The 253,483-nt window shown below is 47.1% G+C and overlaps 3 protein-coding genes across 3 annotated transcripts; 1 reads left to right on the top strand and 2 right to left on the bottom strand.

Annotated features, from left to right (window-relative positions):
• The first annotated feature begins 33,411 nt into the window (after positions 1–33,411).
• Positions 33,412–84,082, top strand: LOC122377469. Its single transcript, XM_043357524.1, has 4 exons — positions 33,412–33,637; positions 52,584–52,654; positions 64,546–64,827; positions 83,725–84,082. The coding sequence occupies exons 1-4, from the start codon at positions 33,444–33,446 to the stop codon at positions 83,934–83,936; spliced, it is 759 nt and encodes a 252-aa protein (XP_043213459.1). The 5' UTR covers positions 33,412–33,443; the 3' UTR covers positions 83,937–84,082.
• Positions 84,083–90,424: 6,342 nt separating this feature from the next.
• On the bottom strand, positions 90,425–141,337 carry LOC122377471 (chloride channel protein 2-like). Its single transcript, XM_043357525.1, has 6 exons — positions 141,222–141,337; positions 140,821–140,969; positions 140,343–140,454; positions 99,739–99,835; positions 92,999–93,129; positions 90,425–92,325 (listed from the first exon to the last, which is right to left on the bottom strand). Exons 3-6 carry the CDS (start codon positions 140,430–140,432, stop codon positions 92,197–92,199), a joined length of 447 nt encoding a protein of 148 aa, XP_043213460.1. The 5' UTR covers positions 140,433–140,454; positions 140,821–140,969; positions 141,222–141,337; the 3' UTR covers positions 90,425–92,196.
• Positions 140,438–244,408, bottom strand: LOC122377464 (chloride channel protein 2-like). Its single transcript, XM_043357518.1, has 18 exons — positions 244,145–244,408; positions 192,094–192,376; positions 185,903–186,031; positions 178,296–178,429; positions 176,559–176,715; positions 173,463–173,588; positions 171,672–171,756; positions 163,031–163,132; positions 151,393–151,495; positions 150,808–150,939; positions 144,469–144,631; positions 144,094–144,209; positions 143,736–143,847; positions 143,088–143,225; positions 142,350–142,467; positions 141,437–141,777; positions 140,772–140,969; positions 140,438–140,454 (listed from the first exon to the last, which is right to left on the bottom strand). The coding sequence occupies exons 1-18, from the start codon at positions 244,238–244,240 to the stop codon at positions 140,438–140,440; spliced, it is 2,550 nt and encodes an 849-aa protein (XP_043213453.1). The 5' UTR covers positions 244,241–244,408.
• Between the last annotated feature and the right edge of the window lie 9,075 nt (positions 244,409–253,483).

The raw sequence follows: 253,483 nt of genomic DNA, 5'->3' as shown, positions 1-253,483 counted from the left end.
TGTAACGCTTTTGAGAGGCTTATATCTCAGCAACCGCTGGACCGATTGGCCTGCGGTCTTTTTTGCTGGGTAGCCCCATCCCTTCTACCCCGTAATTGACTACTTTTGATACATCTCAGTGACCGTCGTGGCACGTGCCACGTGAAAAGTCAAGGGTGTTCAAGCTGTTTTGCAAAAGTAGTGATTTTGAGAGGCTCATATCTCAGCAGCCGCTTGGGCGATTGACTTGCGGTAATTTTTATAGGGTAGCTGCATCCTTTCTACCAAAAATAGGATACTCTCGATGCATGTGGGTCACCCCCAGTGCACGTGCAAAATACAACAATAAGAGGTGTCAAATTTGTTCCCATTTTAATAACTCGGTAATTACTGGGGCGATTTCGCTGAAACTTGGCATACAGGTAGGCACCCACCAGGCAATGCATTCCCATGTGTTGCGGTTAAGGTGCTACTGCACGTGCGCACGTGCAGGGGGCGCTTCCAGATCTCGAGAACGGCTGGGCCGATTGCGCTCAAATTTGGTACACGGTTGGAGACCGGTTAGTAGGGTGCCGTGCAATAGTCAGTTTGGACCCCGTTTGTTCGTGCGCACGTGCAGAATGCCGCTTCCAGATCTCAGGAACGGCTGGGCCGATTGCGTTCAAATTTGGTACACCGCTAGCGACCGGTTAGAAGGGTGCTTTGCGCAAGCCCGTTGGAAGTACCCTCTCGCCCTTCCGCACGTGCAGGGCTCACTACCTCGCTCGCTCGTTCTTCGCCCAAAAGGCGTTTTACTGGTGTAGGGTTTTACCACGGTGTATATAAATAGGTTTTACCAATCTCAACGGTTGGCTTTGACTGGCGATTGTTTAATGCGGAGTGATCGAAAAGAAGATGTCAATAGCTAAAGTTGCAGCTGCAAGGGTGACGATACATATAAGCTACATTCAAAGTTTCATTGTAGTCTGGCTAATCGTTCCTAAGCTTCATAAGCAGAACATACCCATGACTGAAACCCCACATTACTTCTGCTGTGGACTGTACACCCACCAAAGGCTGAAGTTCGGTCCTCTGGGTGGGGTGACAGCTGCATAAGCCACACATTCGAGTATTCACAATACTCAAGCAAGACCCCCACTTCTAAACGGCCATCCTCCCGTGCTAGGCAAAACGACAGCCAAAGGGGCTCACCAGTTCACCATGACCTTAGAGTACCTGATGCTGGTGTGAGAGGTCAGCGGACCTCGCCACGGTCTGGGATTTTTTTATTGGGTTAGGACTTTTCGGTCTGACGAGACCATTTCAGAGCCGGAAGGAGATGGGAATTAGGGGGAGGGGGAGGGGGGACATTTGGTCTGGGCGAGCACCCTGGTGAGTCGACGAGGCTGAGCCCGTCCAGAGGGCAGGCCGACCAGCACCCCAAGCACTCACCAGTCACCGCACCCGGTTACGGGCGTGCTCTTATCGGGGGTTCCCGCATGGGATAAAGTTGCCCGTCCAGCCCGGAACAAGGAGTTGAGGCGTGGAGGAGAGGGATTTGACTGTCCTGAGGATAGAAATGACGGAACGGTGTGTGGTATGAGAGGGTCCAGGAGGTTTGAATACTCAGTGTGGGTCTATATTGGTCTGACCTCTTTACTGATACAACCACCGTCCACCAGTCACAACGGTCAACAGAACCTACAGCTCTTATCCCACCTGCCCACGATCGGCTAAAACGGCTTCATAAATTTCGACTAACCAGTTAAGAGCAATGAGCATGACTTCAAGCCAGATAATGTCGACTCTGACTTCGGAGTCGAAGTACAAACGACTTCGGTGACTCCAAGGCCCTAAATACAAGGTTGCACGGACTTATTTCTACTAAACCTACCAGAATATAGTTTCACGGTTGATTATTTAAATAATTATTCAATCAAAATTTCTATATTATTATCTCGTTATCATTTATAAGCAATTTAATAAATCAACTTTCAATTTGCTTGCCTTTTACTAGCAAAATAACTTTTCTAGTATTGGGTCAACATAGTGGTGTAGCAGTAGGAACCACATCTGGCAAAACCCCAATACCTACATACAGCAGAAAAGCAGCCACCAGGTGTCGCTACAGTCGCAGCACAGATGTCGCGCGCGTCGCCAATCGCCAAACTACCGATTTCCATAAGGCTGCATATGTACAGATATGTAACGGAAAGTCGCCCTTAAGGATTACGCTTATATCCTTTGCTTATCAGGTCGATGGTTGGAAATTGGGAGGGTCTCGGCTATTTTCGACCACGGATATGCCTTTATCACATGATGAGGAACATGCTGATAAGCGTTTTATGTGTCATAACAGCACACAAGTATTTTTAATCATTTTTCAAAAATAGCCGTTCTGCCGTATCTTTCAGTGCAAGGTGCCGTCGGTCATCCCCGACGTGACGTCACGCCGGGGATTTCCAGATTTTCCTACTAGACTTCGACACCCCCTGGGTGACTCCAGCTCCGACTCTGGCCAGAGCTGTCAAGTCAAGCTGACGAGCTGTCAAGCTCCGGCTCCGATCCCGCAGTCCTGCACTTGCACTACACAAAATTTCAAACTTCTAGGAAATAAGTTATACGGTTAAAGGACCACATTTCTTTTTTAGAGGGCTTCTTGACTTTGTGACCAGACCTTAGTTAAGTGTTAAGGAGCGGACCTTAGTTAAGGAGCGGGTTGGATGCCACATTTCGAGTCGGGAGACGTCACTGCAGACTTCGAAACTCCAAAGTGACTTTATTAAGGATTAATAAACTATGGATATCTATGGAGAAAATCCGGGAACGGCTCAAGCCAGTAGCGGCGGAACACCTTCAATTAAGGGGGGGGGGGGTGGGCACTGCCGACTTTTGGTCCCATTCTTTCCATGCATCGCCCATAGGGCTAATGTTAAAATGCCAAAATCAAAAGGGGGCACGGTGCCCCGGTGCCCTCCCCGTTCCGCCGCCTATATGGCTCAAGCGGCCACAATAAGCGGCTGGATTTATTATTCGAGGATTTATTAAGCAGATTCCACTGTACAGCATTAAAAAATAAGTCCACTGCAGGCCTACGTTGCTAATGGGTAGGTACATCGAATAGTGACTATTTGCTTAGTTTTGATATGGCCCGAGTTTTGATATGGCCGTGAGGAAAACAGTGGGTTGTAATACCGCCCGGTCGGTATTAGAACTGCCCTACCGGCCGATTACCTACTGACCGGCCCGAATTTATACGGGCCGGCCTTACGGTCATTATTGATACGGGCCGGGCAGCATTAATACGGGCCGAGTTTTCAAACGGACCGTAACGTTAAACATACCTAAGTGTTTAGTGTTCTATAAAAAGCAAGACTGTACAGCTTTTGCGTGTAGATCTTTTGCGCTGATGTTGATATTTTATTATACAGAATAATTATATTTTTTAAAAACACTTTGGATTATGGGGCTGCGGATTCTGGCGAAGGGGGGGGGGGGGAGGCAGGGCATGTGCAATTGCAGACGGTGAAAATCCCAAGGTGTGCAAACTGCAAACACTAATTTTTGCACATCCACATTTCATTGCGGGCTCATGCGGGCTAATAAGGGCTCTCACAGGCGCTTGCTTGTCTCAGCCCGATGCTCGAGGGCCCCAGCCCGAGCCTGATGGCCCCGCACCGGAACTTTAAGTCCTAAACAGGTACAGTCCACAGCAGAAGTAATGTGTGGTTTCAGTCATGGGTATGTTCTGCTTCTGAAGCCTAGGAACGATTAGCCAGACTGCAACGAGACTTTAAATGTAGCTTACATGTATTTTCACCCTTGCAGCTACAACTTTGTCTATTGACGTCTTCTTTTCAATCAGTCCGCATTTAAAAATCGTCGGTCAAAGCCATCCGTTGAGATTGGTAAAACCACACATTACTTTAGCGGTGGGCTGTACGTGCGGGTGTTATCTTGCAGGTTATCTCAGGGCCCCATGGGCCAGTATCGAAAGGCTCTCGCCGGCTCTTAAGGGCCCCAGCCCCCTTAGGTCTCTTGGGGCCGAAGTCTGAGGGCCCCGCACCGGTACCTAAAAGCCCAGTTATCCCAGCTGGCCCCACGCCAGTTTCTAAGGGCCCTCACCGGCTCTGGAGTGGTGAGGATGACCCGGATACCATTTACTGAAATGGATAGGTCATCTGAGGTCAAATATGGTAAAAAGTAGTTTTTCCACGATATAATGGTGCTTAAAACTAGTAAATAGTGTGGTACCAAACTGTCATGACATGTCGATCGCATAGGTGCAAAAAGACCTGCTTGGGTCAAGACAAGACCTGACCTTGACGTGGGTCGAATAGTGAAAGTGACCTACCGACTACCGAGGTCTATCAAATACATATTTCGAACCATCTCGACGGAAAAAGGATGGTACAAATTTTATGTCTAACGAGTTCAAAACGATTAAGCTAAAACGGTCGGAGCTTGGGCGGGGAAGCTACCCCGCCTGCCCCCCCCCCCCCCGTGGTGACGATAATGATTGAAGCCCAGAGGCTTTGCCTGTAACCGTACTAAGTTGAATTATCGGGCTGCAAATGTAGGTACAGGTAATCGGTCGGCTGCCATTAACCCGCGCTGGGGGTGGGGAGGGGGGGACTCTACAGAGAACTCCCCTCGCTTTTCTGCAACATCTTCTAAACCACTGGGCGTATCCATGCACACGAAATTTGCAGTACCTACTACCTTGAACCTTCGGCTCCATCACTTTGACACCTCGTGTTCCAATGAAAATTTCTTCGCTTCTCATAGGTCAACCGGAAATAACGTCAGAGTGACGTCATGTTCGGCCAATTTCGATGCAAAACATTCAGCTACGGTAATCGCTCCCAAGAGCTTAGTTTCTTAACTAAATCATTTTTCTTAGATGAGAGAACTCAGAATACATACGGATCTGCAGGGTAAGGTGCCTAATTAGCGACCCCCTTAATTTGAACCGTCATTGCTCACGCTCTATGGGTGCCACTGTATTACTGGCTTGATCTTCGAAGAGATCGTACATTTTGCTATTAAAATCCATTCATTTTCTGCACCAATATCCACTAATTTATTTGCACTGAGCATTTTGGCAAACCATTGCAAAAACGCTAATAGGGAATTCGTCCCGATTAGCGACCACGATGAGGGTCGCTAATAAGTCTATGGGTTTTCCCATAATAAAAATGGCAAAAAAAATGCGACGCCTGCAAATTTGCAATATGGTTCCAAACAGGCAACTTATACGCAAAGCACTCAATCATTGGAACAGGAGCGTTTGTCCAACACCTTTATGAAGGTGAAAACTGATCACGTGATGCACCAAAGGCAAAAATAAGGCGAAAACCCATATATTGCGGGCTATCTCGCATGATATTCGAGGCCCGCCCTGGATTCGGCATCGGCACCCCTGCAGTCGGTGACGACAGTTGGTATCACCCGCCACACATCGCAAACTTCAGCAACTAATTTCTGTCTGTTTCCTTTCTTTCCCTTCTTGAGCTATTTGCGACCGTGTTGGGCGCAAATAGGAAATATGGGTTGCGACACATTTTTTACTACCATGCAGTGCTCAGTAACGTGATTCACTACGGGCAAACGGCAATCAATTGGAAAAGGATTGTCGATTTAGAATAAAAAAGGTGCAATATCTTAATGTGCATCGCTTTTCATCAGATAGGGTCCAAATGCACACGTTTTGGATAAGAAACTGGCCATTTTTATCGCAACTCCCCTAAAACGTTCCACCAGAAGCACCGACAACCGGAAAATAATTTAGTTTGATAACCAAAGTATGGCAGACCTTTTGACATTGTTTTTACCCCGATTTATCTTCCCAGCTTTTCTGTAGGGAGGTAGGTCGCAAATAGAAAAGGGTCGCTAATTAGGCACCTTACCCTACAGTGGGGGAAGCCGGGGGAAGCCCGGCATAATAAGCTCTTTTTGATTTTAATGACATACCTTGCGTGATGTATAAAATGTTGCTACCCTGTTAGCTTGATAAGTTAACTGGCCGTGTTGTCCCAAACACGGTCGCCTGGCCGTGTTGTTTATGTTTTTTTTAAATTTCACCTCTGTCGATCGTCCCCCCCCCCAGTCAAAAATCCGTGGCGACGCCCCTGCCTGCAGCCTCAACGAATAACTTCCAGTAAAGTTATCAATCAAACCAAATACCATCGACCTCCTAACCTTTCGGTAATGCCACCAGGCGCCAACAGCTAACAGCTCTGTCCGCAATTCATTGCTTTGTTAAGTGCATCTGTACCGGCCGAGCAACGAGTTGCCACGCGGCGCGCAGCCGGCGCCAAATGCAGCTGCACCTAGCGAGCGAAGAGCTAGCACGCGGCGCGCCGATTTGGCGCGCTTTTGGTTCCCGCGCTTTCCTGCTATTTGGCGGGAGACAGAGTGGCGGCTGCGGCGGCGGCGGCGGGAGCACAGAGCAGCCACCGGCAGTCGGCTCTGGTTGTTAATAAATATAATGGGGATCCACTGTATAATACCTAGTGGCGTCATATTACCTAGTGACGTCACATCGTGAAGATGTGCCGCTAAACACGACGCATTCGCCACCTGTCAAGCAAGCCTAAAACTAATAGTTTATAACACATATGCCAGGTGGCGCTACTGAGTCTCTTGAATGGCTCCATCTTTTCTGTATTGTTTTGGATGATACGATTCTGGATGTTGCATGCTTGGATGTTTCGCTCTTGGATGAACCGTCCTTGGATGATACGATTCTCAGATATTCTCGTGCTGCCATTTTGGATGATACGGTTTTGGATTCTGCATCCTTGGATGTTTCGCTCTTGGATGCTCTGAATGCTCCCAAAAGGGGCGATTTTGGATGTTATTTGGAGGTTTTGATCGCTGGATGCTGCGGTTTTGGTTGTTGCGTTTTTTGGATGCTGCGCTCTTGGATGCTTTAATAGTCCCCCGTTGCATATGGACGTTCGGCGGACCCCTCCGATTTCGTTCAAAATCTCAGGAATGATGCTCCTTGACCTCCTTAACATGAAAATGGCACTCCCTTTAAACGCCGTCAAGAACTTTTCCAGATATACGCATTCATGCACATTCAAATTGCATAAGTGTTGCATATGCACGTTCGGCGGACCCCTCCGATATCGCTCAAAATCTCAGGAATGATGCTCCTTGACCTCCTGAACATGAAAATGGTACTCCCTTTGAACGCCGTCAAGAACTTTTCCAGATATACGCATCCATGCACATTGAAATTGAATAGGTGTTGCATATGGACGTTCGGCGGACCCCTTCGATTTCGTTCAAAATCTCAGGAATGATGTTTCTTGACCTCCTGAACATGAAAACGGCACTCCCTTTGAATGCCGTCAAGAACTTTTCCAGATATACGCATCCATGCACATTCAAATTGCATAGGTGTTGCATATGCACGTTCGGCGGACCCCTCCGATTTCGTTCAAAATCTCAGGAATGATGCTCCTTGACCTCCTGAACATGAAAATGGCACTCCCTTTAAACGCCGTCAAGAACTTTTCCAGATATACGCATCCATGCACATTCAAATTGCATATAGGTGTTGCATATGGACGTTCGGCGGACCCCTCCGATTGCGTTCAAAATCTCAGGAATGATGCTCCTTGACCTCCTGAACATGAAAATAGTACTCCCTTTGAACGCCGTCAAGAACTTTTCCAGATATACGTATCCATGCACATTCAAATTGTATAGGTGCTGCATATGCACGTTCGGCGGACCCCTCCGATTTCGTTTAAAATCTCAGGAATGAGGCTCCTTGACCTCCTGAGTCCTGAACATGAAAATAGTACTCCCTTTGAGCGCCGTCAAGAACTTTTCCAGACATACGCATCCATGCACATTCAAATTGCATAGGTGTTGCATATGCACGTTCGGCGGACCCCTCCGATTTCATTCAAAATCACAGGAATGATGCTCCTTGATCTCCTGAACATGAAAATAGTACTCCCTTTAAACGCCGTCAAAAACTTTTCCAGATATACGCACATTCAAATTGCATAGGTGCTGCACATGCACGTTCGGCGGACCCCTCCGATTTCGTTTAAAATCTCAGGAATGAGGCTCCTTGACCTCCTGAACATGAAAATAGTACTCCCTTTGAACGCCGTCAAGAACTTTTCCAGATATACGCATCCATGCACATTCAAATTGCATAGGTGTTGCATATGCACGTTCGGCGGACCCCTCCGATTTCGTTCAAAATCACAGGAATGATGCTCCTTGATCTCCTGAACATGAAAATAGTACTCCCTTTGAACGCCGTCAAGAACTTTTTCAGATATGCGCATCAATGCACATTCAAATTGCATAGGTGTTGCATATGCAACGTTCGGCGGACCCCTTCGATTTCGTTCAAAATCACAGGAATGATGCTCCTTGACCTCCTGAACATGAAAATAGTACTCCCTTTGAACGCCTTCAAAAACTTTTCTAGGTATACGCATACAAGCACATTCAAATTGCAATTTGAATGTGCATGAATGCGTATTTCTTAAAAAGTTCTTGACGGCGCTCAAAGGGAGTACCATTTTCATGTTCAGGAGGTCAAGGAGCATCATTCCTAAAATTTTGAACGAAATCGGAGGGGTCCGCCGAACCTGCATATATAACACCTATGCAATTTGAATGTGCATAGATGCGTATATCTGGAAAAGTTCTTGACGGCGTTCAAAGGGAGTACCATTTTCATGTTCAGGAGGTCAAGGAGCATCATTCCTGAGATTTTGAACGAAATCGGAGGGGTCCGCTGAGCGTGCATATGCAACACCTATGCAATTTGAATGTGCATGGATGCGTATATCTGGAAAAGTTCTTGACGGCGTTCAAAGGGAGTACTATTTTCATGTTCAGGAGGTCAAGGAGCACCATTCCTGTGATTTTGAACGAAATCGGAGGGGTCTGCCGAACGTGCATATGCAACACCTATGCAATTTGGATGTGCATGGATGCGTATATCTGGAAAAGTTCTTGACGGCGTTCAAAGGGAGTACCATTTTCATGTTCAGGAGGTCAAGGAGCATCATTCCTGAGATTTTGAACGAAATCAGAGGGGTCCGCCGAACAAGCATATGCAACACCTAGGCTATTTGAATGTGCATGGATGCGTATATCTGGAAAAGTTCTTGACGGCGTTCAAAGGGAGTACCATTTTCATGTTCAGGAGGTCAAGGAGCATCATTCCTGAGATTTTGAACGAAATCAGAGGGGTCCGCCGAACGTGCATATGCAACACCTAGGCAATTTGAATGTGCATGGATGCGTATATCTGGAAAAGTTCTTGATGGCGTTCAAAGGGAGTACCATTTTCACGTTCAGGAGGTCAAGGAGCATCATTCCTGAGATTTTGAACGAAATCGGAGGGGTCCGCCGAACGTGCATATGCAACACCTAGGCAATTTGAATGTGCATGGATGCGTATATCTGGAAAAGTTCTTGACGGCGTTCAAAGGGAGTACCATTTTCATGTTTAGGAGGTCAAGGAGCATCATTCCTGAGATTTTGAACGAAATCGGAGGGGTCCGCCGAACGTGCATATGCAACACCTAGGCTATTTGAATGTGCATGGATGCGTACATCTGGAAAAGTTCTTGACGGCGTTCAAAGGGAGTACCATTTTCATGTTCAGGAGGTCAAGGAGCATCATTCCTGAGATTTTGAACGAAATCGGAGGGGTCCGCCGAACGTGCATATGCAACACCTAGGCTATTTGAATGTGCATGGATGCGTACATCTGGAAAAGTTCTTGACGGCGTTCAAAAGGAGTACCATTTTCATGTTCAGGAGGTCAAGGAGCATCATTCCTGAGATTTTGAACGAAATCAGAGGGGTCCGCCGAACAAGCATATGCAACACCTAGGCTATTTGAATGTGCATGGATGCGTATATCTGGAAAAGTTCTTGACGGCGTTCAAAGGGAGTACCATTTTCATGTTCAGGAGGTCAAGGAGCATCATTCCTGAGATTTTGAACGAAATCAGAGGGGTCCGCCGAACAAGCATATGCAACACCCAGGCAATTTGAATGTGCATGGATGCGTATATCTGGAAAAGTTCTTTACGGCGTTCAAAGGGAGTACCATTTTCATGTTCAGGAGGTCAAGGAGCATCATTCCTGAGATTTTGAACGAAATCGGAGGGGTCCGCCGAACGTGCATATGCAACACCTAGGCAATTTGAATGTGCATGGATGCGTATATCTGGAAAAGTTCTTGATGGCGTTCAAAGGGAGTACCATTTTCATGTTCAGGAGGTCAAGGAGCATCATTCCTGAGATTTTGAACGAAATCGGAGGGGTCCGCCGAACGTGCATATGCAACACCTAGGCAATTTGAATGTGCATGGATGCGTATATCTGGAAAAGTTATTGACGGCGTTCAAAGGGAGTACCATTTTCATGTTCAGGAGGTCAAGGAGCATCATTCCTGAGATTTTGAACGAAATCGGAGGGGTCCGCCGAACGTTCATATGCAACACCTAGGCAATTTGAATGTGCATGGATTCGTATATCTGGAAAAGTTCTTGACGGCGTTCAAAGAGAGTACCAATTTCATGTTCAGGAGGTCAAGGAGCATCATTCCTGAGATTTTGAACGAAATCGGAGGGGTCCGCCGAACGTGCATATGCAACACCTAGGCTATTTGAATGTGCATGGATGCGTACATCTGGAAAAGTTCTTGACGGCGTTCAAAGGGAGTACCATTTTCATGTTCAGGAGGTCAAGGAGCATCATTCCTGAGATTTTGAACGAAATCAGAGGGGTCCGCCGAACAAGCATATGCAACACCTAGGCTATTTGAATGTGCATGGATGCGTATATCTGGAAAAGTTCTTGACGGCGTTCAAAGGGAGTACCATTTTCATGTTCAGGAGGTCAAGGAGCATCATTCCTGAGATTTTGAACGAAATCAGAGGGGTCCGCCGAACAAGCATATGCAACACCTAGGCAATTTGAATGTGCATGGATGCGTATATCTGGAAAAGTTCTTTACGGCGTTCAAAGGGAGTACCATTTTCATGTTCAGGAGGTCAAGGAGCATCATTCCTGAGATTTTGAACGAAATCGGAGGGGTCCGCCGAACGTGCATATGCAACACCTAGGCAATTTGAATGTGCATGGATGCGTATATCTGGAAAAGTTCTTGACGGCGTTCAAAGGGAGTACCATTTTCATGTTCAGGAGGTCAAGGAGCATCATTCCTGAGATTTTGAACGAAATCGGAGGGGTCCGCCGAACGTGCATATGCAACACCTAGGCAATTTGAATGTGCATGGATGCGTATATCTGGAAAAGTTCTTGATGGCGTTCAAAGGGAGTACCATTTTCATGTTCAGGAGGTCAAGGAGCATCATTCCTGAGATTTTGAACGAAATCGGAGGGGTCCGCCGAACGTGCATATGCAACACCTAGGCAATTTGAATGTGCATGGATGCGTATATCTGGAAAAGTTCTTGACGGCGTTCAAAGGGAGTACCATTTTCATGTTCAGGAGGTCAAGGAGCATCATTCCTGAGATTTTGAACGATATCGGAGGGGTCCGACCAGGTCCGACAAATTTGCTTTATGTGTGGCAAATTCGAATATCCCTTGTATTTAACTGTTAGCTGTATGAAAGAGGTTTTGACGCTTTTTTTACATTTTGGTACAGCAACGCCCCTTGGATTTCAGTATATTGTTTTTGTAGGAGGTAGTGCGAATGTCCATCATAAATATAAAGCTGTCACGTGTCAAATAGCGCCAAAAGGTGAGAAAAGGTACATGACCTTGAACGACCTTGAACTTTAGATGCTCATCCTGAGAAAACTATGGGACGGCGTTAAGTACAAATTAGTTTTTGGGATCAGTGCTTATGTTTACATCATCTCAGGAGTTTTTGAGAAGTTTGGTGGGGTCCGATTTTTCCAATAAGGGTTACGGTCCTGAATATGTTAGCAGTAAAACAAATGTGAATATTTCGAGAACCGCTTGACGGCGTGAAATAAAAACATGATTTTCGCAATCAAGAGCTCAAAATCTATAAGCTGTGTAATTTTTAGCCAAATCTGAGGGGTCCGCGAATGTGCACGCGAATCTGAATGTGAATATAATGCAACTTTATGCACGTTAAAACTGTAGCGTTGTCAGCGCGGCCACCGGCTGGGCGCCTTCCGTAATAACGGAACACCCGGGCCGCACGCACAGCCGTTCCGTAATTGGGGGATGTAGTGATGGCCATGAAAATAAAAGACGTCATGGCGAATAAAGTGGTACCCGTACCGATCGAGTTGAAATACCATCAACAGAGTCCTAAAAACATTTTTTTACAATATTGTCTTTCAATATTTCCAATATTCATCGCAAATGTCTTATTTTCTGAGGATTTTCTTCCACTGTTGTGACACCATCAGCACTATGGGCGCCATTGCTTCCGAGTGTGGAGCCTGGAGGTATTGCGGCGGCGTATGGTTCTTCGAATGGATCGAATGTCACCTCGCGGGACTTGGTAGGGATCATTGGCTCTTAACCCTCGCACGACCAGGCCATTTCTCATAACACGAACGACCAGGGGGGGGGTTGTTACGACCCCCCCCCCTGGCGTTTCGAAACGGAAGGTCGTAGAGCTTAGCGGAAAAAACCAACGGATTGCTCTCAACGAGATCTCGCGATTGGTGGTATATTTTTTGGTCCTAGGTCAACATTTGACCTACTTATGACCGGTCAAAGGTCAAATTTTCCGAAAAAATCAAACTTTTTCAATTTCCGCGGCGATTGCGGCAAAACGGTGGGAGATATCGACTTGAAACCTTCACTATCGTGTTCCTTGATCAATTCTCTATCGTTTGGTATGTATTTCGTTTCCCTAGCTCTAACAATGGCGCGTTGGGAGCGCCGGAAGTCGGCAAGGTCACAGTCGGCGGCAGAAATTCGAAAAATCAAAATTTAAATTTTTGAAATCTGATTGTATTTTTGGATTTGGGAGGTCCATTTGCTCCCTATAGAAGCTAATATTGCTGCATATTCCCATTGAGGTGACAAGAATTAGCAAAATAGTGGTTCGGGCGCTTTTCAAAAATAGTACCGGACGCTGTTCCTCTTGTGACGTCATAGCTCCGTGACCTGACCTGACGCGGTCAATTTTCTTGCACCACACGATAGCCAATGCTTGCCCCAACATGCATGGGAAGTTTCATCATGATCCATCAAACAATGTGGGTATCACCGGCAGAAAACCTAGGGATTCGGCGCACACGTTTGGTAACTGTCGGCCGGAGGCTGTACCTCTTATGACGTCATAACTCCGTGACCTGACATGACCCGATCAATTTTTTTTCGGCAAAAGATGCGCAAAGGTTGCCCCAGAGGGTATTGAAAATTTCAGCCCGCTACGACAAGCCGTTTAGCGTGCACTTCGAAAAAACCTCAGGGGGGGGGGTTGATACAACCCCCCCCCCTAGGCGTTCTAGGGTTAAGATATCGGTGGTAAGCGCGTTCGGTCATATTAATACCCGAACACGCAAAAACTCCGTCGGCGATGAGATTTGAACCCATGACCTTCCTCTATATTTTCCAATCGGAAGTTTTTTACCCCCAAGGTACCAGTTGGGTATTTGTCGAATGATGCCGAAACAAGCACCAGTAGTTTTAGAATTGATAGCTCTATCAGTATAGCTTGAAGGTGGCGTACCCACTGATATAATGTAAGACGAGGAAGCCAGCAAAGTCCCAAATCATAGAATTTCACCACCAACCCAATGTTAAAGAGACCCGACTTTGGGTGCTTCTACCCCCCAGGTACCACCTCAGTTCTTAAGAAATGCACGATTAGCCGACTGATATTGATAGAGATTGAAACAAGGAACGTTTTGAGGCTGAAGGTGGCGGTACACATTGCGCCAGTTTTATTTGGGTTCAAGTAAACTTCAATGTTGTACGTTTTTTCAATGGAAAAAGGGTAACGCCAGAACATACCAAAAAGGTCCGTGGCCACGCTGACAACGCTACATGGGCTGGAAATCTCCCTCCGGGGGCGACATCAAATGCGAAGGGAAGGGCGGCACTCATATTCTGGGAGCCAGAGGCGAGAGTTTGAGGGCCGTTGTGCATCAAGTACTTTCGCTTTGGGAAATAAGAACAATACTCAGCAGTCAACAGACTACACGTTATAAGGGCAGACGCAGAGAACCCGCCACGGCACTGGTGTTCGAATTATTGATACTTTATGCGGTAGATATGTATGCGTAAGATGGGCGGTCAGCCCATTGCTAGCAGTTTGACTTTGCTACTACGCACCGGATTGATAAATGATAGGCACAATCTTCAAATAAGCACACACACACGTGAAATAATGCATGCAATGAGCCCAATATTATTTGCATATATCTCTTTTACTTTTTTTAATCTGCAAAGGCTTTCCGAATGTTACGGGAAGATCAGACTCGCGACAATCCCGACACAAACTGACTGCTCCGATATACCCTGTCTGTTTTTATTAAGTTAAAAGTTTGCATGAAAGCGGTCAGCTTCCATTGAAAAATAAATCCTGGTCTTCGCCAGATGTATTACCGATAACCGAATTGATGCAAATGATCTCTGTACAATGTACAGTGGATCTAGTAAGGATCTCCAGACGAAACTAGATGGCGTTGAGCCTCAGTCGATTCCATGTGAAATTCAAGGAGAGGTCACTACCGAGCTGGGCCCTATGGGGAAGTGGGCGGGGGGGGGGGGGGTGGCGGGTGGCGAGGTCACGGTGCGGGTGATTTGTCAAACAGCCCCGGCGCGGTGGGGCACTGCCGCAGGCAAATGGCGCACTCCAGCGTTGTTCCATATCGCGGTGGCGGTGGTGGGCCGGGCGGCCGGTTAGCTTGGCTGCTTGGAAGGAAAGGATAATGAGGCATGGGTTTGCTGTGGCCGCTTCATCTACTGTCAACTATGATGAACCCAAAGTAATGCAAATGAGATGTTGGTATAAATGCAGCTGGCAATGGAATGCTAGCGAATGCTCCGAGCGCCCAGTAGCTATAAGGATTAATATTATTTATGTCTCCTGAAATTTTCATTGAATGTAATTCAAGCACTAGAAAGATCGTATAGTTCGCCAGTTTTTTTGACCGGCTGGCGTTTCTTGCGTAGAGCGCCCTTGGGCAAATAATTATCACGCAGGTGATTTTTTTTTTGCTGGTAAGATGGGCCTTTAATGTCAAATTAAGTCGCTAAGAGAAGATGAGGAAAAGTGGACGAATGCCACATTTTTGTGCATGAAGTCTCGAGTTAAAAAAGCTCAAAGTTATTATACATGTAAGCTAAAAAAACAATACCTAATATCAGTTAACAAAAATATTTGACCCGATATTAGCCACTGTTTTGTCTGACCATGATTACGTGTAAGACACCGGTCCAACCGGGTTCAACCCGGTCCAATCTGGTTCGGCTCCTTTTTTACTATAAATTTGGTCCGGACCTTTTGAATGAAAGGAATCACAAGGACAGAGTCCCCGCTAAGCTGAGCTTGTTGCATTGAACCTGCCCTCTACCCTCCGGGTAAGCAATTCCTGGTCTATGGCAGAATTTAGAGTCCAAATTTGTAACGTGCGCACATAGCCGCGCACGGCCGGTCCCCTCACTGACTTCGCCTGGCAGCGGTCTGCCACCAATCACAACCATACCCGTCAGGAGGCCTAAAAACGTCAAGCACACGTCGCGTTTCGAACCCGGACTTTTGCAACCGGGACGTGCGCTCTCACCACATGGCACATGGAGTCCAACGCTCTACCAACCGAGCTACCGGGACGGACATCTACCTCGGGGTTTCGCCTCGTGACATTGACGGACGTCAGACACTTTGGCCGAACTTTAGCCGAAACACTGAGCAAGCTGCGCAGGTCGGCGATAGGTGCTCGTAGCGTTGAGGTTGGGTAACCTGTGAGCTGAATGCGATGACCTGAGTTCGAGCCCCACTCCCGGGTCTGGTTTTATCTAGACACGAACCAAACCATTCCTTCTACTGCAACACAGAAAAGCACGATGACATCTTTCCCCAATATCTTTCCCCAATATTCTCTCCAAAAGTCAAAACTATGGGTTATAAATATTTAGCTAAGTTGCATTTTTTAAGAAAATATTTTTGGTAATTTGTCTGGAGCCATTTCAACTCTTTTTCTTTTCTGATTCTTTTCGACCCGATAAACCCCACCAAAACTGAACGTGCCAAATGAAAAATATGTAACTCAAATAACAGTTTAGAAAAGCCTCATCATGCATCATGAAAAACATCATGCAACTATCGACTGAATAGTTGCATGCTATGAATACGTCCAAGATTTCAATTATCATTGTTCAACATTTTGGCTGGAACTGACGCTGCCTCTGGCTTGCCCGTTTGTTTGAGATAATGATCCCCTTCAGTCGCATTCTTGCCGGCTCCACATGAACGGGATACCACCATACCGGAGTGAACGCACCCGCAACCATCATCCCCTCCCCTCAGCCTCGGCGCAGTGGCGGGCGGCCCTGGGCGGCCCACTCCCGGCGCTACGCACGCCACATGCGCCGTGATACCGCGTCACTCCCCCTCCCTCCTTCCCCCACAATGACCGGTAACCTCACTTCCCTCGGGATTTGGACTCGCCCTACCCCGACCGTAGCGCCACGTGGTGGCTCTGGAGATCTTAAATAGACCCACTGTACATGCTTTTTTGCGACAGTAAACTACACCGGTTCGAATTTCCGGCTACGCCTGATTCCTCTTTTCACACATCCCCAAAGACTCGCCGGCGGTGGTCATCCGTCACGAAAGCCTTCACGACTTTTGCGATTTCAACCCTATCTAGGAGCTCCTGATGGACGTGGCAGATCAGGAGGTCGGATAGACGTTTCTCCGTCATTGTGCTCCGTAGCCAGCTCTTCACTCTCCGAAGCTTGCTAAAGCACCTCTCCGCCTCGGCTGAAGACACGGCCACGCAGAGCAGAACGTCCAGGAACTTGACTGTCTCCACATAGATGTCCCTTAGGTTAGAGTCCAGGAGGATGGCAGCAGCTTCTTCGGTCGTCTTGAAGTGGTGCTGCCGATGGAACGCCTTGAGCTCGTTTTCTAGCCGACTGTAGTTTATGGTGGGCTCCCTCGGTACCTCCGTCTCCGGTGGAATTGCTCCTGTTAGAAGCACGTTCTCCATGGCCTGGTACTGGAGGAGGTCTTTATTGTTGACAAAGAATTGTCTGAGTTTCTGCAGGGCGGTGTCGAGCATCGCACGATACTCCTTTCGAAGGTACTCGCTGACATTATTGTGCTGATGCTCCGTGGCTCCACTGACCACTACTGTAGCGTCTTGGGGCTCTCGTCTGTCTTGGAAGCTTGATGGGCTCCAGACCGTTCTCTTCTACCTTCTTCTCGGCTTCTTTTTCCACTGTCTTCCAGCCTTCCTCTCTTTCCACCTCCAATTCGTCGACTACTACCTGTATGGCAGTGAGCGTGGCAGTCACCGTGGCACCCCTCTTCTGACAGGTCCGGCTACACAGCTCCATGATGTGGAGAATGCGATCGGCGGCGACCAAACCGTATATCACCAGGCCGGATCGTAGACTGTTCGCCATTGCCAAGCATGTTCCCTTCGTGTTCTGCATGTCTTCTAGCGCTGGTATGACGGTGTCCAGTTGGCCGAGGAGAGCCCTCACTGACTGTCCTCGGACAGTCCATCTCGTCGGACACAGCGGCCTGAGCTTGATATATGGCGTATCTGTTGAGGAAGCCGCCAGCAGTCGTCTCAGATTGTGACTGCTGCTTACGAGGGTGCCTATTTCGTTGCATACACCCAGTGCGTTTCGGATGATGCTTGATGCTTGGCACAAGGCCTCTGTCACCAGGTTCACGCAGTGAGCGCTACAGTGCAGGTAGAGTGCAAGTGGTTGTGTGCGCTTGATTATAGCCTGCGTCCCGTTGTAGGCACCGGCCATATTTGCAGCGCCGTCGTAGGCCTGACCGCGGAGGTACTTCAGATCCAGGGAATAGCCTTTCAATACTCCCTCTAGCATGCTCCTGGTCTGCGGCACATGGCAGAGCACCGGAAACAGATAACACCATGCAGTTCTTCGCTGTAGTGCAACCAGGGATATTGCTGAAACCACTCTCTCTTAAAGTATGAGTTCCGGAATTTCCCCTTTACTTCACGGCTGTGCTTCGGAATCAAAGCTGGCTCGGGGTGATATGGCGTTGCAGGGAGTTCTGGCCAACGGTTCGTCTCCAGATTCGCGGCGATAGATGTTGAAGGCAAGGATGTCTCAATGCCATCGTGATCCGTGCTCCTGCCAAAATAATGAAAGCCTTGTTAATTCGATCGAAACATAAAATGCGCTTTTGTTCATTTTACACACACCTACATACAATCATGAACTTTCTATTCGCTGTATGCTCTACGCGTCCGTTTCTACTCGTTTAACGGCTCTTGATACTACAGTAACTCTCGGATTTCAATTTACGTCAGTGAAAGTAAACCGTGAGTTACATTTAGAAGCTTTTAACGACAGTTTTCCCGGAACTCCTAATGGCCTAAATGTAATCCCGGAACTCGTACCGGGCCCCAATGGAGCCCGGTTACGGTACAACTTGTGTTGCCGCCGCCAGGGCCCCCAAAATGAACATGGCCCAAATGTGAATAATTTTAACTATGACCTGACCTCGACAGATCCTCCAGGGCTTTCAAGCGCCGTTAAATTTTTGAAAATCGATCCAGCAGTTTCGGACCGCAGTCAGGCGCGGGTTAAAGAAAAGGTGTTGACAGATACAATATGATCACCCAGTGATCACCAATATGATTTATATGCTTTTGCTACCTTTTCATATCTTGCAAAAGATCCAAAGCCGCAAACGAAGCACAAAAGCGTGCATTTCTTTCCAAAAGGTTAATTTCTCCAGATAGAGTGGCACAAAAAGATTCAAGCAAATAAGATAGAACGCTTTTTTACACAAACTAAATCTCACCTGTTGAAACTTTCGGAGCTTGCTTCCTGGCCAGAAGCGCCAAAAGAGCTTTCCGGATCAATGTCCGGGTCGTCGAGATCCTCACCAGCCGATGCTGGACTGTAGACAAAACATAATATTTGTTAATATGTTAACCCCGTTATAAGCTGACTGAACGAAGAAAATAATGTACGGTTGACAAAGCCATCGCATCTTACATAGAGGCTGATTAACTTTATGCAATTAACCTTCTACAGTTGCGCAATTGAAAATTCAGCAGAAAAACAGCAAATGTCCACTAACCTGGCGGTATGAGATGCGCTGATAAGCAAACTGGAACGATCGAGACAGTCGCCGTCCGGTCGCTCGTCTGAGGTCTCTGGAGTCGCTCCTTTCTGGTGCTGGGAGGAGAGACCGCCGGAGGCGCCCTCCGGTCGCTCGTCTGAGGTCTCTGGAGTCGCTCCCTTCTGGTGCTGGGAGGAGAGACCGCCGGAGGCGCCGTCAGGTCGCTCGTCTGAGGTCTCTGGAGTCGCTTTTTTCTGGTGCTGGGAGGAGAGACCGCCGGAGGCGCCGTCCGGTCGCTCGTCTGAGGTCTCTGGAGGCGCTCCTTTCTGGTGCTGGGAGGAGAGACCGCCGGAGGCGCCGTCTGGTCGCTCGTCTGAGGTCTCTGGAGTCGCTCCTTTCTGGTGCTGGGAGGAGAGACCGCCGGAGGCGCCGTCCGGTCGCTCGTCTGAGGTCTCTGGAGTCGCTCCTTTCTGGTGCTGGGAGGAGAGACCGCCGGAGGCGCCGTCCGGTCGCTCGTCTGAGGTCTCTGGAGTCGCTCCCTTCTGGTGCTGGGAGGAGAGACCGCCGGAGGCAGGATGAGGACGTGACCTGTTAGGAAAAGATGCTTGCTGCCTCATTGCTGATTAAGCTTTTTTGTATTAGGCTTCGCCAAAGGGGGTCCGACCGTGATAGAAAATTGTGATAGAAAATATGGAGGGCGGCAGAGACAGTGGTAAAGCGTTGTGGGGAGGGGCGGCACATAGTGGGCGCCGAGGTACTCTGGGGGGGGGGGGCGGCACTTTGAGGGCGGCGGGGTTTTGTGGTGAGGGGCGCCGAGAGTGGTGCATTGTCCTAGAGGGCGCCGAGGCACTTTGGGGGAGGGGGATGGCAACACATAGGCCGCGCTACATATGAGCTATCCTCGCAGCCATGTGATTCAATAAACCGCCTCTCTCTCTCTCTCTCTCTCTCTCTCTCTCTCTCTCTCTCTCTCTCTGTCTCTCTCTCTCTCTCTCTTTCATATGACGATGGAGCATTGTGGGGAGGGGCGGCTTATTGACGGCGGCGGGAAGTTGTGGCGAGGGCAGCACATAGAGAGCGCCGAGGTAGGTACTCTAGGGAGGGGCGGCAAGTCATCTAGGGAGGGCGGCACAGACGGCGATGTAGCATTGTGCAGAGGGGCGGCACATTGAGGGTGGCGGGGTTCTGTGAGGGGCGGCACATAGAGAGCTCCGAGGAACTCTGGGAGGGGCGGCATGTAGAGGGCACCTAGGTATTTTAGTGAGGAATGGCACGTTGAGGTCAGGCGTATAGTGGACCGAGCAGACCACATACCTACTTGACAGGGGCAACACAGGCCTGCCAGGGGCTGGGGCACCACTGGCACTGACAAAAAAAGAGAAAATAAATAAAACAAAAAAAAAGAACTGAAAATAGGGCACCACCAAAATAGTGGCCGAAATCCGTTGTTTTTAATTTTGGGTATAAGTATAAAGTAGGGGCACCACTGCGATTCATGAACCTCCCTTTGGAGTTTGCTGGGTCCGCCCCTGCCGTTCAACAAGAAAACCGCAAGGTGCGCACTGCGCATGACAATCGAGCCAGATTGCGCATGGAAAATATATCAAATAGCACGCGGTCCGTCGAGCCGTCTGCCATGCTCTGCAATCTGGGTTACCCTGGGGCCCCTCATGGACACGACCAACACGACCTCTGCCCTCCGCTTGATCGCATCTTAGATACGTACTTGACACTGTAGCCGTCGGAGGAGCTTCTCTCATAAAGTATCACATCTTCTTGTATTCTCAAACTCGCTTAGTTACCTGGACCCTCAAACAAGCACTCCGTCCCAGCCGCGTCCGCCCAACACCGCCACACCAGCCGCACTCCCCGCCGAGCCGCGGCCCCCGCCTCGGGCCAGGATCTCCGCAGAGGCGGCACCAGCCCGGCGGCCGCGGCCCATACAACTCGTCCACATCTCCCCCCTTTAGCTTTTCGCCACATGCGACACAGTAGCTCCTAATACCAACGCATACAGCATAACACAGACTCAAACAAAAATAGAATCGCTCACAACCCCCAGCCGCTGTCTAAGCATCTCGCCAGGCAACTTAAACGAGCAACACACACGGCTATCTCGCCGACGTGCTGTAGGGGCCATAGACACAAACAAATCGAACATATACAGCATCACAAACATAACCATCTTAACTATAACCCCACCTTTCCGGCGGCCGTCGAACGCGGCCAGAACGGCGCGGCAGCTCGCGCCCCACCTCGTTGAAGCGCACCACTTTCGCGCCCGGCCGGCTCGGCTGTCGGGATCCGTCAGTCGGACGAGAAACGGCCGCCCTCGTCGCTTCACCATCCGCACGCAGAGTGCGGGTCGCGGTGCGCGCCGCTCCGTCGTCCGCACGGACGGGTGCAGTCCGCGCCTGGCCGTGGTCGTTTCTCAGTATGCCAGGACGACTTTGCACGGTCTCCGAGCTAGCGGGCAGAAGAACACCTCCGGCGGGAAGGAGAGACTGGTGTGGGACCGATTCCCTTCTTCCATATCATGATAAAGAGAGTACACGTTCAAGCTTTGTTACAATGAAATACCCGTCACTTTCCCCTTCGTGACGGCACCGCCCGCCGACCTAGATATACCAGAAGGTCGGCGGACCGGTCCTTCATTGTGCAACCACCCTGCATATAACGCACAGGCACTGGCGAATCAGAATCAGTATCAGTACATGGTGTGTCAAAAGTGGAAATAGCCGGTGCGCCGTCTGGCAACCCGGCAGCCCGCCGCCATAGGGAAATTCATGCTTTTTGTCGCTTTTTCGCTCCTTATGAGTCACTTGATCTAATTAGAGCTTAACTAGGAACGAGGCGGGTCACTTGGACGTATTCGGGAGCCGAATACGGTGTTTTGGAGCCAATACCTGGGAAACCCTACTCGCCCAATGCCAGTTTTTAAGAGTCTGCATGCCCAAATTAACGTTGAGCGCGGCCGTTTTCGGTCGGTTTTCCGCGACCTTGTGGCGAAATCGCCTTATTTATTCAACCAGGGTGGGCTAATTCGCTTAACTAGGAATGAGGCGTTGTGCAGGATTATTCAAGGAATAGAGCTGTGCAAAAATATTTTTTGTATTGTTAAAACTGTATCCGCCCTCGAACGATAAATATTGTTGACCCATCAGAAACACATCCCCTGGAATGCGTTTGGACTTGACTGGATCTAATATTAGCGAGTATCTGCTAATGCAGTTTCTTGGCTTACACAGTACGCACACAAGGATACATACTTCCTGCCCTTGGTTATTCCTCACTTGAATGAAAATTTTGCTATAATAACTATTCCAAGCAGTTAACAGGTTTTAGTGCAGTGCCAAGTCGGAACCGTTCAGCGCCGCCAGTCTCCCAGGCGGCGCGTAACGGTCACCGCCGGCCACCGCGCCGCCGCTCTGGCAGGGTGTTTGACTTCATATCTCTGTTGCTAGAAAAGTTGTGGACCGATTTACTTGATTCTTGCATGAAAAGATCCGCCATTCAATTCTTAGCAGATAACGAAAATTTGACGTCAATTGCACGATCCGCTGCCCATATTGTGGTACTGCCATCTATTGACGAGGCTGGCGAACTAAAGCCGGGCGGCTATTTCCACTTTTGACACACCATGACTACAGTTGCAATACAAGTCTCGGCCCGCTCAGTCGTCTCTCTCCTATCCGCGCTCCGCGACAATGGTGGCAGCGGCGGTCGAGGGGACTTGTGCCCCTCACCACGGACCCCAGCCTCTACATCTGCACTGACATCGCAGACTGGTTAGTCCGTGCTCCGTGACGGTGTGTCGCCCCTACGTCACGTCATCGACTTGGGAGCTGACCAGTGACCATCCTGGACTCGTCATCGTCCAGCAGCACCGTCTCCAGTGAGTGGCTCTGCCCGGCAATACCATCTGCCCTGCGGCAACGTCATCTGCTGCCCTGGACTGTTACTACGGAGCCCGCCGACAGCGCACGGCTCATCAGCCCGCGCCGTCCTCCTCAGCATCATCGAGTGATGGACACCACCTCGCTGAAGGACTCAAGCTCGGAGGAGAGAAGATAAAACAAAAACTTCAACGCTAAATTCAAGACAAATTGGCACCGAAATCAAGAAAATTCACCCATTATGAACTTTTGCTGTATTTTCGTCAAAAAGCGACAGTGAAATTGTGCTGTGAAATTTGTCTCAACTTCGATGTGTTTCAAAACTGTTTCGTTATCCGTTTTCGTCAGTGCTCTGTCGTTTGTTGCACTTCATTGTGGTTGCTCACCCCAAAATTCACGGAGAAATTGCAAGTGCATTTAAAGTTTGCCTGCACTTTGCCGTGTCATTTTGACACTAGTAAACGTAAAAAGAGCCTGTTCTCAACGGTATGAACATTCAAATACGTTAATCGTGGTCAATTCACTGAATTTATATTGTGTTGATATTCGGCCAGAGATGCCGAGGGCCAAAGATGCCCAGGGACGGTCCCCGCTAAGAGTGCGGAGGGATCGCCCGGTAGTAGGTGTAATTGTCACGAAACTTACTAATCTGTTCATACCATTTTGTGATACGCTCATATGGAAATTTCTTTCTCCGTCAGCTAAACGTTTCCTCTCTTTGTTATGATCGCTTCGGTTCCCTACGCTTCCCTGGGGGAGGGAAGATAATGTGGGACCGATTCCCTTCTTCCATATCATGATAAAGAGAGTACACGTTCAAGCTTTGTTACAATGAAATACCCGTCACTTTCCCCTTCGTGACGGCACCGCCCGCCGACCTAGATATACCAGAAGGTCGGCGGACCGGTCCTTCATTGTGCAACCACCCTGCATATAACGCACAGGCACTGGCGAATCAGAATCAGTATCAGTACTACAGTTGCAATACAAGTCTCGGCCCGCTCAGTCGTCTCTCTCCTATCCGCGCTCCGCGACACTGGACGTCGGTTCGCCTGGGAGACCGCGCGGCTGCCCGCGTCGCGTCGTCTTCCACGGTCGGAGCTGGGCATGATGAGCCCTGAGCTCTTCACCGGCGTCCGTCTCCAGGATGTAGGTGACGCCGTTACTGTGTCGGGACTTCACCGTGAAGGGCCCGTCGAACCGCGGCTCGAACTTGCCCGTCAGCAGATTGCCAGGTCGCTGAGTTTCTCGCTTCACGAGATCACCCACCTCGAAGGGCGCGAAGTTCGGGTGTCCAGGACGCCAGCAGCTCTGACGATCGACTGGGACCAGCGGCACGCTCCCAGAGCCATGCTTCTGCTTCAGCAGGAAGTCCGCTGGAGACTCGCCTAGCTGAGAGTGCATGGTCCCGTTGTAGGTTGCCATGGCCTTCGGCAGGTACAGGTCCCACTTTCCAGGCTTGTCGGTCAGCAGCCGCAGTTCCTGGCTCAGGGTGCGGTTCAGGCGCTCCACTGCACCGTTGCTTTGTGGTCGGTAGGGGGTCGAGAACGTCTGCCTGATCCCCCACCTCTTCAGCATCTCCTGGAACTCGGGGCCCACGAACTCGCCACCGTTGTCCGTCAGGAGTCGTGCTGGCCTGCGCAGGAGAGCCGGCAGGGCTCGCTGCTCGAACGCGATGGCGACTGCAGCTGACGTCTTCCTTCTCACCGGTACCGCTACTCCCCACTTGGAACAGTGATCTACAACGACAAGACAGCCGATGAAGCCACGTGGGGTGTGAGGAAACATCACCAGGTCAGCAGCAGCCAGTTCAAAAGGTACTTGGCTCTCAATGCGGTGAATGGGGACAGCGATTTTCTGAGCAGATGACTTATACAGCTGACAGTGACGACATGTTTTGACCACATCAGCAACTAGTTTGCTCAGACCTGGACTAAATACCTGGCTGGCCATCAGACTGAAGAGCTTGTCTCGCCCGATGTGCGCCATCGCCTGGTGAGCTGCTGTGGCCAGCTCCGCGAGCAAGAGCTTTGAGACAACCGGCACATTCCCATGCTTGCTGTGACGGTACATCAGAACATCATGACTGACGAACATGTGACTCAGATGCTTACCGAAGTGCTCCAACTCCTTCGGCAGCCTCAACTCAGACAGGTTCTGGCGGACATGGCTGCGGAGTTCTCGGAGAAGGCGATCTTGGCGCTGGTGCTCACAGACAGAGGCGAGATCCGGAACTCGCTCTCGGTCATCGGGAACGACATCGCCACCAGCTTCTTCGCCGTCCTGTGGAGTTGTCACGAGAGTCAGGCCAGTTGCAGCGCTGGCGGTGGCATACCATTATCAGTCGCTGGTGGCTGGAGAGGCAGGGCAGGCGCCCTACCTGAAGTGGCGCCCAGGATCGCGCTGGGCGCGCCCCCTCCGACAGCCAACGATTGCTCCAAACGGCGGCTCAGGTCAGCAATAGCGCGCTGCTGCTCCGAGATGTGCTGCAGGGCAATGGCCAGCTGCTCGCGCAGGTCGCTCAGCTCCTCGGTTTGCGCCCCGTCTTCAGACATGGTGCCGAGTAGACAGCTACTGGCTCACGGACAGCCGTCGAGCGGTCGGGCGACTTGCCAGACACCGCGGTAACTCGTGGACAGGGGATGGTAACTCCCGGACACGTCCTGCTCAGTTACTCCGAACTGAAACGGCAACACGAACTGAAGCCCGAGATGCAGCTGGCTCGGCGCCAACAGGCGAGCCGGCGGCAGGCAGCGGTCAAGGCTGTCCGTGCCGCGCCCCGAGGGGTAGCTGGTCGTAACCGGTTGCAACTGGTATGAACTCAGAGCCACCTCAGAACAGCGGCTGCGACGAGCCACGACGAAACGAAACGCAACACCCAGACAGGGGCCATAGCCGGTTGTGCACAGTTGGCGGCAACGGCAAGAATGCAATGCCGGTAGCAGAGCTTACCCGAGAAAACGGTGGGCAGAGAAGCCTCCTCGTATCCCGGGGCCTCACGCACGGACGAGCCCCCAAAATATGTAGCCGTCGGAGGAGCTTCTCTCATAAAGTATCACATCTTCTTGTATTCTCAAACTCGCTTAGTTACCTGGACCCTCAAACAAGCACTCCGTCCCAGCCGCGTCCGCCCAACACCGCCACACCAGCCGCACTCCCCGCCGAGCCGCGGCCCCCGCCTCGGGCCAGGATCTCCGCAGAGGCGGCACCAGCCCGGCGGCCGCGGCCCATACAACTCGTCCACAACACTGAATGAGTATCTGTAGAAACATCAGATACCTACTTACCCCCAAAAGTCAGTAATCGACCTGTTTTTTGCGAGCAGTCGATTCAGTTTCTCTTTTTGGTCTTCCGCTCGCCGTTGCGCGCCTGATTTCTTTCTGCGTTTCCCTTTCGGTTCTTCCATTTCCTTTGTCTGGATACTGGCTCAATTACCTTCTTATATCTATGATAAACCTAAGTATTATTTCACTTTTACTAAACAGGTTGTCGATTGCTATTCTCTCAGACCCTAGTCCCTAACCTCGCGCGAACCCCCGCCACCCCTCCGACTCCACACAAATAGCGATCAGGGCAAGGCCCGAGATCAGGGCACAGCGATATGGCATCAATATGGCATATGGCCACAGGCCAGCATTCGCCAAGATACCGCATACGCACTCCGAACGTTGTTGCATAGCAACAATAAAGGGAGTCGCGATCCTCTGATTCCGGAGATGCGGGAGATGTGGGAATGGCGCTAGTAAAAATGACTGCGGAGATTTATATACTAAAGGGCATTTTTACCGATTTTTGTTTTTGTATTATTTGTATTAAAATTAAGATAAAGATACTGCATGTTGTTTTTTTTCTGATAAACCTTGGTGTAATAAATGTCTCCTTTTTTAGTAACGGCCTAACGGGTTAGGTATTTTAGCCCGATGCTCAGGAGCAGAGGTGCATGCAGGAATCCCCAAAAGTAAGTACAGTGCATGACTCTGAGGGCGCTTTCTGGATGACGGGAGGGGCGCTGCTGCTGGCCAGAAGGGCGCCGTTTTTGGCTGGAGGGGCGCCTTTGCTGACCAGAGACAGTCTTTTGTGGCAAAATAAAGTTGCTTAGCGGGGACTGAGGAGGAGTGAACTCAGCGGTTTTCAAAATTCAAGTAATGTCTTTCCATGCAACGACATAATAATGAGGGCGCCTTCAGGGCCCAAAGGGGCGTCCCAAATTTAAAGTAGAGGGCAATGGACTTGCCCGCGTATGCTTGATACGCCTCTGGTCTGGAGGCTGAGGGGCGCCATGTTTTTTTTCAATGGGGCGCCCAGTCGCCTGTGATCTTCAATGGGGCGGGGCGCCTTTTATGCTTTGCAGATCAGGGGCGTAACCACGCTAAAAATGGTGCGGACAAACTTAAAGGGGGCGTCATCCCTCAAGGGGGCGCCATCGCCCAAGGGGGGCGCCATTGCCTAAGGGAATGGGGTGAGTAAGAGGGGCGCCTTTATGTGAAAGAGGGGCGCCTATGAAGTTTATAGGGGCGCCTCCATGCGATAAATCATAAAAGGGGCGCCTTGCCTTGGTAGCGACTGCGTATGCAATCCACTACCATCTACTGTTGCGTCGGAGGTTTGTGTGGGGCGCCGTTGCATGGGACGTGGGTATTGATAGTGCTAAAGCGCGCCTTATATATAGCGTTGGACAGCTGAAAGGGCGCCACTTTGCCGGGGGGGGGGGGCGGCCGCCCCCGCCGCCCCCCCCCCCTGGATCCGCGCCTGCGAGCAGTGCCGTTTCGTTTGCTTCGTTTTGAAGTCCGCAAGCCCCCCAATTGCAGACTTCCTCTACCGGGGGCGGCATTTCAGCTCCCAAAAAATGGGCGGGAATTTCCAGCGTTCCAGCGCGGTGGTTACGCCCATGTGCCATAGAACTGGAATTGCGCGATCAGAGCGTAGAGGGCAGGGTCACCGCAACAAGCTTCGCTTAGCGGTGGCTCTGTCCTTGTGAATCCTTCCTATCAAAAGTTTCGGACTAAATAAGAAAATCCCCTAGTAAATACTAGTTAAGTCAGAGGTATTATATAAAAAATTATTATGTGCTTAGCATTTAAGATCCCATCCCTATTCGGATCACGTAGCATGAATGAATGTGCATTTGCTCTGCTCACACATCTCCTGAACGTAAGGTGCTCATGTGTCTTACAACCGTCAATTTTGACGTTTTTTTCCCACCCCCGCTTCCTTAGAACCGGCTTACTCCGGACCAATGGCAACGCTGGCTTTGGGGAAGGAGCCCGACGCGGGTGGGGTGGGGGGGGGGGCGGGTGGGGTGGGGGGGGGGGCGGGTGGGAGGGGGCAATCGCCACGTCTTGCACACCCTACGAAATTGAAATCCGCAGTCCCTGGAAACAAAAATTAAAGGGGCTATCCCACCTTTAACATGGGGTTTGAGTTGAGATAGCCAAGTTTGCGGCGAGGTTCAGAAACCACTATCTATCTAGGTTGCAACCCCCGCGGCCTCTTGGTGTTGAAGAAATTCGTTCCCTTCATTTGAAAATGGGCCTTGCGCAAGGCCCTATCTTCAACATGGAGCGGCCGTTAGTGTGACGTCACCTCGTTTAGTCATTCTGATTTAAATGGGTTTGTTCGTTGAAAAATCGCTTTAAACTTGGTCTGAACTTTGTTGTGGTGCCTACAGAGTAAAAAGAATCAGCTTTATGACAGTAATGTGGCCTGGGGAAGGAGGTAATTTTGGGCTGTGACGTCACATATTTGAAAGTTTGTGTTTGGAATATGGGAAGCCTAAGATGTTTAATGAAAAATAAATGCCAGAACCGTGTTCCTGGTCATCCAATCTATAAAGTCGGGCACAATTTAACTGGTTTTAACAACATTTTAGAAGGTGGGATAGTCCCTTTAAACAAATCGGCCCGAAAGCTTAAAAATAAAAAATGAAAAAACTCGAGATGTAGGGGAGAGTGGGGTAAGATGCCCAGGGTTTTACAATCTCATATATCATTCGAAAATGACGATCGGAAAGCAAAAACTTGGAGTTTCGACGGAAGCCGACATCATTTTTCTCCAAAATATAACAAAGTTTCGTGCCTGAAATATGATAGCTTTTATGCTATTAAGCATTTTCCTGAAGAAGTGAAAGGGGGCATCTTACCCCACAGGGTCGGAAAGACGCCCCCTGGCGTTGGGGAAGATGCCCCCCTGCACTACAAGTGACATAAATGGGTACGTGAATCGCCTGAACGAATCAGTAGTCCCTTCGAGCCTGCAATAGACACTAAACGTCATCGTAAGGGCCCTCAAAAGTAGTCGTAAGGGGCTTCAGAGGTCATCGTTAGGGCCATCATAGTCCAGCGCGGCCAAACAAGCCTCCGTGGTGGCGTTCGGAGACTGTTATGGGGCCCTTAAATAGGTCTTCATGATGTTTGAGGGCCCTCGAGCCCATCGTGGGGACCTCAGATGCCAGCGCGGCCCGTGGAGCCAAAGTGGGAGCCCTCAAAGGATGTCGTGAGGAGCCTTGGAGCCAATAATGGGGCCCACAGAGGCCGTCGTGAGGGCTCTCAGAGTCAGATGCCGCCCAAAAAGTCGCTGTGTGGGCCGAGAGACCGGCATGGGGAGCACCCGACCGTACTGGACTCTCAATAGTCCCAGATCGGCTTTTGTCTCTCATCACAAGTATGTAATAAATGATTTAACGGGTTCCTTGAAGGCCAGCCTACATATTTATATTCGTTCAGTCTTTCCCCATCAGGGCAGGGGGCATCTTACCCCAAGGTACCGAATTAACATTAAATCTGTACAATTTGTTTGCCATAAAACTATATCCTGAAACAAACTGTTTGGGACACAGTACACGCATGTTAACCCGCGCCCTGATGGGGGGGGGGCATTTTGGCCCCCCCTGTGGTTTGTCTTAAATAGCGAGAAAACGGCGGCGCGCAGCGCCGCCAAATTTTGGGTACCTTACCGGACATCAATTTGACACCTTCACACAAAATTTCAAGTCACAGGTCACCTCAGGTCAGGAGTTATTGAGGTCAAACTGAGGTCATGTTCGAGTAAAAATGAGCAAAAAACATGACATCTTGAAACGCTCACCAATTCTACAGTTAACAAGCAATTTTAAAGTTCTTTATGTGGTTGTGTAGAGAAAAGACGGCGCTACAAAACTGCTATCTCGGATTTTCAAAATTTTGGGATTTTGACCCCCAAAAATCAAAAAAATTGATTTTTTTAGAAAAACTCAAAAAATTTCCAAAATTGTTTTCGAATTTCGAAAAAAACCGGAATATACGTGATAGTCCCTGCGCTCTTCGATATACATACCAAATTTTAGATCGATACCTCTTTTTTTGGCCAAGTTATAGCGAAAAAACTGTTAAAAATTGATGACGTCAAATTTTTGAACTCCATTTTTAGCAATTCTAGACCTCGTAGCGCAAAACGGAGACCACCATTGAACTCTCCGTGACGAGCTGCATCGAATCGATACCCATTTTATGCAAAAATATCAACTTTGAAATTTGACCTAATTTGACCTGACCTTGACCTGACCTTGACCTGACCTTGACCAAAACGTGACCTAAGCTGGCCCTAAAGTCTGTCTGACCCACATAATCGCATTTGTCATGTAAAATGGACCATAAAACATGTATCACACGACACTTTCATATTGTGACCCCCCAGTGACCTGACCTCTGTGACCTGACCTGGTATCAGTGACCTCAAATAGCAAAATATGTGTTTTAAGAACATTTCCCCATCGATGATTTTCAATGAAATGCATTTTACACGATTTTACAACGCATTTCTTGAAATGCCTGTAAACGGTGAAAATTCGACCTTTGACCTCACCTGTGACGTCATCGGTTTGACCGAGGTCAATGAAATTGGGTCACAAGGTAGTTCCCCGTTGGGGCTATCCAACACCGTTTACCGCTTGTCGCTATGTTGCGTGGTTCTCGAGATCTGAGGGGGGGGGGGGCAAAATGGCCCCCCCCCCATCAGACCGCGTTGCTCGGCAGACCCCATCTGGGCGCGGGTTAATGTATCACGACCATAGCAAGGGACATAAAATTTATTTACCTTCTTTGATAATTACAATGTTTTGACATCAAAATATTTTTTGAAAGAAGCAAATAAAAAACATGCAATCACCAGCCAGCCGTTGCCCAACTGAGCTTCGCAAATTTGTGTGCAGTTACCAAGGCAGTCTTCCACTTTACGCTAAGAACATTAATTTCCAGGTTCGATTCATTGTTTCGCCGCTAGAAGGGGTGGGGCGTCTTTCCCACCCTGGGCATCTTACCCCACTCTCCCCTATACAAAAAACTTTATTCTTCACTTCTTCAGAGTCTCAAAAACGCATGTTAATCACTGTTTCATTGTTTTTCAATGTTGTATAACGTTTGGCATTTGAATAAGCCGTCTTAGAGTTACAGCCCACCAAACATAGCGCAGCAGCGCAAGGTAAAAGATGTTACACTACACTATAACTAAAAAAGAAATACTTATCTGATAACCCGCGCCCCGCTGGGGGGGGGGGGCAGAATCTGCCCCCTCCCGTCTTTCGCCAATAACTTCTAAACGCGTTATGCCAGCGACGTCAAACTTTCAATGCTCTATCATACATCAATTCGACACGTTTCCTGAAAATGTGAGCGAAATCCGTCGGAAATTTTTTGAGAAAATGACGTTTTAGTGACGTCATGTTCGCAATTTTCGCCTCAAAAACGGCAAAATTTCAAACGCCGCTAACATCTTCATTTTTAAAGGAATCAAGACGTAACAAAAAAGGTTATACGTGATTCTACTTTGTCTATCAAATGGCAATCTCGGTGTTTTGAAAATTTAGGATTTTGGCCCAATTTTTTTCTAAACAAACTGACTTTTTGGGGAAAATAATGATAAAATCCAAAATTTTGAGTGTATCGTAAAACCGGAATAAATGTCAGAGAACTGGTCTATGTGCACTTATATACCAATTTTTAGAAGAATCGGTTAAAAAATGTGGGAGTTATTCAAAATTTTATGACGTCACGACACACAAAATTTTCGAAAAATGATTCTTTTGGAAGTTCTAGACCTGGTACGGAAACAAAAATAGCACCATTCGATTCGCCGTGAAAATCTGCATCAGATAGACACCTTTTTAGGCCTTAACAACCAACTTCAAAATTTGACCTCACTTGACCTGACCTTGACCTGACCTCGACCTGAAGTTCATCCAGATGTGGTCCATATCACTTATTGAGTGTGCCTATTGAATTCTATGAATAAAATGACCCATAAAACATGTGTCGCACATGCCCTTTTCTATATTTCGTTTTTGGTGACCTGACCTGACCTTGACCTTGACCTTTGCATGATATTGTATGCAACGAATATTGTCTTGGTAGCCTAAGAACACGTTTTGGGCAATCAGTCTCAGTCCATTCTTCGGCAACTACGGTGCAAGGCCGATACTGTAGAAACTTGCATTTTGTACCCTTGACCTGACCTTGACCTGACCTCTGACCTACTTAAGCAAAAAAATGGGCACTTAAGATCCGCCTTGTTGAGAGCTTTCGATTGCCGTTTTCCCCGTCTTTCTACGACCATCGGTTCGGAAGTTAGACAGGGGGGGGGGGCAGAATCTGCCCCCCCCCCCAGCAGGGCGCGTATGGCTGAATAGCCCAGCGGGGCGCGGGATAAGCTTGAAATTGTTATAAGCTCCTGATTACCCCTAAAACCAATTCTCGTCAAAATCCGAGAGATGAGGGTGACTAATTGAAAAAAGACCGGTACGATCTATCGTGGAATGCCCCTGCTGTAAAAAGGCCAGTACAGGCGAGCGTAAACACGCACTAAAACTTGCGTTTGAGTAACTGAAAATGGTATGCCACATCTGGCATGTATGTAAGTACCTTGAGCAAACAACTGCTGCGTGTTATAGCCGTGGCGCTGAGTCGTTTTGCTCGTGCCGCTGTCATTCAGTGACGCTCGGTCGATGACAGGGCTGTGTGAGGTTTGCGCGCGGCGTACACAGAGCTGCTGACGGCTGACGGCTGACGGTGACGGTGACGGTGACGGCTGACGGCCGGTGACGGCTGACGGCTGACGGGCCGGGCCGGGTGCTGCGACGTACGACCGCTGCTGCAGGCAGACTCGGCCCAGAGCGAGTGTGGCGGCGGTCTGCGACGGCCAGTGCTGCCCGACCAGTCAGCAGCGGTCACCAGCAGTCACCAGCAGTCACCATCAGTCACCGTCAGTCACTAGCAGTCACCGTCAGTCACCAGCAGTCACCGTCAGTCACTAGCAGTCGGCAGTCGGCCGACGGCGACAATCCGCCTCTGGCCGGCCGTTTCAGCCCACTCGGAGGTATGGTCGGTGCTGGCAGCTGGTGGCCGGCCGCGCTGCTGGCCGCGCTGCTGGCGCTGGGCCCGGCCCAGCCGGTGCCACAGGCGCCGCCGCCGGCCGCCGGCCCTCCAGCAGCCAACGGCAGCCTCTTCGGCGGAGGCCGGCCCGTCTCGGCGGCCGACCGACTGGACCGGCTCGAGCGAAGGCTCGGCACACTGTGAGTCGGCTGGGCACACTGTGAGTCGTGAGGGCAGTGGCACAATGTGAGACGGCTGGGCACACTGTGAGTCGGCTGGGCACATTGTGAGAGGGCACATTGTGAGAGGGCACATTGTGAGAGGGCACATTGTGAGAGGGCACATTGTGAGAGGGCACATTGTGAGAGGGCACATTGTGAGAGGGCACACTGTGAGTCGGCTGGGCACACTGTGAGTCGGCTGGGCACACCATGAATCGCGAGGGCACATTGTGAGAGGGTACACTGTAAGAGGGCACACTGTGAGAGGGCACACTGTGGGAGGACACAATGTGAGTCGGCTGGTCACAGTGTGAGTCGGGAGGGCACACTGTGAGAGGGCAATTGCTGGTTCAAGGTCACGAATAGAGGTTAGGTCAAGATCGCTGACCTTTGATGACCTTGGTTCACTTTTTTAGTTTTATGTGTGCCTATTGTAGTTTTTGGAGCTGATTTCGAATAAAGCACCCATTTGAACATTTACGAAGCAGTTTTGGTGCCTTCGTAACATGTTACGAAGCTGTTACGCACACACACTCATACTGGGTCGAGGTTGCATGCCTTGGGCGGCGCGGGTCCGGTCCCCCGGAATTGCACAGCTCACTTTCAATCAAGTAATCCCGCAACAATGTTTTCTTTCTCGTCCTGTGAATTATATAAGTGGTGTTTTGCACATACCGTCCTCAATCACTTTCACTGATGGCCGAGCCCAGACTGAAGGTGATTACAGTTCGGAGCCGGAAGCAATGACCATGAACAAAATAATAAACAAGGCTAATAAACAACCAAAAGCCAGTAAGGGCATCTCCAGGTCTCTTAATCGAACTGATTAAGATTACATCCCGGACGAGCCACCAGTGTGAATTTTATATTTTCCTTTGCCAGCTTGGCTTCACGCGTGAAGTGTCTGCTGAGCAGGTCGTTTGTCTAGGAGTATGAAAGTTTATTTTTAGCACCACTTCTAAAGCATTCGTCTCTTTCAGACGTGAACGTTACCAACTACAAAGAATTTGCTTTGCCTTGGAACAGGTATATTACATTACAGGCCACAATAGACATGAGATTAGATTCGAGTAAAGCAAAAGCACAGTTACTAGGCAATAGGCAGACAGGCGCAATGTTACCCGCTACACGCGCAGTGACGAAAACACTTTCGCGTCACTCGGGCACAACAGGTCCTGACTGGACCGGTGTCCCACCGGTACTCACATCGCAGCGTGGCGAGGCAGAGGAGCAGCACTGCTCCTGCCGAGTCGAGTCGGGCGAATGCGAGCGAGAGTCCCCCAGAACGAACCAGCCCCGACCCTGAGCCGCGCGCGAGTTTTTATACCGTCACACGCAGTGTGACGTCAGGACCCGCGCACTTTCACACAATCCGAAGGACCGCGGTAAAACATATACAAATAATGCACCAAAGAGTGTGCTACATATGCTACATGGGTGGTTGTAAGAACCCTTCGTTATCCGCGAACTGAATCATATGCGAAACAAGTGCTAACTCACGAAGCCATAAAACGACAGCGCTACATACAGAATACCAGATATGATAAAGGTCACACTTGATATACCTAAGATCACAATTTTGTTAGCAGTTACAATCATCACAATAAACAATGCGACCCGGTACACCATCAGTGTTTATTGTACCAGAAGGCCCGTATCGTTTATCGTAATGGTACATTGCCATTTTTAAACCTACATAATACAACCGCCAAATGATACAACTTGTATTAGGTATGTTTTCTGTTTAGGATAAACCCGTGAAACCACGTAAGATCCTGAACATTCCGTGACACACACCAGAGACCTAATGCATATCTCACTCTGAAGTACTGTACAACCTGCAGTCTGTAGATGTCGGTCCTGCAATAGGTTATTACGCACGTATCTATCGTTGAATACGTCGTAATCCATTATCAATAGACAATAAATAATATGATCCGTATTCCAGGCAAAAGAATAATAACTGTTGCAATCCAATGCAGTGCTTACGACATAAATACAATAAACTACATATTTTAAACGTCGAAGAAACGCGCACGACACGTGGCGCCAATCATATGTTATACAGTGCTACAAAGATATAAACCTGTTCCGATCCAAGGCCGTGCAATTAATACAATCAACTGCATAATGTTAACGTGGAAGAGAGCGCGCGCGCCGCGCGGCACAGCTGTAGGTGCGACGTGGGCTGTGTCGTCCCACGCTGACCCGGTTTCGCCACCGCTCTTGTCCCGAGGGTCGGGCACTGCTTGTGCGTAGATTGCGACACCTTGCCGGCGCCTCGCCGGTGCGTGCGGGTGGGGAGGTTTCATCACGGCGCCGGCCTCGGCCAAGGCCAGATAGCCTTGGTCCTCGCTGCCGCTGCGTGGTGTTACGAGCCTTGCGCCACCATGGCGGCGACACGGGCCGCGTTCAGCTCGATCGTGCCCTCGGCAGCGCGGGTCGCGCCTCACAGCGACCGTGATTTTCTCACAGTCCCAAATGTTCAAAGTGACTGGTTGCACTGTTCGTAAAAGCTCAAGATAGAGAAAATCACATTTATGTCAATGAACTGTCGTGGACTTGCCGATGCGAAGAAACGTAGGGATGTAATTCATTATATCCGAAATAAGCGGTTCAATGTCGTATTTTTACAAGATACCCACCTCACAGAGAAAACAACAGTATACTTTGATAGCTTGTGGACGGGAAAAGCGTATCATTCGTGCTTATCCTCACGTAGCCGAGGCACAAGCATACTGATGAATAATAACTGTCCTTATACAATTATTGAAGAAAGGAAATCCGAGTGTGGAAACTTCGTTCTCGTAGTATGTAAAATATACAACGAATCATATCTATTCGTTAATATATATGGACCAAATGAAGACAACCCAACTTTCTACTATAAATTGAAAGGCATAATTGAACAATTTGACGTTGAACATACAATTATTGCCGGTGATTTTAATTTTGTAATGTTTCCAAATATTGATTCATTTAATTACGTCAGCGAAAATAATCATCGTGCCAAACAACAATTTCAAGAAATAATATATCAACACAAGTTAATAGATATCTGGCGATACAAATATCCAAATGAACGTAAGTACACATGGCTAAGGAGAAATCCGCTAAAAGCAGGACGTCTCGACATGTTTTTTATTAGTGATGAGATGATAAATTCATCTCTAGACGCCGATATTTTACCAGGATATCGTACTGACCACAACGCGATCTCGCTTTCATTACAAAGCAAACAGAAAAGAGGAAGTGGTTTATGGAAATTCAATATTTCACATTTAGCACGTGACGATTACAAAGAAATAATTAAGGAGTGTATAATACACAATATAAAACAGTACGCAGTGCCCGTGTACGCAAATGACATTTACACTGACTATAAATACTACGATTCGCTACAGTTAATTATAAGCGACAGCTTATTTTACGAAACATTAATAATGATGATAAGAGGCGAAACAGTCAAATATTCAAAAAAGAAAGCTAGAGAGAGACGAATTAAGGAGATCAAGCTAGAGGCTGAAATTGCCAAAGTTGAGTCAAAATGTGTGCATTCAGGCCAAGAAAGTAACATCGATGAATTACAGACATTGAAAAACGAACTAGAGGAGCTTAGGCGACCAATGATCGATGGATTGATTATTCGTTCTAGGGTATCCTGGCACGAAGAAGGAGAACGTAGCACAAAATACTTTTTATCTTTAGAGAAGAGAAATCATGATAAGAAAAATATTCAATATATTCAAGATGGCGATGTCATAATTACCGGCAGCGAAACAATATTAAATAGCTTTTCTGAAATATATCAATGTAAATATAGTGAGAATAGAACAATCACCACACACAAACAATTTGTGGCAAAACATGTTTCAAATAAGCTTAATAATATAGAACAGCTAGAACTAGACGAGGATCTAAGTCTTTCGGAATTAACAAATGCTTTATATTCCATGAAGAAAGGAAAGACGACAGGGTCTAACGGTTTCCCAATCGAATTTTTTCGTTGTTTTTGGCCTGAAATAGGACCATTTTTATGGCGAGCAGTAGGAGAAATGTTCATTAAAAACGAAGGACTTCAAACACATCGTGAGGGTATCATTACACTCATTCCTAAAAAAGGGAAATCATTGCGCCATCATAAAGATTGGCGACCGATTACGCTGCTAAATACCGACTACAAGATTGTATCCACGGCAATGGCGAATAGACTTAAAAAGATAATGATGAAAGTTATTGGTCCGGCTCAAACTGCATACACAGCAGGAAGGTTTATTGGTGAAAACACTCGATTACTTTATGACATAATTCATTGGACGAATACTAATAAACAGCCAGGCATGATACTAGCAGCTGATTTTGAATCCGCTTTTGAGTCAGTCGACTGGAATTATCTTAAAATGGTACTTCACCAAATAAATTGCGGTCCCAACCTAAAAAGAATGATTGATCGCCTGTATTTCAACAACCAAAATAACTCACGTATTATCTTGAATGGGCACTTAGGCAAGAAAATTTATTTGCAAAGAGGTATCCGACAAGGCGATCCAGCATCTGGGTATCTTTTCAACATTGCAGTTTCTCTACTAACCCAACAAATAAATCAATCTATGAACTTTACTGGTGTGAAGATTAGTGAAAATAATGAAATTAGAGTGAGCCAGTATGCCGACGATACCATACTGTTTCTTGATGGTACAGAAAGATCGATATCAGGATCCATTGATGAACTTCATGAATTCGGTAAGCAGTCTGGCTTAAAAATAAACGTAGAAAAAACATCATGTATGCCTATTGGAACAACGGAAGTGAATCAAATAAACACAGATAAAACCATTAAATTTGTCAATAAACTTGTCATTTTAGGTATTCAGATAGAACGCAACCTTTCTCAAATCACAGATAACAACATTCATCTTAAAATGTCGAAAATCAAAAGTGAGTTAGGACAATGGAAACGGAGATATCTGACCCCAATTGGACGGATATGCATTGTTAAGTCATTACTTCTGTCAAAATTAGTTCATTTATTTCTTTCTTTACCCAGTCCGACAGCGCAAAGTAGGGTAGAACTAGAAAGATTATTATTCGATTTTATTTGGGACAGTAGAAAGGACAAGGTAAAAAGATCTAAGCTTGTACAACAGTTTTCGAAGGATGGTTTAAATATGATTGATGTTGATTCTTTTATTAAAAGCATTAAGCTATCATGGCTACATAGGTCATTTACCTCAAACGCTGACTGGACGGTCTTTGCAGCGAAAGAAATACCAGACGCAAGGCTATTATTAATGTATGGTAGTAAGAAACTAAGAATACTACAAGATAAGATTTCAAATGTGTTTTATAAGGACATACTAGATGCGCTGATACAGTTTAATGATACTTACCAGCCTTCAGTCGAAGAAATTCTTTCAGAAAGTATATGGTTTTCTAATTGGACGAAATATAAAACAGAAAGTGTGAAGAGCTGGAATAAGCGTGGCCTTAGGTTTATTAGCGATTTATATAATGCGAACACAGGAAAAATATACTCAAAAGAAGAAATAAAAGATGTCTACGGAATACGAATGACATTCTTATGTTATACATCACTGGTACGCAGTATTCCGTCGGAAATCCAATCGCGAGTCGACAAAACATTCATACAGAAACCAAACATACCATATAAGATTAAGTTAGCTCAAAATCGGAAAATGTTTTCAAAGTGTGCTTATAATGTTCTTGTTAAACAAAAGGCCAAGAAGAACAATGCTGCCAATGAACGTCTTAAAGCAAAATGGATAGGTGAAATTGGTGCTTTTACGGAGGGTAGTTTGCAGGCACTAAACAAGTCGACTATATCGACAACCCTCATCTATCTTCATTTTCGAATAGTCAATAGAATATACGCGACTAACAAATATCTGTATAACATTGGCATCCGCGATAACTTTAAGTGCAGTTTCTGTGAGGTTGATACCGAAACAATCATTCATCTCTTCTGGCATTGCTCTGTTACACAAATATTCATAAAAGAAATACTTTCACATATAAAACAGGAATACAATACCTCAATCAATATCGACCGTCAGAAATGGTTTATGCTGAATGATCTTACAGATTTAGAAGTAACCATAGTGACGCTCAGCAAATTATGTATAAGTAAGGCAAAAACTAACTCCCGGAAACCGTCGTTGGAAGTTATGCTTAACTGTCTAAAATTTGAAGTTTTGAAAGAATACTGCATCGCCAAGTCTCATAATAAGTTAAGTATGTTTGAACAGAAATGGGGCGAGATCGGAAAATTGCTGAATTAACAAAAAAAAAAAGCGATCGTGAACGTCTGGTCCTGGGGTGGCGGGACCCGTGCCGCCCTCGGCAGGTGACCATTTGGCCTGTACCTACACACTTCACACACTCACATTACACACATTAACATAGACACATGTATATACTCATGTGTTTATGTTTCATTGAGGCACATTCTCCGTTAAAAGCGAATCTCTTTGTATTATGTGCTATAGCAGATGTACTCATGATAGCGAGAGCACACACACACAAGCACACAACTCCCCCTATACAGTTACACGCATACCAACATAAACACATCTACATAAATACATGTACAGTCGGGTACTGTCCATCCCCACTCGGGGAACAGTTCCCGCTGAAGATTAGGCCCCCGCCCCTAAGACCCATCCGGGCCAACCCGGGACCGGCCCTCCCTGAAGGGGCCGGTCGGCCGGCCGGGCGGGCGGATCGCCGGCCGTCGGGTGGACGGTTCGCCCGCCCGGTCAGTGGTTAGGGGGCGCCGCCCGACAAGTTGCCGGGCGGTGCGGGCGGGGGCTGGCGGCCCGTCTGGAGCGCCAAACACACACACACACCTACATACACAAACACATACCCACACACACGCACATACACACAAACACACACACGCAAAACTATATCGACTTATTTAGTCCTATTGACGTATTTTATTTACACTTATTACCTAAGTTATTTGTATTTCTGTTTCGTTTGTTTCATTTGTGAAGAGTTGTGTTGTTAAAGCAGCGATTGATGCAACTGTACTGTTGTGTTTGTAAAGGAAAATATACTAACCCTTCAGTGGGACAAAAAAAAAAAAAATGTTACGAAGCTGTCAGTGGTGGCTGACACTTACTATGGATAGCCGGGTTGACGCCTACGGCCCTACTGGTTGACCTGGTCTGGCCTAACAAATAACATGAAACTCGTGATCAGCATTCCGAACAAAAAACTCGGTACCTAATAGCCTCGCTTTACGAAGTTCTAGTAGGTCCTGATTTTTCCGACTTTTGGGCCGCTCTGACCTGACCTGCGAGGTCAACCAATGACCCAGGACCTTAACCCTCGCCTGCACATGGGGGGGGGGGGTGCCACCCCCAGGTAGTTTTTCTGCTCTGTACTGTACTCAACATTTTTGAGGCTAGAAGCCTGATTTTTCGTATAGCTATTTCTCTATCTTTTCTTGATGTCCACTGAAATTTTCAAGTTTCTGTCGTTTTTGGTTTCGGAGATATGACCTTGTTTTTCAGGTCATGTCATGACCCAAATGACAAATTCTCAACATCTTGCGTCGGCTATGGGTCTTGTGAGCTTTTGACACCTTGATTTCGGCCTTTTTTGCCAGTCTTACCTCCCACCTATCATGGAACATGTTGTTCGACGATGTACCTACAGATGTCAAGGTCAGGGTCAAGGTCAACCTAGGTCATCTAAGATGATTGCGTTTTAGGCAAGCTGAATACTTTTCGTGAAATTTCTTTGACTGTATTTTTGGTAAAACCTTCTCATTTCATGATTTCATGTAGGTAATATGGACAATTGGACACATAAACAATCGGTGCACACATCAGTATACACACAGACACACACAGACATACAAACACATATCATTGACTTTGACCTAACTTGACCTGAAATGACCTCAGCAGCAAAACCTGGTCGGATAGTGTGACAAAGAGGTTCTAGCTGGCTTGGCACCAGAAAACGGCATCGTCATCGGTATATGCTAAGCAGCGCACTTTATATCCAACGGTGACCCAAAACAGCAACATTTTTTAGTTTGAACTGACCTGGAAGGTCAGAAACTGGGTATCATTGGATTCGTATCTTCCCAAAGAATCTTTGTGGTCTTTACCGCGAAGCTCTATCTCCAACAGGAACGAAATGGCGCGGGGGGGGGTTGGCAACCCCACCCCTCATGTGCGTTCTAGGATGGGAAAATGGCATGTGCGGGCGAGGGCTAACCCGCGCCCTGGTGGGGGGGGGGCTATTTTTTGCCCCGCCCCCTCCAGACTTCTCGATATATCTCCAGAACCGCAGCGCCGATCGTCACCAAACTTTTAGCGCCCTCCCGGGCATCAATTTTAGACATTGTGACTAAAAATGTTTCAAAAGGCTATGATATGTTAACCGCAAATGACGTCAGAGTGACGTCATGTTCTCCCGTTTTCGACCAAACAAAAAAGGTTTCGCGGGAAGAGCTGTCAGGCCTATAGTTTTACAGATACAGAAAAACGTTTAAAACAAAAGGTGTAGAATTATCAGGGCTACAAAACTGCTATCTCGGAATTCTCATTTTTCAATTTTGACCCACAAAAATAAAAAAAATGAATATAATTGGCAAAAATAAAAAACCGATTTTTGAAGAAAAAAAAAACGGAATATACATATCGTATGTGATAGCCTTTATCGACTTCTATTCACATACTCGTACCAAATTTCAGATCGATACCTTTTTTGGCCAAGTTATAACGAAACAACTGTTCAAAATTGATGAGCTCAAATTTTCAAACTCAATTTTTAGCAATTCTAGACCACGTAGCGCAAAACAAAGACCACCATTAGACTTCAGCCGTGACGAGCTGCATCGAATCAATACCCATTTTATGCAAAATATCAACATCAAAATTTGACCTTGAAGATATGGTGTTGAGTGCTCTCGCGAGGAACATATTGTTATAATATCGGAAAAGGTCATTCATTTGATATATCAAAATTTGACCTTTTTTGACCTCACATTGACCTGATCTCCACCAGGAAGTGACCTTAACCCTCGCCGGCACAGGCCATTTTGCGTCCTTCGACGGCACAAGGGGGGGGGGGGGTGGTACGACCCCCCTCGCGTTTGGCCCCTGATCGAGCTAGAGCGTCGTGGAAAAAATGAGCGTGCTGCCCGTCACGAGAGAAAGCCGATGATACCCAATTTTAAGGTCCTAGGTCATCGGGTGACCTTCCAGGTCAGGTCAATGACCCGAAAACCGGGAAAATCGGGACCTGTTAGAAAGTCGTAAAGTGTGGCTGCTATGTGGTTTTCCGGGGTGCTGATCACGAATATCGTGTTAGTTTTGATCAGAGATGATGTCTTTAAGCATTTAGACCAGGTCGGGTCAGGTCAGGTCAGGTCAACCGGTAGGGGTTGTGACGGATATTCGTAATACGTGTCAACCACCTCTGACAGCTTCGTAACATGTTACGAAGGCACCAAAACTACTTCGTAAATATTCAAATGGTTGCTAAATTCGAATTCAGCTCCAAAAAATAGCCTAGAAACATATAAAACTCGAAAAAGTGAACCGAGGTCACCCGAGGTCACCAAAGGTCAATGACCTGACCTGACATTCAGGTGACCTTGACACCCACTCTAATGTATGGGAGCATTATCAAATCACATGTTTGAACGTTTGAAACCACGAAAAGCTTGCAAACGCGCGGCTAATGCGAGCCGACATACGCCGAATCGCGATTCCGGCCAAACATGGTCTCGGAAAAGAGGTCACAGATCAAAGGTCATTTGGGTCAGGGTCATGAAATTTTCAGGGTAGGTGTAAAATTGATTAATGCGAGGGTACTGAAAGTTTCGTTGCGATCGGCCGCTTTTTACGCGAGTTATTCGCTAAACATCTTAGGAGGGGTTGCATCAACCCCCCTGTGCCGGCAAGGGTTAAGCGTTCCTGATGGTCTTATAAACAACACCATTGAGTTTAAAATAAAAAAAATGGCCATAAAACATGTATCAGACAGCCCTAGTAAAATTGGGTTCATGTGCTGAGCTGACCTTTGGTGACCTGACTTGTGACCTGACCTGGTACTATCAGTGACCTCTAATAGCAACATATGTACTAGCCAACTGACGCCCTATCGCTGATTTTCGATAAAATGCGTTTTTCTCGATGTTATAGCGCATTCCCTAAAAGACCTGTGATCGTCAAACATTTTATCTTTGACCTGACCTGTGACGTCATCGGTGTCCCCGGGGTCAATGAAATTTGATTTTCTTCGACAAATTTGACAGGGCTCTCGAGCGCCGTTTAATTGTTGCGGATCCGTCCAGTAGGTTCGGGGATACGAGGGAGGGGGGGGGCAAACCCCCCCCCCCCCCGCCACCAGGTCGCATTATGAACAGACCCCGGGTTAACATTGGGTATCATTGGCTTACTTTCGTCACGGGCAGCACGCTCGTTTTTTTTCGCGAAGCTCTAGCTTGACCAGTAGCCGAACGTCAAGGGGCTTCCAACGGACCCCTTCCCCTACACGCTGGGTGCTGGCAAAGCACCAATACGGAGGCGAGGGTTACAGTAGATAAGGGTTAAGCGGACCAAATTTAACTCATTTTGCATTGCAACGAAAGTCATGGAACTCTGGCTTCTTCGGACAATGCGTGAAATTGTAATATATCTCAACCCAGACCGTCCTTCTGCCGTATCGGAGCGATATCCCTTTGGCCTCCGTACCTAACGCCACTGACCTCACCTTTGGCCATGTGACCAGAAACCGGCAGCCAGTCTGCGGGGCAGCTCCGGTGGCGTAGCCCACTCCCTTGGAGGTAGACTGTGCTGCAATACCACCATCCGAGTCTATGAACTCAGCCAGATCGACACCATTATTTGAGAAACTCGGCATTTCCAATAGAGTGGCCCTGAAGGCACCAGCCAAGTTACCCCACTGCACTGTAAAAAATATTTAGAACCCAAGGTAGTTGTAGGGTGGCTGGATCTACACCTAGTATCAATATAGTTCTAATATAAGTCGATATTTTAAATAGATGGATAACGTACACCTTGGTTAGAACAGGTTAGAACAAGACTACTAGCCGCACCATTTCAGTACACATTGCATACTTCTCGAAGCATACGAAACAAAATAGCACCTTTCACTGATAAACATAATTAGAACCCAAGGTGGTTGCAGGGTGGCTGGATCTGCACCTAGTATCAATATCGTTCTAATAGGCTGATGCCGTACACCTCGGTTAGAACAGGACTACTAGCCGCACCATTTGAGTATGCAATGCATACTACTCGAAGTATATAAACGCAAAATAACACCTTTCGCGAAAATCGCAATTCGCCGGCGGGTGTTTAGATAGCTTCTGGGGTGTAATCGCGTGTTTCAGTCACACGGCGGTTTTCGCGCCCTTTTCAAACACAGTGATGACGTAACATCGCTTACAGCCAATCAGCGGCCCGGGTCCCGACGCCAGAGGCGTCGGCGAGGTCCCGGCCGGCTGTCAGTTGGCTCTGCAGGTGCGTGCGATGTGGCAGCACTGACGAGCGGTGCCGCCGAATTTGTGTGCTGAGTGCTGACAATGCAAAAATCGAGTGCTACGGTGTTGACAATGCGAGTGTATCAGTGTAGAGTAGCCGCCCCCGCCCGCGGCTCGCAGGACACACGGTAGCATGCCCACCTGCGGCCGGCTGCTCTTCTTTTCCGGTGTCGCATGTACGGCGCGGTTCAAGACCTGGCAGGCTGGCACCCCCGCGACTTCTCGCCAATTACCGTAGACACTCCGTCGCTTAGTAGCGACGCCAGGCGTGAAGGCCAGCCAGCCACCTATGGACTGACGGTGACACAAGACCCGCACGTCTACACAGCTGAGACTGAAGCAGGGGCTGTCACGGCAAACGTGCTGACACACACATGTGTGTTCACTGTTCAATATTGATTTTCCGCGAAAGTGAAGGATCTGCTGTACTTCCTCCAGAAGTGTGTCATTGGCATCGACGAAGGGACGAATAACTTCTGGAAAGGTACTGACCTTCCTATCAACCAGGGTTGTATACGACTCAAATTTTTGGTGAGTCGATTCAGATGAGAGTTTCCTAAAACTGAATCGACTCGACTCATGATTCCAAACACTTAAATTGAAATGATTCGATTCAACTCTTGACTCAAACATGACAAGAAATATATGAATCAATTCGACTCATGATTCAAGCATATTTTCAGTTTAGCGATTCGATTCAACTCATGACTCAAGGGTTCTGTTAAATAATTTGAATCGACTCATGACTCAATTCTGACTCAACTCATTGGACAGACTCATCAAATTATTCAACATAAAATGTTTGTGCAAACCCAAGAAATACAGGTAGTCGTAAAGCAGGCGTCACACTTATTTCCGCAACCATGGAGAGGCGTTGTACCCAGAGATGCTTTCTAATCAACCCAAACCAAACCAAACCTAATCAAACCTGACCTAACCTAACACAACCTTGACCTACAACCTAAAACCTACCACCTAAAACCTAAAACCTAAAACCTAACCTACAGCGCCTCTCCTTTGTTGCAAAAAGAAGTGTGACGCTTGCTTTACTAGGTAGTGAAATACATTCATGGGTGCATACTGCATATGTAATTCCTGACAACTAGTGAACTATATACATGTAGATATTTTAAAAAAGTTAGCATTAATCATTTTATTTATGTATGAAATAAAAATAAAGAAAAACATGTTGCTATTATTATTGAAACCACATAACACACTTTGCATACCTATAATGTAAATAAAAATGTCAGCAGCAAATCGATAGGTACCTAACTTGAACTACGTGCCAGCTGCAAGCCAGCACAGTATTGATTTCTAAATAAGAATGCAAATATGAAGCCTTTAATATATGACAAATATGAAGCCAAATATAAGGCTAATTAGAATCACAAAATGCAAAGAAAAAACATTTTGTTCATGCCCTGTTGCCTTGTGGCCTTGAGAATTTACCAGGACAAGGTTTAGGGCATAGGTAATCCAATAATGTAGTGTGATCCACTTCTTAAAGGTATAAACACATGACGTCAATTATCTTAACCTTAGCTTGTCCTAACTAATTTAACTCAAAATAAACAAACCAATTTTTATTAAATTTAGCAGAAAAATACAACACCAAGCCTAAAAATGGACGTTTACGTTTATTATAAATAACAAAGTTAAATAAAACGTCACTTTCCAGTTGATTTTCGTTATGGTAGCGTTTTTTTAGCTATGGTAGCGCCGCTACGATTTTTTGCTTTTCCTTTACGTTTGAGATATGGCAGCAAATATGATTGTCGACAGAAATTGCTAATAACTTACAAATATTACTCTTATCTATTCAAGCTCGAGAAATATTTCTACACGTTAATGACGTCATACAATTTTAATTTGAAACCAAATCATGTTATATTTTTTCTTAACCTTTATCATTTTATAATTTTCTTGCTAAAAAGATCAAGTTCTCATATCGTTTTAAATCTGTTCTTATTCATTTATCAGCTTGAATGAAATAAAAACTTCATTTTTCATCTTGTTTACGAATAGTTATTTGCGACGTCATGCGCGACCACGAATTAGCAATTGTGAACCATCGGAAAAGAAAAAATGTGAGGGTTATTGATGCCTGATTGTCTTTCTAGACAACTTTGATAGACAATTATTTAAGGTTTTATTTCAATTGTAAACTGGTATCTATCTCATACTTGTTAGTGTCCCTTACTAGCACTCACGAAGCCAACCCAATGTGAGTATTTCAGTAACAGTCCACAGATGTAGTGATTGCATATAGGTATAAATACAGGCTGAGGCAATTGCAATGCTGACTTGCCAAAGTTGAATATTATAGGTAGCTGATGCCAGCCAAAACATAAAAGGTGCTCACTACTTCACTAGCAGTTTCATGACCTAGAAATAAGTTTATCTTACCTGGTGGCTGGAGCAGACTGACAAGTTACCTTGAATCGATTCAAAATGTGACTCGCGTTACCTTGAATCGACTCAAACTCTGACTCAAATGGCCTATACATATGTGAATCAACTCGACTCATGATTCATTAAGCTTTCAAATTATTTGATTCGACTCAACTCATGACTCGCAGAAAAACGACTGATTCTTGAGTCGATTCATGATTCAACTCTGAGTCGTATACAACCCTGCTATCAACAAAACAGCAGCTGACCTGTCCAGGCGTGCTGCCCAGCAGAGCGGAGGGTGGAGGCCTGTAACCGCAGGCTTTTCACCACTTAGAATGCTGACATGTGACGTTAGGTGCAACTTTCTGAAGCGTTGTTCTGCAGACGCCAGACGTTGAGGTTGCGTGATCTTTGTGGCCAATCACAGTATAACTGGCAGTTCTGCGGTCGTTTTTGTCTTACTCGGCGAAGATATTTGCATTTAATTGCAAGTGTTTCAGAGTGCATGACTGCTGGGGCATTCCACGATAGATCGACCAAAGCCGTACACCCTCATATTTTATTTTTTGCTTAAAATTGGTCTAATGGGTTGTGATGGGCGGGGAAGCCAGCTGTGCCAAGGATTTTTTTCTTCGAACAACGGTTTCCGAGATATAGCCTCAGGCAATTCCTGGAGGTCACGCTGCAACCCTATGTTTGGCGGCTTATAACTCAGAAACTATTGGTATTCTATGGTAAAAACTTTATATGGTTCAACTCGCAATCAACCAACAAACGTTTTGGCTATCTCCGATTTTCGATTTTTGAAAATTTTGATCACGTGACATCTTGACCTTTTTTTCGAAGAGTGACCTTGATATTTTCCCAACTGAAAGTCGCAATTATGTCTGATGACGATTAAAGCCTTATCAATTGTCATTCATATGCGCAAATAAAAAAAGTGGCTATCGCCCTGCGTTGACCTCAGGTCAGGTCATTTTTATGACCTGTCCATTATTACGAGCGGGAGCGACGCGAGATCTCGAGAATAAAACAAGATAGCGACAAGCGGTAAACGGTACAGGATTCACACGGATAAGGTCTACAATTTTTACGGAGGTCATTTTCAGGTTAGGTCAAAGATGACATCACAGGGGTAAAAAGGAAGTCAAAATAGTTTTGGCTGTACCTTTTGATCTAATAAAGAAAGAGACGTGGAACAGGCACCATTGTGTTTGCTTTCGCCTAGCGCCAGTTCGTTTTGAATTTCAATACCGATGACCTAAGATCAGGTCAATTTCTTGACCACCCCATTATAAGTCAATTGGGGAGAAATCAGCTCCCTTGTTTTTACACTAAAACGCGTCGGAATTGCCTAATATACCATGAGTGACTTCATATACGACTAATTTTGACTACCTTGAGACCTTTTTTGCTCTTGGTCAACTGTGACGTTGCTCTTGGGTCATGTGACGTCATTAAAGGTCACCAAATGTTTTTTTTTTGCTAATAACTCCTTACAGGTTTGAGATACAGCCGTGCGGATAGGCTCATTGTGTTCAGCTCGTCAAGGCCCATCGAATGATATATGATGACCTTAAGGTCACGTGACCTAAGGTCAACTTTTGACCTTGACCTCTCGAGGTCAACATACACATGTTTCGATGCGGATCGACGAGAGGATCACGATGGTGCTATTAGTTTGTTCCTAGCTGGGATACTTTGAAAGTTATTCGAGAAAAACTTCATATATGTGTAGTGCCGCCATTTAGACATTCTTTTTACCCCTGTGACGTCATCTTTGACCTGACCTGAAAATGACCTGAGTAAAAATTGTAGACCTTATCCATGTGTACTTTGTGCCGTTTACCACTTGTCGCTATCTTGCTTTGTTCTCGAGATCTCGCTGTCGCTCCCGCTCGTAATAATGGGAAGGTCATAAAAATGACCTGACCTGAGGTCAACGCAGGCCGAAAGCCACTTTTTTTATTATCGCATATGAATGACAATTGATAAGGCTTTAATCGTCATCAGACAAAATTGCGACTTTCAGTTGGGATAATATCAAGGTCACTCTTCGAAAAAAGGTCAAGATGTCACGTGATCAAAATTTTCAAAAATCGAAAATCCGAGATAGCCAAAACGTTTGCTGGTTGATCGCGAGTTGAACCATATAAAGTTTTTACCATAGAAAACCAATAGTTTCTGAGTTATAAGCCGCCAAACATAGGGTTGCAGTGTGACCTCCAGGAACTGCCCGAGGCTATATCTCGGAAACCGTTGTTCGAAGAAAAAAATCCTTGCCACAGCTGGGTTCCCCGCCAATCACAACCCATGAGACCAATTTTAAGCAAAAAATAAAATATGAGGGTGTAAATTTTATTCATTTTTGGTCGATCTATCGTGGAATGCCCCTGCTGTTGTTTTTATATAATACATACACGTGCTGTAATAAAGGTTTTGTTTTACCACACATGAGCGTATTTCTGAGGTGTTCGCTGACCTGATGGTGTGTTAAAGGGGTACTTCCGGTGGCTCTGCAGAAAGTATCTGTTTTGTTTAGTACCATATAGGGGAAAGTGACCTAATAACGCACTGCTCCTATTTACGCACGAGCGCAAGGAAATCATCGCTAGATGTCACTACAGCTTGCTTATAATCAGCTGACTGCGCTGCGCCAAAGCGTCTGCCTTTTCTGCACCACGTGCAAGTCGATACGGTAAGTTTGGCTTATATCTGTTGTAATGAAGCATCTTTCTGTGAAAAGTCGATGCGACTAAATGGTCAAAAAAATGCCCCAACTAATAAGCAGTGTTCGATATATCCCGAGTTTAGGAAGATTGAATACGAGGGCAGACTTCCCATCTGTGAGTCATTAGGATCAAAAATGTTTGCTGTTCATGTTTCTCAAGGTCATTTTTACCCAGGATGCGTCAGCTTTGTGATATGGAGAATAAAGGAAGAGTGTGCGTGATTAGGAACCGTGTTCTCAAAAACGCACAGTGGCGCGTTCTTAAAGGCGCACAGTCTCCATAAGTCTCCAATCTGAGGTGCGTACAATGGATATCAGATTCGAATTCAGTCCCTACCTACATAAAAACACAGGCAAACCAACCAACCAACCAACAAACAAATAGATAAATGACGGAAAGGCGCCGAGGTTATCGGAGGTCACTGAACTGATCTCGAAATTGGTTCAATTTCTTTTTTATCAGAAAAATGTAGGGACCACGCCTCCTTTGCCTGACTTGATGGTACCTTGGGTACTTTTTTCTTTTTACCCTTCTGAAAACTCCCACACCCTGTTTCGGAAAGCCATGTCCGTCGTTCGTGACCCTGCCAGTGCCCCCCACCCTCCCCCGTATACGCAACACGAGGTTCACATTTCTTTGCTAAAGCGCTCTTTTTCCACATTGGACCGGGCCGGGAATGGAATAGGTGATAATTTTCGAGAAGAGTCGTGAAGAGTTTCGCACCGGCATAAGCAAGCTTGTCAGTTCAGACGGATCAGTAACAAATCGACTGTGAAATTATAAGCATGGATGCATGGATTCTAACAAAGTACGACACCAAAGACTGAACAAGACAAACATGCCTCGTTGAGTGAGTTTAGACGTTAATGACTGAACTTGCAATGAAAAGTTGATATTTTAGTGCACGCTGTATCGCTGCATACACATTGAAAAATGTGCGTAATTAAGGGCTCTTGCTCTTGCTGTGCGTTTTTAGGAAGCCTGTTCCCAATAAGGCACAAATGCAGACCTTTTTTAAAACAGTCGTCATAGCCATACTAAAATCCCATCATAGTTCCGTCTCTGGGATTATAGAGACAATTGATTGCCCAACATACTGGCGTGATTACACCCCTATCGGCGCAGCCATTTGGCCGCAATTGCGATTGGAACCTTACGTGTGCGTTATTGGGTCACTCTCCCCGACGAAGGGACGAATAACTTCTGGAAAGGTACTGACCTTCCTATCAACAAAACAGCAGCTGACCTGTCCAGGCGTGCTGCCCAGCAGAGCGGAGGGTGGAGGCCTGTAACCGCAGGCTTTTCACCACTTAGAATGCTGACATGTGACGTTAGGTGCAACTTTCTGAAGCGTTGTTCTGCAGACGCCAGACGTTGAGGTTGCGTGATCTTTGTGGCCAATCATGCAGTATAACTGGCAGTTCTGCGGTCGTTTTTGTCTTACTCGGCGAAGATATTTGCATTTAATTGCAAGTGTTTCAGAGTGCATGACTGCTGTTGTTTTTATATAATACATACACGTGCTGTAATAAAGGTTTTGTTTTTCCACACATGAGCGTATTTCTGAGGTGTTCGCTGACCTGATGGTGTGTTAAAGGGGTACTTCCGGTGGCTCTGCAGAAAGTATCTTTTTTGTTTAGTACCATATAGGGAGTGGTTTTTGACAGCAACCCTATACGATACTAATTTAAGTACGAATTGGGGTGTGAATCAACACTGAATTTACACCCCAGGGTGTAAAATTACCGCCAGAGCCTGACATCATAGGGTGTACCGAGGGTGTTTAAAAAGTATTCATATGGAGGCAGGCTGGTAAAGCAGCCTATGTGGTGTTTTTTTAGCATGATATAGGTAGTGGTTTTTGACATCTAGAAAACCTTGCATAGGGTACTGAATATTTTTTACAGTGTGGTCCCAGCTATACTCGTATAGCCCCGCATTAAAGGTAGGAACAGTTTTATCTATAAAACTGCCACGATTATAAACAAAAGCATACGAATGTTCATATGGATGTCAAACTCTTCAACATATGATACTACAATATCGAATTTTGTTTACAAACATGTAATCCATGTGATACAACTAGTACAATGAAACCACAGTTTGGTGGCCAAGTCATTGCATTTCCTATATTCCGTCCCCTTTGCGTGTTAGTGCGTCAATATTTGTGTATTTTATTGCGTTTGGTGTGCCTATTTGCATGAATATGAACTTTTTATGGAAACTTTTTTTTTGTTTTCAGGGAAGAAAGTGTGGTTAAGCTCGCGAATAGAATGCGAGTCGTAACGGGCAATCTTCAAAACATCCTACAAAGTAAGTTGTGCCTTCTGGCATTGAGTTCGGTACAAATCGACGAGTGCTGCTGCTCGGTGGCACCATCAGGTTTGAACCCGCACCCCGTTGGGCTATTTTCGGAAACTGCCACCTGTTAACCCGCGCCCTGGTGGGGTCTGTTTATAACGCGACCTGGTGGGGGGGGGGGGCTATTTCCCCCCCCCCTCGTATCTCCAAAACTACTGGACGGATCCGCAAAATTCAAACGGCGTTCGAAAGGCCTGTCAAATTTGTCAAAGGAAACCAAATTTCATTGACCTCGGGGTCACCGATGACGTCATAGGTCAGGTCAAAGATGAAATGTTTCACCGTTCACGGGTCTTCTAGGGAATGCGCTATAACACCGAGGAAAACGCATTTTGTCGAGAATCAGCGATAGGGCGTCAGTTGCCTAGTAGATATGTTGCTATTAGAGGTCACTGACAATACCAGGTCAGGTCACAGGTCAGGTCACCAAGGGTCACAGGTCAGGTCACATGAGCCCAACTTTACTAAGGTTGTGTGATGCATGTTTTATGGCCAATTTTTCATTTCCAACTCAATGGTGTTGGTTATAAGACTATCAGGTACGGCTTAGGTTACTTTCTGGTGAAGGTCAGGTCAACGTCAGGTCAAGGTCAGGCCAAAAAAGGTCGAATTTTAAAGTTGATAGTTTTGCATAAAATGGGTATTGATTCGATGCAGCTCGTCACGGAGAGTCTGATGGTGGTCTTTGTTTTGCGCTACGGCGTCTAGAATTGCTAGAAATTGAGTTTGAAAATTTGACGTCATCAATTTTGAACAGTTTTTTCGCTATAACTTCGCCAAAAAAAGAGATATCAATCTAAAATTTAGTATGTGGATGGAAGGCGGTAAGGACTATCACATGTATTCCGGTTATTGCGAAATTCAAAAAACTCTTTGGATTTTTCGACTATTATATGCAAAAAATCTATTTTTTGATTTTTGGGGGTCTAAATCAATAAATTTCAAAAATCCGAGACAGCAGTTTTGTAGCCCTGTCAATTCTACAGTTTTTATGTCTTCATCATTTTTCTGTATTTGCAAAGCTATAGGCCTGACAGCTCTTCCCGCGAAACCCTTTTTTGGGTCGAAAACGGCAGAACATGACGTCACTCTGACGTCATTTCCGGCCAACCTATCATAGCTTTTGGGAAAAAGTTTTGGTCACAATGTGTAAAATTGATGTCCGGGAGGGTACTGAAAGTTTGGTGACGATCGGCGCAGCGGTTCTGGAGATATATTGAAAAGTCTGGAGGGGGGGCAAAAAATAGCCCCCCCACCAGGTCGCGGGTTAACCCGCGCATGACTGGGGGGGGCTCTACAGAGCTCCCTCCCGTTTTTCGGCAATATCTTCTAAACCGTTTGACGGATCAACACGACACTTGCAGTACCTTCAGCGGCATCAATTTGACACCTTATGTTAAAATATCAACTTTCTGGCTACCGTTGTTTGGCCGGAACTGACGTCAGATTGACGTCATGTCGCCGATTTTGATGCAAAATATTTAATTACCGCAAACGCTCTCAAAAGCTCAGTTTTAAAGCTAGATCCAACTACTTTGCATAAATGGACTACAAATTCACGTAGCAATCAAACGGCTATCTCGAGTTCTCGAAATTCTGAAAATTTTAAAATATGTATTTACAATTACATTTTTTATTTTTTTTTCAACACGTTTTTGATTTTTCGCAAAAACCGGAATATATGTGATAGAACACACACTGATGAACTACACTAGCTAGTTTTCGCCAAATATCTTTAAAAAACAGCTAAGTTATTTGCATTATTGTCAAAATTTTACAATAATACATTTTTCCAAAACCATTTTTCAATGCGTTTTTGACATTGCACGGCAATATGAATGGCACCATCGTGTTCCTGAGCTCAAACTGCATCTGATAAGAACTTTTTTTGTTGAAAAAATTTATTTTCAAAATTTGACCTTTTCTGACCTGAGAGTGACCTGACCTCGGGTAAATTCAGCTGAAAATGACCTGAAATAACACAGATGATATTGTTTTCGAAATCTACGAGTAAAATGGACCATAAAACATGCGTCACTTGACCGATACATGATAGACAAATTTCGTGACCTAGGATGACCTGGCCTTGACCTGAAAAATTCCAAGCAAAAGTTCGGTACCCTCAGGGTATCTAAGGCATATATCAAGGAGCGCTTAAACCAAAAATGAGCCTGATCGGACTTGTCTGCCGGCGGTCAGAGCCTAAATTGTGAACAAGCAAAAATGTTGATAATTTTTACTTTGACCTGACCTGGGACATCATCGGTGACCTCGAGGTTAATGGAAATTAGATTCGCTCGACATTTTTTTCCCAGGGCTATCAGACGCCGTTTGAATTTTGACGATCGGACCAGTAGTTTCGGAGATAGGAGGGGGGGGGGGTTCTGGAGAGCCCCCAGTCACTCACGTTATAGGGAATACCCCAGTCATGCGCGGGTTAAGGGAGGGGGGGGGGGAAGGGGGGGGGGTGAACACCTTCCCCCTCTAACTCGGCTCCTGGGCCACGTAGCGACACGCGATAAGTGGGATTCGGAAGAGCGTCAAAATAATGACTGAAATACATCGTTATGTTTTAGGTCAGATCAACAAAGGTCACAGGTAAAATGTTGTCTATTTCAACATTTTTTTTCGAAGAAGAAAATGCGACGAGACATTTCTCTGGATCCAACAGAGCTACAGCGCCGTAGAAAAGTGCATTCGATAGCCCTCTTAACGCTCTTTCTGGATTTAGCTCTCATATTTGAGTTAAGATCAACTGTTTAGCCTCCAGATGGCAAAAACTTGAAAAATAGCTGTTTTAGCGACAAAAAAAAATCGGCAATAACTTTTGACTAAAAAAAAACAAACTTATATTGTCAGCATTGTGTTCCTCTCTTTAATTTCATCATTGAATTTGAATCTCGTAAAATTTTGAATTCTGGCCTGAAAAAGTCCAATTTAACATTTAACCCGCGCCCCAGTGGCGGTCTCAGCCAACTTCGCCCTAGTGGGGGGGGGGGGGGGCATATGTTACCACCCACCTCTAGCTCAAAAACTAAGAGGGCTAGAAAGACGCGGTAAAAAGCAGTCGATAGCTCTCAATGCGTACGTTTGAAAGTATTTCAGTCATTTTTCATCTTAGAGCAATATTGGGGTCACCAGAGGTCATCAAAGGTCAAAATTTGCCAATTGTCATTATATTTTTCAGAAAACATGCCGTTATCTCAGGAACTATGGTAGCTAGAAAAACGCATGGAACAGCAATCGATAGTTTTTGAAATCTTCTTTTGATAAGGTTTTAACAAAATTGACCTCAGGTCAACGGTTTAGCCTCCAGAGGGCAAAAACTCCAAAAATAGCTGTTTTCACGAAAAATGTTTTTCGACAATAACTTTCGACTACAAAAAGCCACGACATTTCTATTGCCAGAATCGTGTTCCTCTCCCCGAGACGCGTCGAATGAACTATAATTTGACCTTAAAAGGTCAACTTGAAAATTTGATCTCAGGTCAAGTTCATGACCTGACTGGAAAAGGTCATGTTGCATATCAGTCGATGCGTCTCAACAAGACAAACACAATGAGACCATCCCCAGCGTCCTATCTCTTTCCAATCGCGAGTTATTGGCAAAAGCTGTTTGTAGCCTCAAATGACCTCGGAAGACCTTTCTAGAGGCTATCAGCAAAAATGACACCTAGGTCATCACGGGTGGTCCAAATCATTGTGATTCTGAAATATTTGGACTGTTCCTATGCGTACACACCACACACGGATCTAGAGGCATTTTCATTTTTCTCCATTGACTTGTAATGGAAAGGTCACGCCACTGACCTGACCTTAGGTCACGGATATAAAAAATCCGAGATATACAAATTGTAGGCGCCCATAACAGCACGCAATCCACCAAGTTTAAAAGCTTTCTGACAAACACTGCAGGCTGGACATGATTGCAAACTTTTTTAGGCCTGGTCAGTTAACTTGACCTGGTGACCTGACCTGACATGACCTGGGGTCAAAATTTTCACACATTGTCCAAAATTGATGTACCAAAAGCTACCCCAAGCGGCGCGGCGCTACGCGCCGCGGTTTTTTATTTACACGCAAAAACGCGACAGTGTGGTAACATATGCCCCCCCCCCCACTGGGGCGAAGGTTAACCTCAGGTCAAGGTCATGGAAAAGATCAAGATGTATATCCGCGGCTTTGCATTGCTGAGCTAAACGCATCCAAGATGTTATCATCACTAACTAGCTTGTTTTTATAGAAAGTTACTCGCATTGTCCAAAAACTGTTGGAGACGTTTCATGACCCGAGATGACCTCAGAGCTATAACGAGGGGTCACAATTACAATTTTCGGATTCAGTGTGTCAAAACGGCGGCTGTATTTGTATTTGTATTTCATTTAAAGAGCACTCCACAGCAGCAGGGGCTTTTCTGGCTCCGCGTCACAATGTCACATGCATGGTTGGTACGAAAGGTAAGATAATTCACTCATACTTAAAATTACAGGTGCAACGTTCTTGGTAAAGATTGTTCAGGACACCAGCTTTGTTTATTTTTATTGGTAGCTTTCGGAAGACATTCGTCTTCCTTCATCAGCCTGTCTAAAGCACTAAAATTACCTATAAAAGACCAACGCAGAAATCAAAATGCTTCTGTTAACCTAAAAACCTCAAAAGTCAAAACATCATTCGTTGAATTTAACCCGCGCCCCACTGGGGGGGCTATTTATAGCCCCCCTCCCGTTTTTCTGCAATAACTTCCAAACCGCTTGACGTATCGACGCCAAACCTTTAGTACCTTCAGCTGCATCAATTTGACACCTTGTGTCAAAATTTGAACTTCGTACCTACAATAGTTCGGCCGGAAATGACGTCAGAGTGACGTCATGTTCGGCCGATTTCGACGCAAAACATTGAACCACGGCAATCGCTTCCAAGAGCTCAGTTTTTAAACTAGATCCAATTTCTTTGCATGGGAGGACTCAGAATAGACTGCGCTTTCAAACTGCTATCTCGGATTTTCGAAATTTTGAAAATTTCGAAAATTTTATATAATGAAATTCAAAACTTATATTTTTACATTTTTATTCAATTTTTTTTGGACTTTTCGAAAAAAACCGGAATATATGTGATATAACGTATTATTATGACTAACCCTAGCAAGTTTTAGCTAAATATCTTCAAAAATGGCCAAGTTATACGCATTATTGCAAAAAATTAACAATTATTAATTTTTCAAATCAATTTTCAGCACGAATTTGACATCGTACGCCAATATAAATAGCACCATCGTGTTCCTGAGCTCAAACTGCATCCAATAGACACCTTTTTTGTTGAAAAATTTTAACTTCAAAATTTGACCTTTTTTGACCTGAAAGTGACCTGACCTAAGCTAAATTTGACTCAAAATGACCTCGAATGACACAGACGACATCAAATTTGAAATTTTTGGCCTAAATGGACCATAAAACATGTGTCACGTGACCGACGCATGATATAATATTTTCGTGACCTGTGATGACCTGACCTTGACCTGAAAATCAAAGTACAAGTTTGGTACCCTCAGAGTATCTAGAGCATCTGTTCACGAGTGTGTGAACCAAAAATGAGCCTGATCTGACTTGTAAGACGGCGGCCAGAGCCCAAAACGTGAAGAAGACAAAATGCTAATAATTTTTACTTTGACCTGACCTGTGACGTCATCGGTGACCTCGAGGTCAATGAAATTAGGTTTCGCTCGACAGTTTTTCCGGGGCTATCAGACGCCGTTTGAATTTTGACGATCGGCTTAGTAGTTTCGGAGTTAGGAGGGGGGGCTATGAATAGCCCCCCCCCCCCCCAGTAGGGCGTATTATACGCAGACCCCAGTGGGGCGCGGGTTAACACCATAAAACACGCGATTAAAATACGCAGACACTTCATTCGTTAAGACGTCAGCGATTCGTCTTCGGGTTCTTGGTTCGTTGTTTCGATGAATAATCGTAGGTCGTAGGTTGGACGTTCAGTTAAAATGCGCAGACACTTCATTCGTTAAGACGTCAGCGATTCGTCTTCGGGTTCTTGGTTCGTTGTTTCGATGAATAATCGTAGGTCGTAGGTTGGACGTTCAGCTTGATTCGTTAACATTTTTTTTTGTTTTTATTATATATTATTTTAGAATAATAATCTTCTTTCTTCCATATTTGCCAAAAATTGACCTTGAATGACTACTTTAGAGAATATTTATACCTTTATCATCATGTATTCTTCTGAGTATTTTAGTGCTTCATGACCATTCATTGTTCGATGTTATAGTTGATGTTGAGCTGGGACATGGTATTGTTCTTGGTAAAGATTTTTCAGGACACCAGCTTTGTTTATTTTTATTGGTAGCTTTCGGAAGACATCCGTCTTTCTTCATCAGCCTGTCTAAAGCACTAAAATTATAGAATTTTAGTGGTTTTTGCTGGAGAGCTTCAGCAGCTCATCTGCAAGCAGTTAGGATTGAACAAAGCGCAATTATATAAGCTAACGAAGCCAGAGAGAGCAAGAGATAAACCTGATTGACAAGCTTGGGCTCGGCCAAAAAGGGCCATGCACCAGTTGTCAAACGGGTGGTTCCTTGTCATGGACAACAAACGTCACCGATCTAGCTAAAAACCAGCTAAACGATAGATCAGGATTATCTAAAGAACATCAGTCTACTTTGCACCATTAGCTTCGACAAAATTTTGGAATTTGGGGCCCTTCGCCTGAAAAATATGCGAAAACTACGGGAAAAGCAGCGAAAATCACTACAATTCATCCCAAAAACATAACATATACAACAAAAAAGCATAATGAAGCATACGTTGCGGTCTAACGAAGGTATTCTGTCATTTGAACCGCCCGAAAAAGGCGTGTGTGAACGTCAGATGGCTACAACGCCCCAACAGTTGAGACGGCCAGGCACCCGTCGAAAATCAAATTGTGAAACATTTTGAGCCACCGTGCACTCATTCGGCTTGATATGATGACCCAAAGACAACCGTTAGCACAGAGTACTACTGGGGTAATATTCTACCAGTACAAAAACTGGATGCCGTGACCCAATGGCCATGAACGGGTTTGTTTTGGAAACCAAATCTGTTGGAAGCCAAAGGTCGCGCCATGTTGAGACATGGAGCTTCCCCACTTCAGATGTAAAAAAACGCGTCAAAAGTGGTGCCGGCAAAAATTTTTGTTTTGGGGGATAATGCCTTATGGCCTGGGAACACTTTGATGTTAAGTTTATCTCATACGATCGTATTATCCTCCGGCAAGAGGTCAAAGAAAACAGGCCTACACCCAGTTTCGGGAGACCCGTAAAACAACTGCAAGACCAGCAATGGCTGGCATTTTCCATCATTGTCGGCCGATCTTGTAACAAGCGTATCTAATGCATGTGTTATTTCACAGCCACCCTTTAGTTGACTATATAGAACGATAAAAAGAAAAAAGCGCAATCATCTTTGCCTTATTTATACGCTAATTAACAATGTTCGGGTAATTATGGGACACCCTGTATAGTTGCGGAGCGAGCGAAACAAGCAAAGTCTTTCGTAGCCAATAACCCGCGCCGGGCCGGTGCTCTGAGATTCCGCGCCGGGCCGGGGGGGGGGGGGTGTGTCTGAACACACACCCCCCCCCCCCCTTCTAACTCGGCTCCTGGGCCACGTAGCGACACGCGGTAAGCGGCAATCGAAAGAACGTCCAAAATAATGATGAAAACACTTCGGTCATTTTTTGGGTCAGGTCAAAAGTCAGGTCACCAGAGGTCACCAAAGGTCAAATGTCCACTATTTCAACATTTTGGAAACTGCCAACGGCTATCTCGGGAACCAATAGAGCTACAGCACCGCAGAAAAACGCATTCGATAGCCCTTTTACAGACCTTTCTGAATAATGTTCTCAGATTGGATCTCAGGTCAACGGTTTAGCCTCCAGAGGGCAAAAACTCCAAAAATAGCCGTTTTTACGAAAAACGTTTTTTTTCGGCAATAACTTTTGACTCAAAAGAGCCACGACATTACTTTTGCCACCATCGTGTTCCTCTCGTCGAGACGCGTCGAATGAACTATAATTTGACCTTGAAAGGTCAACTTGAAAATTTGACCTCAGGTCAAGGTCAAGACCTGACCGGAAAAGGTCATGTTGCATATCAGTCGATCCGCAACGTCGAGCCGAACACATCTAAGGCGTTTTCAGCGCTTTAGCACGTCTCTATCAGAAGTTATTAGCGAAAAACTGTTAGATTCTGTTCGTGACCTGAGATGACCTCGGGGACACAACGAGGGGTCACAGTTGCCATTTTCCGGTTCAGTGTGTCCATTTTACCTACATCTCGATGTTTGAGAGTGTCTAGAATAGCGTTCGTGCAAAACAGACGCTTTTCAATTTTCTCCCGTTGACTTATAATGGAGAGGTCGCAAAATTGATCTGACCTTAGGTCACCGATATCAAAATTCCGAGATACACATTTTATAGATAATGTTGTTCTCATCAATCGCTGAAAGTTTCAAGGCAATCGATCCATCGGTGTAGCTATGACGAGCATTCATATTTTTTCTGAGGTGAGACTGAGGTCACTTGGCGTGACCTGGTGACCTGACCTAAGGTGACCTGGGTCTGAAATTTTCACAACATGTGCGGAAAAGGTGCACGAACAGGTGTGCCACAAACGGCAGCGCTCCGCGCCGCCGTTTTTGAGATATCTGCGAAAAACCGCAGGGGGGGTGTTCAAACACCCCCGGCCCGGCGCGGGTTAATGGAAACTTCTGAGTATGAGCGGCCAACGCCTTTGCGCACGTTTTACGAGGCTTATATCTCAGCAACCACTTGACTGATTAACATGCGGTAATTTTTGTAGGGTAGCTTCATTCCTTCTACTAAGTATTGGACTATTCCCGATGCATGTAGGTGACCCCTTATGCACGTGCCACGTGCAAGACGAAGAGGTGCCAGTTTTGTAAGAATTGGAATATTTCGGTAACTACTGAGCCGATTGCGCTGAAAGTTGGCATGTAGGCAGGCACCCACTAGGCAATGCATATCCATGTGCCACAGTTGAGGTGTTGCTGCACGTGCGCACGTGCAGGGGTCGATTCCAGATCTGGAGAACAGCTGAACCTAATGCGCTGAAATTATGTATAGGTATGGTTAGGGACCGGTTAGTAGGGTGTCGTGCAAGTCAGTTGGGACCCATTTTGCACGTGCGCACGTGCAGGGTGCCGCTTCCGGATCTCGAGAACGGCAAGGCCGATTGCGCTCAAATTTGGCACATCGCTAGGGATAGGACAGTATGTTGCAGTGCACAAGTTAGTTGGAGGTACTCCCTCGCAATTTCGCACGTGCAAGGCCCACCCTCTCGCTCGCTCCATTGGTCGCCACAAAAGGCGTTTTACTGGTAAAACCTTGGGTAAAACTACCTATGGCAGTAACTTCTCTTGCATCATCCTACCCTATGTAGGATGTAGGGTAGGGTACTCTATGTACCCTACCCTACATACCTACCTAGGTAAATTGGACAGCTCGCGTTTTTAAGAATTGTTTGGATTGGCTCTTTGGCGACGTATTATTTGTTTGCACAAACAAATAGTAAGTAAAGAAAACTAGTCAGTGGATATTGTTTTTATAAATATACTTTTGGTATTATGAAATCATTTTTCATTTATGTAAATAGCGGTGAAAGTCGCCTTAACTATTTGAACCAATAAGTTGCCTATCCGGGGCAACGAGTGAGTCTTCAATGTGGCTGTTTCGGTACGAAGATTTTTCGCCTTGGTACGGTGAAGCACCTCTGTGTATACCCATGGAGCTTGGCCAATTATATTATCATTCACCCATAAAGCATTGATTTATCATTGTCTAAATATATTGTCATGCCTAATTTGCCTAAAAATGCCTGTGGCTTATTATCTATTTTGCCTGTTTTAACAATTGAACTATTTTACCTAATGATTTCCTAGCTATTTTGGAGGCTCGAGTTTACCGTCAAACCGTCAAAAAATTCCTCCGCGAGTACTACTTTCCGGCTTTCGGTGCAAGAGGAAAATGGACGTTCGCAGTTAAACATTGGTAGTTTCCTATGCCGCTCGGAAGCATTCTTGGGAAAATTTTCACGGGAACGTCTTTTTTTTGGTAGGTAGTTTGGTGCAAGGGAATCTAGGTAAAATCGGAATTTAGGTACCTACCTAGTTTGGTGCAAGGGTAGGTGCAAGAGGCCTCAGGTTGACTTTTTGCCCTTTTTGCTTGCTAAATCGCGTGGTAAGTCAAAAAATGTACTTAGAACCATACCATTGGAAATAAAAAGAACTTTAGAGTAGGTAGCAAATTTTCCTGTGACTTTGGCACTCTTTCCAACGTCACTTACTCGTACCGCCTGTCGCAATGTGGCTCAGGCAGCAGGGTTAGATGGGGATGGCCGATGGGTGTTCAATGTTCATCCCCCAGGAAGGGCGTGAAAATCCAGGTGCCTCAGCGGGACGTAGGTTAAGGGTGGTGGGACACATTGATACTGGGAAACAAAGATGGTGGGACACCAGGGGTAGTGGGACTCGAGGGTGGTGGACTCTAGGGCGGTGGGAGCCGAGAGTGGTGAAACACAGCGGTGGCGGGACGCAGGGGAGGCGGGACGCAGGGGAGGCGGGACGCAGGGGTGGTGGGAAGCAGGGGTGGTGGGACGCAGAGAAGTTCACGGTTCACCAGATGGTGACAGCTCTCGCTAAGCCGGCGCCAAATAGCATGGTGGATCATGACCTTTCAAATGGCAGACTTTGTGGAATCGGGCCGTAGGTAACCTACTTACCGTTGCTATGCTTTATTGAGCTGTCAGCGCTGGCATGCCTTCTGAAACCCGTGAGTCAACTGTCAAACCCTACATCGAAACTGACTGGGTGCTGCTAGTGTTTAAGGATGTCTTTTTCCAGGTTCTACAAAACACTGAGCTGGTGCAAGGCCGCATGCTGAATTTTAACCCTCTCACTTAAAGCGGACGGGGAGTCGGATGGATCCCCTACGAATTTTCGTAACTTGTTCCCGAAAAAACGGCCGCTCGAAACAAAACTTAAAACTCCCTTTTTATTAGAGCTGCTTTCTGTAATAAATTTTGACTCAAAAGGGCACAACATTGCTTTTGACGGCTTCGCGTTTCTCTCGTCACAAGCGTCGAATAAACTATAATTTGACCTGAAAAGGTCATTTTGAAAATCTGACCTAAGGTCAAGTTCATGACCCAACCGGTAAAAGGTCATGTTGCATACAAGTCGATCCGTATTGCAAAGCGGAGCACGTCTAAGGTGTTTTCATCACTCTAATATGTCTAATACCAAAGTTGTTGTAAAAAAAAACTGCTAGAGACCTTCAATGACGTATACCCAAGCATGGCGCGGGAAAATGAACTCTTGTCTCCCACGAGTCTTGTGTGCTCCGTGATGGGTGGTCGGGTGTTGCACTGTCCACCCCTGCCACCTCTGGCGCCGCTCACAGCCCCCTCCCCTGCCACCTCTGGCGCCGCTTACAGCCCCCTCCCCTCCCCTGCCACCTCTGGCGCCGCTCACAGCCCCCCCCCTCCCCTGCCACCTCTAGCGCCGCTCACAGCCCCCCCCCCCCTGCCACCTCTAGCGCCGCTCACAGCCCCCCCCTCCCCTGCCACCTCTGGCGCCGCTCACAGCCCCCCTCCCTCCCCTTCCACCCCTGCCACCTCTGGCGCCGCTCACAGCCCCCCTCCCCTCCCCTGCCACCTCTGGCGCCGCTCACAGCCCCCCCCCCTCCCCTGCCACCTCTGGCGCCGCTCACAGCCCCCCTCCCCTGCCACCTCTGGCGCCGCTCACAGCCCCCCCCCCCTCCCCTGCCACCTCTGGCAGTGGTCGCGCCGATGTTGTCGCCCGTGGTCAACGCGCCGGTGAGGCCGACGGTGCCGGCGGCGGCGGTCAGCACGGCGACGCCGCCGGCGACGTCCGCCTGTCCGTCCGGCTACAGCCGGGTGGGAGCGGCGCGCCCGGGCCGCCGGCTGTGCCTGTCGGGCCTGTCGGCGCAGCCGCTCACCCAGCCGGCGGCCGCGCAGCGGTGCCGCGCCACCGGCGGCCGCCTCCTGCAGCTGGAGACCAACGTCAAGTTCCACCTGGTGAAGGGACTGCTGGCCGACGGTGAGTTAGTTCCACTTGCAGTGAACCCATTTCACAGTGATAACAACTTTGCAATAGCATTGGAGTTATTATCGGTTTTGTCGAAAAAAAGACTAGGTATTTTACAAGCAGGAGATGATGGCTGTAGGTGCATGGTTTCTGGGTGTCTCAGAGCTCACCGGACACCTACTTTCTGTTAACCCGCACCCCGTAGGGCTATCCGGGCGGACCCTACCACCCGTAGGGGGGGGGGGCGTTTCGGCCCCCCCTAAGATCTCGGAAATTTACCGGCCGATTTTCAAAATTCAAACGGCGTTCGATAGCCCCACCGGGGAACTAACTACCTTGTGAACAAGGCCGTATATAGCTTGTGACCAAATTTCATTGACCTAAGTCAAACCGATGACGTCACAGGTCAGGTCAAAGGTCGGATTTTCACCGTTCACAGGCATTTCAAGAAATGTGTTGTGAAATCGAGTAAATTGGTAAGTTATTGAAAGCCATCGATGGTTATTGTTCGTCAAACACATACTTTGCTATCTGACGTCACTGATACCAGGTCAGATCACAGAGGTCAGGTCACTGGGGGTCACAATATGAAAGTGTCGTGTGATACATGTTTTATGGTCCATTTTACTTGACAAATGCGATTATTTGGGTCAGGCAGCCTTTGGGGCCAATTAAGGTTACGTTCTGGTGAAGGTCAGGTCAAGGTCAGGTCAAATTAGGTCAAATTTCAAAGTTAATGTTTTTGCATAAAATGGGTATCGATTCGATGCAGCTCATCACGGGGAGTCTAATGGTGGTCTTTATTTTTTTTGCGCTACGGGGTCTAGAATTGCTAAAAATTGAGTTTGAAAATTTGACGTCATCAATTTTGAACAGTTTTTTTTCGCTATAACTTTGCCAAAACAGAGGTATCGATCTCAAATTTGGTATGTGGATAGAAGGCGGTAAGGACTGTCACACACATTCCGTTTTTTCGAAATTCAATTTTTTATACGGCTATAATGTTCAAAAAATCTATTTTTTTATTTTTTGGGGTCAAAATCCTAAAAATTCAAAATCCGAGATAGCAGTTTGGCAGCCTTGGTAATTCTGCATCTTTTATTTACGCAACATTTTTCTGTATCTCTAAAGATGTAGGCCTGACAGCTCTTCCCGCGAAACCTTTTTTTAGTCGAAAATGGCGGAAATGACGTCACTCCGACGTCATTAGCGGCCAACCTATCATAGCCTTTGGAAAAAATTCAGTCACAATGTGCAATAGCTATTCAAGGGAAGGTACTGAAAGTTTGGTGACGATCGGCGCAGCGGCTCTAGAGATTTATAGAAAAAAACTAAAAGGGGAAAAAAATGCACCCCCCGACCGCCTGGAACTGCAAGGCTAGGGTAGCCCGTTCCACGGCATGAGAGGGCCCATCTCTGGCCTGACAGGACCCATTTCGAGCTAAAGAGGGTCCATTTCAGGCCTTAGAGGTCCTGTTTGAGGCCTGAGGGCCCATTTCAAGCCTAAGAGGGGCCCATTCAGGCTTAACCCTCGCCGGCCGAGGGGGGGGGGGCGGGTGCCGCCCCCCCCATAGGGTTTTTTTCGCGATAGCTCCGAACACGCTGGCGATAGAGAGCTGAAACTTGGCATACCTGACCTTTGATTCAAGCCGGATCTTTTGACACCAACCGCATTTTCAGGTCAGGTCAGGTCACTGACCTATGACGTCATAAGTGAACCTCTGCACGGTCTTCAGATGTCGCAACTTCGCAACGCCCTCACTGCCAGAGGAGATGTCACAGGGAAATGAAACTTGCAGGATCTAGTATCCATTATGAGTCTCACAACTTGTATGTCTCGGATTTTTCCTCAAGGTCATATGAGGTCAGGTCATTTTCGTGACCTCACCATTATAAGTCAATGGGGAAAAATGAAAACTGCTATTCTGGCGCCGGGAACGATCTCCAACTATCTCAAGCACACAGAATAGTGATTTGATGCACTCCTTGCAAGGTTAGATGCGTCACTTTTGCAATGTTGACCTTGCGTGACGTCATTTATGACGTCATCAAGGTCATATTAGTTTTTCGTCCATAACTCTTGATCAAATTGAGCTAGCGAGTCGGGAAAGCCACCAATGGACTCAGGAAGACCTGCCGAATCGAATGATATGCGACATGACCTCTTTCGACCAACTTCGTGACCTCGGGGTGCTGACCTGACCTTGACCTGAGGTCAACACCCAAAGTTGACCTGACCCGGACAAAAAGTATATCATTCGACGCGCCTGAGCGAGGCGAACACGATACTGCCAAAATCGCGGCTCTGCGGCCGTTTTTTTGCGAAGTTATTCACCAAAAACTGAACCGTATCTTGGGACACTTGACCTGACCTCAGAGGTCACCGGTTGACCTAGGACCTTAAAATCGGGTACCAATCTCTGCGTCTCGTAACGGCGCACACGCTCGTTTTTTCCGTGACGCGCTAGCTCCACCAGGGGCGAAACGGCGAGGGGGGTCGTACCCCCCCCCCCTCGGCAGGCGCGTATGTAGAAAACCAATAGGTCCGGCGAGGGTTAATAGGGACCATTTCAGACCTGAGAGGACCCAGCTGCGGTATGAGAGGGCCCATTTTCGACATGAGGCCATTTTCGGGCTGAGAGGGCCCATTTCAGGTCTGAGAAGGCCCATTTTAGGTTCGTGAGGGCCCATTTCAGGCCTGAGAGGGCATATTTCAGGCCTGAGAGGGCACATTTCAGGCCTGAGAGGGCCCATTTCAGGCCTGAGAGGGCACATTTCAGGCCTGAGAGGGCTCAGTTCAGGCCTGAGAAGGCTCATCTTAGGCATGAGAGGAGTGAGGACCATCCTATGTGTGGGAGGGTCCGTGCCTGGTCTGGGTCTGAGAGGGCCTATCCCAGTCCTGATTGAGCTGATATCATGCCTGATATGCGTCACCACATGTCTATTGAGGGCCCAGTTCATGTCTAATGGGCCCATCTCAAGACTCAGAGCACCCATTTCATGCCTGAGGAAGCCCATCGCAGGCGCGTTGGAAATTCCGACCTCGACGAGCATCTGTGGTAGAAAACCACCACTTTCGTAGGGGAAACTACTGCAGTCTGCTACCATTTGCACTGCATGTGTCGCTATGGTTGCGACATCTATGCATACAAACCGCATATAAACTGCGATATTAGTGTGCGCCGATTCTAGTTAGCGATTAGCTAGGGCACCACGGCACCAGGGTGGATCCATCCAGACTTTCGGTTTGGGGGTGGGGGATTCATGTCATGGCCGGCCCGATCCCCGGATGTCAAAGTTGCTGAGCGGTGGGGGGGGGGGAGGAGGAAGGTCCAATATGATGCCACAAAAGACACGCCTCTTGCCTATAACTAGGTACCTATATACGTATGCATTGGTATTAGCATTTAGCAGTGTGCCTCCTGAGATGTTAGTGATTTTTATCAATTCATCGAGTTGACGATTTGAGGATCCCTTTCTCAAAGTGTCTATCATGCAAGAAAACAATCAATGAAATGCTTTCTTCAAAAAATAGACAGGTGGGACTCCTCAGAGACCATTGTAGCTGCAGTTTAATAACTCAGAAGTTGAGTCGCGCGTGGAGCCCTATATCCCTCGCCCTGGCAGGGCATTTTTCATAACACGGCCTGGCAGGGGGGGGGGGGTCGATGCGAACCCCCCCCCTCGTGATTGGCTCCTATGGCACCTAGAAACACCAAATTTGGTAGGTAGGTGGGCCCCCTGGAGTTCTCGCCCCTGTGCAAATTTGGTTGCTCTAGGTCAATATTTAGGGGGGGGGGGGTATAAATGTAAATACTTCGCTAAAAACAGGTCAAAAGTTTTTCCTTATAACTTTTGATCTGATTAAGATAGAGCAAAACGAAAAGCACCAGTGAGCTCAGCACGTCAAGGCGCGTCGAATGATATACTTTTTAGCTTACTTAAGTGTACTGAAAGTTTTTCTTAAATTTTAAGTAAACTTTAATTAATTAATTAAGCTCAAGTTAACCAAATTGCATCATATTGCATATCATTCGATTCAGCTGATCACCAGAAACACAATGATACCATTTTTGAAGCTCTAGCGTCATTATGTGCCAAGTTATTGGCAAAAACGTCATTTGACCTCACTTGACCTCATTTGACCTGACCCATGGATAAGTACACCAAAAAAAGAAGCACCAAGTGACCTGCTGCTAAGTACTGTGGTTTCAAAGCACAAAAGTGATAGAACGAAGCGGATATCTCCAGTATTTTCCGAATTTAGTATTTTCCCATAGGCTTAACATTACGACGTAATGACCTCTAACTGACCTCAGGTCAGTGACCTAAAAAAACCCGAACTATATGTTATGCAACTCGGTGAACTTAGAACATCCTGAAAGTTTTAAGGAAATCAGTCCAAAACTGTGAGTTGGACAGGTGCAAAAAGAAAATTGAAATTTGACCATGACTTTGTACCGGTTTTTCTGACCTGGTGACCTGACCCAAGGTCACTCGGACCTGAAATTTTCAGGTCATTTGTAAAAAGGTTTCCCCATAGGCTGTGCTAAATTTGGTGGCGCTGCGCGCCGCCGTTTTTACGCTATCTTCGAAAAACCTTAGGGGGGGGGGGTCGCATCGACCCCCTCCCCCCCTGCCAGGGCGAGGGATATGCTAGTCAACTGGAAAGACCCAAAGGAGCCCGCCTATAGAGCTCCCAGAGAATGGTTTAGGCCCTCAGGAGCCCGCCAGTGACCCCATGAGTGATAAGTGAAGAATACCAAGTGCCTGAAATTGCTTAACTTAAGAAATAATATATGTATTATGCATACCAATTCCTAACATTACTCACATCAATCGCTGTGCAGTGAGGGGACCGGCCGTGCGCGGCTAGGTGCGTACGACTTCGGACTCTAAATTCTGTCATATATCAAGAATTGCGCGATCGGAAGATGCAGGGCAGGGGCCAGCCAACGCAACAAGCTCTGCTTAGCTGGGGCGCTGTCCTTAAGAATCCTACCTTTCAAAAGGCCCACAGCAGTGGACTAAATTTATAAGAAAACTTAGGTATAACATATTTTCAGCACATGCTGTTAAAATTTCAGACCCAAGTTCTTAAAGTTAACCCGCGCCCCGTAGGGCTACCGGCGGACCCTACCACCCGTAGGGGGGGGGGGGGCCGTTTCGGCCCCCCCTAAGATCTCGGAAAGTTACCGGCCGATTTTCAAAATTCAAACGGCATTCGATAGCCCCACCCGGGAACTACCTTGTGACCAAATTTCATTGACCTAGGTCAAACCGATGACGTCACAGGTCAGGTCAAAGGTCAGATTTTCACCGTTCACAGGCATTTCAAGAAATGTGTTGTGAAATCGAGTAAATTGGTAATGTATTGAAAACCATCGATATTACATTGTTCGTCAAACACATACTTTGCTATCTGAGGTCACTGATACCAGATCAGGTCACAGCGAGGTCAGGTCACCGGGGGTCACAATATGAAAGTGTCGTGTGATACATGTTTTATGGTCCATTTTACATGACTAATGCGATTATGTGGGTTAGGCAGCCTTTGGGGCCAGCCTAGGTCACGTTTTGGTGAAGGTCAGGTCAAGGTCAGGTCAAATTAGGTCAAATTTCAAAGTTGATATTTTTGCATAAAATGGGTATTGATTCGATGCAGCTCGTCACGGGGAGTCTAATGGTGGTCTTTGTTTTGCTCTAAGAGGTCTAGAATTTCCAAAAATTGAGTTTGAAAATTTGACGTCATCATTTTTGAACAGTTCTTTCGCTATAACTTGGCCATAAAACGAGGTATCGATCTGAAATTTGGTATGTAGATAGAAGACGGTAGGTACTATCACATATATTCCGGTTTTTCGAAACTCAAAAAACTTTTTGGATTTTTTGGCTAATATATCCCAAAAAAAATGCTTTTTTGATTTTGGGGAGTCAAAACTCAAAAATTTAAAAATCTGAGACGGCAGTTTTGTAGCCCTGTTAATTTTACACCTTTTATGTCTTGATCATTTTTCTGTATCTTCAAAGCTGTTGGCCTGACAGGTCTTCTCGCGAAGGTCTTTTTTCGGTCGAAAATGACAGAACATGACGTCATTCTGACGTCATTTGTGGCCAACCTATCATAGCCTCTGGAAAATTTTGGGTCACAATGTGTAAAATTGATGCCCGGAGGGGTCCTGAAAATTTGGTGGCGATATCTCCAGCCGTTTAGGAGATATCGACCGAAAAGGACAGGGGGGGCCGTTTCGGCCCCCCCTACGGGGCGCGGGTTAAAAAATAGCGACGCGGAACGCTGCCGTTACTACTTACATCACGTTACGACCTTCCATACCAGTTGCATAGTTAGGTATACGTACCCAAGATTCTTACAGATAAGGTTGGGACGCTAGTCACGTGATCCTTTTTCTGCTTTTCCCAACCCTACTCACGATTTTCATAAGCCTTGATTTATTCCTTGCACAGAGGCGTTTGTAGTTATTTTATATACAAAAACTAATTCAATGATATTTGAAATTAAGAAACACATTTTTACTCGCCATCTCAAACAAAAGCGAATTTATTCGCATTTCATTTATTTAATCAGCTGGCAACCATCACCCATCGTCCTCGATGTAGTCGAACTTGGCGCACTCAGATAGTGTTCGAAATTTGTGACGCTTACTTGTTGCTATGGCGACCGGGCAGTATCTACGATTTTCATTTGTCAACAAGTGCTTGCGGAGCTGCCGCTCACACTTTTGAACACAGTCTTTATGCGTCAGTTTGTTTGATGCGTCATATATGAAACATGTTTCGTGAGGCTCCAAAACCATTCAATTCATCTCCTTCAAAAGAAGTGTTTTGTAACATTTTCGATATGTATTTTGGACTTAATTGCTAGCTCCATTCATCCTATCTCGCGTGAGGATAGTCATCACTCGGGGACCATTCGTTGAAAGCAAGGAACAACGACGAGGAGAAGGTCTTGTACAGTGGCGCGGGAACCGGGGGGGCTAGGGGGGGCTGAGCCCCTCCAACTTTTCGGCTGGGGGGCTCGTAATGTATTTGAGCCCCCCCCCCCCCAGCTGGAGGAATCGAAATCGGAAATCTACCAGCACAATTTCATAGATTCATACATAGGCGCGGGAACCGGGGGAGAGGGCAGTGGGGGAAGCTTGCCCTCACAGCTCTGGGGCCGTGGGGGCGGTGCCTCATAACTTTTCATGAGGCCAGGAACCGTTGGGGCAGCTTGTCCTCCCCAAATTAGGGGTTGTGAGTCACAAAGAAAGAAAGCATGTAAGTGAAAAATCTACCTATTTTACTGACTCGGCAACTCATTTGGCAGCTTGAAACCTTTATTCCAGGTTGCCAAAACGGTAGTTTCTTCACTCAGCTGAGACGGAATACCTCACTTTTTTGCAAATATTTTCTTCTTTTTTTTTGTTGAAAAGGCCAAGGTCTGAAAAATAAGTGGCCTAAAACCGATGAGAAAACTAAATTTGGGGGTACCCTAGGTTGATCTCTATGATGGTTCAGCCCCCCCAGTCTGGAAGAAGTTCCCGCGCCACTGGTCTTGTAAAAAGTCGCAGCGATTGCATTGAGTATTAAATGACGAAAATATTTTCACCCAGTGGCGCAGCCAGGGGGGGGGGGGGTGAAAGGGGTGAGATCTCACCCCCGTCTTTTATCCTAGGGGCCCACCGTCGATTCGAACTGTAACGTTATGCAGCCTGACAATTTTTTATCATAATGTCAAGGTCCGTCATAGGACTGAAAAACAGTTTTCAGGCCTGATAGCCCCCCCCCCCTTTAGGATTTATAGTCCCATTCACAGACGAGGGCATGTTTGAGGCCTGACAGGGCCCATTTCAGGCCTGAGAGGGGCCCATTTCAGGCCTGAGGGGGCCCATTTCAAGCTTGAGAGGGCCCATTTCATGCCCCAGAGGGCCTGTTTGGGGCTAGAGAGGGCCCGTTTGAGGCCAGAGAGGGCCCGTTTGAGGCCAGAGAGGGCCCGTTTGAGGCCAGAGAGGGCCCGTTTGAGGGCTGAGAGGGGCCCATTCCAGGCACCATTTCAGACCTGAGAGGGCCCAGTTACGGTATGAGGGAGCCCCTTTTCGACATTTCCTGGCTGAGGGGGCCCATTTCAGGTCTGAGAGGGTCCATTTTGTCAGGTCTGAGAGGGCTAATGTCAGGCCTGAGAGGGCCCATTTCAGGCCCTAGAGGACCTATTTGAGGCCTGAGAGGGGCCCATTTCAGGTCTGAGAGGGCTAATGTCAGGCCTGATAGGGCCCATTTCAGGCCCTAGAGGGCCCATTTCAGGCCCTAGAGGACCTATTTGAGGCCTGAGAGGGGCCCATTTTAGGCCTGAGAGGGCCCATTTGATGCTGTGAAGGCCCATTTCAGGCCTGAAGGGTCCATTTCAGGCCCTAGAGGGCATGTTTGAGGCCTGATAGGGCCCATTTCAGGCCTGAGAGGGCCCATTTCAGGCCTGAGGGGGCCCATTTCAAGCTTGAGAGGGCCCATTTCATGCCTAGAGGGCCTGTTTGAGGCTAGAAAGGGCCCGTTTGAGGCCAGAGACGGCCCTCTTTGACGGTTTGAGGGCTGAGAGGGACCCATTTCAGGCATAAGAGGCACCATTTCAGACCTGAGAGGGCCCAGTTACGGTATGAGGGGGCCCTTTTTCGACATGATAGGGACCATTTCCGGGCTGAGGGGGCCCATTTCAGGTCTGAGAGGGCTAATGTCAGGCCTGAGAGGGCCCATTTCAGGCCCTAGAGGACCTAGTTGAGGCCTGAGAGGGGCCCATTTCAGGTCTGAGAGGGCTAATGTCAGGCCTGAGAGGGCCCATTTCAGGCCCTAGAGGACCTATTTGAGGCCTGAGAGGGTCTACTTCAGGCCTGAGAAGGCCCATTTCAGGTCTGAGAGGGCCCAGTTCAGGCCTGAGAAGACATCCCAGGAATGAAAGGATCATCCTATGTGTGGGAGGGTCCGTACTCCGTGCCTGGTCTGGGTCTGAGAGGGCCTAAACCAATCCTGATTGAGCCGATATCATGTTTGATATAGGTCAACTCACCACATGTATATATTGATGGCCCAGTTCATGTCTAATGGGCCCATCTCAAGACTCAGAGATTGTATGCTTCAGGAAGCCTATCCCAAGCGTGAGGGGGCCCATAGAGGTTTTTGAGGCTCATGGAGATTGGAGGTTCCGCAGTACGATATGTCAGCCTCTGAGAAAGCCATGCAGGGCCCTGCCAAGCCGACATATGAAAATCTTCTCCTCAGGCCTGTGCCTGCCTCACCGCCCGGCCCCACCCCGACGTCTAGGGGTTTGACGCCTAGGTATTTATCAGGACCCCACACCGGTCCATGATGGCTCCAAACTGACACCTGAGGCTCCTGCACCGGCTTTTGAGGGGCCCACCGACCTCTGATAGCCACCACGCAGGCCTCAAAAGACCATGTCGATTGTCGATATCTAAACCCTGAAGTCTTTGAAAGCCTGTGCTCTATGCAGATTCTTGAGGGCTTTACGTGGGCTTGTAAATATCCCAAACTGGCTCTAGCCTAGCTCGACCGCGCCCCGCAGAGCAGGGCCCCAGGCTTTCCAGTTTTACGCCCCTGAGGGGTGTTTGAATATTCCCACAATATTCCCTTCTAACCTGACTCCAGGGTTACGTAGCGACAAGTGCGGCGGTAGGCGGCTTTCTAAAGAGCGTCGAAAATCATGGAGAAATTACTTCAGTCATATTGCAGTTCAGACCAAAGCACACGTCATCATGCTCATCGAAGGAAAAGTTTCGCCTATTTCGACACTCGAGGACATAAAAAGCTACAGCGCGCTGAAAGTGGGTTCGATAGCTCTCTAACTCGTGCAATCAGCCATGGGGGGGGGGGGGGGGGCGTATCGGCCAAACCCGATCATAATTTAAGACGGCTAGAAAGACGAGAAAAGCAACGGATAGCTATAGGATGCTTCAGAATCGTAGAGGTCATTTTTCGATTAAGTCATCGCTGAGGTCATTGAAGATGAAAATATGATAAAATTATGAGAAACAGAAAGACAAGATTGCGACGAAAAATCTTCTTGTTTTTATATTTTTCACAAATAACCGTATAACTCTTGAACCAAAGAGCTAGAGCTTTGCGGAACAACTCATTCGATAGGCCTTTCAAAACGCTTTCGCTTTTAAGATTTGACCTCAATGCCTCATGTCAATGTTTTGGCAACAGAGCAGAGGATAAAACCGGCAAAACCATCTAAATAGTTGCATTTTACCAAAACAGTTTTGCTAAGAATTTTTGCAAGGACTTTGGTGAGAAAAACTATGAGACATTTACTTTGTCATCATTCTCTTGTTAACATGCATCGAATGAGCTACCTATAATTTCACATAAAAAGTTCAACTTCAAAATGTGACCGCAGATCAAGGTCATGCCCTTACTTGAGAAGTTCATGATGGTCATCAACCGATCCGTATGGATGATTAACACCTTCAAGACAATGTCATGATAACTCTACCTCGTCTCCTATATCAAAAGTAATAGTCGAAAAACTGATGTTGAGCTTTTTTAAAAGCCTTTTGACCTAGCCCGACCCTTTGAGTGGCCGCTGGCCATCAATTGCACGCTGTCCTTCAAATATGGGCAGAATGGTCATGTTTCTGTAAATATGCTGTTGTTTTTTACGTGCCTCTTCAGATCAAGAGATATTTGTCCTTTTCCCCGATTTGGCTGGTAATGATGACAATGATCTGACCTTTCGTTGTTGGTAAGGGGCCCCCATTTGGTTGAGGGGGGCCCACTTTGCTGGGGGGCCCATCGCGAACGTCTCTCACCCCCGTCGCCAGAGTTCTGGCTGCGCCACTGTTTTTACCCCCCACCGCCTCAGGCGATCACATGCCGTCACCCACCTGTATGTACCTACTACCTATAGGTATTACGTTTATCCTTTGTATGTGCTGTGCAATGTGCATAGATGTCGCAACTGTAGCGACACATGCAGTGCAAATGGTAGCAGACAGCAGTAGTTTCCCTACCAAAGTAGTGGTTTTCTACTACAGACGCTCGTCGAGGTCGAAATTTCCAAATACGCATCGCAGGCGTGAGGGGCCCAAACATTTGGCTAGTAATGATGAGGACGAAAATCTGACCTAACCACAGATCAGAGTGTTAACAAATTTTAACACGCGCACCGACGGGGGGGGGGGGCGGATATCCGCCCCCCCTGAGGGCGCCGCGAAATTTGGTACGACTATTCTCTCATCAATTTTACACATGGTGTCCGAGTTTGAACCTCCTAACTTTAAAGGTCAGGTCACCAGGTCACTTTGAATGACCCAGCCTCAAGTTACTTTTTTGCAACTTTGACAACGTGCCAGAGCTACAGTAGATGTCGGAGGTCTTTGAAAGTCGCAGGATGTTATAAGGTCAATAGTAGCTACAATTTGCTTATCTCGGAATTTTGATATCGATGACCTAAGGTCAGGTCCATTTTTCGACCTCCCCATTATAAGTCAATGGGGGAAAAATCAACTCCCTGTTTTTACCACTAAAACGGGTTGGAATGGCCCCATAGGCCATACATGACCTCATATACGATCAACCTTCACTACCTTGAGGTCTGTTTTGCTGTTGGGCAGCTGTAAGGTCATGTGACGTCATCAAAGGTCACCAGCGGTTTTTGACAATAACTCCGTACAGGAACAAGATACAGCCGCGCGGATGGTCTCATTGTGTTCAGCTCATCAAGGCGCATCGAATGATGTACATGATGACCTCGAGGTCACGTGACCTGAGGTCAACCTTTGACCTTGACCTTTCGAGGTCAACATATATATCATTCGATGCGGATTGACGAGAGGATCACGATGCTGCCCTTAGTTTGTTCCTATATTGACTAGTTCGAAAGTTATTCGAGAAAAACTCTCTCCATACCTAGCGCCGCCATTTTGACTTTTTTGACCCCTGTGACGTCATCTTTGACCTGACCTGAAAATGACCTTTGTAAAAATTGTAGACCTTGTCCGTGCGTATCCCATGCCGTTTACCGCTTGTCGCTATCTTGCTTCGTTCTCGAGATCTCAGGGGGGGGCGGTCATCCGCCCCCCCCCCGTCGGTACGAAGTTGGCGCAGACCCCCGTCGGTGCGCGGGTTAAAGTGAGAAATTCATATTCAATGATTAGTTATTCACTAAAGCTTTGTGAGTTTTCGATAATGGCTACGTTTCCATGGCACAAGCTAAGCCGATTTTGAAAAATGGATTTGCTCCATCATAGCATTCAGGCATAATTTGAAAATGTAAATATAGGATTAGGTGCTAGCTAAAACCATATACATATACGCTCATTTTTTGCATAAGGTAAATGGTTTCCGAGAAAAACGCACGTAAAATTTCGCTAAATTGATTTAGACGTGTCATGGAAACGTAGTGAATATTCGGCAAAACAGCAGCTGTTTTGTTGTTGGTAAGCGCCCCAATTTGGTTGAGGGGGCCAACTTTGCTAGGGGGCCCATTGCGAACGTCTCTCACCCCCTCGACAGATTTCTGGCTGCGCCACTGCCCTATTCAATTTAGACAACCGATTTTGAGAATGTGGAGAGTGGATCTCCGATAACCTTTTCTGAGTGCGTGCACATTCTCAGTCGAGGATGGTTTTTCTTCTCGCTTGACTCCTTTGTTTCGTCTCGCGCGATACCGTATTTTCGCCTCACCAGATACTACTGGTACAGCTCCTCAGATACCGATATCCCTTCTCACCCGATGTCTGCAGCCAGTCTCAGCTGATTCAGAAAAATCATTTTAACCCTCGCCGGCGGCATTTTAACCTGACCTTTGATTCAAGCCGGATCTTTTGACACCAACCACATTTTCAGGTCAGGTCAGGTCACTGACCTATGACGTCATAAGTGAACCTCTGCACGGTCTTCAGATGTCGCAACTTCGCAACGCCCTCACTGCCAGAGGAGCTTTCACAGGGAAATGAAACTTGCAGGATCTAGTATCCATTACAAGTCTCACAACTTGTATATCTCGGATTTTTCCTAAAGTTCATATGAGGTCAGGTTATTTTCGCGACCTCACCATTATAAGTCAATGGGGAAAAATGAAAACTGCTATTTGAGCTATTCTGGCGCCGGGAACGATCTCCAACTATCTCAAGCACACAGAATCGTGATATAATGCACTCCTTGCAAGTTAAGATGCGTCACTTTTGCAATTTTGACCTTGCGTAACGTCATTTATGACGTCATCAAGGTCATATTAGGTTTTTCGTCAATAACTCTTGATCAAATTGAGCTAGCGAGTCGGGAAAGCCGCCACTGGACTCAGGAAGACCTGCCGAATCGAACGATTTGCGACATGACCTCTTTCGACCAACTTCGTGACCTGGGGGTTATTATTTGCTTATCGGATTATTTGCGTTTCGGATTGCTTGCTTATCGGATTATTACATTATTTGCTTATCGGAATTTCCGGTGCCGTCATGACCTGACCTGACAGGTGTTGCCATCTTATCACGTGACCAAACCGAGTCGAGGTCAGCGCAGGTCAACTTATTAACCTTCGCCCCAGTGGGGGGGGGGGCATGTTACCACCCTGTCGCGTTTTTTGCGTGTGAATAAAAAACCGCGGCGCGTACCGCCGCGCCGCTTGGACTAGCTTTCTGCGCATCAATTTTGGACAATGTGTGAAATTTGTTACCCCAGGTCATGTCAGGTCAGGTCACCAGGTCAAGTTAACTGACCAAGCCTAAAAAAGTTTGCAATCATGTCCAGCCTGCAGTGTTTGTCAGAAAGGTTTTTAACTTGGTGGAGTGCATGATGTTATGGGCGCCTATAATTTGTATATCTCGGATTTTTTTATATCCGTGACCTAAGGTCAGGCCAGTGGCGTGACCTTACCATTATAAGTCATAGGAGAAAAATGAAAATGCCTCTAAATCCGTGTGTACGCATAGGAACAGTCCAAATATTTCAGAATCACAATGATTTGGACCACCCGTGACGACCAAGGTGTCTTTTTGCTGATAGCCTCTAGAAAGGTCATCCGAGGTCATTTGGGGCTACAAACATATTTTTGCCAATAACTCTCGATTGGAAAGAGATAGAGCACTGGGGATGGTCTCATTGTGTTTGTCTTGCCGAGACGCATCGACTGATATGCAACATGACCTTTTTCCGGTCAGGTCATGACCTTGACCTGAGGTCAAATTTTCAACTTGACCTTTCAAGGTCAAATTATAGTTCATTCGGCGCGTCTCGGAGAGAGGAACACGATTCTGGAAATAGAAATGTCGTGTTTTTTTTTAGTGAAAAGTTATTGTCGAAAAACTCTTTTCGTAAAAACAGCCATTTTTGGAGTTTTTGCCCTCTGGAGGCTAAACCGTTGACCTGAGGTCAATTTTGATGATAACCTTATCGAAAGAAGAGTTCAAAAGCCTTAGATTGCTTTCCATGCGTTTTTCTACGTATCATAGTTCCTGAGATAAGTGCATGTTTTCTGAAAAATATAATGACATTTGGCAAATTTTGACCTTTGATGACCTCCAGTGACCCCAATATTGCTCTAAGATAAAAAATGACCGAAATACAGGGATGTTCACAAAAAAACTGACACATTTTATTTCCGAATAACGAGAGAACACTTGCCCTCAGCACGGTGATCATGGTATGGGCAAATAGAGTGGACTTCTAAGTTTTATTGAAGTTATATTTTTGGAACTTATCATTGTCGTTTCTAAGAAGTTACAGCGCATTTTGCAGATGACGAGTGTTTGGAACAGTGCACGACTCAGCCCGAAACAGGAAATTATTCCCCGTTTACAGGCACGCGCCGGGAGAATTGCGACACCTCCCACCGTACTCGTCAGGAGTTTTGAAGTCCTTTGGGCCGCTGATACAGACCATGTCACTCACGTGACCTCACAGGAAAAGACCACGGTGTTGAGGTAGAGAGAAATGGCCGGCTATGGGTAAGAGGTGATGCGCTAGATAATGCCCGCTCCCCCTGTTCTCGTATGAGACCGATGATCGCGGTTACTGAACGTGGGGTGGCCAGGACGTGTGCCAGAACCACCGAATGGTGTAGGTGTCGGCGCATTTCCGCTTCAGCAGCTAACGGGAGCCGTTAAAAGATGGCGCGGTAACACTCTGCAGCCCTGTCAGCCTGTGACTATGATTTATGACAACAGCACTTCCATACCCACCAATCTTGGCGTTCCTTAGAAATTTGCCCACAGTATGCCTTAATAGTATAAAAATAATCCATCGAAAAATTAATCTGCCAAATTTTAGACGAATTCGTGAACTGGCTCAGTCTTGGTGGCAGACCGTCGCCGCGAAAGCTTCATTGTTTTTCCGCTAAATTTCGTCGTCGTCAAATTTCCCTATTTTAACGTTTTCTTATTTGTTTGAAAACTCCTGGTATGCTACCTAAAGGAGTTATGCACATACAAAACTTTTTCATTAGGCTTTCGAATGGCATACAAATCAAGTCTCTATGAGCTCTCACTTGTTCACAAAGTCGTTTAAAAATGTGTCAGTTTTTCGTGAACATCCCTGTACTTTCAAAGTTCAAACGTACGCATCAGTGTTCGCCACGGGCCGGGCCAGCCCAACGGGCCATGGGCCGGGCTGGGCTACGGGCTGGGCCGGGCCCCCAAATATCATTAATTAACGGGCTATGGACGGGCCGGGCCAAGAGCTTTGTGGACTATGGGTTTTGCGACTAATGTCAATTTAAGAAAATTTGGAAACTGATGCAAACAAAACCCACTGGGAAAATACTAAAACTAAACCAAATTTAAGCAATGTGAAAGAAAACCTACTTCATATTGAATTTTGGGAATCTTGAGAATTATCCAATATCACATCATGTCACACATAGGAGGGTTTTCATAAAAATTCCGAAACCAAAAAGATCAGAGAATCTCTAGCATCATTAGTTTGTTAATAAAAGTTAAAATGTAGTTATCAGAATAACTTACTTAGCACTACAACTCCAAAAACTAAGAAGCCACTCAACAATGATGGGCTACAGGGCTACATTAAGTTTAACACTTATATATGGCGATAGTGAGACAATTCCAACACAGGCTTTTTTCCTTCACCGACGGCTTTTTAACGAACAGAACCTTAAAAGGATACTCACGAAACACACTGTAAGTAACGTTAAATTCTACAGAGTATTTCGCGATGAAAGCTTCCTTAAATGTCCATAAATTTGTCAAAATAAATCACAACAACAACAACCCGGCCCCTTCTCAACAAAATTTGCGATCATTATGTGGCGGCATCTATAGGTGGTAATATACACCAAGATTACTTTACTACTCGTATACACAACAGTATATCAAATAAATACGTTTTTTAAGTTAGTATCAAGCTGAAAAACAAAATGAAACAAATAGAAAATAAAACCAAGATCACGAAGTCTGAAAACTCGAACGAAAAACAAAATAAGAACTTGATTATATATGTTTTATTATACAATTGGTCAAAATTGCTACCTGCCGCAGCTGCGACAATCAAGAAGTGTTCGCTCATTTTCAATTGATGATGATGATGCGTAAAAGTCGCAAAAGTACCAAATGACATTTCAAACTTACCATGTTTTCTGCTTACGCTGCTGGCGATATCCATATCTTGAAAAGAGCCTAACATAAAATAGCAAGGAAAGCAGCAGATAGTTGTCCACAGAGATTCGGTTGACACGTGGGCATGAATTGAAAATAGATTAAATCAGTTTTGCTGATAAATGGATGGATTTTCTCTTTTGTGGAAGACAGTGCTAAAGCTAGTGTCACCTATTCTGTATGCTTTCTCAGGCTTTTGATATTGCAGCATCAATGGAGTGAATTTAACAGCAAGGTCAATCCCAGACATGAGACAGATTCATCAATTCCAATAAGTCAAACTTTTTTTCTGCTGGTAAGTGCTGGGAAGTATAGAGTAAGTTGCAAATACTTCCTTCAAGTATGCATTAGAGTCACCAATTATGCATGATAATGTTCACACACATCAGCTTGCAAGATAACTTTACTCATAGAATGTGGTTAACCCGCGCCGGGCCGGTGCTCTGAGATTCCGCGCCGGGCCGGGGGGGGGGGTGTCTGAACACCCCCCCGTCTAACTCGGCTCCTGGGCCACGTAGCGACACGCGGTAAGCGGCAATCGAAAGAACGTCTAAAATAAGGACGAAAACACTTCGGTCATTTTTTTGGTCAGGTCAAAGGTCAGGTCACCAGAGGTCACCAAAGGTAAAATGTTGACTATTTCAACATTTTGGAAACTGCCAACGGCTATCTCGGGAACCGATAGAGCTACAGCGCCGCGGAAAAGCGCATTCGATAGCCCTTTTACAGACCTTTCTGAGTAATGTTCTCAGATTTGACCTCAGGTCAACGGTTTAGCCTCCAGAGGGCAAAAACTCCAAAAATAGCCGTTTTTACGAAAAGTGGTTTTTTGGCAATAACTTTTGACTCAAAAGAGCCATGACATTACTTTTGCCAGCATCGTGTTCCTCTCGTCGAGACGCGTCGAATGAACCATAATTTGACCTTGAAAGGTCAGCTTGAAAATTTGACCTCAGGTCAAGGTCATGACCTGACCGGAAAAGGTCGTGTTGCATATCAGTCGATCCGCAACGTCGAGCCGAACACATCTAAGGCGTTTTCAGCGCTCTAGCACGCCTCTATCAGAAGTTATTAGCGAAAAACTGATAGATTCTGTTCGTGACCTGAGATGACCTCGGGGACATAACGAGGGGTCACAGTTGCCATTTTCCGGTTCAGTGTGTCAATTGTACCTATATCTCGATGTTTGAGAGAGTCTAGAATAGCGTTCGTGCAAAACAGACGCTTTTCAATTTTCTCCCATTGACTTATAATGGAGAGGCCGCAAAATTGACCTGACCTTAGGTCACCGATATCAAAATTCCGAGATATACATTTTGTAGATATAGTTGCTCTTATCAATTGCTGAAAGTTGCAAGGCAATCGATCAATCGGTGTAGCTATGACGAGCATTCCTATTTTTCTGAGGTGAGGTCACTTGGCGTGACCTGGTGACCTGACCTAAGGCGACCTGGGTCTGAAATTTTCACAACATGTGCGGAAAAGATGCACAAACAGGTGTGCCAAAAACGGCGGCGCTCCGCGCCGCCGTTTTTGAGATATCTGCGAAAAACCGCAGGGGGGGGTGTTCAAACACCCCCCCGGCCCGGCGCGGGTTAATATAATCATGTTAACTTTTTATAGGTGTGTAATCATGACCTAATTGACTGAGGTGCTTGCTGTTACTGTTAAAATTTGTGCCATAGGTACTTGAAATGATTATATTCATTGAAAAGAAGGGAGTCATGATTGTCATGTTAATATTCATGCAATTTGAATTGTTCTCAAAATAGTGTAATCAATCATGCTTATTATAGCAATAGACTAAGACAATAACTAGATTGCTATTTTTGACGGGCCGGGCCGGGCTGGGCTTGGACATTTTGCCAAGAGCGGGCTACGGGCTGGGCCGGGCTCTGAACCCATGGGCCCGGGCCGGGCTGGGCTGGGGATTTTGGGGCCCGTGGCGAACACTGGTACGCATTAAGAGCTATCGACAGCTTTTTACTGCGTCTTTCTAGCCCTCTTAGTTTTTGAGTTAGAGGTGGGTGGTAACATATACCCCCCCCCCCCCCACTAGGGCGAATTGGCTGGGACCGCCACTGGGGCGCGGGTTAACGACGAATTGATCCCAGCAGTGCCTGAACCTGAGTCTTGCGTAACCACTAATGGATCCCAGCAGTGCCTGAACCTCAGTGTTGTGTCACTGCTAATGGATCCCAGCCGTGGCTGGATCTCAGTGAGCGGCGCGCCTGAGCAGTCCGTTTTGCGCCGCTGCCATTGACCTCTATAACACCGCCGCTGCCCTCAGACCGTCCGCTCTGGGTGGGCGCCGGCTACCGAAAAACCGCCAACGACTTCTACTGGAGCTCTGGCGGTCAGCGTGTGCAGGTGAAGGTTCAAGGATCAGCCGCCAGAGGCGCTACCTGCGTGGTGCTCATCATGTTCCGCACCGCCGGCCACCTGGCGGCTCAGAACTGCCGGCTGCCCAGGTACTTTGTCTGCGAAAAGCTGCTGACCTAATGCGAACAGGCATATATGGCGGAGCCCGTAACGGGGGAGTGACTGAGGGAGCTTGCTTTGTTCTATAGCCAATGATGCGTTAACTATTTGGGTCTGTGGTGCTGGCAGTGCTGCCGCGGTAAGCGGCACAAAGGTAGGTAGTACACTCGGGGGGGGGGGGGGGGGGCAGATTGATGTTCTACAACTCTTTATCCACCGGGTTCCTATGGCTCAGCATTGGCAGCAGCCGCCTGGTACCGGTAGACTGTGCCGCTTCACTTACTTGTCAAGCGGCACAGCCTACCCACACCGTATGACACCGGTCTGGGTCGGTGGCTGGAAGGCGATGTGGGCCGCCTGTGACGTCAGCGCAGCGGTGAGGGCCGAGCCCGGAGGCATGGCTCGGATCGGCGCGGCGCGGCGGCTGGCGAGGGCTGGGGAGTGAGGTGGGGTGGAAGCACGGACCATCGCGCGGCTGGGCGAGTGTAGTTAACTTTCGCGTCTCCAGGCGCCAATTATTCTACCTAACAATTGCGCTAAAGCATTTGTTAAAATGCCCTATGCCAAAGACAGCGCCTATCATCATGCTTGCCATGCGCATTACGACACACTTTAACGTGGCATTGGGAGCTGGCCGGGACAACCTATCATATATCACATAATTTATATCACACGTGCAAGGAGTTGCAGAGCTACATTGTTAGTAACATATAAGTATTAAGGCCTTGATTGAGCTCATTGGTGTCTGTTATTTCGCACAGCAATCGTCCAGAGACGTGGGAACTGGGGTTTTTGGATAGCGAGGCAGCCAACGCCCCAACTTTAAGCAAATCTTACTGTTCCTCTAATGTGTGATCGCAGCCACCAATACCGAACCGTTCCAACTAGGAACAAATAAGCCGCGCACCTGGGACGGTTCGAACCGGGCTTCTCCAACCGGTCACCCTACGACGCAAGCGTGTATCCACTGAGCTACCGAGAAGCGACCACCCGCCGCGGTCAAACGCGATCAAATCTCACAAAACTGTCATTGGCGGTCAGCGGGTCAATGTCAAGTTTTGTTTTGTGCAGATGAGGACCATGTATGTATGTATGTATGTATTGACGATCAAGAGCAATCCACAATCGGCTTGGCGATTACACTCTGAGCTACCATCCTCGGTAGCTCAGTTGATGAACGCTCGTGTCGTGGACTGACCGGTGGGGGAAGCCCGGTTCGAACCCTCCTGAGTGCCCGACTTTTCGGCTCCTAGTTGCAACGGTGTGCCATTGTGGCTGCGACCACGTATTAGAGCAAGAGCAACAGTAATAATCGCTTTAAATTGAAGCGTTGGCTGCCGCACTAACCATAGGCCATAATCCCCGGTTCCCACGCCTCCGGACGATTGCCATGCGAAACAATAGACACCAATCCTCTCATGCACGTGTGACATAAGTTCTATCGGCTGTCCCATTGCCACGCTTAAGTGCGTCGTAATACGCATTGCAAGCAAATGATAGCCGCTGTCTTGGGCGTATGACATTTGAATAAATGCTTAAGCGCAATTGATAGGTAGAATAATCTGCGAATGGAGACGCGAAAGTTAAAGGTAGTGTGCCAGCTTTCCTGGACCGTATGGAGTTAATGGCCCAGATAAGGAGAACCGGATTTTTAGAACTTATCCATACCTTCAAAACTCATGGAAACGTCTTAAATTCTTCAAATTTTGAGTACCCCAGTGCGAAATTCGCCCCGACGGGTTGTCGGTCGTACCCCAACCACATTTCACACCACTATGAACAATAAATGCACACACTGAAATCGCTTTTACCGATAAGCTCATCCAATCAAGTTTCGATAAACCCGTTCATCATCATCTCCTGCGGTTTCGAACACGCCTGTTAGGTGGTGCGGTAGACCGCGCCCAAAGCCAGGGCCCCGGTAACGTGAAATAGCCGAGTCGGGGCAGCGTGCGCTGACCCAAGCCGGGGCCGCGCGTCCTCCCGGTGTCATGTGATAGCCCGGGGCTGCCCGGGGATGCGGTAGACCGCGCCCAAAGCCGCGGCCCCGGCTTGGGTCAGCGCACGCTGCCCCGACTCGGCTACTTCACGTTACCGGGGCCCTGGCTTTGGGCGCGGTCTACCGCAGGTGGCTTCTGCTCATACTTTGTGGTGCGGTGGTGGTGCGTCGGGCCGCGCGCTCTGACTTCGGCCAAGAAAAATGCGTCAGCTGATCATTGTCATTTCTGCCACTTTCATGTGGTGAGATGGGGTCATAACTTTGGAGACGGCTGTTTCATATAAATTATTTTACATAAAATAATATTTCAAACCATAAATTAATGTTCGACAGCCAAATTAAAGAAACAATACCAATACAGGCTTACAGTTTAAATTCGACATTGTGTTGTCTACGATTAGACAGCTGATAACTCATTCCCGTACGTCGTAACTCTATAATGACCTTTGCTTATTGTCACATGTGCGCCGCATTCGCGATTGTTGCCGACGCCTGTTTGCAGGTCAGCCCACTACAGTTGTTATACATATCGAAAAACCGATAAACTTTTAGGCGAAAAAAGCACTATTTTAGGCCCTTTTTTGATTTTTTTTTGCGATATTAGGTAAAAACAGAAGCTTCTTATCCTAGAAAAAATAATATGGGAAATCATTGGAAGGTGGCACACTACCTTTAACTACGCTCGCCCAGCCGCGCGATGGTCCATGCTTCCAACCCGCCTCACTCCCTAGCCCTCGTCAGCCGCCGCGCCGCGCCGACCCGAGCCATGCCTCCGGGCTCGGCCCTCACCGCTGCGCTGACGTCACAGGCGGCCCACATCGCCTTCCAGCCACCGACCCAGACCGGTGTCATACGGTGTGGGTAGGCTGTGCCGCTTGACAAGTGAGTGAAGCGGCACAGTCTACCGGTACCAGGCGGCTGCTGCCAATGCTGAGCCATAGGAACCCGGTGGATAAAGAGTTGTAGAACATCAATCTGCCACCGAATGTACCAACTACATCTTTTTGCGTTGTGCGATGGCCAATCGCCATAACTATTTCGGCATCAGTTTGAACAAGCGTCATTCAGCATAACCCATCGGCGATGTGCATCACTGTTTGACGGTCGGCAAAACCGGCTGGACTCCATTTAACCATTCATGACTCTTTGTCATTGGGCACAATGTTCGTCATAGGCAAAACACTTTGTCAGATTGTGATAGGGGAAGATGGGGAACACCGCCCCTTGGGGAACACCGCCCACCCCGATATCGGAAGTATAAAAAGGTCTAGGGCGACAGCTGACTGGCTTTTGGCAGCGTGACGACAACAGAAGTGCAGGTATGGGCAGTGCACCGCATTGGTTTAGGTGATTTGCGAGAAATTCCTAATTTTACGTAGGTATCGTGAATACCTTTTATACCTTTCTAGCATAATGGGCAGAAGAACACTTATCTTATTTGACAGTTATTAGTCCTGAAGAAGTATTTTTTTTTACCATAATAAGGACTCATCCAAGCATTACGTGCTCCTGCTCGAGCGATTTTTTTTCCTGCTGACATATTAAAGGGACCCTCCCACCTTCAAAAAAGTTAATGAATTGACATGAAAGTGATGTCGCTCGGTTCAGAAAGAGCGAAAACGAATATCTACCAAATTTCATCGAAAAATATTCACCGGTTTTCAAGATATTAGACTTTTACTTTTGTTTACTTTTTGGGATCTCCGCTGTTCCTAGCGACTTTATTTGAAAGTGCGGCATTTGCTGCGCGCAAAGCAGCATATACCACCGCGTGCTGCCGAACGTTTTAGTAAAAGATTTAAAAATCTTGAGATCTCCGCTGACGTCACAAATTCTAAGGGGGCATACCAATGCATTAGCCCCTTAGAATCCGAAAACTGCAAGTTTGAAATTCCATATCTCCGAATTGAAGCATTTTTCGATGTTGTGAGTGCCCAAACCGGTATTTTCAGGCCATGGCCACCACTTTGGCTATCTCAACTCAAAACTAATGTTAACCCGCGAGTTGCTGGGGGGGGGGGGGCGTTAAACGCCCCCACTTTTTTCGCCGGGCCATAGCATAAAAACGGCGCTTAGGTAACTGTAGGGAATTGATTGAAGTTTATTGTGACAAAGTTTCAAAAAAATCGGTCAGAAAATTTTTGAGATATCGAGGTTTTAGTGACGTCATGATTTCTGAGTTTTCGACCAAAAACGGCATATGTTCAAAAAATCATATAAAATCACAGAATAGACATACAGACATGCCGTAAACGCCATTAGACTGCCAATACCATGAACAATCAAATGGCTATCTTCGATTGTTGATTATCGTTCCGCATTTTCCAAAATCTTGAACTGAATCTTGGCAATTTCTCGTGACTACTTCACGACCATGATACATGCATTTCTTAAATTGAACTTTTTTAGCCAAACACGTACACATATGGTAAAATGAATGTCACCATCGTGTTCTACGCCCCAAATTACCCATAAAACATGTGTCACAGGCTGCGAATATCAGTTTTGATTTTCGGGGATATGTGCCTGCCCGGTTGACCTGACCTTGACCCTGACCTATGCTTGACTGACCCCTATATGGAGCTGACACTCTTGTAGGCCTTATATGATGGATTGCGCACCGTTTTGACAGAGTTTATGACGAGAGGCGCCCATTACGAAGTCCTGAAGTCCATGCTACTGAAAGCCCGATTTCAGGTGTTTGACCTGACCTTGACCTGACCTGTGACCTCAAAATTCAACTTTAAAGTACTCATCTGAAGCGTCTCGTCGCGTTCTTTCGTTTGCCGCCTCGTGCGTTTCGCTGCGCCTATTGGTTCTCGAGTTATCGGCTGGGGGCGTTTAACGCCCCCCCCCCAGCAAACGGTGGGTGGCGAAATACCCCAGCAACTGCCGGGTTAAGGTGGGATGGTCACTTTAAGGGATTTTTTAGAAAAATGCAGACACTTGGGTAATGCCTGAAACAGACTATTTCCGCAGTCAGGAAATCGCATGCGAGAGCCTATCAAAATACCTGACGAACTGTGGAGTGGGATTAGCATTCCGTTTTGCCCATATGCTGAAGGTTTCGCCAGAATGCCTCTCACTGGCGCCACCTATGTGCTGATCGGACGGGTTGGGTTTTGCTTGATTGGCCATCGAACAACGCAAAAAGGTGTAGTAGAAGGTACCTACCTACGTGTGTGTCTCATAAAGCGTGTATTGTATGTATCGTACCTATCTGGCAATTGGGGATTGCAGTGAGAAATAACGGCAGTCACAGCTCTGTTTGCGAAATATATCTGTGTCGCCCATACACCACGAATGCGGTGTGTTTCGTATTTTTAGCTCACCATTTACTGGGGAGGGGGGCGGGCGTTTAACGGCCCACGGACGACTTCTCGCGATAACTCAAGAAGTTACCAGGCGAGCAGCCTGACATTGGCTATACCTTCTCCTGTATCAATCTTACATCGTCTGTAGAAGTGTTGTTTGACTAAATCGAATACGTTTTGAGTTATGACCGATTTTGTGTTGTCACTACACACCAGTTTCGTCCGAAAAGTGGCATATCTATCTTATAAAGTATAAACTCATACAAGACGTTTTAGCATAGAATGGCAATTAAAAACAAGTAACAACCGAAGGCGTCAATAATAACCTACTACAAAACAGCTATCTCGAATTTTCGAAATGCTTAGTTTTGGACCCAAAAGCTATCAAAAAGTTTCCCAAGATTCTGCCACAGGATTTTTTGAAAATTTTCACAAAAGCTTGTTTTTCAAATTTGGGAAAAATGTATACGACAGTACTACGTGAGACCGACCGCAGAGCCAAACTTCAGCACAAAATCTCAAAATTTCACCCCTTAAACGAATATTTTACTCAACAGTCAACATTGTGTCCAATAATGTTATCATTTTGAAATCAGTTTCCGACTTTTTGTAAGCATCTTACAAAGAAGCGAGTGATACCGTTGGATTGGTGAGATTAATCTGAATCTGTCACATTTTTTTTTGGTTGAAATTGTGCAACTTCAAAATTTATTCTTTTTAACACGGCCCTGACCTGAACTTAACACCTTAAATTGCTAACATTAGTTTAAAATGGCACGGGCGATACTCTTATTGAGTTTATGGTAAAAACTGCCCAGAAAACATCTGTCAAATGCCGTTTACATTACTTTTAAAATTGGTGACCTTTTTAACCTGACCTTGACCTTGGCAACTCATTTGTATGATATCAAGGCCTAACTGTGAATACGGTCAATTTTGACCTTTGACCTGACCTTGACAGGTCACTTGAGCTCAAATTCCAATTTTCAGGATACCTACCTGATGGGGTCGTTAGCCCCCCCCCCCCTACCCAATGGCGTTCGGCTGGAGGCTCAGTCAAATACGGGATATAAATACATTGACGCAAGCATCCAAAATACGCTCAATGCACACAAGCTTGAAATTGTGTGTCGTTGCATTTTCCTAACATATGTAGATGTGCAATGGTTGGACATGATCAGAAAAAGAAGCAGAGACACGCATGATATGATGTATTACGACAGAGCCAACAAGCCACTCGGCTCACCGCGACAGGACCACCACGGTCTCTGCATTGAAATCTCATCTCCATGAACGGAATTGGATCATACCTACCTTGATGCCACATTCAATGATTGACGTGATTAAAAAAGTCCCATCAAAAACTCGATCAAAAATATGATGGATAAAAATAGGACGAAACATACGAACAATAAACCACGAAGACGCATCGCAAGTTACTGTCACTGACAATGGACGATGACACGGTCGCTGGACGGCAGGGACACACAATCGGTACGGCAAGCGCCACCGTCTTCAGTACCCACACGGGGTCACCATTTCCACAGAGACGCTACATCGGCACGTCCGTCTCCACGGCATCGTTAAAATAATTTGGTTACTATACTGCCAGTGATGGCGCTGACATTGTCTACGATGCCAGGTGACAGGGCACCTACCTACATCACATTCAATACAGTAGAACGGCACATTTTGTAATGATCCGACTCGTCACTCTTATTGCCGAAAAATCGATAATCATATCAAATATTATAGCGACATTATACCTTTATAAAAGTCATCATAATATAGCCATTTGATATGAACTGATCACACAGTTTGCTCTCGCTGAGAGAAGAATCGATGTGATGACACTGCCGCCGGTGGTGGCTCTAAATAAACGGTCAACGGGCCGGTGTCGTGGCCGTTCAGAGTCCACGCGCTGCCTACCGGCGGCCGCGGCGCCTCCCCCGGCCCCCTCCCCCTCCCCCCGGGCCACCGGTCTGTCCGTCAGCCGCCGCCACACTGCGCGGCAGTGACACTGTCTCAATCAGTGGCACCCACAACGTGAACGGCCGGTGCGGACTGGCGGCACTGGGTCACGGACTGGCGGCACTGAGTCACGGTCACGGACTGGCGGCACTGGGTCACGGACTGGCGGCACTGGGTCACGGACTGGAGGCACTGGGTCACGGACTGGAGGCACTGGGTCACGGTCACGGACTGGCGGCACTGGGTCACGAATTGGCGGCACTGGGTCACGGACTGGAGGCACTGGGTCACGGACTGGCGGCACTGGGTCACGGACTGGAGGCACTGGGTCTGGGTCACGGACTAGAGGTACTGAGTCACGGACTGGCGGCACTGGGTCACGGACTGGCGGCACTGGGTCACGGACTGGAGGCACTGGGTCACGGTCACGGACTGGAGGTACTGAGTCTGGGTCACGGACTGGCGGCACTGGGTCACGGGACAGGCCCCTGCGGCCTGGCACCCCGCAGCACTGGGAATAATCGGCGTCACCGACCAAGGCGAGAGGCGATTGGAGCTGCCGCCCTCCACCAGCACAGCCGGACGGGGGAGGTTGAAGGGTGAGCGCCATCACCCCCCCCCCCCCCCACCTCTGAAGTCTGAACTGCAGCCGGGAGGGAGCTGGCACGGCCGGCGCCGGGCGCGTCTGTCCAATCCGCGCTCGTCCTTGGGCGGGTCGTGTGACAGCCGTGCCGCCGTGCACACCGTCACCTGTGTCCTCCAGCCCGGCCCGCCTCCTCACTGCCACAGCCCTCTGTAGTCTGTTCACACACCACATGTCCAAGTACCTATAGTAAACTTTCTCACTTACACACCACCCATTACGGCGCACAGTTGTACAGAGCGCTGATGGGCCCCGGCCGCGCGGCCCCGGCTAGATACAGAGCGCTGATGGGCCCCGGCCGCGCGGCCCCGGCTAGATACAGAGCGCTGATGGGCGCCGGCCGTGCGGCCCCGGCTAGACCCGCGAGTCGGCAGCGCCGCCCGCTCCGCCCGGCCCGCCCGGGACCGCAGAGCGTGCCGCCTTGGACGGCTCGCTCGGCTCGGGCGGTGTGTAGTGATTGGCCTTCTGGATGGCCTCCCGCAGCTGTCGGCGCAGCAGAACACTCAGCGTCAGCAGAAACCACAGCGTCAGCAGAAACCACAGCGTCAGCACAACACACAGCGTCAGCAGAACACACAGCGTCAGCAGAACACTCGGCGCAGCAGAACACTCAGCGTCAGCAGAACACACAGCGTCAGCACAACACACAGCGTCAGCAGAACACACAGCGTCAGCAGAACACACAGCGTCAGCAGAACACTCGGCGCAGCAGAACACACAGCGCCACCAGTGCACACAGCGTCAGCAGAACACACAGCGTCAGCTGCTGCGACACGGTTCCCTTGGTCCATTCACCCGTTCCAGTCTCCCTGCTCCTTCCCAGTTTCCCTGTCCCTCACCAGTCTCTGTGCTTCCCTTCCAGTCCCTGTTTCCCCTCCCCTCCCCGTTTCCGTGTTTCCTTCCCAGTCTCCCTGCTCCTCACCAGTCTCCTACTCTTAACCAGTCTCTGTGCTTCTCTTGCAGTCTCCTGTTTCTTTCCAGTTTCCTGTTCCCCTCTTAGTCTCTCTGTTCCCAAAGGCCTAATCTAACATGTAAACTGGTGGTGGTGGTGCGGGGGGGGGGGAGGGGGGAGGACGCCACAGTGATGCCGCTGCCCCCCCCCCCAGTGGAGCTGAAATCGCGTCACTCTCTCCGCTCCCCCTGAAGCCCCACTTGCCTCTTTGAGTGCCACCACACCGATCAGGCGACCGATGGCCGTCACATAGGCGTGGTTCAGGCCCAGCATGGAGAACAGAGAGTGCACCTTGAGCAGGGTGGTCCTCTCGACCAGCTGGAACGGCGCCGGGTCTGCAGCACACACACACACACACATACAGACAGACGTGTCACAGCCGCGCGCTCGGTGGGCTGGTCAGCAGGGCGGTCAATGTCAGCCGGTCAATGTCAGCCGGTCAATGTCAGCCAGCCAATACCAGCCAGCCAATACCAGCCAGCCAATACCAGCCAGTCAACATTTGTGAGTCAACATCAGCCAGACAATATCACTTATCAGTCAATTAATAAGAGCATGTCACCATCAGCCAGACAATATAAGCCAGACAATATCAGTCAATTAACCCGCGCCCCGCTGGGCCATTCAGCCATACGCGCCCTGCTGGGGGGGGGGGGGGGGGCAGATTCTGCCGTAGTCGTAGAAAGACGGGGAAAACGGCAATCGAAAGCTCTCAACAAGGCGGATCTTAAGAGCCCATTTTTTTTTTTTGCTTAAGTAGGTCAGAGGTCATGTCAAGGTCAGGTCAAGGGTACAAAATGCAAGTTTCTACAGTATCGGCCCTGCACCGTAGATGCCGAAGAATGGACTGAGACTGATTGCCCAAAACGTGTTCTTAGGCTACCAAGACAATATTCGTTGCATACAATGTCATGTAAAGGTCAAGGTCAAGGTCAGGTCAGGTCACCAAAAACAAAATATAGAAAAGGGCATGTGCGACACATGTTTTATGGGTCATTTTAGTCATAGAAATCAATAGGCACACTCAATAAGTGATATGTACCACATCTGCATGAATTTCAGGTCAAGGTCAGGTCAAGGTCAGGTCAAGTGAGGTCAAATTTTGAAGTTGGTTGTTAAGGCCTAAAAAGGTGTCTATCTGATGCAGTTTTTCACGGTGAATCGAATGGTGCTATTTGTTTTTCCGTGCGAGGTCTAGAACTTCCAAAAAAAAATAGTTTTCAAAAATTTTGTGTGTCGTGACGTCATAAAATTTTGAATAACTCCCACATGTTGAGCCGATTCATCTAAAATTGGTATGTAGGTGCACGTAGACCACTTCTCTGACATATATTCCGGTTTTTTCGATACACTCAAAATTTTTTATTTTATAATTGTTTTCCCAAAAAGGTCACGTTTTTTATTTTAAAAAAAAATTGGGCCAAAATCCAAAATTTTCAAAAAACCGAAATAGCCACTTGACAAAGTAGAATCACGTATAACCTTTTTTGTTACGCCTTGATTCCTAAATGAAGATGTTAGCGGCGTTTGAAATTTTGCCGTTTTTTAGGCGAAAATGGCGGACATGACGTCACTAAATCGTCATTTTCTCAAACACTTTCCGACGGATTTCGCTCAAAATTTCAGGAAACGTCTTAAATTGATGTATGATAAGGTACTGAAAGTTTGACGTCGTTGGCGTCAAACCCCCAGCAGGGCGCAGGTTAATAACAGCAGGTCACCATCAGCCAGCCAATATCAGCCGGACAATATCAGTCACTCAGTCAACAAACATAGGATGCAGACATGACACTGTCAAGTGTGTCAACTCACAGACTGACTAAACAGCTGGCACGGAGAAAGCTGAGGTCATTAGGGTGGAGGGTGGCAAGACGCCCATGCTGAGAGCAACTGAACATAACTCGCTAATCAGCTGGCACATAGTTATTTTTGCCAGCACCTGATTCGTTTGCCCTTTTTGTTTCAACGGCGAGAGGATAAGACCTAGGTTTATAGCATACCTACCGTATTCTTTCTTCACTTTTGGAAATGCCTGCAAAGTGACGTCTCACCCATGGTACTGGGTAAAAGACCCACACACAAAGGGTAGTTAACAGACATGTGCTTGGATCCGGAAAAATGGATCTGAGATCCGATCCCATGGATCCCGATCCAAGATCCATTCAGATCATAGATCCAACCCCTCAATTTTGTCGAGAGATCTACTGGGATCATAGATCTGACCCTTCAATTTTGTCGCTAGATCCACTCGGATCATAGATCTGGCTTCCCAATTTTGTCGTGAGATCCATTGGGATCATAGCTCATAGGTGCTCAAAATGCTAACAACTTTCTTTCATAAGAAGTTATGATTACCAAAGTATGGTTAGAAACAAACAATCTTATACAAAGGCCATATTAGTAAAGGCATCCAGTTACATTATACAGAATACAAAATAAAGGAGGCTCATGACGGTCACAACTTGAGAGAATTGAGTGACATGAAGATTGTTCACAGTTCACATACCAACAGAAAAGTTTGCATTACCAATTAACATAGAGGTAAGTCAAAGTAATGACTAATGAACAATGCATAACTAGGTACCTACCACATCACAATTCATGTTAGAATCTACATAATGATATTGATAAGACAATCTTGCATTAGACAACCATGAGGCTTTCCAGTTTCCAGCTACCATAATTGATTGATAAACAATAAAAGATGATACTGACACATGTGGCTTGGTTAGGTAAGGGTATTTCAATCTATTGAAAGAAATATTTGATAAAATAAACTGATATAAACAAAAGTATAAAAATATTCAACAGCCTGCGGAAGCGATGGGAAGCGAAATATCAATTGTAATGGCCTTGGATATTTACCGTAAAATGATTATTCAGTATCTAAATCGAACTCGTGACGTCATTTCAAATAACAAATGAGCTAGGCGTTCTACAGAGTATTTATAATGAAAATAAATAAAAAATCAAACTGGAAATTCAAAATTCTGGAGTTTTGTTTTAAAACAATGTTCATTTTTTCTGCCTCACATAATTTTACGATACGAAACGATTGTTTGTGAATATCATCTTTGTAGCGTTGAATTTAATGACGTAAACGTAAGCTGAAACGGTATTATATGGCCTTGAGCGGTGTGCGCCTTGCATCTTTATTTTATTCACTTTTCAAAAGAATAACAATATCTTACGTCATTAGTTTAAAGGGCCTATTACGGGGAATCTTTTGGAATCATTACGGTTTTGGTCAAATTAAGATTTTTCATTGGTCAAACGATAATGACGTAGTAAAACCATATTACCAAAACGTGAGCTGTGAATTTCGTTTGTCTTTTTTTGGGAGGCTCTCTCATAACAAAAGCACAGCATGGCACCACACGTGTGGCACGATTTGGGCACGATGCCAAAAGTAGGTAATCTGAAGAAGTTGATGCCATTTTTGAACTTGTAATTTTATTAGGAAAGTATTAGAGGTTAATTGCTATTCTTACTAAATCGAAATTGTGTTGCACATACTAATAGCTCATACGAACATTCTGGATTCGGATTTCATACTTGGCAGAAGTGGATTGCTGGATTATTTTTAACAAAACTGACCTATTGGCTTCCAGGTTTGATTTCCTAACATCTGTCCATAGGCGGCAGAACAGGGGGGGGTGGCACCAGGGTACAGTGCCCCCCTTAGATTTTGGCATTTTAACATTAGCCCTACTGGCGTTGCATGGAAAGAATGGGACCAAAATGAAAATCTGCAGTGCCCTGCTGCCACTGCATCTGTCTGTACTGTTTGTTCATTGAATTAAAGTGGCTGTAGCTTGTTGATAAGATTGTCATCAGTGCTGTCATGAAAAAGTTACAATTGGTCACAAAAAGTAGCAATATGCATGTTCTTGGTTTATTTTAAATGTAGTACAAATGTTGTTTATTTAAATTCAAAATTAATGATGATACCTAATGATTACAAGTGGTCTTAACTAATAACCATGTCCACAAGTGATAATTCTCAATTGTATTGCACTGTAAGGTGTACAATTATGTAGGATAAGGGTTTCATTGGCTACATGTTGTCGTGAGATCCATACAGATCATAGGTCCTTCACAAATTTTTGCCCGCTGGATCCTCAGAGATCATAGATCCGACCCCTAAATTTTGTCGAGAGATCCATTCAGATCATAGATCCAACCCCTGAATTTTGTCGAGAGATCCACTTGGATCATAGATCCAACCCCTCTATTTTGTCGAGAGATCCACTGAGATCATAGATCCAGCTCTCGGATCCAAGCACATGTCTGGTAGTTAAAAGACCTGATTGGTGTTCAAGTGACTGACTGCCGTTCGTTTGAACTCAGCCATCGAAAGTTGAAGCCATGAATCCATCATAAGCACAAAAATGAAACGTTAAACTCAACAGAGTCAAAAATATTTTCGATGATAACTTTTGACTCAAGAAAGCCACGATATTACTTTTGCAAGCATCGTGTATCTCTCGTCGAGACGCGTCCAATGAACTATTAGTTGACCTTAAAAGGTCATTTTGAAAATTTGAATTCAGGTCAAGGTCATGACCTGACCGAAAATGATCATACTGCATATCACTCGATCCGTATCATCGAGCTGAACACATCTGACGTGTTTTCGCCGCTATAACACGTCTCTATCAATAGTTGTAATAAAAAATGCTGGTGGCCTTTCACGACCTGAGATGACCTCAGGGGCACACAAAGGGGTCACGGGTGCAATTATCCGATTCAGTGAGTCATAATTACCTATAAACCCATGTTTGAGAGCGTTTACAAAGACATTCGTTCAAATGAGGCGCATTTCAATTTTCTCCCATCGACTTATAGTGGAGAGTTCGCAAAATTGACCGTACCTTAGGTCACAGATATCAAAATTAATAGATATTAATTCTATACATACTCATACTATCATTCGCCGAAAGTTTCAAAGCGATCGTTCATTCGGTGTAGCTTTAGCGAGCCTTTGAACTTTTTCTTGGGTAAGGTCACTTGACGTGACCTGGCGACCCGACCTTGAATGAACAATCTGAGCCTGAAATTTTCAGAACATGTGCAGAAAAGATTATGAACAGGTGTACAAAAAACAGCGCCGCTGCGCCGCCGTTTTAGAGATATTCGCGCGAAAAGCCTGGGGGGGGGGGGGGCGTTTTCCACGGTGCGAGTTATGTTCATTTCAGGGTATGTTGTCGCTTCTCTCCCTGAAGTCAGAGTCAAGGTCATAGCTCAAGGTCTAAATCACTTTAAACGAAAATAGTCGAGCTCAAATTCGAGTAATGATTTCGCTCAAAATTTGTATACAGATAGCCCGTGACATGCTGAGTTCAAAAATGGTGACCTTTTTCCCTAGGTCAAACCGTTTGAACTTAAGGGGTCAAACTACTGCGTACCCTATAAAATCTTTGTTTATGGTCCATGGCAGTAGCACATTTAAAAAAAAACCGAGGTCAAGGTCATAGGTCAAAGTCAAGGTCACTTTAACGAAAATATTCGGGTGCAAATTCGAGAAATGATTTCGTTCAAAACTGATATACAGATACCTAGCCCATGGCATGCCGAGTTCGAAAATGGTGACCCTTTTTCCCTAGGTCAAACCGTTTGAACTTGAGAGGTCAAAATACTGCGTACCCTATAAAACGTTTGTTTATGGTCCGATTAAAAAGGAACTCGCCCATCAGTGAGTTTGTCTCATCGAGAGAAAGTAGAGCATTAAAAAATTCTGAGGTAAATGTCATAGGTCAAGGTCAATGTCACTTTAAAAGTCGCCGTCCCTTATCATAAATCTTCGTTCTTGAAGATATTTGAAAAATTCGGCCAACACTTTGTTCGTCTCATCGAGAAACAGTAGCACTCAAATTATTTTTTTATCGAAATCATTACTCGAATTTGACCCCGAATATTTTCGTTTAAATTGGCATTGACCTTGACCTATGACCCTGCCACCTAGGATGTCTTTATTTATGCTATTGTTCCTAGATGAAATGAACACAATGGTGGCCGAAATTTTTAAATATCTCTAAAAATAAAGATTTTATCGGGTACTGCGACATTTAAAGTGATCTTGACCTTGACCTATGACATTGACCTCGGATTTTGTTGCATGTAATACTTTCTCTCGATGAGACGAACACAGTGGTGGGCGAATTTTTCAAATCCGACCATAAGCAAAGATTTTATAGGGTACGCAGTATTTTGACTTATCAAGGTCAAACGATTTGACCTAGGGAAAAAAGGTCACCATTTTCAAACTCAGCATGCCATGGGCTATCTGTATATCAATTTTGAGCGAAATCATTACGCGATTGAACCCGAATATTTTCGTTTAAAATGACCTTGACTTTGACCTATGACGTTGATCTCTGATTTTTTGTGCTACTGCTTCTCTATGAGACGAACACAGTGGTGGCCGACATTTTCAAATATCTCCAAAAATGAAGATTTTATAGGGCACGGCGAATTTTAAAGTGACCTGAGCCTTGACCTACCCCGCGCCCTGGTGGGGTCTGTTTATAACGCGACCTGGTGGGGGAGGGATTTTTGCCCCCCCCCCTCGTATCTCCGAAACTGCTGGACGGATCCGCAAAATTCAAACGGCGTTCGAAAGCCCTGTCACATTTGTTGAAGGAACTCCAATTTCATTGACCTCTACAGCCCGAATTCTACATGCTATATAATTTTTCGAACGGAAGTAAAAGTTACCATTTTCTAATCAAATTCATGTTTCAATGATTTTGACGAAAATTACGAAGGGGAGATTTTTGAAGAAAAAAATTAACGGAGTTCCACCAATGACACATGAATAGAGAATAGAATTATTTCATTCACTTTTGTCAGATATAGTAAAGGATGGTAAAGGTGTGGGCGGCCAAATTATACTGCCGGCGAAAATCTTTCTATCCTCCCCCACAGGTCCGGACCTGACATACCGATTTTGCAGTTGGCGAAGTCGACCTGCTTGTCGAGCTCCTGTTCTTCCCACCTCTTCTGCTGTTCGTACGACATGTCCATGTCCAGAACTGTGGGCTGGGAGGGCAACGATATCACCACACACAGAGCCGCGGCGTCATATCACCGCACACTGAGCCGCGGCGTCATATCACCACACACAGAGACGCGGCGTCATATCACCGCACACTGAGCCGCGGCGTCATATCACCGCACCACAGAGCCGCGGCGTCATATCACCACACACAGAGCCGCGGCGTCCCACCTGAGTCCGAGTACAGAAGTCTTGCTGGCAAAAAGCGCGGTGTACGGCGCATCTCAGATCAGAGACACATATATCACATCACCAACTGCCTTCCAGACCAGAGACACACATATCACATCACCAACTGCCTTCCAGACCAGAGACACATACCGTAAAGTGGGGCTATTTGAGACAGTGGGGCTATTTGAGACAGTACGGCAGTGGCTTAGTAAAATTGCTGTAAAATTAAAACCGTTTGATATTTTTGATCAATTTTTGCTCTATCTGATGTGGAATTTAACAACGAATTCCATGGATAGGGTTTTTGAAAATTTTGAAATTTTTAAAAAAGAAATTTGGCATTACATGATAAATACAGAAAAACCACAATTTAAGTTATACGAAAAGCACCCCTACCTGCAGCTTAACATGGTTGAAGTTTTAAAAAATTTGCAACCGAATCTATCGTAACTATCGTTTTACTTATGGGCTAAGCACATTTTACATGAAAAGATTATATATTGTTAGCGGTAGTGACAACAGTGTAATCCGATGTCTCAGAATCCCGATGCCTATCCACCTCGTCAAACCTCAACGTATACCAATTACAGCTGATGATTGTGATGTCAAGGCCCTAAAACAGGTGATATGATGCATCTTAAAGACTTACCGTCATCTGCCTAAGGTGTATCAAACGTTCGAAAGGAACACCGATAAATCGGCCATGGGTTCATGGTACTTTTAGCAGCAAGCAATATTTACACATTGTAACTTAATACGACCATCCAGTTTGTGACGATATTAGTTGCCTTTATGAATGTGTGCAATGTGCATAGAATGTGTTTCATCAGTCACTGACGGGGTCGGGATCGACCCATGTTTACTCTGGTTGACCATAAGCACCATTGAAAGTTATCTATCATACATACTTACTGCTAGGTGAGCCTTCAGTATATTGATGCAGTGCGGTAACCGGCCATTCGATACAACATGCAGTGTGAGTGATCTAGAAAAATCGATATAAAATCAAAACCGTTTGACCTTTTTCTGTTATTTCTTCACAGGTTGATATGCAATGGAACAATCGATCATGCATATCGCTCATTCAACCATTTTGGAAACTGCTTTCCCCTTTTTAATGCATTACGGTGCGTTTAACGCAGTAGCGAGCCTGTCTCAAATAGCCCCACCAACTTTCGGCATATATGTTTTACACCACCAGATATAAACACAACAACTTTATTTGACAATTTCACTATCGTTTACTTAGAAATAGTCCTAGATAATCATCCTGTGATTTTTAGAGCTTAGGATCACATCACATTATGACAACCCTAGCATAAAGTAATGCAATTTTTAGCAGACCGAAATGCTATGTCCAGCAAAAAACGAAAAATTTGATTTTAAGGGGTATATAGCTGCAGTTAAAAGATTTTTTTTTGCCAGAATTATCAAAATTTAATTTCCAATCGCATGGCGTTAAAAGAATTATCCCTAGCTTGACCAATTTTCTTCAATTTCCTTGCAACCAAAACTGTCTCAAATAGCCCCACACTATGGGGCTATTTGAAACATGCTTCAATTAGAAAAATAATTTTATTTATGGCTACTAGCTGAACCAAAATTGACCTATCTGAAAGCGGTTACAGAGAACTATGTTTTTGCAATTTACATGCAATAGGAAATATCAACCGTTTTGAAGGGAGAGGCCAAAAACAGTAAAATCCGTTTCAAATAGCCCCACTTTACGGTACATTAGCTTCGCCACGGTCATAGGCGGCGGAACGGGGCAACGTGCCCCCTTTAATTTGGGAACTTTAACATTAGCCCTATAGGCGTTGCATGGAAAGAATGGGACCAAAAGTCGGCAGTGCCCCCCCCCCCTTAGTTGAAGGTGTTCCGCCGCTTCTGGCCACGGTGGGGCAAGCGTGGCAGCTTGCCCCTCTCCCCCCCGCGTATTTACAAATTGCAACCGAGCTCCGCCGTAGGGTATTTTATTTCCGCCGTAGTGTATTTCACTTGGGGTATTCTCTACCATACATCTGCCTGAGCTTGGGGTAATTACAATTTGTCGGCGACGTTCAAAAATGATGCACTTTTTTCGCAGTATAGGTTATCGCATGTGCTTATTTTTGCCTTTTTGGTTGCGCTTTTCCCTCGCCCGTATAGGGGGAGGCATTGAACGGACCCCATCGGTTTTTCGTGAGTAACTCGCGTAAAAATCGTCCGATCGCGACGAAACTTTCAATACTCCCGAATTTATCAATTTTACACCTACCTACCCTGAAAATTGCATGACCCTGACCAAAATGACCTTTGACCTGTGACCTATTTCTCGAGACCATGTTTGGCCCGAATCGCGATTCGGCGTATGTCGGCTCGCATTTACCACGCGTTTGCAGTCTTTACGTGGTCTCAAGCGTTGAAACATGTGATATGATGCTGGTCCTATGCATTAGGGTGGGTGTCAAGGTCACCTGAAGGTCAGGTCAGCTCAATGACCTCTGATGACCTCGGTTTTATTTTTCGAGTTTTACATGTTTCTAGACTAGTTTTTGGAGCTGATTTCGAATTTAGCAACAATTTGAACATTACAGGGGGTGTAACGAAATTATCCGCACACCTTTATTCCCGCTGTAATTAAAAAGCAAAACATTCTGGTACTTTTTCTTTTAACTGAGCATGTAGCCACCTTTCATAAAAACACAGTGGCGAATGTTCTGGAGCATTTCAGCCACTGGATTCTCCAGCACACTGGCTTTAATGCGGACCAACGCCGTCTAAACCTGTGCCTGCGGTTGGGCGGTGCTTGTGGCGGGCGTCTCTTCAGTCACCTGCTGAACAAGAGCCCACAGGTTTTCGATTGAATTGGGATCGCGACTTTTTCCAAGCCATAAGCGTTAGCCCAGAATGATTGAAGGTTCCATCGGCATCACTTCCCGTTCTTTTAGGGACTTTTAAGTAGCGCGCCGCCCCGCATGAAGACAGCGTGGCTTGAATCAGGCATCAGTGCGCGTTCAGAAACCGAGCCCTCCTATACCGTCTGGTTGAGCGCCTCCAACCATTCATTGGCCAGTATGTTGCTCCGGTAATAATTGACGTTGATGGCGGTATTATGTGACACTATGTCCTATTGGAGCATCGCTAGACAGCTGAACATGCTCCAGTTCTGATATTGTCCGGAGTTTGACGGCGGCGAAGGCCAGCAAGTTCGAGCGGCCGATACATGGCGATACAAGCCCATACATGGCCGATTTGACGGTCCAAAGGATAATACAGCTCGAACGGCTACCCACCCAACCAGACCACCTCACCCTTATCTTGCTTCAACCAGTGGACGCGATCTGGCGTGAGGCGAAAGGTGGTGAACTAGTTGTTTTCCCGTCAGTTTCGTTGTCTTTTTCAGTTTGAAGGGCACTAGAACCAAGTTAAAGGGCGGGTAGCGGTAAACCATGATATGGGATCTCTTATTATCTGACTTGGTAAGAATAACTTGGTGACTAAGGACGAAAACTACCATGTGAACCCGTCTGTGAACAGACTCCTACTCAGAGCAACAGTCACATGACAAGGTCAGGTCACTGCTGAGTTGAAAACCGATAACAGAGGCACGTATTCATCCAATATTCCCACTTCTAACATCAGAAAGGATTAGGAAGCTGTGCATACAGATATGGCGAAAAAATAGATGTCCCGATAATTTCGTTACACCCTGTACTGAAGTAGTTTTGGTGCCTTCGTAACATGTTACGAAACTGTCAGAGAAAAAATAGCGTTCTGGCCCTCCAACTTTTGCTTATTTGTAGAACTTCGTTGCTTAGCAAACCACTATTTTGTTCGAATTGAGGAGCTTTGAAATGTCTGTGTAATTCAAAATGTTAGTTCGGTAATTAAAAGAATTGATTCAGTGTTGCACATAATCTAACTTAACAACCGAGCATTGCAGGTTTGACGGCTTTTTGCCCCACCACCTTCCCTGGTGAAGCTCCACCCTTGCCTATGGGGCAAAACATAAGTTAGGTCAAATGAGGTCAACTGAGGTCAAATGACGTTTTTGCCAATAACTTGGCACATGATGACGCTAGAGCTTAAAAATGGTGTCATTGTGTTCCTTGTGATCAGCCGAATCGAATGATATGCAATATGATGCAATTTGGTTAATCTGAACTTGATTAATTAATTAAAGTTTACTTAAAATTTAAGAAAAACTTAAAGTACACTTAAGCGAGCTGAAAAGTATATCATTCGACGCGCCTTGACGTGCTGAGTTCACTGATGCTTTTCTTTTTGCTCTATCTTAATTAGATCAAAAGTTATAAGCGAAAAACTTTTGACCTGTTTTTAGCGAAATTTTTACATTTATACCCCCCAAAACCCCCCTAAATATTGACCTAGAGCAACCAAATTTGCACAGGGGCGAGAACTCCAGGGGGCCCACGTACCTACCAAATTTGGTGCTTCTAGGTGCCATAGGAGCCAATCGCGAGGGGGGTCGCATCAACCCCCCTCCCCTAGGCCGTGTTATGAAAAATGCCCTGCCAGGGCGAGGGTTAAGGAAAAAAAGTGACTGGTGGTACATGACAAAGGGTTGCGCAACTGTGAAGTTCATGCCCTTGGTCTTGCTGGTGCCAAATGCCTATAGCTATAGCAGGATCAGTGAGGGTTGTAGACATGCTACATACACTGTGCAATCTGCATTGAAGATATTGGCACAACGTTCATCCATAATTACTATGCTTAACACCTAATGTAAGAAGCAACATAAATGCCCAGATGATACAGCAACAGCTCTCTGGTCAACATCACACAAATTTATTGACATACTTTGCAGGTACATATTTACAATCATAGCAAATGCTTTCGATTTGATTCAAAAACTAGGTGCTAGCAAGCTTGCATTTTTGTAGGTACAGCAATGACCATATATTAAATCATAAAAAACCTTCTCGTGGCATTCATCACATACCTTTTTACCGAACAAGTACCTATCTACCATGCAATCCTAAATTTTGTCCGCAATCCACCTATATCTCAACTGACACATTGAAATTGAAATACCCTAACAAAACCTAGAACTGAACTGTACATAAGAAGAATGCAATACTACAATAAATATTAAGTGCTGAAGTTATTCTCACATGCTGGAATGTTGAAACTCTACTTTTGTCGTCCATTTCCACGTTTGATTGAGCCATCATATAGAACTGTTTTCGCTCATCAGTCATAAGCTTTTGCACAAATCTTGTATTTTACACATCATCTTGAACCATGCTCCAGTCTTTCCAACAAGGTAATATGGAACATCAAAGCAGTTTTGATTTGTTACAACAGCTTCAGATCATGATAGGCTTGAAGTTTGTTACACCATTTGCCAGACAAACCTCTACAAAATGTGTATCAATTTCCAAACTGAAACTAAGCAATTGATTATATCAGTATTTGCAGTTTCCACACAATGTTTCATAATATTATTCGATTTTTATATCAAGAAACTCAAATAATCCACAAATTGTTATTGAAACACTCCCACTTCAAGAGTTCACAACAATAACAATACAAGTTCAGAAGCAAACAAACATTGCGCCAGATTTCGTATGAAACGCGCCATCATCCTGAAGTTTCTACCACAGACGGTAGTTCAACCGCAGCCGTAGTGCGAAAACCCCTGCCCACCTTACCCCACGGCGGAGCTCGGTTGCAATTTGTAAATACGCCTCCCCCCCCCCCCCAGAGGTGAAAAAAGGTGTCAACTCTCCAACCGGTGTTGGAGACATAGTCAATCCAATAAAGGAAGGTCGTCGGAGACACAACCACTTTAATATATATAATAAATACTTTTCATTGTTGTCGCAAAATTCTTCTCGTTTTTCTTTGATGCACGCAAAAAAATCAATCATATTGAGCACAGATAACAGTAGTACTACTGTTATCTGTGTATTGAGTCTTAGTTCATTACGAGAACTTCATACTCCATAGCACTATACAGTATACGTAGGCTGCCCCGGAGACACCGGAGACAGAAGGTGGCGAGAAGGTGATGACTCCTAGAGCCGGCCGGAATCCATAAAGACGATTCTCTTTGACGCTTGCCGCAAAACTAGACCTTACGGCTGTCTCCGGAGACACGCAAAAATTTCAGTAGCAAAAACGCTAGCACAAACCCTGCGCACTTGTGACAACGCGGCGCAGCTTCTGAAAATGCCGTTGGGTTGGGATAGTAGCGACCAAGGCTATATAACCGTAGCGACAGTGAAGTGTGCTTGAAGTGACGGAAGAGAGTAGTTGGATCTTGGTTGAATCTACCTAGGTAAGACTAAAATAAGACAATGGTTGAGGTTGGGGAATAATTATCAAAGTTGAGGAATCAATAGGTACTGAGGAAATATTGAACTTTGCAAACAAAAGTAACATCTATTGTACAAAATCCCTTAATGATTTTTATTATAGGTATAGTTGATGCAGAAACAGTCGTTTTCCTTTGATTTGTTTTATATTTCAGTTCAAAGTTCAGTTCTGATTGACCGGTTCAGGAATGCATGTGAAGGTGATCAATGGGGCATTCCACGATAGATCGTACCACTTTTTTCCAATTTGACACCCTCATCTCTCGGATTTTAACGATAATTAGTCTAAGGGGTAATCAGGGGCTCCGAATTCTCCTGTAACAATTTCAGGCTTATCAGATGAGTAGTTTTTGAGTTATAGTGTATAACGTGTTTTGGATCTTGCGTTGCAGCGCCAAGTTTGGCGGGCTGTAACTCTAAGACGGATAATCTAAATGCCATATGCTATACGGCATTGAACTTGCATTGAAACAAAGAATAATATGCATTTTTAAAATTTTGAAATATAAACTATTTTTGATATATAACACCTCGAGTTTCCTTTCAATTGCATTTTTATACTTTTGGGACCAAATTTTTTTGAATTTTTATTTAATTAAAAACATGTTTGGATCATTATTAAGTAGTATGCAAAAAATTAGGAAGGTGTTTTTTCTATAAATGTACTTATTTTGCGTCACCGTAATGGTCTCGAATTGTGATTTCGGAAGAGAGCCTACAAATGGCGTGGTAAGGCTGCCTAGTGACATCACTGGTTACTGAAAGTTCAATTGAAGTCATTTTTGCCTCACTTTTGCATTGTTGACCTCGCGTGACGTCATTCGTACGTCACTAGGGTCATAAAAGTTTTTCGTCAATAACTCTCGATCAAATTGAGCTAGAGTGACGGGAAAGCTACCAATGGACTCGGGAAGACCTTGCGAATCGAATGATGTGCAATATGATCTCATTCACCCAGCTTCGTGGCCTGACCCGACTGTTAACCATCTCTGTGGCGGCGCTGTTTGTCCAGCGCTGGTTGGCTTTTCCGCGGACTCGGGGCGGTCACGTGATGCCCGGGGGCTGGCTGCCGGCTGGGCCGCCCGGTCGGGGAGCGGAGCCAAACACACGGCAGTGTGCTGACCCGAGGTCAGCGACTTAAGCTGACCTCACCAGAACAAACAGTATACCATTCGACGCGCCGGAGCTAGACCAACACAAAGGTGCTAAAATCGCGGCTCTGCGACCATTTGTTGCGAAGTTATCCATCAAAAACCGGACCCGTAATTTGGGTCACTTGAAATGACCTCAGGGGTCACCAATGAACCCGAAACCTTAAAATGTGGTATCATTCGATGCATCTTGTAACGGCGCACATGCTCGTTTTTTCCGCAAGGTTCTAGCTCCATTAGAGGCGAAACGGCGAGCTGGGGTCGTACCGACCCCCGGAAACCCATTTTGTATACATTTAAATGAGGAACTTATAGAAAGAACACCTTTCTAATTTTTTGCATGTCGATTTTAAATGACCTGAGGTTTATTTTGAAGAAATAAAAATGGCAAAAATTTTGGTCCCAAGGGCCATTATAGACAATTTAAAAAAATACTACGACTTTTTTCAATATGTAAAGTTTTTCTTTCCAATTTTAAATATACTGTATTAATCTTTGATTCATTGTTAGTTCGAAGCTGTTTACCGTTTGTTGCTTGCTTAGCTCGTTTTTGAGTTATAGCTCATCAAACTCACCCTTACAATATGAAGTTTAGAAAATATTTTGCAATGTAACTCAAAAAGTTTTCATCTGAGAAGTCTGATATTTTGGCAGGTGTTTTTGGAGCCTATGATTACCCCTTGTACCAATTTTCATTCAAATATGAGAGATGAGGGTGACGGGCCTGGTACGATCTATCGTGGAATGCCCCCAATATCATTACATTGATTGCATTCTTATTCTACAAATAGGTACTTCAAAAGGAAATAGACAACTGAAGTGATTTATGTTGCTGATTGCACTTCTCTTTGAATTTCAAGAATTTTAGATTAAGTATTCATAAGAAGTTTTATTTAAGCTTGATGTTGTTCCTTGTCCTAGCATCAATCCATGACGTCTAAAACTTGTTTCTATGATACCCATTATACAAACCACATGGTTTGATATTTGCAGATTGAGGTGCACAGCCTCAATGCAAACATTTGCAACAAGCATTTACCTATATTATTGAACCATTTCTGGACTTCCTGTTGGAAGTGAAGAGCAAATACCTACTCCAAAGTCATCATTTTGATTTTACAAATATTAAATCTTGGTGGTCTATATCAAAGCACCCATCCTGCTGACACTTTCAGGTAAGGCCAGAGATCAGTCTAAATATGTGCATGCATCTCAATGATTTAAAACAATCCAAGTCTTCATTGGTGCTAATATCATTGTAAATGTGCTATTTTCATTGGCTTATTCCCATGCCTTCGATTTTTGCATGGCAGAGGAAGCATTTATTCGAAGGTAGTTATAGCTTTAAAATAGTAGGGATATGCGAGATGACGTTTTCATTATCAATGCATAACTTCATTCCAGTAGCCAAATCAGTCCCTTGCAGTTCTGCATTTCTCGACCTGCCAACGGTGGCCATGGTGAGGCCCCGGTCCGGCAGTTGGCAGTAGCGCCACCTACACTGAAGGTCGGCGGATCCCGAGGCCACGGGCCGGCCTGGCCCGGCCGTGGCGGACGGGCCGGGGAGCGGGCGGGCAGGGGTGGGGAGGGGTATCCGGGGACGACGGGCAGCATTGCACTTTATAAACAAGGTTGGTATTAATAATTTGCCTGGAGTGTCCGCGAGTCATTTTAAGGCAGGCGCGACGTTACCCAAATACCTATAACTTGCTTTTAATTGGAGAGTTGGTAGGCAAATTAAGGCATTTGCGTGTTGCTCATTGACTAGCCCTCTGTTTTGGAGTAACACCCGGTAATGATGCACACAAGTGCAGTGCTAGCCTGCTTTTTTGTCTGTTTTAGGCATACAAAGAAATGATTGAACGCCCTGCTAACCTAAATTTGTTCGTAGGTAATTCTTACGATTTGTTTGAAGTGCCGACCTCCGAAGGAATAGTCCTTTCGAAAGCTGATACTGGCGTCCGGCTTTTAGTTTAGGAAAATAACACCCATTATATTCATGAGTATTACTGATTTAACAGCAAAGTAAGTTGAAAATTTCAATTTCCTTGCCTTTTTGTATAGATGAAGGAGAGCAGCCACCAGCACACACGTCTAGCCGATCCCCTCACAGCCTCCACACTGCTGCCCATTGCCCAAGGGCCAAGGACCGACCGTAACATCTGTGTGCCATAAAATGGTACAACGGCGTCTTTCATCAGGCGGACCCCAATGCGAACGCCACACGGACCGTCCGTAATCGAATGGTTGGTCCAGGACGACTGACGCAGGGCTTAGCTGATTTTGTCTGGTCTGACACAAGCTCTATAAGCATTGGTAAACCATCAGTTCAATCGTTTTGAGTTGACCTCGCGATTAAAGCATAAAGGCTAGCCATTAGTCTATCCCAGAAACAAATACACCCTTCGCATTTGTTCGCGGCATTCGTGATAACAGCGGTTCAAAAGCATGGGAACACAGCATAAACACAACCAGTCTTCCAATGGGTATTGCTGGGTCCAGATGGCAGAAAGATGGCAGAAAGTTTTTGAAGTTATAAATTAAAAGGAACACTCCCCCAAAAGCAACTCCAAAATCCAAAATATTCTGTTTCCACTTTTTGATCCTTTTTCAGCTCTTGAAAATACTTCAACTTTTATCTAACGGAACTTAAGTGTCTTTCAAAGCCAAAAAATTGTAAAGGTTGTATAAATAAGGGCTTCGTGTGCTGCTCAGCCAAAAAAGTTTATACAATTTGCCTGGAGACAGAGCCAGTATGCCAGCTTATACGGTTGGAGACAGCGTAGACATTTTTTTCACCTCTGCCCCCCCCCCCCGCCGCCACCGAATCTTCGACCGGGAACCCCTGAGATCGTTACAGATCCGACGAGATCTTGCAGTCGGGAAAAATGTGGTTAGTTTCATGGTGTGTCAAAAGTGGAAATAGCCGGTGCGCCGTCTGGCAACCCGCCATAGGGAAATTCATGCTTTTTGTCGCTTTTTCGCTCCTTACATATGATTCACTTGATCTAATTAGAGCTTAACTAGGAACGAGGCGGATCACTTGGACGTACTCGGGAGCAGGTCACGAGAGGAAGCCGATGATACCCAATTTTAAGGTCCTAGGTCATCGGTTGACCTTCCAGGTCAGGTCAATGACCGAAAAGTCGGGGAAATCGGGACCTGTTAGAAAGTCGTAAAGCGTGGCTGCTATGGGGTTTTTCGGGGTGCTGATCACGAATATCATGTTAGTTTTGATCACAGATGATGTCTTCATGCATTTAGGCCAGGTCGGGTCAGGTCAGGTCAGGTCAACCAGTAAGGGTATTCGTAGTAGGTGGCAACCGCCTCTGACAGCTTCGTAACATGTTACGAAGGCACCAAAACTACTTCGTAAATGTTCATATGGTTGCTAAATTCGAATTCAGCTCCAAAAACTGGCCTAGAAACATGTAAAACTCGAAAAAGTGAACCGAGGTCATCAAAGGTCAATGACCTGACCTGACCTTCCGGTGACCTTGACACCCACCCTAATGCATGGGAGCAACATCATATCCCATGTTTGAACGCTTAAAACCACGAAAAGACTGCAAACGCGCGGCTAATGCGAGCCGACATACGCCGAATCGCGATTCCGGCCAAACATGGTCTCAAAAAGTAGGTCACAGGTCAAAGGTCATTAAGGTCAGGGTCATGAAAATTTCAGGGTAGGTGTAAAATTGATTAACGCGAGGGTACTGAAAGTTTCGTCGCGATCCGCCGCTTTTTACGCGAGTTATTCGCGAAAAACCGAGGGGGGTCCGTTCGACCCATCCCCCACCTATACATACGGGCAAGGGTTAATATAAGAGAGTTGGTAGTATCGTTTGCTGTCATATCTGATCAAAGCGACCATCCTCCAATGTTCCAACTTATCCCGCGGGCGGGGTGAGTCGGGCCAGGGGTTGGGGCAAGTTGGTGCACTAGGAAAAACAGTTTATCTAAACACATTTTTATTCATGTTTCAAATGAACAGTCATCGCTAATCCATGCGGGCATGTTTATCACGTTTGCAGTACCTACTCCTGCGGCAAACAAAAACGCACACACGCAAAATGTGTATGACCAGCTTCAGGTGCTTTTACAAAATGCACCACCAACCTCACTCATTCGCTCTCCGAGTAACAGTTTTGACAGATGAAGACTCTGCTGCCCCCTGTGCATAGCGTATGTGCCCAATCTTCACACTGCAAGCATTTCTCCCTCGACTTGCTGTTGACAAACTTGCCCAACTTGCCCCACATCAACCTGGCCCAACTAACCCCGAAGCGCATTTTTATTTTGGAACCACGTGACCAATTCACAATGATTTGGCAAAGAACGGTTGAGAGTGTACTCATAGCCAAAATGTCCGTAGGTCTCTCAGGCGTAGCGAATTTGCAATGTTTTTATTATCAATGACACTAGAAAAGTATATTTTCAAAGCAAGAAAATCACTTTTGGTGCCTGAAAACACATTTTTAGCGATTATTAACAGCACTTACCTCAGGACGCGCCGACACCACGTTGACAAACAGACGGCGTTACTGTGCATGCGCAAAATAAGTTTGAACGCCAACTGCCGAGAAGTATTGGAAATCCTAGTTTTCGGGACGGGCAGGCACCGTACCCGAACACTCATTTATCGGACGCTCTAGCTCCGAGGATTGACCCCGTGACGTCAGGCGCGCGACCGCGGCGGCCGGGGCGAGGCCGGAGGCTCTTTCGCTCACCGGACGGCGCGCCGAGCGGTCGCGACCAGCATCCCACCCCCACCCCGACTGCCACTTGTGTATACTGTATACCAGTATAACGCCTTTTGGGGCGACTAACGGAAGAGGGTGGGTCTTGCACGTGCGAAATTGCGAGGGGGTACCTCAAACTGACTTGTGCACGGCACCCTACTAACTGGTCTCCAGCGATGTGCCAAATTTGAGAATAATCGGCCCAGCCGTTCTCGAGATCTGGAAGCGGCACCCTGCACGTGCGTACGTGCAAAATGGGTCCCATCTGACTTTTGCACGGCACCCTACTAACTGGTCCCTAACCGTGTACCAAATTTGAGCGCCATCGGTCCAGCCATTCTCGAGATCTGGAAACGACCCCTGCACGTGCGCACGTGCAGCAGCACCCCAACTCTGGCACATGGATATGCATTGCCTAGTGGGTGCCTACCTACATGCCAACTTTCAGCGCAATCGACCAAGTAGTTACCGAGATACTGCAACTATTACAACACTGACACCTCTTCGTTTTGCACGTGGCACGTCACTGGCGGTCGCAGCCGCTAGCAAAAGGGGGGGCCAAAGTCACACTCGCGGGACATAACATTTATCTGTCACCGGGAGGGGGGGAGGGGTGATCGGCTAATTTTTTACGTCCACGAGGTGCCGCGCAGTTGGCATTACTTATGCTTCATCCATCTGATTCTTGCGTGAAATCTTTAAGCTCAATTTAAGACAAAATCACCAGTTCCATTTCCCGTCCCACGGTGCTTCCACCGGTCGGCCCACTGCACCATGACGACGGATCGGTGTAGCATAGGTATACTGGAAGGTCAGGCACGCGGATTCATGACCTTACCACTATAAAACAATTCGGAAAAGTACAGATACCTCTTGCTTTGAACAAGCATGTGAAACCCAGAGAGCATTTTCAGACTATGACATTTACCTACCCATATAGGTAACATACCTAGTTGTGTGGCGGCGGGAGAGAGTAGGTACACCGACCTCTGGAGACCCCCCACAGGTTCCGAGCTTTCAAAATTGGCATCTGAGGGCCGCGCGCGACTCCTGCGGGGCTTCGCAACGGCTCTATAGGGGCTCACACAACCTGCCTAGTCTTACTGCTAAAAAGACTGGCCCTGAGCCCTAAGGACTTCATCAGTCTCTGCCAGCCCCAGGACCCACACCGGCTCATGGGGTCCCGACGTCGAAATATGAGGGAATCTGCGCGGGACCATCAGGACGTAAAGTAATCTCGATCAGGACCAACGTAAGGCTGTGCCGGAGACTGCGTGAGCCCTCTGATCTTCAGAAACCCACCCATGTATGTTTTCACGTAGAGGCCAGTTTAGGGCCCTCAGAGACCAGTACAGGGCCTGCAAACTACAAAGGCCAGTAGTTTGAGACAATCAGTGACCGAGTTGGGCTCTCAGAGGCTAATGTGGGTCATTACAGGCCAACATGGGCCCTCAGAGGTCAGCGTGGGGCCCTAAAAGACCGGCATGAGCCGTCGTTGGACCCCAGAGGCCAGCAGAGGGCCCTCAAAGGCCAAGATGGGCCCTCCTCAGAGGCCAATGCAGGCCCTTAGAGGCCGGCGTCGGGTCTTCAGCAGCCAGTGCGGGGCCCTCATTGGCACCTAAAGGTTCGTCTTGGGACACCACAGACAGAAATAAGGCCACCAGAGACCGGTGTGAGACCCTCAGACGCCGGTTGGGACCCCTGAGGCCGGTTAGGGGCCCTCATAGGCCAGATGTGGGGTCTCAGAGGTTGATGTAGGCTCTTAGCGGCCAACGTGGGCGCTTGACCGCCACTGAAGTTCCCTCAGAGGTCAGTGTAGGACGCTCAAAGACCGGTGTGGGAGCTATATTAATAGCTGGGCGTGGGTTTTTTTGAGCCTCGTGACGATCGAATAATTGCCAGGGCCCCATACACCTATATGGGGGCCCATTGGTTGTTTGAGGGGGGGGGGGGCAAATGATATGATGGCCCCCTTTATTGACCTTTGGGGGGGGGGGGGCATGGCCCTGATGCCCCCCCCCCGCGACCGCCACTGTGTACACATTACACAATACACACATGCCTCTGAGATTACATACTAGCTCATGCAAACTCTATGCAGGCCCCGGAGTTCCCACGCTAATCCTCAAGAAACCAAGCCGGCATATGGCGTCACCACCGGGCTTCTGAGGTACACAGCACCAACCCATGAGGTCTTACTTTAGTGTCTTAGAGCCAATCTCCTTTAGCAGGGCCCACCCACCACTGCCGAAGAGGGTCTCATGCCAGCCATTGCTGGGCCTACGAGAGCCTCAAGTAAACCCACGCTGATATTCCATATAAGATCCGGCCATACTCGTGAACCGGTGCCAGCGACGCTGACCGCCAAATTGACAGAATGCGAAACTGAGCCCACTCATGAGTGAAATTTACGTCCTTTGATGGCGCAAGAAAGAAAATGAAAAATACGAAAAGCTTTTCTAGGACTTTTGTTCGATCTGAAAGGTGGGGCCAAAAGATAGTATGGCCCCACCTTTCAGCACCAAAGGGGGGGCCATGGCCCCCGTGGCCCCCCCCCTGGGACCGCCAGTGTGGCACGTGCATAAGGGGTCACCCACATGCATCGGGAATAGTCCAATACTTGGTAGAAGGAATGAAGCTACCCTACAAAAACTACCGTATGTAAATCGGTCAAGTGGTTGCTGAGATATAAGCGTCGCAAAATCGTGACCACGGCCGGCCGGCCGCTCATACTCGGAAATTTCCGTTAATCTAAGGAAAGACTCCGCTCGCTTCGCTCGCTCCGTAATAATGCATAGCGCGATGCTGTAAATGTGCGTTATGCCATGTTTTATGAAGACTGTATCTGTATATGGTATAGTGAGCACCTATTCAGCAATAGCAGTCCCATGCGGGTACGCTCGTCTGCATACGTCTCAGCGATTTCAGCGTTATCTGTCATTTGCTGAAAATGGATCCCTGTTTGGTCCGTCATTTTCGTCATAACTAGAAAATTTGTGAACCGATTTTCTTATTTCTTGCACGAGAAGATCCGCAATTCAATTCTGGACAAATAGCCGAAATGTTACATTAATTCGTTCGTGGCGCGAGTTATTGGCGAAATCCGCCCCCCTTCAACTGCGCGTGTTAAGGGGGGGGGGGTCGCATCGACCCCCCCCCTGCCAGGACGAGGGTTAAATGCTACAGTCGATTATCAATAGTTGTGTGTGCTGACACGAATTTTCCGTTCAAAGCATGACATGAAATTTCGGGGCATGTTCGGGATCTTCCCCGACTCCGGTGGTCAAATGGCTGTGACAGGTTCATGAACCGTTTAGGGGCCACATGCTCATTAACCCTCGCCCGCACATGCCATTTTCACATCCAAGAACGCACATGGGGGAGGGGGGGGTGCCACCCCCTCCCGCGCCATTTCGTTCCTGTTGGAGATAGAGCTTCGCGGTAAGACAAAAAAGATTCGTTGGGAAGAGACAAATCCAATGATACCCAGTTTTACCTTCTCAGGTCAGTCATTGATCTTCCAGGTCAGGTCAAACTAAAAAATGTTGCTGTTTTGGGTCACCGTTGGATATCAAGTTCGCTGCTTATCATATACCGCTTATCATATATGCTTATCATATCATATTATCATACACTACCCGACCAGGTTTTTGCTGCTGAGGTCATTTCAGGTCAAGTTAGGTCAAGGTCAATGATATGTGTTTGTATGTCTGTGTGTGTCTGTGTGTATACTGATGTGATCACCGATTGTTTATGTGTCCATATTACATGAAATCATGATCTGGGAAGCTTTTACCAAAAATGCAGTCAAAAAACTTCACGGAAAGTACATTCAGCTTGCCTAAAACGCAATTATTTTCGATGACCTGGGTTGACCTTGACCCTGACCCTGACAACTGTACATCGTCGAGCAACATGTTTCATGATAGGTGGGAGGTAAGACTGGCAAAAAAGGCCGAAATCAAGGTGTCAAAAGCTCACAAGACCCATAGCCAACGCAAGATGTTGAGAATTGGTCAGTTGGGTCATGACATGACCTGAAAAACAAGGTCATATCTCCGAAACCAAAAACCACAGAAACATGAAATTTTCAGTGGACATCAAGAAAGGATAGAGGAGCAGCTATACAAAAATCAGGCCTATAGCTCTAAAAATGTTGAGTGCAGAGCAGAAAAACTACCTGGGGGTGGCAACCACCCCCCCCCCCCCATGTGCGGGAGAGGGTTAAGGCCGCGCCTTACGCAGGCTCTAAGGAGCTCCTTTGAGCTCTAAAAATGGATCAGCATTGCTGGGTTCCTAATGATGCCTATGTGATAAACCACATAGGGCACCATTAGGATGCATCTTATTACGGAGCGAGCGAAGCGAGCGTAGTCTTTCCTTAGACGGAAATTTTTGAGTATGAGCGGCTGGCCGGCCGGCCGTGCGGACGCTTTTGCGAGGCTTATATCTCAGCAACCACTTGACCGATTTACAGGCGGTAATTTTTGCAGGGTAGCTTCATTCCTTCTACCAAGTATTTGACTATTCCCGATGCATGTGGGTGACCCCTTATGCACGTGCCACGTGCAAAACGAAGAGGTGTCAGTTGTGTAATAGTTGCAATATCTCGATAACTACTTAGTCGATTGCGCTGAAAGTTGGCAGTAGGCACCCACTAGGCAATGTATATCCATGTGCCAGAGTTGCTGCTGCACGTGCGCACGTGCAGAGGTCGATTCCAGCTCTCGAGAACGGCTGGACCGATGGCGCTCAAATTTGGTACACGGTTAGGGCTCAGTTATGTAGCAGGGTGCCGTGCAAAAGTCAGATGGGACCCATTTTGCACGTGCGCACGTGCAGGGTGCCGCTTCCAGATCTCGAGAACGGCTGGGCCGATTGTGCTCAAATTTGGCACATCACTAGAGACCGGTTAGTAGGGTGCCGTACATAAGTCAGTTGGAGGTACAGGGACCCGCAGTTGCTTCTGTACACACTAGTATTTCAGCGTACCTATTCTTTGCCTGTGACACCGTTGGAGGCGAAATGGGAAATGAGTGTGTGCTTATTAAAACCACCATCTGAAGGGCTTTAAACTGATGTGCTGCTCTCCTAATTCAGTGAACTTTTTATGGCTATATCAGCAAAACATTGTTTTCAGCGCTTTTTCCTGCCCCATTCCTTCTGAAGCCTGGAACCGCTTATTCCATTTACTCCTGCCATCTGACGATGGTCGTGCTGACTACTAGTTCCGGCGCTAGTTACTGCTCCAGTTTTGCACCCGGCACAAACTCAGGCGGCACCGGGCCGTGGCTCGACCAGGGAGGGTCGGACCGAGCCGACTGCCTGGGGCGCGGTTAGATCGGACGCCCTGCTGGGGAAGGGGACGGGAGTGAGGGGGAGGGGAGGAGGTGGTCACGTGGTCCGTCCAAGCTCGCACACGACATGTCCTGCGCCCAGCCATGTCCCGTGATCCAAAATGTCACGAGAGCTGTGGAATGCCTGGAGGAGACGCTTCGAAAGCGAACTTCAGCAGCACTAATTTACCATATTCTGTGGAGATGAATGAATATTATCTTAATGCAGAAAAAAATTGTATGCCTAAGCTGTATAAGCTGTATCTTTTTAAAAGTTGTAAATAGGATTATTTTTAGGGACTTATAGGTTTCGTATACACAGTGAATTGTGTTACATTAAGCCGTTTCGCTGTTATGGTTACTAACTGAAGAGTTATCCTTTTTTCTCACAGGGAATGACAATACAATAACAATACGAATAAAACCAGACGTTTCGCACAAAAAAGTGCCTCCGTCAGTGACAAGAAATAAGTAATTAGGCATACATGTTTTCTTTCGATAAAATCGATGTAGTAGTTATCTTTATTTTTTAAGATATATTTTCAGCAGTTTTTTAAGCGCATCATGGAAGCTTATAAACATTTGTGTATTTTATCGGCAACCCGGCTGGCCAGACCGAGACGGTGCCGCATATAGTTCTCATCGATGTTAAACCTATACACTTATTTTTCTCCACTGACGAAGGCACGTTGTTGTCCGAAACGTTTGGTTTTATTCGCATTGTTTTTATATTGTCATTGTCCGTGAGAAAAACATACTCATATGGACTGGTCTCAGTTCATGTAGAAATTGTTGCATATTCATCAACACAGATAAAATGAATATTAGCCGTCACCACACATATAAGTAGAGGTAGTTAAGTAGACCGCGCCCCCTGTTTTTCACCAATAAATCACGGCAAAACGAAGGATTGCGACGATTCTTTGGTGCCCTGGAAATTATCAATTTTACAACTTCCGGGAAAATTAAATAGCCCTTATCATTTTTGCATCTTGTCTGAGAATTTTAAATCCCCGAACCAAATTACCTTTAACCTGTAATTATTTTTCTCAAGATCATGTCAGGCCAGAATAGCAATTGAAAGTCAGCGCACATCTTCTGTGTGTTTCCATAGTCGTTTCGTGATTAGCAACGTGACAACATGTGAAATATACTATCTAATGTTTGTCTCATTGATTGTTGTGGGTGCCAAGGTGACGTGACACTCAGGTTAAGGTCATTTACTTGAAATGATCTCGGTTAACTTCCTTAAATTTACACCTTTTTACTGTGGTTTTTAGGAAGTGTTGGTTTGAAATTTAGCACCCATTTTAGCATTTGAAAACTAGGCATACTTAGGTATCAGTTATAGTGCCTATGCAATATGTTGCAAGGCTGTAAGTGCTGGTTAACATTCTATGGATAGCCGGCAGAACGCCTAATGGGTGATCTGGCGTGACCCGTCCTACCCCAAATGCTTTGATACATCATCTTTGATCAAAGCAAGTGCAAATTCGGAGTCAGAAGCAAGCCAAGTCCCAGCAAACTTCACTTGTAGAAATTCTAGCAGGACTCAATTTTCCGTGCTTTTGGGTTATTAACCTGATCTGGGAGGTCAACCAGTGACCTAGGATCTCAGCATTGACCAGGACATAAAAATAATTGGCTGTCTCTCGTCAGCGATGACCAGGACCCTCAAATCATCGGATTTCTCTCGTCACGAGCAGCTCGCTCTTTTTTTATTTTTCAGCGAAGCTCTGGCTCTTTTTATCAAGGGCCGAATGGCTGAGGGTTTCTACGCCCCTCCGCTACATGTAAGACGCTGAAAAGAAATGCCTAAATGGGTGAGGGTTAAATATCGATTGGTTTTTAAGTGCCGAAGCCCGAAGCACTTTAATCTACTTCGATAGCAGTTTTTAAGACCAACGCGCTCGAATACTATAACTTCTTGAACAATGTAAGCACCACATAATATGAATCGTGAGAGGAGCGGCTCAAGATTAAGGAGCTATGAGACACTTAATAAAAAACTGCATAGATTAGAAACTGCACCTAACTTGTACTGGTTTTTAAACCTTTTCGTTGCAGACTGGTAGATTAAATTTTAGGATTGATTTCAGCTGATGCTCAAATGGAGCTATTTATTCGTTCATTCGTGCGACCATCCAATTCCATTCATAAAAGAAGCCGGTGACAAAATTGTTCATTTTAGATAAGTGTGAAATACAAACTCAATAAAAGTTAAATGATACGGCAAATTTGACAGCTTATATAATGAACAGACAAATAACTTTAACAGATCAAAGTTTCGAGAGCCCCAAATAGGGGAGAGTGAGGTAAGATGAGCCAAGGGGCAAGTTTAGCCACCCCATGTTTCTCAGCTCCTATGGCGCTAATTTACTTGAGCTTCCATGTGCCGTTCGCTTACGAGGCTGCAGTCTTTCACGTGAGACGGCAACGTTCTCACGCTCAGCACCCGGTAACATTTGGTATCGCCCCTGATAACTAAGACATGTTTTGCCTTTAAAATGAGATGGTTGTTATCTGCGGTGCATGGTTATTTTCCTTAGCGGGTGTCATTAATCGAAAATGGCCACAGGTGGGGCAAGATGAGCCATTTTCACCTGGGGGAAGATGAGCCGGATAAGCCATTGTTATTTGTTGTCTCCGCTGTCGAAGACCAAACTGAGCTGCGCTTGTTTCTGCTGAATAAAAATGGTAGGAAATTGTTTTTTCTTTGTTGATTACACAAGTTGTAAGTGATTTGCAGATTATCTGAAGGATAAAATGATTTCTTCCGTGATAGAAAACTTGACGAATTATTGGAAGGCTTAAAACAGTCACTTTTTGATGGAGGAAAAAAACTTTGCCATAAGTATGTATGCCATGGATTAAATAAAAGAGCCCACTCTTCGCCACGCCCGGGAAAAGAAGAGGTTCGCTTTTTCTATCCATGCTCAACTTTCCCCACGACGTGTCTCAACTTACCCCGCCCATGGGGTAAGATGAGCAACGTGCAAGATGATTTTTGACGTAGCCTTTTCAGTACAAAAAATAAGCGGTATGAAACATTTCTGGCCACCATTACATGCGCAAATGACCACTCTGTCCGTCCAACCCGTAAACGCAGAAAAATGATCAGTAAGTTAGCCTGTAGCTTACGAAAAACAAAAAGCGGCTCAACTTACCTCATTCTCCCCTACGTAACAGTTGTAACACAATTGAGGGCATTTTTTAGGCCATCACAGTATTTGTCAACAATTGTTGTTTGGGGGACTGGGGAGGGTGGTTACTGGCTCATAAACTGTCCCCCCCCCAAAAAAAAAGAAAGAAAGAAAGAAAGAAAGAAAACGAAACCGATCATCCGCGAAAAGAACTATTGAGCTCGAACCAATGTGACGAATCGATTTATAGGTATGCAGGATGACTAACGATGCCACTTTTTAGGCCTGGCTACACTATGCGTTTTTTGCGTGCGTTTTTTGCGTGTTTGCGGGTTTTGCGTAATATCGTTCTAGAAAAATAAACGATATTACGTTTTGTATATCGTTGAGAGCTGCTGCGAGGAGCATGATAAATGTAGGAAGTATCATTAGAAAAAAAAAAATACTTTAAAAAAAAACTACAATCCGAGACCTTCTCCTTTCCGAGGAGAAGGTCATATATTCTAATGATATTACGTTTTTGTGATGTTTTTTTATATTTAATTGTATTTAATATAAGAGTTATATTAACTTCTGCATATAACTAATGTAAAAATTATATTATTTTTTAAATTTTCTAGAACGATATTAGGCAAAAAACGCAAACCCGCAAAAAACGCACGCAGAAAACGCATAGTGTATAGCCAGGCCTTTTGACTTCTTGTGTCAAATAAATTCCATCATCAGGATAGCACGTCAACGTTTGTTGCAAACTGTCGTATTTGACATTTTGCAACAAACGTATACTATTTGGCGCGATTAGCCTCATAAATGTTCTGAAACTAAAACCGTCTCTTCGCAATTAACTTGGACCACGTCATCCCAGCTTATGCACGACAAAAATAAAATAATGCTTCAGGATCACTGGCCTGAATTCCAATGCTTAAAGTTTACTCAAAACAGATGTGGCTGAGGCACTCTTCGCTACATCTCGTGACGGCCACCATTGTGTTGCATTTTTTCGGTAAGCTATAAGTTACTAAGGAAAAGATTGGTGAGTGGGTTGAAAACAGCGCTCATCCTCCACCCCCCACCCTCCTCCTCCTTCTGGAAACATAAGTAACTGAAAGATCTGGCGATGGTTTATCCACCTCCCTGCCGCCGCGCTGCGAGGCCTCGATTCGTTCGGTATGTGGCTTCCTGAGCGGTCCTCCCCGGAGGCAAGGTGAAAGGTCATGGCCTGTATCAGAAATTTACACGTTGCTGAATATGTTTTATAGTTCTTCCAAGGCCATGGACACCGTTTTATTACATCGGATAAGCATTGCACTTTCTTGTCAATCAATACATTTAAAGAAAACTTGATCATAATCTTATACTGCGGCAATTGTAGTTCTGCTTACGGTTGCCTCTTTATGATACGGGCCACCACCACCTCCACTGCGCTGGAGCTCTGGCGTTCTACCCCTCCCCGCTACGGACCGGCCCTCAGGCTAGGTGTGTTAGTACTGAGCGCAAACCTGTAGTAGTCACGTGACTTTCATTCACGTAGCGGGAACGGAAGCTATAGGCGATACCAAGGACGGGCTCTGGGGAGGCAACCGGCGCGGAAAAATAGCACGATTGTAGTTTTGGAAGAATATCTGTTGCGGTAAGAGAAATTATACAAAACGTACGTCCTAGGAGCAAGCATGTGTTATTCCTCCATACTTTGCGCTACATTTCCTTTCTCCAATGGCCAGCACTTAGGAAATAATAGCGCAATTCTAAATTGGTAATATATGTGTACAGTAGCAACTGCGGGTCCCTGTACCCCCTCGAAGTTTCGCACGTGCGAGGCTCACCCTCTCGCTCGCTCCGTTAGCCCGCGCCCCGTAGGGCTACCGGCGGACCCTACCACCCGTAGGGGAAGGGGCGTTTCGGCCCCCCTAAGATCTCGGAAATTTACGGGCCGATTTTCAAATTCAAACGGCGTTCGATAGCCCCACCCAAACACTACCTTGTGACCAAATTTCATTGACCTAGGTCAAACCGATAACGTCACAGGTCAGGTCAAAGGTCGGATTTTCACCGTTCACAGGCATTTCAAGAAATGTGTTGTGAAATTAAGTAAATTGGTAAGTTATTGAAAACCATCGATGGTACATTGTTCGTCAAACACATACTTCGCTATCTGAGGTCACTGATACCAGGTCAGGTCACAGAGGTTAGGTCACTGGGGGGTCACAATATGAAAGTGTCGTGTGATGCATGTTGGTCCATTTACACGACAAATGCGATTATGTGGGTCAGGCAGCCTTTGGGGCCAGCTAAGGTCACGTTTTGGTGAAGGTCAGGTCAAGGTCAGGTCATATTAGGTCAAATTTTAAAGTTGGTATTTTTGCATAAAATGGGTATCGATTCGATGCAGCTCGTCACGGGGAGTCCAATGGTGGTCTTGGTTTAGCCCTACGTGGTCTAGAATTGCCAAAAAATGAGTTTGAAAATTTGACGTCATCATTTTTGAACATTTTTTGTTCGCTATAACTTGGCCAAAAAAACGAGATATCGATCTGAAATTTGGTATGTAGATAGAAGATGGTAGGTACTATCACATATATTCCGTTTTTTTGAATCTCATTTTTTTTGGTTTTTTTGGCTAATATATCAAAAAAATTGTATTTTTTATTTTTGGGGGTCAAAATCCATTTATTTTAAAAATATGAGATATCAGTTTTGTAGCTCTGTCAATTCTACACCTTTTATGTGTTGATCATTTTTCTGTATCTTCAAAGCTGTAGGCCTGACAGCTCTTCTCGCGAAGGTCTTTTTTCGGTCAAAAATGGCAGAACATGACGTCATTCGGACGTATTTTGTGACCAACTTATCATAGCCTCTGGAAAAAGTTTTGGTCACAATGTGTAAAATTGATGCCCGGATGGGCCCTGAAATTTTGGTGGCGATATCTCCAGCCGTTTAGGAGATATCGACGGAAAATGACAGGGGGGCCGTTTCGCCCCCCCCCCCCCCCTACGGGACGCGGGCTAGTCGCCCCAAAAGGCGGTATACTGGTGTAAATGGTAACGTATCGGAGCTCGCGACGCTACAACGGAGCCGGCTGCTACAGCGGGGGCACGTGCAAGCGCCAGCACGCCTGCACCATCTGCCGCGGCCCGCACCCAGCCCGACAGTGCCTGATGGCGGCCCCGGGCCAGCCAGGGTCCATCCCCCATCGGCCCGCGCTGACCGGGCCGAGACAGCAGAGGTCTCGCTGGCACTAAACCCAGACGCGGTAAGCTCCGACATCGCCGCCGTCGGCCCAATTGACTCGTCTCCCCCACCCCCCACCACACCCATCGATGTCTCCGCGCTACGGCAACTCGCCACCCCGGCTGTTCCCTCCATTTTGTTGCACCCGGTACTCGACCGCCTTGAGCATGGCGCCGACATCGGCTACACCGGTCCCCCCGTCTCCACTTCCCGCCCCAATAACGCATCGGCCCGCGCCAACCCCACTGCCGTAACCGCCGCCCTAGAAGCAGAACTCGCCAGGGGACACACCATGGGCCCCTTTCCAACGCCACCTATGACTCCTTTCCGTTGCAACCCTCTCGGAGCCCGAGTGAAACCTGATGGCACCGTGCGTTTGATTCTCGACTTATCCCAGCCGGAGGGCCTGAGTGTCAACGCCCACATCGACAAAGATGCCTTCACCGTGCAGTACACATCGATGGATGAAGCCATCCAGCACATCTACGCACAAGGGCCCCGCGGTGCCCTGCTCGCAAAAGCCGACCTCAAACACGCCTTCCGCCTGATCCCGGTCCTCCCATCTCAGCGCTGGCTGCTTGGGTTTCAATGGAATTCAACATTCTTCTATGACGTCCGCCTCCCTTTCGGCTTACGGTCAGCCTGCGCAATTTTCAACGACTTGGCTGATATCCTAGCTATCACGGCCCGCTTCCACGCCGCTCACCCGCACATTCACCACTATCTCGATGATTTTTTCTTCATCGGCCCAGCCGACTCAGCTGACTGCGAGCGAGCCTACGACGTCTTCCTGACCATCTGCGAACAGTGCAAAGTCCCTCTGTCCGAACAGAAGTGCTGCGCTCCGTCAACAAAGATGGAACTCCTCGGCTGCGTCCTCAACACAGCCAACATGACCATCTCCCTGCCGCAAGCCAAACTGCAGGCGCTGATCACGCTCCTCCGAGAGATCCGAGCCTCCCGCACTGTCCGTCAGAGGCGCCTGCTGAGTCTAGTGGGAAAACTGGTGCTCTGGGGTTCCCATTGGTCCGGTCTCCGCATCTCCATGCACTGTGACAACTCCGGTGTCGTCGGCGCGTGGGAGAAGGGATGGTCTAAAGACCCGCGTCTCATGTCCCTCATACGACAGGCACTGTTCGCCGCTGCGCGACACTCTTTCGCCCTGCGCGTCACGCACATCAATGGGTCGGAGAACGCCGCGGCTGATGCCCTCTCCCGGTTACAGGTCGCGAGGTTCCACCGCCTCCATCCGGCGGCGGAGACGTCCGCCACGCCGCTCCCGAGGCCGCTCACGGCCTTCCTGGCAGCGCCGGCGACAGAGTGTACCGCGGCCTCCGCCTGGCGGATCTAGACGCGGCGGCTCGACGGCTGATTCGGGCTGGATTAGCGCCGGCTACCAGGAAAATCTACCGTCGCGCCATCGCGAAGTTTCGCCAGTTCTGTCAGGCGCATGCGATTCACCCACTTCCTGCCGAGGAGAGCACCACTCTGCGCTATGTGACACACCTCTGCCTGCGCGGCGCGTCCAAAGCCACAGTGACGGCCCACCTCGCTGGCATACGACACTGGCACGTGGCCAATAACCTGCCATGGTTGGGGCTGTCAGCACGCGTCCGCCTGGCCCTCCGAGCAGTAGCCAAGAAGCCCCGTCTGCCAACCAAGAAACGGCTCCCGATGTCTCTTTCTCTTCTCACTTCACTCCGTCGCAGACTCCGACGCGGCGCCCTCCCCACTCAAGACCGCCTGGCCGCGTGGGCAGCTGTGACAATGGGGTTCTTCGGAGCCCTACGGGGCAGTGAGTACCTAGCTCCCAGCGCCAGCGCCTACTCTCCCCGCCGCACGTGTCTCCGCCGTCATGTCACCACTGACAATGACGCCCTCACCCTCACCATCCCGGCCTCCAAAACCGACCAAACCGGGAAAGGACATGTCGTCACGTTACCCCGACTCCAAGGATCGGCCTGCCCTGTTCGCGCCATGGACCGCTACCTGGCCTACACGGGTCACCTCCCAGCCGACCTTCCGCTCTTCACCCTGGCATCCGGCTCTTACGCCACCATTTCTTGGCTCAACAACTTGCTGAAAACCAATCTCTGCTCCGCATCCGGAAAACTCACCACCCACAGCCTCCGCATCGGGTTCGCCACCGCTGCGGCCGCCACAGGCACACCCGACCAGACTATACAAGCGTCCGGCCGGTGGCAGGGACTCACCTATGCGTCCTACATACGTGGACCCCGCCTCGACGTCCGGCGTGCCTGCCTCGCCATAGACGCCGCTCATCGTCGGGACCGCCGCTCCCACTGAACACCCCTCCACTGCGCCTCCCCAGCGCCTCCCCCGTTCACCCACATCGCCTCGATACTTCGGGCACCCCGCCCTGATCTCGCCCAACGAGCTTAGAATATACGTGCTTTGGTGTGTTTGGCGTCTTTCAGTTAACAAAGGAAAATGGAACATCACTGAGCAAGCGGGGAAAGGAGTTGAGACCGGTTTTACGGCAAAATAATAATAATACACTGCGCAACGGGAGGCAACACGGCAATACGGAACCACTATTTGGCAAAGCGACATTCGGCTAATGGTAACGTATCGGAGCTCGCGACGATCACGGTACATTAGACGGTCGCGAGGGCTGGACGACAAGCAGCGACATCTACATCCATGCAAGTTTTAGGTCCGTAGGAGGAAGATAGATGGCACTACGTGATATAGAGATGGTCGCTATATCGCACTTATCAAAAGTGCTTTATGTACTAAGACGCACGAAAGTCAGTTCATAATTTATTAAAAAAATTAATAATAATAATATGTATATGGATAAATAACGTTATGGGTAAACCCCGCATCGCATCAGGAATTTGGCCACCTCTTGGGTAGCCATCTTCCTTTACGAGTGCGAAGCACAAGCGATTTCCACCCGCCCACCCCACATCTCCCCTTTGTCTCCTCCTTCGCCACTCGCTCAGTCTTTCAGGTCTTTCAGCTAAGTCTTTCAGTTAACAAAGGAGAATGGAACATCACTGAGCAAGCGGGGAAAGGAGTTGAGACCGGTTTTACGGCAAAATAATAATAATACACTGCGCAACGGGAGGCAACACGGCAATACGGAACCACTATTTGGCAAAGCGACATTCGGCTAATTGTAGTTAAACCAGCGTATAGCGAACAACACAGGATGACGGATTGATACAAACTACAGCGATTTGGGAATGTCGATATGAAAAGAAAGCCGTTTAACCCTCGCCCTGGCAGGGGGGGGGGGTCGATGCGACCCCCCCTAAGGTTTTTCAAAGATAGCGTAAAAACGGCGGCACGCAGCGCCGCCAAAATTGGCACAGCCTATGGGGCAACCTTTTTACATATGACCTAAAAATTTCAGGTCCGGGTGACATTGGGTCAGGTCACCAGGTCAGAAAAACCGGTACAAGGTCATGGTCAAATTTCAATTTTCTTTTTGCACCTGTCCAACTCACAGTTTTGGACTGATTTCCTTCAAACTTTCAGGATGTGCTAAGTTCACCGATTTGTATAACATATAGCTCGGGTTTTTTGAGGTCACTGACCTGAGGTCAGTTAGAGGTCATTACGTCGTAATGTTAAGCCTATGGGAAAATACTAAATTCGGAAAATACTGGAGATATCCGCTTCGTTCTATCACTTTTGTGCTTTGAAACCACAGTACTTAACAGCAGGTCACTTGGTGCTTCTTTGTTTGGTGTACTTATCAATGGGTCAGGTCAAATGAGGTCAACTGAGGTCAAATGACGTTTTTGCCAATAACTTGGCACATAATGACGCTAGAGCTTAAAAATGGTATCATTGTGTTCCTGGTGATCAGCCGAATCGAATGATATGCGATATGATGCAATTTGGTTAACTTGAACTTAATTTATTTATTTAAGTTTACTTAAAATTTAAGAAAAACTTTAACCCTCGCCCGCACATGGGGGGGGGTGGTTGCCACCCCCCCAGGTAGTCTTTCTGCTCTGCACTCAACATTTTTAGAGCTAGAAGGCTGATTTTTCGTATAGCTGCTCCTTTATCCTTACTTGGTGTCCACTGAAAATTTCAAGTTTGTGTGATTTTTGGTTTCGGAGATATGACGTTGTTTTTCAGGTCATGTCATGACCCAAATGGCCAATTCTCAACATCTTGCGTTTGCCATGGGCCTTGTGAGCTTTTGACACCCTGATTTCGGCCTTTTTTGCCAGTCTTACCTCCCACCTGGGGCATTCCACGATAGATCGTACCACTTTTTTCCAATTTGACACCCTCATCTCTCGGATTTTAACGATAATTAGTCTAAGGGGTAATCAGGGGCTCCGAATTCTCCTGTAACAATTTCAGGCTTATCAGATGAGTAGTTTTTGAGTTATAGTGTATAACGTGTTTTGGATCTTGCGTTGCAGCGCCAAGTTTGGCGGGCTGTAACTCTAAGACGGATAATCTAAATGCCATATGCTATACGGCATTGAACTTGCATTGAAACAAAGAATAATATGCATTTTTAAAATTTTGAAATATAAACTATTTTTGATATATAACACCTCGAGTTTCCTTTCAATTGCATTTTTATACCTTTGGGACCAAATTTTTTTGAATTTTTATTTAATTAAAAACATGTTTGGATCATTATTAAGTAGTATGCAAAAAATTAGGAAGGTGTTTTTTCTATAAATGTACTTATTTTGCGTCACCGTAATGGTCTCGAATTGTGATTTCGGAAGAGAGCCTACAAATGGCGTGGTAAGGCTGCCTAGTGACATCACTGGTTACTGAAAGTTCAATTGAAGTCATTTTTGCCTCACTTTTGCATTGTTGACCTCGCGTGACGTCATTCGTACGTCACTAGGGTCATAAAAGTTTTTCGTCAATAACTCTCGATCAAATTGAGCTAGAGTGACGGGAAAGCTACCAATGGACTCGGGAAGACCTTGCGAATCGAATGATGTGCAATATGATCTCATTCACCCAGCTTCGTGGCCTGACCCGACTGTTAACCATCTCTGTGGCGGCGCTGTTTGTCCAGCGCCGCGCTGGTTGGCTTTTCCGCGGACTCGGGGCGGTCACGTGATGCCCGGGGGCTGGCTGCCGGCTGGGCCGCCCGGTCGGGGAGCGGAGCCAAACACACGGCAGTGTGCTGACCCGAGGTCAGCGACTTAAGCTGACCTCACCAGAACAAACAGTATACCATTCGACGCGCCGGAGCTAGACCAACACAAAGGTGCTAAAATCGCGGCTCTGCGACCATTTGTTGCGAAGTTATCCATCAAAAACCGGACCCGTAATTTGGGTCACTTGAAATGACCTCAGGGGTCACCAATGAACCCGAAACCTTAAAATGTGGTATCATTCGATGCATCTTGTAACGGCGCACATGCTCGTTTTTTCCGCAAGGTTCTAGCTCCATTAGAGGCGAAACGGCGAGCTGGGGTCGTACCGACCCCCGGAAACCCATTTTGTATACATTTAAATGAGGAACTTATAGAAAGAACACCTTTCTAATTTTTTGCATGTCGATTTTAAATGACCTGAGGTTTATTTTGAAGAAATAAAAATGGCAAAAATTTTGGTCCCAAGGGCCATTATAGACAATTTAAAAAAATACTACGACTTTTTTCAATATGTAAAGTTTTTCTTTCCAATTTTAAATATACTGTATTAATCTTTGATTCATTGTTAGTTCGAAGCTGTTTACCGTTTGTTGCTTGCTTAGCTCGTTTTTGAGTTATAGCTCATCAAACTCACCCTTACAATATGAAGTTTAGAAAATATTTTGCAATGTAACTCAAAAAGTTTTCATCTGAGAAGTCTGATATTTTGGCAGGTGTTTTTGGAGCCTATGATTACCCCTTGTACCAATTTTCATTCAAATATGAGAGATGAGGGTGACGGGCCTGGTACGATCTATCGTGGAATGCCCCACCTATCATGTAACATGTTGTTCGACGATGTACAGGTGTCAAGGTCAGGGTCAAGGTCAACCTAGGTCATCTAAGATAATTGCGTTTTAGGCAAGCTGAATTGACTTTTTGTGAATTTTTTTGACTGCATTTTTGGTAAAAGCTTCTCAGATCATGATTTCATGTAATATGGACCCAAAAACAATCGGTGCACACATCAGTATACACACAGACACACACAGACATACAAACACACATAATTGACCTTGACCTAACTTGACCTGAAATGACCTCAGCAGCAAAATTCTGGTCGGGTAGTGTGACAAAGAGGTTCTAGTTGGCTTGGCACCAGAAAACAGCATCGTCATCGGTATTTGATAAGCAGCGCACTTGATATCCAACGGTGACCCAAAACAACAACATTTTTTAGTTTGACCTGACCTGGAAGGTCAATGACTGACCTGAGAAGGTAAAACTGGGTATCATTGGATTCGTCTCTTCCCAAAGAATCTTTTTGGTCTTTACCGCTAAGCTCTATCTCCAACAGGAACGAAATGGCGCGGGGGGGGGGTGGCAACCACCCCCCTCCCCATGTGCGTTCTAGGATGGGAAAATGGCATGTGCGGGCGAGGGTGAAGTACACTTAAGCAAGCCGAAAAGTATATCATTCGACGCGCCTTGACGTGCTGAGTTCACTGGTGCTTTTTTTGCTCTATCTTAATTAGATCAAAAGTTATAAGCGAAAAACCTTTGACCTGTTTTTAGCGAAATTTTTACATTTATACCCCCCAAAACCCCCCTAAATATTGACCTAGAGCAACCAAATTTGCACAGGAGCGAGAACTCCAGGAGGCCCACCTACCTACCAAATTTGGTGTTTCTAGGTGCCATAGGAGCCAATCGCGAGGGGGGGGGGTCGCATCGACCCCCCCTGCCAGGCCGTGTTATGAAAAATGCCCTGCCAGGGCGAGGGTTAATGTTGGTCATTTCTATACACGCTGGTATATGTAGAACTGAATGGAGAATATTGTAGATAGTGTTTCTGTAATATCCACAGCCTTTCGAACAAATTCAGTCTGCAAATCGTAGGTACATTTTAACCCTCGCAATTATGGGGGGGGAGGGGTCGAACAGACCCCCTCCCTCGTTTTTTCGCGAATAACTCACCCAAACAGCGGCGGATCACGACGAAACTTCATTACCCTCGAGTTGATCAATTTTACACCCACCATACAAATTGAGTGACCCTGCCTAAAAATTACATGACCCTGGCCCACATGACCTTTGACGTTTCTCGAGACTGTGTTTGCCCGGAATCGCTATTCGGCGTTTGTCAGCTCACATTATCCGCGCGTTTCCAGTCTTGTTGTTGTTGTAAACGTTCAAACATGTGGAATGTCTGTCCCCACTGGCGGATCCAGACTTGCGTTTTTTTGTTGGGGGGGGGGGGGGGGGCAACTCATGCAAGGAACCAAACCTAGGGTACCCCCAAATCCTGTTTCCTCATCGGATTTAGGCCACTTATTTTTCGTCACAGTCCTGAAACGATAATTTTTTTCAATTAAAAAAATAATAATATGGAAATGCTTGCCCACCCGACCAGTAGCGGGGGAACACCTTCAATTAAGGGGGGCACTGCCCACTTTTGGTCCATCCAAAAGTGGGCAGTGCCCACTTTTGTATGGACCAAAAGTGCAAAAAACATGTACATGTACAAAAAACATGTACATTCTATCCATGCAACGCCCATAGGGCTAATGTTAAAATGCAAAAATTAAAGGGGGCACGGTGCCCCGGTGCCCTCCCCGTTCCGCCGCCTATGCACCCGACCCGTGCCTTTATGCTTCAAATTACTGTTGTCGACCAGTTAGCCCGCTCCGGGTTGGTGCTTGGCGCAGCCTTCGCGGGCTGGGAGGTGTCGGTTGGAACTTGGACTCCCCCTGCCGTTTGGTCCCTGATCAAGCTAGAGAGCTCGCGGAAAAAAACAAGAGTGTTGCCCGTGAGTGACGAGAGGAAGCCAATGATACCCGATTTTAACCCTCGCCAGGCGAGGGCCTTTTCCATAACACGGACGGCGAGGGGGGGGGGTTGGTACGACCCGCCCCCTCGCGATTGGCTCCTATGGCACTTAGAAACGCCAAATTTACAGGGTAGGTGGGTCCATAGGAGATCTCGCCCCTGCGAAAGTTTGGTGACTCTAAGTCAATATTTAGGGGGGTTTTGGAGGGTATAAGTGCAAAAATTTTGCTAAAACATGTTAACAGTTTTTCGCTTATAACTTTTTACCTAGTAAAGATGGAGCAAAAATAAAAGCACCAGTGAACTCAGGACGTCCGTGCGCATCGAATGATATACTTTGTTACCAATTTTAGTGAACTTTGGAATTCAGTTGCCGCTAAGCTAGTCCAATTTTCCCCTGACCTTGTACCGGTTTTTGTGACCTGGTGACCTGACCTGAAAAGACTGGGACTCCAAATTTTCAGGAAAGGTGCGAAAATGTTGCCCCAGAGGGTATGCCAAATTTGGCTGCGCTAGCGCCGCCGTTTTTACGTTATTTGCGAAAAACCTTAGGGGGGGGGGTTGCATCAACCCCCCTCGTCGGGCGAGGGTTAAGGTCTTTGGCCATTGGTTGACCTTCCAGGGCGGTGTTTCACGGTCGCGCTGCCAGCCGCTGCCAGCGCATTCCGCGAGCTAAGGTCAACCTTCGGTAGTGTTTTAGGTTAGGCTTGTTGATGTCTCCATAGAAATAAAAAGCGCCAACAGCGCTGGCAGTGGCATGCAGCGTGCCGTGAAACACCGCCCAGGTCAGGTCACAGACCCAAAAGACGGGAAAATCAGGAGCTGTCAGAACCTCCTAAAGTAAGGCTGTAATAGGTTTTTTTTGGGGTGCTGATTTGGGGTCAGGTCAGGTCAACCAGTATGGGTCGTGACGGGTAGGTATTCGTAGTACGTGTCAACCGCCTCTGACAGCTTCGTAACATGTAACGAAGGCACCAAAACTATGTACTTCACAAATGTTCAAGTGGGTTTTTAATTCGAATTCAGCTCCAAAAACTAGCCTAGAAACATGTAAAACTCGAAAAATCGAACCAAGGTCAACAAAGGTCAATGACCTGACCTGACCATCAGGTGACCTTGACATCCACCGTAATGCATGGGAGCAATATCAAATCACATGTTTGAACGTTTGAAACCACGAAAAGCTTGCAAACGCGCGGCTAATGCGAGCCGACATACGAAAAATCGCGATTCCGGCCAAACATGGCCTCGAGAAATAAGTCACAGGTCAAAGGTCACTTGGGTCAGGGTCATGAAATTTTTAGGGTAGGTGGAAAATTAATCAACTCAAGGGTACTAAAAGTTTCGTCGCAATCGGCCGTTTTTTGCGCGAGTTAAAGAAAAACCATGGGAGGGGTCCATCCCCCCTCCCTCATTACACATGCGAGGGTTAACCCGCGCGGGGCTGGGGTCTCCAGCCGAACGCGCGGGGCTGGGGGGGTAAATTTTACCCCCCTGTTATCTCCCGAACTAATGGTCCGATTTGGAAAATTCAAACGGCAATCGAAAGATCTCATCACGAACAACTAAAAACATGTACTTAATTTTAAGTTTGAGGTCAAGGTCAAGGTCAGGTCAAGGGTACAAATTGCAAGTTCCTACAGTATCGGCCTTGCACCGTAGTTGCCGAAGAATGGAGTCATGGACTGAGACTGATCGCCCAAAACGTGTTCTTAGGCTACCAAGACAATATTCGTTGCATAAAATATCATTCAGAGGTCAAGGTCAAGGTCAGGTCAGGTCAGGTCAGGTCACCAAAAACAAAATATAGAAAAGGGCATGTGCGACACATGTTTTATGGGTCATTTTACTCATAGAATTCAATAGGCACACTCAATAAGTGATATGGACCACCTCTGGATGAATTTCAGGCCGAGGTCAGGTCAAGGTCAGGTCAAGTGAGGTCAAATTTTGAAGTTGGTTGTTAAGGCCTAAAAAGGTGTCTATCTGATGCAGTTTTTCACGGCGAATCGAATGGTGCTATTTTTGTTTCCGTACGAGGTCTAGAACTTCCAAAAAAGTCATTTTTCAAAAATTTTGTGTGTCGTGACGTCATACAATTTTGAATAACTCCCACATTTTTGAACCGATTCTTCTAAAACTTGGTATGTAGGTGCACATAGACCACTTCTCTGACATATATTCCGGTTTTTTCGATACACTCAAAGTTTTGGATTTTATAGTTATTTTTCCAAAAAAGTCAGTTTTTTGAAATAATTTGGGCCAAAATCCAAAATTTTCAAAAAACCGAGATAGCCATTTGATAGACAAAGTAAAATTACGTATATCCTTTTTTGTTACGTCTCGATTCCTTTAAAAATGAAGATGTTAGCGGCGTTTGAACTTTTGCCGTTTTTGAGGCGAAAATGGCGAACATGACGTCACTAAAACGTCAATTTCTCAAAAAATTTCCGACGGATTTCGCTCAAATTTTCAGAGAACGTGTCAAATTGATGTAAGAAAAGGTACTGAAAGTTTGGCGGCGCCGCGCGCCGCCGTTTTTGAGATATTGCAAATATTCGCGAGGGGGGTAAAATTTACCCCCCCCCCAGCCCCGCGCGGGTTAAATCTAGATATGATCGGCTCCCTCTCATCACGGGCAATATGCTTGCTTTTTCGCGAAGCTATCATCAGGGGCTGCCGTGGGGGTATCCCCTCTGCCCCCCTCCCCGCCCACTTACCCACCCTGCGCGTTACATGCTGTAAAAGGCCAATGCGGGAGAGGGTTAATCACACACCTTTAGACACATAAGAACTGAACATAATTACAAGAATAGACATCAAAACGCAAACCGACTAAAAAAGACATCAAGAAAAAATGTCATGTCATGGGGAAGTGCAATGCCAAGTGGAACCTACACGTAACTCGAGTTAGTCACTCTGCTGACACCGGCGTGTCACGCAGACGGTACGAGTTTCCACGATAGATCGACCACATCCGTACACCCTCATATTTTTTGTGTGCTAATTTTTTGTGTGTGCTTTTTAAGATTGGTCTAATGGGTTGTGATGGGCGGGGAAGCCAGCTGTGGCAAGGATTTTTTCTTCGAACAACGGTTCCTGAGATATAGCCTCGGGCAATTCCTGGAGGTCACGCTGCACCCCTATGCTTGACGGCCTATAACTCAGAAACTGTTAGTTTTCTAAGATAAAAACTTGATATGGTGCAACTCGCAATCAACCAATGAACGTTTTGGCTATCTCGGATGCTCAATTTTTGAAAATTTTGATCACGTGACCTCTTGACCTATTTTTCGAAGAGTGACCTTGATATTTTCCCCACTGAAAGTTGCCATTTTGTCTGATGACGATTAAAGTCTTGTCAATTGTCATTCATATGCGATATTAAAAAGTGTCTTTCGGCCTGCGTTGACCTCAGGTCAGGTCATTTTTGTGACCTGTCCTTTATAGGTAAGTCAGTGGCAGAATTATCGGCTACCACCGAAACGCATCTGACCGGATCAAATACTTTTGAATTATGTTGAGTTAGGCTATTATTGATGGCACTGGTGCAGCTTTGCATCAGTGACCTGCTGAAAGGTCATCCGAGGTCACCCGTTGAACACACGACAATAATTTTCCTTTTTTGGCTGTATCTTTTGATCCAATAGAGAAAGAGACGTGGAACAGGCAACATTGTGTTTGATTTGGCCTAGCGCCAGTTCGCTTTGAATTTCGATATCGATCATCGTAGGTCAGAAAAATTTCTTGACCACTCCATCAAAAGTCAATCGGGCAAAATTCACCTCCCTTATCTTTTTACACTAAAACGCGTCGGAATTGCCTACGATACCATGAGTGGCTTCATATACGATCAAGTTTTACTACCTTGAGACTTGTTTTGCTCTTGAGCAGCTGTTAGGTCATGTGAGGTCACCAAAGGATTTTTTGCTAATAACTCCTTACAGGTTCTAGATACAGCCACGCGGATGGGCTCGTTGTGTTCAGCTCGTCAACACACTTCGAATGATATATATGATGACCTTGAGGTCAAGTGGCCTAAGGTCAACTTTGACCTTGACCTTTCGAGGTCAACATACTATGATTGATGCGGATCGACGAGAGGATCACGATGGTGCTATTATTTTGTTTCAAGCTGGGATACGTCGAAAGTTAGTCGTGAAAAACTTCATATATACGGGATGACCAGAAAAATTGGTTACTATTATTTCTTGCCGTAATCCCGAAAATAAACACCGCACATTATAAAACGGCACATGCTTGTATTCACAAAAGTATGGCAAAAACAGACAGCAGGTGCCAGATGGCATGTAAACCCTTTGGTTAGTCGCGGCAGCTCCTCAAAGCAGATACTCAATGTGAGCGGCCTTCCGGCGGATCAGCTCCGGCACTAGCACGGTCTGCAGGTGACTGATGGTCATGTTGACCATATCGGAGGGCAGGCAGACAACTTTCCAACGACGCATTACAGTGCTCATGAGTTTTGCCAAATCTTGCACTATAAGCACATGAAGTTGGGAAAAAAATCGGCACGTGCATGCACCTTAATTAACCTTCGCCCCAGTGGGGGGGGGGGGGGCATATGTTACCACCCTGTCGCGTTTTTTGCGTGTGAAGAAAAAACCGCGGCGCGTAGCGCCGCGCCGCTTCGGGTAGCTTTTGGTACATCAATTTTGGACAATGTGTGAAATTTTTGACCCCAGGTCATGTCAGGTCAGGTCACCAGGTCAAGTTAACTGACCAAGCCTCAAAACAAGTTTGCAATCATGTCCAGCTTGCAGTGTTTGTCAGGAAGGTTTTAAACTTGGTGGATTGCATGCTGTTATGGGCGCCTACAATTTGTGTATCTCGGATTTTTTTATATCCGTGACCTAAGGTCAGGTCAGTGGCGTGACCTTTCCATTACAAGTCAATGGAGAAATATGAAAATGCCTCTAGATACGTGTGTACGCATAGGAAAAGTCCAAATATTTCAGAATCACAATGATTTAGTCCACTCGTGATGACCAAGGTGTCATTTTTGCTGATAGCCTCTAGAAAGGTCATCCGAGGTCATTTGAGGCTACAAACAGTTTTTTGCCAATAACTCGCGATTGGAAAGAGATAGAACGCTGGGGATGGTCTCATTGTGTTTGTCTTGTTGAGACGCATCGACTATTATGCAACATGACCTTTTCCGGTCAGGTCATGACCTTGACCTGAGGTCAAATTTTCAAGTTGACCTTTCAAGGTCAAATTATAGTTCATTCGACGCGTCTCGGCGAGGGGAACATGATTCTGGCAATAGAAATGTCGTGGCTTTTTGAAGTCGAAAGTTATTGTCGAAAAACACTTTTCGTAAAAACGGCTATTTTTGGAGTTTTTGCCCTCTGGAGGCTAAACCGTTGACCTGAGGTCAATATTGATAATGGCCTTTTCAAAAGAAGAGTTCAAAAGCTATCGATTGCTCTCCCATGCGTTTTTTAACTACCTTAGTTCCTGAGATAGCGGCATGTTTTCTGAAAAATATAATGACAATTGGCAAATTTTGACCTTTGATGACCTCTGGTGACCCCAATATTGCTCTAAGATGAAAAATGACTGAAATACTTTCAAACGTACGCATTGAGAGCTATCGACTGCTTTTTACCGCGTCTTTCTAGCCCTCTTAGTTTTTGAGTTAGAGGTGGGTGGTAACATATGCCCCCCCCCCCCCCCCCACTAGGGCGAAGTTGGCTGAGACCGCCAATGGGGCGCGGGTTAATTTCCGTAGTCTCTTTTTTCTGGACACCCTGTATGTATGGAGTGCTGCTATTCTGACTTGTTTACCCCTGTGACATCATATTTGACCTGACCTGAAAATGACCTCAGTAAAAATTATATACCTTATCCGTGTGTACCCTGTACCGTTTAGCACTTGTCGCTATCTTGCTTTGCTCTCGAGATCTCGCTGTCGCTCCCGCTCGTAATAATGGGCAGGTCATAAAAATGACCTGACCTGAGGTCAACGCAGGCCGAAAGCCACTTTTTATTATCGCAAATAAATGGCAATTGATAAGGCTTTAATCGTCATCAGCCACAATTGCAACTTTCAGTGGGGAAAATGTCAAGGTCACTCTTCGAAAAATAGGTCAAGAGGTCACGTGATCAGTATTTAAAAAAAAAATCCAAGATAGCCAAAATGTTTGTTGGTTGATTGCAAGTTGAATCATGAAGTTTTTATCATAGAAAACCAATAGTTTCTGAGTTATAAGCCGCCAAACATAGGGTTGCAGCGTGACCTCCAGGAATTGCCCGAGGCTATATCTCGGAAACCGTTGTTTGAAGAACAAAATCCTTGCCACAGGTGGCTTCCCCGCCCATCACAACACCTAAGCCCAGTTTTAAACAAAAATAAAATATGTGTGTGTCAATTTATTTTATTTTATTTTATTTTATTTTATTTTATTTTATTTTATTTTATTTTATTTTATTTTATTTTTTTACTTTTTTTGGTCGATCTATTGTGGAATGCCCCAGGAGTTAGTTGTCACGAGAGGGACGCTGGTGCCAACTGTGGCGAACTGCATGCGGGGTGCAACCACATGCCAACGGATCGTACTTCCCGGCACCTGCAGCGGGTCACGGTCGGGACGGCACAGATCAGCTGAAACCAGACCGGCGCCGCCACATCACCACCAGGCGCTCCATCGGCCGCACCGCGCCACCCCGGGTCAGCACCACAGCCCACGCCCCACTCTCCGGACACCCCTTATCGACTTGAAACTCACACACCGCAGAACCCTTGGGTAGATAATGTGGGCCCAAATCATTCGGCGGCACTCCTAGCCGTCATCGTGTGGCTTGTAAAGGTACAAATAATACAAGGAAAGCAGCTCCTAGGTGGTGGAGAGTGGTTCGGTACCATTCCAGTGCTCTAGTCGCTAGCTCCACCATGTGGACCACAGCCTGCTGTGCACCTATGGAGACCGTGACCTATGTTCACCTGAACCTCTGGGTCAAACGACTAGCAGGGCCGCCGGCTGGAGCTCTGGGAACCAGCCGACTCGGAGACGGAGCTGGAGGCTGATTCGAGGCCAAACTGGGACTGGCGCCTATAATACGTCGATTTTTTTTTTTTTTTAACCCGCGCCCGGCTGGGGGTCCTGGATTTCCACGCCCTGCTGGGGGGGGGGGTGTTTGAACACCCCCCCCCCTTGTAACTCGGCTCCTGGGCCACGTAGCGATACGCGGAAGGCGGCGTTCGAAAGACCGTCAAAAATAATGACGAAATCACTTCGGTCAATTTTTTGGTCAGGTCAAAGGTCAGGTCACCAGAGGTCATTGAAGGCAAAATTTCGCCGATTTCCAGGTCGAATGTCGAAAATTTCCAAGAAGCCAACGCATAACTCGGGAACCAATAGAGCTACAGCGCCGCGGAAAAGCGCATTCGATAGCCCTATTAACGCCCTTTCTGAGTAATTCTCTCAGATTTGACCTAACGTCAACGGTTTTGCCTGCAGGGGGCAAAAACTGCAAAAATAGCTGATTTTTTCGGAAACAGTTTTTCTGCAATAACTTTTGACTCAAGCCTTGTACGAGCTTACTTTTACCGGCATCGTGTTCCTCTCGTCAAGACGCATCGAATGAACTATAACTTGACCTTAAAAGGTCAACTTGAAAATTTGACCTCAGGTCAAGGTCATGACCTGACCGGAAAGGGTCATGTTGCATATCAGTCGATCCGTATCGTCGAGCTGAACACATCTAAGGCGTTTTCATCGCTCTAGCATGCCTCTATCAAAAGTTATTTGCGAAAAACTGTTAGATACCATTCGTGACCTAAGATGACCTCAGGGCATAAACAAGGGTCACAGACAACATTTTCATGTTCTGTGTGTCTAAACCACTTGTAATTCGGTGTTTGGGAGTGTTTATAATGTCTTTCGTCCAGAAGAGGCGCATTTCAATTTTCTCCCATTGACTTATAATGGGGAGGTCGCAAAATTGACCTGACCTTAGGTCATCGATATCAAAATTCTGAGATATACATTTTGTACATGCTATTACCCTTAGCAATCGCTGAAAGTTTCAAAGCGATCGGTCACTCGGTGTAGCTATGACAGACATTGAAACTTTTTATGAGGTGAGGTCACTTCAAGTGACCTGGTGACCTGACCTTGAATGACCTTGGTCTGAAATTTTCACATGTGTATAATTGATGTATGATAAGGTGTACCAAAAACGGCGGCGCTCCGCGCCGCCATTTTTGAGATATTCGCGAAAAACCACAAGGGGGGGTGTTCAAACACCCCCCCCCCCAGCAGGGCGCGGGTTAAGAAGGAGCTGCATTCCACACAGAACTGGCGCGAGTCCGAGTACTAGGCACAAGGCAGGCTCACAACAGCGTGACTCGCCTACGATAGCCGATGGAAATATACAGATTATAAGCGAGACCCGGGGACGCCTGGCAAAGGCCGCGATTGCCGGTCGCCTGCTGCGGCCGAGACTCACCAGGGTGACGTGTTTGTGCGCTGACGACGACTTGGCGCTGTCCTCCCTGAGGTTACTCGTCGACCGGAACGACCGCGACTTTTGCACCATTCGCCCTATGGCGGTCCGCAGCCTGACGGGCAGACGCCGCACAGAGTCAGCGCAGCACGAGCACAGAGTCAGCGCAGCACGCCTCGCACCGAGTCAGCGCAGCACGCCTCGCACCGAGTCAGCGCAGCACGCCTCGCACCGAGTCAGCGCAGCACGCGCACCGCGGTCCAGACACCGCGGTCCCCAGAAGTCCCTCCACCGGATGCCCGGGCCGCAGGTCAGAGTATCTCTCGGCCCGCGTGTCCCCACCGAACTCCCTTCATTTCTCAGCGTACCTACAGACATTCTCAGTACAGACCTCCCCTCCCCCGGTCAGTCTGCAGTTCTAGGGCCCCGTACCGATATAGGTGAACTGAGTAGTTGGACGAGTCTCGGCTGCACGGCTCACCTTCCGTCGCTGGAGCCGGTGACGGTGGCATAGTTCCCAGCCGACACAGTGTTCGGCGGACTGGCCGACTTCAGCGAGAACGAGCCCGTCTTCTTCAGAATGGGCTTCAGCGGCCAGCGCCGGGAGCCGCCGGACGTTCCTGTCCGCTCCTGTGAGAGGGAGAGAGAGCAGAGCGGCGGCTGAGACAGAGCCGAGCCGGCCGGCCGGGGCTGAGCGCGCGGACACACCACACACCAGGCACCGTACCTATATACACGGCGCATTGGTATGCCACCCTGGCCGATCGCCGTGAGGTAACAAACAATGACTGAATAGCGCGATTGTTTCTAAGTCAGCTGGAGGCGATGCATGTGCAGGTGCACCGCATCTGAGTGGGCGAGACGGGTCGGTGGTGAACTCACGTCCTCCGAGTCGTCAGTATCCACCGTGAAGCGGGCCCTGTCGTCGGCGGCCAGCAGCGGGTCCTGCTCCAGCTCGGCGCCGTGCCGGTCGGCCGGCCGCGCCACCGGCGGCGACTCGGCCGACTCGGGCCTCGCCAGTGGCGCCCGCCGCCCGCTCTCGCCGGCCGGCTCTGCCAGCAGCTGCAGGGCGGCCGGAGCCGCCGCCGGAGCCGCCGCCGGAGCCGCCGCCGGAGCCGCCGCCGCTCCGCCGGCCTCCTCACTAGGCACCGGCGTCACGGCGAACCGCGACGGCCGCCGCTCCAGCCGCTCCGGCGCCGGCGGCGACACGTCGCCAAAGTCGGCAGCGCTCTCAATGTGCGCCACGCGTGCCCCCGACACGCCCACCACGTCGTCCTCGTCGTCGATTCGGCGCCGCTCGCGCTCGTCATCGGGTAGTTCTGGCGCCAGCTGTGCCGAGAGGGTGGCGCGCCGCTCCTCGCGCGCTGCGTCCACCTGCTCACCCTTGGCCAGCTGCACCAGCGCCTTCCAGTTGTGGTTGTGCTTGGCCAGCTGAATCCTGCGGGCAGGAAAGACGGACCGGTCAGCCCAACACCGTATCCGGAGCTCCTCACCAGAACAAAGCCCAGTACTAAGTCCCGACACTTCCCAGCCAGTGAGTACGTCACTTTCCAGCCAGTGAGTACCCAGAAGTGGGCTCCGATACTTCCCAGCCAGTGCCGGCACCCAGAGCTGGGTCCCAACGCTTCCCAGCCAGTGCCGGCACCCAGAACTGGGTCCCAACGCTTCCCAGCCAGTGCAGTGGGCACCCAGAACTGGGTCCCAACGCTTCCCAGCCAGTGAGGTCCCAGTATCAGTCCCAGTGCCGTCCCTCTCTGATCCTCCAGTGCGTGCAGAATACAAAGCCCTGCACCAGGCCTGCCTTCCTGTTCGGGCAGTACCGAGCACAACCTCCTGCGGGGTCCTGAAACTCCTAACCAGTGAGTACCAACTGCACCTACATATAAGCCTCGGCTCTGTCTGAACAGCAAGTACAGGTGTCAAGGGCCCCCACATCAGCCATAGGGTGTTGCTCAGTGACAGAGACAGGTGCTGTCTCTGTCACCTGCTGTGACGGGGAGCGGTACGCACCTCTGGGCGGCCCGCTGCCATCTGGCCACCACCTCCATCCTGCGGTCCCGGCCCAGGTGCGTCTCCAGCTGCACCACCAGCTGCTTCCGCCGCACGCTGCCCAGCAGGACCATCGACTCTGACCGACAGAGCCGAGCACCGCAGTCAGCGCCGGCCGCCCAGACCAGCTCACACACTAGCCTAGGTGCAGATCCGAAAAGGCGGCCTCGGGAGCTGCGGGGGACAACCCTAAAAACGGCTTCAAACTTTCAAAAACTCCTCACATTTCGATTCCTGTTACATTGTTATGCAGTTCAAAGCAAACCGTTCCCAATAAAAGTTGCTTACATTTCTTCCTTTACTGGAAAATGACAAATTTTCGTCGATTTCGGGCCTTGCGAGGGAAAGCACCTTCGCCAAACTTGCGTCAAAGCCCCCCGCCCTTGGTTCCGCTAGTGTGCCCTCATCTGTGCACGCTTCACGTCATTGCCAGTTGTCAACGAGTTCGCCATATGCGACATCACGTGTGGTAAAAGAGACAGGGGTTTCTCATGCCACCGCACCCTACACACGTTTTGCAACTGAAAACACATCACATGAGCTAGTTAACGCAATGGGCCGGGCCGTCACACCGGTGTTGTCACTGACGGTCGGACGGCCGCGTGCTGCCGTCGTGCTGCCAGTGGGAGCTGCAGGACACCGGTACCGTGCCCTCAGTGAGCGGCAGCGCAGCCTCCCAGGCCGGCCCTCTCTGCTCACCAGGCGAGTCGACCAGCGGCACGCTGGAGAGCTTCTTGTTCTCGCGCAGAATGTCGCGCACTTGTCGATAGGTGATGCCGTGCCAGATGTACTTCACCTCCCGTACCATGAAGTCCTCCACGTACACGGAGTACGCGTCTGCGGTACAGGGCCGCAGGGTCAGTGTTCGGCTGGTGCGCAAATTAACACATCTCATCCGATTTATAAATGTGCGAAATCCTGACAAGATGAAGCGGAGTGGAAAAGAGAGAGAGAGAGAGAGAGAGAGAGAGAGAGAGAGAGAGAGAGAGAGAGAGAGAGAGAGAGAGAGACAGAGAGACAGAGAGACAGAGAGACAGAGAGACAGAGAGACAGAGAGACAGAGAGACAGAGAGACAGAGAGACAGAGAGACAGAGAGACAGAGAGACAGAGAGAGAGAGACAGAGAGACAGAGAGACAGAGAGACAGAGAGACAGAGAGACAGAGAGACAGAGAGACAGAGAGACAGAGAGACAGAGAGAGAGAGAGAGAGAGAGAGAGAGAGAGAGAGAGAGAGAGAGAGAGAGAGAGAGAGAGAGAGAGAGAGAGAGAGAGAGAGAGAGAGAGAGAGAGAGAGAGAGAGAGAGAGAGAGAGAGAGAGAGAGAGAGAGAGAGAGTCGGCCACTAACGTGTCGAGGTGACGATGTCCGGCAGGTAGGGCAGCTTCTTGATCTGAATGATGCTGTCGTAGATGGAAGGCTGCAGCAGCTGTGAGACGGCGTTGGAGATCAGCACGGCGATCTGTGGGAGAGTTGGCCCGTGAGGCTCCTCATATCGGAACGGCTCGGCTCAATCTGCACTGTTTGTTCACCGTAAAATGCTTACACCAAAACCCAGTAAATCATTCCTATACACCCAAGGAAGCAGATCCTCTTCCGTAAATACAATTTATATCAGCAACCATGTTTGGGTTTTGAGGGGCAGCTGGGAGCCGGCGAGCAGCTCCCGCCGCTCGCCGCTGCGGCCGCCGGAGCCGGCGGCGCTAACCATGACGGGCAGGATGTGCGTGATCTGGCCGGTCAGCTCGAACACGATGACGGACGTGGAGATGGTGTTGGTGACGGAGCCGGCCAGAGCCGCCGCGCCCACGATGGCGTAGCCACCTGCATGGGCACACACTCGGCGTCAGCGTCAGCGCACTCGGACAGCGCACCCACCGAGTAGCGCCAGCACACCGCCACACGCGGCAGGCTACTAGCTCAACAACAGCCGCCCGACTAGCGACCGCAAACTATCACTGCGCTGGCCCACTCCAGCTCATACTGATCACCTCTCCCTTACTCTACTCTTTATACATCGCTGACCCTGCCTTTCTCCATCACATTTACGTTCCGCTCCACAATGCTACCCCAGTTCACTGACCTGGCAGGATGGGCGATATGTGGTGGCCGTAGCGGAAGCCGCGCGGGAACAGGTTGGCCATACACTCGCCGACTAGCCGGCCAAAGGCGGCGCCCATCTTGAACACGGGGATGAAGGTGCCGGCCGGCACCGGCAGCGTGGACGCCACCACGGCCGTGCACATCTGACCAGCGGTCAAGGCCACGAGACGCGTCATAAATCAGTATAACTCGGAAACTACGCTCAGAACGACGTCCAAGGACGAGGAAAAAATAACACATGAACACTGGGCAGTGTCAGATCCAAAAGGCTGGTGAACAATGGCAATGCACACCGCGCAGTATGATTTTTGTTGGCAAATGCAGTAAGCAGTACGTAGATATATGTATAGCAAACTATGTAGGTAAGCACTACGAAGTGAAGTAATTAAACACTGAGAGACATGAAAGACAGGTGAAAAGGTGTATCTCAGAGATTCCACGCCTCGCGGACGGTATGTAGGATGGGTGGGACCAAAAATATCCTTGGATCAAATAGCATCACGCGCCAGGGCCTCGTCTAAGGAATTTTCACGGGGGGGGGGGGCAGAGACTGAAGGAGCCAAACCTAGGGTACCCCCAAATCCTGTTTTCTCACCGGATTTAGACCACTTATTTTTCATCACAGCCCTGACACCATGAATATTTTTTTGAAAACTAAAAAAAAAATAGTAGGCCATCCGACCCATGCTTGTATATTAGTTTATAGCCTCCTCACATTGCCTCATCAGACAATAATAATCACACTTCTCGTTGTTGAGCGTGTGTTTGAGTGGCAGTGCCGTCAGCCGTGTCTAAGGAATTTGCATGCCGAGCCTTATGTCGAGGGCCCATACACATTTTTTTTAGAACCACATCGGTTTCTGATGGGTCCCTCTGAGCGCTCGATGCCGATCTCTGAGGGCTAATGTCAGCTTCTGGACCTACGTCGGCCTCTATGGTAGCCCACACTGGTTTTATATGATCCATACCAGGCTTTAAGGGTCAATCTGAGTGGAGACCGTATTTTCCCACTAGGGCCCCCTCAGACCAGTGTAATGCCTGTGTATCAACATGGAGACTGATGTCTTCTCAGGTGGATTCTCCGTAATCGCCGTGGATCTTCGACACAACCTTAAAGGGACCCTCCCACCTTCAAAAAACTTTATGAATTGGCATGAAAGTGATGTCGCCCGGTTCAGAAAGAGCAAAAACGAATATCTACCAAATTTCATCGAAAAATATTCACCGGTTTTCAAGATATTAGACTTTTACTTTTGTTTACTTTTTGGGATCTCCGCTGTTCCTAGTGACTTTATTTGAAAGTGCGGCATTTGTTGCTCGCAAAGCAGCATATACCACCGCGTGCTACAAAAGGTTTTAGTCAAACATTTAAAAATCGTTAGATATCTGCGATGACGTCACACATTCAGAGGGGTATTCCTATGCATTAGCCCTCTGAATCAAAATGCTGCAATTTTGAAATTCAATATTTCCGATTTAAGGCATTTCTCAATGTTGTGAGTGCCGAAACCGGTAATTGTGAGATAGGGACCCCATTTTGGCTATCTCAACTCAAATCTAATGTTAAGGTGGGAGGGTCCCTTTAAGGTCGTCACTCGTCAGAGGCTATAAACTAAACAAAAATGAAGATAGTAGTGCTTTGAGGCCAGTTGGGAGTTGGGACACGAAGTGGCTGGCATTTGCCCTCCAGGACTCCATGCCGACTTCTTAAGATAATCCAGCTGTCAGAGTTCCCGTCCCCACAGACAGACCACCAATCTGGCATCTGCGCCTACGTACGACCACTCAGAACGGGAGCCTGCTTCATTACGATTAGGAGCTACTCTAGCCGCACACCGGTGACCGTCCAGCCAGAAGTTGGACGCCGGTAGCGAGGACGACGATAGGCAAAAAGAAGAGATTGACGCCCCGAGGGGCGAGGACAGAAACAACAGATTGATACCTAAAGGAGAAATTTTTGCCGGTAGAGCCTTGGACTCCGCGTGGTGAGGGCACGCGTCCCGGTTATAACAGTCCAGGTTCGAAGCGCGGCATCGCACGATCTTTATGAGCCTCCTGGCGAGTATGGTTACGGTTGGTGGCACGCCGTAGCCATTCGAAGTCAGTGAGGGTACCGGCCGTGCGCGGTTATGTGCATACGTTAAACTTTGGGCTCTAAATTCTGTCATAGATCACGAATTGCGCGATCGGAGGGTAGAGGGCAGGGCCAACGCAAAGCTCTGCTTGGCGGGGGCTCTGTACTTGTGAATCCTTCCGTTCAAAAGGGTCGGACAAAATTAATGAAAAAAGAATATCCGAGACACGGAGTTGGTCGCCTGAAAAGACGAAATGTAACGTATTGCTGAGCGAAAAAGGTTCAGGTAAACAAAATAAACACATAACAGCCCTAGGTAATGGGGTATTTCAATGTGGTCACATTGCATCGTTTCGTTTACGCATTTGTTTTTATGTGCACTGACGCCGCGAAATGAAAATTCGTTTGCCTTTTGACTATTGCCGGCCCCCCCAGTAGGGACTTTTTGCCCTGACTGGGGGGGCCAGGTCGATGACTGCGGGGGTTTGGCCCCCCCCCCCAGTTAACATGTTAGACGAGGCCTTGTCACACGCCCCATTCTGCCCAGCTGTAGTCGCAAAATATCTAATAAACACATTAATTTAGCAACGTACAACTTAAGCCCGGTTCTGACTGCCGTTTTTCGATCGTTTGGTGGATCGTATGATGATCGTATCGTGATCGTATGGTGATGGGATGGGGATCGGCACGCCCCTTTCCCGATCGCCGCGATGGTAATCGTATGTGTGCAGTGAGAACCGGGAAAAAACGTGACTGTGCGCGTGGTTCGGTAGCGGCAGATCGTACGTCGTAGTGCGTTCCGTCGAAAGATGGATTGAGTTTATCTTTTGTCTTGATCGTATCGTACAGTTGACATCGTGTGGGGAACTCGCTGTGCTGCAGCTTTCCTTGCTGCTGTCTTGTGGAAGGTTTGTGCTAACATATTTGATATTACTTATCTTATTAGTAGCATACTTTAAATAAATCACGGTGACTATAAATAAATAAGCTTGATTGACATACTTATAATCAAATTAGGTACTTCCACTTAGAAGATACCATACGAAAAATCATTGATTCGTTCAGGTGCGTCAATTACATCAAAGTATTAATTTTATTGCACGAAAAAGCCTTACCCGATAATGTTAATTTGATACTTAAATTAAGAAATGTTTTAACTACATTTAACCTCTTTTTAAGTCTGAAAAGTATTAATTTCCCTCTTTATAGATCTCGTCCCGTTCATGGCGGCCAATCAACGCGCTTCCCTCAGATGACGTCATCTGTGCGCCTGCGCTCTGCCGAGCCGGCAAGCCTCGTGGTGACCGGCGATTTACCGGCGACACTGGAGGTGTACATAGATATCTTACCAATGAATTTCTGTCAATTGCAACGAACCGATTTTCAAGAAAACCGATGCACAGCATTCACAATACTCACTTTTAGGTTGTAGGTTACTTTCCAGGACAATTTGACATGATTTTCTATTTTTCCACGCATTTTCAAAATTGCGTACCCTCCACGGCCGAGAATGGTTTCCGCCGCCATGCTGCTCCAATCAAGCCGAAATGTTGATTAACTTCACGGAATAGTCAGAGCCGACTACTCAAACTAAATTATTGAATTAGAGAGATGTTTTAAACTACATTTAACGTCTCTTCAAGCGTAAAAAGTATTTATTTCGTTCTTATCTATCACCGCCGGCAGTAATGGCGGACGCAGACTCCCACACGATACGCACGATCCGCACGATACGATCTACCAGTTACCAGATCGTATCGGGCCTAGAGATTTTCATCTTTTTCCGCCAGCCACGCTCACCATACGATCACCATACGCTTACCATCCGCTCCGATCGATTTCGGCAGTCAGAACCGGGCTTAACTGATCTGATCCGATATTAATTTCGCAAGCCTATAACTAGTAATTTAAACAGCGTTCGTCAATAATATCTTTAGCTCTTTACGTAAACCCGCAAAATTCAAAGGTGTCAAACACCAAGCGACTGTTTGGCTTTCAAATGGCAACTTTATTTTGTATTTTGAATTTTGATCATTTTTATGATACAAACTTTTTTTTAAGTTAACCCTCGCCCTGGCAAGGGGGTTGATGCAACCCCCCTAAGGTTTTTCAAAGATAACGTAAAAACGGCGGCGCGCAGCGCCGCCAAATTTTGCACAGTCTATGGGACAGCCTTTTTACATACGACCTGAAAATTTCAGGTCCGGGTGACCTTGGGTCAGGTCACCAGGTCAGAACAGCCGGTACAAGGTCATTGTCAAATTTTATTTTTCTTTATGCACCTGTCCAACTCACAGTTTTGGACTGATTTCCTGCAAGAATTGCTAAAAATTGAGTTTGAAATTTTGACGTCATCAATTTTGAACAGATTTTTTTTGCCATAACTTGGCCAGAAAAAGAGGTATCGATCTCAAATTTGGTATGTGGATAGAAGGTGGTGGGTACTATCACATGAATTTCGTTTTTTTCGAAATTCAAAAAACTTTTTAGATTTTTCGGCTATTTTCTTAAAAAAAAAAATATTTTTTGACTTTTTGGGGTCAAAATCCAAAAATGTCAAAAATCCGAGATAGCAGCTTTGTAGTTCCATTGATTCTACACGTTTTATGTTTAGGACATTTTTCTGCATCTGTAACGCTGTAGCCCTTATAGTTCTTCCCGCGATACCTTTTTTTTGTCGAAAATGTCAGAAATGTCGTCACTCCGACGTCATAAGCGGCCACCCTATCATAGCCTTTGGGAATTTTTTTATCACAATGTGCAAAAGCTATTCACGGGAGGGTACTGAAAGTTTGGTGACGGTCGGCGCAGAGGTTCTGGAGATATGTCGAAAAAACTAAATGGGGGCAAAAAATGCCCCCCCCCCCACCGCCTGGAAGGTTAAAATTGTGTATCAATCTCTGCGTCTCGTAACGGCGCACACGCTCGTTTTTCGCGACGCGCTAGCTCCACCAGGGGCGAAACGGCGAGGGGGGTCGTACCCGCCCCCCCCTCGGCCGGCGCGTACGTAGAAAACCAATAGGTCCGGCGAGGGTTAACTTGACCTGGTGACCTGACCTGACATGACCTGGGGTAAAAAATTTCACATTGTCCAAAATTGATGCACAGAAAGTGACCCAAAGCGGCGCGGCGATACGCGCCGCGGTTTTTATTCACACACAAAAACGCGACAGGGTGGTAACATAGCCCCCCCCCCCCCACTAGGGCGAAGGCTAATATAACGTTTGCCATTGTAAGCCAGTACCCAGTGGCGCGGGAACTTATTCCACACTTGGGGGGGGAGGGGGCTGAACCATAAACCTAGGGTACCCCCAAATCTAGTTTTCTCACCGGTTTATGCCACTTATTTTTCAGACCTTAGCCTTTTCAACAAAAAAAAAAAACGAAAATATTTGCAAAAAAGTCAGGTATTCCGTCTCAGCTGAGCTGAATGAACTACCGTTTTGGCAACCTGGAGTAAAGGTTTTAATCTGCCAAATGAGTTGCCGAGCCAGTGAAAGACGTGCATGTTTCACTTACATGCTTTCTTCCTTTGTGACCCACAACCCCTAATTTGGGGAGGACAAGCTGCCCCAACGGTTCCTGACCTCATGAAAAGTTGTGGGGCACCGCCCCCACGGCCCCAGAGCTGTGGGGGCTAGCTTCCCCCACTGCCCCCTTCCCCCTGGTTCCCGCGCCTATGTATGAATCTATGTAATTATGTTGGTAGATTTCCGATTTCGATTACTCCAGCAGGGGGGGGGGGCTCAAATACATTACGAGCCCCCCAGCCGAAAAGTTGGAGGGGCTCAGCCCCCGCTAGCCCCCCCCCCCCGGTTCGCCCGCCACTGCGGCGGTACCTACATATTTGACTGTGTGACTGCGTGTGTCATCGCATTTCTGGGTCCTACGTTGTGTGTCGTTGGGTGTGGATGGGTGTGTCGTTGTGTGCGTGTAGTTGTGTGTCATTATGTGTCGCTGTGTATCGCTGTGCGTCGCTGTGTGACGTTTCCTTGGTCTTACGTTGTGTCTAGTTGTGTGTGTCGTTGTGTGTTGTTGTGTGTCGTTAGGTGTGTTGTTAGGTGTGTTGCTGGGTCTTTCGCTGTGTGTTGTTGTGTTTCTTTGTGTTACGTTGTGTGTCGTATTGTATCGTTAGGTGTTTCATTGGGTATGTCGTTGTGTGTTATTGTGTGTCGCTGTGTGTCGTGTTCTTGGTGTCAGGCTGTGTGTCGTTGTGTTTCAGTGAGTGTCGTTGGTAGGACATACCGTGACGCCGATGTAGATGCAGAGGTTGATGTAGAAGTTGGTGTAGGGGTTGGTCCAGTGGGCCACCACCTCTGCCTGATCGATCTCCAGATTATCCGACGACCAGGTAAAGTTAGAAAATAGGTCCAGCACCTGCTCGAACAGCAAACACATACACTCGGAAAATGGAACGAGATTAAAGGAACATGATTAATTTTCCAACCGATAATTTGCCTGTAAAACGGTTCAGCACGTATTTATATGATAAAAATTCATGCCACATAAAGTCGAAACCAGGAAGCATCTTAGCGAAAAAAGGCACCAGAATTTCTAGCATGCATAATGCTGACTTACAAAGGAAATCGTATCATGACCACGTATCTTGCAAACAGGACGGCAGTAATTGTTGTTATACTCTGTTCCGTTTCAAGCTTGCAGCCGAAGTGCCCTGCTGAAAGCAGTGCGTGATTTCTGCATATACAGCTCTTACATTTTAAGACGCAAATTCTTGAGCGGAGGAGCGATCTGCCGAAGAAACTCCGATGCAAGCTTGATATGGAACAGACTATTATAGTATTTGAGCTGCTGTCTTGGACACGCACGAACCTGATCGTGGGTGGTCTGATCGGCGGCCAGGAACTGCCCCACTCCGAGCGGGAACGTCACCGACGACACCATCAGCGCCACGAAAAACGGGTACAGAAACCGACTGAGAACGGGGGCAGAAACCGACTGAGAACGGGTACAGAAACCGACTGAGAACGGGCGCACAAACCGACTGAGAACGGGGGCAGAAACCGACTGAGAACGGGTACAGAAACCGACTGAGAACGGGCGCACAAACCGACTGAGAACGGGGGCAGAAACCGACTGAGAACGGGCGCACAAACCGACTGAGAACGGGGGCAGAAACCGACTGAGAACGGGGGCAGAAACCGACTGAGAACGGGGACACAAACCGACTGAGAACAGGGGCAGAAACCGACTGAGAACGGGGACAGAGAACGGTTACGGAGCGAGTTGTAAGGGAGGTTATAAAGGATACTCGGTCAGACCAATTGGTATCACTGATGCCTGACGCCCTCAGTAAAACAACCATCGGCGGAACAGCCGCACGTCATTAACAAATACACGTACAGGTCGGCGAGCAGTGTACATAAACACGTCGTTATGATATCGGAGTCGACAGTGGACTATGACATGTGCGCTAATTAAAAGAGAATTGGAGCTGAAATCTTCAAATAAACAGACGAAACCAGGCAAGACAAAACGAGACATAACAGAGCAGTGAGGAAGGGAGGAAGGAAAAACTGTTTTAGCATCGGTATTAACCCGCGACCAGTTGGGGGAGGGGCCAAAAGGCCCACTCCCTGTGGTTTTTCGCCGATTACTTAGAAACGGCTGCGTATTTCGACTTGAAACTTCCAGTACCTCTCCGGACATCAAATTTACACAACTCCTGAAAAAATGGGTTCCAGGTCATCCCAGGTCACGAGCTATAGACGTCAAACTGAGGTCATGTTCGGCGATTTTTCGTCGAAAAAGTTGTTCACGGAGAAAAATCGCAGAAAATCAGGGTTTCAACTTAGCGACTCAAAACTGGATCGTAGGTGTAAAAAAGCATTGCAAACAAAATGCCAATCTCTAAATTTCCAAAAATATAAAAATCCCCAGACTAGGGATTTTCTAACTCAAAATTTAGATTTCTTGAGATATTTTTGAAATTAAGGGAAATTTTCAAAAACCGGAATATATGTTAGAGAACCCCTTATTGGCCTTACATATGCCAAAAATTAACCAAATATATCTAAAACTGACTGAGATATAGCCATTTGAATGACTGATAAAGTAGCGATTGTTCTTATGACGTCAAAATATTTTCGGTATTTGTGCTTAAGTAATATTTATGATTCTTATCAACCTCTTGCTGACTCAATATGATGCTTTACGTGAGTAAAGTCACTTTTAGGGAAAAATTGTTTTTCGTTGTAAACCGGTAAACTTTGACCTAATTTGACCTTCCTGTGACGTCAAAGGTTCAATAAAAATGGTCAAGGAGGTTTTGTGGTTGCATATACATGACATGTCTTCATGAAGACTCAAATATTCACAATTAACCCGCGCACCGACGGGGGTCTGCGCCAACTTCGCACCGACGGGGGAGGGGGCGGATGACCGCCCCCCCTGAGATCTCGAGAACGAAGCAGGATAGCGACAAGCGGTAAATGGCATCGGATACGCACGGTCAAGATCTACAATTTTTACAAAGGTCATTTTCAGGTCAGATCAAAGATGACGTCACAGGGGTCGAAAAAAATTCAAAATGGCGGCGCTAGATATGGAGTTTTTCTCGAATAACTTTCGAATTAGTCAAGATAGGAGCAAACTAAGGGCATCATCGTGATCCTCTCGTCAATCCGCATCGAATAATATATATGTTGACCTCGAAAGGTCAAGGTCAAAGGTTGACCTCAGGTCACGTGACCTCGAGGTCATCATGTATATCATTCGATGCGTCTTGACGAGCTGAACACAATGAGACCATCCACGCGGCTGTATCTTGTTCCTGTACGGAGTTATTGGCCAAAAACCTTTGGTGACCTTTGATGACGTCACATGACCTCACAGCTGCCCAACAGCAAAACAAACCTCAAGGTAGTGAAGGTTGATCGTATATGAAGTCATGTATGGTATATGGGGCCATTCCGACCCGTTTTAGTGGTAAAAATAGGGAGTTGATTTTTCCCCCATTGACTTATAATGTGGAGGTCGCGAAATTGACCTGACCTTAGGTCACCGATATCAAAATTCCGAGATATTCAAATTGTAGCTACTAATGACCTTATAACATCCTGCGACTTTCAAAGGCCTCCCACATCTACTGTAGCTCTGGCACGGTGACAAAGTTGCAAAAAAGTGACTTGAGGTTGGGTCATTCAAAGTGACCTGGTGACCTGACCTTAAAAGGTAGGAGGTTCAAACTTGCACACCATGTGTAAAATTGATGAGGGAATAGTCGTACCAAATTTCGCGGCGCGGTTTTCCCGCTATTTGCGAAAAACCTCAGGGGGGGGGGGGCGGATATCCGCCCCCCGTCGGTGCGCGGGTTAAAGGGACTGTCCAACCTTTGCATTAGTTCTGAGTTGAGATAGCCAAGTTGGCGGCCAGGTTCAGAAACCACTATATATCCTGGTCGCAATATCCTCAGTTTCGTGGTGTTAAAGAAATTCGTTCCCTTCATTTGAAAAGTGGGCCTTAGCTAAGGCCCTATCTCTTAACTATTAACGGCCATTTGATGACGTCATTTGCATTTTGAACGCGTCACCAGGGATGCGGAGCCGTGGAAATTTCAGACGGCTCCGGCTCCGGCTCCGGCTCCGGATAAAAAATCGGCTCCGGCTCCAGCTCCGGCTCCGGGTGAAATGTCATGGCGGCTCCGGCTCCGGCTCCGGCTCCGAGTAAAATGGTCCGGCTCCGGCGGCTCCGGCTCCGGCTCCGGCTCCGGCTCTAGCCCTCGCCGGCCGAGGGGGGAGGGGTGGGTGCCGCCCCCATAGGTTTTTTTCGCGTTAGCTCCGAACACGCTGGCGATAGAGAGCTGAAACTTCGCATACCTGACCTTTGATTCAAGCCAGATCTTTTGACACCAACCGCATTTTTGGGTCAGGTCAGGTCACTGACCTATGACGTCATAAGTGAACCTCTGCACGGTCTTCAGATGTCGCAACTTCGCAACGCCCTCACTGCCAGAGGAGATGTCACAGGGAAATGAAACTTGCAGGATCTAGTATCCATTATGAGTCTCACAACTTGTATATCTCGGATTTTTCCTAAAGGTCATATGAGGTCAGGTCATTTTCGTGACCTCACCATTATAAGTCAATGGGGGAAAATGAAAACTGCTATTCTGGCGCCGGGAACGATCTCCAACTATCTCAAGCACACAGAATCGTGCTTTGATGCACTCCTTGCAAGGTTAGATGCGTCACTTTTGCAATGTTGACCTTGTGTGACGTCATTTATGACGTCATCAAGGTCATATTAGTTTTTCGTCAATAACTCTTGATCAAATTGAGCTAGCGAGTCGGGAAAGCCACCAATGGACTCAGGAAGACCTGCCGAATCGAATGATATGCGACATGACCTCTTTCAACCAACTTCGTGACCTAGGGGTGCTGACCTGACCTTGACCTGAGGTCAACACCCCAAGTTGACCTGACCCGAACAAAAAGTACATCATTCGACGCGCATGAGCGAGGCGAACACGATGCTGCTAAAATCGGCGCTCTGCGGACGTTTTTTGCGAAGTTATTCACCAAAAACTGAACCGTACCTTGGGGCACTTGACCTGACCTCAGAGGTCACCAGTTGACCTAGGACCTTAAAATCGGGTACCAATCTCTGCGTCTCGTAACGGCGCACACGTTCGTTTTTTCCGCGACGCGCTAGCTCCACCAGGGGCGAAACGGCGAGGGGGGTCGTACCCGCCCCCCCCCCCCTCGGCCGGCGCGTATGTAGAAAACCAATAGGTCCGGCGAGGGCTAGTACTCAGTACATCCCCTATGCAATTAAATACGGGTGGAAGAAAAAAGACAATAGGATTGCTACACGTTGCTTCCGTATTTGCATAACAAGGATATTTTTGTTTTTAGGGCCTTGGCAGTTGGCTACTTTCATATTTGGAATACCACATGTTTTACTGCCTTGTACTGTCAAACCGAATTAGGTCAATAAATTTTTCCTCTTAAAAAAAGGAGCCGGAGCCGCCCCCTTTTTTGACGGCTCCGGCTCCGGCTCCGGCTCCGGGCTATATTGTTTCACGGCTCCGGCTCCGGCTCCGGCTCCGGGCAAAATATGCCGGCTCCGGCGGCTCCGGCTCCAGCTCCGGCTCCGGCTCCGCACCCCTGCCTGTCACGCATGTGAAGTTTCACTTGATTTACGAATAAGCTAATCAGAGACACTTGTTATTGTATGAGCCGCGTCATATTTGAGAGCAAATACCTATATTTGCTGCCAAAATTCCCCCACATTGACATGAAGTAAATCCTTCATTACGTCACAGATCCGATCTAAATGACGTCACGATGAAATATAAAAGTCGCAATATCCCAAAAAGTAAACAATGAAAACGCGTAAAAACTTGCAGAATTCGTCACAATATCATGAGTAACATTTCCGAATCCTAAATGGTACTTTTTTGAAGGTGGGATAGTCCCTTTAGGCATGCCTTTCGTTACGATTCACCAAAGTGTTTTCTGATTGGTCGAGGCTGACCTCTGTTGTGACGTCACAGGCCATCATCCACTCAGATGACTATCCACATGCCAGATCTATCATATACATCATATCTAGACTCATTTCGAAACCTTAGATTTCATTTTTATGACCGACTTCTCGACATTGCTAATCGGACTTATTTGACCTTGTTTGACCTTCATATGACGTCACAGGTCAAATATCAAGGTCATCGATATCCTATCTCGTGCATTTCGATGAGCTCTTTCGAATGCCGTTTGAATTTTTCGATCCGGCTATTAGTTCCGGAGATACGACGGGGGCCCTTTAGGCCCCCCGCTTCCAGCTTAGATTCATTCAGCTTCCTTGAGTGAGTGAGTGAGATTGCTTCCTGTAGCGAGGCGCGGCGCTGGGACATGAGGTTCCGTGTGACAAGGTAGTAGTCACAAGGTAGTTCCCTGTTGGAGCTATCCAACACCGTTTGCCGCTTGTCGCTATGTTGCGTGGTTCTCGAGATCTTAGGGGGGGAATTGGACCCCCCTTAGCAGGGCGCGTTGCTCGGCAGACTCCAACGGGGCGCGGGTTAACCCGCGTATGACTGGGGTATTTTCCATAACGCGAGTGACTGGGGGGGGGGGGGGGCTCTCCATAGCCCCCTCCCCTTCTATCTCCGAAACTACTGGGCCGATCGTAAAAATTCAAAGGGCTTCTGATAGCCCTGGAAAAACTGTCGAGCGAAACCTATTATCATTGACATAAAGGTCACCGATGACGTCACAGGTCAGGTCTAAGTAAACATTATCGGCATTTTTGCTTCTTCACAATTTAGGCTCTGACCGCCGGCTGACAGGTCCGATCAGGCTCATTTTTGGTTTACGCACTCCTTGATATATGCGTTAGATACCCTGAGGGTACCGAACTTTTACTTCGAATTTTTCAGGTCAAGGTCAAGTCATCCTAGGTCACGAAAATTGTATATCATGTATCGGTCACGTGACGCATGTTTTATGGTCAAATTTACTCGTAGATTTCGCAAACAATGTTTTCTGTCATTTGAGGTCATTTTCAGCTCAATTTACCCAAGTTCAGGTCACTTTCAGGTCAGAAAAGGTCAAATTTTGAAAATGAAATTTTTCAACAAAAAGGTACCTATCAGACCCAGTTTGAGCTCAGAAACACGATGGTGCCATTTAAATTGCTGTACGATGTCAAAAAGTACTGAAAATGGTTTTGAAACATATATAGTTGTAAAATTTTGACAATAATGCAAATAACTTGGCTATTTTTGAAGACATTGGGCTAAAACTTGCTAGAGTAGTTCATCATTGTGTGTTCTATCACACTATTCCAGTTTTTGCAAAAATTCAAAAGGCTTTTTGAAAAAAAAAAATCAAAATATATTTTTTTGTATTTGTAAAAACATATTTTCCAGGTTTTCAAAATTTCGAAAATTCGAGATATCAGTTTGATAGCTACGTGTATTTGTAGTCCACTCATGCAAAGAAATTGGATCTAGCTTTAACCCGCGCCCCACTGCACTGGGCTATTCAGCCATACGCGCCCTGCTGGGGGGGGGGGGGCAGATTCTGCCCCCCTGTCTAACTTCCGAACCGATGGTCGTAGAAAGACGGGGAAAACGGCAATCGAAAGCTCTCAACGAGGCGGATCTAAAGAGCCAATTTTTTTGCTTATGTAGGTCAGAGGTCAGGTCAAGGTCAAGTCAAGGGTACAAAATGTAAGTTTCTACAGTATCGGCCTTGCACCGTAGTTGCCGGAAAATGGACTGAGACCGATTGCCCAAAACGTGTTCTTAGACTACCAAGACAATATTCGTTGCATACAATGTCATTCATAGGTCAAGGTCAAGGTCAGGTCAGGTCAGGTCAGGTCAGGTCACCAAAAACAAAATATAGAAAAGGGCATGTGCGACACATGTTTTATGGGTCATTTTACTCATAGAATTCAATAGGCACACTCAATAAGTGATATGGACCACCTCTGGATGAATTTCAGGTCGAGGTCAGGTCAAGGTCAGGTCAAGTGAGGTCAAATTTTGAAATTGGTTGTTAAGGCCTAAAGAAGTGTCTATCTGATGCAGTTTTTCACGGCGAATCGAATGGTGCTATTTTTGTTTCCGTACAACGTCTAGAACTTCCAAAAAAATCATTTTTTCAAAATTTTTGGTGTCGTGACGTCATAAAATTTTGAATAACTCCCACATTTTTGAACCGATTCTTCTAAAAATTGGTATATAGGTGCACATAGACTACTTCTCTGACATATATTCCGTTTTTTCGATACACTCAAAATTTTGATTTTATAATAATTTTCCCAAAAAAGTCAGTTTTTTTTTTAATTTGGGCAAAAATCCAAAATTTTCAAAAAACCGAGATAGCCATTTGATAGACAAAGTAGAATCACGTATAACCTTTTTGTTACGTCTTGATTCCTTAAAAAATGAAGATGTTAGCGGCATTTGAAATTTTGCCGTTTTTGAGGCGAAAATGGCGAACATGACGTCACAAAAACGTCAATTTCTCAAAAATTTTCCGACGGATTTCGCTCAAATTTTCAGGGAACGTGTCAAATTAATGTATGATAAGGTACTGAAGGTTTGACGTCGCTGGCGTAACGCGTTTAGAAGTTATTGGCGAAAAACGGGAGGGGGGGCAGATTCTCCCCCCCCCCCAGCGGGGCGCGGGTTAAAACTAAGCTCTTGAGAGCGTTTGCCGTAATTCAATATTTCGCACCAAAATCAGCCGACATGACGTCATTCTGACGTCATTTCCAGCCAAGCTGTGGTAGCTAGAAAGTTGAAATTTTAACACAAGGTGTCAAGTTGATGCCGCTGAGGATACCGCAAGTTTCGTGTTGATCCGTCAAACGGGTTACATGATATTGCCGAAAAACGAGAGGGGGGCTCTGTAAAGGACCCCCCAGTCATGCGCGGGTTAACCCTCGCCCGCACATGCCATTTTCCCATCCTAGAACGCACATGGGGGGGGGGTGGTTGCCACCCCCCCCGCGCCGTTTCGTTCCTGTTGGAGATAGAGCTTAGCGGTAAAGACCAAAAAGATTCTTTGGGAAGAGACGAATCCAATGATACCCAGTTTTACCTTCTCAGGTCAGTCATTGACCTTCCAGGTCAGGTCAAACTAAAAAATGTTGCTGTTTTGGGTCACCGTTGGATATCAAGTGCGCTGCTTATCAAATACCGATGACGATGCTGTTTTCTGGTGCCAAGCCAGCTAGAGCCTCTTTGTCACACTACCCGACCAGAATTTTGCTGCTGAGGTCATTTCAGGTCAAGTTAGGTCAAGGTCAATCATATGTGTTTGTATGTCTGTGTGTGTCTGTGTGCATACTGATGTGTGCACCGATTGTTTTTGGGTCCATATTACATGAAATCATGATCTGAGAAGCTTTTACCAAAAATGCAGTCAAAAAAAATCACAAAAAGTAAATACAGCTTGCCTAAAACGCAATTATCTTAGATGACCTAGGTTGACCTTGACCCTGACCTTGACCCCTATACATCGTCGAACAACATGTTCCATGATAGGTGGGAGGTAAGACTGGCAAAAAAGGCCGAAATCAGGGTGTCAAAAGCTCACAAAGCCCATGGCAAACGCAAGATGTTGAGAATTGGCCATTTGGGTCATGACATGACCTGAAAAACAAGTCATATCTCCGAAACCAAAAATCACAGAAACTTGAAATTTTCAGTGGACATCAAGAAAGAATAGAGGAGCAGCTATACGAAAAATCAGCCTTCTAGCTCTAAAAATGTTGAGTGCAGAGCAGAAAGACTACCTGGGGGGGTGGCAACCACCCCCCCCCCCATGTGCGGGCGAGGGTTAACCCTCGCATGTGTGCGGCGTTTGCCAGCTTCCAATGTGTAGGGGGGGGGGTCGGTTGGACCCCCCTTGCCGTTTGGCCCCTGATCGAGCTAGAGCTTCGCGGAAAAACGAGCGTGTTGCCCGTGACGAGAGGAAGCCGATGATACCCAATTTTAAGGTCCTAGGTCATTGGTTGACCTTCCAGGTCAGGTCAATGACCCAAAGTCGGGAAAATCGGGACCTATTAGAAAGTCGTAAATTGTGGCTGCTAAGGGGTTTTTCGGGGTGCTGATCACGAATATCGTGTTAGTTTTGATCACAGATGATGTCTTTAAGCATTTAGGCCAGGTCGGGTCAGGTCAGGTCAGGTCAACCAGTAGGGGTTGTGACGGGTATTCGTAGTACGTGTCAACCGCCTCCGACAGCTTCGTAACATGTTACGAAGGCACCAAAACTACTTCGTAAATGTTCAAATGGTTGCTAAATTAGAATTCAGCTCCAAAAACTAGCCTAGAAACATGTAAAACTCGAAAAAGTGAACCGAGGTCACCCGAGGTCACCAAAGGTCAATGACCTGACCTGACCTTCAGGTGACCTTGACACCCATTCTAATGCATAGGAGCAACATCAAATCACATGTTTGAACGTTTGAATTCACGAAAAGCTTGCAAACGCGCGGCTAATCCGAGCCGACATACGCGGAATCGCGATTCCGGCCAAACATGGTCTCGGAAAAGAGGTCAAAAAAAGGTCAAAGGTCATTTGGGTCAGGGTCATGAAATTTTAAGGGTAGGTGTAAAATTGATCAATGAGAGGGTACTGAAAGTTTCGTCGCGATCGGTCGCATTTTACGCGAGTTATTCGCGAAAAACCATGGGGGGGGGGGGTTCATCCGACCCGCCCCCCTACACATGCGAGGGTTAACCCTCGCCGGCACAGGGGGGGTGATGCAACCCCCCCTAAGGTTTTTCGCAAATAACTCGCGTAAAAAGCGGCCGATCGCGACGAAACTTTCAGTAAATCAGTACCCTCGCATTGATCAATTTTACACCTACCCTGAAAATTTCATGACCCTGACCCAAATGACCTTTGACCTGTGACCTCTTTTCCGAGACCATGTTTGGCCGGAATCGCGATTCGGCGTATGTCGGCTCGCATTAGCCGCGCGTTTGCAAGCTTTTCGTGGTTTCAAACGTTCAAACATGTGATTTGATGTTGCTCCCATGCATTAGGGTGGGTGTCAAGGTCACCTGAAGGTCAGGTCAGGTCATTGACCTTTGGTGACCTCGGGTGACCTCGGTTCACTTTTTCGAGTTTTACATGTTTCTAGGCTAGTTTTTTGGAGCTGAATTCGAATTTAGCATCCATTTGAACATTTACGAAGTAGTTTTGGTGCCTTCGTAACATGTTACGAAGCTGTCAGAGGCGGTTGACACGTATTACGAATGCCCGTCACAACCCCTACCGGCTGACCTGACCTGACCTGACCCGACCTGGTCTAAATGCTTAAAGGTAGTGTGCCAGCTTTCCTGGACCGTATGGAGTTAATGGCCCAGATAAGGAGAACCGGATTTTTAGAACTTATCCATACCTTCAAAACTCATGGAAACGTCTTAAATTCTTCAAATTTTGAGTACCCCAGTGCGAAATTCGCCCCGACGGGTTGTCGGTCGTACCCCAACCACATTTCACACCACTATGAACAATAAATGCACACACTGAAATCGCTATTACCGATATGCTCATCCAATCAAGTTTCGATAAACCCGTTCATCATCATCTCCTGCGGTTTCGAACTCGCCTGTTAGGTGGTGCGGTAGACCGCGCCCAAAGCCAGGGCCCCGGTAACGTGAGGTAGCCGAGTCGGGGCAGCGTGCGCTGACCCAAGCCGGGGCCGCGCGTCCTCCCGGTGTCATGTGATAGCCCGGGGCTGCCCGCGGGGATGCGGTAGACCGCGCCCAAAGCTGCGGCCCCGGCTTGGGTCAGCGCACGCTGCCCCGACTCGGCTACCTCACGTTACCGGGGCCCTGGCTTTGGGCGCGGCTTCTGCTCATACTTTGTGGTGCGGTGGTGGTGCGTCGGGCCGCGCGCTCTGACTTCGGCCAAGAAAAATGCGTCAGCTGATCATTGTCATTTCTGCCACTTGCGTGTGGTGAAATGGGGTCATAACTTAAGAGACGGCTTTTTCATATCAATTATTTTACATAAAATCATATTTCAAACCATAAATAATGTTCGACAGCCAAATAAAAGAAACAATACCAATACAGGCTTACAGTTTAAGGCTCGACATTGTGTTGTCTACGATTAGACAGCTGATAACTCATTCCCGTACGTCGTAACTCTATAATGACCTTTGCTTATTGTCACATGTGCGCCGCATTCGCGGTTGTTGCCGACGCCTGTTTGCAGGTCAGCCCACTACAGTTGTTATACATATCGAAAAACCGATAAACTTTTAGGCGAAAAATGCACTATTCCAGGCCCATTTTTGATTTTCTTTGCGATATTAGGTAAAAACAGAAGCTTCTTATCCTAGGAAAAATAAAATGGGAAATCTTTCAAAGGTGGCACACTACCTTTAAAGACATCATCTCTCATCAAAACTAACACGATATTCGTGATCAGCACCCCGGAAAACCACATAGCAGCCACGCTTTACGACTTTCTAACAGGTCACGATTTTCCCGGTTTTCGGGTCATTGACCTGACCTGGAAGGTCACCCGATGACCTAGGACCTTAAAATTGGGTATCATCGGCTTCCTCTCGTGACGGGCAACACGCTCGTTTTTTCCGCGAAGCTCTAGCTCGATCAGGGGCCAAACGCGAGGGGGGGGGTCGTACCACCCCCCCCCCCCCTTGTGCCGTCGAAGGACGCAAAATGGCCTGTGCCGGCGAGGGTTAAAGTACAGGCACGAAGGAATAGCATGCATCATGTGTTAGATCTGACTAAGGCGACCCTGAGTATTTACATGCAGAGAGCACTTCTAAACAGAGGAATAGTGGTTTACTTGATTTGGCTCGTATACGACTGAGACACACTTGGTACCAATCTGTTCATTGCGCGCTTAGATTATCCAGTGTTAGATCGGAAAACTAAATGTGGGGAAAAGGAAAGGAAATCTAGGGAAACCAGATAGGATGTGCTGGACAGTGCGCATGATAAACTCACTTTTGCCGTAAGAAGCTCTTCATGCACATGTTTTGGCGCATGAACATGACGTACTTCCGGTGAACCCACACGTAGAGGGCACCCATCAGGCCGGTGGCAACCCTGAAATAAGGAACAAACCAGCCGGCGGCACATGAATGGTGCCCATCAGTGAAATACAGAACACAGCAGACTGCTACACACAGAAGGCGCCCATCAGAGAAATACAGAACACAGCAGACAGACTGCTACACACAGAAGGCGCCCATCGGTGAAATACAGAACACAACAGACAGAATGCTACACACAGAAGGCGCCCATCAGTGAAATACGGAACACAGCAGACTGTTCCACACAGAAGGCGCCCATCAGAGAAATACAGAACACAGCAGACTGCTACACGCGGATGGCACGCCTATCATTGGTGTCGGTCGTAGACTCTGATAGCCCTTCGGATCACGGGATGCTGGCTACAGTACACAAATGAGTGGCTTCATATCAGGGTCCAGTTCATACAGAACTGCACTTTGCCGCTAAGTGACACTGGAAATGGCGACCCGACAGATGGGTCCGTATTGAGCCACCCTTACACCTCTGACCAATGTAAGCATAAGTGTCCCTTTCAGTTAGTGACACTTTGGCAAAGTGACACTAGCCAAACTGGGCTCAGGTAAGATTTTGTGAGTTGGTTAAAGATCGAATCGCCTATGCATAGTAGGCGATTTCGTTATTCTAGCACGTCATGGCTTATATCTCGAGTTAGGCTCGACAGAACTGAGCCTCTCATTTTGAAGACCATTTCATTGCGCTTCACCTGACATTGTGTTGCATATCAGAAACTGCTGTGTTTTCTTTGCAATCTGCAATAAAGCAAACAATGCCTTTCCCCATTGGCTTATGACAGGATGGAAAGCTGAAAGTGAAAAATACTGTGACCTTTTCCAAAGTATAACTAATGACTTAGGTACAAGATCAACCGATGTACCGATCAACTAGGCGTTCGTTACTGAAACCCCAATTCGTTGCAAACTACGTGGGCCAGTATGCAATCATATGATTGCATAGGACCATGTAGGTGTTCAACAGGACATTTACAGTTTCCTAAGTCTCTCCATTTCTATATTTGAGGAATAGGAGGCAATGCAAACTTAAGTAGGTGGATAGGAAAGACGTGAGTGAAAGGAATGTGTGAGTGTGTTGTGTCTGTAAGGGGGGGGGGGGGGGCAAGGGCGGTAAGAGGTAATTTACAAAGAAAGTGTTGATTGGTATCAGAGGTGGTACCTTTTTCAGGTACCTTGACACGGTTGACATATCATACAGATTCACCTCTCCTCAGCAGATGCATTATTGTTACGTATCGCAGGTCTTAAATTATCATCGCAAAACATACCATACGATATATAACGGAGACATACGAAATATTCCCCCTTCTGTTCTGCCTACCTGAACATGCCTATGATTTTCTAAAACTCTTATATTTGAAACGTAGTGACACTATGGCTCATGAGAAAGCTAGCCTCAAAATTTGGTTGATATTGTCCAAGAAACGACAACGTTCTACACTTCCGAACATATAGGTATGAAAACACAGCGACTTTTGTGTAGTTATTTTTGGCTTTTCGTACCCTAAAATTTGCAAATTTGGTAACTTTTTTGGTTGAATAATGTAGCTTATGATCAGAAAAATCGGATGTTTGTCCCACTGTAGTCGGTCGGGCGGTTCTCGAGATATACTGATGTGCCAAACCACCCCTAACTACTCACCAGCTGACTTACCCCCAAAACCGACCATTAATGTGTTACAAAAACTCGAAGAGTCGCAAAAAGTGGCAGCTAATTTCTTCAGAATATTGAGAACAAGAGCTTCGCTACAAGGTAATGGGGATTCTAACGCCGGATCATGCTGATGGCAAAAGTTGCGCATTGCCAAATTCTACTAAACAGAATCGGAGCGATGCATTTTAAAGGGTAGATATAATGCAAATGATATACAAATGCATATGCAATTTGAAACCAAACTTATTTGGCATGCATGATGCTTGGGAAGGTAAAAAGTACAAGCCTGAATTGCATTCAAACGCATTTTGGGCGATATTCATGAGTAACAGAGCACACAACAACAAGGGTCGGGTCACGGGCCAAGGACGGATATTTCAGCCTATCGAGCCTGGGTGGCGTTCAGATGGGTATGGTTTGGAAGTGCCTTGCATGTCAAAAATAGTATTGCTTTTCACCTGCCAGGAATTCTGGCTACACAATAATCATCATACGGTTATATTTTTCATTGTGGTATCCTGGGTCCCTGAAGCGCTAGAACGCCTGGATCGCCTACTGTGCGCTGGACGTTCCTGTGATTGATTAGTCACGTAAAAGAGACGATAACGTTCATGGCTAGTCAGGAAGAGATGGATTAGTATAATAAATATTACCCTAGACTGATTTTAACCCTCGCCGGACCTATTATTGGTTTTCTACATACGCGCCGGCCGAGGGGCGTATACCGTTTCGCCCCTGGTGGAGCTAGCGCGTCGCGGAAAAACGAACGTGTGCGCACTTACGAAACGCAGAGATGGATGCCCGATTTTAAGGTCCCAGGTCAACTGGTGACCTCTGAGGTCAGGTCAAGTGCCCGAAGGTACGGTTCAGTTTTTGGTAAATAGCTTCGCAAAAAAAAAACGCCGCAGAGCCGCGATTTTGGCACCATCGTGTTCGCCTCGCTCAGGCGCGTCGAATGATATACTTTTTGTTTGAGTGAGGTCAATTTAGGGTGCTGACCTCAGGTCACGGTCACATCAGTGCCCCTAGGTCACGGTTGATCGAAAGAGGTCATGTCGCATATCATTCGATTCAGCAGGTCTTTCTGAGTCCATTGGTGGCTTTCCCGACTCGCTAGCTCAATTTGATCGGGAGTTATTGACGAAAAACTAATATGACCTTGATGACGTCATAAATGACGTCACGCAAGGTCAGCATTGCAAAAGTGAAGCATCTTACCTTGCAAGGTGTTCATAAAATCACGATTCTGTGTGCTTGAGCTAGTTTGAGATCGTTCCCGGCTCCAGAATAGCAGTTTTCATTTTTCCCCATTGACTTATAATGGTGAGGTCACGAAAATGACCTGACCTCATATGAACAAGGAGAAATCCGAGATTTACAAGTTGTGGGACTCATAATGGATACTAGATCCTGCAAGTTTCATTTCCCTGTGAAAGCTCCTCTGGCAGTGAGGGCGTTGCGAAGTTGCGACATCTGAAGACCGTGCAGAGGTTCACTTATGACGTCATAGGTCAGTGACCTGACCTGACCCGAAAATGCGGTTGGTGTAAAAAAATCCGGCTTGAATTAAAGATCAGGTATGCCAAGTTTCAGCTCTCTACCACCAGCGTGTTTGGAGCTATTACGAAAAACGCTATGGGGTGGGGGGGGGGGCGGGGCGGCACCCGCCCCTCCCCCTCGGCCGGCGAAGGTTAAGCCCACAAAAACTGAAAATAATGTGACGTCGTCGTTAGTACAGACGCTATATTTTAAGTCTTTCAAATGGATATACCTTTCGCAGTTTCAGAGATATTTTGGTGATTTTTGGCATGTGTAAAGGCTACTGCCTTTAAGTGTTTTCTCAGATACATCCCGTCTTCTTCTATTTTCTCACATTAAAAAACTCAAGAAATCTCAATTTTTAATTATAAAATCTTATCAAAAGATTTTGGTATTTTTGAAATTTCGAGTTAGGCATTTTGTTGGCCATCCCTTTTCTACCTACGGTGTATTTTTTAGTCTCTAGGTGTTTATACGATATACGATTCTAGGTGTCTGAGTTTATACGATTTTTTTTCCATGAACAGTTTTTTCGGCCAAAAATGCACTGTAAAAAAGGTTAAGCTCCCTTTACGCTAAATCGGTGCTACTAGGGTGCTATTCAGATGCTAAACAAATTTGATGCTTAAAATAAGCAGCATTTTCTAAAGCAGATGCTAAAATATAGCACCACATGCTTTATATAAGCATGCTTCGAGAAATGGATGCTTGGTTTTAGCTCCCGTTATAAAATAGCGTGATTAATTAAAGCACCTTAAAATAATGAAGGTGCTGCATCCTAGCACCCCGTTTCATGATCTTGAAAATATCAATATATGGTGCTAAATATCTGTTAATTAGGATCCTTAGGTGCTAGCGTAAACACTGTAAAAAAAGATTAGCACTTTTTGTGCTAAACAACTGCTATTAAGATGCGATAGGCGTTATCACAAGTGTATTCGCGGCCATTGGGGCGACGTAAGAAAAGAAGAAAACAACTGGCCCCAAGAACTTTAAATTATCAGTTAGCATGCACCTTTTCCTTGATCTGTAGAGAATTTATCATTAATTGCTAGAGAAAATTCCATTTAAAATCTTCCTTTTATGCTTTTTTATCGTTTGCACAATATGTTCTTTTACTAAGCTAGAAACACTAATTAGAAATAGTTCCTGCATCATCGTCAAGAACAATAGGGAAGGCTTGAAGTAAATACAATAATCTAAACGGTTTTGTAATCCATGTGGAGACACTTCTAAAATTGCCTGTAGAAATATTGAAGGCAAAAGTTCAACTTTTTCACAAGACGGATGTCTATAAACCTATTCAACGTGTGACAACTCAGCCGGTATTTCGGTCGCCTACAGCCCAGCTTTCCCTAGTGACCGATAGAGGCGCTGCTATCGATGTCCGCCCGTGCCGCCTAACGGCTTATGATTAGCACCTGTTCCGATGGAGCCCTGGGGTACAACTAGGGCACTAAAGGTTCAAACGTCAAACGCAGGTGGCGCTGTTTCATACGGCTTTGAATTACTGCGATTTTTGATGTTTTTTTTTTGCACCACTGATACCTGTATTTGCACATTTTTTGGCGTTTTCCAAGAGGGGCAGAAGTAATATTGATAAGATGCATCTTCAAAGCCTCTGCAACATTCATCACGTGACTATTGGCAACGCTTTTGTTCCGAAACTGACAACTGAAACCAATTCAATTCATTATATAGGTCACAAAAGCAGCGGCGAAATATCATTGATTAACCACGCAATCGGCGTGGCTGCTGGTGGGGCGATCTAAGGGGACTTCTACCAAAATTCCGAATTGACATCGTCTCGTCAATGTGGACACCTACATTTGTAGGAGTTCATCTCCCTTCATGGTGCTGCTAGTGGGGCGACCTAAGGGGACTTCTGCCAAAATTCCGAATTGACATCGTCTCGTCAATGTGTACACCTACATTCATAGGAGTTCATCTCCCTTCATGGTGTGACCGCCTGTGATCGGTAATGATAAGATATTGGATAATACAACAACTGATGATCGAAAGCATCCTGCATCACAATGCCCAACCGTGACTCTTCACGTCCATAGATGCTAATGTTATGCTTGCATTAGTATGTTGGGGTATAGTAAGGAGCTATTTGCGTGCTAGCTGAAGGTGCTAAGCGCTAAGGTGCTAAACAAGTAGCAACTCCTGAGGGCTGGTTTTTGACCCTAGCACCCTCAGTGTGCTAAAAATACACCATCCAGGGCGCTATTTTTCTAGCACCCCTCGGGTCTTAGATATGAGGTACTAATTAAAAAGCATCTTAATTAGTACCTCATAAGCGCCACTACCCACCCTGGTTTGATGCTGACGTTCGAAAGGCGCTAACTGATAAGGAATGTGCTTTCCGGGCTCTGAAAAGAGATAGGAATGTTGACACTCTCGCTTATTTCAGGAATTGCAGAAAGATATTTAAGAGAAAGTATCATGCATGAAGTATTTTGAATATTTGAAGAGCATTACAGCTGATTTTAAGCAGAATCCCAAAAGATTTTGGTCATTTTTGAAATGCATTAAAGGCGGTAAAGGTCAGCTCCCTACTTTACTGGATGACGCTGTTGAAGTGTCGGGAGATGTAGAGCGTGCTAATCTACTTAATCGTACATTTGCCGCAAAATTTTCAGATCCAGCTATCGATTGCTTACCAGCTGCGTTTGATTTTGATTTACCAGAATTGCTTACGTTCGAAGTGTCAGCATCTTCAGTTAGCTCCATCATTGATAGTTTAAATGTCCATAAGGCTACTGGGCCAGACGACATTAGTGCTCGTGTGATAAAAGAGTGTTCGGGTCAGCTAGTGTCTCCACTCACAATTATCTGTATGTTATCTATCGAGCAAGGTATTTTTCCTGAGAAGTGGAAGAAAGCAAACATAGTCCCTGTACTTAAGAAGGGTTCAAGGCGCCTTCCCACAAACTATAGAGCAGTTTCAATAACTTCGTTTTTTGGCAAGATACTTGAGAAAGTAGTGCGTGATACTTTATTTACTCATGTTCAGTCTGTCCTTTCTGAATGCCAACACGGATTTATACCAGGACGATCATGTGAAACGAATCTAGCCTGCCTTTTGAGTACTGCATGTGATTCCTTAGACAATGGCAAGCAAACGGATATTATTTACACAGACTTTTCCTCAGCTTTTCAAAGCGTGAGCCATCAGCTGCTCATTCACAAACTTCAAAAATCGTATGGTGTAGGCGGACTAGCACTTAAATGGTGTTCGTCTTTTCTTTCACAGCGTAAGCAGAGAGTAGTTGTAAATGGCAAATGTTCTGAATGGCAGAATGTTATTTCGGGTACCCCAGAGGGCAGTATTATTTCACCTTTGTTTTTTGCTCTTTTTATTAATGACTTTCCACGAATGGTTCAAACCAACTGTCTCATGTTTGCAGACGATATAAAGTTATTTTCAGTGATATCAGAACAGAATGATACCACATTGTTACAAAATGATCTAACACAACTTTATAACTGGTCCAAAAGCTGGAAACTCAAGCTTAATGCTGATAAATGCAAGTCATTTAGGGTAACCCTCAGACGTGATCCCATTGTTTATAGTTATATGATTAATGGGACCTGTCTGGAAATCGTTGAAACCATTCGGGATTTGGGTGTTTTTTTGGATACCAAGTTGACTTTCAGCAAACATATAGACACAACAGTATCAAAAGCTAACAGAGTCATGGGTCTCATCATGAGATCGATGCAAACCGGTCACAAGGTCAAAACATTTAGCTGGAAGCCCATTTTAACAGCATATTATGGTAACGTTAGAGCAATTCTCGAGTATTGTTGTGTTATTTGGGGAGGTGCCGCAAAAACGTACCTGGACAGAATCGAAAGGGTGCAACAACGTTTCTTATATTGGCTATATTGTTATACTCGATGTCAAGACTCACCATCAGCTATTGATTACAGTGACTTGCTGCGATTATTTGGCGTCGCATGTCTAGAGAATAGGCGTCGACAATATGACATTATGTTTGTTGCCAAATTGTATAAAAATCATACTGATTGTGCAGCCCTTTTAGCCCATTTCCCTCTATTCATCGCGCCAAGGGCAACGAGAAACACCGAACAAGCACGTGGTGTCTTCCATGTTCCATTTGCGAGAGTAGACGCGGTACAAAGGTCACTTTTTGTTAGAGCACCATCGTTTGTTAATAAGTTTTTGTTTCAGTGTACTGATGCTGATGTATTCCATGACTCTTTAAGGGAACTTAGGGCCAATGTGTCAACATATATAAAAGAATTGTAAAATTGTATCGTAGTTGCAATGTTTTTGTCCCAGTGTTTGTGTGTAACATTTGACTGATTTTGAGTGCTTGGACATTACATGGGCCCACGTATGCCTGTTGTCCTTGACCCCAAATAAATAAATAAATAAATAAACAAATAAATAAATCTTGTTAGCCCCATACAGAAGCCATGGTGCTACGATTTTTATGGCCCTAAAAATAAACAACTCAATTAGCACCCTCTTAGCCTGCTTAATTTAAGCCGGTGGGTGGTGCTCGTTCTTTACCGTGGTACTTAAGTGCATTTAGCTGCTTGGAGGTGCTAAACTTTTTTACAGTGTGGCCGAACATGACTTCAGTTTGACTTCTATAACCCATGACCTGAGATGACCTAGGACTTTTTCACGGACCGTATAAAGGCGATGCCCGGAGAGGTGTTGAAAACAGCGAGCAAAAATTCGCAGACGTTTCTGAGTCATCTGCGAAAAACCACAGGGCGCCCTTTGCCCCCCCCCCCCCCCAACGGGTCGCGGGTTAAGAGCATAGTGAGAAAAACACCAGCACGTATAGTCTGGAAAGCCTAAGAAAGAATGGATTTAAAGTGCTGCGGCCGTTGATGCATGTGCATTTATATTGTGAGAGCATATTTGAGAATGTGTATGGTCTTGTGAATATGTATGCACTTTCTCAGGGCAAAAAAAAAACATGAGCATATACCCGACTGGAGCCATCAGAAACATCAGCACATAGGTACTAATTCGCAATCAGAGCAACCAGAAACATCAGCACATAGGTATTAGCCCAATCAGTGCAGCCAGAAACATCAGCACATAGGTACTAACCCAATCAGAGCAGCCAGAAACATTATCACTTAGGTTCTTACCCAATCGGAGCAGCCAGAAACATTATCACTTAGGTTCTTACCTAATCAGAGCAGCCAAAAACATTACCACTTAGGTTCTTACCCAATCAGAGCGGTCAGAAACATTATCACTTATGTTCTTACCCAATCAGAGCAGCCAGAAACATTATCACTTAGGTTCTTACCCAATCAGAGCAGCCAGAAACATTTTCACTTAGGTTCTTACCCAATCAGAGCGAACACAAACAGCTCCTGGGGATCGAACGGAAAGTCCACCTTGAAATCAGTCTTGAACAAGGCCGTTATAGTCTCTGAAAATGATAATCAATCAAGGTCAAAACCTAATCGCCACATTTCTTGAAGAAAACGTAGCCGATTTATCCCTATTAGTGGCAGGCTCCTGGCTACCCCTATTAGTGGCAGGGGAGGGGGCTGTTTAGTTTAGGACCCCCCCTTGATATCTCAAGATCTAACTGGCCGATTTTCAAAATTCGAACGGCATTCGATTCCACTCAACGAGAGCTATATTTTGAAAAAGTCCCAAAAACGCAATTAGGGGGCAGTAGGGAGGGGGACTGCAAGTTTTAGATGCTCTTCAACTGCTCACCACGGCCTGCATGTTTTTCAACCAATTTTGACGCAACAACTGCCGATCGATGCAGGATGAATCAGAAACTGACATGCATAAAAAATAATAATTTCGAAATTCATAGGCGGATACAGGTGATTGAATTTGGGAGGTACATGAAATACATAGTAATCGGGTGTTTCGCTGGTGCTGTCACAGAAACGGGTTGGCAATGGTCTTAATATCTTTAAAAAAAACGTGTGATAAAATGCTAAATTAGATTGGATATTCATAGGCGGTGTCAGGGCACCGACGCTGGGGAGTGAAATCGACCCCCCTTTCTTTCCCTGGAATTGCTTATTATGATCCATCCCTTCTTCACTTGTGAATTTGTAATACCTACAAATTATGTTAATATGCTTACAGAATGAATAATTACAGTTATAATGCATCAGCATCATGATCTTCAACCCAATGACTCGCTTCACGAATAAGGCCTCCCAATAGCCCATGCCCTGGAATCGACCCTAATAAAGGTATCAACTTGAAATTATAAGAGAATGTGCCTAATTAAGTTTTAAGAAAAGTCAGAAAATGTAAGCTTCCTAGCTCAGGCCATTTTTAAGATATTCCCAAAAACCTGAAGGGCGGATGAAAACACCCCTGCCACTAATTAGGGTCATACCGGACATTACAAATTTAACTGTTAGAAGCATGACGGCTTCCAGTTGGCAGCATGTCAACTCTCGCCGGGAAGCCAGGCCCTGTATGTACCACGGCGGGACCGGCCAGGGGGAGCCGCAGTACCGCCACATGTATCCGGGGCGCCGCCGTGCCGCCCTGGTCGGTCAGCGGGCGCCCTGGTCGGTCAGCGGGCGCCCTGGTCGGTCTGCGGGCGCCCTGGTCGGTCAGCGGGCGCCCTGGTCGGTCAGCGGGCGCCCTGGTCGGTCTGCGGGCGCCCTGGTCGGTCAGCGGGCGCCCTGGTCGGTCAGCGGGCGCCCTGGTCGGTCAGCGGGCGCCCTGGTCGGTCTGCGGGCGCCCTGGTCGGTCAGCGGGCGCCCTGGTCGGTCAGCGGGCGCCCTGGTCGGTCTGCGGGCGCCCTGGTCGGTCAGCGGGCGCCCTGGTCGGTCAGCGGGCGCCCTGGTCGGTCAGCGGGCGCCCTGGTCGGTCTGCGGGCGCCCTGGTCGGTCAGCGGGCGCCCTGGTCGGTCTGCGGGCGCCCTGGTCGGTCTGCGGGCGCCCTGGTCGGTCAGCGGGCGCCCTGGTCGGTCTGCGGGCGCCCTGATCGGTCAGCGGGCGCCCTGGCCGGTCTGCGGGCGTGCCGCCCTGGTCGGTCAGCGGGCGCCCTGGTCGGTCTGCGGGCGCCCTGGTCGGTCTGCGGGCGTGCCGCACTGGTCGGTCAGCGGGCGCGGCGGCGGCGCACCGTGTGTGGGCGCCGCCCTGCACCTACCTTCGTCCTGGAACCACACCGAGAGCAGCCGGAACACCATGGCGCCGCAGACAGCCGCGAAAAACCCTCGCCAGTAGTTGCGCACCGCAAAGTACACCGATGTTACCTCAATACTGAACAGGACGCCTGCCAACACACGATACAGGCCACAGTTGTGAACCCAGTTATGAAAAACGAATTGAAGTGTACAGTCTGTCTTAAAAGTACCGCGCAAAGTGACGGTGGATCCATCAAGCCTGACCGAGGAAGGGCCGGCTATAATTTGAAAGTGACCGAACCAATTGACCTGGGGAATGCACGAGGATGTCAATTGCTTCGGTGACTCAAATTATAGCAGGCCCTTCCTCGGTCAGGCTTGATGGATCCACCGTCACTTTGTGCGGTACTTTTAAGACAGACTGTACGACCGAGGAAGGGCCACTAAATTTGAGTCACCGAACCAATTGACCTGGGGGATGGACGAGGATGTCACTTCCTTCGGTGACTCCAAATTTAGCAGGCCCTTCCTCGGTCAGGCTTGATGGATCCACCGTCACTTTGCGCGGTACTTTTAAGACAGACTGTACATATATACGAGCACCATACGGATTGCAGGTGTCATCTTGATAAAAGAACAATCATTTGCATACTGTCATCCGGTCTGGTGTCTACTGCTTTACTGACTGTCACACGCAATGCTATAATGACAACACGTTTGGGCTCGAGCCCCTTAGCCACGCAAGTGTCCTATACTGGAGATGTCAATTGGATGGCAGCTTTTTGGTGTACCGACACTAAACCGACCAACCCGGTATTTGCTATTTCAATCCTGATGCTTATTGTATTTTCTTGGTATTTTGAATGCTCATGTATTAGTATTCAGAGCCTAAATTGTAAACAAGCCAAAATATTGATAATTCTTTTTCCTATGACCTGACATGTGACGTCATCGGTGACCTCGAGGTCAATGAAATTAGGCTTCGCTCGACAGTTTTTCCAGGGAAGTAGTCCACCTACCTAGGGTTACCACTACTCTACGTGGTGTAAGGTTACCATGAGGAACGCGCTCATTTACTCTTTTTTTTCAAGTGGTGGTTTACTCTAATGGTGGTATGCCTACACATTTCATAATAAAAGAAGTCATGCTACACCTTTTAGTAGAGTAAGTGGAGTACTTGTACTCTAAAATCAGGGTTCAAAATGGAGCCACTTTGCTCTTTTATTTGGAGTGAATATTTTCTCAGTGCAATTGAAAATGATTCCCTTGGAAATAGCCGTTCTCACGACGGAATATCTGGTGAGTGCACCTAAAGGCCTGGCTACACTATGCGTTTTCTGCGTACGTTTTTGCGAGTTTGCGTGTTTTGCGTAATATCGTTCTAGAAAAAAGGTATCAATTAATTTAACTTCTTTAATATTTATATAAAAGTTAATAAAACGTTTATATTAATTAAAAGTTTATATGAAAACATAAAACAAAAACGTAGTGTCGTTTTTTTCTAGAACGATATTCCGCAAATCACGCAAACTTAATTCTCACCAAATCTGCACCTAATCTCTTTGATAACAAATGTCCGTTCATATAATGAACTTATTTTACGTTTTAAATCGATGACAATGTCAGGTGATATGACAAGGCAAGTATGTAAGCAACTAGTGCAACCCTAGCTGAGAGCTACTAACCTTCGCCGGCACAGGTCATTTTGCGCCCTTCGAAGGCAAAAGGGGGTTGTACGACCCCCCCTCGCGTGTGGCCCCTGGTCAAGCTAGAGCTTCGCGGAAAAAACGAGCGTGTTGCTCGTCACGAGAGGAAGCCGATGATACCCAGTTTTAAGGTCCTAGGTCATCCGTTGACCTTCCAGGTCAGGTCAATGACCTCAAAGTCGGGAAAATCGGGACCTGTTAGAAAGTCGTTAGTGGCTGCTATGGGGGTTTTCGGGGTGCTGATCACGAATACCGTGCTAGTTTTTATCACCGATGATATCTTAAGCATTTAGACCAGGTAGGGTCAGGTCAGGTCAGGTCAGCCAGTAGGGATCGTGACGGGTATTCGTAGTACGTGTCAACCGCCTCTGACAGCTTCGTAACATGTTGTGAAGGCACCATAACTACTTTGTAAATGTTCAAATGGTTGCTAAATTCAAATTCAGCTCCAAAAACTAGCCCAGAAACACGTAAAGCTCGAAAAAGTAAGCCGAGGTCACAAAGATCAATGACCTGACCTGGCCTTCAGGTGACCTTGCCATCCACCCTAATGCATCGGACCAACATCAAATCACATGTTTGAACGTTTGAAACCAAGAAAAGCTTGCAGACGCGCGGGTAATGCGAGCCGACATACGCCGGATCGCGATTCTGGCCAAACATGGTCTCGAAAAGTAGGTCACAGGTCAAAGGTCATTTGGGTCATGATCATGAAATTTTTAGAGTCGATGTAAAATTGATCAATGCGAGGCAACTGAAAGTTTCGTCGCGATCAACTTTTTATGCAAGTTAACTTTTTATGCAAGTTATTTGCGAAAAACCATAGGAGGGTGCATACCCCCCCCCCCCCCTGAACCTGATTTGAACCAAATCCTCACCAAACGTGCACCTAATAAATCTACACCAAATTTGTTCCAGTTGGCCGTCATGAAAACGGCTGAAACTATAGCATTTGATTTTACTATGATTCACTCATCATTTGCGCATGATAAACAACAAATTCTTCAAAATATACCAGCTCCAAACCATTACGTGATCTTTTTTTAGCGCAATTCATCTGTTGCTTTTAATAACATTGCCCAGTTTTCGAATCCTTTCAGAGAAGAACGCATGATAATCCGATGCAGGCACCTTTGTGAGATGCATCTTGTCTCCAAAACAAAATGTAATTGTCAAAAGGGAATCGATCGAAATGATTCTGCTCTTTCTCAGCCAAGGGGCAACCAGTCGATACGGGACCAACTCAACACTCATGGGTCGAAAATAACTCTTCTTTGCGTTTCGAGCACGCGGGTCACTCTAGTTTCTGCTATTATACGAAAAGGTTTGCTTTTCTCACTTCGCTTGTTCGCTCCGATAACGAAATACTTCGCTTCGCTCGCTCCGTCGTGATGCCCCTCCCCGTTCCCTGACCTCCGATTGGAGCCGCGAAACTGCAGGCCACGCCGACGGCGCAGGCCGCCGCCAGCATCTCGCTGTTCCTGCTCTCGTTCTCGTAGATGCCCTTGAAGGAGGTGATGAGCTTCGTGAGCAAGGTGGCCACGATGCTAGCGATGTGGACAAAAGGACCCTGAAACGTGTCGAGCAGGAAAAGGCGGTGTCATCGACAAGATCAGAGCGTGCTAAATTGAACAGTTTACTTTCCCCAGTGGCACAAGTTGAGAAAACAAACACAAAAATAAGCCACACAAAAATGATTGGAAAGCTCTTAAAAACACGTTAATATCGCTTAAGCGTCTTGTACATGCGGATTTCAGGAGGTATAGCATAATTGCTAAACGTTTTTTTCTGTTGGAAAAGCGAAATGTGAATGTTCGTCGCTGTTTTCTCTCGCTGCCAGTTATCCTCGCACGGCTACCCGTTTTTTCTGACGCAGTTGTCGCACCGCTCCCCACCTCCCGTTACCCTCCTGTTCCTCCTGTTTCTCCCGTTCCTCCCGTTGTCCTCCCGTCCCTTCCGTTGTTCCCGTTGTCCTGAAGCTGTAGCAATAGGTAGCTGTGGGTATTACAGTCTGAGCCTGGGCAGTGCTCGCGGCCCGGCGCCCCGTCCCAGCCGGATAGCGCTATGTCGTCCCACTGCCGTCCACCATGTCGTCCCACTCCCGTCCACCATGTCGTCCCACTCCCGTCCACCATATCGTCCCACTCCCGTCCATCAACTATGTCGTCCCACTGCCGTCCATCAACTATGTCGTCCCACTCCCGTCCACCATGTCGTCCCACTCCCGTCCATCAACTATGTCGTCCCACTCCCGTCACCATGTCGTCCCACTCCCGTCCATCAACTATGTCGTCCCACTCCCGTCCACCAACTCTGTCGTCCCACTCCCGTCCACCATGTCGTCCCACTCCCGTCCACCATGTCGTCCCACTCCCGTCCACCATATCGTCCCACTCCCGTCACCATGTCGTCCCACTGCCGTCCACCATGTCGTCCCACTCCCGTCCACCATGTCGTCCCACTCCCGTCCACCGTGTCGTCCCACTCCCGTCCATCAACTATGTCGTCCCACTGCCGTCCACCATGTCGTCCCACTCCCGTCCACCATGGAGTCCCACTCCCGTCCATCAACTATGTCGTCCCACTGCCGTCCACCATGCCGTCCCACTGCCGTCCACCAACTATGTCGTCCCACTCCCGTCCACCATGTCGTCCCACTCCCGTCCATCAACTATGTCGTCTCACTCCCGTCCACCATGTAGTCCCACTCCCGTCCAGCATGTCGTCCCACTGCCGTCCATCATGTCGTCCCACTGCCGTCCACCATATCGTCCCACTGCAACCCACCAGGTCGTCCCACTCCCGTCCACCATGTCGTCCCACTCCCGTCCACCATGTCGTCCCACTCCCGTCCATCAACTATGTCGTCCCACTCTCGTCCACCATGTAGTCCCACTCCCGTCCACCATGTTGTCCCACTGCCGTCCACCATGTCGTCCCACTGCCGTCCATCAACTATGTCGTCCCACTCCCGTCCACCATGTCGTCCCACTGCCGTCCATCAACTACGTCGTCCCACTCCCGTCCATCAACTATGTCGTCCCACTCCCGTCCACCATGTAGTCCCACTCCCGTCCAGCATGTCGTCCCACTGCCGACCACCATGCCGTCCCACTGCCGTCCAGCGGGCCGGCGTCTCCGTGCACTGACCTCCTTGCCCAGCGGCATGCCGGAGCCGAGACAGGCGGTGAGGCCGACCACCTTGGCCACCAGAGTGCGGAACGTCAGGTACTCGCCCAGAGGCACGCCGCGCAGGATCGTCTTCATTTCAGGAATACCAGAGCCTGCGGCAGCCGGGGCGGCACGAGGCACACCGTCAAACCGTCCAGACGCCGATAGAAACGCGACGAGAGAGGGGTGGGGGGTGGGGTCCCAGCGCCCTGCCCCCGCTGTCATTGAACAATTACTCCCGGCAGCTGCTGGGGGTGAAGTGAGTCCAGTGGGCGGCGGAGGGGGTCGGAAGGGGTCGGGAGGGGGTATGGCGCTCCGTGACAGTTCCGGAGGAATGGAGAAGTGGTATCACGGGGCGTGGCTATGACCCACAAGTAGCTATGACTGGTGACACAAAAGTGGGCCGAACGGAACGACCCGCAGCGAAATGGGAACTTACTTTTCTTCGGCCATGTCATTCATAGCATAGGCTTGAATGAATAACTGAATCATATAAAACGAAATCATACCACTATAGATAGGGCCGGCAAAATAGATTCTGCTGGTTCCTGTTGGCACATGCATAAAAACCGGCGCAAGAGCGGCAAAGGTTCAGCTTGTATTTAGGGCCTTGGTTCAGCTTTTGTCGAATAAACCATCAGCGGTGCTAAGCCCGAACCGGGAAGCGGATGGCAGCTGTAGGTACCGGTAGAGGCAATGTATGTACTGGCTATACAGTATATATGTTACAGTGCGTCCGCGAAATCCGTGAGTTTGCGAAATTACTAGTTTCCGCGAACTCCTTACGGACTCCACGAACTCACATAAACTCTCGTGAATCCGCGGAATCACTGCCGTGGCTCCGCGGATTCACTAGAGTTTCCAGTGCGTCCGTGAAGTCGCTGAAGAGTCGCGGGGATCTGCGAACTTCCTAGGTAATCCGCGAAATAGCGATTCTTTTTCAGTGAATCCGCGGAATACCGACTCGTTTTTTCAGAGAATGTCCAAAAAACGTTATTTAGTTCTTATGCCGATTATTCGTAGAGGCTCAAAGACAATTGGAATCATGTTGCCGATATGGTGGTACTGTTGTGCGTTGGCCGCCGCTTTGCCAAATTCAGCGGCGCTGCGCGCCGCCGATCTTACGCTATCTTTGAAAAACCTTAGGGGGGGGTCGCATCAACCCCCCCTGCCAGGGCGAGGGTTAAACTTTACTTATAACGCTAAGAACATCACAAAAACATAGAGGCCGTCAAAAAGTAGGCCATTTGCCGGCCCCTCGATAGAGAAAAGGCCCCCTGGCAAGCGGAATACGGAGGAGGGTGCCCTTTTGAGCCCGGGCACCCTCCCCTGGAAAATCCTGGGTGCGCCCCTGTTGGCCGGCATGGCAATATCAGTCTATCGGAATGAAAACTTCGCGACATTTGGTAAGTTTTATGTTACATTGCTACGTAGGTACCCTGCTAGCTTTATAATTTTATATTTTCTCCTAAATAATATATTCTTAGATTATAAAAACTTGTGCGTCGCACACTTCCACTTCAAACGTGGGTATTTGCTGTAAATAGTTAAGTAACTACCTGATTGGACCTCAAGCTCACAATTGCGAATGGTAGTTAACCCGCGCACTGACCGGAGGGGGACGTATATTATATCCGCCCCCTGAAAATTTTTCGTAAATAAGGAAAAAAGCCGGGGCGCGTAGCATCGCGAAATTTAGCATGACTATTCCCGCATCAATTTTACACATTGTGTGCAAATTTGAACCCCCTACCTTTTAAGGTCAAGTCATCAGGTCGCTTCGAATAAACCTGACCTCAAATCACTTTTCAACTTTGTCACCGTGTCAGAGCTACAGTAGATGACGGAGTCCTTTGACAGTTGCAGGATATAATAAGGTCATTGGTAGCTACAATTTGCTTATCTCGGAATTTCGATATCGATGACCTAAGGTCAGGTCAATTTCTTGACCTCCTCATTATGACCTCCTCATACGATCAACCTTGACTACCTTGAGTCACCAAAGCTAGAATTGTAGCCAGATTGTGCACAGATGTTGACTGGTGTGTTCTGGTGAGAGCATGCTGCCTCTATGTTAATGCACATAATCAACATAGTATAGGGGGTCAATTGGACCCCTGGCCCAGCTGTTTGGCGACCCCTGATCAAACGCCGAAAAATCAAGTGTGTTGCCTATGACGAGAGAAAGACGAATATATCCAATTTCAAAGTCCAAGGTCATTACTTAACTTTCCAAGTCAGGTCAATGACCCAAGAAGTTGGGAAAATCGGGACCTCTTGAGAACTTCGTACAGTCGGGTACAGGTTGATGGTCCACTACTCTTTATCCACCGGGTTCCTATGGCTCAACATTGGCAGCAGCCGCCTGGTACCGGTAGGCTGTGCCGCACGACCCGAAAGTTATGCGGCACAGTCTACCCTCACTGTATGACACCGGCTTGGGTCGCCTGGTAGAGCGATTTGACCGGACGCTGCGTCACACCGGCTAGGGAGGGGGGGGGGGGGGGTAAAGGGTCAGGCCTGCCGATTTGGCTCGGCTTGGTGGATGAGGCGGGCTGGAGTGTAGTGTGGGGAGGGGGGTGATGTGGGGAGGGAGTGAGCGGACCTGGGGCTGGGTGTGTGTGGTCACTTGTCGCATAGAACCGATCGTATCCCCCCTCCAAAAATTCGTGGGAAAAAATACGTGCCGACATTTAGCATAGGCGAATTGACATCTAGCATCAATCTACCATTTTCATAAAGGTATTGCCACGGCTAACAGTAGTACTGTTATCTGTGGTATTGCCTAAATATCATGCATAGACACAAGACCTATGGTTGCCTCGATACCGTGCCAAATCACGTTTTGCACAATGCACAAGTAAAGTAAATTATATTCGCTGGGTCTTCTGTGCATTGTGCTTAGCAAAAACAGAAATGCAATTGTTAAGCGACGCAAAATGTGCAATGCAGCACGTAACCATACACACCCGAGCAGTTCCCATGGTCCAACAACACGCCCCACACCACTCGCCAGCCCACGCCAACCACTGAGACGAGCCCCTCCCCCTCGCCCTGGTCTGACGCAACAGCAGGGCCTCGTTTCATAAAACTCTGCCGTAACTTACACCTTTCCGTAATTCACACCCTTTCAAACTACGGAGCGCAAATGAAGCCGTTTCATAAAGCCACAACTGGAATTGTTTACACCTCCGTAACTAAGCACAGTTGCGTAGGTACCGTAATTTATCAAGCGTCCTACAAATTACAATTTCATGTCAAAACTTATTTCTTTACGAGAAATTATAAAACAGTTATGTTTATTTTGAATATTAAAAAATATTTATGAAAAAACAATGTGATTTTGCTGACCATCCTTTATTAAATCAATTTGATGAAAACAGCAGAAAGTCAGCTAAGCAGAAGTGCCTAACTACGAAAGTGGCGCGGCGCGGCGAATAAACAAAATTCCGATAGTGGCCACAAAAAAGCGACTGGTACAGAAGATTTGCAGTTCCTTTTTCGCGTTCCGGCTGTTCTTTCTTCCTCTCGGGCTCAACATTATAAAATGGATTAGAAATTGGCTTCGAATCTCAACATTAATTCAAATTCACGCAACATTTTTGTGCGTAGTTTACACCACTGATATCAAGAACATGATAAAATATTTGGCGTTAAATACGTCGTTTTATGAAACCCAAATGGCATCAATTGGTCCGGAATCGAGCATTTGCCGTAAATGAAGCTCCGTAATTTCGATGGCGTGAATTACTCCGGTCTCCGGCTTTATGAAACCGAATTGGCATCAAATACGCCAAATCTGGCATGATTGACGGAATGCCGTAAGTAATTCCTTTTATGAAACGGGGCCCTGGTCTACAAAGCGCTCCACCCGGCAACCCGAGCCGATGTCAAACAGCGTGGGTAGACTGTGCCGCATAACTTTCGGGTCATGCGGCACAGCCTACCGGTACCAGGCGGCTGCTGCCAATGCTGGGCCATAGGAACCCGGTGGATAAAGAGTAGTGGACCATCAACCTGTACCCGACTGTACAGTGAGGGTGTTGGACCTCTTTAGAACTTCGTACAGTGAAGGTGTTATTTCGGGGTGTTAATCACGAGTTTCATGTTAGTTTTGATCACAGACGATAGCTTCATGCAATATATGCCAGGTCGGGTTAGGTTAGGTCAGGTCAACCAATAGGCGTCCTGCCTGCTATTCAAAGTAGGTGTTGCCTACCACTGACAGCTTCGTAAGATGTTACGAAGGCACCACAAATACTTTGTAAATGTTCAAATAGCTGTTAAATTCGAAATCAGCTCCAAAAACTGCTCTAGAAACAAGTAAAACTAAAAAAGTGAACCAAGGTCATCAAAGGTCATTGACCTTGACCTGACTTCAACGTGACCTTGTCATCCGCCATACTGCATTGCACCAGCACCATTACAACATGTTTGACGTTTAAAACCACAAAAGACTGGAACCGCGCGGATAATCTGAGCTGGCATACGCCGAATCGCGATTCTGGCCAAACATGGTCTCGAGAAATAGGTCACGGGTCAAAAAGTCAGCTGGGTCAGGGGTCATGGAATTTTTAGGTTAGGTGTAAAATTAATGAGCTCGAGGATACGGAAAGTTTCGTCACGATCAGCTGCTTGTTTCACGAGCGACCGAAGGTACCGTGTGTATGTTCACCGTGTCGGGACGACAGACGCACCCACCTCGAATAGTGTTAGCTAATAGTGACAGCTGAAATCCGCTGCAATCATTTTAACTCGTATATGACTGAAAAGAATCGGCATTTCGCGGATTCACTGAAAAAGAATCGCTAGTCCGCGGATTAACCCGGCAGTTGCTGGGGTATTTCGCCACCCACCGTTTGCTGGGGGGGGGGGGGGGGGGCGTTAAACGCCCCCAGCCGATAACTCGAGAACCAATAGGCGCAGCGAAACGCACGAGGCGGCAAACGAAAGAACGCGACGAGACGCTTCAGATGAATACTTTAAAGTTGAATTTTGAGGTCACAGGTCGGGTCAAGGTCAGGTCAAACACCTGAAATCGGGCTTTCAGTAGCATGGACTTCAGGACTTCGCAATGGGCGCCTCTCGTCATAAACTGTCAAAACGGTGCACAATCCATCATATAAGGCCTACAAGAGTGTCAGCTCCATGTAGGGGTCAGTCAAGCATAGGTCAGGGTCAAGGTCAGGTCAACCGGGTAGGCACATATCCCCGAAAATCAAAACTGATATTCGCAGCCTGTGACACATGTTTTATGGGTAATTTGGGGCGTAGAACACGATGGTGACATTCATTTTGTCATATGTGTACGCGTTTGGCTCAAAAAGTTTAATTTAAGAAATGCATGTATCATGGTCGTGAGGTAGTCACGAGAAATTGCCAAGATTCAGTTCAAGATTTTGGAAAATGCGGAGCGATAATCAATAATCGGAGATAGCCATTTGATTGTTTATGGTATTAGCAGTTTAAAGGGACTGTCCCACCTTTGCATTAGTTCTGAGTTGAGATAGCCAAGTTGGCGGCCAGGTTCAGAAACCACTATATATCCTGGTCGCAATATACTATACAATAAATTTCCCCTCACATTGACATGAAGTAAATCCTTCATTACGTCACAGATTCGATATAAATGACGTCACGATGAAATCTGAAAGTCGCAATATCTCAAAACGTATACGATGAAAACGCGTAAAAACTTGCAGAATTCGTCAAAATATCATGAGTAACATTTCCGAATCCTAAACGGTACTTTTTCGAAGGTGGGATAGTCCCTTTAATGGCGTTTACGGCATGTCTGTATGCATATTCTGTGATTTTATATGATTTTTTGAACATATGCCGTTTTTGGTCGAAAACTCAGAAATCATGACGTCACTAAAATCTCGATATCTAAAAAAATTTACGACCGATTTTTTTTTAAACTTTGTCACAATAAACTTCAATCAATTCCCTACAGGTACCCAAAATTTGGCGCGCCTGCGGCGCGCCGTTTTTATGCTATGGCCCGGCGAAAAAAGTGGGGGCGTTTAACGCCCCCCCCCCAGCAACTCGCGGGTTAACCCGCGCATGACTGGGGGGGGGGGGCTCTACAGAGCCCCCCTCATGTTTTTCAGCAATATCTTCTAAACCGTTTGACGGATCAACACGAAACTTGCGGTACCCTCAGAGGCATCAACTTGACATCTTGTGTTAAAATTTCAACTTTCTAGCTACCATAGTTTAGCCGGAAATGACGTCAGAGTGACGTCATGTCGGCCGATTTTCATGCAAAATACTGAAATACGGCAAACGCTCTCAAGAGCTTAGTTTTAAAGCTAGATCCATTTTCTTTGCATGAGTGGACTACAAATACACGTAGCTATCGAACTGCTATCTCGAATTTTCGAAATTTTGAAAATTTTGAAAAATATTAATTTACAATTACAAAAATATATTTTTTGATTTTTTTTTCAAAAAGTTTTTTACTTTTCGCAAAAGACGGAATATATGTGATAGAACACACACTGATGAACTACACTTGCAAGTTTTAGCCCAATATCTTCAAAAATAGCCGAGTTATTCGCATTATTGTCAAAATTTTACAATATTATGTTTTTTCAAATCCATTTTTCAGTACGTTTTTGACGTCGTACAGCAATATAAATGGCACCATTGTGTTTCTGAGCTCAAACTGCATCTGATAGGCACCTTTTTTGTTGAAAAATTTCGTTTTCAAAATTTGACCTTTTCTGACCTGAAAGTGACCTGACCTCCGGTAAATTCAGCTGACAATGATCTCAAATGACACAGACGACACTATTTTCGAAATCTACGAGTAAAATGGACCATAAAACATGCGTCACGTGACCGATACATGATATACAATTTTCGTGACCTAGGATGGCCTGGCCTTGACCTTAAAAATTCAAAGCAAAAGTTCGGTACCCTCAGGGTATCTAAGGCATCCGTCAAGGAGTGCGTAAACCAAAAATGAGCCTGATCGGACCGGCGGTCCGGCGGTCAGAGCCTAAATTGTGAACTAACAAAAATGTCGATAATTTTTACTTTGACCTGACCTGTGACGTCATCGGTGACATCGAGGTCAATGAAAATAGGTTTCGTTCGACATTTTTTTCCAGGGCTATCAGACGCCGTTTGAATTTTGACGATCGGCCAGGTAGTTTCGGAGATAGGAGGGGGGGGGGCTCTGGAGAGCCCCCCCCCAGTCACTCGCGTTATGGAAAATACCCCAGTCATGCGCGGGTTAACTAGGAAGTTCGCAGATCCCCGCGACTCTTCAGTGACTTCACGGACGCACTGAAAACTCTAGTAAATCCGCGGAACCACGGCAGTGATTTCGCGGATTCACGAGAGTTGAAGTGACTCCGCGGAGTCATAATTGAGGGGTGTCACCAGCATACACTCAGGGGTCTATAAAAAAAAAGACTCCGCGGAGTCCCTAGGACCAACGAGTGACTTTGCGAACTCACGGATTTCGCGGACACACTGTAACATATACAGCCTTTGTCCGGTCGAGACAGGCGTGTTGCGCGGACGTGCATGTGACACCCAATGATAACATTGTGAAGACACCACCGCGCACTCACCTATGGCCGACCTGGAGACAATTTGTACGAAGCCGGCCGAGAACAGGATCAGCGCGATGGGCAGCGTGACCCACGATATGTACTGGAGCACCGGGTGCGTGGTCAGGTCGCGGTACAGCCAGATCCGAGCTGGAACAGCACAGCACAGCGTGGGTCATCCGCTCACGGTACGGCCAGATCCGCGCTGACAGACCATTAGTCCTGTCTGTCACTGTCCGCAGTTTATGTCTCTCCGATGCAGACTTGTAAACGACTCTGAGTTGATTCGTGAATCGACTCAGAATCAAACCGTTTTTCGATGAGTCATGAGTTGATTCGAATCACTTCATCGAGGAACTTGATGAGTCATGAGTTGATTCGAATCAATTAAATTTAACATCATGAGTCATTTGATGAATCGATTCAAATTTTCAGACTCAAACAAAGAATCGACTCAAAAAAAATTTGAGTCGTTTACAAGTCACCATCAACACCCTAATAATCAATGCTAGATCACCCCCTCAGCTTTAGCCATCACTTAACTCCATATTTCAGACTTACAAGAGCCTCAGAGGCTCAGGCACAGGCGCCTAATGAGCCAAAAGCATTTGGCAGTTGGTAGGTACTTAGTCTTACCAAACCAAGTGCCTGCTACACTACCTAGGTACCTACATTTTACATGTCAGAAGTCAGAATTGACACCTGCGGCTGCCTCCCCTTCTCCCAGTCCCAATTTGGTCCCAATAATCAATCAACAGCATAAGAGTTTGGGCGTCTATAGAGTCAAATACGCCCAAACTACCTATAGCCTATAAACTACCTGTAGGCTATGCTATAATATAAATAAACTCACCTATAAACCGCAAAATTGCGATGCTCAACTGCCAATAAACCACAAAATGCACATTTTTCCATGAAATAGAAGTTTAAAAAGAAACTTGTTTTATGACATCATAGAATCTTCAGAATAATGTAAAGGAGCGGAATGTAAAGGAATACAATTGTGGTATGCGGCATATTCATTTTATCATAGCTTTGAGTCAAATAATCAACAAATGCCTATAGTGAGTCATGGGTTGAATGAAATAAGTTCAATAAAAATGTCGTGTGAGTCATGAGTTGATTTGAATCGATTCATCAAAATGTGTGAGTCATGAGTTGATTCGAATCATTCCGTTGGCTAGTTGCTCGAGTCATGAGTTGATTCGAATCATTTCATCGAGGAACTTGATGAGTCATGAGTTGATTCGAATCAATTAAATTTAACATCATGAGTCGTTTGATGAATCGATTCAAATTTCCAGACTCAAACAAAGAATCGACTAAAAAAAAAATTGAGTCGTTTACAAGTCTGCTCCGATGTAACATCATGACAGTAAATTCATTGCTTCACCCGCGCCCTGCTGGGCCATTCAACCATACGCGCCCCGCTGGGGCATTCAACCATATGTGCTCCGCTGGGGGACAGATTCTGCCCCCCCCCCCGACTCACATTCGAACAGATGGTTGTAGAAAGACGGGGAAAAGAGCAATCAAAACCTCTCAACAAGACCAATTTGTTAAAGTTATGCCAATTTAAGGCATAACTTTCTTTGACTAAATAGCTTACAGGTCAGGTCAAAGTCAGAGCAAGGGTAAGAACGTAACGTTTATACATTAGGGTAGGGTGGGGTAATTTGAACATGTGAGGCAATTTGAACATAGTGTGAATAACAAATATACGGAAAATCCATAAGTGGCATGACAATAAAACCAATGACGGAAATTATCGTAACTAAAAGGGCTATCATATGAACGGGGTTTAAAGTTTCAGAGAATGAAGATGTTGACGCACACTGTAAAAATCAATTTATCAAGTAAAAACGCCCAGCAACACGTCATTGCAACTTCATTGCAGCGCACAATCTTGCATTACTAGCGCTTAATACGCTACGGCTTTTGTTATACAATGACCTAATCAGTGCCTTCAATCCAAGAAATTCGCTTTTGAAACCTCGTTTTTAAATATGGCAAAATAACTTTTAACGTGGGGAAATTTGAGCATAGTGTGAGAATTTAAATGAAGACAGGGATAACTCCGAAAAAACAACGCTCTCAGTTTTTTTTGCCAATATTTTCGACCCAAAGCAGTGATGCCAGTTTTAGAAAATGTATGTCTAATAGGTATCCGTCTAATGTCCGACATTTCGTTGATTTTCCGTCTAAAAATGTTAAAGTCAGCCATTCTTCCAAATATGTCCGAAAATTACGCAGCAATCAACACTCAAAACTGTCATTTAAATTGCTTATCATGTAATTTTACCAGCCGAAAAGTGTTCATTATATTGCAAGCTTAACAAGCTTTCCATTCGCCAATCAATACTTTACACGATTACTTTATAAAAATGGTTAGGTAAGTGTAGCAGGCCATCATCCAATGTTGTCCAGACTGCTACCTTTGTCCAACCAATTCCGAATTGGACATCGGACAAAATAGGAACTCCGAATGTCCAGATTTCGATTGGCACCACTATAACAGATGCAGTAAGGTTGGTAGCAGGGGCTTACGGTTCTATGTTGCCACATAGGGAGGGCTCAGGAGACAGATGACGTCACGGGGTGTCAATGTTTTGTAGATTTTAAAGACATTGCTGTGCAGCAAATTATCTTTTTAGGCTCTAATCCTCGCCGGCCCAGGGGGGGGGGGGGCAGGTGTCGCCCCCCATAGTTTTTTTCACGATAGCTCCGAACACGCTGGCGATAGAGAGCTGAAGCTTGGCATACCTGACCTTTGATTCAAGTCGAATCTTCTAAAACCAACCGCATTTTCGGGTCAGGTCAGGTCACTGACCTATGACGTTATAAGTGAACCTCTGCACGGTCTTCAGATGTCGCAACATCGCAACGCCCTCGCTGCCAGAGGAGCTTTCACAGGGAAATGAAACTAGCAAGATCTAATATCCATTGCGAGTCTCACAGCTTGTATATCTCGGATTCTTCCTAAAGGTCATATGAGGCCAGGTCATTTTCGTGACCTCACCATTATAAGTCAATGGGTAAAAATGAAAACTGCTATTCTGGCACCGGGAAGGCGGGTACGATCTCCAACTATCTTAAGTACACAGAATCGTGATTTAGTGCACTTCTTGCAAGGTTAGATGCGTCACTTTTGCAATGTTGACCTTGCGTGACGTCATTTGTGACGTCATCAAGGTCATATCAGTTTTTCGTCGATAACTCACGATCAAATTAAGCTAGCGAGTCGGGAAAGCCACCAATAGACTCAGGAAGACCTGCCGAATCGAATGATATGCGACATGACCTCTTTCGACCAGCTTCGTGACCTGGGGGCGCTGACCTGACCGTGACCTAAGGTCAACACCCTAAGTTGATCTGACCCAAACAAAAGTATATCATTCTACGCGCCTGAGCGAGGCGAACACGATGTTGCCAAAATCGCGGCTCTTCGGCCGTTTTTTTTTGCGAAGTCATCCACCAAAAACTGAACCCTACCTTGGGGCACTTGACTTGACCTCAGAGGACACCGGTTGACCTAGGACCTTAAAATCGGGTATCAATCTCTGCGTCTTGTAACGGCCCACACGCTCGTTTTTTCTGCGACGCGCTAGCTCCAACAGAGGCGAAACGGCGAGGGGATCGTTCCCGCCCCTCCCCCCCCCCCTCGGCGGGCGCGTATGTAGACTAGAAAACCAATAGGTCCGGCGAGGGCTAAGGGAGCCCAAAGGTTAATATATCAAACTGCCTTAGAGCCGAGGCTAAAATCCTCAAAGATAAGTATTGACGAAGATTGGCAGACACCCGCTGACGTCATCTTTCAAGGTCACCGATATAAACAAACGGCTAACTGTTCTACCTCCTATATCCCGCGCACCAACGAGGGGCGGTTATCCGCCCCCCCCCCGAAGTTTTTCGTGAATAGCGGGAAAATCGCGGCGCGTAGCGCCGCAAATTTGGTATGACTATTCTCCTATCAATTCTACATATGGTGCGCAGGTTTGAGTCTCCTAACTTTTAAGGTCAGGTCACCAGGTCACTTTGAATGACCCAACCTCAAGTCACTTTTTTGCAACTTTGTCACCGTGTCAGAGCTACAGTAGATGTCGGAGGCCTTTGAAAGTCGCAGGATGCTATAACGTTAAAATAAAGCACAAATGTCTTATCTTTACACCTTCGGGCAAATTTCCTTCACCTGGGAGGCGCTCCGCGACTTCCACGCCGGGCCGTAGGGGAGGGGTGTCTCAACAACCCCCTTCTAACTCGGCTCCTGGGCCACGTACGCGACACGCAGTAAGCGGCATTCGAAAGAACGTCCAAAATAAGGACGAAAACACTTCGGTAACTTTTTAGGTCATGTCAAAGGTCAGGTCACCAGAGGTCACCAAAGGTAAAATATTGGCTATTTCAACATTTTGGAAACTGCCAACGGCTAACTCGGGAACCGATAGAGCTACAGCGCCGCGGAAAAGCTCATTCGATAGCTCTTGTAACGCTGTTTCGCTGATATGTCCTCAGATTTGACCTCAGGTCAACGGTTTAGCCTCCAGAGGGGAAAACTCCAAAAATAGCCGTTTTTACGAAAAGTGTTTTTCGGCAATAACTTTTGACTCAAAAAAGCTACTACATTTCTTTTGCCAGCATCATGTTCCGCTCGTCGAGATGCGTCGAATGAACTATAATTTGACCTTGCTTAAAAATGTGACCTCAGGTCAAGGTCATGGTCATGACCTGACCGGGAAAGGTCATGTTGCAAATCAGTCGATCCGCATCCTCGAGCTGAATACATTTAAGTCATTTTCATCGCTCTAGCATGCCTCTATCAGAAGTTATTAGCGAAAAACTGTTAGATACCTACTATTCGTGACCTGAGATGACCTTGGGGACATAACGAGGGGTCACAAAAGCCATTTTCCGGTTCAGTGTGTCAATTTTACCTGCATTCCGATGTTTGAGAGTGTTAAGAATGGCGTTCGTGCAAAACAGACGCTTTTCAATTTTCTCCCATTGACTTTATAGGTGGAGAGGCCGCAAAATTGACCTGACCTTAGGCCACGGATATCAAAATTCTGAGATATACATTTTATAGATACTGTTAATGTTATCAATCGCTGAAAGTTTCAAGGCAACCGTTCATTCGGTGTCGCTATGACGAGCATTATTATTTTTTTCTGAGGTGAGGTCACTTGACGTGACCTGGTGACCTGACCTTCAGAGCCCTGGGTCTGAATGCACAACATGTGCGGTAAAGATGCATGAACAGGTTTGCCAAAAACGCGTTATTGAGATATCTGCGAAAAACAACGGCATGGGGGGGGGGGTGTTCAAACACCCCCTCCCCCGGCCCTGCGCAGGTTAAAAAGTGAGCAGTGTAACATTATCATTTTTGAAAAGAATGCCAGCTAAAATGTCTAATGTAGGCATAAACCATGCTGTTTGGCCAAGCTGGCCTTTCCCTGCCATGACCAAACCTTGGGCTGTGAGGCAGTGCCTCACTTCAGCTTCACGCTTGTTAGTGGGTGCGCTTATTCTCCGGGTAGGTATTCTGCTGGTCGCCTACCAACGGGCGAAAAATACCCGACTTGGCAATGTAGCCGTCTGATCGTGGGAAAAAACCGGCCGGCGGTTTTGGTTCTATGCCACTGGGTCTCAGCTTCTACAGTCTACACATCTGATCGAGACGGGACGAGCACCATTAAAGATCGAAAATTTAATGCCTAATCATTGCATGACTTATCGTGACGTGAAGGGAGCGAAGATGTCCTGTATATTCCTATATACAAAGGTTGGCATATATTCGGCAGATATAGTCAATTTTTTAGGTTGTAAGGTTCTAACATATAGCCCTATGCCAGTGCCTAACCTAAATTTTAACCCAAGCGCCGCCACTGAAGAGACCAGAGTCACTCCATAGGTGAATTATCGTACAGGACATTTTACCCGCCGATCAATTCACCACACTCTCTCTCTCCTAAGTGGCGCAATGCATTAAGCAGACATTGGCGAAAAACGGGAGAGGCAAACTCAGCAACACGCTAGTTGCAACACCTAACAATTACGAATAAAAAACAATACACTGCAGTGCTCTGAGCGATGCACCTCTTCCCACCCCATGATGTGCACCTCCGCCCCACCCGACACAGCTCTGTGCAGTTGTGCAGTGTGCACGGCCACACTGCCCCGCCGATCCCGCTGTGCCTCGTCACCCCGCACCTCACCTCGGTTACACATGGCGATCCCGTAGTCCATCACGAAACTGATGAGGGCCATGAGGACGCCCAGCACGCAGAGGAACACCCAGTCCTCGCCGAGGCGCGCGAACGTGTTGCGCCAGAGGACGCCGAAGGTGCGGCCGGCGCGGCGGCTCCACTTGCCGCGGTAGTAGAGCAGCTCCTTGCGCCGCTGCTTGTCGTCGTCGCGGCGCTGCTTCTCGACCGCCCGCAGCCGCTTCGACTCCGTCTTCGCGAACTGGCCGAGGTCCTTGGAGTAGCGACCGTACATCTGTGCGGCGGGGAGGGGGGGGGGGGGGGTGAGGGACCGCACTGGGGACGGACCGGGACCGGGACCGACCGGGACCTTCGGACCGACCGGAGCCGTGTCAGAGCCGTACCGACCACTGACAGGAGCCGTGTCAGAGCCGTGCCGACCACCGACCGGAGCCGTGTCAGAGTCGTACCGACCACTGACCTGAGCCGTGTCAGAGCCGTACCGACCACTGACAGGAGCCGTGTCAGAGCCGTACCGACAACTGACAGGAGCCGTGTCAGAGCCGTACCGACCACTGACAGGAGCCGTGACAGAGCCGTACCGACCACTGACAGGAGCCGTGTCAGAGCCGTACCGACCACTGAACGGAGCCGTGTCAGAGCCGTACCGACCACTGACAGGAGCCGTGTCAGAGCCGTACCGACAACTGACAGGAGCCGTGTCAGAGCCGTACCGACCACTGAACGGAGCAGTGTCAGAGCCGTACCGACCACTGACCGGAGCCGTGTCAGAGCCGTACCGACCACTGACAGGAGCCGTGTCAGAGCCGTACCGACCACTAAACGGAGCCGTGACAGAGCCGTACCGACCACTGAACGGAGCCAGGTTAGAGCTGTGCAGTGTGCAGTGCAGTAATGCAGTGGAACAGTAAAACACGGTACCGTAGCGTACACTGAAAAGCACACTTCACTACATAACAATTCCTAGGTTCTCACGCATTCGTACAAAATACACGGTTTGCCCTGAACTTCTAGCACAGTGCTGGTTCATCCATGGCTTTACAAGGAAGGAACAGACACTGCTAGGCGTACACATTGTGTATTTACAATATATATATATATATATATATATATATATATATATATATATATATATATATATATATATATATATATATATATTATGAAATATGAGGTGGGCAATAAATAAGCATTAGTACGCACGTCTTTTAAATTGCTTCAGACGCCATGTTTGTTTCTTTGACGGAAACTTTCGAAAGAAGCTTGTCTTTCTTTCTCAACCAGTCTACAGGGCACTAAAAATATACATCCTTTTCAGAAATATGCTTAACAAAATGTGCTTGAAAGATAGGCTGAAGAAAAAAACCGAATACCTTTTCGAAAGCTTCCCACTTCAATGTATCATATCGGTATTTCAAACATTTAAAAATAAAATAAAGTCCCCGCCCCAGCTGCACAATAGCATGGTAAGAGGCTATGGCGCCACGATGGGGCTCCGTGGCTGCAGTGATTGAGCTGATTGCCAGCCACATTCGCTGACATAAGGCCCTGTGAGCCACCGACTCTGGTCTGCGCCCAGCAGTACACTAGACACATGCTATCGCGTGGCTTTAGTTTGGGTAAAGCAATCGAGTCCCATGAGCAGATTTATGTCACACCTGCAGCTTTAGGTGCAGCGTTATACTCGTATGCCGTGATATTTGCCGGCTCAGCCGCCCAAAGATACCCTGCTGAGCCCAACAAACTGCCTCTTTACGGCCGCAATAACGTCGCCTGGTCTCCGACAGCGGTAACTCGGGGGCAGATTGATGTTCCACCACTCCCTACCCATCGGGCTCCCATGGCTCAGCACTGGCTGCTGCCAGTGTTGCCTGCCCTCAGCACTGCTCAGCACTGCCTGCCAGTGCCAGTGCTGCCACTGGCAGCAGCCAGTGCTGAGCCATGGGAGCCCGATGGGTAGGGAGTGGTGGAACATCAATCTGCCCCCGAGTGTACCAGCCTCACTCACATACCTACGTCTACATACCTACGAAGTCTAACTGTAGGCCATATGCTCCCGGGCCGATTGACCAGCCGTTCCATGATCCATCCCCGACCGGCGCGCAACCCCCATCTACAATGGCACTCAGATTATTATTTTTGGCAAGTGGCCTTTGCAGACGCAAGAGCAGACCATATCACAATGATTCGGAAGTTGAAGTGTACAACTAACGACTTAATCCGCGCCCGTTCGGTTATTGGTGGACCCTACCAGTACCATCCATTGAAGTGGGAGGGGGCCGTTTCGCCCCCCCCCCCCCGTAGGATCTCAGAAAGTTACCAACCGATTTCGAACATTCAACCGGCGTTCGATAGCACCACCGGGGAGCTACTTTGTGACAAAGTTTCGTTGACCTAGGTGGAACCGATGACGTCACAGGTCAGGTCAAAGGTTTTATTTTTCACCGATTACGGGCCTTCTAAGGAATACTTAATAACATCGAATAAAAGGCATGTAATCGAAAATCATCGATGCAGCGTTGATCGCTTAATACATCATATGCTGCCTAGGAGGTAACTGATGCCAGGTCAGGTCACAGAAGTCATGTCATAAGGGGTCACAATACGGACCCAGCTACGCTGGGGTCGTGCAATACATGGTTTAGGCCAATTTTACATTTCAAATTCAATCGTGTGGGTTAAACGACCATTAGGGCCGGTTTAGGTTCCGTTCTGGTGGAGGTAAGGTCAAGGCCAGGTTATAAAGGTCAAATTTCAAAGTTGATATTTTTGCATAAAAAGCATGTCTGTTCGACGCGGCTTATCACGGGGAATCCAATGGGGCCTTCGTTTTACTCTGCGTGGTCTATAACAGCAAAAAAAATGGGTTTGAAAATTTTGTCATAAATTTTGAGCAGTTTTTTTTCGCTAAAACTTCACCAAAAATGGAGCTATGGAGCTCAATTTTAACCCTCGCCGGCCGAGGTGGGGGGGGGGGGGGCGGGTGCCGCCCACCCCCCCATAGGGTTTTTTCGCGATAGCTCCGAACACGCTGGCGATAGAGAGCTGAAACTTGGCATACCTGACCTTTGATCCAAGCCGCATCTTTTGACACCTACCTCATTTTTGGGTCAAGTCAGGTCACTGACCTATGACGTCATAAGTGAACCTCTGCACGGTCTTCAGATGTCGCAACTTCGCAACGCCCTCACTGCCAGAGGAGATGTCACAGGGAATGAAACTTGCAGGATCTAGTATCCATTATGAGTGTCACAACTTGTATATCTCGGATTTTTCCTAAAGGTCATATGGGGTCAGGTCATTTTCGTGACCTCACCATTATAAGTCAATGGGGAAAAATGAAAACTGCTATTCTGGCGCCGGGAACGATCTCCAACTATCTCAAGCACACAGAATCGTGATTTGATGCACTCCTTGCAAGGTTAGATGCGTCACTTTTGCAATGTTGACCTTGCGTGACGTCATTTATGACGTCATCAATGTCATATTAGTTTTTCGTCAATAACTCTTGATCAAATTAAGCTAGCGAGTCGAGAAAGCCACCAATAGACTCAGGAAGACCTGCCGAATCGAATGATATGCGACATGACCTCTTTCGACCAACTTCGTGACCTGGGGGTGCTGACCTGACCTTGACCTGAGGTCAACACCCCAAGTTGACCTGACCCGGACAAAAAGTATATCATTCGACGCGCCTGAGCGAGGCGAACACGATGCTGCCAAACTCGCGGCTCTGCGGCCGTTTTTTGCGAAGTTATTCACCAAAAACTGAACCGTACCCTGGGGCACTTGACCTGACCTCAGAGGTCACCGGTTGACCTGGGACCTTAAAATCGGGTACCAATCTCTGCGTCTCGTAACGGCGCACACGCTCGTTTTTTCCGCGACGCGCTAGCTCCACCAGGGGCGAAACGGCGAGGGGGGGGTCGTACCCCCCCCCCCAACCCCTCGGCCGGCGCGTATGTAGAAAACCAATAGGTCCGGCGAGGGTTAACCCGGCCGGGCCCGGGGGGTAATCCCAACCACCGCAGCCCGGGGGGGGGCGTTTTTCGCCCCCCCCCCCTGTCTAACTCCGTAAATAAGATAGCTACGGAAACAAAAGCGATACCAAACGAAAGGACCTTACGAGACAATTCTAATGCACCTAAAATTTTTGACCTCAGGTCAATTTTCAAGGTCAGCGGTCAAGGTCAAAGGCAAAAACCGCCACATGTGTAGTGATCTCAAAGTAAGCCTTCTAGAGGACGGCAGGCTGCATCAAACCGGCAAAATTGGCTGTCAAACGAAAGAAGAGAATCTGAGGATTCTGAAAATGTGCTCAAAGTGAAAGGTCAAGGTCAAGGTCACGCTCAAAATTGACCTCAAACTTGGCACTTTTTCGCATATCTTGCGTGCTAACTTCCAAGATGTTTTGAAATGTTTTGAGGCTTATCAGTTCCCTATTTATGGTTCATCTTACGATACAAGGCTGCTCAAAGGTCAAGGTCACAGAAGAGTATCCCTGCTAGAGGCTATTTCACTGATTCAAGTTAGTAATAATAAATAAGACAATTTTGCACACCGGAAGCTCTAAATGAAGGCTTAGAGGAAAATAGATGCCAGATTCGTGATCAGCGGGTACAAATCCATCATAAACGACCTTTCATGTGTCAAGGTCAACCAGAGGTCATTCGAGGTCACATGAGGTCAACATAAAATATGACCTTTTCCGAACAAAATATATATCATTCGACGCGGCTTGACAAGGCGAATGCGATGGTACCACTGCCGTAGCTCTAGGACCATTTTTGTCGAAGTTATTTGCGAAAAACTAAAACCACATTTCGGGGTCGTTGACCTGACCTCTGACCTCAGGTCACCAAAACTATTTTTCTATTTTTCTCTAGGTCAAACGCTACACAACCGTGCTCGTAATTTGTCTTTATCTCTAAAACTCTATATTTAGCAGCTATTTGAAGTTTGCGTCTGTGACGCCGAAGTTTGCCGTGCAGGGGTCTAGAAAAATGGACCTTGTGACGTCATCAAGGGGGCTAGGTCCAAATTTTTTACTTCAGAAGATGTCAAATTGATGGGAGAAAAGGTACTGAAAGTTTCGCCTTCCTATCCCTAAGCGTTCGGGAGCTATCGCAAATATTCGCCAGGGGGGGGGGCGAAAAACGCCCCCCCCCGGGCCTGCGAGGGTTAACACGCGCAGTGGAAGGGTTGCGAGTACTACGCCCAGTGGAAGGGGGGGCGGATCGCGCCCCCCCTAAGATCTCAGCTCCCAGTGGAGCTAGGAAGACGAAATTTGGAGGGTAGGTGGGGGCCCTGGGGAACTCTGTTGTGTGTGAATTTCATGACCCTAGGTCAATGTCTTCAAGGTCAAATGAGGTCAAATGTGGTCAAATCTGCCATATGAGCTGCTTTTTTGCGTTTACACGCCGATAACTCAAAAAGTTACCGGCCGATTTTCTTTTTTCTTTCACTATAGGAAAGAACATACATTTGTGAGTATGTATGGTGAATTTCTAGTTAATCAAAGGATAAATATGGCAGTTAGAAGCCTGCTAAGGGTAAGATGTCGCCGGCTGAAGCGGGATCGGCCGACGCGGGAAAAGCGGCAATCGCAATTTTGTGTTTACACACTCGTAACATAAGTTTTTACCAGCCGATTTTGAAAAATTCTTTAACCATAAGATTGTACATTTCTTAGTCTTCTCACCAAATTTGACGCGAATCGAATATAATCAGCGGCAAGGAGCGCGATGTAAAGACGGAACCGTCCCGCCCCGGCACAGTCTACAATTCAGGCGGCGCGTAACGGCTAGCGCCGGCCGCCGCGCCGCCGCGGCGGCAGGATGTTTGACTTTACACCGCTATTACTAGAAAAGTTGCGAACCGATTTTCTTATTTCTTGCACGAGGAGATCTGCAATTCAATTCTGGACAGGTTGCCAATATTTCACATTTATATTATGTTTGCGGCGCGAGTTATTGGCGAAAAACAGGAGGGGTGGGCGAAATCCGCCCCCCCCCCCCTTTCCACTGCGCGTGTTAACATGTCAATAGCACGCCAATAGCTCTATAAGACATTCCGTTTTCCAAAATTTTGATTTTGTTGTTTTGGGTGTATTCAATTTAAAAAATCCCTGTTTTGAGTTTCAGGGGTCAAAATCCAAAATTTTCAAAAAATCCGAGACAGCAGTTTCTTAGTCTTGTTAATTTTACACCTTTTTTATTTTGAACATTTTCTCTATCACCAAAACTGTAGGCATAGCAGCTCTTCCCCCAAAACTTTTTTCGGGTCGAAAATGGCAGAACATGACGTCACTCTGACGTCATTCGCGGCCCATTTACCATAGGCTCTGGACAAAAAAAATGATCTCAAGATATAAAATTGATACTTGGAGGAGTTCTGAAACTTTCGTGGCGATATCTGCTACAATTTGGGAGATTTCGACTGAGAAGGAGAGGGGGTCGTTTCGCTCCCGCCCCTGAACGGGACGCGGGTTACCAGAAAGCCTGCAAGCAGAAGACACCAAGCGGTCCAAGATGCATTCACAGATTCGTGCTGAAAGATGCACCAGGCGGAAAAGGTGCCACATTCAAGGTAGTGTGTACAGAAGTAAATGTCGAACCATTCTGAATGAAATGATACCCAAATGTTTCCAGACAGCAATGGTTATATGTGCATTATAACGTTTTACTTTTTGACACCTTTAGTGGAACATCCTGAACAATTCGCATATCTCGGAAGTTTCACATCGGTGACCTAAAGTCAGGTCGATTTCGCGACCTCTTCATTACCCTTAAGTCAACGGGAAACAATTCAAATGCCGAAATATACCCTTTTAGCCGAAAATACCCTCAAGCATCGGGAGACGGGTGAACATGACACACTGAACCAGAAAATTGCACCATTCACCGGTCATCTTAGGTCATGAAAATGAAACGCCTCCAACATTGACAATAGCTTAAACGCTAGAAACAAGCTAGAAATGCGATGCCAGTAAACTGGAAAATCAGCATCAAACAAGCTTCGAGTCAAAAGTTATAGAAAAACCGCTTCCGCATAAAAAGTCAAATTTTGATAGTTTTTACCTCTGGAGGCTAAACCGTTGACCTTAGCTGGAATCTGAGAGCAATACTCAGAAAACCGTTTGAAAGAGCTTCACAACTGCGCCAGGTACTGTTGCAATTCAACGACTATAATAAATAATTCAACAACTTTATTTTTTCTTTAAATACTTCATTTTTTATTGTAAGTGGTCTAAACTCTGAAATGTTTCTTGAATAATGTTAACATGCCAAAATATAAACATATATTTTGACTGAAAGTATGCTAATTGCTAAAGCAAGAAAAACTGTTTATTGCATAATATTGCCGCCTAGGTCCCTAAATGCAATGGCCGCTTCATTGTGATAGAGGTGACACGTGACCGGTGTCAATGTTTTCGTAAAATTATGGACATTTAAATTAGCTTTCATTGCGTGCTTTCATACTATCTATCGGTGTGCTCAGGTCAAAGGTACAAATTGCAAGTTTCTACAGTATCGGCCTTGCACCGTAGTTGCCGAAGAATGGAGTCATGGACTGAGACTGATTGCCCAAAACGTGTTCTTAGGCTACCAAGACAATATTCGTTGCATACAATATCATTAAGAGGTCAAGGTCAAGGTCAGGTCAGGTCAGGTCAGGTCAGGTCACCAAAAACAAAATATAGAAAAGGGCATGTGCGACACATGTTTTATGGGTCATTTTATTCATAGAATTCAATATGCACACTCAATAGGTGATATGGACCACATCTGGATGAATTTCAGGTCGAGGTCAGGTCAAGGTCAGGTCAAATGAGGTCAAATTGTGAAGTTGGTTGTTAAGGCCTAAAAAGGTGTCTATCTGATGCAGTTTTTCACGGCAAATCGAAAGGTGCTATTTTTGTTTCCGTACGAGGTCTTGAACTTAAAAAAAAAAATCTTTTTTTCAAAAAAAATTTGTTTCTCGTGACGTCATTAAATTTTGAATAACTCCCACATTTTTGAACCGATTTTTCTAAAAATTGATATGTAGGTGCACATGGACCACTTCTCTGACATATATTCCGTTTTTTTAATACACGCAAAATTGTGAATTTTATAATTTTTTCCCAAAAAAAGTCAGTTAAAAAAATGTGCCAAAATCAAATATTTTCACAAAACCGAGATAGCCATTTGATAGACAAAGTAGAATCACGTATAACCTTTTTTGTTTCGTCTTGATTCCTTTAAAAATGAAGATGTTAGCGGCGTTTGTAATTTTGCCGTTTTTGAGGCGACAATGGCGAACATGACGTCACTAAAACGTCATTTTCTCAAAAAAATCAAAAGGATTTCGCTCAAATTTTCAGGGAACGTGTCAAATTGATGTAAGAAAAGGTACTGGAAGCCGTTTTTGAGATATTGCAAAAATTCGCGAGGGGGGTAAAATTTACCCTCCCAGCCCCGCGCAGGTTAAGAGCCCAAATTTTTTTGCTCTAGTAGGTCAGAGGTCAGGTCAAGGTCAGGTCAAGGGTACAAAATGCAAGTTTCTACAGTATCGGCCTTGCACCGTAGTTGCCGAAAAATGGACTGAGACTGATTGCCAAAAACGTGTTATTAGGCTACCAAGACAATATTCGTTGCATACAATATCATTCAAAAGTCAAGGTCAAGGTCAGGTCAGGTCAGGTCAGGTCACCAAAAACAAAATATAGAAAAGGGCATGTGCGACACATGTTTTATGGGTCATTTTGTTCATAGAATTCAATAGGCACACTCAATAAGTGATAGGGACCACCTCTGGATGAATTTCAGGTAGAGGTCAGGTCAAGGTCAGGTCAAGTGAGGTCAAATTTTGAAGTTGTTTGTTTAGGCCTAAAAAGGTGTCTATCTGGTGCAGTTTTTCACGGCGAATCGAATAGTGCTATTTTTGTTTCCGTACGAGGTCTAGAACGTCCCGAAAAATCATTTTTTAAAAATTTTGTGTGTCGTGACGTCATAAAATGTTGAATAACTCCCACATTTTTGAACCGATTCTTCTAAAAATTGGTATGTAGGTGCATATAGACCAGTTCTCTGACAGATATTCCGGTTTTTTCGATACACTCAAAATTTTGGATTTTATAATTATTTTCCCAAAAAAGTCAGTTTTTTTAAATGTGGGCCAAAATCCAAAATTTTCAAAAAACCGAGATGGCCATTTGATAGACAAAGTAAAATCACGTATAACCTCTTTTGTTATGTCTTGATTCCTTAAAAAATGAAGATGTAAGCGGCTTTGAAATTTTGCCGTTTTTGAGGCGAAAATGGCGAACATGATGTCACTAAAACGTCATTTTCTCACAAATTTTCCGACGGATTTCACTCAAATTTTTAGGGAACGTGTCAAATTGATGTATAATAAGGGACTAAAAGTTTGACGTCGCTGGCGTAACGCGTTTTGAGGTTATTGGCGAATAACGGGAGGGAGGGGAGATTCTGCCCCCCCCCCCCCCCCCAGCGGGGCGCGGGTTAATCTTACCATGGGTGGTGCTTCCCCAAGGAAGTTGGTGGGGCAAAAAGTCGTCAAACCTATATGTCCGATTGTTAACTTTGATTAACTGCAACATCTGAACACTTTTTTCATTACAGAGATCATATTTTGTATTATATAGACATTTCAAAGCTTCCCTATGCGAAAAGGTTGGTTTGCTAAGCAACGAAGTCCTGTAAATCAGCGAAGGTTGGTGGGGAAAAACGTTTATTGGTGGGGCATAATGGCAAGTTGGTGGGGCACCCGCCCCACCAGCTGAATAGGAAGCTCCGCCCCTGAATCTTATATTCTGATCAGCAATCTAGCCTGTAAAAATCATGCAAAGGATGCCCAGCGATATTGAAAGTGGTGAAGCCTTTGAAAACATGTAATGGTTTTATCATTTGCCATCATAAGTAGGGAGCTTGCACCCTGGTACAGATGAGTAATTATATGAATTGTTCCTTCATCATCACGAGCATGACAACTTCAGAAAATGCACCATGTTGCATTGTCATATCCCTTTCAAATCAATCTTACCTGGTCATTAGGAAAGCACCTTACAGATACTGAAGACAAACGTTCAATAATTCTTTCATGTAATAAAAAAGGAATAACACCCAGGTAAATGCAGGTAAAGGATTCATAAAATATTATCTAAAATAACCCTTAGATGTATTTCTGGGGTGCACTTTCAGGGGATGGGGGTGCACCTGCACCCCCATACATATAGAAAGTTACACCGCTGGCCCAGCCCCATCATTGTCAATTGGTCACCATTTTTGGATCATGATAACACACTTAACCATGTCTTGACCGGACTCGAATTGAATGTCTTGAATTGAAAGAACGTTTGATGGTTCAGGCATGGATGAGATTCAGGGTTCAAGTTCTTTTGCTAGCACCTCATGCAGATGACTTGAATCCACATCCCAGTTAAGTAACTGACCTGAATATTTGTTAATAGTTACACAATACAGTTATAATTTTTTGCAGTGCAAATAATTTAGAGATTTCGTATATCGTTGAGAGCTGCTGCGAGGAGCATGATAAATGTAGGAAGTATCATTAGAATATATGACCTTCTCCTCGGAAAATGACCAAATGAATGAAAATGATTATTTATTGATGAATTGATGATATTTCGGTCACAGACCTTCGTCTAAATCGAATTCGTTAAATCGTACAAGGCAAAAGTAGCGAGTGAAATGCGCAACAATTGTCGACTGCCTGTAGAAAGTGAAAAATTCAAAATTCGTTTGTCTCGTGGTCGTCATGCAGGGCTAACATCACATTTCGAGGTTCGCATCGCTTTCGATCGTATAAACGTATCGATATCCAATCGTACAACAATATCGAACAACAAAACATCAACAAAACATCTGATCATACACCCTAAAGATATCATGCACTTAAAAAGCAAAAATATAGCTACGCCCTAAAAGGTACACATGAGCAGAAGTTCGGTACAAACAGATCATTCTGCACTCCTCATCGGCACATCCTCAAAGTACTAAGCATAACATTATTCGAAACATGTTTCATAGGGCATTTAACAACTCTTCCAGCAAGGAAAAAGAAATCAGAAGCGTCAACAAGATCTGGCAGTTACTTTTAGAGAACGGATATCCTCCGAAACTGTTAAGGAGACTTCTCAGAGAGGTAGAACGGCCAAGGTCAAGAAGGGGTAGAGAGCCACGGAACAAGAGCGGGGGGGAAACAAGAAAGGGACGGACGAGATAGACGGGTTTTTAACGTTGCCGTTCATTGACGAGCAACTATCACGGAAAATCAAATCTATCGTGAGAAAGTCAAACCTACGCGTACACATAGCATGGAAAAACGAAAACAAACTAAAGAACGCCCTAACAAAATCAGCCATATGCAAACCCAAATGTCCAGGGGGCCAGAGATGTCACTTGTGCATGTCTGACTTCAAAGGAGATTGCACACAAAAGAATGTTGTTTACAAAATTCAATGTAGCATATGCAAAAGCGAGGGAAAAGATGCCACTTACGTGGGGGAGTCCATGCGTCCAGTTCGTCTACGATATAATGAACACCGACGTGACGCTATCAATAGAACCCCCAACACTCCATTCGGTGACCACTTTCTGAAGGAGCACGTTTCACTGACTGATACGGATTCAGATGTCTTACATCTTAGAATACTTTACAGAGCCCAGGATCATCCAGACAGGAAAATTGCTGAAAGCATACTCATTAGGAGCGAGACACCGACATTGAATATTCAGGGATCGTCATGGCCTATCATGCGAGTAGTGTGACTTTTTTGTATTTTTGTATTTTTGTATTTTTAGATTTGATGTGTATGTTACATATATTTTACTGGTTTTTGATATTTCACCATGTATGTGTACCTCATTATATGTATGCACGTTGTACAGTGTACCTATATATGACGCACACCTTTTGCTCGGCGACGGCCGCCCCCCCCCCCCCCCCCGCCAGCCGCCTGACCTATCCATCACGAGGCCCGCTGTGGGTCTAGGCGCTGCACCGTCTTGCCGGCGCTTCGCCCTCTTGCCAGCAAGCATGTATTTAGATGAATATGCTTTTGCCAATCTGTTTGTACCGAACTTCTGCTCATGTGTACCTTTTAGGGCGTAGCTATATTTTTGCTTTTTAAGTGCATGATATCTTTAGGGTGTATGATCAGATGTTTTGTTGATGTTTTGTTGTTCGATATTGTTGTACGATTGGATATCGATACGTTTATACGATCGAAAGCGATGCGAACCTCGAAATGTGATGTTAGCCCTGCATGACGACCACGAGACAAACGAATTTTGAATTTTTCACTTTCTACAGGCAGTCGACAATTGTTGCGCATTTCACTCGCTACTTTTGCCTTGTACGATTTAACGAATTCGATTTAGACGAAGGTCTGTGACCGAAATATCATCAATTCATCAATAAATAATCATTTTCATTCATTTGGTCATTTTCCGAGGAGAACGTCATATATTCTAATGATACTTCCTAATTTAGAGATTCCCTGACTTGTTTTTGCTGCCTTATTTTAAAGCATTACCTTTCAATGCTTATCATATGTTTTGAGAAAATTTGAAGCATTTGTTTGATAACTCCCTGAATTCGGTATCTAGTCGGTATTTCCCCCTATTTCTGAAAATCGGTTCGGTTTCGGTATACTGTCAGTGGTTTTGGTCGGTATCGGTTTGGTATCGGTTTCCAAAATTTCTGAAATTGACATCACTACTGTGCACATGTTCGTGGTAGCATATGGTCTCTTATTGCTATCGTATAAACATTGCGGTTATAGGTGTAAATTTTCATTTTAAAGATGTATTTTCGCTTTTACAGGGGCCCGGGAACGATTTTCAAGTTGGGGGGGGCGAGCCTAAAATGCCTGACATGATGCATAATATGAAACAGTGGCGTAGCTAAGGGTCTAAGGGGACACGTACCCCCCCCCCCCCATCGGGATAAAAGGGACCCTCGGGTCCGAGGCGCCCTGCGGCGCCATTTGACCGCTGAGGGTACGATAGCCATATTTCTACTCAGAAGGGCCCCATGGGGCTCGTTAGAGCACCTCATGGGCCCAAAATAGCCACACTAAGATCTCCATAAGGGCCCCAAGCCAGCTTCTGAGGGCCTCTTGCGGCTTTTAAGGGCCCTCGGTGGTCTCCAAAGGCCCGTTACTGGCCTCTGAGAGGTCTTACCGGCCTATGAGGAGCCAGTTCTAGGGGCATTTCCCGCCTGTGATGGTCACACACTTATTTTTCTGAGGGCCCCATAACGGCAACTGTGGGGACCTCGTCAGCGCCTATGAGGGCCCACACCGGTGTCTCTGTGGGTTTCACACCCCCAACTCTGAGTGCCTATACACCACTGGCTATTAAAGCCCTATATCGGCGGCTCTGAGGACCCAACCAACACCTGCGCATCTAAAGGCCACACACTGGTGACTTTTGAGGGCCCACACCGGTGACTCTGAGGGCCCCACCGGCGTCTGACAGTACCATGCCGGTCTCTAAGGACCCCAAAGGACTTCTTCTGCCGGCCTAAGGACCCCTTACCGGTCACTGAGTGAGACCCCCTGCCGGCTTGTAGAGAGTTCGCGTCAGCAGCTCTAAAGGCCCCACACCCGTCTGTAACGGCTCCACACCAGCGTCTATGAGGGCCCACAGCAACGCCTGTAAGGACCCTCATCGGCGCCTCTGAGAGAATTACACTAGCACCTCTGAGCGCCCACACCGGCACCTGCATGGCGGCCCCCCACCGGTGCCTCTAAAGGCCCCTTACCGGCGGCTCTGAGGGCCCTACGCCGGTGATTCTGAGGGTGCTACCGATAACCGAAGGCACCACACAAGCCCTTATGTGTCGCTGAGCTGTAATCCCATACCGGCCCTCCCAGGGCGCCACGTCAGTGCACTCATTGCCCCACACCCCTCCCTCACACCCGGAGCGGATAAACTGTGTTATACCTATAGCAACGATTTTACCACCGTTGTATGTTATGTATTTCTCAAAGTTGACTCAAGCTGGTGGAGTATAAAATCTGGCCTGCCAAACTTATGGCCAAGGTCAGGCCCAAATCAAAGCGGGATGACAATAGCAGATGTTGTCAAATCGATACTGTATCAGCAGAAACCATTCAGATGGCAAGGAAAATGCCGTGTGTTGATGTTTACATGTATAAAGCAAACAAGAAGGAAAGAATACTTTGTGAATGACCTCTCCTTGAAATTGTATGTAGGATATATTTTACAAAAAGTCAAATACAGAAATGATAAATTTTCTGATTTTCTGATTTGAATTTTGAATGTGATTTGACAAAGATCCGTGATCGAAAATTTATCATTTCTGTATTTGACTTTTTGTAAAATATATCCTACATACAATTTCAAGGAGAGGTCATTCACAAAGTATTTTAAAGTACAAATGCTCCTTGCACAAGCACTAAGAAGACTGAAAGAAGGAAAGAAGTCCGGACAAGGGAGGAAAGATCTTTTCTCGCTGTCCCAATGTTGAGGGGGCGCCGCCCCCTCGGCTCCCAAGTTGGGGGGCAAGCGCCCCCGCTGCCCCCCCCCTGTTCCCGGGTCTATGCGCTTGTATGTTCTAACTGGTGTGTGACTGAACGCTAACAGAAAATGCTGATCAACGAAGCCAATGGAATTAGATTATAAGGGAGCGTAAACCGTACTTACGGCTCATTCACATGACGTTGTAAACCCTGAACACGACATTTCTTACGCAAGTTGTTGACTTTACTAATAAAATTACGTCATTTTCTAAAAATGTCAAAATTTGATATCAAGTTTTTGTTTGAGAGCGATTAGTTTACTGCAAACCCTTAATAAAATAATCATTATTTTTATTGGCTATTTGTAGGAATAGTCGGCGGCTGTCGGCAGCACCGGGTGGTGCCCATGTGCAATCGCCCAACGCTCCATGAGGCCGGTTGTTGACCGTCAGGGAATCGGACGCCGCGCCTCCTCCTGCCTGTGCTGTCGTTGCTCCGGAGCCAGGGACACACCCACCCCTGACCCCGAGACTCCGAGGACGCGAGGACCACGAGGTGACTGGTCGTCTGAGCAGAGCCGCTGCGGCCGGCCGGGCCCGGCGCGGTGGGCCGTGACCCCGGTGACCTGGCGCGGGTGCGGCTGCCTGTGCTCGCCTCCCGGCGCGGCGCGGCGCGCGGTGAACAAACACGCCAGCACTCGAGGGGCTGGGCGGCTCCACTCGGCGGCCGATATGGCGCCTCTCTGTATGCATTGAGGAGGCGTGATTTGTGAACGCGGACGGACACCGAGCGGCGCGATAAGACGCCCCCCCCCCCCTCTCTGCAGGATGCCGGCGCGTGACCGCCAGGCGCGCCACCTCTGCGCCGGGGCGCCACTACTGTCAGCAACCAGGAACACCTGAGCTCGGCTGCTGAACCCCGTGGCACAGTCGACTGATGGCTTCGAGTTGTAATTACGCGTGACTTCTGTCATCGAGACGCAAATGGTTTGCCAAGTTTTCCTACCGCACTACCGGCATGCCGGTAATTTTTAACTACCGCAGGTTTGTTCGTGGTATTTGGCATTGTCTGGCCGGTAGCATGCCGGTATTTTTTATTTTGCCCCCCCCCCCCAAAAAAGAAATATCAGTTTATGATTTAAAGTTTTATTTGCCAACTATTCAAATAATCAATAACAACTAATCCAGGTCAGTTAAATGACTGAGATGTGGATTCAAGTCCTCTGCATGGTCTTGGGACAATAACTGAACCATGATCTCATCCATGCCCGTACCATCAAACTTTTTTAACCCGCGCCCCACTGGGGGGAGGGGGGCTATTCATAGTCCCCTCGTTTTTCTGCAATAGCTTCCAAACCGCTTTATGTATCGACGCCAAATTTTCAGTACCTTCGGCTGCACCAATTTAACACCTTGTGTCAAATATGAACTTTGTAGTAGGGTTCTGCACGGCTGCAATTTTCCACAGCCTAGCCGCCCCGCAGCCGTGGCTCCACAGCCACAGCCGCCCACAGCCGTGGCAAATTGTGGGCAGCCAGCCGTCAGCCGGCCGTGGATACTTTTAATGAAATGCAACTAATTAGTATATAATAATTTGTTTTTAGTTAACACATATAGACAAAAGCACATTGCAATGGGCTATAGATTCTCAGGCTCATGAAGCATGCCTAAACAAGCCCTTGCAAGGAGTTAAGAAAGATGGGTAGGTACCTACATGAACAGAAAATATAAACAACGAACCAGAATAGAAGCAGTGTAGACATCTAATGCCAAATCCTGAAGCATGGTTAATGGTTATGGGACAGAACAACAGACCCTGGTACTTTTCATTATCAATGTTATGGAAAATGAAAATGAAGTTGATGAACTGTCAAACAGTGATTGTCCTGATAGTTAAAGGTAGTGTGCCACCTTCCAATGATTTCCCATTTTATTTTTCCTATGATAAGAAGCTTCTGCTTTTACCTACTATCGCAAAAAATCAAAAATGGGCCTGGAATAGTGCCTTTTTTGCCTAAAAGTTAATCGGTTTTCGATATGTATATTAACCCGCGCACCGACGGGGGGGGGGCGGATATCCGCCCCCCCTGAGGTTTTTCGCGAATAGCGGGAAAACCGCGGCGCGTAGCGCCGCGAAATTTGGTATGACTATAACCTCATCAATTTTACACATGGTGTGCAAGTTTGAACCTCCTACCTTTTAAGGTCAGGTCACCAGGTCACTTTGAATGACCCAACCTCAAGTCACTTTTTTGCAACTTTGTCACCGTGCCAGAGCTACAGTAGATGTCGGAGGCCTTTGAAACTCGCAGGATATTATTAGGTCATTAGTAGCTACAATTTGTATATCTCGGAATTTTGATATCGGTGACCTAAGGTCAGGTCAATTTCGCGACCTCCCCATTATAAGTCAATGGGGGAAAAATCAACTCCCTGTTTTTACCACTACAACGGGTCGGAATGGCCCCATATACCATACATGACTTCATATACGATCAACCTTCACTACCTTGAGGTCTGTTTTGCTGTTGGGCAGCTGTGAGGTCATGTGACGTCATCAAAGATCACCAAAGGTTTTTGGTCAATAACTCCGTACAGGAACAAGATACAGACGCGTGGATGGTCTCATTGTGTTCAGCTCGTCAAGACGCATCGAATGATATACATGATGACCTCGAGGTCACGTGACCTGAGGTCAACCTTTGACCTTGACCTTTCGAGGTCAACATATATATCATTCGATGCGGATTGACGAGAGGATCACGATGATGCCCTTAGTGTGTTCCTATCTTGACTAAATCGAAAGTTATTCGAGAAAAACTCTCTCCATATCTAGCGCCGCCATTTTGACTTTTTCGACCCCTGTGACGTCATCTTTGACCTGACCTGAAAATGACCTTAGTAAAAATTGTAGATCTTGGCCGTGAGTATCCGATGCCGTTTACCGCTTGTCGCTATCTTGCTTCGTTCTCGAGATCTCAGGGGGGGGGGGCGGTCATCCGCCCCCCCCCCCGTCGGTACGAAGTTGGCGCAGACCCCCGTCGGTGCGCGGGTTAACAACTGTAGTGGGCTGACCTGCAAACAGGCGTCGGCAACAATCGCGAATGCGGCGCACATGTGACAATAAGCAAAGGTCATTATAGAGTTACGACGTACGGGAATGAATTATCAGCTGTCTAATCGTAGACAACGCAATGTCGAACTTAACACGCGCACCGACGGGGGGGGCGGATATCCACCCCCCTGAGGTTTTTCGCGAATAGCGGGAAAACCGCGGCGCGTAGCGCCGCGAAATTTGGTACGACTATTCTCTCATCAATTTTACACATGGTGTGCATGTTTGAACCTCCTAACTTTTAAGGTCAGGTCACCAGGTCACTTTGAATGACCCAACCTCAAGTCACTTTTTTGCAACTTTGTCACCGTGCCAGAGCTACAGTAGATGTTGGAGGCCTTTGAAAGTCGCAGGATGTTATAACGTCATTAGTAGCTACAATTTGCATATCTCGGAATTTTGATATCGATGACCTAAGGTCAGGTCGATTTCTCGACCTCCCCATTATAAGTCAATGGGGGAAAAATCAACTCCCTGTTTTTACCACTAAAACGGGTTGGAATGGCCCCATAAACCATACATGACCTCATATACGATCAACCTTCACTACCTTGAGGTCTGTTTTGCTGTTGGGCAGCTGTAAGGTCATGTGACGTCATCAAAGGTCACCAGCGGTTTTTTGACAATAACTCCGTACAGGAACAAGATACAGCCGCGCGGATGGTCTCATTGTGTTCAGCTCGTCAAGGCGCATCAAATGATATACATGATGACCTCGAGGTCACGTGACCTGAGGTCAACCTTTGACCTTGACCTTTCGAGGTCAACATATATATCATTCGATGCGGATTGACGAGAGGATCACGATGCTGCCCTTAGTTTGTTCCTATATTGACTAGTTCGAAAGTTATTCGAGAAAAACTCTCTCCATACCTAGCGCCGCCATTTTGACTTTTTTGACCCCTGTGACGTCATCTTTGACCTGACCTGAAAATGACCTCAGTAAAAATTGTAGACTTTGTCCGTGCGTATCCCTTGCCGTTTACCGCTTGTCGCTATCTTGCTTCGTTCTCGAGATCTCAGGGGGGGCGGTCATCCGCCCCCCCCCCGTCGGTACGAAGTTGGCGCAGACCCCCGTCGGTGCGCGGGTTAAACTGTAAGCCTGTATTGGTATTGTTTCGTTAATTTGGCTGTCGAACATTAATTTGTGGTTTGAAATATGATTTTATGTAAAATAATTGATATGAAACAGCCGTCTCTTTAGTTATGACCCCATTTCACCATACGCAAGTGGCAGAAATGACAATGATCAGCTGACACATTTTTCTTGGCCGAAGTCAGAGCGCGCGGCCCGACGCACCACGCGTATTTGGAAATTCCGATGTCGACGAGCATCAGAAGCCACCTTACAGGCGTGTTCGAAACCGCAGGAGATGATGATGAACGGGTTTATCGAAACTTGATTGGATGAGCCTATCGGTAATAGCGATTTTAGTGTGTGCATTTATTGTTCATAGTGGTGTGAAATGTGGTTGGGGTACGACCGACAACCCGTCGGGGCGAATTTCGCACTGGGATACTCAAAATTTGAAGAATTTAAGACGTTTCCATGAGTTTTGAAGGTATGGATAAGTTCTAAAAATCCGGTTCTCCTTATCCGGGTCATTAACTCCATATGGTCCAAGAAAGCTGGCACACTACCTTTAACCTTCCAGGCGGTGGGGGGGGGGCATTTTTTTGCCCCCCTTTAGTTTTTTCAATATATCTCAAGAACCGCTGCGCCGATCGTCACCAAACTTTCAGTACCCTCCCGGGAGCAGCTAGCGCACATGGTGACCAAAAATTTTTCCAAAGGCTATGATAGGTTGGCCGCTTATGACGTCAGAGTGACGTCATTTTTGCCATTTTCGACCCAGAAAAAGGTTTCGCGGGAAGAGCTGTCAGGCCTACAGCTTTAGAGATACAGAAAAATGTTTCAGACATAAAAGGTGTGGAATCAAGAGGGCTACAAAACTGCTATTTCGGTTTTTCGATTTTTTTGGATTTTGACCCCCAAAAATCAAAAATAGATTTTTTGAATATAATAGCCAAAAAATCCAAAAAGTTTTTAGAATTTCGAAAAAAAAACGGAATAAATGTGATAGTCCCTACCGCCTTCTATCTACATACCAAATTTGAGATCGATACCTCTTTTTTTGGCCAAGCTATAGCGAAAAAACTGTTCAAAATTGATGACGTCAAATTTTCAAACTCAATTTTTAGCAATTCTAGACCTCGTAGCGCAAAACAAAGACCACCATTAGACTCCCCGTGACGAGCTGCATCGAATCGATACCCAATTTATGCAAAAATATCAACTTTAAAATTTGACCTTTTTTGACCTGACCTTGACCTGACCTCCACCAGAAAGTGACCTAAACCGTACCTGATGGTCTTATAACCAACACCATTGAGTTGGAAATGAAAAACTGGCCATAAAACATGCATCGCATAACCTTAGTAAAGTTGGGCTCATGTGGTGACCCTTGGGGACCTTTGGTGACCTGACCTGTGACCTGACCTGGTATGACCGGTGACCTCTAATAGCAACATATGTACTAGACAACTGACGCCTCATCGCTGATTTTCGACAAAATGCGTTTTACTCGGTGTTATAGCGCTTTCCCTAGAAGCCCCGTGAACGGTGAAACATTTTATCTTTGACCTGACCTGTGACGTCATCGGTTACCCTGAGGTCAATGAAATTTGGTTTCCTTCGATAAATTTGACAGGGCTATCGAACGCCGTTTGAATTTTCCGGATCCGTCCAGTAGTTTCGGAGATACGGGGGGGGGCAAAAAATGCCCCCCCCCCCCACCGCGCGGAAGGTGGCTGGTAGGCCCACCGCCTGCCGGGTTAACCCGGCAGGCGGTGGGCCTCCCGGCTACCTTCCGCGCGGTGGGGGGGGGGCGCATTTTTTTGCCCCCTCGTTTCTCCGAAACTACTACCCAGCCAGCAATTTCACTCCGGACCCAAGCAGGCTTAAGTGCGGCTTGCCCGAGATTTTAGTCGGGCTAAAGTCGGCTAGGGCTTGGGCTAAAGTCGGCGTATGACACAAAAACGCCGACTAAAGCCCATGCTCTGCCGGAGGTATGCCCGCTCTGCGAGCTCCGGACAACCGTAGTTAAACCCTAGTTGAGCGACGATTGGCGGTAGCCCGATGTAAGCCCGACGAAAACGTGACTAGCGTAGAAATGCGCATGCGTGAACAGCCGATCAAGCATGGCTAAACTCTGGCTTTACTGCAGTTAGCCAAAGGAGACAGCCAGCTTGATCAGCCCGCGCTCCGCCCAAGTTGAGCCTGCTTTGGATGCGCGGGCGGATGACGGGCTGAGCTGCAGCTGGCCACACTGGGGCATAGCTGCGGCATGCCCAAGCTCAGCCCAAGTAAAAAATGCATTGGTTTTTATCTAAGTGGGAAAACCCAAGCTAAGCCCAAGCTGCCCGACATTTGCCATAGTTTAGCCCAAGCGAATTGCTGGCTGGGGACGGATCCGGAAAGTTCAAACGGCGTTCGATAGCCCTGTCACATTTGTCGAAGGAAACCAAATTTCATTGACCTCGGGGTCACCGATGACGTCAAAGGTCAGGTCAAAGATAAAATGTTTCACCGTTCACGGGGCTTCTAGGGAAAGCGCTATAACACCGAGTAAAACGCATTTTGTCGAAAATCAGCGATAGGGCGTCAGTTGTCTAGTACATATGTTGCTATTAGAGGTCACTGGTCATACCAGGTCAGGTCACAGGTCAGGTCACCAAAGGTCACCAAGGGTAACCACATGAACCCAACTTTACTAAGGTTGTGCGATGCATGTTTTATGGCCAGTTTTTCATTTCCAACTCAATGGTGTTAGTTATAAGACCATCAGGTACGGTTTAGGTCACTTTCTGGTGGAGGTCAGGTCAAGGTCACGTCAAAAAAGGTCAAATTTCAAAGTTGATATTTTTGCATAAAATGGGTATTAAATCGATGCAGCTCGTCACGGGGAATCTAAAGGTGGTCTTTGTTTTGCGCTACGAGGTCTAGAACTGCTAAAAATTGAGTTTAAAAATTTGACGTCATCAATTTTGAACAGTTTTTTCGCTATAACTTGGCCAAAAAAAGAGGTATCAATCTCAAATTTGGTATGTAGATAGAACGTGGTAGGGACTATCACACATACTCCGTTTTTTTCGAAATTCAAAAAACGTTTTGGATTTTTTGGCTATTTTATTCAAAAAATCTATTTTTTCATTTTTAGAGGTCAAAATCCTAGAATTTCAAAAATCCGAGACTGTAGTTTTGTAGCCATCCTAATTTTACACCTCTTATGGCAGAAACATTTTTCTGTATCTCTAAAGCTGTAGGCCTGACAGCTCTTCCCGCGAAACCTTTTTGGGTAGAAAAAGGCAAAAATGACTTCACTCTGACGTCATTAGCGGCCATCCTATCATAGCCTTTGGAAATTTTTTTGGTCACAATGTGCAATAGCTATTCACAGGAGGGTACTGAAAGTTTGTTGACGATCGGCGCAGCGGTTCTCGAGATATATCGAAAAAACTAAAGAAGGGGGGGGGGGCAAAAAAATGCCCCCCCACCGCCTGGAAGTTTGAACTCTTGCTTCTTGCTTACCTTGCATATTTTCTGGGGTGTGATATGCCAGGCTTGAAGCAGCCTTCAACTACCTTGTGACCCAACTTTAATTGACCTAGGTCAAACCGATGACGTCACAGGTCAGATCAAATGTCGAATTTTCACCCTTTACAGGCATTTCAAGAAATGCGTTGTAAAATCGAGTAAAATGCATTTCATTGAAAATCATCGATGGGGAAATGTTTGTCAAACACATATTTTGCTAGTTAAGGTCATTGATACCAGGTCAGGTCACAGAGGTCAGGTCACTGAGGGTCACAATATGAAAATATCATGTGAAAATATCAATGCATATTTTATGGTCATTTTATATGTCAAATGCGAATTTGTGGGTCAGGAAGCCTTTGGGGTCGGTTAAGATTATGCCCTGGTAAAGGTCAGGTCAAGGTCAGGTCAAATAAGGTCAAATTAAAACGTTGATATTTTTGTATAAAATGGGTATCGATTCGATGCAGCTCGTCACGGGGAGTCTAATGGTGGTCTTTGTTTTGCGCTACGAGGTCTAGAATGGCTAAAAATTGAGTTTGAAAATTTGACGTCATCAATTTTGAACAGTTTTTCGCTATAACTTGGCCAAAAAAAGAGGTATTGATCTCAAATTTGGTATGTAGATAGAAGGCGGTAGGGACTATCACATATATTCCGTTTTTTTCGAAATTCAAAACACTTTTTGGATTTTTCGGCTATTATGTTTTCGGGTCAAAATCCAAAAAATTCGAAAAACCGAAATAAGAGTTTTGTAGCCCTCTTGATTTCACACCTTTTATGTCTGGAACATTTTTCTGTATCTCTAAAGCTGTAGGCCTGACAGCTCTTCCCGCGAAACCTTTTTTGGGTCGAAAATGGCAAAAATGACGTCACTCTGACGTCATTAGCGGCCAACCTATCATAGCCTTTGGAAAAATTTTTGGTCACCATGTGCGCTAGCTACTCCCGGGAGGGTACTGAAAGTTTGGTGACGATCGGCGCAGCGGTTCTCGAGATATATCGAAAAAACTAAAGGGGGGGGGGGGCAAAAAAATGCCCCCCCACCGCCTGGAAGGTTAAAGGGACTGTCCCACCTTTGCATTAGTTCTGAGTTGAGATAGCCAAGTTGGCGGCCAGGTTCAGAAACCACTATATATCCTGGTCGCAATATCCTCAGTTTCGTGGTGTTAAAGAATTTCGTTCCCTTCATTTGAAAAGTGGGCCTTAGCTAAGGCCCTATCTCTTAACCATTAACGGCCATTTGATGACGTCATTACTCATTTGCCTTTTGAGCGCCTGTCACACATTCAAGTGAAGTATCACTTGATTTACGAATAAGCCAATCAGAGACACTCTTGTTATTGTATGAGCCGCGTCATATTTGAGAGCAAATATGTCAGGGTTTGGTGTTTGTATATTTGTTCATGAACAGTTCGTGAACAATGTTTGTTTGTTTGTTTATTTGATTGTTTGCGAATTTTGGCATTCAAGGTCACATGTTCACCAACGATTCGCTGTTCCCGAACAGTTCGTGAACGTTCATGAACGTTCATGAACAAGTCATCATTTCTGATATCTTTCGAGCAATTGTTGTCATACGGTGCAGACATGACTGCAGGCATGTTTTACATGTGAAAAATGCACCAGTCATATCTCAAGCACATGGAATCGTGATTTATAATTATTCTTGCAACGCTGAGGCTTAAATTGTGCATTTCAGACCTTGCATGACGTCATATAAGACACCACCAAGGTTGTTTGGTGCAGTAGGAGCTTTTCACTAATAACTTCCGATCAATTTGAGCTAGCGAGTCGGTTGAGCCATCAATTGACTCAGAAAAAAAAACGGCCACATCGAATGATATGCAGAATGACATCCTCCATGCAGCTTTGTGACCCGAGTGGCTTTGACCTGACCTTGACCTGTGGTCAACATCCTAAAAAGACCTAATCCCAACAAAAAGTACATCATTCGACGCGCCTGGCCACGACGAGCACGATGGTGCCACAATCGCAGCTCGGCCACCATTTGTGGCGAAGTTATTTACCAACAACCAAACTCCTACTTTATGACACTTGACCTGACCTCAGGGGTCACCGGTTGGTGTAAGACCTTGAAATCGGATACCAATCGCTGTGGTTCGTAATGACGCACACGCTGGCTTTTCCCGCAAGCTTCTATCTCAATTAGGAGCGAAACGGCTGAGGAGGGGGTCTTATCTACCCCCTCTTTACCGTGTTCGCGAACAGTTCATGAACGTTCGCGAACTGTTCGTTGTTTGCTTACCAAAATTTGACCGATGACGTCACTTGCTCGCGAACACATTTGTTCGTGAACAGTTTGTTTATGTTTGTTTATTTGAAAAATCAAACAAACACCAAACCCTGAAATATGTTTGCTGCCAAATTTCCCCTCACATTGACATGAAGTAAATCCTTCATTACGTCACAGATTCGATATAAATGACGTCACGATGAAATATGAAAGTCGCAATATCTCAAAAAGTATACGATGAAAGCGCGTAAAAACTTGCAGAATTCGTCAAAATATCATGAGTAACATTTCCCAATCCTAAACGGTACTTTTTTGAAGGTGGGATAGTCCCTTTAACGCACCATGCCAGGAGAGGAGTGGTGACTTATCGAGTGTTGATCAGTTGATTAGCACAGTTGCTGTAAGCGGCTACTTATGTATAGTGCTTTGTGACAGTTGCTTCTCTGGCATATTTATAACTTTTCAAGTTGCCTTCGTCAGCCTTGGCCCGTCTCCTATCAATGTCCATCCGCTTCCCCCCGTCCCAGCTACCTCGGTGCTGGGAGTATGACCGGACGCTGGTCACCGACTGCGCGCAGTACGCCGTCATATTGTCACCGCGGGCGTCCACAGTCCACACAGTGCGCCACCGGCCACCGCGGGCGTCCACACAGTGCGCCGCCGGCCACCGCGGGCGTCCGCCGTCCACACGGTGAACCACCCGGCCACCGCGGGCGTCCACACAGTGCGCCGCCGGCCACCGCGGGCGTCCACACAGTGCGCCACCGGCCACCGCGGGCGTCCACAGTCCACACAGTGCGCCGCCGGCCACCGCGGGCGTCCGCCGTCCACACGGTGAACCACCCGGCCACCGCGGTCCGCGGACGTCCACACAGTGCGCACTGTGTGGATTCCACCCAGTGCGCCGCCGGTCGAGCTCTGCACTGTCACACTGGCGCCCAAACATACGGCTGACCGAGGCTTATTGATTGCATTATGCAGGGCGTCGAGCTGTCTTCCTTGTAGGCATGTCCACCTGAAGAGCTCGGAATATGATTAGCTCGGGCATATTGCATTAAGCATCTGATCTCGTAGGACAGCTCTGTCGGATTCCGTATTCGCATCCTTTTCAAACTCGGCTGTGCAAAGTTGACTCGATCTTGACACTTTGCCTATTGGGCCGGAATAAAATAGCCGGCAATTAACTTAAAGGTAGACTGCCACCATTTTTTCACAAAACGGTTTTCACTAGAGCTGAGCCACCTATGTCCCAGACTGAAGTCGGTTTTCCGAAATTCGAACCCGTTTGCGAGAAATCGGAGACCAAAGTTCAGTTTGATGCCATTTTTTTAGTCCAAGAAAACCGACATCTCTACTGTTTATCGATAACTTTGAAACATGAATTTTCTTATCTTTTGGTAAATATATGTCAAAACTTTGATTGTTTCGAGATCAGAGAAGAATTTTGGAGTGTCAAAATAAAAGTTAAACTTATATATTCAGTAGTTCATTTTTTCCAAAAAAGTGTGGGAAATGGGGTTTAACATGGGCCAGACCCATTCCAAATGAGCCATGATTTTTAAATGTTTTACGAACTTAAATGCAAAATAAATTAAACATGGCCAATTTCTTATGAAATCATATATTAGTAAATCATAAAATACCTTACTTTTTCAAATAAAATGTAATAATCTTATGACCTTGAAGTCTAGTGATGTGTAAACATTGTCGCTAGACATTAACCGATTGATAATTGTATGATAATCGACAATTTTTTCGCGATTCACGTGATGATACTTTGTCAGGTGAATTCTAAAATTTTGTTTTGTCCAGGGAATAAATCATAGGCCGATCTGAGAAAACTTTTTGAAGGTGGCAGTCTTCCTTTAACGTAAAACAAAAGATCTGGCTCATTGCCAGCAAGTAACTTCCCTTCCCCCTGCCTTGTGCTAGCGGGGGTGCAAAATTAAAAGAAAAAGAATCGGCTGTCAGTTAGAACTTCAGCAGGCCAGGGCTGCCCCACTGACTGAGTCGCACTGTAGCGCCGACATCGCGCTGTCCCACTGTCCCACTGTCCCACTGACACTGTCCACTGTCATATTGTCACTGTCCCACTGTCACTGTCCCACCGTCCCTGTCCCACTGACACTGTCACACTGTCCCACTGTTGCTGTCCCACTGACACTGTCCCACTGACACTGTCCCACTGACACTGTCCCACTGACACTGTCCCACTGACACTGTCCCACTGACACTATCCCACTGACACTGTCCCACTGACACTATTTCACTGACACTGCCACACTGTCACACTGTCCCACTGACACTATCCCACTGTCCCACTGTCCCACTGACACTGTCCACTGTCATATTGTCACTGTCCCACTGTCACTGTCACACTGTCGCACTGATCCCCCTGTCCCTGTCCCACTGACACTGTCCCACTGACACTGTCCCACTGACACTGTCCCACTGACACTGTCCCACTGACACTGTCCCACTGACACTGTCCCACTGACACTGTCCCACTGTCACTGTCCCACTGACACTGTCCCACTGACACTGTCCCACTGTCCCACTGACACTGTCCACTGTCATATTGTCACTGTCTCACTGTCCCACTGTCCCACTGCCACTGTCCCACTGACACTGTCCCACTGACACTGTCCCACTGTCCCACTGACACTGTTCCACTGTCCCACTGACACTATCCCACTGTCCCACTGACACTGTCCCACTGACACTGTCCCACTGACACTGTCCCACTGACCCTGTCCCACTGTTGCTGTCCCACTGACACTATCCCACTGTCACTGTCCCACCGACACTGTCCCACTGACACTATCCCACTGTCGCTGTCCCACTGTCACTGTCCCACTGTCACACTGTCCCACTGACACTGTCCCACTGACACTGTCATATTGTCACTATCCCACTGTCACTGTCCCACTGTCCCTGTCACACTGTCATACTGTCCCACTGTCGCACTGTTGCACTGTCCACTGTCATATTGTCACTATCCCACTGTCACTGTCCCACTGACACTGTCCCACTGACACTGTCCCACTGTCCCACTGACACTGTCCACTTTCATATTGTCACTATCCCACTGACACTGTCACACTGTCACTATCCCACTGTCACTGTCCACTGTCATATTGTCACTGCCCCACTGCCACTGTCCCACTGACACTGTCCCACTGACACTGTCCCACTGACACTGTCCCACTGTCACTGTCCCACTGTCCCACTGTCCCACTGTCACACTGACACTGTCCCACTGTTACACTGTCACATTGTCACTGTCCCACTGTCTTACTTCCGTTTTAAAGGGACTATCCCACCTTTAACATGGGGTTTGAGTTGAGATAGCCAAGTTTGCGGCGAGGTTCAGAAACCACTGTCTATCTAGGTTGCAACCCCCGCGGCCTCTTGGTGTTGAAGAAATTCGTTCCCTTCATTTGAAAATGGGCCTTGCGCAAGGCCCTATCTTCAACATGGAGCGACCGTTAGTGCGACGTCACCTCGTTTAGTCATTCTGATTTAAATGGGTTTGTTCGTTGAAAAATCGCTTAAAACTTGGTCTGAGCTTTGTTGTGATGCCTACAGAGTAAAAAGAATCAGCTTTATGACAGTAATGTGGCCTGGGGAAGGAGGTAATTTTGGGCTGTGACGTCACATCTTTGAAAGTTTGTGTTTGGAATATGGGAAGCCTAAGATGTTTAATGAAAAATAAATGCCAGAACCGTGTTCCTGGTCATCCAATCTATAAAGTCGGGCACAATTTAACTGGTTTTAACAACATTTTAGAAGGTGGGATAGTCCCTTTAAGTCTTTTCTCAGTGTCACCGTCGTACTGTCGCTCTAAGTCGCACTGTCACACTGTAACTGTCACTGTCATGTCACTCTGTCGCTCTAAGTTGCACTGTCGCACTCGCACTGTCGCACCACTGTCGCCACGGTGTGCTCCGATCCGGCCGCTGACCGGCTCAGCTCAAGGCGCGGTGGCTCACTCCGGCCGGAATACGAGGACCTTGGCAACGCGCTGGAGCCGACTGGGGAGCGGTGGGCCGGGCGCCTCGGCGCGGCGCTGCCTCCCGACTCGGGGACGGTGGGGCGCGCGCAGCTGAGCCGTCGGCCTGTTTCGGCGTCAGCAGTCGGTGCTGGGGATGGCGAGGGGCCATGGGGTCAAGGTCGGCTCGCGAAGTATTCGGTCGGTGGGTTCGGCGCCGATTCAGGCGGGGAACATAGGCTCATTGTCCAGTCGGTCTGAGATAGAGGACGCCAGATCGGACTGACCCGTCTTCACTGGGGTTTGGTCGGCCCATGCTCGGACGGACCGTGCTGAGCCGGGTCGAGTACAGTGAAGCCGGCTCGGGTGCGTTCCAGTCGGATCGAGAGTCGAATGGGTGCGTTCCAGTCGGATCGAGAGTCGAATGGGTGCGTTCTAGTCGGATCGAGAGTCGAATGGGTGCGTTCCAGTCGGATCGAGAGTCGAATGGGTGCGTTCTAGTCGGATTGAGAGTCGAATCCCTGGGCTCTCCGCGGTTAGACGTCGCCCTCACAGTTACCCTGTCCCATTACATAGCCCATGGCCCTTAAAGGGACTATCCCACCTTTAACATGGGGTTTGAGTTGAGATAGCCAAGTTTGCGGCGAGGTTCAGAAACCACTATCTATCTAGGTTGCAACCCCCGCGGCCTCTTGGTGTTGAAGAAATTCGTTCCCTTCATTTGAAAATGGGCCTTGCGCAAGGCCCTATCTTCAACATGGAGCGACCGTTAGTGTGACGTCACCTCGTTTAGTCAATCTGATTGAAATGGGTTTGTTCGTTGAAAAATCGCTTAAAACTTGGTCTGAACTTTGTTGTGGTGTCTACAGAGTAAAAAGAATCAGCTTTATGACAGTAATGTGGCCTGGGGAAGGAGGTAATTTTTGGCTGTGACGTCACATATTTGAAAGTTTGTGTTTGGAATATGGGAAGCCTAAGATGTTTAATGAAAAATAAAAGCCAGAACCGTGTTCCTGGTCATCCAATCTATAAAGTCGGGCACAATTTAACTGGTTTTAACAACATTTTAGAAGGTGGGATAGTCCCTTTAACATACCGCGTACCATCATAGCAGCTGCAGCATTGCCGTGCACCCCGTTCGATGCTGTACCATTACCGTGCGCCCTGGGTGCTGTCCTTTATACCATTATCGTGCGCCCTGGGTGCTGTCCTTTATACCATTACCGTGCGCCCTGGGTGCTGTCCCATATACCATTATCGTGCGCCCTGGGTGCTGTCCTTTATACCATTACCGTGCGCCCTGGGTGCTGTCCTTTATACCATTACCGTGCGCCCTGGGTGCTGTCCCATATACCATTATCGTGCGCCCTGAGTGCTGTCCTTTATACCATTATCGTGCGCGCTGGGTGCTGTCCTTTATACCATTATCGTGCGCCCTGGGTGCTGTCCTTTATACCATTGCCGTGCGCCCCGTCCGGCGCTGTTCCGACCAACCCAACACCTGTGCCGACATCGGGCTGGCAATCGGTGGGATGTGTTGTGGTCGGGCAGCAGTTGGTGGGATGTGTTGTGGTCGGGATGTGTTGTGGTCGGGCGGCAGTTGGTGGGATGTGTTGTGGTCGGGATGTGTTGTGGTCGGGCTGGCAGTAGGGGACAGTGTGCAGCGCCCCAGTTGGCACCACACACGGCACGCTGGTCCGGCGCCATGCCGCCGGTGTCGGGTCGGCAAAGGACCCGAATTCCATGTACCTAGAACTGGGCCTGTAGTCATGCATTTACCTCAGCTGATAATCGACACCTTTTGTATGGCCATTACGTGTCAATCGTCAATTAATTGTATGTGCTATTATGAATGGAACGTGTCGGTCACTAACATCAATCAATCCTGAGTAAAATGTCCCGGTACCCTCACAAGGAATAACAATACACTGTGGGAACACAGGTACAGAAACCCTCAGCTGCTCCTGTACGGGGACCGGCAGTCGATTTCAATGTAATCAGTTGCTACTGGACAGGATAGTTGCATCAGATACTTTTATGGTCTAACAAACCACCTTCAAAGTTTCACCTCACTTAAGCTTGACCTCGACATAAAAATCATCTAAGTATCATCTATATGCCTATTTAAGTATGCCCATCGTGTTCCATGAGTAAAATGGTCCATGTAACATGTCTCACATATATCGAAGTCAATAATTTGTCTTGGAGGCCTGACCTGACTTTGACCTGGGTCGTATTCACGTCAATCATTTTCGCAACAATTTCCTTACGCATGACCTACTTCTAAATATTTTTTTTTTAATGACATTAACTCCGTCGATAAAAACTTAAGAAGTGTCGACGTGAATACCAATTATGCTTACGAAAGGAAATCGACCTACGAAGTCGTCGTGAATACGGCCCCTTGACCTTTGCATGACACTCTATGCAATGCATCTTGTTTTGGTAGCACAATAGCACGTTCTGGGTGGGCAATCTGAATCATTTCTTTGGCAACTGGGCTCCAAAGTCAATAGTTTAGAAACTTGTAATATTCACCCTCGACCTGACCTTGACCTAATCTGTGACCAACACAGTACTCAGGCAAATACTTTGTGCTCCAAAGGTCTGTCTTGTTGAAAGCTTTCGATCCCCTTTTTCCTGTCTGTCTACGACCATCAGTTCGGGAGTTGGACGGGGGGAGGGGGGAGGGGAGTCTGCCCGCTTTCCAGCGGGGCGCGGGCTAGTAAGTTTCGTTACGCTAAGGTCGCATTGTTAATTGCGTGTGATTTTCGATTGGCTGGCCTTGTAGTTAGTGGATGCACCGCACATGTCCGTCTTACAGTGGTACTGGCGAGTGACACCGGCGGCCGGGCGACGCCGGCCATTGTCCGCCCGACCTGTCCTGCCGCGACGCTGCACCATGCCATGCCGCGGACCGGTTCCCAGCTGTAAGCCAGCCGCGCGGTCTGCCCCGCGCCGCCGCGGCTGCGAGCGCCACCGAGCACGGGCCGTTCCCCTGGCGTGCAACACGGGCCGAGCCCGGCGCGGCCGGCACAGCGCCTTTGCCCTGTCCGCGGCGCCCCTGCAGTCCACAGAGCCCCTGCACAGTCCACAGAGCCCCTGCACAGTCCACAGAGCCCCTGCACAGTCCACAGAGCCCCAGCACAGTCCACAGAGCCCCTGCAGTCCACAGAGCCCCTGCAGTCTATAGAGCCCCTGCAGTCCACAGAGCCCCTGCACAGTCCACAGAGCCCCAGCACAGTCCACAGAGCCCCAGCACAGTCCACAGAGCCCCTGCAGTCCACAGAGCCCCTACAGTCTATAGAGCCCCTGCAGTCCACAGAGCCCCTGCACAGTCCACAGAGCCCCAGCACAGTCCACAGAGCCCCTGCACAGTCCACAGAGCCCCTGCAGTCTATAGAGCCCTTGCACAGTCCACAGAGCCCCTGCACAGTCCACAGAGCCCCTGCAGTCCACAGAGCCCCTGCACAGTCCACAGAGCCCCTGCACAGTCCACAGAGCCCCTGCACAGTCCACAGAGCCCCTGCACAGTCCACAGAGCCCCTGCACAGTCCACAGAGCCCCAGCACAGTGTATAGAGGATGTATTTAGCCTTGTTTTTAATTACAGTTGCGTCTGTATACGTTTTATATTTGCGACAATGTCCGTTATGGGACGCCCATGTCCGTGGATGTTTTTGTTTATTAAATAAACTAAACTAAACTAAAATTGACCTTTCAAGGTCAAAACGTAGGTTATTTGACGCGTCTTGACAAGAAACGATCCCGGTAAAGGTTGAGGTCGTACAAGGTTTGAGTCAAAAGTTCTGCAGAAGAACTGTTTCCGCAAAATTGTCTATTTTGGTAGTTTTTTTTAACCGTTGACGATAGATCGGAACCGTTTCCGCAAAATGGTCTATTTTGACAGTGTTTTTTTTTTTAACTGTTGATAATAGATCGGATCCGAGAGCATTTCTCAGAAAGAGCGTAAATAGGGCTATCGAATGCACTTTTACGGGGTGATGTATCTCCATTCGTTTCCGAGTTATGCGCCGCTTTGTCGAAAAATGCCGAGATAGGTGACATTTGACCTTTGACGACGTCTGGTGACCTGACCTTTGACCTGACCTAAAAAGTGGCTGGAGTAATTTCGTCATTATTTGTTACGCTTTTTTCGAACGCCGCCCAGCGCGCGGTGTCGCTACGTGGCCCAGGAGCCGCGTTAGAAGGGAGCAGGGCGTGGGAAGCCAGGAGCCGAGTTAGAAGGGAGCAGGGCGTGGGAAGCCAGGAGCCGAGTTAGAAGGGAGCAGGGCGTGGAAAGCCAGGAGCCGAGTTAGAAGGGAGCAGGGCGTGGGAAGCCAGGAGCCGAGTTAGAAGGGAGCAGGGCGTGGAAAGCCAGGAGCCGAGTTAGAAGGGAGCAGGGCGTGGAAAGCCAGGAGCCGAGTTAGAAGGGAGCAGGGCGTGGAAATCCAGGAGCCGCGTTAGAAGGGAGCAGGGCGTGGAAAGCCGGGAGCCGAGTTAGAAGGGAGCAGGGCGTGGAAAGCCAGGAGCCGAGTTAGAAGGGAGCAGGGCGTGGAAAGCCAGGAGCCGAGTTAGAAGGGAGCAGGGCGTGGGAAGCCAGGAGCCGAGTTAGAAGGGAGCAGGGCGTGGAAAGCCAGGAGCCGAGTTAGAAGGGAGCAGGGCGTGGGAAGCCAGGAGCCGAGTTAGAAGGGAGCAGGGCGTGGAAAGCCAGGAGCCGAGTTAGAAGGGAGCAGGGCGTGGAAAGCCAGGAGCCGAGTTAGAAGGGAGCAGGGCGTGGAAATCCAGGAGCCGCGTTAGAAGGGAGCAGGGCGTGGAAAGCCGGGAGCCGAGTTAGAAGGGAGCAGGGCGTGGAAAGCCAGAAGCCGAGTTAGAAGGGAGCAGGGCGTGGGAAGCCAGGAGCCGAGTTAGAAGGGAGCAGGGCGTGGGAAGCCAGGAGCCCTGCTGCGGGGGCGCCGGCGAAACGGTGCACTACAGAACTGACACATTTTGGCCATATGTGCACTACATCACATGGAATATAAGCGTTTGTGTGAATTTGAACCCGGGTGGTGCTTCGGCCACGGATGGCTTCCAATGCTGGGCAAATAGACCCCTTCCGAAGTGAAAATTTTCTATCAGCTAACTGCAGCTATCGCTACATCGCTATAGGCTGACTACGACGGGCAGGTTTCCGTCTCGCTGATTCGTATCAAACCTCTGTGGAAATCGCACGTAAATCGCCATTCACACACCTGGTCTTTCCCCCAGTTTCAGCGCGGCTCACACGCGATCCGTTTTAGTCGCTTTGTGTGCATTTTTCCTGGCGTCCGCTGCTCAGGTCGACAATTGGTCGGCGTCCCTGAGCGCTAACCGCTGACCACTGACCACTGACTACTGACCAGTGGCCATTGACCATTGACCATTGACCACTGTCCAGTGACCAGTGACACTGAACGCTGGTCAGAAACTAGCGACCATTGACTATTGACCACCGCCTACTGACCGCCGGCTACTGACTGCTGACTACTGAGACTCGCTCTTTGTGCTCCCGAGCCGACAACTGGCACTGCGCGTGTTGAGCCCATTGGCCATGGTGCCACTCGCACCTGCATAGCTTCAGGTCACTGGGTCACTGCAGCAACGTCACTGAGTCACTGGAGCTACGTCACTGAGCCACTGCACCTTAACCCGTGCATGACTGGGGAGAGCCCCCTCCCGTTTTTCGGCAATATCTTCTAAACCATTTGACGGATCAACACGAAACTTGCGATACCCTCAGCAGCATCACTTTGACACCTTGTGTTAAGATTTCAACTTTCTAGCTACCACAGTTTGGTTGCAAATGACGTCAGAGTGACGTCATATCGGCCGATTTTGATGCAAAATATTGAATTACGGCAAACGCTCTCAAGAGCTCAGTTTTAAAGCGAAATCAATTTTTTTGCATCAATGGCCTAAAAATACAGGTAGCTATCAAACTGCTATCTCGAATTTTCGAAACGTTGAAAATTTAAAAAATATGTTTTTACAATAACAAAAAAAAATATATCTTTTGATTTTTTCAAACACTTTTGATCTTTTTGCAAGAACCGGAATATATGTCATGGAACACACACTGATAAATTACTCTAGCAAGTTTTAGCCCAATATCTTCGCAAATAGCCAAGTTATTCGCATTATTGTCAAAAATTATCAGTTAAATATTTTTCAAAACCATTTTTCAGGACATTTTGGACATCATACAGCAATATAAATGGCACCATCGTATTCCGGAGCTCAAACTGCATCTGATAGGCACTTTTTTGTTGAAAAAACTGCATTTTCAAAATTTGACCTTTTCTGACCTGTAAGTGACCTGACCTTCGGTAAGTTCAGCTGAAAATGACCTCAAATGACACAGACGACATTGTTTCCGAAATCTACAAGTACAATTGACCATAAAACATGCGTCACGTGACCGATACATGATATACAATTTTTGTGACCTAGGATGACTTGGCTTTGACCTGAAAAAAACTCGAAATAAAAGTTCGGTACCCTCAGGGTATCTAAGTCATATATCAAGGAGTGCGTAAAACAAAAATGAGCCTGATCGGACTTGTCAGCCGGCGGTCAGAGCCTAAATTGTGGACAAGCAAAAATGCCGATAATTTTTCCTTTGACCTGACCTGTGACGTCATCGGTGACCTCGAGGTCAATGAAAATAGATTTCGCTCGACAGTTTTTCCAGGGCTATCAGAAGCCGTTTGAATTTTGACGATCAGCCCAGTACTTTCGGAGATAGTACTGGGGGGGGGGCTCTGAAGAGCACCCCCCCCCCCAGTCACTCGCGTTACGGAAAATACCCCGTCATGCGCGGGTTAACCTTCCAGGCGGTGGGGGGAGCATTTCCCCCCCCCCCGTTAGCTTTTTCTATATATCTCCAGAACCGCTGCGCCGATCGTCACCAAACTTTCAGTCAGGGCTGCGGAGTCGGAGTCGGAGTCGGAGTCGGAGTCGGTCGGAGTCGACAGTTGTGACCGGAGTCGGAGTCGGAGTCGGAGTCGATTTTAGAAACCCGAGCCGGAGTCGGAGTCGGAGTCACCGAAAATCTGTCGACTCCGCAGCCCTGCTAGGTCTGCGGAGTCGGAGTCGGGAGTTGGAGTCGGTCGGAGTCGACAATTCTGCCCGGAGTCGGAGTCGGAGTCGGAGCTGGTTTTTGGAAGCCAGAGTCGGAGTCGGAGTCGGAGTCGCCGAAAATCCATCGACTCCGCAGCCCTGCTTTCAGTACCCTCACGTGAATAGCTTTTACACATTGTGACCATAAATGTTTCCAAAGGCTATGATAGGTTGGCCGCTAATGACGTTGGCGTGATGTCATTTCTGCCATTTTCGACCCCAAAAAAGGTTTCGCGGGAAGAGCTGTCAGGCATACATATTTAGTGATACAGAAAAATGTTTCATACAGAAAAGGTGTACAATTGACAGCGCTACAAAACTGCTATCTCGGATCCATGAATTTTGTGGATTTTGACCCCCAAAATAAAAAAAAGAATATAATTCGAATTCGAATTCGAAAAAAACGGAATATATGTCATAGTCCCTACCGCCTTCTATCCACATACCAAATGTGAGATCGATACCCCTTTTTTGGCTAAGTTATAGCGAAAGAAATGTTAAAAATTGATGACGACAAATTTTCAAACTCAATTTGTAGCAACCACCTAGAGCAAAACAAAGACCACCATTGGACTCCCCGTGACGAGCTGCATCGAATCAATACCTATTTTATGCAAAACTATCAACTTTGAAATTTTACCTTTTTTGACCTGACCTTGACCTGACCACTACCAGAAAGTGACCTAAACCGTACCTGATGGTCTTATAACCAACACTATTGAGTTGGAAATGAAAAATTGGCCATAAAACACGCATCGCACAGCCTCAGTAAAATTGGGTTCATTGCTGGCCCTTGGTAACCTGACCTGTGACCTGACCTGGTATTATCAGTGACCTCTAATAGCAACATATGTACTAGGCAACTGATGCCCTATCGCTGATTTTCGACAAAATGCGTTTTACTCGATGTTATAGCGCATTCCCTAGAAGACCCGTGAACGGTGAAACATTTTATTTTTGACCTGACCTGTGACGTCATCGGTGACCCTGAGGTCAATGAAGTTTTTTTTCGACGAATTTGACAGGGCTATCGAACGCCGTTTGAATTTTACAGATCCGTCCAATAGTTTCGGAGATACAGGGGGGGGGGGCACAAAATGCCCCTCCCCACCGCGCGGAAGGTGGCTGGGAGGCCTACCGCCTGCCGGGCTAAGTTATGTGTCAGCTTTCAACGCCATTCGTCGAACTATGCGTATGCCCAAAATAAGCATTTTCTGTGCGAATTGCCGCCTGCCACGTTGCATTTCCTGCTGTCGTGGTGGCGTGTGTTGGGCTGGCCTTCGCCGGCTCCCAGGACGCTGCTGAGCAGGAGCGGCCGCCTCCCGCCGTCCGCCGCGCCTCTGAGCAGCTCCCCCGCCCCCTCCCCCCTGTGGCCGGGTGTCGTCGCCAGCCTCAGTAGGAGCGGAGGGGGAGGGGGAGGGGAGGGGGAGGCGACATGGACGGTGGCCGGTGCAGCCTCCGCAGGCAGTCGTAAATCGAGTGTAAATCGAGCGTAAATCGAGCGTGAATCGAGCGCGATGGTCGGGGAGCTGTACCGGATTGAGCAGTGGACTTCGGCGGCTGGTGCGACCGCCCCCCCCCCCCCTCCCCCCGCCGTACAGAGCCCTGCAGTCTGTATGTTACAGCTAGTATATAATACGAAATCTGCTAGTCTGCATCGTAAATAGTTACGTTGTAAACTACTTTGCCAGCCAGGTAGTTTACAACCTAACTAGTTCCGTTGCAAACTAACTGACCGTTCAGTCATTGTGTAAACTAACTATTTAGGATGCAAACTACCTAGGTACTTTGTTTTGTTTGGTTGGACACTTTTGGTCTTACGAGACCATTTCATGGCCGAAAGGAAGGATGATAGGAATTAGGGGGAGACATTGGTCAAGGCGATCACCCTGGTGAGTCGTCAAGACTGAGCCCGTCCAGAGGACCGACCGACCAACCCCCGAGCACTCTCTGCACCCGGCTACGGGCGTGCTCTTACGGGCAATCCCTTCCAGTGGCAATTATTGAACTTCAATCTCAGCCTTCAGTCGCGAGTTGTTACAGTGAAGTACCTACTGTGATTGTCCCAAGGGTTGCGCTCAACGTTTCGTCTGGTTTAACCCGCGCTGGGCCGGTGTTTGGCGCAACCTTACCGTACCGGGCCAAGGGTGTTTGAATATATAAAGGAAGCATTCGGTCATTGCTCATGTGAGGTCATTTCAAAAGTTAAAACTGAAAACCAGGTTGAAATTGGCAAAATTTGAGCTTTAAGATGATTTATAAGATGTCTGTGCGTCCATGCCTGCGACCGTCATGCCAGTTATGTGTCTTATGCGTAGCGACGTGAAATTTGGCATACCGAATCTTGACCTGGCATTGTCTTCGAATATTCGTATACGAGGCCTGATCAAAAAGTTTCCGACCGTTGTCCCCAAACAATAAACGCGAATGCTTACAGAGTTCGAACTGTATTCTCACTCAAAGTACGCCCCTTACGACTCTACACACTTAGCCCAGTGGCCCTTCCATTGCTGGAAGCACTGTGAGAAGTCACTCTTCACGATCGCCAACAGGGCCTATGTCGCATTCGTCTTGATCCCCTCTGTGTCCTGAAATCTGGTGCCTTTCAGCGGCATTTTCAACTGGGGGAACAGCCAGAAGTCACATGGGGCCACATTAGGTGAGTATGGGGCTGCCGCACCTGTGTGATGCCGTGCTTGGCCAGAAACTCCTTACGAGACAGGCCGAGTGGGCTGGCGCTTTGTCATGGTGAAGCTGCCAGTCCTGCGTCGCTCACAACGCCGGTCTCTTACGCCGCACCGCGTCCCGTAGATGACGCAGAACTTCCAGATAGTATTGTTTGTGGATCGTCTGACCTCCTGGAGCATACTCATGATGAACAACATCCTGATCGTCACTGTCGTCAACACCCATATCAGGATTTCTGCTCGTCGAGGGCCTGCCAGGCAGCATGTCGCTCTCTACTGAACCTCGACCGTTCTTGAAGCGGTTGTACCAGAACTTGATTTGGGTAACGCCCATCGCTTCATCGCCGAATGCCAGCTGAACTTTCCCGATGGCATGTCGGACTGCGTTTCCCCCAAGTTTTTTTATATAAAATTTGATGCAATAACTTTGCTCATTTCTTTCGGTCATCTTGACGCTGGGAGGAAATGCGACGACCGAGCAGTACGCACGTGTATACAAGCAACGCTGGACAGTGACTGAGCTGGACGTTGACGCTGAGAATACGTGTGCACGTGCACAACGATTAAGGCAGCATCCACACAGGGTACCACACACCTGAGCCTAATGGCCTCCGAGCAAAAATATGGGGTCGGATACTTTTTGATCAGGCCTCGTATATTGGCATTGATGTGATCATGGTCCGTGGCCGAAAATTCATCTAAAACAAAAAAATACATGAATGAAAACTAAGCATATGTGTAAGGAGGTCATTCAAAGGCAATTAAACGATTAAAATGCCTTACATTCAGCAAGCACTAAACGAATTAAAAAATTTGGGCCTTGGTAACATTCGCTGACTTGACTTTCGAACTGACATGATAAATGACCGAGTGCTTTCTCGATGACCTTTGACGCTCTTTCGGATGCCGCTCACCACGTGTCGCTAACTGGCCCAGGAGCCAAGTTAGAGGGGGTGTTCAAACACCCTTGGCCCGGCGCGGTTGGCGCCAAACATCGGCCCAGTGCGGGTTAAACAACTAAAAAAAAACATGTTTTTGAACACAGCACGATAATAACTGCCTGAATTACTGAAAAAACTGGTTAGCGCACATTGTGTTGGAGATGTGAATAAAATTTTCCAAAAAAGTTATGAACACCGATGATGTACCTGTATGTTAAACGCCGTGCGATTTATCAATTAGTTCAGTTATCATTCCTGACAAATCGTCTATCCCTGTGGGCGTGGGGTCGTAAATATGGGCAAATACGAGCTCGGAGTCTGGTAAATATGAGCCAGGAAGAAATAATTTTGATAAAGTTAATCGTCAATGACATTCAATACGCGCGAACCAGTTTCCTCAGTAATTCAGCTAGCAGTTCTCGTGCTGTGTTCAAAGAGACGTTTACAGTGAGGGTCGAACTTAGCCTGCGCCCTGTTCGACCCTCACTGGTGGTGGTGGTGGTGGGGCTATTTTTTGCCCCCCCCCCTCTCCTCCAGACTTTTCAATATATCTCCAGAAAAGCTGCGCCGATCGTCACCAAACTTTCAGTAACCTCCCGGGCATCAATTTTACACATTGCGACTAAATATTTTTCCAAAGGCTATGATAGGTTGGGCGCAAATGACGTCAGAGTGACGTCATGTTCTGCCGTTTTCGACTAAGAAAAAAGGTTTCGTTGGAAGAGCTCTCAGGCCTATAGCTTTGAAGGTAGGTACAGAAAAACGTTTAACCCGCGCGGGGCTGGGGTCTCCAGCCGAACGCGCGGGGCTGGGGGGGGTAAATTTTACCCCCCTGTTATCTTCCGAACTAATGGTCCGATTTGGAAAATTCAAACGCCAATCGAAAGATCTCATCACGAACAACTAAAAACATGTACTTAATTTTAAGTTTGAGGTCAAGGTCAAGGTCAGGTCAAGGGTACAAATTGCAAGTTCCTACAGTATCGGCCTTGCACCGTAGTTGCCGAAGAATGGAGTCATGGACTGAGACTGATTGCCCAAAACGTGTTCTTAGGCTACCAAGACAATATTCGTTGCATACAATATCATTCAGAGGTCAAGGTCAAGGTCAGGTCAGGTCAGGTCAGGTCACCAAAAACAAAATATGGAAAAGGGCATGTGCGACACATGTTTTATGGGTCATTTTACTCATAGAATTCAATAGGCACACTCAATAAGTGATATGGACCACCTCTGGATGAATTTCAGGCCGAGGTCAGGTCAAGGTCAGGTCAAGTGAGGTCAAATTTTGAAGTTGGTTGCTAAGGCCTAAAAAGGTGTCTATCTGATGCAGTTTTTCACGGCGAGTCGAATGGTGCTATTTTTGTTTCCAGGTCTAGAACTTCAAAAAAGTCATTTTTCAAAATTTTTGTGTGTCGTGACGTCATACAATTTTGAATAACTCCCACATTTTTGAACCGATTCTTCTAAAACTTGGTATGTAGGTACACATAGACCACTTCTCTGACATATATTCCGGTTTTTTCGATACACTCAAAATTTTTGATTTTATAGCTATTTTCCCAAAAAAGTCAAATTTTTTGAAAAATTTGGGCCAAAATCCAAAATTTTCAAAAAACCGAGATAGCCATTTGATAGACAAAGTAGAATTACGTATATCCTTTTTTTGTTACGTCTTGATTCCTTTAAAAATGAAGATGTTAGCGGCGTTTGAACTTTTGCCGTTTTTGAGGCGAAAATGGCGAACATGACGTCACTAAAACGTCAATTTCTCAAAAAATTTCCGACGAATTTCGCTCAAATTTTCAGGGAACGTGTCAAATTGATGTAAGAAAAGGTACTGAAAGTTTGGCGGCGCTGCGCGCCGCCGTTTTTGAGATATTGCAAAAATTCGCAAGGGGGGGTAAAATTTACCCCCCCAGCCCCGCGCGGGTTAAAGCATACAAGTTGTAAAATTATAAGGGCTACAAAACTGCCATCTCGAAATTTTTATTCTTTTTATTTCTGAACCACAAAATCACTTTTTTAACATTTAATTGCCAAAAAATATAAAAAAATCGATTTTCGAGAAAAAAACTGGAACACATGTGCTAGCCCTTACCGACCTCTATTCACCTAGAACATTTTAGATCGGTATCTCTTTTTTTGGCCAAGTTATAGCAAAAAAAACCTGATCAAAATTGATGACGTCAAATTTTCAAACTCTTTTTTTTGCAATTCTAGACCACGTAGCGCAAAACAAAGACTACCATTAGACTCTCCGTGACGACGACAAGTTGCATCGAATCAATGCCCATTTTATGCAAAAATATCAACTTTGAAATTTTACCTTTTTTGACCTGACATTGACCTGACCTCCACCCGGAAGTGACTTAAACCTTTCCTGATGGTCTTATAACCAACACCATTGAGTTGGAAATGAAAAATTGGTCATAAAACATGCATCACACAGCCCTAGTAAAATTGGGTTCATGTTCTGACCCTTGGTGACCTGACCTGTGACCTGACCTGGTATTATCAGCAGGGTTGTGCTTGACTCATGAGTCGAGTCAGAAATTTGACTCAACTCTGACTCAAATGAGTCACGTTTGAGTCGAGTCGGATAAAATGTTGAGCTGTTGAGTTGAGTCAGAGTTGAGTCGGACAAAAATATTAAGGTGTTGAGTTGAGTCAGAGTTGAGTCAGTAAAATAACTTTTGACATTGAGTTGAGTCAAAAACATTTAGGAACATGAGTCAGCTGACTCATCTTTCTAGAAACAATAATGGTATATATAAGCTTTTCATTCCCCCCCCCTTAACAACTTAGGCCTAGCCCTGTGTGCCGGATTTTTTTCACCCCCCCCCCCCCGCTCAACAGATTTTTTATCTGAGTCAATTTTGAGTCAACACACTTGACTCAACAAAAAAATTGAGTCAAGTTTGAGTCAACTCATATTTTCATTGAGCCGCTTGAGTCATGAGTCGAGTCAAGGGAAAAAATCAGCTCCTTGTTTGAGTCAGGGTTGAGTCAGGGCTTTCTGAAGTTGAATGATGAGTCGAGTCGGCAAACTTTTTTGAGTCGAGCACAACCCTGATTATCAGTGACCTCTATTAGCAACTTATGTACTAGGCAACTGACGGCTTATCGCAGGTTTTCGATAAAATGCGTTTTACTCAATGTTGTAGCGCATTCCCTAGAAGACCCGTGACCAGCAAAACATTTTATCTTTGACCTGACCTGTGACGTCATCGGTGACACTGAGGTCAATGAAATTCGAGTTCTGTTGGCAGATTTGATAGGGCTTTCGTACATCGTTTGAATTTTGAGGCTCCGTTCAGTAGTTTCGGAGATACGAGGGGGAGGGGGGCAAAAATATATTTTTTAACGCGATCCCAAAGGTCGCGTTATAAAATATATAAACAGACCCCACTAGGCCGCCGATCAATTGAACAAAATAATTTTTACCTGGCTCCTTTTCCTAGACTCGCAGCTCGATATTTGCCTATATGAACAACCCCACAAGGATACCCGAAGGTTGTTTCTTCATTAGACAAACACTTTTCTTTAGAATTGTGTTTTTCTATTGAAAAACAAACTGAGGGTGTTTCCATAGAGGACTTATCAGTAATTATCACTGAACTAATTAATAAATTGCACGACGTTTAACGTAACAATACATCATCGGTTTTGTATGTATGTATGTATGTGGGGATTGACATCAAAAGCCTTCCATATCAACTTATTTTGGAAACATCTATATTAACCCGCGAGTAGGTAGAACAATTCTTTTAAACGTCGAGCCGATAGGCGAGACGTTTAAAAGATTTTTCTACATACGAGCGGTTTAATAATTTTATCCCGTACCGCCTATATCTTTCGGGCGCTTAAAGGTAAAAAAATAATTTTGCATAAAACATACGACATAATTCAGACCAGACGAAATGTCTACTTAACCCGCGCCCTGCTGGGGGGGGGTGTTTGAACACCCCCCCTTGTGGTTTTTCGCGAATATCTCAAAAACGGCGGCGCGGAGCGCCGCCGTTTTTGGTACACCTTATCATACATCAATTCTACACATGTTGTAAAAATTTCAGACCAAGGTCATTCAAGGTCAGGTCACCAGGTCACTTGAAGTGACCTCACCTCATAAAAAGTTTCAATGTCTGTCATAGCTACACCGAGTGACCGATCGCTTTAAAACTTTCAGCGATTGCTAAGAGCAATAGCATGTACAAAATGTATATCTCAGAATTTTGATATCGATGACCTAAGGTCAGGTCAATTTTGCGAACTCCCCATTATAAGTCAATGGGAGAAAATTGAAATGCACCTCTTTTGGACGAAAGAAATTATAAACACTCCCAAACACTGAATTACAAGTGGTTTAGACACACTGAACATGTAAATGGTGTCCGTGACCCCTGTTTATGCCCTGAGGTCATCTTAGGTCACGAATGGTATCTAACAGTTTTTCGCAAATAACTTTTGATAGAGACACGCTAGAGCGATGAAAACGCCTTAGATGTGTTCAGCTCGATGATACGGATCGACTGATATGCAGCATGACCCTTTCCGGTCAGGTCATGACCTTGACCTGAGGTCAAATTTTCAAGTTGACCTTTCAAGGTCAGGTTATAGTTTATTCGATGCGTCCTGACGAGAGGAACACGATGCCGGTAAAAGTAAGCTCGTACAAGGCTTGGGTCAATAGTTATTGCAGAAAAAACTGTTTCCGAAAAAATCGGCTATTTTTGCAGTTTTTGCCCCCTGCAGGCAAAACCGTTGACGTTAGGTCAAATCTGAGAGAATTATTCAGAAAGGGCGTTAATAGGGCTATCGAATGCGCTTTCCGCGGCGCTGTAGCTCTATTGGTTCCCGAGTTATGCGTTGGCTTCTTGGAAATTGTCGACATTCGACCTGGAAATCGGCGAAATTTTGCTTTCAATGACCTCTGGTGACCTGACCTTTGACCTGACCAAAAATTGACCGAAGTGATTTCCTCATTATTTTTGACGCTCTTTCGAACGCCGCCTTCCGCGTATCGCTACGTGGCCCAGGAGCCGAGTTAGAAGGGGGGGGGGGGTTGTGTTCAAACACCCCCCCCCCCCCCCCAGCAGGGCGTGGAAATCCAGGACCCCCAGCCGGGCGCGGGTTAACGTTTAACAGTTTGTTAATCGTCTATGTAGACGTTTAACAAATCAGTTAAACGGGTCAATGGTTAAACGGCATCTGATAATTTTCTCTCTTTGCACGTGAGGCAACTGTAAACACTGTCTAGTGTCTACGGTGCGGGATAATATTTTATATCTCCAATACAATATGCGCCAACCAGTCTTCTCAGTAATTCAGCTAGCAATTCTCGTGCTGTGTTCAAAAAGATGTTTACAGTGAGGCTCGAACTTGAAATAAACGAACTTAAGTTAGTTTGCAAAATAACTGAACTGTGAATTAGTTTGCAACGGAATTCGTTAGTTTAAAGTCAACTTCAACTAAACTACCTGACCTGGCCGGTCAGGTAGTTTGTCAACGTAAGTCGTTCCGTTACCAGCTAGCGGATGTCGTAGCTATACTAACGGTAGCACTCACCAGTCGACCGATGAACGCAGCTCGAACGGGGATCCCGGTCACCGCACGGTTCGTCGAAAGGTCATCTCAGGCTCAAAAGAAACGATTTATAGCATTCGACAGCTGACGATGCGCTGAATCCGAAAATGTAATTTTTATCAAAATCGATCGATGGCCTTTTTTGAAAATTGCGTTTTTGTAAAAACTTTATAATTTTCTATTCAACGGGCTGTCCCACACATTCTTGAAAATATAAACATGTATTTTTGAATTCCAGTGAAAGCTGAACGCCAAAAGAACAATATTTAGCGGAGCAATATTTCCAAACATTAATATGCGTCTCCCACAGCCGACAATAAGGCGCAATTACACAGCTCAGTGTCACGATGGACCAAAGTCAGCCACACAGAAGCGTGAAATGACCCTTATCGACTCGCAGACCCGGCGCTCTCGGCCCGCGTGACCGGCCACGGAAAGAACGTTCGGCTCTCGTTCTACTAAACAATTGTCATATTTGTCAGTTTAACCGTCCACATCGCTATTAAAGTTATTCAGGATACCTGTGAAGAAAATTCATTGCTCTGTCATCTTCACATCATGCATTAATTTATATTTGTTCATGTCTACTTTGCTCAATTGAGCTTGGTATCATGCCCATATAAGGAAAACTGGCCGCGCTGAAATGTCAGAGGTTGCACCGGCCTCAGATCCGGTGGAGTGGGGGTAGCGCCCGGTGGGGCAGGGCAACCTTTGACCGGTCGCACGGCCGAGCAGCTGTCACCAGTACAGCCTCTGACAGTGAAACCCCGCTCACTTCCCCTGCGCGGGCACTGAGCGCAGCTGGATGGAACAAAACATGTATAAGAAAAATGTAAATCAAAGCATGTTGTAAATCAAGCAGAACAATGAATTTTCTTCACAGGTATCCTGAATAACTTTAATAGCGACGTAGACAGATAAACTGACAAATATGACATTTGTTTAGTAGAACGAGAGCAGAACGTTCTTTCCGTGGGCGGTCAGGCGGGCCGAGAGCGCCGGGTTTGTGAGTCGATAAGGGTCATTTCACGCTTCTGTGTGGCTGACTTTGGTCCATCGTGACATTGATCTGTGTGATTGCGCCTTATTGTCGGCTGTGAGAGACGCATATGATTGTTAGGAAATATTGCTTCGCGGAATATTGTTCTTTTGGCGTTCAGCTTTCACTGGAACTCGAAAAAAACATGTTTATTTTTTCAAGAATGCCCGGGACAGCCCGTTGATTAAAAAATTTTAAGTTTTTACAAATACGCAATTTTCAAAAAAGGCCATCGATCGATTTTGATAAAAAAAATACATTTTCGGATTCAGCTCACCGTCAGCTTTCGAATGGTATATACCGTTTCTTTTGAGCCCGAGATGACCTTCCGACGAACCGTGACCGGGGAGTGCAGGAAACTGTGCAGGGCAGGGTTTTCTGGTCACCGGGGGGGGGGGAGTGCAGGAAACTGTGCAGGGCAGGGAACTCTGGTCACGGGGGGGGAGTGCAGGAAACTGTGTAGGGCAGGGAACTCTAGTCACCGGGGAGTGCAGGAAACTGTGCAGGGCAGGGTTTTCTGGTCACCGGGGGGGGGGGGAGTGCAGGAAACTGTGCAGGGCAGGGAACTCTGGTCACGGGGGGGGAGTGCAGGAAACTGTGTAGGGCAGGGAACTCTAGTCACCGGGGAGTGCAGGAAACTGTGCAGGGCAGGGTTTTCCGGTCACCGGGGGGGGGGGAGTGTGCAGGAAACTGCGCAGGGCAGGGAACTCTGGTCACGGGGGGGGAGTGCAGGAAACTGTGCAGGGCAGGGAACTCTAGTCACCGGGGAGTGCAGGAAACTGTGCAGGGCAGGGAACTCTGGTCACGGGGGGGGAGTGTGCAGGAAACTGTGCAGGGCAGGGAACTCCGGTCACGGGGGGGGGGAGTGCAGGAAACTGTGTAGGGCAGGGAACTCTGGTCACGGGGGGGGGGGGGAGTGCAGGAAACTGTGCAGGGCAGGGAACTCTAGTCACCGGGGAGTGCAGGAAACTGTGCAGGGCAGGGAACTCTGGTCACCGGGGGGTGCAGGAAACTGTGCAGGGCAGGGAACTCTGGTCACCGGGGGGTGCAGGAAACTGTGTAGGGCAGGGAACTCTGGTCACGGGGGGGAGTGCAGGAAACTGTGCAGGGCAGGGAACTCTGGTCACCGGGGGGTGCAGGAAACTGTGCAGGGCAGGGAACTCTGGTCACGGGGGGGAGTGTGCAGGAAACTGTGCAGGGCAGGGAACTCTGGTCACCGGGGGGGGGGGAGTGCAGGAAACTGTGCAGGGCAGGGAACTCTGGCCACCGGGAGCGTGAGGCCACGGGCAGGGGACGCGCGCCGGTAGGGTGACTCGGTCACCGGTAGGGTGCGTTTTTACGCGAGTTATTCGAAAACAATGAGAGAGGGTCCGTTTCTACCCCCTTACGTGCGAGGGTGTAACCTCCCAAACCGGGAGGTGCTGTTGTTCAGTGCCCAGAGGCCTGCGCTCTATACGGAAAGTAGCGACACTGCGCCATCCGCTGACAGCGACTCTGAACAATGTAAACATTCTAAATACCGGTCTAGTGTAGCTGTCGACGTTTTCCGGGCGTTTCAGCGTAACTCATGCATGCTGAACGCTCTATTACCTTGTTATCAACCGTCAGTGATGACTTTTGGTCAGTCATGACTTTGGGGCCAGACTCAGAGCCTTCCAAGTACCTCGCGGCAGCCCTAGCGGTTCAGAAAAAAGACATTTTCCCGTCATTGGGCCAGTCCGATAAATATCTTATCATTATTGAAAATTCCGGTTTTCTGCTGCTGGAAAAGCATAGTTTTATTAATATTGGGTAGAGTATGAAATGAGATTCATAACAATTTTTAGACACGGTCCTCACGCCAGCTTGTAACAAGCTTCACCCCTTACCATGATAACCACTAAACGTGGCAGTGTTAGCCCACAAATGCTTCATTATTGTGCGTGGTGTTTGCACTGGAACGCTGTATCTGTTTTATACGGCCTTCCTGCCGTTTGATGATGGTGTGATGCTGTGACGTCAATTAATGATATCGGTACGGACAGATGTAATCGTTTCAGTCGTCGTCGAAGGCCGACAGGTAGCAGATGGGTCCATTTTCCTCGCCGCTGAGCTGTGCTGAAAGCGGGCAACACTGTGACAAGTGTGTGGTTTCCGGCGTCCTCGGAGTCTGCCGGCTTCTCGTTGCTCAAAGCCCCCCCCCCCCCAACCCGCTGCTCGGTGCTCAAAGTCCCCCCCCCTCGGGGGCCCCCTCCAGTCAGCAGCACGGACGGCCGGGCCTCTGCGGGACGGGGATCGACCTAAATCATTGCACCTCAATCACCGAACGGCTCTCTCCGGGCCTCTGCAGCCTCCTCCGTCGCTCTACCCTCCATATCGATCCGGGGCGAACACTCGGCACGCAGCAGTTGTGCCCGCCACACCTGGTCACAGGGATACCCGACCCACCCGTATACGTGTATGTAGGTACCTACACTGACGCCGAGCCGGCAGCCGCTCGATCCGCTGCCGACAGCTGCAGTCCCCGCACTCGGCGCTGAGCCGCTGCTGTAGGCGGGTGGTCAGACCGATGTCAGGTCTTGTGTCGGAGCGCTCTCATGACCACAGCCGTGTGCACACAAGCGCGGACAAGCCACAGCAGGCGAGCAGAGCCGGGGGCTCGTGCATGCCAATCGATTATGCCATCGCGCATGCCATCATATCCAATATAGTTACGTGCCAACCGCAGGCTGCGAGCAACTAGTTTCTCTGCTGATTCATTCTTAAGTTAACGGCGTTCAATCGTGTTCGGTCTCGTACTGCAACTTATCACCGCAACTGGCGTATTGCTTTGCGACTGCGTGGTAGTGCGTCCTTTTGGATCGGCAAACCAGACAACCATACCCGCTTACAGGGAGATTGTCCCGCGCGAACTGTAGGTACGGCTCTCGCGAGATTAAGCGGTAGGTTTTGCACTTTTACATTTCCGGTGATATCTCAGAAACTAATCGATCTACGATGAAGCTATTTTACACGATCATGGCCGGCTTGTGAACCAACAAGTCGATCGCATCTTCAACACTTAAAAGCTTAAGACTACGAAGATATAGCCTGAAGTACACTAAATTTTCTAGGTGCAAAACCTACCGCTAAAACCCGCGAGACCTGTACCTACATGCAGCTCTCGTGTCACTGCTGGCACGCATTCCTTTTTCGACAAAACTGAGAAGTGAGAATACCTCGAAGACAGTCGATCGAACATCATATCACAGGGACGCGTGGTGCCTCGAGATTTGTTTGAACAACCTATGCACCCAGTGTGGCAACATTAAGTCCGGTTATAATACAAAAGTCAAAGGCTAATTTTTGGGGCAAATTCAAACATTTGTCTATTACTGCCAAAAAAGGTGAGCCAAATTCTAGGTTGCAGCCTCGCGCATCTTGGTGTTATGATTGTCCACTGCTCACTGCTCCATAACGTAGCCTTCGAGCTGTTATCGGTTTGGCAAAAAAAAAAAAAACTCCTTCCCACTAAGCAGTGAGACAAGCCCTGTAATGTAATGCAATGTGGCATATCATGCGGCGCATGAGTTTGTCAGCCGACCAAACGACTGAGTCTGGCGCAGGGGCGGATCCAGAATTTTTCGGGAGGGGGGGGGCGGCAAGTTGAAATAGGGGCGACCTAGCAATCTGGGGGCGCTTCATACGAAGGGGCGCCAAACCGTCGTCAAAATCGAGAGTTTAAAACACACGCCGTGGGGGGGGGGGGAGAGTGGCGTTGTCACGTCCTCCCAGGTGTTTCGTACCTAAATATCTTAACCTTCCAGGCGGTGGGGGGGCATTTTTTTGCCCCCCCCTTTAGTTTTTTCAATATATCTCGAGAACCGCTGCGCCAATCGTCACCAAACTTTCAGTACCCTCCCGGGAGCAGCTGGCACACATGGTGACCAAAAATTTTTCCAAAGGCTATGATAGGTTGGCCGCTAATGACGTCAGAGTGACGTCATTTTTGCCATTTTCGACCCAAAAAAAGGTTTCGCGGGAAGAGCTGTCAGGCCTACAGCTTTAGAGATACAGAAAAAATGTTTCAGACATAAAAGGTGTGGAATCAAAAGGGCTACAAAACTGCTATTTCGGTTTTTCGAATTTTTTGGATTTTGACCCCAAAAAATCAAAAAATATATTTTTTTTAATATAATAGCCAAAAAATCCAAAAAGTTTTTTGAATTTCGAAAAAACCGGAAAATATGTGATAGTCCCTACCGCTTTCTATCTACATACCAAATTTGAGATCGATACCTCTTTTTATGGCCAAGTTATAGCGAAAAGACTGTTCAAAATTGATGACGTCAAATTTTCAAACTCAAATTTTAGCAATTCTAGACCTCATAGCGCAAAACAAAGACCACCATTAGACTCCCCGTGACGAGCTGCATCGAATCGATACCCATTTTATGCAAAAATATCAACTTTGAAATTTGACCTTTTTTGACCTAACCTTGACCTGACCTCCACCAAAAAGTGACCTAAACCGTACCTGATGGTCTTATAACCAACACCATTGAGTTGGAAATGAAAAACTGGCCATAAAACATGCATCGCATAACCTTAGTAAAGTTGGGCTCATGTGGTGACCCTTGGTGACCTTTGGTGACCTGACCTGTGACCTGACCTGGTATGACCAGTGACCTCTAATAGCAACATATGTACTAGACAACTGACGCCTTATCGCTGATTTTCGACAAAATGCGTTTTACTCGGTGTTATAGCGCTTTCCCTAGAAGCCCCGTGAACGGTGAAACATTTTATCTTTGACCTGACCTGTGACGTCATCGGTGACCCCGAGGTCAATGAAATTTGATTTCCTTCAACAAATTTGTCAGGGCTATCGAACGCTGTTTGAATTTTCCGGATCCGTCCAGTAGTTTCGGAGATACCCCCCCCCCCCCACCGCGCGGAAGGTGGCTGGTAGGCCCACCGCCTGCCGGGTTAAGTCACCGACTCCTCCCCGCTATTCATCACCTCCCCTTTTAGGTAGGTACACACTATTCATCACCGATCACATTGCTTTTTTGTGTTGTTAAAAGACTGCGGTAAACTGGAGCGCCCGGTCGCTTACAAAGATGGCACAGCTCCTCCCTTCCAGACAGGGTCCCGTCAGCTGCCCGTCAGCTGGGCAGGGCCCGGTCGGAGGTCCCGTCAGCTGGGCAGGGCCCGGTCGGAGGTCCCGTCAGCTGGGCAGGGCCCGGTCGGAGGCCCCGTCAGCGGTGGGCAGGGCCCGGTCGGAGGTCCCGTCAGAGCGGTGGGCAGGGCCCGGTCGGAGGTCCCGTCAGAGCGGTGGGCAGGGCCCGGTCGGAGGTCCCGTCAGAGCGGTGGGCAGGGCCCGGTCGGAGGCCCCGTCAGCGGTGGGCAGGGCCCGGTCGGAGGCCCCGTCAGCGGTGGGCAGGGCCCGGTCGGAGGTCCCGTCAGAGCGGTGGGCAGGGCCCGGTCGGAGGTCCCGTCAGAGCGGTGGGCAGGGCCCGGTCGGAGGTCCCGTCAGAGCGGTGGGCAGGGCCCGGTCGGAGGCCCCGTCAGCGGTGGGCAGGGCCCGGTCGGAGGCCCCGTCAGAGCGGTGGGCAGGGCCCGGTCGGAGGCCCCGTCAGAGCGGTGGGCAGGGCCCGGTCGGAGGTCTCGTCAGCTGTCCGGCCACAGCTGAGGTCCGGCTGACAGGGTAACTGCCGAAAACCTACAGATGGCAGCCGCGCCGCGCCGCGCCGCCAACCGGTGAATAAAGTGCCCGTCCCGTGCCTGAGGTGCACTCCAAACCATTAGGCTCATGAATATGAATGACTGGTTCAGTGAGACTCGAAGCGATTGAGGAGCAGTGATGGCGTGCTGGTGTATTTACCGTTGGCATAAGTATAATGTGATCTCAGGTGCTACCAGGAAAAACTGTCGACACAGGCACTTCCGTCAACTCCAGAGCCGATCGGGTCATACCAGACTGTGAGCAGTGACTGAGAAGTGAGCCCGTCATACCAGGCTGTGAGCAGTGACTGAGCAGTGAACCCGTCAAACCAGGCTGTGAGCAGTGACTGAGCAGTGAGCAGTGAGCCCCCGTCATACCAGGCTGTGAGCAGTGACTGAGCAGTGAGCCCGCACCGCTCGGCCGGCCACCTGGCACCTGTTGTTGGCCGGGCGGCCCGTGACACAGCACGGCCGGGCGCCACCCCACTTACCAGGGTGTGTTCGAAGCCCAGCGCCGCCTCGTCCTCCATCTCCAGACCGGAGGCGGACTCCCGCCTGTCGGCGTCCGTGTCGGCGGTCTCCTTCATATCGACGACGGGCCCGGCTCAGCAATCACCGACCGACACCGCCGAGCGGGCCACCACAGCACGGTCACAGCAGCCAGCGATCGGCGCTCTCCCGTCCGCGCGTCCGTCACCCGCGGCAGACCGGCCGCGCACCCCGCACCACCTGCACGCGACCACTGCGGCGGCCGCGCGCCGGCCGGGCCGCGGGCCGCGGCGCTGTCCGACTGGTCACGTGCCGCGTGTCAGCTGATCGCCGCCCAGCTGAGTCGCCCGCCGCTCACCGCGCGCGCCGCCTCAGAGCGAGCAACGCGACTGCAATGGGCCGAGGCCCGAGATGACAGAGGGGACGGACCGTGCGAATTGGAGGCTTGTGTTTTTCAGGGGGAAGGATCGATAACCCTGGGATCTCGGAAAGCTATCGATCGATTTCCAAAATTCGGGCGATAGGCGATACCTACCTTGGAAAATTTAAACGCCGCACATGAACTTTCGGAATAGCGCGCGAAATTAATTTTAATTCCAGGCTGTAGCGGCGGAACAGCTTCAATAAACCCTCGCCCTGGCAGGGCATTTTTTATAATTCACGGCCTGGTAGGGGGGGGGGTTGATGCAACCCCCCTCGCGATTGGCTCCTATGGCACCTAGAAACACCAAATTTGGTAGGTAGGTGGGCCCCTGGAGTTCTCGCCCCTGTGCAAATTTGGTTGCTCTAAGTCAATAATTAGGGGGGTTTTGGGGGTAAATGTAAAAATTTCGCTAAAAACAGGTAAAAAGTTTTTTTCGCTTATAACTTTTGATCTAATTAAGAGAGAGCAAAAAGAAAAGCACCAGTGAACTCAGCACGTCAAGGCGCGTCGAATGATATACTTGTTTGCTTGCTTAAGTGTACCCTGAGACCAGTTTCGTGACCTGAATGGTTCTGCCCTGATCTTGACCTGAGGTCAACACCTCAAATTGACCTCCACCAAACAAAACGTTTACAGTTCGACACGCCTGGGCATGAAGGCCTCACGGCTGCCAAAATTGCGATTCTGCGGCCATTTATGGTGAAGCTATTTACCAAAAACCGAGCCGCGCCTGGGGCACTTAGTTTGACCCCAGAGTCATTGGTTTATCTGAGATCTTCAACTCGGGTACCAGTCACTGAGTCTCAAAGCGATGCCCAAGCTCGTTTTTTTTCCACAACGCTCTAGCTTTACTATAGGGTGTAACGAAATTATTCGGACATCTTTCTTCGCGCTGTAATTGAGAAGCAAGACAATCTGATATCTTCTCTTTTGAGTTATTATATAGCCACCTTTCATAAGAGCGCAGGTACAAATTTTCGGAGCATTCCAGCCACTGGGTTTTCCAGCACAGTGAGTTTCATGTAGAGCAGCGCCTTACTAACCTGTGCCCATAGTAAGGCGGCGCTGGTGGCGGGTGTCCCCTCATTCATCTCCTGCTGGACAATAGTCTATAAGATATCGATGGAATTGGGATGGGAACTATTTTCAAGCCATAGCCCGTTAGCCCAGAAGAAAAATAGGTCCTTTCGGCATCACTTTTCATTCTGCTAGGGAATTGAAGGTGGTGTGCCGCCCCGCATGAACACTGCGCGGCTTGAATCAGGCATCAGTAGGTACGCGCTCAGAAACCGAGCCCTCCTGTGCCTTCTGGCTGAATGGCTCCAACCAATCGCTAGCCAGGATGTTGGTAATACTCGTCACTGATAGTGGCTTTCTGTGGCGTCATGAACAGCTTGATATTGCACAGCAGCTGAACATACTCCAGGTCTGGATTTTGGCCGGATGTTTGACGCCGGCGACGGCCGGCATAGTCAAGCTGCTGGCAGCCCACACATGGCCGATTTGACGGCTCAACGGACATCGCAGCTCGAACAGCTTCCCATCCGACCAGGCCACCTCATTCATGTCTTCCTTCGACCAGTGGACACGCCCTGGCCTGAGGCCAAAGGTGGTGGACTGGTTGTTTTCCCGCCAATTTCATTGTCTTTTCAGTTTGAAGAGCAGTAAAACCAAGCTAAAGGCGGGTAACGGTGACTCATGATGTGGGACCTCTTAATATCTGCATTGGTAAGAATTCGAGTCAGTATGCGGATTAATTGGTGCCGTTTCCTTGTCGCTATCCTGACAACTCTCCTCACCACTTGGCAAAGGGCGCCCTTTGCGATCGAGGCCGGGCTGAGTCTGCCACCAAGTCCAAGCTTATTACGCCTCAGGCATGAGGCAGATGTGCTACTGGCTGCTGCTGATGTCCAGCTGCTGACAGGCCAGCTTCTGGCTCATGCCACCATGCCACCAACACGTCGCCTTACTACGAAACGAGAGACTGTACTCCCTTCTCTCCACTGCCTCAGACGAAAACTATCAAATGAACCCGTCGGCGACTCGACTCTTACTCAGAGCAAGAGTCATTTCGCAAGGTCAGGTCACTGCTTAGTTGAGAGCAGATACCAGAGGTATGCATTCACCCAATTTTCCAGATTCTAGCATTAAAAAAGAAACTGTACTTATTGCGGTTCTTTGTGGCATCCAATAAAACATTGGCTGTTAGGCCACAGTGTCCTACAAAGACTGCCATGATGTATCTTCATGCGTAAAACATGTGATGGACTAAAAATATGAATAAAACCAGAGATGTGTTTAAAATGCAAAAGTGCAGCAAACATAAAAATAGAGCGAAAAGCGGCAGTAAAAAGCAGTAAACAGAGGACGCGCGCGTAGATGGCTATTGCATGGTGGCACACTTGACACACTTTTTGAAGGACCGCCTATTGGTATTCTCCCGAATGCTACGATCTAGAGTGTTCCATATTCGTACGGCGCGCACGGGCACAGTCATTCTAGTCAACTCAAGTCTGCAGCGACATGCATCCAGTTGACCGGAGGAAGTGGCTCGCGTTTGTCGCTCTGATACATCAGCCCGGTACAACACGAGAGATTTGAGGCGCCGTGGCCATTCTTATAAAGAAAAGAACGGAGGGACGCTCCGTCATTTCTGAGATTAGACGGAATTTGGTTATCATAAAAGGACGAAGACGGAAGACGGAACCCGTTCAAAGAACGAAGCCAGATTGACGCTACCCCCACCCAAAAGGACGCGTTTCCGTATCATAAAGAGACAAAGACGCCTCTGGTGACGTAAGACTTTGCGTTGTTCGTGAAAAATAACGCATCGGAAATAGCGCTGCTCTTCAGCAGCGCTTTTTTACGGCATTGGTACGACGTTTAGCTGTTTGCGAGAGCAACTTGTACGAAATGTGTTTCAGGCTACATGATAATCGATATGTGAACTGTATGACATTGATCTGGAGTTATTTCACACAAAAATTCGTCAATTTGACATGTAGACCAAGTACCTATAGACCGCCACCTTATCGTTCTGCAGCTATCGTTGTTTATCAGGCATACACATGAACAGGCAGGATTGGACATCTTGAGATGCAATATCCAGTAAGTGGTAGGTGTTTGAAACTGCCTCCCGGCAGCTCCACCCTCACCTGGCCTGTGTCCTGTGTCCTCTGGCGCCTCGACTGGTATCACGGTTGGAGGTCTGAGTCACGTGGCACTACAACTTCTCACTTCCTGTTTGAACGCAGAGAAATTCGTATACACTCCGCCACGCTCAAGCGCTCTCGCTGGACTGTCCTCTGACCCCACACAGAGTAGATCCACAGGCCATTTCTTTCCCCCGCTCCCCCTCCCCCCTCTTTAGCGTCAGTCGAAACCGTCAAAACAACACCTGCCTCACCCGTCTCTCTCTCTCTCTCTCTCTCTCTCTCTCTCTCTCTCTCTCTCTCTCTCTCTCTCTCTCTCTCTCTCTGTCTCTCTCTCTCTCTCTCTCTCTCTCTCTCTCTCTCTCTCTCTCTCTTTCTCTCTCTCTACCTACCTACTCCCACCCTCTCTCCCTCCCTTTTATCCCGAGCCGCCGCGCGCGTTCGCCGCGCGCCGCGTCGTCCCCTAGCTGATAAGATGCCTTATCAGTATCCCCTCCTCTTTTATCTCTACCGCCTGTCCCGAGCTGCCTCGCTAACTCAGGGTGTCTGTGTTGTTCCCTTACCGCTTATTAGACACCCAATCACTGAGTAGGACATAGGTATTACCACATTTATACGCAAAAACAATCTTTGGTGGGTTTCAGCCTAGCAGGAAAGACTACAACATAGTACACACCTCGCCCAGGGCCCTAAATACAAGGTTGCACGGACTTATTTCTACTAAACCTACCAGAATATAGTTTCACGGTTGATTATTTAAATAATTATTCAATCAAAATTTCTTTATTATTATCTCGTCATCATTTATAAGCAATTTTATAAATCAACTTTCAATTTGCTTGCCTTTTACTAGCAAAATAACTTTTCTAGTATTGGGTTAACATAGTGGTGTAGCAGTAGGAACCACATCTGGCAAAACCCCAATACCTACATACAGCAGAAAAGCAGCCACCAGGTGTCGCTACAGTCGCAGCACAGATGTCGCGCGCGTCGCCAATCGCCAAACTTCCGATTTCCATAAGGCTGCATATGTACAGATATGTAACGGAAAGTCGCCCTTAAGGATTACGCTTACATCCTTTGCTTATCAGGTCGATGGTTGGAAATTGGGAGGGTCTCGGCTATTTTCGACCACGGATATGCCTTTATCACATGATGAGGAACATGCTGAATAAGCGTTTTATGTGTCATAACAGCACAAAAATATTTTTAATCATTTTTCAAAAATAGCCGTTCTGCCGTATCTTTCAGTGCAAGGTGCCGTCGGTCATCCCCGACGTGACGTCACGCCGGGGATTTCCAGATTTTCCTACTAGACTTCGACGCCTACTCCTACTTGACCTCGCCTATGTATAGTATCCTTGATCGTAGCGATCGTAGCAGACAACAGCCCCCGGTCCCATAAAAATTCAAATATGATCCCAAATAATTGCAGGTTCTCATTTTATTATACCATATAGCGATCACACAGTATTTTCTTAGTCTTAGTGCATTCTTTGTGACGAAATTTATAAGAAAATATTGCAGTAAATGATTCCTGTTTCATTTACTAAAGCTCTTGATCATTAAGACGAAAAACGGATCCTAGCAAAACAACGAAGGGGGAGGGGTAGAGGAACGGAACCTTTATGATAACCAATAAAAACTGAATCGTTTAAATCATTGAGTTCTTTTTTTCCTTCCGTCCCTCCGTCCTTTTTCTTTATAAGAATGGCTGGTCCGTTGTCACAGTACACGGCGGAATGCACATGCGCCGAGTCACGATAATCAATTAGTGCGCAAAAAGACATCCACCCCAGCTCCTTCCGTGCTGCCGTGATGTGCTCGTGACGACGTCTGTTGGTAACGATACGGGCTGCAAAGTTGATGGTTTTGTCTATGCGATGCCGCTGCTGCTGTGTAGGTGGGGCCCAGGCTGGTAGGCAGTATTTAATGTGGGGAAAAACAAGAGCTTGGGTGAGCCGTATTAGTGATTTGCGCGGAAGAGTGCCTCCGAGTTTACTCAAAGTGGTCAGGTTGCTGCAGCAGCGCCTGGTAACATGGTTGACTTGCTGTTGCATACTAAGCTCGGAATCTAGGACCACGCCAAAACTTTGATGCTGTGTGCCGGTTTGAGAACAACTCCGTCGAAACAAATGGTAAAATTTTCAGCTTTTTTTAGCGATGATGAGGTTCCGAAGAGGATTAACTCGGTCTTCGTGGGGTTCACTTTTAACCCGTTGCAGCTGAACCATCCTGACAGCGCAGTCAGGTCCGCCTCCACGGCGTGACGCAGCCCGACTATACATAGACCAGCGGGTGTAGGTGGTGCGCTGTGGATAAGTTGTGAGTCGTCGGCGTACGATACAACGGATGCGTGGCTAGATAAATGGCATGACATGTCGTTCGCAAAAATGTTGAACATGGTCGGACCCAAAATACTACCCTGAATCACGCCAAATGGCACGTCTCTGGCTGTGCTTCCTGCTACAGACTGTGTTCGACCTTCAAAATAATCCCTGAACCAGTGGGACGAGAAGATATTGCGAAAAATAGATGTCCGGATAATTTCGTTACACCCTGTAGACGCGAAAAGACGAGAAGGGGTCGCACTCGCCCCCTTCTCTGGTAAAGGGAAGCATTAATACGAGCGAATGTGTTGATATGAATTACCTTATTACCTATGCTTTTCTTGTTGCACATTTGATTCGCTATATTTTTTTTTGGTACGATCTAGAACCAAGCTTATAGGTACAAAATGCATCTATACTAGATAGGGCGCGCCCGAAGAAGAACTGGCACTCAACTGGTACTCGAATTTTAGGTCTTACATTTTACATTTACATTTTACGAATTTAAGGTCTTGTAAGTCAACCAGGGAGCTCTGAGGTCAGGTGAAGTGCTCAAAGGTTGGGATGAAAATGGTTGCAGCGTCCCAATTTTGATATCATCGTGTTCGTCATGCTTAGACGCGCCGTATGATATACTTTTTGTGTAGTTGGGGTCGACTTAGATTGCTCACCTTCGGTCAAGGTCAGGTAAACCCACTTTGGTCACAAAATTGGTCGATTTACGCCCTAATGAATATCTTTCGATTCGGCAGATATTTCCGGAGCCAAAATTACAGTTCCCTTATTTCTTCATTGAGTTATAACGTTGAGGTTACGTGATCGACCTGATCTAAGTTGACCTTTAAGAAAAATACAAGAATTAAATGTTTTGAGCCCTCAGACACATACTAAATCCTGTAACATTTATTTCCTTGTAAATGATCCTCTAACTTATACAAGGCTTGCAAAGCTGCGGCATTTTAAGACCTGGCAAAGTTAAACTTATGTCAGTCAGTGACCTGGTCTGGTCTGAAAATACGGCTTTGTGTAATAAAATCCGACCTAATCAAAGGTCGGGAGTGCCAGCTTTTATCTCGCTATCGGCAGCGCGTCAAAAAAAAAAAAAAAAATAATAAAGACCATCGGGGAGGGGGGGGGGGGTTACGGCACCCGTCCCTTTTCTTGGCCGAGCGTCCATTCTGTTTTTGTAAGTCCTAGCATAATCACGAACATTATATCACAGGTTGTGGAGGCAATACATCCGTTCCGCTATACGCACTATCCACCATCCCGTTCTGTGCTCCCCTCCCGCTCCACACGGGCTAGCGCTATCCTCCCCTCCCTTCCTGGCTTCACAGCGCTAAAACCCAGAGTCGAGACTTCCCGAGCGCGACCTCTGACCCCACGCGGTCCGAAGAGGCACCAAATGCATAAAGGTCTAGCTACACTATGCGGGATCCTACGTCCGTGATCTGCGAGTTTGCGGGTTTTGCAGAAAATCGGTACGCAGGTCAAGTTCAGCTGATAGGAAATACGCAGGGTCGGCTACACTGGGGTCACGCAGATTCAGTCAAGGAAATCCCGGACGTTCAGTACAGGAAATGCCGGATAGTCAGGACGGTCAGGATGTTCCGTACCGATATAAAGTTCAGAACTACGAACTTTTTTGCAGAATCTCCGTGATTGCGTGATATGAGACAGTTGTTGGCGCACTTGGTGGCGCACCGTATGAATCCAAGTGACGTAATAGATAATTGTTTCTTTAATTTTCATGTGTGTTTGATGTTTTATTAACCAAATAAATTTATTATTAATAAAATAGTATAGAAGATAGCAACCATAAGCGTTTGTTGCGAAAACATTTATTAGTTGTTATTATTACGTCATGGCATACAATAATTCACGGAAATTCTGGGAAAACGCAGAAACCGATGTCAAGGGAGTCTCGCAATCACGGATCTGCAGATCACGCACGTAATTTCCTGGACGGTCACGCATAGTGTAGCTTAGCCTTAAGTGTTAACCCGGTTTTTGAGTATGCACATTTGCCACGAGACTGTGAAATTGCATCGTCGTAACTCGTAAGCCAAATACTTTCTGAGATATTTAGCATTTTGATTAAGATCAGTAGTGATTAGTAGTGTTCGATTAGTAGTGTTATTGTCTGCTTTCTACGTGTTTCGAGCGGCGTCTCGTTTTAACCCGCGCCCCGCTGGGCTATTCAGCCATACGCGCCCTGCTGGGGGGGGGGGGGGCAGATTCTGCCCCCCCTGTCTAACTTCTGAACCGATGGTCGTAGAAAGACGGGGGAAAACGGCAATCGAAAGCTCTCAACGAGGCGAATCTTAAGAGCCCAATTTTTTTGCTGAAGTAGGTCAGAGGTCAGGTCAAGGTCAGGTCAAGGGTACAAAATGCAAGTTTCTACAGTATCGGCCTTGCACCGTAATTGCCGAAGAATGGACTGAGACTAATTGCCCAAAACGTGTTCTTAGGCTACCAAGACAATATTCTTTGCATACAATCTCATTCAAAGGTCAAGGTCAAGGTCAGGTCAGGTCAGGTCAGGTCACCAAAAACAAAATATAGAAAAGGGCATGTGCGACACATGTTTTATGGATCATTTTATTAATAGAATTCAATAGGCACACTCAATTAGTGATATGGACCACCTCTGGATGAATTTCAGGTCGAGTTCAGGTCAAGGTCAGGTCAAGTGAGGTCAAATTTTGAAGTTGGTTGTTAAGGCCTAAAAAGGTGTCTATCTGATGCAGTTTTTCACGGCGAGTCGAATGGTGCTATTTTTGTTTCCGTACGAGGTCTAGAACTTCCAAAAAATTCATTTTTCAAAAATCTGTGTCGTGACGTCATAAAATTTTGAATAACTCCCACATTTTTGAACCGATTCTTCTCAAAATTGGTATGTAGGTGCACATAGACCACTTCTCTGACATATATTCCGGTTTTTTCCATACACTCAAATTTTGGATTTTATAATTATTTTCCCAAAAAAGTCGGTTTTTTTGAAAAATTTGGGCCAAAATCCAAAATTTTCAAAAAATCGAGATAGCCATTTGATAGACAAAGTAGAATCACGTAAAACCTTTTTTGTTACGTCTTGATTCCTTTAAAAATGAAGATGTTAGCGGCGTTTGAAATTTTGCGATTTTTTTTTTAGGCAAAAATTGCGAACATGACGTCACTAAAACGTCATTTTCTCAATAATTTTCCGACGGATTTCGCTCAAATTTTCAGGGAACGTGTCAAATGGATGTATGATAAGGTACCGAAAGTTTGACGTCGCTGGCGTAACGCGTTTAGAAGCTATTGGCGAAAAACGGGAGGGGGCAGATTCTGCCCCCCCCCCCAGCGGGGCGCGGGTTAAGCGCCATAGCGCTTCTACGCCAAGCGTGATGCTTCGACATGTGTGAATATGGATGCTCAGATAAATCATCTCTC

Source organism: Amphibalanus amphitrite, unplaced genomic scaffold (genome assembly GCF_019059575.1).
Source record: "Amphibalanus amphitrite isolate SeventyFive unplaced genomic scaffold, NRLGWU_Aamphi_draft 000045F_arrow, whole genome shotgun sequence".
NCBI classification, from domain to species: Eukaryota; Metazoa; Arthropoda; class Thecostraca; order Balanomorpha; family Balanidae; genus Amphibalanus; species Amphibalanus amphitrite.
The sequence above is the reverse complement of the archived record's forward strand: the minus strand, read 5'-3'. Positions and strand labels throughout refer to the sequence as shown.

Bases quoted from the DNA above. Each gene is read 5' to 3' on its own strand.
- LOC122377469 (XM_043357524.1), top strand. From the start codon at position 33,444: ATGGTCGGTGCTGGCAGCTGGTGGCCGGCCGCGCTGCTGGCCGCGCTG. The intron at 33,638-52,583 runs GTGAGTCGGCTG...TTTTGTTTTCAG, and splicing joins GAGCGAAGGCTCGGCACACT to GGAAGAAAGTGTGGTTAAGC. The intron at 52,655-64,545 runs GTAAGTTGTGCC...CACCTCTGGCAG, and splicing joins TCTTCAAAACATCCTACAAA to TGGTCGCGCCGATGTTGTCG.
- LOC122377464 (XM_043357518.1), bottom strand. From the start codon at position 244,240: ATGAAGGAGACCGCCGACACGGACGCCGACAGGCGGGAGTCCGCCTCC. The intron at 173,589-176,558 runs GTCAGGGAACGG...GTGTGTTGGCAG, and splicing joins TTTCGCGGCTCCAATCGGAG to GCGTCCTGTTCAGTATTGAG. The intron at 142,468-143,087 runs GTGAGCAGAGAG...TCTGTCGGTCAG, and splicing joins GCCGCTGGTCGACTCGCCTG to AGTCGATGGTCCTGCTGGGC.
- LOC122377471 (XM_043357525.1), bottom strand. From the start codon at position 140,432: ATGGTGCAAAAGTCGCGGTCGTTCCGGTCGACGAGTAACCTCAGGGAG. The intron at 93,130-99,738 runs GTATGTCAGGTC...TGTGTGCTGCAG, and splicing joins CTTCGCCAACTGCAAAATCG to ACCCGGCGCCGTTCCAGCTG. The intron at 92,326-92,998 runs GCAAGTGGGGCT...CTGCGCCGACAG, and splicing joins GTGTGGTGGCACTCAAAGAG to CTGCGGGAGGCCATCCAGAA.